This window comes from Grampus griseus, assembly GCF_964374135.1.
Source record: "Grampus griseus genome assembly, chromosome: 7".
Lineage (NCBI taxonomy): Eukaryota > Metazoa > Chordata > Mammalia > Artiodactyla > Delphinidae > Grampus > Grampus griseus.
In genome coordinates, this window is record NC_139001.1 from 80469941 (window position 1) to 80758298 (window position 288358).

At 41.5% G+C, this 288358-nt stretch overlaps 1 protein-coding gene, 1 long non-coding RNA gene and 1 pseudogene across 3 annotated transcripts; 1 reads left to right on the top strand and 2 right to left on the bottom strand.

The window, feature by feature from the left end:
- Window positions 1-27234: 27234 nt before the first annotated feature.
- LOC309824887 lies at window positions 27235-230422 on the top strand. Its single transcript, XR_014296984.1, has 3 exons — window positions 27235-27325; window positions 175520-175667; window positions 230388-230422. It is a non-coding gene; the product is annotated as an uncharacterized lncRNA (long non-coding RNA).
- Window positions 74146-98171, bottom strand: LOC309824943 (caspase-6-like; annotated as a pseudogene). Its single transcript has 4 exons — window positions 97924-98171; window positions 92907-93049; window positions 76162-76287; window positions 74146-74947 (listed from the first exon to the last, which is right to left on the bottom strand). The product of its transcript is annotated as a caspase-6-like (transcript).
- LYPD6B (LY6/PLAUR domain containing 6B) lies at window positions 163971-183232 on the bottom strand (the record flags this gene model as incomplete). Its single annotated transcript, XM_082658160.1, has 4 exons — window positions 163971-164339; window positions 177018-177148; window positions 179992-180090; window positions 183118-183232. 4 exons carry the CDS (start codon window positions 183230-183232, stop codon window positions 164175-164177), a joined length of 510 nt encoding a protein of 169 aa, XP_082514286.1. The 3' UTR covers window positions 163971-164174.
- Window positions 230423-288358: the final 57936 nt, after the last annotated feature.

Genomic DNA, 288358 nt, shown 5'->3' on the forward strand with positions numbered 1-288358 from the left:
ATGGGGAAACTGAGGCACATAGAGATTAAGTAATTGGCCGAGGTCCCATATCTAACAAGTGGCAGAGCTGAGATTAGAACCCAGGCAATCTGGCTCCTGAATCTGTGCTTTAGGCATATTTGCTTTATGTGCACTGTCTTTGGGGTTTATTATCTATGCTGCAACAGAGAAGTTTCTGCTCCTAGAGCTTTCAAAGTCTATCTGTCTCCTTTTTGGAACTCAGTAAAGGACTGTGGACAATGTATACATGGGAAAGGCTAATGACATCTAGGGACACGAGGGGAGAGAGGGTTGTGGGACGAGATCAGATATCTTGCCGATTAGGCAGGCAGGGGCTTTGGAGCATCAAGAATCGAGCTATCACTACAGATGTGACACATGTACAACCATCACTGTGTGAAGCCTGGGACTTATAAATTAACATATATAACATTTGAATTTTAGTTCAAATAAATATACAGTCCGTTATCTGGAAAGGAATGATGACAGAGTTATATTTCAGTAGATAGATCTTTGGGGCCTCTGTAATTCATACTCTTCCATCTTTCTTAATTTGGCAAACATTTATTGAACATTGTCATTCTTTATTTTCTTTCCCCTAAACAACCACTGAATTATCTTGGGAATATGAGCCAGTTAAGAGTTATTGCAGGCCCAGAGAATAACAGGTCTCTGTTATTGGAGCAGTATATTCCATATTCCTGCTCAAACACAGACCTTCATGCCATCTAAGACTAGAAGGAGAACCAAGTGTAAGAGAAGACAGTTCTTTATTACTGAGCACAGTACATTTAACATAATAAGATATTACTGGTGGACTGACTGCTCTAAAGCAGAGATACTTGGATAAGGTCTCCAGCCAGCTCTCAATGAGACAGATGATATAGGTGGGCTGAACCAACACCCATTCCCAACACCTTTATCCCTTGTCAACCTCTATCATGGAAAGTAGGAAAGCTAAATACTCATTTTACCCACTTCCCTTGCATAATGGACATGTGATGAGACTCTAGCCAATACAATGTAAGTGCAAATCTGCTAAGGGGTTTCTGGGAAAGATTTTGCATTTCTGATAAAAAGGGACAATTGCAGTTGCCATCATCGTCTCCTCCTTTCTTCCTGATATGAATGTGGAAGGGCTGTCTAGAGCAGCAGCAGCCATCTTGTAAGTAGGTGGAAATAACTATGAGGACAAAAAGGCTACAAAGAAATTGGATCCAAAATGGCATTGCTGAGCAGTTAAAAAGAACAATGGTTCTACCTCTACCTTTCTTGTTATGTTAGATGCTCTTTAGGCTACTACTCGTTGAGTCATCTCTTCTTACAGCCAAACACATTCTTAGCTAATACACAGGAATCACAGAAAGTCCATAGCAATTTGATACCTCTCATTTCTCAATTAGAATCAGTGTTTTTTAAGACAATAGCATGTGCTTGTATAATGAGCCAGTATGTTGTTTTCCAGAATGACCTTGACATGTCTCTTCAAGAGATTAATGTTGCCATCACAACTGACATACATTTGGCAGGAACAGTAAGTCCCCTTCCATTCTTGTCCAGCTTAGATTCCATGATCATCCTTACAATCAGTTTGGAAAAGACCTTCCTCTCTAACCCCTACTCCCACTCTCATACTCAATTGGCAAAACCCCAACAATAGAGAAATGCAACCGTCTCCCTCTCCTTTTGGGCAGCCAAGCTACGAAATGTTGTAGACTGGTTTCACATCAGGTTCATACTTGCAAACCTCAAATGGGCCCTCAACTCTGCTCAGAAATTTAACTACATTTCTTTAGGGCTTACTTTTCCCCTCTCGGAGATGGCTTGTATGCCCTCTTTTCTCTTCTCCATTTTTTCATTTAAAAGCATATCCCTTTTTGCTCCACCTTTGCTACTCAAAGTGGTCTTTGGACCAGCATCATCAGTATCACCTGGGAAACTGTTAGAAATGCAAAATCTCATCCCTCCACCCTCACCTCCCCCCACCCCGCCAGACCCGCTGAATCAGGATCTGCCATTTCACAAGCTTCCTGGGGGGATTTACAGGCCCACGTACACCAACATTTGAAAAGCACTACTATTGACTTTATCCCTTCTTAGAACTTCATTCCCTTTGTCGTTCTCAATCTCCTGAGTCCTTATTTACTTTTCCCCTAATTCCTTAATTCCTATCAGTAAATACTGTCTAGTACTTCCTATCTAAGAAAATAAAAAATAAAAACACTTCAGGCCCCACTTTTTTTTCCAGTGACTATTCCCTTTTCCCTACTTCCCTTTACAAAGTCCCTGAATTAATTCTCCACCTTTGCTGTCTCGACTTCCTCCTCTCCCATTCACTCCTCAACCCAATCTGACTTCTGTCTCTTCTATTCCACCAAAAAGAACCTTGGCAAGGCCACCCATCACCTGCGTGGGGCAAAACCCAGTGCTCACTTCTCTGAGCTCTTCTTCTAGCTCTCACAGCTAAGCTGTCCTTCATCTGAAGGTATTCTTTTGCTGGCCTTTCGGATCCTGTGTTCTCCAGGTTTTCCTCCTTAGCAGCTTCTCCATAGTCTGTTTTGCCAACTTCTCTTCCTTTACCTCACCATCAATTATTGGAGTTCCTAAGGCTTAATCCAGGGCCTTGTCCTCAGGTGATCTCATCCCATTGCATGGCTTAACTATCACCAACATGCTGAGGTTTCCCAAATAATCTCCAGGCTCTGAAATGCACTCTGGTCTGTTCACCAACCTATATGATGTCTCCATGTGAATCTCTTGTATCTCAAAATTGTCCTTAAAACTGAACTTTTGATTCCTACCCCCTCTTTTCAAAAACTTTTCCTCCCCTGGTCTTCTCCCTCTTAGTAAATGGTACCACCATTCATCCAATGGTGTAATCCGGAGACTTAGGAATCATTCTTGATGCCACTTTCCCATACCCCCTACAACAAATAATCAATAAAATGTCTCTTTTACCTGCAAAATATCTCAAATTGGTCTCCATCTCTCCATCTCTATTTCACCACCCTGGCCAAGCCACCATCATCTTTGACTTGAGCCACTGCAAAAGCCTTTTCACTGGGTTCCCTTCTTTACCATGTTGCCTCCTCTTATCCGTTCTCCCTACAGAAACCAAACTAGTCTTTTAAATACATGAATCTGATTAAGTATCTGACCCATGTAGAACTCTTCAGTGGCTTCTTATTGCATTTAGCATAAAATTCAAACATCTGTAAACTGTTTGCATGGTGTGACTCCTGCCTACCTCCCTACCATTCTCTCTCTCTCCCACTGTACACGGCTTCCCTTCACCTTTTTGAAAATCTTGAGTCTCTTGCACTTCTGGGAACATAATGTTTTCTCTTCCTGGCTCCTTCTACTCCCTCAGGAACCAGCTCTGACGTCCCCTGTTTAGATACCCCTTCTTTGACGACCATACTTACATCCCGACACACATTCCCTTTACTCTCTACACTACACCCTCTTTCTTTTTCTTCAAACTCAATTCCAGGCAGTGTTCAGGAGTGTGTCTTAAGTTGGCAGCATGAAGACTATAGTATATGTTAAGGGGTGATCTCCACCTCTTACTAGGAGAAAGGCACTGAAGGGAGCAATTCAACAGGACTGGACTGGACTGGCGCTGTCCCACACAAGGTGTCACTGAAGGCTGCAGGCGCTGGTGTTGGTCGGTACGTTCTGAGTCATTAGCCCACCGGGGCCAGTGAGCAACACCATGCTCTTGTGCGTGGCGGAGGCTTTCCCCACATGGAGAAGGCATTGCCTCTGTCAATGATCTAAGTTGCTTCTGGAACAGGAAATAAGGCTTGGAGAGGCAGGCCTTAGACTGGAGGAACTAGAAATTGCATGCTTTCCCTGGGTCTTGGCTCTGAGGGCTGGACACACCTAGAGAACTCGGAGTGGCCTGGCCTCTCCACGCTGGGCCTGTGGGCTATGAGGACAGCCAACCCACACACGGGTAAGGTAGGCTCTGCTCACGGTTGTGGTGTCCAGATCAAGAGAAGGACCTTCTCTCAGTCTTGAAAAGGAACGGTAAAGGGAAGAGCAGCCTCCATTCTGCCTCACAAGGGCCAGACTGGTGTTTGATGCAGTGACCTCAGGGGGACAGAACCTTGGGGCTTTACAAAAAAGTGATGCGGCAGCATGATGATGAACAAAAATGCTAGGGACCCCTTTGAGCGACCTGTTTCTGAGCACTGGTGAAAAGCACTCAGCAGGACCGGGTATAACTAGGGACACCTGGGCTTGTGGTCCCCACCTTCTGGAGGGTAAGAAAGAATTTAGTCCCTTTCATTCACAATTCGGTACTAAATATATGTGAAATTATATTTCTAGTCGTAGGCTAGTGAGACCTTCTCTTGTTTAAGGTGACATTTCTTGACTTATAACTGGCATTTCGTGTTTGTGGTTTAGTCAGAAATCTTTTAGGTGCTGGGACAGAAACTCAAAGTAGCTTATGCAGAAAAGGGAACTTATTGGCCCATGTACCTGAGAAGGAGTGGCTGGGAGCCTGGGGCTCAACCATGTCAAGGACTCAATGCAGCCCTCTCTCTCTTGGCTTTGCTTTTCTCTGTGTTGGCTTCATTCTGAGAGAGACTCCCCCCTGATGTAACAAAGGTAATACTTGCCAGTCCTAAGCTTTACTCTCCCTACAGTTAACTATCCCAAAGAAAGCATGAAAATGGGCCACTTCCCTGCAAGATCTCACAAAAATCCTGGGAAGAACTATGACTGGCTTGACTTAGGTTACATGCCCATACCTGAGTGAATCAGGTGCAGACTAAAGGGCTGGACCAACCAGAGCTGGGTACCAGAGGAGGTGAGACCAGGTGGTCAGACAGCGCCACCAAATAGGGGCAGGGCAGCTAGCTCCTGAAAGGAAAAAATGCAGAAATGACAAAAAGTAACGTCTTTTTCAGCGAAGAGCATATAAATAGCTGAGAATTTAACCAAAAGCCTTTACCAGTAGGAAATGGAGATGATACACAGATGTGCAGACACAAATGGTACAGAGGAACAACTAGAGAGAAGGAAAAACCCTAGGGGCAAAAAAGAAAAGGGATGACAAAGAGCAGAAAAAGGGACAAATGTATTGATTCCAAAATAACCAAAGACCCAACCACACAGTTGAAAATATACCATAGACTAGGTCGATCCCCATGGTTTCCGGGAGGTATAGAAATGATTCCCAGAGCTGAAGCCCTGGGATATTCAGCCCAAGACAGCATCACCCGCTTCAGGCCCAAGGGAGGAAGGGAGGCTATTCACAGACTGGAATTTGAGATACCAGGAGAAAAGTCATGCATATGAAACTCACAGATTTTTAATTTATCCTCTATTACGTCCTAAAAAGTACATTTCTATGCATGATATCCATATTTTAAGATATTCATAGGAGTTCTGGAAAAGGCAGATAGGCCAAGAGCAGCCACTTTCCCTGAAGCAGGCTACCAGTGGGATTTATATATGATCAAACTAGTATAGTGTTTTGCACGTACCATCCAGGTGGCCACAGACAGAAAGAAAGTCTCTGGTGATGATCTTGAGACATGGTCTGGTGAAATCTTACCAAAAGTCTTAAATCAGGCCTCAAACTGCTACCTCACCAGTCAGTCTCTGAAACAACAGCCTGGCTGTGGAATCCTGTTACAGATAAATATCTGGAATGAAGGCAGATTTCATAGACCAGAAACCATCCAGTAACGAATATATTTTCACTCTGAATTCCTTAAAAATAAGAAAAGGCATACAAATAGGGAGAGAGATGCAGAGGATGAGAAAGATTTTAGAATATATTGCCACGGACACCTTATTTTTACAAAGAAACCTGAAGAAATTAACAGCAGCACGGTAGGCATGGGACTCTGTAGGCACCCCATCACATGACAGAAGGGTGAACGCTAAAAAGACACCACGGCTTTAGCTGAAGTACCAGCATAAAGATGTATTTTATTTTCAACATTTCCGTCCATCATCTTCCCTCCACAATCCCTCGGTCCCTTTTCTACAGCCATCTTCATCTACAGCATCTGCAGTGCTGGGATTCTCCCTGGTCAGCAACTCTTTTAGCTGACAGGACATCTAGCAATGTGAAAAAGAGCAAAAATACTAGAATGCGTGAGGAGCGTCCATGGGGCTCTGTGAGTGATGGAAAGGAAAAAAGGAGAGTGCACGTGTCTCTCTCTCTCAGCCAGCCCCTCGGGGGTCTAATCAGTTCTACAAGAAGTCATCACAACAACTATTTCATTAAACACCAGCCATCATCACTGTTAAATCATTTTCTAGGCACCACTCATCTTTCAACTTCAAGAGCTAGGATACTATATCACTTGGTTCTGAAAATACAATACTAATAAATACCATACCTTGCAGATTCCGTTTAATCAGCCCTGTCTTGAAATAGCTGTTTACTAATTTTGCATAATATAATTAAATGCCCAAACACTGTATTTAAGAAACATTAAAACTATCACTTATGCTGATGGGAGTTGGGAAATTCCAAATTTAGAATGTCTAATGGTGTTGCAAAAATAAGATTCTCCATGAGGATAGCAAATTGGAATGGGAAGTAGAAAGTACAGTTCCCCTTCTAGTAAATATTATGATTCATGAAGAATACAAGAGGCAGGAGCTCAGGGAGGCTTAGAATCTGGTTCAACACTTCCTCCCTTAGTGAATTGAATCCTCAAAAACTGAATTTGGTATTAGGTTTCAGAAGCTCCTAGCTGTGAGGGTTTTCAGGAAGAGGAAGAGGGATGTGGTAGAGCAAGCTGGTCATTTCTTCCACTTTCCAGACTGTCCATTCTTTCTCTGTCATCTGCTATCTCCCCACCCCCTCCACCATCAGCTAGGAAACCTTGGGGTCTTCCTTGATTTCTCCCTCTTCCCTAATGCATATCTTTGACAGGCTCATATCTGAACATTCTTCTCCAGTCCACATGGCCTCATCCTAGTGAGGCCCATGTTATGTGATGTCATACCTTCTCTGGCCTATTGCAAGTTTCTCTCAACTGGTCTCCTACCTTCCAATATCACTTTACTCCAGCCTTTGCTATTCATGCTATTGAATTAGCTCCTAAAATGTATATCTCACTCCCAACTAGTCAAATCCCACCTATACACCCCAAATGCTTGTTGCTGAAATTCGACTTTCCCTGGCGGTTTTTAATATATTTTGAAGTTTCTCTACTTAAATACTCTCAGCCACATCAATCTACTTCTTCTTCCTTAATAGAGTAGGTAATTAACCTAGCACAGTGCTTGGTATATGTAAGGGAGGATAAGAAATATTAGGTAACCTACTTGGAATAAAATAAAGCTATTATAGCTATTATACTAAACTGTTGATGTCCTACACATGGTGTTAAGACTGAGTAACTCAGACTTTGGGGAATATACCTGTAGATTCTGATATCATTTTTCTGGTGGAGATAAAAAGCCAGGGTTGGTCTTTCCCTGGGGGGATGGGTTGTTTCCACCCTTAGTCGTCCTGGGAAGAGTCAGCTCCTAAGACAACATAAAGACTAAAGAGACAGGCTCTCGGGGAACTAATACTTTGAGAAGGAGATAAGCATACAAACAAATGATTATTAAAATAAATACTTATAAGCAAGAATAGGAGAACTGGGTTATTATTATTTTCATCACAAGTTTAGCTGCCCAAACAGGTTTAGCCTGAAATCCTACAAACCAGTTCCACAGAAGGGAAGCACATAACCCATATCAAGGACCCACAAAACTAGAAAGCAACATTTTATCCTGTAAAATAATCTCCAAGGTAATGGAAACTATGCCAAGAAGAAATGGGCTAAGGAGCAAACGAGATCAAAACAGAAACAGTGGTTATATTGAGTTTACGCCTCACAAACTCTTTGATGGAAAAGACCAGCTGTAATTGACTGTGTTTGTATTAACGCTGCTGGAGGCTTCCTGAGATGCTAAATAGCAGGTTGCTACCTGACCAGCCTTAGGGACTTGTTTGAAGGGACACGTCTGTGACTAGTTGTCCCCTAATCATAACCTCCTCCTACTGCTCATGATGGCCAGTGGGGACCTCCACAAGGCATGGGTTTCTATAGCCCATTCATCAGAATGGGAAGTTTTCTCTCCACACATCTTAGGGAACTTTATTTTGCAACATTATTTGATTTTCTGAGTCCATTGATTTCTAAGGCGAATATACCTATTAAAGCTAGTTCGAAAAGCAACAGTTCGTGCAGTGACATCATCACCCCTACCTACAGAGCATATGCTCATAGACCCAAAGAGCACTTGCATTATTCTACCACCACTAGACAGATCCTAATTATTGCCGTCTGTCATAATAAAAAGTGAGTATATTAGTCCCATCTTTGTGTCACATAAAAAGATGCTAAACATTACACCTGGGGATTTGGTACCTTCTTTTCACAAATGTGCCCCTCTTTCCCTTTGTCCACAGTGCTGCCAGATGTTACCCTTGAGTCTGAAGCTAATGGATAATGCCCCCACCTCATCTACTCTCAGCAGCTGTGGCCATCACCTAAATGAATACATGAGTTGAATGAATGTGCAATGAGTGCATACAGTGTCCTGAACTATATTAGAAATGAGGAGTGATGGCCCCAAGGAATAAGTTCCTATTTTCTCTGAAGTTCAGAATCTGTGTGAGGAATAGATTAAAACCATCTAATACATAGTTCACCTCCCAACTGGGAACCAGAAAGATGAATAACTCATAAGAGTACTTTACTTTGGTTCTGGGGTTTATTTTTGTGCTAACCTGTACGGATATGGATGAAATTCTGGGAATTCGTAAAACTTCAATCAAAATAACAAAACCACAATGTGAAGCTCTAACTCTGCCAGGAAGGTGTTCGATTTCCCCTTGGCAGTCCATTCCAGACGGAAGAAGCCATCACTGTATAGTCAGGGGCCCCAGGAAACAGAAGGCATGGTGGCATCTGGAGAGACTATAACAGAAGGATTCTTTAGGGAAGTTGGGGTATAATTAAGGAAACTTACAGGCAAAGTTGAGGATCCCAAGGCTAGCACCTGAGGAAGTCATTACCTCCCTGAGAACTGAGATGGGAGGAGGAAGGGAACGTGTTACCGGGAGCCTGGATGGGCTTAGAGAATGGAAGGGGTTCTCCTGGGGAGACGCAATTGTCATGGAGGGATGCAGCCACAGACAGAACTGCAGTGGGAGCAGGGGGAGAAGGAAAGAAATTCCTCCCTCCCCCTACCCTTTCATCTCTTGCATTGCCTCACATTGGCCAAATCCAACCAGAAACCAGAGGTCGTTAAAGCCCAGATGATGGAGCCTGTAAGGTCAGCGTAGAAGAATGTGGAGAACGGATTTGGGGAAGGGCAGAAGGTGAATGACCAGCGCAATCACCACCTAGACCAAGGTCACATCCCAACCTCTATTGAATTGTTTTTCTTGCTTTAAGGTAGTATTTCTCAAAATATATTCCAGATGGGGGTTGGGGGAGAAGAGTAGGTCTGTGCATAAATTCATTTAAGAGACACTGAATTAATGCATTTAAACAGGGTTCACTACTCCAGGAATTTTTAAAGCTGCAATAGACTAAGGGTCATAATTGTTTTTCAGCAAATAATTGTTCAGCGCTGTGATGAACCAGGCACTGGGCTGGGTGTTGGTGATACGGTGGTGAACAGGAAAGACAACTACACCTGCAGTATTTATAGTCAAGTGGAGGGCAGGCAATAAACAGAAATCAGAAAACTACAAAATGTTTATTACAACATTCTCAGATGAAGATAAACTGTGTGGCATGTCCCAAACGAAAGTTATTTGGCTTCTGAAATATATATTTCTGGAAATTTTTTAGGGAGGGAAGGGCTCTTTGATAAAGGCACTCTGAGTTTTGCTTCACTATTAGTTACGTATTTTTGGTCTGAAATTTACATAATTAAATGCCTAATACCTAGGTTTTTTTTGTTTGTTTGTTTGTTTTTGCGGTATGCGCGGGCCTCTCACTGCTGTGGCCTCTCCCGCTGCAGAGCACAGGCTCCGGACGCGCAGGCTCAGCGGCCATGGCTCACGGGCCCAGCTGCTCTGCGGCATGTGGGATCCTCCCAGACCGGGACACGAACCCGCGTCCCCTGCATCAGCAGGCGGACTCTCAACCACTGCACCACCAGGGAAGCCCCCTTAATACCTAGTTTTGATGACAGCTTTTCACCCTGCTGGACCTAGACAGTCAATCAGAGAGTAAATTGGATACTTACGGAAAATGGGTAGTGGGAAGGTAACATGAAAAAGGAGAAGCAATATCTTAGTTGTCAAAGCCATTTTAATCAACTTCACATTTTCCTTGCAGGGTAGACCCTGTACGGCAAGATGGTATTGTTACTGAAACGGCCATGGGCTGGATATGTGTGAGAAGATAAGCCCACCTACCAGGTTCTAAGGCAAAGTCCAAAGTGGCTTGACTAAGATGAGACAGAAAGAGCAGAAGGTAACTTTCAAGAGAATTTGTTTGTAATACACATTTACCTGACTTCTGTTAGAGAATAGCTTTTTGTAAGAAAGTGTATGGCAGTTGTGGTAGATGCTGTTTGGTGTGTCACCTAGGAGCCCTTTGCTGGCTGGTGCTCGTCACCCAGGCCACTGGCAATGTCACCCGCTAAGGGCTCACAGCTGCCCCTTCTCAGGCCTCCCTAACCCCTCCACCAAGGGCAGTAGTCGTGAGGCCAAGGCTCAACTTTACAGGAACCCATCCTGGCTGACTTTTTCGCCTTCGCCCCCTCTCTAATAAATTTTTCCTAAAGAGTACTTCATAGCTGTTATCCTTGTCTTCATCAAGCTTCACAGGCAGCTGGGAATCAGAAGGGATTTAGAAGATATCACACAGCAAGTTGACAGCAAGAAAGGCATCATTATCCTCTTTACTACCTTCTCTATGCACTGATCTTTCTATTGTGCCTCTTTGAGTTCTAGCCACATTGGCTATTTTAATAGTTTTCCATTTTGATTCATTTTCAGAAAGAATATATGTGTAGGACAGCTTATTGAATTAACTCTTTCTGTTATCCACATTTATGAGAAGCTAGGCTATTTAGATCATTAGTCACTAATATCCTACTGTAGACCATTGATCCAAATTATAGGCATAAATATCTATGAAGAAAATTAAAAATGTGACCATGACCAGGGTGCTAGTGAGCTCTTTACAGTAATAGCAAAGGTTACAATCCTTAAAGAACTTTTGCCACGTGATGTTAAATATTGTTAGAATACCATTTGTACTGCGTATTATGGTTTTTAAATACACTGTCATAAATATTTCATTTGTCTCCACGGTAACCCTCTGACCTGAGTAAAGTATGGGAATCTCTGTTTCATAGATGAAGGAACTGAAGCTCAGGGATGTTAAGGGATTTGCTCAGTGTCTAATAGTTATGAAGTTGCATGGTGAAATTTGACAGTTTTATTTTTAGCAGATTTGGAGCCTTTCTATTTTATTGCCTATTTGATCCACTTTATCATGTTTTGTCATTTCTTAAATTATTTGAGGTTATAACATCAGTTTGTGGTTTAGTCATCATAAAACTCTGTAGTACTATTTGTATTCTAGGACATGAGACCTTCTAGAATGTCTACAAGGCTGCAAAATAGGCTGCCTAATTAAATACTTACCTAATTTTTATGAAGTTGATGTGTCAGGATTTTTATTTCTCTCCACTTGTTATAAATGTGACTTGTGGTTCTGTGAAATTAACGTCCATTGATTTCTCAGAGAACTCTGCATTTGCTACCCAGAAGTTTTGGTTTTTAGAAAACCAAACAGTACATCATTATTGATTATGTACTGCCTTCCTTTAAGAGCTGTTGAGACTGTGAATACTCTTCTAAATGGGTACTCAGACATACACTTTATTTAATTCATTTTCCCAACCCAGCCTGTCTCCTCGCTAGTTACAGCACAGTTTACTTTAGAAATATCAATATACTTTTTCAGCCAAAAAAAAAAGAAGTCAAACAAGAAAATATTGCCCCAAGCGTTAGCTTTTATACTTGGAGCAAATATATGGTTTCAGCTTAGTGGTAGAGAATAGAAACCATCTCTTCTCTGTGGCTTAAAAGAATATACCCTCCATTTTCCTTATCTCCTTGAGCTTGTGCAATTAAAACTGACAATAGGAATATTGATGAGCCAGAGAGGGAACACAGAGCTATTGAGGGGCTCAGGCATATCTTGGGAATTATCATTCCAAATGCCTTATGCACTTATTTCTAACTCTGGGCATGCATGACCGAGCCAAGCAGATTTCATGTAATTGCCATACTCCAAGGGTTCCAGAGGGAAATTACTGATCACAATTATTGACTTAAACAAATGCGAAACTCAAGTAACCTCAGGGTCACACCAAAACAGCTCTGGACTTGGGTTACAACTTCAGAATTAATGGGAAAGAGCAAGCAGTAAGACCATCAGGGTGCACTAAGCAGTCTCACCATAATTAAAGACCGACTTTCAGCCAAATGACATTACCCGCCGCTCTGGGAAGAGAGAGGGTTTATCCATTCCAGCAAATCTCTAAGCATCAGGTGCTTGGCACACAGTTCTATGCCTTTAAGAAAGCACGCTTCCTTCAGTGTTGTTGATGAACTGATTGTCATGGACTGTCATTTTACTTATACTTCTTAATCCTCAATAATCGTGTTACCAAAGGATGTAAATACCATGCCAGGCCTGGCGTGGGGCTTCAGGCACCACACACAGAAGGTGTCTGTGTACAGTTAGCTCTAATGAACATAGAGAGCTGAACTCTGCAAGCCGCACACAAACATAACCTACAAGCTGATCAAGTCACTCAGAGCTGGAGATCTGTTAGATTCGTGGAAGGTACAACGCTCTTTGGAAGGTTATTAAAATAACAAGATGAAGAAAGGTGAAGGATGGATCAAGAAACACCCGTGGAAGAAAAAAAAAGAAACACACGTGGAGCCCCAGTCAACAAAATTTTACTACTGCCAGCTGGACACAATCAAGCAATGATTTAAGCCTGTGGAAGGACTGAGATCATTGTCATCGTCTGGCTATTTCATTAAAGCTGGTTTGGGTCACTGTGTGGGCCAAGCCTTTCCCCAGAGATGGGTCTTCACACAAGGAAATAGACAGCTCTGCTCTGTGGCATCCATAAAACTCTACTTTGGCTACTAGCCCTAGAAGATGGAGATGCAAGAGCTTATTTTCATGGAAAGTGTAAAAATAAGAAAAGCAGAGAACTGAGGTGACATGGCAATAATAGAGAAAAAAATTTTTTCGTAATATTTCCTCTCCAGATATCTGATGAAATTAGCTGCCAGGAATGAAGGGTGTTTTTGTTTGTTGGGGTTTTTTTGCAGAGGAGGAGTTTAGCTTTATCTGCATAATTGCTTCTGATTCCATCTGCCAGGTCTTGATAGTGACAGACCAGACATCCAGGCTCCTTCTTGGGGTCCAGAGGGATCTCATTAGAAGCCAAGGTTGACATAGCCAGAGGCAGCTAGCTTGACCATGACCAAAGCCACTCATTCCCTCTGCTAATCTGGTTTAGAAGAAGCAATAGCAGCCATAAAAATGAGAGGTTTCATTTTCACTGCACTTTCCCATAGGACATTTGAAAGGCATAGCTATTCTGAGAAGTTGGACAATGCGGAAACTGAGGCAGAGTTGAAGAATTACTTGCCCCAAATCAGAGAACGGAGAGCGCCAACTGTCCCAGGTGCAGTGGCACATCCTTGTCATCAGAGGCGTCTGGGTTAGTCTGGCACCCACACAGACGCTCACTGTTCAGTTAAACTGATTCTCAGCCGACACCTGAAAATAATGTTTGCAAGTCTCTGTGACTTACAAATGCCTTCCTATGTCGTGGATTTCTACTTCACACTTTTTATTTATACGTTATCAAATTGACTACAAATACTTAGAGAATTAGGAATATCTGGAAAACTTGAATTTTTAAAGTTTCCCATTCCCAAACATTTATGTTAAATCTATTTCCCGGTATATGTTGGGACTAATTAACTCAATCAGACTATAATAGATAAGACTAGGATTTAAGGGTTTTTTTCTGATACAGCAAAATATTTTATATTCTTGCTCTCCAATTATCAGGCATTGTATTAATTTTATAAAAACTAGAAATATTTAAAATCTATCTAGATTATTAAACATGCAGTGCTAGCCTACTTGCTGCTAAGGACAAAGGTGACTTTAAGGCACTACCTTGGGGCGTCCCTGGTGGTCCGGCGGTTAAGACTCTGCACTTCCAATGCAAGGGGCACAGGTTCAATCCCTGGTCAGATCCCTGAGACCCGGAATGCCGCACAGCCAAAAACAACAAAAAAACCACTGCATTGATGAATGCAAGTGACTATTTAAAAAAAAAAAGGCACTACCTTGTTGGTTAAGCCACGTGTGCAGTAGACAGCGCATGACAAACATTCGAGATATGTTGCCTCAGGCTCAGGGTCTGCAACCCGATCCCTAGAGAGTAGGATCAGAAGCCTCTGATTCCTTCCAAGATCTTCTGTGGCTCTTGAAATCAAAGCTTTAACATGTATACAAATTAAGTTACATGAAGAGAGAAGCATTTAAAGAAAAGAAGTGGAGGACCTACCCTAATATTCCACCATTCTTGTTCTAAAGAAATCCATCATATCCTTTTATAGTTTAAAATAAAGGAAATTACTCATTTCAGAAAAGTAAGTCATTAGTATTTGTCTTCATGTATTCATGTGCTCAGTGACTGTAGGTTTGTTTCTTTTTCTTAATGAACGTCCTTTTTATTTTCTGAAATGAATTCAGCTGTTCTAAATGTAATGCTTTATTTTCAATTATTCCAAGAACTGAGAGCATTAATTATCCCAGCAGCAAGTCAAACTAAAACACTGGTTACAGACATTTAAACTTTGACCCTAAGTAGTAGTTGCCCTTTGAGATGATTCATTTTAGTTTTTCCCTCTAGAGGTCTAATCTTTCAACCCTTCCCAGACAACCTATAATTCTGCTCCTTTGCCCTCTCTAAAATTACCCAAGTGCTGTCTGCCCTCAAGGGAGATTTACTGCCCTAATGGCAGAAGCTGTGAAGGTCAGCTGAAAACTTCGGGTCTATCTGCCCAGGGACAGGGGATTCCTAAATAATTTCAGCAGTCCCAGAAAATAATGATTGGTTTCAGTAACGGGGTAGTAGGCAAAACTACTACCCCATTATAGCAAGGAAGTTTGTTTCTTCACTGGGAAGAATTCATTCACTGAGTCCCTGTGTACAATAACTAACTGTGGGACAGAGTAAACATGACTGGCTCTGTAACACCATAAATAAGCCATTAAAACAACAGCTGCAGGAGTTTGTGGGGGGGTTGTCATGTTGCCCTTTAAGTGCAGACAGAGTTTGACTCTCATTCCACATCCCTCTCTTGCTTTCCTCGGGGGCATGCCACGCAGCCGCCCGTGTTTTATCATTCATCGTGAAACCTCTTCAGACCTGGTTTCCTAACTTATCTGAAAAGATTTATGAGATGATTTCAGCTAAGTTCTTTGGAGGGTTTGCTCTCAAACTAGGTTAATATCCATAAACTTTGGGAGCTAGAAATGGCCTCTGATTTCTCCAGTCAATTCTCCATTACCTGAGAGGGGCTTACCCCTGGCTCCCCACTACTTCCTGTCTGCGGTTCAGCCCACCCAACATCAGAAGCAGGCTCAGTGGCAGTTGAGAGGAGAGTGTGAAGGTCCCGAGGTTGGCGTGTGTGCCTGTGGCTCAGTGCCCTTCCCATGGCGTTGCTGAGGGAGATATTGACAGCCATTCACTCAATATGCACTAAGTCCATTTGTGACTAGCTCCTTAGTATTTTCTAGATCTTTTCCCCCACTGATTGCACATTTAAATTCTAAATAATAAAACTTGTCACAGATAGGGCACTGTATTGGTGGACAAATCCATAGGTATTTATCTACGTAATGGTCCTCTGAATCAATTTTCAATCTCAAGTGGACAAAAAGTAGAAAGAAAAATATACCAGTAGCATGGGGCAAGGCTCTAGAATATCAAAGAGTTGAGTTCCTAAGACTTGGCTTAATTTTGTAGCTGGCATCATAATAAGCATTATATTCAAACAATAGAGAAGTGGAATTCCTTTAAATCCATACCATCTCCTTTCAGGTTTCAATTTCTGGAATTAGGATAATTCAAAAAGCACCAGATGAGTACCCCAAACACATTACTAATGCGTACTAAAGAGGCATGATGGCAGCTCTCAAGGAGCACATAATTGGACGGTTTTCAGTAAAACTGTCTTCAAAACTCATTCTGTTCCATTCCTTGGCCCTCATTTGCCGTTCTCAAACGGTGATATTGGCTCCCTCCCTTGGTCTGCATGAAGTCAGAGATTCTCATCTTAGTCTAAAATGTCTTCAAAGAATTGTTCCCTCTGAAATCTCTTTACACTGCTCCTTTTATGTATTTTTTCCTTTCTTTTAAGCTGGATTCATGAACAAATTAAATAATATATATGAGCTATTTGGCTTATGTTTGTCCTCGTTTTAAGGTAAAACTCCTTCAGTTTTAACAACTAATAATTTTATATTGTGTCAGTATGTCTACACCCATAATACACACAGAAGAAAAGTTATTGGTTTTCTAAATCCTAGGCTATTACCTCACTAATTGCTATTCTTGTTTGGAGCTGCTTATGCAGGCTTGAAGGACATAATTTAGCCTGGCTTCCTTAAATAAGTTTCTGCCTCATTTTTCTTCCTTTATTCAAACTTGCTTTGTCCCTTTTTCATCCTTCAGTTTGATTATTAATCACTCGTCCTTGTTTTCCACCAAACTTAGATTGAATTTCTTAATAAAAATCTCCCAAATACTAAATCAGCATTTCCTATGCAGCCTAAGACACAATCATTCACTTTGTGAATGAGGATTTGCCATCTAAGCCACAGTAACATCTGCCTCCAAAAACAAAGTCAGACATATTACTTGTGTTGATTTTTATATTTTCATTTTTGCCTTCCTCAGATGCACTGAATTTATTGCCCCATTACCATGATTTGGTCCTTTCTTCATCTTTGTGTTGTTGACCCTTCTATCTATTCACTGATACAATTACTTTCCTTCAAAAATGGAAATAAATCTGCTCAAACTTGGGATGGAATTATACTTGATGGCTTGGATTGACTTCCTTGCTTAGTTTCTCACTTTTCTTTAGGAGTCAAGGATGACTGTGCACACCGTCTCTGTCTCTGGCCTTGCTTGTCTACTAGAGACAATGCCCTGGAGTAATTCGATAAGAGGTAGTGTTGGTTACACATACATTTTTTTCCAACCCCCAATAAATTCTGCACTAGTCCCCTAAGGTTTCATCAAAATAACCTGTCTAGGGCTTAGCTAAGCAAATGAACCTTTCTTAAAGTTTTTAAGGAAGGGAACTAGCATTTCCTGAGTATCTTCCACGCGGCTGTCATTAATACCATGTTACCTCATTGAAGTGTTGCAAGCAGCCTCATGAGTTATGTACTGTTATCCCTGTTTTGCAAATAAGAAATCGGGCAACTCACAGGTGAAGTCTCTTTGCCCAAATTACACAGATGCTAAATAGCAGGGATGAAACTAGTGCCCGAGTCAGCTTGGCTTCAAAATAGCTCTTTTGTCTTCAATACAGTACATCATTCTGTCTCTAGACAAATTCTGCTCTTCCAAGAAACAGAAGAACAGGACCTACCAACCCACTATCTCTCCTGGCCAGAAGAATAAATATATAAAATTCACATTTTTTGTTCATGGTCCCCTGTATATTATTCCCAGGTGAGTGGGGGCAAGCAGGTCATTCCAGGAGTACTCATGATAGAAAGACATTATAAAATCCTTTTTAATCTTTAATTCCTAAAGTTTATTTAGGGCTCTATCGAAACTATCCTTACGATTTAGTATCACACTAACTAGCTCTTGAATCTAGTCAAAATTTATTAGCTTGTTTTTGAGTATTATTGACCCTGAGCGTACATGGCATGTTTGAGTCTACAAAATAGCCATCAAGTATCAGAAAACAAAGAACATTTTTAAATGTGGATGTGTGGCTCATCTAACACAAGAACTGAATATGTCATCGGGAATATCTGTGTTTTCAACTAGGTGTCTCCCTCCTCTCCCAGCTGTTTAGCTTTGTGAATATAAATGCTATCTGTCACCAATCTCTTGTTTGTTCTTCCTTCAAAGAATTCCTTGGTTTTGCCTCTTACTGTCCATTCTGATAAGCGTGGTCTGTGGCTTTTCATTCTTTTGTTGCTCTGAAACCTTCCTAAATGCGGTCTCTCTGCCTCCAATTCATCCAACATACCGTAATAGCCAGACTAACGTTCTTTTTTTTTTTTTTTTTTTTTGCGGTACGCGGGCCTCTCGCTGTTGTGGCCTCTCCCGCTGCGGAGCACAGGCTCCGGACGCGCAGGCCCAGCGGCCATGGCTCACGGGCCCAGCTGCTCCGCGGCATGTGGGATCCTCCCGGGCCGGGGCACGAACCCGTGTCCCCTGCATCGGCAGGCGGACTCCCAACCACTGCGCCACCAGGGAAGCCCCAGACTAATCTTCTTAAAGCTTTGCTTTCATCCTTTTACCCCAGTGCACGAGCATTTCCAACGGTTCCGCCCATTTCGTCAAATATAAAATTGCTCCGTCTAACTGCTGAGGCTCTCTAAAATCAAGCCCTGTCCCCATTGGAGTCCTTTCTCACTATTCTGCAGTACAAACCCATTGCTCCCATCAGGACAGTTATTTCTTTGGGCTCCATGTGAGCTGCAGCCTGCGCTGCAGAGCCTGAGTCCCATCTCTGTGCCATGATTACGTGGATGCCTTGATCTGGCACCTTCTCCACACCCTACTCATGTTTCATAACTGAATGTGTGTGATGGAATGACCTCCCAGTGAACAGCCAGAAACTAAGGGCCAAGCAGACACCAGGTAACCTGAAGAAGACCCGGGAAAAGTCACGGAAACTGTGCTGCCACAGGAACCGAATTTCAGCAACTAACCTAGGAGGGACGAAGAGTGGAAAGCAATGGGAAGAAAGGAAGAAACTGATGGAAAGAGTAAAACCAGTGTTACAGTTTCTGGCGTAAGGGTCAGGGAGAAACTGGGTCTGGGAAAGCAGAGCATGAGCCCATTTCTGGAACTTTGGGAAGAAACTGGAGATCATTGAAAGTCATGAACCAAATGGATGGGTTTCTGTTCTCCTCACAGAAATGTGTGGACGCACATTTACAGATTCCAAAGACAGGCCTACCTGTAGTGGTGGGCAAAGTAACTAAAACCGGCGAACATGAGAAAAAGGTATTATCAGGGTGCCAACTAGAGCATCAAGGCATTGAAGCTCCCGGGGGTGGTTCAGCAGCTTTCAAGAGCACCCAAACCTGAGATTCCCTTCTCCTTTCACAGAGGGCACATTTGCTTAATCTCACAATGCCCAGCATCTTTCTTGTAACTCCTGGAACTGTTTCGAAGATCAAGTGCAACTTATCCCTTTGCTTATGTGCATTTGTGGTCGAGGGTATGGGGAGGAGCCATTATTATAAATCCTAAAGATAGCACACCTGGACTAGAAAGATGTCTGGATTTTTTTTCTCTCTCTCTCTCTTACTTGAAACTCATGCATCCTTTCCAACTGTGTGCGAGTCTGGAGATCTGTGGGTGAAAATTAATCTTCCTATGGCCTTCAGAGTGCCCAGGGGATTTTCCTTTTGGAGTAGTTGGACGGTAGCAAGGTAATACTGGAGTTGCTATTCATATTATTACACAATATTTTCTCTGGTAGAGGGGAGTTGGGGTCAGAAATTTGGCAGCAAATACAAAATCCCTAACAAGAGACTTAACAATAGACTTAACAATAGACTTAGAATTTGGCCACATTCTAGTGGGACAGGATGTTTGAAGAGCCCCTTGACTGTGTAATGGGCACTGAGAATTCAGTGAAAGCTTATTTTCAATGTGATGATCCTGAGGAAATATATGGGCAGCAGTCATATTAACCTCTTTAAGTTTCAAGTTCCTCAACTCTAAACTGTATGTACTTTTAGTACCAGAATCTTACAGTATTAGTGTGAGAATTAAATAATACATGCAAAGTCCTAAGCATATGGCCTGGCATCCAGCAGCTATATAACCATACTGACAATGCAAATCATAACTCCTTGTTTTGCAGCATTGTTTGGAAATGTGATACATTTTGCAAGTAACTAAAGCATAATTCTGTATTAAACCTTTAAATTTTTGATCGTTTTAGTTGAAAATATTTCTGAAATGTGTTCAGTACGTTTCTGTCTTACACTTCCTTAAACGGAGACAAGTTCTGTTCTAGGAAAAGAGCACAGGGGGCTCCGAAGGAAGGATGTTGTACTTTCACTTTAATCCCTGGATTTTCTGTTACTATTTTAGTTTTTAGAAATTAGACCCAAAAGGGATTCTGACAGACTAAGAATCTCAAGATTAATAGAAAATTTGTTTCAGTCTGAGTCTTTATTTCCATACCCCAAAACACCTTGCAACCGCTGGTGGGAAGGAATTAATTTGTCCATTTAGCAAATATCCATTGGGTGTCTACTGTGTTCCAGGATGCTGAATAAACAGTAGGACACAGACAAAAATTCCTGCTCTCATAGAGTTTACATTCCAGTTGGAGCTATATTCAGGCAATAAACAAAGAAAATAAAGTTTATATAAGATATTAAAAGGTGATAAGTGCTGGGGAGGAATACGATTTTAAATTAATAGTCAGGTGAAACCTCACTGGTAAGGTGCAATTTGATCAAAGAGATGAAGGAAATGAGGGAGGAAACCATGAAGAATTATGGGGAAAAAGCATTCCAGGCAAAGGAAACAGCAGCTGTTAAGATCCTGAGGTAGGACCCATGGGCCATCAAGCACTGGGGCCTGGGAGGCTGTTGATGAGTTAGAGTAGAAGGGACTGGTAGGAGATGAGGCCAGGAAGGGTTTGGAGGATATGGAGAGAGACCATTTTCAGGTCCTTGGCTTTTCTCCTGTGCAAAGGGAAAGTCCTTGGAATGTTTTGAGCAGAGAAGTGATTTGACTTAAGTTTTCAAAAGTTCTTGAAACTCCAGCTGTTTGGAAGTAGGCTCTAGGGGCAAGGGTGGGAGCAGAGATCAGTATTGTCATGATGGTGGCTACAGAAGTGGTCAGATTCTGGAGTTTTGTTTTGTTTTGTTTTGTTTTGCGGTATGCGGGCCTCACACTGTTGTGGCCTCTCCCGTTGCGGAGCGCAGGCTCAGCGGCCATGGCTCACGGGCCCAGCCACTCCGCGGCATGTGGGATCTTCCCGGACGGGGCACGAACCCGTGTCCCCTGCATCAGCAGGCGGACTGTCAACACTGCGCCACCAGGGAAGCCCCAGAGATTCTGGAGTTTTTTGAAAGTAGACTTACATACTTTGGAAATATAAGGTGCAAGAGAGAGTATCCACCGTAACGCCAAGATCTTTGGCCTGAATAATTAGAAGAATGGAATTATGACAAAGTGAGATGGCGAAGGCCACATGTAGAACAGGTTTGAAGGGGAAGAAGGAATTCAGTTTGGGGATATGAGCTTGACATGTCTATTAGATATCCAAGTGGCACCGTCAAGTAAGGCATTTGGATATCTGAGTCTGGAGTTCTAGAGAGAGATCCAGAAACAGCCCCTCACATTAACAATCAATTTTTACACAGGAACCAAAATAATTCAATCAGGAAATTGAAATAGTTTCAATAAATGCTGCTGGAAGTAGATATTTATGTGGAAAAACGTAAACATGGATCCCTAACTCATACCATATGTATACATTAATCTGAGATGGATCATACATCTAGTCAAAACTAAAAGAAACATGAAACTAAAAAGAAACAAAAAAATTAAAATAAAATAAAATAGAACTCTAAAATTGTCCATGGCCTCTTCCTCTTCCACATGAACATTTTAGCCCACTGTTCTCTCAGTGCTATTACAAGATTTCTCCTCAGATAAATGAAAAAGTGCACAACTGTGAGTAAGAACATCTCAAGCTCTACCAGGTGTTGCTACTTATACTTATCCTTAGACCTTGCATTGATGGGAGAGAGACGAGGGAAGAATTTTTAGAAAAGGTAGAATTAGTTGTTATGGGCATGTCAAAGCTGAGTTATTTCTTCCAGGCTTCCAGCTGTCCATTTGTACCCTAGGTTAAAATAACATGGTTTATTTAGGTAGTTATGCATTCTGTAGTGTTATCTTTTTTTTTATGTTGTGTTTTTGTTTGTTTGTTTGTTTTGGGTTTTTTTTTTTGCGTTACGTGGGCCTCTCACTGTTGTGGCCTCTCCCGTTGCAGAGCACAGGCTCCGGACGCGCAGGCTCAGCGGCCATGGCTCACGGGCCCAGCCGCTCCGCGGCATGTGGGATCCTCCCGAACCAGGACACGAACCCGTGTCCCTGGCATCGGCAGGCAGACTCTCAACCACTGCGCCACCAGGGGAGCCCTGTAGTGTTATCTTTACAAAATATGAATGTTCTCACAAGCAGTTTTCCAAAGAGAAGAATACACACTTGCCAAATAATGGATGCAACTATATTGTGAGCTGATTTAAATTTTGATTCCAGTTTACGTCTTCTATATTTTGTGCTGATCATAAGTAAGGACTGAAATCTATTACATAAAATGCAGTTGGCAGAGCAGGGTCTGAGTTTTCTCCATTCTTCACTCTGACCCAGTTTAGTCCAAGAGAGTAGTTCTAAGTGTGTGAATATGTGAAAAAAAATAATTTTTTTTTTTGGCGATGCTGCACAGCTTGCGGTATCTTAGTTCCCTGACCAGGGACTGAACCTGGGCTGCAGCATTGAAAGCACAGAGACCTAACTACTAGGCCACCAGGGAACTCCCATGAATATTTTTTATAACCTGAGTTCTTCATGAATATAAATCACTTAGTTAAAGTCTCAGAGGTGTTTAAGATCTTTAAAGAGTTTTGACTTACATTAAGTAATCCCAAATAACTTTGATTGAATCTTCAAGACTACTTTGTAGTGTTTTCTGCCTCCCACCTTTTAGTCAGGCTGATCACAATCATTTCTTGACGTGCTCATGCTCCCTTTAAGAGCCTTGAGGTTGCTTCTTTTTTTTTTTTTTTTTTTTGTGGTACATGGGCCTCTCACTGTCGTGGCCTCTCCCGTTGCTGAGCACAGGCTCCGGACGCGCAGGCTCAGCAACCACGGCTCATGGGCCCAGCCGCTCCGCAGCATGTGGGATCTTCCCGGACCAGGGCATGAACCCGTGTCCCCTGCATTGGCAGGCAGACTCTCAACCACTGCACTACCAGGGAAGCCCGAGGTTGCTTCTTGTAATTGGCTAAGGACAGAGAAACTAGAAACCTAGTCCAGTATTGCATAAATAAGTAAATCAAGTGTATACCCAACAATAATTGAAACTAGTATAACACTAATGAAGAAATGTATTGCTGAAACACCATAGAAATTGCAGAAGTTGTTGTATAAATCAGAAATTAGAATATTTCAAATAAATAGAGAAGGGGTGGGTTAGTCACCAAATGGGTGGATTAAAAGACTAAAAATTTGGGAAAAATAGGGAAGTCTTTCCATTTTATACCAAACACCAAAAGCAATTCCAATTTGATTAAAGTTTTAAAAGTACAAAAGAGATACTATAAAAACAATAGAAAAAAATATGTGTGAATATTAATATATTCTTAGGATGGGAGTGTACCTTCTAGCATACTCAAAGAAGAAATAATAAATAAAAGGATTGATTGATTTCACTACATAAAACTATAACGATTTCATGTGTAAAGAATGAATAAAATTATAAAGCAATCAACAGATAGAAAAATAGCTGTACGTTTATGACAACCCAGGGATTAATAGGCTTAGTATATAAAGAGTTCCTGCAAACCAATTTAAGAATCACTCAAGTGAAAAATGGACAAAGAACATGCAAAAGCAATTCATGAAGGAAATGTGCCTGCAAGAGTAAAGTATTAGATGGATTCTCCTAAATAAAGAGATGCAGGGCCATAGGCTTTATGACTGCTATTTGTGTAATCTTATGGTCTCTCTAGTCCCCCTTCTTGCTTCCTGAATGGTTAAATTTGTCAGTTGAATGTGCAGGGGTAATGAAGGAGTTTCACTGATGGAGCCATCTTGTCACTGGGCTTCCATTAAGCCATGACTACCCTCACAAGACAAGCAGCTTGGGCTAAGAATGCAGCCTATGGACAGGGAATAAATCAAAGTTTCTTGGTATTTCCAGCCTGGAATACATGACTCTGCCTTTATTTACATAATTGTCCAAAGTTCCTGAGGTAAGCAGCCATAGACGCCAAACATTGTCTTCCATCTCTTTCGTGCAGGGATCAGGTGGTGGAGGCAGTTCCATGGAGGGGTCAAAGAGGAGAACCTGGGCTGGTCTAGAGTCATGGCTGCCTCATTGGGAATCTCGGCTCACAATTTACAACCTGAGTTCTTAAACTCTCTGAGCCTGACTTTCCCAGCTGTAAAATAGAGATAATGATAGTACCTACCTTACAAAATCACTATTAATGTTTAATGAGATTATACATATAAAGCACTTAACATAGGAATTACTCAGTCATTGTTGGCTAGTATCTTTACTATGGGCAAAGAACCTTAATTCTCAACCTTCTGAATAAAAATGCACTAAAACATCAAAGGATGATTTAGTTTCCTTTTATGTGGACATTCACGTGGTACATGGGGAAAAGTATAGTACAGTTGGCCCTCCATATCCATGGATGTGAAACTCATGGATACGAAGAGTCAACTGTTTTTATTGTACTATGCCATTCTATATAATGGACTTCTGGCATTCGAGAGGACTCCTGGAACCAATCCCCTGCAGATACCAAGGGACAATTGTACTGGCATTAGAAGATCTGATCGTAGTCCTAACCTCGCCTCTAACGTTAGAAGTCACATGACCCCTCTGGGCCTCAAGTTCTGTATCTTTTTTTTTTTTTTTTTTGCGGTACGCAGGCCTCTCACTGTTGTGGCCTCTCCCGTTGCGGAGGGCAGGCTCAGCGGCCATGGCTCACGGGCCCAGCCGCTCCGCGGCATGTGGGATCCTCCCGGACTGGGGCACGAACCCGTGTCCCCTGCATCGGCAGGCGGATTCCCAACCACTGCGCCACCAGGGAAGCCCAAGTTTTGTATCTTTAAATAAAATAGTTGAATTACTTATTGCTATACCCTTTTCTGTCCAACATTATGCCCTAGAGAAATACAAACTGGCAGCTGAACTGGGGTCTTTAAATATGGTTATGTAATACACTAGGTAATAATGAGGATCTTTGAGCTAAGATAAGTCATAGTTTTTAAAGGCTAAAGGAAAGTAAGTATTAATATGCCAAACAGCTGGAATTATATCAGTTTTTTATAGCACTGATTATGTCTTGTCAGTCAGAAGCTCCAATTGGCAGTTAAGCATCTTTTTTTTTTTTTTTTTTTTTTTGTGGTACACAGGCCTCTCCCGTTGCGGAGCACAGGCTCCGGACGCGCAGGCTCAGCGGCCATGGCTCACGGGCCCAGCCACTCCACGGCATGTGGGATCTTCCCAGACCGGGGCACGAACCCATTTCCCCTGCATCAGCAGGCGGACTCTCAACCACTGCGCCACCCGGGAAGCCCTTTAGTTTACTCTTGATGTCTCCTTGCTATTCAGCTCCCTCTAAGCTTGTAAATTCCAATAATTTATGTGAAAGCACTAAAAAACATGAATTTCAGTATTAACCCAAGCAAAATGTAATTAAGGAAGTAAATCTATAACAGAAAAAAACAGGGTAATTCTTTGCAATGTCCAAGAAAAATGGCTTTTGGATTATCTGCTATTAGGAAGTATTTTATTCATAAGCTCTTCTCTCCTCATTCATTTATTCACTCTGTAGTTATAGGGAACATGCTAAATACACAGGACTTGGACCCTTATTTGAGGCAGATCGTGGTGCTGAATCGATGCTGCTGAATTGATGTTGAGCAGCTGTTATCACCATTCACCTGTGGGTCTCCTTCCAGAGGTGTCCTTTGATCCTTAAGAAGAGCTGCAAAAAGTAAAAAAGAAAGAAAACAATGAGCACTGGCCACACTTAGGGCTTTGTCTTTTGGGCAGAGAGTTCAAGGTGGATTTACAGGTAAATCTTTCACAACCAGATGCCAGTTATACATCTGAGTCTCACCCTCCGTGGATCTTGTCCTAATCTCCCCCAAAATACAGAGGTCACTTTGAAAGTGCCTCAAACATACTCTAAATTACCAGGATTTAAAAGGATAATCACCCTCTATCATTACTTGCATCTAGCAGCAGAGTAAAGAGGAAATTAAATTCTTCTTCATTCTTTCCTACAAAATGAACTAGAATCTCCCTCAATCTTCCCCACATTATATGTAGGAATGGAACACAACAAAATGCTTCTCTCTCTCTCTCTCTCTCTTTCAAAAAGGAAAAGGTAAAATACAGCCTGTTCTAAAACTTTCACAGTTGGAGAGAAATTCCAGGGAGAGTTCTATTTCTACCAGAGGTTTTGATATATTGTGAAGGTCTGAAAATATTTACAAGTTCATGAGAGGTTAGGTGTCTAGCAAATGAGATGTACCTTATGAAATATTCAACAAAAACTGTTGAAGTCTTTATAAGTATGTTACCCTACATATTTTATCATCAGTGTTCAGCAAATCCTTTATGTTTCTTTTTAATAAGGATACTCAATCCCAACATTTCCCTTCTATTTCAAACTTTTCCATAGGCTGGCCTGAATGTAAACTAGAAACCTTGTGTTTTACTAACTGCAGGGTGCTCAGCTTGAGCTCCGTGAATAAAATATGACTCTGATCATTAAAATGTAATAAAAGCCAGTGCTTTGAAACCTTAACCTAAACAAGCTTGCTCTCGGATCCTGGAGGCGAACTTCAGCTGATCTCTAAGCAGGGGCTCCTCTGCAGAAGGCCCAGGCCTCATACAAACCATTGGAACCTGCTAATCCGACATGTGCTGCTAAGCACACAGTCAGAGCCATTGCCACAGTAGCGATCTCCCGGTGGCTCTCAGCGCTTTGTCATTTTCAGGCCACCAGAGTCTTCCTACTCCCACTCTCCTCCCACAAAGATTAAATCAAGAGGTAAGAGTCAGGCTCAAAGGTTACATTTGTGGTTGAGTGTCCCTCACCTTGTCTCTCCAAAAATCTCCTTGCAGGAGAACAGACCAAGGAGACTTCGATCAGCTCATTCTTTAAGGGAAGTTTCAGCAAATGTTCACCAAGATTAGCCAATGGGATTGAGAGGAGAAGACCCTCAAGTAAGTAGTGTGGAAACAGCAGTCAAACTGTGCTCTTGGAATTTCTTTTTTACTGGTTCAAATGTAACCCGCACAGCAGTGGGCGGGAAATAGCCCTCAACTGCTACTCCCACCAGGATTCCCCAGAAAGGATGTTTAACTCCCAGAGTTAAACCTTAAGGCCTGTGTTTCTACGCTGGGGTGAAAAGGCCAATTTCAGCTCACACCCCAAGATGGAAGTCACTTTTTCTGCTCAAGAGAACATAGTTCAAGATTTCCCTCCTATTACCACAGAACAAACAGAAAATAGAACGGCCCAACTAGAGGGAAAAGAGATTTTATTGAAGAAAAAGGAAGTAAATAAATAAAAATTCCCATGTAATATGTAACTGATGTCAGATTTCTCTTCAGTGCTTAATTTTATACTTAAAGGGAGTTTGGGGCAGTCATGTAAAAAGAATGATAACTTCCTGGTGGGAAAAAAAAAAGGACTGAAAGTCTAAATGTAAGATCCCAAATATCCTTGTGCTGGGGAGGTGTCACTACAACAAAAAGATGTGTTTTGATTCTACTGAAACACTGATCACTGTAAGTTTTTACTCATAAGACATGGCTAGCAGCAGAGGGAAAACTAGCTCTCGTTTTTATTCTATGGAATGCCTCGACTCTCTCACTGTCTATCTCATCCCCTTTCTCTTATACTTTGCTCTCTCCCTCAGCTTTTTTTTTTTTCTATTTTCTCTTTCTCTTCTGTTTCCCTTCATATCACTTCTGTCCACTCCCACTTCTGTAATCTTCTAGAAGTATAATGATTTTTGTAGTGTTTTTCTGTAAGTCATTGGGGCTCAGTCTATTTAAGGGCCATATATGGAAGGAAATGTACACGTAAGGATGTAAAATGAAAAATAAGTCTTGTCTTCATTGTGTGCAGAAGAAGAAACATTTCAAAATGACATATTAAAATTCCCACTCTGCCGTCCTTGGATACATTGCCACAAGGCACCCTGTTCTTGACCTTCCCTAACCAACAAGCCAAGCTTGTTTCCGTAAATTACCTGACTGCTTGTTCAGCCAAAGCCATGTTTGGCCACTGGGCTGCTCCCTCCTCCTATGTCTTCCATCCACACTACCTACCCTAGTCCCAAATTTTCACAGCCTTGGACAAACCTTAGGACAGCCATATCCCTTCCAACTGATAGCGGCCTAATTCATGAAGCTGAGTCAGCAGATTTCAAGGGGCACTGCCAAGCCTAGTGGATGACATGCACAAAAACAGCAGAGATTTTCCAAATAAAGCAAAAGAGGATTGTTAGACTGCCCCACAGCACAGGTGTCCCAAGTATACCTTGCCCTCCTGGGCCTGTTTGTCTTAGATTGATTCCCTGCCCTTCCCCCACCCACTCTGCTCTGTTTCCCAGATCAGTTGGCTTCTGGCTGGGTTCAGCCATTGGGAGACACTGACTGGAGGAAGGACGAAGCCAGTGTGTCTCTCCTCTTTCCTTCCTGCTCTGGACTATTTTCCCCCTACTTTTCTGCTTTAGACAGGACTCTGAGTTGACAATCTGTTCCTCGGTTGTTTTTTCAGCCTCTTCCATCTCCAGGGAAACCAGTTCCCTGAATTAAACTCCCTCTGTTTTCTGGGCATATACCCAGAGAAAACCATAACTCAAAAAGACACACCCCAATGTTCATTGCAGCACTATTTACAATAGCCAGGACATGGAAGCAACCTAAATGCCCATGAACAGACGAATGGATAAAGAAGATGTGGTACATACATATACACTGGAATATTACTCAGCCATAAAAAAGGAACAAAATTGGGTCATTTGTAGAGATGTGGATGGACCTAGAGGCTGTCATACAGAGTGAAGTAAGTCAGAAAGAGAAAAACAAATATCATATATTAGCACATATTTGTGGAATCTAGAAAAATGGTACAGATGAACCTGTTTGCAAGGCAGAAATGGAGACACAGACATGGAGAACAAATGTATGGACACCAAGGGGGGATGGGGGAGGGTGGGATGAATTGGGAGATTGGGATTGACATATATACACTAACTAACATGTATGAAATAGATAACTAATGAGAACCTGCTGTATAGCACAGGGAACTCCACTTTGCTGTACAGTAGAAACTAACACAACATTGTAAAACAACTATACCCCAATAAAACAAAACAAAACAAAACTCCCTCCGTTTTAAATGCTCACAGTAGTTTCCATTTTTCTGGATGTACCTTGACTGATACATCTCCTTAGGAGCAACCACCTTTCTAAAAGGCAGCACTACTCCTGTCTACCCCCGCTCCTAACATCCCCACGCCACACGTGCACATGCATTTCAGCCACCACCTACACAAATGCGCACCTTCCATTCTGCCAGTCTAGTTAAATGCCTGTCACTGCAGGAACTGCAGATCTAATTTTCCTCCACTAGAGGAAATAGAAGGGACTAGCAGGTCAGGATTCAAATCACGGAATAGGAGCTGTCTCCCCAGCACCCAGCACCTGTCCCTAATCCCAGCCCAGTCATCATAAACTGAGCAGTCAAGTGACAAAAGCTTCCCTGGAGCTTCCCAGATGGATGCCAGGGAATCAGAAAACCTCATGAGATGCTACATGAAACTTCATTTGAATGCATACATATGTTGTGTTTTCCTTGGGAGACAGTCTGTTTATTTCGTTGATTTCTCAAAGGGCCCACAAGTCTAAAACTGATTAAGAAGAATGTGACTACATCAAAATTTAAAACTTTGTACATCAAAGGACACAACAGAGTGAAAAGGCAACCAACCCAATGGGAGAAGATAGTTCCAAATCATATATTTGATAAGGAGCTATGTCCAGAATATATAAAGAACTCCTATATCGGGGCTTCCCTGGTGGCGCAGTGGTTGGGAGTCCGCCTGCCGATGCAGGGGACACGGGTTCATGCCCCGGTCCGGGAGGATCCCACATGCCGCGGAGCAGCTGGGCCTGTGAGCCATGGCCGCTGAGCCTGCGCGTCCGGAGCCTGTACTCCGCAGCGGGAGAGGCCACAGCAGTGAGAGACCCGTGTACCGCAAAAAAAAAAACTACAAAAAACTCCAATAACTCAGCAACAACATCAACAACAAAACCCAATTAAAAATGGGCAAAGGGCTTGAGTAATACACTTCTCCGAAGGCCAAAAAACACATGAAAAGACTTCACTAATTATCAGGGAAAAGCAAATCAAAACCATGGGATACCATTTCACCCCCGTTAGGATGGTTACTGTAAAGAGAAAAAAAACAAACAAAAGCCAAAAAACAGAACATACCAAGTACTGGTGAGGAGGTGGAGAAATTAGAACCCTTGTGCACTGCTGGTAGGACTGTAAAATGGTGCAAACTCTATGAAAAAGTGTGCGGTGGATCCTCAAAAAATTGAAAATAGAATTACCGTATGATCCAGTAATTCCACTTTTGGGTATATACCCAAAAGAATTGAAAGCAGGGTCTCAAAGAGATATTTGTACACCCATACTCATAACAGCAGTAGTCACAATAGCAAAAAAGTGGAAGCAACCCAAGTGTCCATCAGGAGACAAATGGATAAACAAAATGTGGTACATACAAACAATGGAATACTACTCAGCCTTAAGAAAGAAGGAAATTCTGACACATGTTACAGTGGATGAGTTGTTTTGTTTTGTTTTGTTTTTGTTTTTTTGCGGTACGTGGGCCTCTCACTGTTGTGGCCTCTCCCGTTGCGGAGCACAGGCTCCGGACGCGCAGGCTCAGCGGCCATGGCTCACGGGCCCAGCTGTTCCACGGCATGTGGGATCTTCCTGGACCGGGGCACGAACCCGTGTCCCCTGCATCGGCAGGCTGACTCTCAACCACTGCACCACCAGGGAAGCCCACAGTGGGTGAGTTTTAAGGACATTAGGCTAAGTGAAATAACCAGTCCCCAAAAGACAAATACCCTATGATTCCACTTATATGAGGTACCTAGAATAGCCAGATTCATAGAGACAGAAAGTACAATGGTGGTCGCTAGAGGCTGGGAGAGGGGAGACTGGAGATTGTTGTTTAATGGATATAGATTTTCAGTTTTGCAAAATGAAAAGAGTTCTGGAGATTAATTGCACAGTAAGGTAAATGTACTTAACACTACTGAACTGAACACTTAAAAATTATTAAGATGATAAATGTTACGTGTATTTTACTGCAATTAGAAAACTTTAAAACAATTTTTTTTAAATAAAGGTGAAACCTACCGTATACTTGAGATCCTATTTTTATTGCCCAAAAGGATGGATTAAGGAAGATTGGATTCAGGTCACATTATATCTTTTTATCTCCACAACTTATATAATTTATTGAGTTGGGATATCGTTCACTTAGTTTAGAGGTGTGAAACTGACCAGAATTTCTTAGATGAAGATGACTTTGAAGATGTGGTTCAGAAACGTCGATTTTAGATTTTAATGGACATCACATGATAAATGGACTTACTGCTGTGTAGCTAATGCTGGTAGCTCTGCCCTCTGGTGAAAGAAAGCAATGTGATATGATGAGAGGAAATTTAACCTGGAGTCAGGAATTCTGGGCATGAATCTTTGTCCCATCACTGATGACCTAGGGCAAGTCAAACAGCTTCTCTGAGCCTCAGATGCTCTGTCTATAAAATGAGACAGATAATCCCTGTTTCTTATTTCCTAGTGTGTTATGAGGCTCAAATAGGAAAATAAATGCAAATACATTTAAAAACTGTAAAGTGTGATCCAGAAAAAAGGTATTTAGTCTAATTCTCACTTATGATCCTTGGTTATATTCACCTTCAATTATTGTTACATCACTTTTCCAAGTCAATCTATTATTTACTAGTTCTATTGACTTAAGCAACACAGCACACAACAAAGAATATAATACTTAATACCAGCCTTGTGAAAATTATCTTCTAATCTTTATTAATGTGCAGGCATATAACTCTATATTGGAATTAGCTGTTGTCTGCTACTTTATGTTCTGTTTTTTCCACTTAACATCATACCCCATTCTCAGGTATTAAGAGGAATTATGAAAATATCTCTGTTATGTCAAATATTAACATGCTATAGTTTGTGGCATCATTCCTCAAGAGGCCCTAGTCTTAAAATATCAGCCAATAAACAGAAGCCTTTAGAGACAAACTGATGTACAGAATATGCCCTTGCACAGAATTGCCAAACTGTAATCTGACGGAATTGGGAACAGAAGGGTTGTCAACCTTTTTGGCTGAGAGAGTTCTGAGGCAATGCCCTAAGGAAGACAGAAATGATGAGTGTGGTAAGTGACGGTCCTGGGAGAGAGAGACCTAAATTCTGCCAAGTTTTTAACCAAGAAGCAAGACGAGATTTATCACAGGTGAAAAACCAAAACCGTCCAGTAGGGAACCAAGAGCAGGGAGACGGTACATAAAGTGGTTCACAATTTCAGCAGCAGTCCGTAAAACCTGGGTTTGAGTTCTGATTCTGCCACCAACTGATGCCACTTACTTATCATTGGGAAGGATATCTAACCTCTACAAGTCTCCATTGTCCCATCTAAGAGAAGAGAGACTAGTAGTATCTAACTCATAGGATTGCTTGGAAAATTGAATGAGATAATACATATAAAGCACTTCACACATGCTCAGAAATCACAGATGTAAGATTAAATTTGGCAATGCATTTCTATATCTTAAACACTCACAATGTGAAGGCTAAATGAACTCTCTGTGGAGTGCTCAAGTCATATCAACCTTGCAGGAGTCAGATATACCCAACTGGAGGTGCCAACTCAGTCCGTTTTTAAGGATGTTAAATTTAAAAAGCAGCACTTCTGTTATTGACACATTCAGTCAGTGACAAAATGGCACCCATACCTCCTACTATAAACCCTTGACTGGGTGCAGGGTACAGTATGTACTATTTACAGATGTCTGATCATCTAGCATTAATAAAGCAGTGTGGCAGCCAACCCTACCTCAAGTCTCGGGTACTTGAAATTCATCCTTCATTAGATAGCAGTATCTGTTGGCAAAGAAAAAAGTACTGAAGTCCACTTCTCGACATTACAAATTCTGGATGCATAGAAAACATTTCTTAAGCTGCTAATGAGAAGTAGGTTTATCCAAGTATGAAAGCAAATCCTGTGATCTGAGGAAGGCAAGGGGCATGAAAGCAGCAAGCACTCCACAGAGTTACTAAATTCCAAGGGTCTGAAACTGCTCAACAAGCCACAACACCCAGCAGCTTCAAAACGTGTTTTTCTTCTTAGGATTGACCTGGGAGCAACAGTTGGCTCATTTGGCAGAAAAGCTACACTTTCCAACATGTAGAAAACAAGGAGTTGTTGTGGGGAAGGAGGCTTGTGCAATTTTCCTGTTTCCAGTATTTGACTTTTACAGGCATAACCCATGCCCCAGCAATTCCATTCCTAGGTATATGCTCAACAGACAGTCATGCATATGTGCACGTACAAAATAGCAATAGCAGCTTCGTTCATAACAGCCCCAAAGTAGAAACAACCCAAAGGTCCATAATTGAAATGGATAATTAAATTGTGGTATATTCAAATAAATGAATAATAATCAGCAAAGAAAATGAATACACTACCACTGCACGCAACAGTATGAATGAATCTCACAAGCATAACGTCAAGAAGCCAGATAGAAAACAACAATATGTGCCTTATGATTGCTGTTTTAAAAAGCTCAAAAACAGGCTGGCCTAATCTATGATGCTGAAGGTTTTGAGAGTGATCACCTTTGCGGAGGAGGAAGGGGTTAGTGAGTGGGAAAGTGTGCACTGGGGCTTCTGGGATGCTCATAATGTTTTCTTTCTTTTTTTTAAATTAATTAATTTTTAAATTAATTTTTGGCTGCGTTGGGTCTTTGTTTCTGCGCGCGGGCAAGCGGAGGCTACTCTTTGTTGCGGTGCACCGGGCTTCTCATTGCGGTGGCTTCTCTTATTGCAGAGTGCGGGCTCTAGGCACCCGGGCTTCAGTAGTTGTGGCATGTGGGCTCAGTAGTTGTGACTCACGGGCTCTAGAGAGCAGGCTCAGTAGTTGTGGTGCACGGACTTAATTGCTCCGCGGCATCTTCCCAGACCAGGGATCAAACCCGTGTCCCCTGCATTGGCAGGTGGATTCTTAACCACTGTGCCACGAGGTAAGTCCCATAAAGTTCTATTTCTTGACTTAGGAGGTAGTTAGTGAGTGTGTTAGCTTTGTACTAATTCATCCAACTGTCACTTTGATTTGTTCACTTTTCTATATGCATATGTACTTTAATTTTAAATTTTATTAAAATAGATTTTTACCAAATTGACTAATACAAAAAAATGGACAAATTGCCTTACTAGATCAGATTGATGGACAATTCAGTATAACTTCCTTATAATGAAACCAAGAGACATGCGTTAAAGTTGTTATCTGTACTGTCATCATTAAGTTAAACTTCTTTCTTTTGTCCAAATAACCTGCTCTGATGCTTTAATCTAATAATCCATTATTACCTTCTTGAAGTTGATTATTTTTATTTATTTGATTTAACAAGTTCTATATATTCATTATTGCTATGAAAAACATTGCCTTCTATGTATTAAATGATCTATTTCAAGCCTCGAGGGGTATCCCACCCATGCTAGTATGCCAAAATTTAATCAGTAAGTCCACTTTCATATTTTATAATTTTGTCAATGTGTTTGGTATACTTTCTTCATATTCATATTTCCAGGTTCAACACTTCTAAGGTCTAGTCTCTGTTGGTAGAACCTCAGATTTGGAGTTCCTTTTTAATACATGACCTTCTGGCTTCCTGAGCATTTTAGCAGCCTTCTTTGAACCTGGTCTGCGTTCATTAAGACTTTTTTTTTTTAATGTTTATTTATTTATTTTCTTATTAGTCATCCATTTTATACACATCAGTGTGTACATGTCAATCCCAATCTCCCAATTCATCCCACCACCACCCCCCACCACCACCACCGCTTTCCCCCCTTGGTGTCCATATGTTTGTTCTCTACATCTGTGTCTCAATTTCTGCCCTGCAAACCGGTTCATCTGTACCATTTTCTAGGTTCCACATCTATGCCTTAATATACGATTTTTTTTTCTCTTTCTGACTTACTTCACTCTGTATGACAGTCTCTAGATGCATCCAAGTCACTACAAATGACCCAATTTCATTCCTTTTTATGGCTGAGAAATATTCCTTTGCATATATGTACCACATCTTCTTTACCCATTCGTCTGTCAATGGGCATTTAGGTGGCTTCCATGTCCTGGCTATTGTAAATAGTGCTGCAATGAACACTGGGGTGCATGAGTCTTCTTGAATTATGGTTTTCTCTGAGTATATGCCCAGTAGTGGGATTGCTGGGTCATATGGTAATTCTATTTTTAGTTCCTTAAGGAACCTCCATACTGTTCTCCATAGTGGCTGTATCAATTTACATTCCCACCAACAGTGCAAGAGGGTCCCCCTTACTCCACACCCTCTCCATCATTTGTTGTTTGTAGATTTTCTGATGATGCCCATTCTAACTGGTGTGAACTGATACCTCATTGTAGTTTTGATTTGCATTTCTCTAATAATTAGTGATGTTGAGCAGCTTTTCATGTGCTTCTGGCCATCTGTATGTCTTCTATGGAGAAATGTCTATTTAGGTCTTCTGCCCATTTTGAATTGGGCTGTTTGTTTTTTTAATAGCGAGCTGCATGAGCTGTTTATATATTTTGGAGATTAATCCTTTCTCCATTGTTTCATTTGCAACATTTTCTCCCATTCTGAGGGTTGTCTTTTCATCTTGTTTATGGTTTCCTTTGCTGTGCAAAACCTTTTAAGTTTCATTAGGTCGCATTTATTTATTTCTGTTTTTACTTCCGTACTCTAAGAGGTGGGTCAAAAAATATCTTGCTGTGATTTATGTCAAAGAGTGTTCTGCCTATGTTTTCCTCTAAGAGTTTTATAGTGTCCGGTCTTACATTTAGGTCTCGAATCCATTTTGAGTTTATTTTTGTGTATGGTGTTAGGGAGTGTTCTAATTTCATTCTTTTCCATGTATCTGTCCAGTTTTCCCAGCACCACTTCTTGAAGAGACTGTCTTTCCTCCATTGTATATCCTTGCCTCCTTTGTCAGAGATTAGTTGACCATAGGTGCGTGGGTTTATCTCTGGGCTTTCTATCCTGTTCCATTGATCTATATTTCTGTTTTTGTGCCAGTACCATAATGTCTTGATTACTGTAGCTTTGTAGTATAGTCTGAAGTCAGGGAGTCTGATTCCTCTAGCTCCGTTTTTTTCCTTCAAGACTGCTTTGGCTATTTGGAGTCTTTTGTGTCTCCATACAAATTTTAAGATTTTTTTGTTCTAGTTCTGTAAAAAATGCCATTGGTAATTTGATAAGGATTGCATTGAATCTGTAGATTGATTTGGGTAGTACTCATTTTCACAATATTGATTCTTCCAATCCAAGAACATGGTATATCTCTCCATCTGTTGGTATCATCTTTAATTTCTTTCATCAGTGTCTTATAGTTTTCTGCATACAGGTCTTTTTTCTCCCTAGGTAGGTTTATTCCTAGGTATTTTATTCTTTTTGTTGCAGTGGTTAATGGGAGTGTTTCCTTAATTTCTCTTTCAGATTTTTCATCATTAGTGTATAGGAATGTAAGAGATTTCAGTGCATTAATTTTGTATCCTGCAACTTTACCAAATTCATTGATTAGCTCTAGTAGTTTTCTGGTGGCATCTTTAGGATTCTCTATGTGTAGTATCATGTCATCTGCAAACAGTGAAAGTTTTACTTCCTCTTTTCCAATTTGTATTCCTTTTACTTCTTTTTCTTCTCTGATTGCCGTGGCTAGGACTTCCAAAACTATGTTGAATAATAGTGGTGAGAGTGGACATCCTTGTCTTCTTCCTGATCTTAGAGGAAATGCTTTCAGTTTTTCATCATTTAGAATGGTGTTTGCTGTGGGTTTGTCATATATGGCCTTTATTATGTTGAAGTATGTTCCCTCCGTGCCCACTTTCTGGAGAGTTTTTATCTTAACTGGGTGTTAAATTTTGTCAAAAGCTTTTTCTTCATCTATTGAGATGATCCTATGGTTTTTATTCTTCAATTTGTTAATATGGTGTATCACACTGATTGATTTGCATATATTGAAGAATCCTTGCATCTTGGGGATAAATCCCACTTGATCATGGTTTATGATCCTTTAATGTGTTGTTGGATTCTGTTTGCTAGTATTTTGTTGAGGATTTTTTCATCGATGTTCATCAGTGATATTGGTCTGTAATTTTCTTTTTTTGTAGTATCTTTGTCTGGTTTTGGTATCAGGGTGATGGTGGCCTCATAGAATGAGTTTGGGAGTTTTCCTTCCTCTGCAATTTTTTGGAAGAGTTTGAGAAGGATGGGTGTTAGCTCTTCTCTAAATGTTTGATAAATTCACCCGTGAAGGCATCTGGTACTGGACTTCTGTTTGTTGGAAGATTTTTAATCACAGTTTCAATTTCTTTACTTGTGATTGGTCTGTTCATATTTCCTATTTCTTCCTGGTTCAGTCTTGGAAGGTTCTACCTTTCTAAGAATTTGTCCATTTCTTCCACATTCTCCATTTTATTGGCATAGAGTTGTTTGTAGTAGTCTCTTAGGATGCTTTGTATTTCTGCGGTGTTTGTTATAACTTCTCCTTTTCATTTCTAATTTTATTGATCTGAGTCCTCTCCCTCTTTTTCTTGATGAGTCTGGCTAATGGTTAATCAATTTTGTTTATCTTCTCAAAGAACCAGCTTTTAGTTTTATTGATCTTTGCTCTTGTTTTCTTTGTTTCTATTTCATTTATTTCTGCTCTGATCTTTATGATTTCTTTCCTTCTGCTAACTTTGGGTTTTGTTTGTTCTTCTCTCTCTAGTTCCTTTAGGTGTAAGGTTAGATTGTTTATTTGAGATTTTTCTTGTTTCTTGAGGTAGGCTTGTATAGCTATAAACTTCCCTCTTACAACTGCTTTTGCTGCATCCCATAGGTTTTGGATCATCGTGTTTTCATTGTCATTTATCTCTAGGTATTTTTTGATTTCCTCTTTGATTTCTTCAGTGATCTCTTGGTTATTTAGTAACGTATTGTTTAGCCTCCATGTGTTTGTGTTTTTTATGTTTTTTCCCTGTAATTTATTTCTAATCTCATAGCATTGTGGTCAGAAAAGATGCTTGATATGATTTCAATTTTCTAAAATGTACTGAGGCTTGATTTATGACCCAAGATGTGATCTATACTGGAGAATGTTCCGTGCGCACTTGAGAAGAAAGTGTAATCTGCTGTTTGGGGATGGGATGTCTTAAAATATCTATCAAATCTATCTGGTCTATTGTGTCATTTAAAGCTTGTGTTTCCTTAGTAATTTTCTGTTTGGATGATCTGTCCATTGGTGCAAGTGAGGTATTAAAGTGCCCCACTATTATTGTGTTACTGTCTATTTCCTCTTTTATAGCTGTTAGCAGTTGCTTTATGTATTGAGGTGCTCCTTCTATGTTGGGGGCATATATATTTATAATTGTTATATCTTTTTCTTGGATTGATCCCTTGATCATTATGTAGTGTCCTTCCTTGTCTCTTGCAACATTCTTTATTTTAAAGTCTATTTTATCTGATATGAGTATTGCTACTCCAGCTTTCTTTTGATTTCCATTTGCAAGGAATATCTTTTTCCATCCCCTCACTTTCAGTCTGTATGTGTCCGTAGTTCTGAAGTGGGTCTCTTGCAGGCAGCATATATATGTGTCTTGTTTTTGTATCCATTCAGCAAGCCTGTGTCTTTTGGTTGGAGCATTTAACCCATTCACATTTAAGGTAATTATCGATTTGTATGTTCCTATTACCATTTTCTTAATTGTTTTGGGTTTGTTTTTGCATGTCCTTTTCTTCTCTTGTGTTTTCCATTTAGAAAAGTTCCTTTAGCATTTGTTGTAGAGCTGGTTTGGTGGTGCTGAATTCTCTTAGCTTTTGCTTGTCTGTAAAGGTTTTAATTTCTCCGTGAAATGTGAATGAGATCCTTGATGGGTAGAGTAATCTTGGTTGTAGGTTCTTCCCTTTCATCACTTTAAGTATATCATTCCACTCCCTTCTGGCTTGTAGAGTTCCTGCTGAGAAATCAGCTGTTAACCTTATGGGAGTTTCCCTTGTATGTTATTTGTCGTTTTTCCCTTGCTGCTTTCAGTAATTTTTCTTTGTCTTTAATTTTTGCCAATTTGATTACTATATGTCTTGGTGTGTTTCTCCTTGGGTTTATCCTGTGTGGGACTCTCTGTGCTTCCTGGACTTGGGTGGCTATTTCCTTTCCCACGTTAGGGAAGTTTTCGGCTATAATCTCTTCAAATATTTTCTCAGGTCCTTTCTCTCTCTCTTCTCCTTCTGGGACCCCTATAATGTAAATGTTGTTGCATTTAACATCGTCCCAGAGGTCTCTTTGGCTGTCTTCATTTCTTTTCATTCTTTTTTCTTTATTGTATTCTGCAGCAGTGGATTCCACCATTCTGTCTTCCAGGTCACTTCTCCATTCTTCTGCCTCAGTTATTCTGCTATTGATTCCTTCTAGTGTATTTTACATTTCAGTTATTGTATTGTTCATCTCTGTTTGTTTGTTCTTTAATTCTTCTAGATCTTTGTTAAACATTTCTTGCATCTGCTTGATCTTTGCCTCCATTCTTTTTCCGAGGTCCTGGATCATCTTCACTATCATTATTCTGAATTCTTTTTCTGGAAGATTGCCTATCTCCATTTCATTTAGCTGTTTTTCTGGAGTTTTATCTTGTTCCTTCATCTGGTACATAGCCCTCTGCCTTTTCATCTTGTCGGTGTTTCTGTGAATGTGGTTTTTGTTCCACAGGTTGCAGGATTGTAGTTCTTCTTGCTTCTGCTGTCTGCCCTCTGGTGGATCTGTTCATTAAGTCTTTCTGAAAGTTTCAATTTGCAGTGATGCTACAGGAAGTGGGTTAGCTCTGCATTGTCTGAGCACCCTTCCTTTGCATGCGCAGCCTCCTGGGCATTTTTGGAAGCTTTCAGGAAGATGAAAATTGCCAGCCTGGCTGACCTGTATCCCAAGCTGTTAGCTCACCTTTTGTATATGTTACTGAGAAATGCATTATTTGTATTTGTCACACTGAAGGTCATCTGTCTACCTCATTGTTGGAACACTCACAGAGCCTTCCATTCGCTTTCTGAACTAAATCTACTAGAGATCCCAAGCGTTTCTTGATTCTCTTTGTAAAGTTGACAACATCAGTGTGTATTCCTGCCTTCAACACAATTATAAAACAATTAAAAATGTATGAGCTCAGCATCAACTCCTACATAACCCCACATTTAGCCTTGGTGATCTGGAGAAGTACTTATGTAATTTTTAGTTGACATTTCCTGGCATTAGTCTGGTTTTCTTATCCTTGATAACACATTTTGCAAAGACTATAATAATGTTTTTTTAAAAGGAATTTGACATGAAGTCTAATCTATAACCTTTTGAAAAGTCATATATGCAGTAGTTGACACTTATCTGAATAATGACAACAGCAACAACTAACATTGGGATCTTACCATGTACTGAGGACCCTGATCAATGATTACATGCTTTTATCTCTTTTAATCCCTTCAGATATCCTGGGAGGTGAGTACTGTCACCATTCCAAGTTTAACAACCAGGCTGAGAAACCTGTCTCTCACTGGTAGAACCTAGCTGTGAATTCAGGTGTGCTTGATGCTGTCTACACTGCTGGCACATCACTGCTGCCCCTTCAGCATATGTAACTTCCTTAAATAATCTAACTAGATACATGACACTGTGTGAAATATTATGAATCTTAATTATCCTATATTAAAATGAAAACACCACAATGCGCTTCAAAGTGAAATTTAAGTTATTTTTGGATTAGGAATGCTCTTAAGTTATCCACCGCCATTAGCATTGGTAATCAAGGTTTGAAAGCAAACAGTAACAATTTAAAGAGTGGTTGAAAAAAATACTTGGCTCAAAGTTTTGGTGCAAAGAAAAGAAAAGAACAGAAAAGAATCTCCCTTCTTATCTGACTTTATTGCTGCAGGTTGCTGTGATCCTTTTGCTCTGAAGATATTGCTGGTAACCAAATCTGTAGGCAGGAGGATTAGGTATCTTTAATTTTTTTTTTTACTTTATTTTTTTCCTCATCCTTTATTCTCAAGTTAGGAGACAATGGGATTAGTGTGCCAGGCACTTTTTTTTGTTTTTTCATTACGCGGGCCTCTCACTGTTGTGGCCTCTCCCGCCGCGGAGCACAGGCTCCGGACGCACAGGCTCAGTGGCCATGGCTCATGGGCCCAGCCACTCTGCGGCATGTGGGATCCTCCCAGACCGGGGCACGAACCCGCATCCCCTGCATTGGCAGGCAGACTCTCAACCATTGCGCCACCAGGGAAGCCCACATTTTTAATGTTAATAGTATGGATTGTACTTTGATATTAAAGTACTATGACAAATGCCTAGATCCACTCTCCAGCAATCTCAAGAAAGTAGTGCTTAAACTTCCAGAGAAAAAGTGAGGAACCACACGGTCAAGGAGGACATTATGCTAATGTATATAAATACAGATGAACAGAGCCCGCTGCACTGGCAGCTTTGAACTTCACAGGTAAGATAAGTGAGGGTCACTACGAAAGTATCGGTCTAAGATTGCTCCTTGAAAACAGGCTCAAATGAGGAAGAGCAAATTTTAAAAAGCTGAGTTTAAGATGAGCTACAAGGACTTCCCTGGTGGCGCAGTGGTTGAGAGTCCACCTGCCGATGCAGGGGACATGGGTTCGAGCCCCGGTCTGGGAAGATCCCACATGCCGCGGAGCGGCTGGGCCCGTGAGCCATGGCCGCTGAGCCTGAGCGTCCGGAGCCTATGCTCTGCAATGGGAGAGGCCACAACAGTGAGAGGCCCACGTACTGCAAAAAAAAAAAAAAAACGGAGATGAGCCAGGCCAAGAAAAGTCTCGTTTGCTGAGTGTGTTAATGCAAAAGCTCTGAGATAACATCCTACTCAGTGCAAATCTCAGGCGCCTTTGGGAACTGAGCAACGAAGAAAGAAGGCTGATGACAGCGGAAAGATATTTGTTCAATGCAAGTATAAGCCAATTTCAACAGGGTTGAACTATCTCCTTGGAAGTGATAATAAAATACTTATCAGGCTTAAGCTTTTCCATGAAGAAAGAGAAAAAGTAACCCCAGCTCTCCTCACTGAGTCTGATGTATCTGTCCTAACTGCAGTTGCAAAGGGTGGAGGGAAGGAGGGAAGGAAGGAGGGAATGACAATTCTTTATCCTTTGTCCAAAAGGCAAAGATAATGTTCATGGTGAGGCTAAGGGCATAGTCTCTAAACTATCCCCACCGCTGTCCCACTGTATCCTCTTTCTCTGCTGTATTTTTCTTCGTGGTGCTCATCTATACTGGACATAGCGTCTATCACTTGGATATTTGCGGGTTGCATGTACTTTCTCCACTGCAGTGTAGGCTGCAGGCGATGTGTCATCTCACTGCAGCTGTCCTCTAGCTCCCAGAACAGTGCCTAGAGTGGTAGGTGCTCAATACATATTGGTGGAATAACAAATGGGTGAATTGATTCACTACTAGCTAATTAATTAATTTGCTGGGGGTATCAGAATATCTTCCTTTTTCAAAATATTAATATCTGGGCTTCCTTTTCCCCTTTCCCCAGGCATGGGGTGATGCTGACATTACTCCCCCAAGCCTAAGCCCAGCTTAGGACCACAGTCTTATGAACACATACAAAATTTTGCTTATGCAAAGAAATTCAAACTAAAAAGAAAATATACTCTGGTAGAAAGTGAGAAGACAGAACAGGCAATTCAAAAAAATGAAAAGAAATACAAAAATACACCCTCTGCAGTAACTGAAGAGGTAACTAAAACATTGATGAGAGACTAGTTTTTTAGAATCTTTGCCATTTAGATGCAAAAAAGCAATATCCATTTTTTTTACAAGTGTACAGGGAAATGAACACTTTTATGTACTGTTAGTGAAGTGTCAAGGGTTAGACAGTCTCTTCACTCTATGTAGTCTTACATGGAGTGGGCTGTCAACTACAACGTCTGTCCTGCCACAGAGGTAAGCCCAAGATGGACCCAACATAGGGGAGATAGGAAATTGCGCTGGGAAGACTAATTCTTTAGTTCCTGCAGATCACTACAGATGTTTAAGGATGTTGAACTCATTCAGACAAATCAATACCTAAGGACTGACCCACTACTCTTCAACTGACCAAAAGTGCAGCATCTTCTGTGGACTTCCAGAGAAGCAGAAATTAAAAGAACCTTGTTCTCTTTAAGAGTCAAAATTAAGAAGATTGCATTGTCTAAAGCAAAGAAAACTATCTTATGAGTATCCAGCTCTCACTAAGCCGAAACCCGTCAGAACTACATCATTATCTAATAACACAGTGAAGAAGAGAGTAAGAAAGGAAAGGCCCCACTGAACTACATGCTGGGCATAGTGCTAGAGACTCTATACCTGTTAGTCCTCTCCCTATATGCTTCTTCCTTGGGAGTCAGTAGCTTTGCTTTCTAAGGTGTAATAGACATTTATCGATCTATATACTGGAGGATGCCTGAACAATTTTGCATTTGGTATTAATACAAGAACAGTCTTTTTAAATGGGTTTTAGTTTGATTTGCATGAACATAGGTTAGCTAGATAATGAGTCATTTTTCAATCAAAGCCATATGGAATTTTTCTGTTTCAGTCATCATTTTCCTAAAGTGATTTTAAATAAGTAAATGGAAATATGTTCTCTCTATTCTATACATTTTTAAAATAATTAATAGCAGTTTTCATAGTTTTTTCAACCAAATGTCTTCCTCTGAAGAATATCTACAAAGAAAATGTAAATTCTGAACATAGCTAATTTGGTGATGTAAAAGTCAAATTGTCAAGTCCCCAGAGCTAGCGGGTGATAACTGGGGCAGGGGTGGTGGTGGTTCAATTGTGTCAAGTGAGAACCTTTATCCCTAGACATATTGCCACCAATTTCCACTGGTCCCAAGAGGGGTCCACCATAGGGTGTGAGAAAATGTTACTCCTTTTCAATTTCCAAACTTCTTCATTGAGCAGGAGACCATGATTCTTCTATTTTCTACCATTGCCTCTCAAATTACAAATGTAATTTCCAGAATTTCTAAAGAGGGATGGAGAAAATAATACTAAATATAACTCAGAAATCTCACCCAGAGCGATTCAAAATCCTTTCCATGGAAAGTCCTCATCCCTGTTTCTCCCTTCCTCCATACCCTTCCTTGCAAGTAACAGAATGCTCCCCTATGTGTCTTAAGAAAAACAAACCTTCACTTTTACTATCAAATCCAGAGGCACTACAGTTCCAGACTCAATTGGTTCTGGATCTGATTCTCTGATTCTCTCTTGGCTCTTATCCTCCTAGGCATAAAATGGCTGCCTCAGCCCCAAGCATCATGCTCTCATTTTACATTGCCAGAGACAGAACGGAAGGTAGAGCAGTGATTTCTCTCATATTCACAGGAAAACCATAGAGTTTATCACTTGAATTAGAATATTTTTCAAGTGAAAGAAAGTATTATTAGTAATTTTACCAGGACAATACACATAAACCAGCACTATCTCAGAAAAGTGAGATATGTGCTCACCTTACTTATTAGAGACAAAAGCATTTCCCAGAAGCCCAGGGAGTTTGGAAGGGGCTCCCCTTCCCTGAGCACACTGATGCCCATACAGGCTTCGGTTAATAAGGAAGAAGGTGGGTTAGCTGTTGAGTAGGCAACAAACTGTATCTACCATCAATCCAGGTCCATGACAATAAAACTAAATTTCCTCTAAATGGAGGAGACCTGCTTTTCTGAGAACACAGCTGCAGAAGGAGGTAGAGCTGTCATGCTAGTAACCATCTTTCCTCCAGACTTAAATCCTCACAAACCCCATTATCAGACAAAAACCTTTCTATCGTCCCATTTGAGTTAGTATTCTCAAAGTGCATAGAGCAGTGCCCTACGCTTGGGATGAGCTCACAGTCGGTCTTTCAGTGAGTGGGCGTTCCACAGCTCAAAGCAGGAACATCTACCTGCAGGCAAGGATGCTGATGCCGGGAGATATATTTCAGTCTGAGTGTCGGGTTGAATGGCATTTATACTCTCAAAGTTGAGAATTCTAGAATAAATACCTTGAGACTTTATTCTAGCTTCATTCTCCAAGTCGTAACAGTGAAGTATTGCCTCTTATACAATCTCTAACCATGCCATTTAAAAAATCATTTGATGTACCTTTAAACAAAAATGCCTCAAAGTCCTGAAAGGTTATTCATAAGGTTGGCAAGCAGTCAAACAGATGTGCAATCAAAACCTTTGTCATCCTTTTTTGATGGTATCTGACTCATCAGAAAACACAAAACTAATATTCTGTTCCAAGGCTTTGTTTCTTATGGTGGGAACACACATGTAACATGCCTCAAAAACTGTAAATGCTGACGGTGCTGACTTAGTTCAAGTTCAGTATGTTCACAACCAAAGGGTAAATACTCACCTGTCAGATTTTGACTTTATATAGAGTATGATGGCTAAGGTCCAAAAACCAAGGCTTTGACACTCAGCATGAAAAAATACTTTTAAATCCTTATTATATTTCTATGATTAAATCTTGATTTCTATCTGGAATAACTGACAGTGAAGAGTGGGGTAAAGAAATTTTTTTTACGTTTGCCTAAGTCTGATGCCTGACTTAAGCTGCTGCAACAAATGGGCTTATGAACATGGTTGTAGGACGTATGTGCTTGTATGTCATGTTTCAGGGGATCATGCGGGTCACTCAGGGAGAATCAGACCCAACCTCCCCTCTTCCAGAATTATCTTTCCAACATCCCTGGGGACAGGAAATTAACCTACATGTCAACTGCTGATGCTCTCAGCTTGTGAAATATTGAAAACCCATAATTAAGTAGAAACCAATGGAAATCAGACAAGGTTCTGGGTTTTACCATAATTATAACCCCATTATTCTAAAGTGAGAGGTTCTACTCAGTTTTTAGAATGTATTAGGGAAGCACCTCCCTTTCCATGAATGTATAATGTGCCCAAGAAATAGAGACCCAACTGTATTTTAGACTTTGGCTCCTGTGACAATTTATCAAGGAGGATTGGTACTCTTATGAATATTCTTCTCAAATGATAGTGTATGTACTCTAATCAATCTAGTCTATTTTTAACCAGATCTTTAGTATTTCATTATTGTTTGGGTCCACATTGAATTGCTCAAAAACAAACTCAAAACTATCAACTTAAACATTAAAAAACATTCTATTCCCCCATGTAATGAACAAGGGCAATTCTGACATTTTAGTGATTCCCCTCTATGGCAGACTTTTTTCATTCAACAAAAAAAGAAGTGATGACATAGGCAAGATATTAGAAAAGTGCTTTCCAGGAAAAGTCATTTTTGGACTTAAATCATTTCCAATGAGGAAAGACGAAGCAGTTTTGTACCTGTCTGACAAAAGGAACTTCATCCGGCACCTTGCAAAGTGAACTTGTCACAGTCTCCTGCTAAGTCTCAGATTGAACCCTGATGTCACCACGTCTGTGCATTGCAGTTCTGTGTGCAAAGCTCTCATATCAAAACATGTCATCTTAGGAAAGGCGCAGAAGTAAAATGCAGTCTTCGGATCCTGTCCAAGCATATTAGAAGGTTGACAAACAGACTTGGAGGTAAAATTTTTCTTCTTCAACAATGGTCTCAAAAAGCCACAGAAACATGTTCTGCATGTGTGCTTTTAAACATGCCCCATTTATCTAGCCTACAATTGTGTATTGCTTGGCAAACGGGAGTATTATTTTAGGCTGAGGACAAATTTCATCAAACTGTGGATGATCTGCCTCAAGCTTCCCAGGCAGTGGTTAGCTCAACGGGGTTCTCAGTAAAGGCATGCCTAGCTCAGGAAGGCCCCTGAGGAGGAAGGGATTAGAAAATAAAGCAACTCCAATAATGAGGTTTTTGTTCCTGAACTGTCTCCACACTCTTGTATTGAAAACAAAACCCCCTAAATAAGTCCAGTTGTTCTCAATACACGAGTTCACACTGTCTTCTCCGGGGTGGAAATCAAGTCTCCTCTGTAGGATTAATGACTGAAACAGGCTGGGGTGGCTTGAGCCAGCAGTGCCAAAATTTAATGTAAGACCTTCGCAGCCAAGTCGCCCTTCAAACTCACAGTGCTGAAATAGTTTCTCTGCTTTTTTGTGACACTTCTGTTCTAGAACTTGAGTTCTCTTTTCACCTCTACGTTATGTATTGACTTAAAAAGATGCTCAACTTTTAAAAATTAAATGGAAAAATATACATAGAAGTAATATTGTAAGACAGGAGTAGTTATTCTGGGTGTAAGTTAGGAGTAGTACTTACATTTTTATTTTTCAAGTATTCCTAGAACTCTTCAATGAGTATTTATTTGCATAAAGAAAAATAAATGCACAGAAAACTAATAGTCACAATAATTGTATTGTATTGCTGATATATTCTCTTTCTAAAATAAAGCTTCTAGATTTTTCTAAATGCAAATTTATGCAGTTCCCTTCAGTAGGTTTATTTTTACTCAACTTATTTCACCTTCTTCATTTCTTTAGAATTTCTAGATTTATTTTAAGTTGGAAAGAGCTGCCTCTGGTCCTGTTTAACAGACCTTTTAGACATTAGTTGAATACGAATAGATTATGTACACTGTGTTGCAACATATAAATACCTTCCAAGCATCTGCGTATTGCTCCAGAGACATGTCTTAGGGTAGGGAAATTATGTATCTATGCATTGTGTGCAGCTGTAACTATGAGAGCTTAAGTGGAAAAATAATACAGGACCTAGTCTCTAACCTGAAAGTTTTATTTATTCATTATCTGTTCAAATGTTCCCCAAACTAAACTAATCTGAAGCCCCAGAGTCCTGAATGATAAAGTGTGGAAGAGATGTTCTAGATCTGGGAGATTCTGAGGGCAGGGTTTATCAACTTTCTGCCTCTTACAAAATATAACTTTAATAGTGTTCCAGTAGAATACTTGATTTTTGAGGAAGCCTGCATACCAATGAGCCTGCCGGGTTGGTTAGCTGTAAAATGTACTCCCAGGTGAATCATTTAACGGTGCCTTCTGGTGCACTGCAAGAGCCCCTTTTAAATACAATTTCCACATTAATTTGAAATTATTCACGTGCATGTCTGTCACTCCGGACAGGAGGGCAGGACATGTGTTTCTCCTTCCTCTTCAGTCCTACCAGAGTGCTGAGTACTTAGTTGACACTTATTAAATATTTATTCAGTGATTCACTTAACAGTGTATTGATTATTTGAACTTTTAGATGAATAAAGCTATAGGAAGGAAATGCTGTTTTAAGAAGGCCTGTGCAGTGACACAGGTTAGGCAAGGCATGACACTTCAGTAGCCTCCTCTGTCCAATCCTGTTCCCCCCTCCCTTCTTTCCACGGGTGTTGATCCCTAATTAACATCATGCATCCCAAAGTCTGTTTCAGCGTCTTCTGCCAGAGAATCCAACCCATGACTAACTGGAATAAAATATAAGACAAAGCCTTCAAGGCAAAATACCTCAATGGCCTCTGCACAAATGGCACATCCTCAAAGAGGCCTTTGCTGACCCCTGTCCCTAAAGTTCTTCCCCTCGATCACTCACGCCCATTCCATCACTCTTCATTTCCCTGTGTTGCTGTAGTTTCCTTCCTAGCAGTATCTCTTCCTGGATTGCTCAGGGTCTCCCTGCGCCAGAAGATAAATTCCATAAAGCAAAGGCTTTGACTTATTCATTGCTGTTGGCCCAGCCCTGAGAGCACTGCCTGCAATACAGTAGGCATTCAATAATGAATGAATGAATGAACCACTGGTAGATTTATTATCTTAGAAACATAAAGGGAAAACCTAGAAGCCAGGTTCTATATATTGAAATTTTAATAAGAGTTCCTTCCTATGGTTAACTTAAAAAAAAAAATCACTGAATATATCGAATAGCCTCAGCAGTTAATTGGATTCAGCAGTTCTAACTATAAGCCTTTGTGCAATCATGGAAATAATTACTAATTCATAAATCCTGAACCAATAAAAATCGGAGGCAGACCTAAGAGGATCATCACCCATCTTCCCCCAACTATTGTATTTTGGCTTGGTTTCCATGTAACTTTTTTGTGTTTTGTTTTGTTTTGTTTTTAGAGAAAACTCCAAGGGTATTTGTTTTGTGAAGATCTCATTCTTTTATAGGCTACACAGGGAGATCACAATAGAGGAAAAAGCAACGGCCAGGAAGGGAAGGGTAGAACATTATTCAATACAGGTTCAGCCTATTCATTAATTTACCTTCAAAGTGTGTTTTTTGTTTGTTTGTTTTTGCGGTACGCGGGCCTCTCACTGTTGTGGCCTCTCCCGTTGCGGAGCACAGGCTCCGGACGTGCAGGCTCAGCGGCCATGGCTCACGGGCCCAGCCGCTCCGCAGCATGTGGGATCTTCCCGGACCGGGGCACGAACCCGTGTTCGCAGGTGGACTCTCAACCACTGCGCCACCAGGGAAGCCCTAAAAGTGTGTATTTAAAAGGGTGTGTTGAATGGCTCCTATGATCTGAGCGTAATGCTAGACCCCTTACCTCATATGGAGTGTATATAAGTAGGAAAGACAGATAATAGACAGGTGAACAGATAAGGAAACCAAATGATTATTGCTGTGAAAACCCCTTAAAAGAAAAAAAAGAGTGCTATCCAAGAATAAAGAGGTACCAGGTGGGATTAAGATAGGATGATCACCTTCCCTAAGGAAGTGTCGTTTAGGCCGAGACATAAGGAAAAGAAGGAACCATCCGTGCAGTGATCTGGTGGATGGTAGATTCCATGCGAAGGGAAAAGAATGAGCAAAGATCATGAAGCAGGAATGACCCTGCTGGTTTGAGCAGGGTAGGAATTAGGAGGAGGCATTCATCTAGGTGGCAGAGTTCAAGGGGGTGCCAAAAAACTCAGAAAAATAATGCTTTAATGCAATATTTTCAAAATCAAAATTAATGCAAAGACCCATCTGTGATGAACAAAATACCAGTCTTTTAAATATAGGCATGTTCAGTATCATTGACTTTTCTTTTTGCCTCAAGTTCCAGTATAGCTGGGCATAACACTGGTAATGATCCTATCTTTAAATTTTTTATGTTTTGTGAGTTATTCACCTGACATTGGCCCCAGCCCTGGGAGTGAGAAACAGAAGCAGGGCAGAGTGGCTGGAGTGCAGTAAGTAACAGGAGAGGGAAGCAGGGGCCATTCAGGCTGTGGTAGAAGCATGGATTTTATTCCTGGGGTCACGGGGAGTCACTGAAGTGATTTAAGCAAAGGTGTGTTAAGCCTCTGTTGACAATTTTAAAAGATCATTCGCACTATGAGTGCTTGACCAGAAGTGGGGTGACTAGGGAGAAGCTTAGATGTGGATTGCCCTAGATTGGTGTGGTGGTGGAAATATATTTTAGAAGTAGAAACAAGGCTTACTGATGTGAGGAAACCACAATGACCCCACCTTCCTGGTTGGAGCTGGGTGGATGGTGGTATCATTTACTGAGATAGAAAAGACTGAAGAAGGAAGGAGTGGATTGGAGGAAAGGGAGTAAATCAAGAATTCCATTTCTGGGACTTCCCTTGTGGCCCAGTGGGTAAAACTCTGCGCTCCCAATGCAGGGGGCCCGGGTTCGATCCCTGGTCGGAGAACTAGATCCCGCATGCATGCCAAAACTAAGAAGCCCACATGCTGCAAGTAAAAGATCCCGCATGCCGCAACAGAGATCCCATGTGCCACAACTAAGACCTGGCGCAGCCGAAAGAAAGAAGTATTAAAAAAAAAAAAATTCTATTTTGGTTTGTTGATGTTTGAAATGCCATTGAGCCATATACTAGGTCAAATACACAACTGGAAATATGATTTTAGATTCTACAGGAGAGATCTGAAGTAGAGTTAGAAATTTGGGATGTACCAACATAGAGATGACTTTCAAAGCTTTGGAAACAGATCCAACCATCTAGGAGACAGCTTACAACATGGCTTGTCAATCTTCATTTTCATTAGAATTAGTATTGTATCATTTCACATTTCACCTCTCAAACTTCAATTTTTCCTTGTATTTCCTACTTCACACTTCCTACTTCCCACTCACAAATGTAAAACTTTGTAATGCTATACTTTTGTTTTGCCTGCCCCCTATTCTTTTTTTTTTTTTTTTTTGCAGTACGTGGGCCTCTCACTGTTGTGGGCTCTCCCGCTGCGGAGCACAGGCTCCGGACGCGCAGGCCCAGTGGCCATGGCTCACGGGCCCAGCCGCTCCGCGGCACGTGGGATCTTCCCGGACCGGGGCACGAACCCGCGTCCCCTGCATCGGCAGGCGGACTCTCAACCACTGCGCCACCAGGGAAGCCCCTGTCCCCTATTCTTTTGTGCCATTGTCGTCCCATCTTTTACTTCTACATTCATCATAAACTCCACCTTAAAATGTTATCATTTTTGTTTTAAAGAGTCAGATGTCCTTAGAAGGGAAAAACCATATTCATTTATATTTACACATTTACCATGTTTTGTAGTTCTCATTCCCTTTCTATAGATCCAAATTTCCTCATGGTTTCATTTCTCTCCAACCTGAAGCATTTAGTTTCTCTTACAATATAATTCTGCTGGCTAAATATTCTGTTACCCTTCATTTATCTGAAAATGTCTTTATTCCACCCTCATTTTTTTAAAAAATTCAGTATATAGAAAATACAGCGCAGAGACATTTGCTTTTTCTCTCACTTTCAAGGTGTCATTTGGTCTTCGTTGCCTTGTTTTTTGTCATTGTCTTTTGGTTTCCATTGTTTTTGATAGGAAGTCCAGCCATCATTTGTAGCATCATTCTCCTCTGTAATGTGGCATCTTTCTCTGGCTGCTTTCAGGATTATTCCTTTATCTTTGGATTTCAGCAGTTTGACCATGATGTGCCTAGGTGTGGTTTTTTTGTGTTTATACTGCTTGGGGATCACTGAGTTTCTTGAATATCTAAGTTGATTTTTTTAAATCAATTTGGGAAAGTTAGGCCAGTATTTCTTCAAATATTTGTCTGCCACATACTCTTCTTTTTCTTAGACTCCAATTACACATATACAAGACCATCTGATAGGCCCCCAAGGCTATGTTCACCTCTCCTCAATCTTTTTTCTCTATGTTCTCCAGATTGGATATTTTTTTTATTGATCTTCAAGTTCACTGACTCTCTATTCTACCATCTTCAATCTGCTATTAAATCCACCCAGTGAATTTTTCATTTCAGTTATTGTATTTTTTAGTTCTAGATTTTTCAAAAATTTTATAGTATAGAAAGAGAGATGGAAGGTGCAGAAGAGAAGGGAAATGGGACCTAGTGAAAAAGATGAGAGATTTACTGTTAACAAATCCACAATGAAGGGGAGGAAGAAGACAGGTTCAGATGAAGATCAACTTTTAGATTCTATCGTGAGGAGATTTCAGAACTCCGTTCAACAGCTTTTGATTTCTCAGTGAACTATGAAGCATGTTGTCAACTGGAAAGTAAGAGAGGCTTAAGGAGACAGAAGATGGTAGTAAGCTGTTATCTTCAAAAGTAGGACAGTTTCTTTATTAGGGAAATGAGCAGGGTTTGTTATATGAAGACTGTTTTTGTGATTTTCTCCCAAGATGAGATGACATGGATGAAGATAATAGGAAGTTTTGCAGACAGGTGTGACAGAGGTAGAGAGAGGGCACAGATTTGAGTGCACTTGTTACACAGTATAGTGATGAACGAAAAGATGGATAGAGAGCAAAGTAAAGACACAAAGGAACTTGTGAGAAAGTGTTGGGATCACTTAAGTGAAGGTCATGATGAGTTTGAAGATCTGTGGCAGTGAGGGTAGAAGCATCAGTGAGCCTGTGTAGAGTTGGGAGTGATCAAAGGATGGGATGTTTAAAACTGAGAATTTTAATTTGGTACAGTTTCTAGTAAAAAAAAAAACAGCAAACATTTAGGATATGAATATGAGAGGAGTTTGTGGTTAAGGAGATTGAGGGATTAAGACGCTAGGGTATAAGATTGATAATAGGGCTTGGGAAGGTGAGAAATTTTACAAACCCAAAGGTAAACTAGGTACAGAGGAAGGACTTTGGAGAGAAGAGAGAAATTAGGAGATGTATCAAGCAGTATGTAGAAAAGAGTCCAGGTGATGACAGATACTTGGGAAAGAGAGTCAGACTTTTGGAAGGATCAGAAATAAACAGGGATGAAACAGGGTGGTAGAACAAGTTTTGAAGGTCCCTTAGAGGGTGAGAACTTAGTTCTAAAGCTGTGGACCCGAATATTTAGCTCCTTCCAGCTCAAAAGCATTCTGGCAGCAAAATGATTTGTGAAAACTATGAGCCATTCTTCTGAAGGTCTCTGACACAGGCTTGGGCAAGCTGATGATGAACTCTACCTCAATGGCAATATCAAATCTGCCCAAAGATTTTTTTTTTAAATGCATGTCATATATCTAGCTTTGAACTTCCTCAACTATCCCTAAACCAAGTCAACATAATAAATTTAATAAATGTACAGATGGAGATTTTGTTTTCAATTTAAAGGGGAAATTAGTCATAGAACTATTTTAATCAATTGGCATGCATCTGAGTTTGTTCAGGAACAAAGCAGCAACATGTACCCAGAGGCCCTTTTGAAATGAGATTATCACACTCAAATGTAGTTTATAAATGTAGTCTGAAGAAACTTTCTGTTCTCTTCATGTTATGGGCCAGCTGAAGTAATATTAAAGAGGAGCGTATATGTTAGAACTTGAACTCAAGTGGTCCAGCATAGCTCCTTAAGCAAGCAGCCCAGACTCCTTCATGCTTGCAAGCTAAACAAGCAAACTACAGCATGGCTTCAAATTTTAAAACATCTTCGTTACACATTCGTTGAAAAGGACCCTCTAAAGGTGAAGCCAGTCACATTTATAATATGATAGGTGCCCCTTCCATGTACTCTGACTTTTTGGAAATTTGTATTTTGGTACCTGTATTCTTTTTTGGTCTTTCCTGCTGCTCTTAGGGTGGGACCTGTTGTTACAAAGACCAACACCCTCAGTGTTGGTTGAGTTGTTACACCCTCAGTGTCTGACATATAGTAGGTACTCAAGAAGGATTTGTTGAGTGAATGGATGTAGACAGTCAAAAGAGGACAAATAATGTAGTCTGGTAAGGAAATAAAAGCTGTAACCTCTTGAATCCAGAATCTAAGAGAGGATAATAGTTTATTTTCTCCATCTGTTTCTCATGAAAAGTAAGAGTTAACATAATGACATGAGTAAGAAAAATGATCAGACCCACTCTTAAAATTAAGTTTTGAATAGCAGTGCCCTGAAAAAGAGAGTCTTAATGTTTCTAGGACAAAGAAAAGGAAGAGAATTTACTGGCTTGCCATAATGTGCCAAGGAGTTGACTAGACCAAAAGGTTGTAGAAGTTCCTGCAGCATTCATAGAAATATTGAGACATTTGATAGTTGGTCTCTGTCTGAGTTAGTTCGGGCTGCTATATACAACAAAATGCAAGAGACTGGGCAGTGTATGAACAACAGAAATTTATTTCTCACTGTTCTGAAGCCTGGAAATCTGAGATAAGGGTGCCAGTATGGTGATGGCCCTCTTCTGGCTTACAGGCTGCCAACTTCTCGCTGTATCCTTACATGGCAGAAAGAGAGCAAGAGAGTTCTCTGGAGTCCCTTTTATAAGGGCACTAATTCCTCTCATGAGGACTCCACCCTCATGATCTAATCACCTCCCAAAGTCCCCACCTTCTAATACCATCACATTGGGGGTTGATAGCTCAACATATGAATGGGGGGGGGGCAAGAGGAACATTCGGTTCATAACAGCCTCTACCAACACTAAACTGAGCATAGCATTTCTTGGCATGTTGTAACAATTCACTCTAGGGCGACAAATAAAACAGGGATATCACAGTTGGCACTAGCTGCACCACTGGAAGTTTCTGGTTCAATCCTCTTCTCTTGGCTGCTACTTCGTATGGCTGCATGTACTATCACCTTTTCCAGTTACTTCAATGGAAAACAGGAGTGGATAAATTGTATCTCAGTTCAAGGAAGAGGAAATTGGTATACAAACATATACTTTAAAAAGAAAAAAATATGGTGAATTGGCAGTATATTCAATATATAGTCATTGCGGTAGCAGAAATCTTAAAGGACAACATCTAGATTTTGCCTCCAAAAATGATACAGCTAGATTTCTCAACAGTAGCAATGGTAATACACTTCCTGTGGCCCATCATGTACCTATGATCACTGAGCACTTCCCTGCATGGCTGTCTGCAGCCACAGTACTTGGCACTGATTCATGTATTTCCTTTGTCAATATAAGCCCTGTTTTTCTCATTACAGTAAAGATTTACAAAAGGAGATGTACTTCCTCTTTTTGTTCTTTTCTTCTGTGTCTCTGCCTTTTCTTCTGTCTTTGCAGCTTTCTTTCCAACTTTCTCTTTATTTAATCTCCAAAGGGGTTATCTCAATTCATACGTCTCTATCCTTATTTACTACCACATCCTCACCCTCACCCTTAACTCCTTGGCTCTCTCATAGTCTTGGAACTTGACTGAGTAAACGGAAAGTGTTCCATGCAGAAGGGTCAGAAAGAGTTAGTCTTGGGTAGGAGTTTACTTAAGTCCTACCTCTTCTTCGGTGCATCTCTTGGAGCTGTAGAGCCCTGTGAGAAGATGGAGGCTTAGCTTTACAATCATGTCATTCACGCTGGGGCAGGAAAAGAATGTCCAGCCTTTGGAATGAAAAAAAAAAGGTCACCTCTGACCTCAAGGGCTGAAATATGGAGGTGGGGGAAGGACGACTCATTCTAGCTGTAGTGTGTAGCCAAGACTGGAAACTCCTCAGACCCATCTACCTGCTGTGGCACCATAGGAATGCCTGGGGGAATGTGTGTACTTAAAACCCAGAAGAGCTGGTAACTTTAGGAACCCAGTTCTGGGGAAGCTCAGAATGACATTAAATGAGCAAAACAGCTGAAGACTTCTCGTCTCTAACCCAGGACCTAGATCACCAAAACTCCCTTCTCTAGTGGACACATATCACCCCAGGCCCAGGTTATGGGACTTCAGTGTCGTGCCCATTGACACATCACTGTGGAGCTTCCAGCAATGGCTGGCATGGCGCCGGGTGGCCTGATCGTCAGTGATTCAACAGCATAAAGGCGGTGACAACTACTCCCAAAATAAGAGGACCGTTTGTGGACTGAGGTTGCCTGGATTTCTGTCAAGAGGAGATGATCAAATTCGTTCTAGATTCCTGGGCAGAGTGAACACTGTTGAAGTTCTTGGAGAAATCCCGGGAGGGGAAGCAGGAGGGAGAGAAGAATAAAACTATTTGTGATAGATGGAGGGAGAAACCATGACATTTAACGTTAAAAGTAATGAAATGCTGTTCCACGCCCAGAGGTCACATGCAGACAATTCCTGCACAACGAAGCACCAGGCAGCTCTCTCTGGAAGGAGCACGAGTTTTTCAGTCAATGCACAGGGCAGCCCAGAGGGGCTGCATGTCTGTACCAGGGATCGGTGGATAAATGCCTCAGCTTCCTCACCCCTCAAGGAGATGTTGCTGAGGTTTCTCACACGGCCCCAGGGGGATTAAGCCTCAGTTGTCCATAGGTAACCTGCTCATTTGTGTTCTCCTAAGGGGTTTGCTCCCTTCCCTGTCCTACTTCCCCACTCCCTGAAGTGCTTCCTGGGACAAGCTCTCCTCCCCCGATAGGAGAGAGAGAGAGAGAGACTGAAACCGACACACAAGAAGGGCTGGGTGGGAGTGAACACCGTTGAACAACCAATGGTCCCACGTGGGTGAGACCCAGAGGGGCTCCTGAGCTCAGCCTCACCTGCTGGTGCAAGAAGCTGTCCCAAGGGCAGGCTTCTTCACAGCTCCACCCCGGACACCAGCCTCCACACCACGATAGACGGAGTGCAGCTGGAGGAGGGCACACCTAGGTGGGGCAACCTCTGTGATTTTTTTCCAGGTTGGCCTTGCCCAGTGTGACGTGGTCAGCCAGGCAACACCACATCTTAAGCACCCATCTGTGCAGGACTCACTGATGAAGGGGAATGGGGTCCAGGCCTTGAGAGTGTTGAGCCTATTGTTGGGGGGAGGGGTGGGGCGGCCACTTGGCCGTGACTTCACCTTAACAGACAGCCTCCAGGTGTGGCTTCTGAGGTTCAATGTGCAGTCACTGGAATGTACTGAAATAGTTCCAGGAAGGAATGGTCTCCATGCAACTTTAAAGTTGTACAGTGTTTCCTGTACTGGGCTTGGAATGGATTTCTTTAATGAGTCTTGAAATTAACATGTGAGTAGCAGCATCACACATCATCTGTGCGTGTGTGTGTGTGTGTGTGTGTTAAGACCATTCATTTGTTCAATGGAACACTTTAAAAAATATACCACATTCTTCCTATCCTATTCTGACACATCTTTGTTTTTGAAAGGGTCAGGGCCTCAGTAAATGCTAATGGCTCAGGTCACACCTGACCTCTGAGAGGCCTGGAAAGGCCATGGACTAGAGAACTCAGACCAAACCCAAGCCCCATTTCTGCAGAAGTTGAAAACTTCCCAGCCATAGGTCCCAGCAGCCCTCCAGGGCCCCAGACTCAGCTCTGCTATCAGCTGTGGGATGTTGGGTCAGTCACCCAAAGTCTGGGCTCTGTCTGTGCAATGCAAGCCTGACAGGACAGCATTATACATCTGAGTTCCTCTGCCTGTGACATCTTAAGAAGTTAAAGATTCGCTACACAGCTTCCAAAGGTGCCCTGGATGAGTAGACCTCCTACAAGCCAGCTTCTTGCCTGCCATTCGGAGGGGAAGTAAGCAGTACAGAGAGGAGGGGTGGCCTGGAAGCCAGGCACCCTGACTCTAGGCTCTTTGACAAAGTTTTGCTGGAGCAGACTCTGGCCTGGGGGGTCCAGCAGGAGGCTGGACTCAAAGGACTAGGTCACACCTCATTTGTTCATCAGGTATTAACTGTCCTGGCTCTGTTCACCTCCGGTGATTGAACATGGACAGGAGAGGTTCCTGCCCCGCCTGGGGCTTACAGTCTAGAAGTGGGGAGGACATCACTATCTGAAATGACCTTATTTATAGTTTAAAGCCATTATTTTAAAAAGGGGGAGAATCATGTGAGGGGTGTGTGAAGTGGGGATGGGGGAGGGTGGAATGGTCGGAAAAGGCCTTTCTGAGCTCTTCCAGTTCTGAACTAACTTGCCCCTGACCCCATCATTTTCACCCTGAGGGTCTCGGTTCTCGGTTTCTACAGCCCACAACGAAAGGGGCTGGCCTCCCCTCTTCCTGCTCAGCGGGGTTCGACTCCCACGCTCTGCGATCCACTTCCCCAGCGGGCCAGGCTGTGTGGAAACAGGCCGGGCCCTGGCTTCCCGCCGCTTGCCAAGGACTAACCGTCCCAGGTGTCTCCTGTTAAGCGGCCGCCGGAGCCTCCCTTCCACCCCGCGGAGAATTCCCGAAGAGCCCGAGGCCCGGGCTGCTCGCTGCGGGCGGGGCCCACCTAACTTGGCCCTGTCACGCCCCTTCCCGGGCATCCCAGGTGGCTCGGGGCGGGGAGGGGCCGCACCAACGCCAGCCAGCCGCCAGTGAGCTGCTAGCTGGGACCGGGACCGGGAGCAGGGAGCCGGCCGGACGCGCGAACAGGCCCGGCGAGCGCGGCGGAGCTGGTGAGCCGGGCGGGCACAGCGGGCGGGGGGCGGCGGTCGGCGGGGGACGGCGGGCTCCGCGCCCGGGTCCTGCGGGGCCGAGCGGCTGCGGCGGGCAGTGCGGGGCTCCCCTGCCTGGCGCGTCGGGGGAGCGAGCGCGCCGGGGTCGCGGCACAGCGGAGGGGTCGGGGTCCCGTAGCTGCCTGGGGGCGAACAGCTGCGACCCTCTGCCCCGGGCTGGAGCTGGGGGCGGGGGCGGGCGCGGGGACAGGGCCGGGGCTGCGTGGGTCTCTGGGCGGCGCGGAGGCGCTCTGTCCGCGGCGCTGGTGGGGAGAGGGGAGGCTGGGGGTCCCACTGCTGCGGAGAGCGCGGAGCAGCGCGGGGGGCTCAGGCCAGCGGGGGAGACCCGAGCGAGCTCCCGCCTTTCCCTCTGCGGCGCTTCCCAGGGGCCGGCTCAGGTGCAGCTGCTCCCTCTGCTCGGCGCTTTACTTTTGTTGCTGGTGTTGAGTGTCCGACATACACCTGGGTTAGTTACCTGGGGCTTCCAAAAAACTGGGTATGCAAGGCTGCTGTGACTCCAGGGGCCTGCGCTTGTAAGGCTCCATCCAGGTCTGTGTGTCCTGGGGCTCTGTCGGGGGGTGGAGGCGGAGGGTGCGCTGCATCTCCCAGGCCCTGGCCATCGGTGTGATAAAGTGGAAAAAGTCTAGAATTTAAATTCTAGTTACTAGCTGTGTGACCTTGAGCAAGTTGCTTAACTTCGCTGATTCTCAGTTTGCTCAGAGGTAAAAAGGGTATTATAATCATTACAACGGCCTGAAGTTATACGATGTTCATAAAGCCCATAGCACGTTGCTTGATGAAAGTTCTCTCCATTTTTTCCCTATGTGTTAATGTAACACTTCATGCCTTCCAGAGGTCCCCACTCCTTTCTGAACAGAAGGGAGATCCAGGAGGCTCAGAGTACCCTCCTTTAGGAGGGAAGGTGGTGGTGTGTGGTTTGGGGGTGTGGCATTTTGTCCATTCTAACTTGTTCATGGCCTGGCCTCCTCCAGGCAGTTGTACTTCCTGACACCATTCTAGAAGCCCGGTTTGAGAGGTGACAGTGCACAGGTCCTGAATATAGAAGGGATGTTATCGGCTTGCTTTCATCATTACTGACTGTATTTGTCAGAATTCTTTTCTTTGGGTTGGGTTTGGTCATTTGAAAATTGCTTTATGCAGTATAGAAATTGATTGGGTCACATAAATGAAAAGGCTGAGGGTTTAGCTTTAGGCATAGCTTGATCCAGGGACTCACATAGGGTTGCCGGGCTTGTTCTCTCTTTTTCCCTCTGTGTTGACTGTTCTTAGTATGGAGTGATAAAAAGCACTGGCATCTCAGGCTTATCTGTTCCTTTAGAGAGAGGGGGCATAGGAGGATGTCTCTCTTTTCTTCCGTCACCTCCATCCTTATAGCAAACGTTATTGATACACTAGACCAAAGCAGGGCCAAGCCATCTCAGTGGACAGGGAGTGGGTTTCCACCATAGCAGTGGGTACTTTGCTCAGGTGCCACTGTGATAGTCACTCCCACCCCAGGTGCCGGGGATTGGGCAGGGACAGTTCCCAATGAGAGGTCTGACTTCTGGGCAGATAAAATAGGACCTGTTCATATTGCGTTGTCTCTGCCTTTGCTCACCGCCACCTAAAGGAAGTCTTTAGTAGAGTGTAGACTGCCTGGGTGCCATGTTCCATCTGTCAATTGTCAAGTCTTATCCCAGGCAAGGAAGGCATCCTGCATGTTCCTCCTTTGATTCCTTGTTTTGTTGTTTGCTTGTTGGTTGATTCATTCATTCAGCATTTAATAAATGCCCAGCATACACCAGGGCCTCTGCCAAGGGTGAACATGTTTGCTTTTGAGAAGCTCACGGTCTAGTTGGAGAGGCAGATGTGCAGAGAACAGAGTCTGGGACTGTGTAACGGTCTGGGGACAAGCAAAGACTTCCCAAGGAAACTGTACTTGAGCTCTAAATTGGAGATAGTAGGGGATAGTAGGAGGAAAAGTTGCAGGGACTTCCCAGGCCAAGCGGTGTGGTGTGGTAGGGTACTTTCTGTTGTAAGTAACACTAGTTAGGTTACTTTACTGTCTTGCTTAGGAAGTCTAGAGGTAGGTGGTTCAAAGTGGCCACAGTTCTGGGTTGGCTTCTTGAAGATTCTCTGGGTTTTCCCTGCCCTGCCACAGGGTGACTGGAGCTCCATTACACCTTCACGTGATAACATGTAGAGCAAAAAGGGAGGGAGACGGCTTCTCAGTGATTCTCTAGATAACAAAGGTCAGAATTTCTCAGAGGTTCCCTGTGTCACTGGCCAGAATGGTCATACGCCCGTGCTGAGCCAGTCACTGGCAAAGGAGGAGAGGGTGGCTGTGATTGTCGTGGCCCAGCCGTGTTCTGGAGCTGGGGGAGGGGTCACCTTCCCTGAGCACATTGGTGCCCCTATGTGAAAATCGGAATTCTGTTAGCAAGGCAGAAAGCGAGACTGCCTTGCCTGTCGGGCGGTTAGGTAGCCGGTCACCCGTGTCTCCTGCAGGTGGTGACAGATGATGAAAGACATGGCCTTACAGGAAGCAGGAGAAGCTCAGGATGGTAGGGGAAGTGTAGGGTGTGGCTGAGGGGAGGGAAGGAGCTGAGGTTGGAGGCACAGTAGAGACAGGAAAACCCTGTGTTAGATGCCCTCTGGATATCACTAAGAAGCCTAAATCTCGGTCCCATTCCTCAAAGAGCTTACACTCAAAACCTGGGAAAGTTTTTCTGGGTCTGTCACAGTCCCATAGTAACAGCAACAGTGGCTCACTCTGTGGGGGTAACTGTGTGGGGGATTAGGGTGGAGGAGTTTAGGGAGGGGCCGTGTGCAGTTTGAAGAAGCCTCACAGCTGGTTCTGCTGTGCCTCCCACTCCCCAGTGCCCCCTTCACCTTCTCCCCTGCCCCTTATTGAGAACATTTGTTCTAAATCATGTCTTTGTTTCGGCGCCCTTACCTGTCTTCAAGCTAACAGGCTGGGACTTGGAGAAGATGCAGTTAGTGGTAGATCCTGGACTAGAAAACAGTTCTCCTGATGATAGTCTAGCGGGTGAATACTATATAATCGTGTTCAGTAGGGAACCAGCCTCCACTGTCTACTGCTTTTCTTTTTTTTAAACAGCATTTTTTAAAATTTTTTATCATTTGCGGTACGCGGGCCTGTCACTATTGTGGCCTCTCCCGTTGCGGAGCACAGGCTCCAGACGCACAGGCTCAGCGGCCATGGCTCACGGGACCAGCCGCTCCGTGGTATGTGGGATCCTCCCAGACCGGGGCACGAACCCGCGCCCCCTGCATCGGCGGCAGACTCTCAACCACTGCGCCACCAGGGAAGCCCATAAACAGCATTTTAAAAAATTTTTATTTATTTATTTTTTGTACAGCAGGTTCTTATTAGCTATATATTTTATACATATTAGTGTATATATGTCGATCCCAATCTCCCAGTTCATCCCACCCATCCACCCTCGCTTCCCCCCCTTGGTGTCCATACATTTGTTCTCTACATCTGTGTCTTGATTTCTGCCTTGCAAACTGGTTCATCTGTACCATTTTTCTAGATTCCACATATATGCATTATATATGATATTTGTTTTTCTCTTTCTGACTTACTTCACTCTGTATGACAGTCTCTACGTCCAGCCATCTCTGTACAAATGACCCAATTTCATTCCGTTTCGTGGCTGAGTAATATTCCAGTGTACCACATCTTCTTTAACCATTTGTCTGCTAATGGCATTTAGGTTGCTCCCATGACCTGGCTATTGTAAATAGTGCAGCAATGAACATTGGGGTGCATGTGTCTTTTTGAATTATGGTTTTCTCTGGGTATATGTGCAGTAGTGGGATTGCTGGATCATACGGTAATTCTATTTTTAGTTTTTAAGGAACCTCTATACTGTTCTCCATAGTGGCTGTATCAATTTACATTCCCACAAGCAGTGCAAGAGGGTTCCCTTTTCTCCACACCCTCTCCAGCATTTGTTGTTTGTAGATTTTCTGTTGATGCCCATTCCAACTGGTGTGAGGTGATACCTCATTGTAGTTTTGATCTGCATTTCTCTAATAATTAGTGATGTTGAGCAGCTTTTCATGTGCTTCTTGGCCATCTGTATGTCTTCTTTGGAGAAATGTCTAGTTAGGTCTGCCCATTTTTTGATTGGGTTGTTTAATATTGAGCTGCATGAGCTGTTTATGTATTTTGGAGATTAATCCTTTGTTGATTTGTTTGCAAATATTTTCTCCCATTCTGAGGATTTTCGATTCATCTTTATAGTTTTCTTCCTTGTGCAAAAGCTTTTAAGTTTCATTAGGTCCCATTTGTTTATTTTTGTTTTTATTTCCATTACTCTGGGAGGTGGGTGAAAAAAGATCTTGCTGTGATTTATGTCAAAGAGTGTTCTGCCTATGTTTTCCTCTAAGAGTTTTATGGTATCCAGTCTTACGTTTAGGTCTTTAACCCATTTTGAGTTTATTTTTGTGTATGGTGTTAGGGAGTGTTCTAATTACATTCTTTTACATGTAGCTGTCCAGTTTTCCCAGCACCACTTATTGAAGAGACTGTCTTTTCTCCATTGTATATCCTTGCCTCCTTTGTCATAGATTAGTTGACCATAGATGTGTGGGTTTATCTCTGGGCTTTCTATCCTGTTCCATTGATCTATATTTCTGTTTTTGTGCCAGTACCATATTTTCTTGATTACTGTAGATTGTAGTATAGTCTGAAGTCAGGGAATCTGATTCCTCCAGCTCCATATTTTCTCCTCAAGATTGCTTTGGCTATTCACTGTCTTGTGTCTCCATACAAATTTTAAGATATTTTTGTTCTAGCTCTGTAAAAAATGCCACTGGTAATTTGGTAGGGATTGCACTGAATCTGTGGATTGCTTTGGGTAGTATAGTCATTTTCACAATATTGATTCTTCCAATTCAAGAACGTGGTATATCTCTTAATCTGTTTGTGTCATCTTTGATGTCTTTCATCAGTGTTTTATAGTTTTCTGAGTACAGGTCTTTTACTTCCTTAGGTAGGTTTATTCCTAGGTATTTTTTATTCTTTTTGTTGCAGTGGTGTATGGGAATGCTTCCTTAATTTTTCTTTCTGATCTTCCATTGTTAGTATATAGGAATGTAAGAGATGTCTGTGCATTAATTTTGTATCCTGAAACTTTACCAAATTCATTGATTAGCTCTAGTAGTTTTCTGGTGGCTTCTTTAGGATTAGCTATGTATAGTGTCATGTCATGTGCAAACAGTAACAGTTTTACTTCTTCTTTTCCAATTTCTATTCCTTTTATTTCTTTTTCTTCTCTGATTGCCATGCCTAGGACTTCCAAAACTGTATTGAATAATAGTGGCGAGAGTGGACATCCTTGTCTTGTTCCTGATCTTAGAGGAAATGCTTTCAGTTTTTCACTATTGAGAATGACGTTTGCTGTGGGTTTGTCATATATGGCCTTTATTATGTTGAGGTAGGTTCCCTCTATGCCCACTTTCTGGAGAGTTTTTATCGTAAATGGGTGTTGAATTTTGTCAAAAGCTTTTTCTGCATCTATTGAGATGATCCTATGGTTTTTATTCTTCACTTTGTTAATATGGTGTATCACACTGATTGATTTGCATATATTGAAGAATCCTTGCATCCCTGGGATAAATCCCACTTAATCATGGTGTATGATCCTTTTAATGTGTTGTTGGATTCTGTTTGCTAGTATTTTGTTGAGGATTTTTTCATCGATGTTCATCAGTGATATTGGTCTGTAATTTTCTTTTTCTGTAGTATCTTTGTCTGGTTTTGGTATCAGGGTGATGGTGGCCTCATAGAATGAGTTTGGGAATGTTCCTTCTTCTGCAAATTTTGCAAGAGTTTGAGAAGGATGGGTTTTAGCTCTTCCCTAAATGTTTCATAGAATTCACCTGTGAAGCCATCTGGTCCTGGACTTTTGTTTGTTGGAAGATTTTTAATCACAGTTTCAATTTCATTACTTGTGATTAGTCTGTTCATATTTTCCATTTCTTCCTGGTTCAGTCTCAGAAGGTTGTGCTTTTCTAAGAATTTGTCCATTTCTTCCAGGTTGTCCATTTTATTGGCATAGAGTTGCTTGTAGTAGTCTCTTACAATGCTTTGTATTTCTGCCGTGTCTACTGTAACTTCTCCTTTTTCATTTCTAATTTTATTGATTTGAATCCTCTCCCTCTTTTTCTTGATGAGTCTGGCTAAAGGTTTATCAGTTTTGTGTATCTTCTCAAAGAACCAGCTGTTTAGTTTTATTGATCTTTGCTATAGTTTTGTTTCTATTTCATTTATTTCTGGTCTGATCTTTATGATCTCTTTCCTTCTACTAACTTTGGATTTTGTTTGTTTTTCTTTCTCTAGTTCCTTTAGGTGTAAAGTTAGGTTGTTTATTTGAGAGTTTTCTTGTTTCTTGAGGTAGGATTATATTGCTATAAACTTCCCTCTTAGAACTGCTTTTGTTGCATCCCATAGGTTTTGGATCATTGTGTTTTGTTGTCATTTGTCTCTAGGTAATTTTTTATTTCCTCTCTGATTTCTTCAATGATCTCTTGGTTATTTACTAACGTATTTTTTAGCCTCCATTTGTTTGTGTTTTTTACGTTTTTCCCCGTGTCGTTTATTTCTAATTTCATAGCATTGTGGTCAGAAAAGATACTTGATATAATTTCAATTTTCTTAAGTTTACTGAGGCTTGATTTGTGACCCTAGATATGTTCTATCCTGCAGGATGTTCCGTGTGCATCTGAGAAGAAAGTGTAATCTGATGTTTTCGGTTGGAATGTCCTATAAATATCAATTAAATGTATCTGGCCCATTGTGTCATTTAAAGCTTGTGTTTCCTCACTAATTTTCTGTCTGAATGATTTGTCCATTGGTGTAAGTGAGGTGTTAAAGTCCCCCACTATTATTGTGTTACTGTCGACTTCCTCTTTTAGAGCTGTTAACATTTGCCTCATGTATTGAGGTGCTCCTATGTTGGGTGCATATATATTTATAATTTTTATATCTTCTTTTTGCATTGATCCCTTTATCTTTATGTAGTGTCCTTCCTTGTCCCTTGTAACATTCTTTATTTAAAGGTCTATTTTTCTGTTATGAGTATTGCTACTCCAGGTTTCTTTTGATTTCCATTTGCATGGAATATCTTTTTCCATACCCTCACTTTCAGTCTGTATGTGTCCCTAGGTCTGAAGTAGGTCTCTTGTGGGCAGCATATATATGGGTCTTATTTTTTATCCATTCAGCGAGCCTGTGTCTTTTGGTTGGAGCATTTAATCCGTTCACATTTAAGGTAGTTATCGATATGTATGTTCCTATTACCATTTTCTTAATTGTTTTGGGTTTGTTTTTGTAGGTCCTTTTCTTCTCTTGTGTTTCCCACTTAGAGAAGTTCCTTTAGCATTTGTTGTAGAGCTGGTTTGGTGGTGCTGAATTCTCTTAGCTTTTGCTTGTCTGTAAAGCTTTTGATTTCTCCATTGAATCTGAATGAGATCCTTGTCGTGTAGAGTAATCTTGGTTGTAGGTTCTTCCCTTTCATCACTTTAAATATATCGTGCCACTTCCTTGTGGATTGTAGCGTTTCTGCTAATAAATCAGCTGTTAACCTTATGGGAGTTCCCTTGTGTATTATTTGTCGTTTATCCCTTGTTGCTTTTAATATTTTTTTTTGTCTTTGATTTTTGTCAATTTGATTACTATGTGTCTCTGCATGTTTCTCCTTGGATTTATCCTGCCTGGGACTCTCTGTGGTTCCTGGACTTGGGTGGCTATTTCCTTTCCAATGTTAGGGAAGTTTTCGGCTATAATCTCTTTAAATATTTTCTTGGGTCCTTTCTCTCTCTTTTCTTCTTATGGGACCTCTATAATGCAAATGTTGTTGTGTTTAATGTTGTCCCAGAGGTCTCTTAGGCCGTCTTCATTTCTTTTCATTCTTTTTTTCTTTATTGTATTCTGCAGCAGTGAATTCCACCATTCTGTCTTCCAGGTCACTTATCTGTTCTTCTGCCTCAGTTATGCTGCTGTTGATTCCTTCTAGTGTTTTTTCATTTCAGTTATTGTATTGTTCATCTCTGTTTGTTTGTTCTTTAATTCTTCTAGGTGTTTGTTCTTTAATTCTTTTAGGTTTTGTTAAACATTTCTTGCATCTTCTCACTCTTTGCCTCCATTCTTTTTCCAAGGTCCTGGATCATCTTCACTATCATTATCATGAATTCTTTTTCTGGAAGGTTGCCTATCTCCACTTCATTTAGTTGTTTTTCTGGGGTTTTATCTTGTTCCTTCATCTGGTACATATTCCTCTGCTTTTTCATTTTGTCTGTCTTTCTGTGAATGTGGTTTTCGACTGTCTGCTGCTTTTAAAGCATTTAGCCTGTTTTCATTTGAAGTATGAAGTGCAAGCTGCTTTTTGTTTCCATTTGACATGGTGGACATTGGTGGGCATTTGGAGTTAGATTGACAAGCAGGATGCTACTTCTTATGATCCACTGTCCTCAGTACCTACTTAGCACAGAAATTGGCAGAAAGATCTAGTCACTAATCCTGGAAGAAAGGAGGGAGTGTAGGGCAGCATATTTTGTTGTTTCCATCAGCAGTCCTGCCGAGGGCTGCCCAGGATCACTGGCAGAGTGTGAGGGAATGAGGTAGAGAGATGCATTGGGCAGTCATTCATTCACAAATATTTATTGAACACCTACTGGGTGCAGACACTGCTCTGGGAATAAAAAGAGTATATAAGAAAGACAAAGTCTGTTCTCTGAGCTTACACTTTCCTGGAAGGAGACATATTTGTTTTGTCTCCTGTGTCAGGTGATGAGAAGTACTATAATGAAAAATAAGGTAGGTTAAGTGAAGACTGCAGTAGTTTGAAACAAGCTGGATATAGTACTACAAATCATCAAAGTTTAGTCTCTCTCCATTTTCCAGCAGAGAAATATGGCCAGAGTTGGTATGGTATTGGGCAAATAAAGACGTTCATTTGGAGGAACGGGATTATGTATTGAATAACTTGATCTTAAAGGATTTCTTTCATGCAGAATCTCTTTGTTATACTTCGCATAGTTCCCAGACATGATTTACAATGAGTTATAAAACATAGTACCAAGTGATGAGAAATAAATGAAGAAATACAAGCAAAGGGAAAATAAAGTTCATTTCTTTCATCATTGTTTTCCAGAATTGTTTAGGTTTGGTAGCAGGGGAAGAAGGAAGTATGGTGATAAAAAATGTGGTGATTCATGCTCAGGCTTCATTATTTAAAAGATGACAAAATAGGGCTTCCCTGGTGCCGCAGTGGTTGAGAGTCCGCCTGCCGATGCAGGGGACACAGGTTCGTGGCCTGGTCCAGGAAGATCCCACATGCTGCAGAGCGGCTGGGCCTGTGAGCCATGGCCACTGAGCCTGTGCGTCTGGAGCCTGTGCTCTGCAACGGGAGAGGCCACAACAGTGAGAGGCCCATGTACCGCAAAAAAAAAAAAAAAAAAAAGGTGACAAAATAAATTTTTGATGCCTCAGAAAGTTATCACTTTTTTGGGTCTGTGTGTAAAGAGTCAATTTTATTTGATAGGAAAAAATAGTGTCTATACTAAAGATGTATATGAAAATTATCTCCTGAGTTCAAAGAAATTTAATAGTATTTTTAAGGTCAGTATGAAGTGCATTAAATGTTAACAGAGATCGAAAGCCTAATTCCAGGGTCAAATAATATGGTATAAATAAAAATTGGTGAGAATTTAAGTTTGGACTTATAACTGGCTGGGAAAATATACAAATTCAAATTAAAATTTACAGCATACAAGTGTTATGCAGAGGTAATTTTGATGACCTGTTTTTATTGGCTTGTTTTCTTTTCTTATTGTTGAGTTTTGAGAGTTCTTTACATAATCTGGATATGTGTCCTGTGTCAGAATGTGATTTTTAAATAAATTCTCTCAGTCTGTGCCTTATCTTTTTATTCCCATAGCAGTGTCTTTCTCAGGGCAAAAGTTTTTTAGCTTTAGTAAACCAATGTATCAATTTTTCTATGGATTAGACTTTTGTTGTTGTATCTAAGATTCTTTGTCAAACTACAAGTCTTGAAACTTTTCTACATTTTCTTCTAGAAGTTTCATAGTTCTATGTTTTACACTTAGGTTTATGATCCATTTTGGGTTAAGTTTTATATAAGGTGTAAACTATTAGTCAAGAATTTTTTTTTTTTTTTTTGCATGTGGAATTCCAGTTTTTCCAGCACCATTTGTTGAAAAGACTGTGCTTTCCCTAGAATTGTATGGACATTTTTGTAGATAATCAGTTGGCCATAATTGTAAGCATTTATTTCTGGATTCTCAATTTTATTCCATTGATCTGTAAGCCTACTTTGTGCCAACACTACACTGGCTTGATGCTGTGACTTTATAATAAATTTTGAAAATAGGTAGTATAAATCCTCCAAGTTTATTTCTTTTCAAAATTGTTACGGCTCTCCTAGTTCCTTGGCCTTTTCATATAGGTTGTAGAGTCAGCTTGTCAATATCTGCAAAGAGTCCTGCTGGGATTTTGAATGGGCTTGCATTGAATCTATAGATTCATTTAGGAAGAAGTGATATCTTTACAATATTGAGTATTCCAGTCCATTAACACAATATTGTTTATCACTTTATTATTTCTGTTTTTATTTTTTTATCAGCATTTGGTACTTTTCAGGATATAGACCTTCCACATGTTTTGTTAGATTTATACTTTAGTATTTCATTTGGGGGTTCCTCTTGTTGCTAATATAAAGAAATACAATTGATTTTTGTATTTTGATATTGTATTCTATTACCTCTCTGAAGTCGCTTATTCTAGGAGGTTTATTTATAGATTTTTGGGGATTTTCTACACAGACAGTCATGTTATCTGTGAATAATGACAGTTTTATTTTTTCCCTTCTAATCTGGACGCCTTTTATTTCTTTTACTTGCCTTAGTCTACTGGCTAAGTCTTGTAGTACAATGTTTAAAAGGAGTGGTGAGAGAGAACATCCTTGCCTTGTTTCTCATAATAGGGGAGAAGTAATCTTTCACTATGAAGTATGTTAGCTGAGAATTTTTATAGGTGCCCGATGAGGTTAAGGAATTTCACTTGTATCCCTAGTTTACTGAGAGTTTTTATTATGAATGGATTTTGAATTTTGTTGTATACTTTTTCTCTGTCTATTGACAGGGTCATGTGATTTATTCATATTTACTATGGTGAATGACATTGATTGATTTTCAGATGTTGAACCAGCTTTGTATTCCTGGGATAAACCCTACTTGGTTGTAATGTATTTTTGGAAGAGACTGTGTAAGATTGCTATTTTTTCCTCCTTCAGTATTTGGTAGAATTCATTAGTGAAACCATCTAGGCCTAGAGTTTTCTCTGATGGAAGGTTTTTAAACTACAAATTTAACTTCTTTAATAGATACAGGACAATTCAGGTTATCCAGTTTTTCTTGATAAGTTTTAATTGTTTATATATTTCAAGGAATGGGTCTTCTTCACCTAAGTTGTCAAATTTATGGATATAGAATTGTTTGTGGTGTTCTATTATTCATTTAATGTCTTTGGGGTCTGTAGTGATGTTCCCCCTTTCATTCCTGATATTGGTAATTTGTGTCTTCAATCATTTTCTTAGTCTGTCTAGAAGTTCAGCAACTTTATTAATCTTTCACAGATCCAGATTTTGATTTCATTAATTTTTTGTTTTTCTGTTTTCAATTTTATTGATTTATGCCCTTTTTATTTCCTTCACCTTGCTTTGGGTTTAATATGCTCCTATTTTCTTAAGGGGTAAGCTTATATTACTGATCTGAGATTTTTCTTCTGTTTTAATATAAGCATTTAGTGCTATACATTTCCCTTTAACCACCGCTTTAGCCTGCATTCAACAATTTTGATATGTGCATATTCATTTTTATTTATTTAAAATTAAAATATTTAAAATTTCCCTTGAGACTTCCTCTTGACCCATGTGTTATTTCAAAATATGTCATTTACTTTTCAAATACTTGGGAATTTTCCAGAAGTTTTCTTGTTATCAGTTTCTAGTTTAATTCTCTTATTGTCCCATAATATAATTTTTATTTATTTATTTATTTATTTTTGGCTGTGTTGGGTCTTCGTGTCTGTATGTGGGCTTTCTCTAGTTGTGATGAGCGGGGCTACTCTTCGTTGTGGTGCGCAAGCTTCTCATTGTCGTGGCTTCTCGTTGCGGAGCACCGGCTCTAGGTGCACAGGCTTCAGTAGTTGTGGCATGTGGGCTCAGTAGTTGTGGCTTGCAGGCTCTAGACGTCAGGCTTAGTAGTTGTGGTGCACTGGCTTAGTTGCTCCGCGGCATGTGGGATCTTCCCAGGTCAGGGCTCGAACCCATGTCCCTTGCATTGGCAGGCAGATTCTTAACCACTGCCACAAGGGAAGCACCATCCCATAATATAATTTGCATGATTTTTATTCTTTTAAATTTGTTCACATTTATTTTATGGCCCAGAATATCTTGGTCAATGTTCAGTGTGCACTTGAAAAGAATGTGTATTCTGCTATTGTTGGGTAGAATGTTCTGGAAATATTAGGTGAAGTTGCCTGATAGGTTTGTTCAGGTCTCCTGTGTCCTTATTCATTATCTATCTACTTGTTTTATCAATAACAGAGAGGCATGTTAGAATAGAATCTCCAACTACAATTGTCGATTTTAAAATTTCTTGTTTCAGTTCTGTCACTTTTTGATTCATGTATTTTGACCATTTGTTCTGAAGTGCAACTTTAATAGTATAATAGCTAGTTATTTTACCAGTGAAAGCAAGTTTTTTCTGGAATAGCCAAAGGAATTGCAATTCAGGATATGTGAACTATGGTATACCATAGGCAAATCCAAAAACAAGGAAGGGGAACTTACTTTTATAGGGAAAAGCAAAACTTGGAAGGAGCTGTAATAACCAAAGAGACCTGTTGCAGGAAACTGGGAGTCCAGTGTATGGAGGCTTCTCATTGGTTGGGCTGCTACAGTGTCTGATTGGCTGGACTGCCTTCCAGCAGAGAGAAGCAGCAGCAATACCTTCCTGTTTGGAGTAATAGACGGTGCATGGTGGGCCCTGAGAGCTCCCCCTACAGGCCATCCCAACTCCAATTTTAGCGGAGGCTTTTAATTCCACAGTGCATACACATTTAGGATTGTTATGTCCTCTTGGAAAATTGATCCTGTTCTCATTATATAATATTCGTCTTTATCCTGGTTAATATTCCTTGTTCTGGGGTCTACTTTGGGTGTTAATAATATAGCTACTCCAGCTTTCTTTTGCTTAGTGTTTGCAGCCATATCTTTTCCTATTCTTTTCATTTTAACCTGTCTGTGTCTGTATATTTAAGGCACATTCCTTGTAAACCTCAGATAGTTGGGTCTTACTTTTTTTTTTTTTTTTTTTTTTGCGGTACGTGGGCCTCTCACTGTTGTGGCCTCTCCTGTTGCGGAGCACAGGCTCCAGACGCGCAGGCTCAGTGGCCATGGCTCACGGGCCCAGCTGCTCTGCGGCATGTGGGACCTTCCCGGGCTGGGGCACGAACCCGTGTCCCCTGCCTCGGCAGGCAGACTCTCAACCACTGCACCACGAGGGATGTGCGGGTCTTACTTTTTAAATCAATCTAACAATATCTGTCTTTTAACTGGTGTATTAGACCATTCACATTTACTGTGGTGTTAATATGGCTTAATTAAAAGCTACCATCTTGCTAGTTATTTTCTCTCTGTTCCATTTTTCCCTATTACCTGAGCATTTCTTGATTCCCTTTTATGTCCACTTCTTATTTATGCTTCTTTAACATTTTTAGTGATTCCCCTAGAGTGTTTATTTATATCTATATATCTTTAATTAATCAGAGTCTACTTTCAAGTAATATTACACCGTTTCATGTGTAGTCTAAGGAACTTTCAGCAGTATATTTCCAACCCTTCTCTTCCATCCTTTGTGTTATTGTTATTTTTTTTCCTACATATGCTGTAAACAAAATATTGTTACTGTTTTTGTTTTAGACCAAGGATCAGCAAACCTTTTTTTTGTAGAGGCCCAGAAAGTAAATAGTTTGCTCTCAGGCCACATATGGTCTCTGCTGCATATTATTTTTTTTCTGAAACAACACTTTAAAAATATAAAAACCATCCTTAGCTCACAGGTCATACAGAAACAGACTGCAGGCTGCATTTGGTTTGCAGGCCATAGTTTGCTGATTTTCTTTAAACATTCAGTTACCTTTTATAGCAATTAAATATCAGAAAAAGAAGAATTATATTTGACATTCATTTGTTCCATTTCTAACACTTTTCATTTGTGTAGATCCAGATTTCTGTCTGGCATCATATTCCTTCTGACTATAAAACCTCATCTGGTATTTCTTGTAGTGTAGGTCTTTTGGTAATGAATTCTTTCAGTTTTTGTTTGCCTATTGCAGTTATTTCTCCTTCATTTCTGAAGGATATTTTCACTAAGTACAGAATTCTGTGTTGACAGTTTATTTCTTTCAGTACTTCGAAGATGTTGCTTCATTGTCTTACTTGCGTGCCTTCTGACAAGGTGTCTTCTGAAATTTTTATCTTAGTTCCTTTGTATTTAATATTTCATTTTTTCCCACTGGGTTTGAGACTTTCTTTCTTTTTTTTTAGCTTTCAAAAACTTTTAAAAACATTATAAAGTTTTATAAAATGTCACAAAATACAAGTTAAATCAGTCAGATATTTTGAATAACCTTGCAATTTACTACAAAAGTCAAGTATTACAAATGCTTGTGGATTTTTATTTATAGGAATTTCCTGAGGATTTCATTTCTACGTATATAAAACCCCTTCACCATGTCCACTATGAACTATTTTTTTAAGTTCTCTCATTTAAACGTTTAAAATTGCTGTACCATTTAAATTGCTTCAATTTAAGTATTTAGTGATACTTCTTTATATAAAAATACAGATACATAAAACAAAATAGCACCTATCATTTAGATTTTGGAAAGAAATGCAGCTTTTTAGTTAGCATTGAGGCAAAGCAGGGCACCTGCTTCTTTCCAATTGCACTTGGGTCTCTGCAGATATCCACTAGGCACTGAGAAACTTGCCTGTTCACCAGCGTGAGGAGTTCTGTGAATTCTAAGGAGGAGTTGAATTTTCCCAGCATCTCTCGCATAAATCTTGAATGTATCATGAGCCAGTCACAGTTTCCCGATGAAAATAATAACCTTCTGCCACAAAGTAACACACGGCAAAGTCTGCTCCAGCAGGAAGTGTATAAACTGAGGTTGAATCCACCTGGTTAGGTTGACGTCCAGCTTGTCTGTCTGATGATCCACTACATCCAAAGGGATGACTGGCACATCGCGCTGGTTTCCCCGACATGCCTGAATGTTAAATATCTTGGGTCTTCCAACCAGGCTCTGACACTTGTCTCCTTTGAACAAGCCAGTCGGTGTCTGAATTTCAATTTTGGCATCATATGCATAGATGTGGTTGCCTTCACCATGACTCCGGAAAACACACAAAAAGTAATTGGCGTCTGCATGGCTAGCAGTTGATACCTCATGAATTTTGAGCAGTAGTTCTTCTGCTTTAAGATCATCAAAGCATTTCACTTCAAATCCTAGATCTGAAAACCTGGGCTTAAGATTGTCTCTGTCGGTGCTGGTGCCCTGCCTGTCTGGCAGGGTTAAGTGCCAGAAGATCCTCTCATGATTGAAGATTAAAGCAATTCCTCTCCTCTTGTGGTCCCTTTTGTACGTTTCTGCCGTATCAAACACTTCTCTGTTTATGAAAAGTTTAAAAAACAATCACTTAAGCCATATTAAATAATGAGCTCCTCCAAGCCCAAGGTCAACATATAGAGTAGATAGAGGTCTGCTGCATCCTCCTCCTCTTCCAGGCAGACAGACTGCTGGTGTGCCCCAGGAAAGCCTCCCAGCCATACTGGCAAGGAAAGTCCTGAAATATTGGGTTGGCCAAAAAGTTCTTTTGGTATTTAAGTAAAAAGACACATTTTCCATTTTCACCAAGAACTTTATTGAACAACGTATTCACCATTTTGTTCCATTACCTTCTGCCATTTTTCAGGCTACTTCAATTCCATCTTCCCAAAACTTTTTATCTTTTTGAGCAAAGAACTGTTCCAGGTGCCTTTTACAGTCTTCCAGGAAATTGAAATTTTTTCCATTAAGAGAATTTTGTAAAGACCGAAATAAATGGAAATCCGAAGGTGCAATGTCTGGTGAATACGGCGGACGAATCAGAACTTCCCAGCCAAGCTGTAACAGTTTTTGCCTGGTCATCAAAGAAACATGCAGTCTTGCATTATCCTGATGCAAGATTATGCGTTTTCTGTTGACTAATTCCGGACACTTTTCATCGAGTGCTGCTTTCAGTTGGTCTAATTGGGAGCAGTACTTGTTGGAATGAATCGTTTCATTTTCCAGAAGGAGCTCATAATAGAGGACTCCCTTCCAATCCCACCATATACACAACATCACCTTCTTTGGATGAAGACCGGCCTTTGGTGTGGTTATTGGTGGTTCCTTTTGCTTGCCCCACAATCTCTTCTGTTCCACATTATTGTACAGTATCCACTTTTCATCTCCCATCACAATTTGTTTTAAAAATGGAATGTTTTCATTACGTAAAGAATCACATGTGGAAATATGGTCAAGAACGGTTTTTTTTCACTTATGTGGAACCCAAACGTCAAAGTGATTAACATAACCAAGTTGGTGTAGATGATATTCAGCACTTTATTTGGATATTTTGAGTATGTCAGCTATCTCCTGCATGGTATAATGTTGATTGTCCTCAGTTAATGTCTTGATCTGATCGCTCTCAACTTCAGCTGGTCTACCTGACCATGGAGCATCGTTCAGTGAGCAGTCTCCAGCGTGAAGTTTTGCAAACCACTTTTGACACGTTTGATCAGTCACAGCACCTTCTCCATACACTGCACAAATCTTTTTTTGCATTTCGGTTGCGTTTTTACCCTTCTCATAGGGAAGGCATCTGTTTGTCATGTTTTGCTCATCTGCACCGCGAGCCCCACGGAGCCCTGGTGCCGAGCTCATTGCAGCTGAGTGCACAGCACTGATGCCTAGGCGGCCTCCTCTTCCTGCAGCCGGGCCACAGCCCCCCAAGATTTTCTTTTTGTCTTTGATTTGCAGCCTCTGATATGCCTCTGTGTGTGTGTGTGTGCACGCGCACGCACATGCTCACATGTGCACATGCCTGCACATGCTTAGTTTTTATCCTCTAGCATTCTTGAGTTTTTGGTTCTGTGGTTTGGTATCTGTTATTAATTTTAGAAAATTCTCAGCAGTTCAAACGTTTCTTTTGCCCTATTCTCTTTTCTCCTTCTGAAATTTCAACTACACCTAGGTTAGGACTTTTGGTATTATTCCACGGCTGTTGGACACTTTGGTTTTGCTTCATTCCTCTTTTTGTTTCTCCTTATTTTAGTTGGGGATTTCTGTTGACCTATTTTCAATTCACTGATTCTTTCCTTGGATGTGTCACATCTACAGAAGAATGCCTGTTGAGAGCATTCTTCATTTCTGTTATTGTGTTTAGCCTTTCCATCATTTCCATTTGATTCTTTCTTATAGTTTCTATCTGTTTAAAAATATGCATTTGATCTTTCATGTTGCCCACCCTTTCTATTAGGGACTTTTACCATTAATTACGGTTATTTTAAATTCTGTGTCTGTTAGCTTCCCCATATGTGTCATATCTGAGTCTGGTTCTGTTAATGGCTGTGTCTCTTGGCAGTGTTGTTTTTTCTTGCTTTTTGTATGCTCTGTAATGTTTTGTCAAGATGTGGACCTCTTGTGCAGGCCATTAGAGGCTGAGATAAATCAATTTTATTCCTGGAGATGGAATGCCTTTCTATTTCTGCTAGCCCTTTAGTGTGGGGAATTGATCATTCTGGTCAGGAGTTGACTGGATTTGAGGTGTGTTGTTGGTGAGCCTATCCTCAGGGCACCACAGACTTCAGATTCCTCTAGTGACACCTTGAGTTTAGAGTTGGGGCTGGTTTGCTGAAGGGCTTTTCTCGTTGTTTCAGGGTCAGCCTTCGGTCTTCCTTCTGCGCTGTGGCTCACAGTGGTCGGTCTCCATGCTCTTTCAACTCTCCCAGCAGTGTTCCATTGTTATTTGTTACTTGATGCTTGTTAGCCAGTGTCCAGGTGCATCTACCTCAGGAAAACAAGTGCTCATGTCTTGTTTCTTCCTGCAGGTTCCTGGTTCTCCTCAGATTCTGGGCTAGTTTGTTCCACTGAGACCTCAGCTGTCTAATGGATTCAAGAAAGCTATGAACTTGTAGTTGATCTGACTTTTTATTTGTAAGCATGGGAGTGATGCTCTTTTCAGCTCTCTACACCCTGAGCAGAATTCAAAAGCCATGATTTGATGTTTTCCAGCTCTTTCTTTTTATTCATGTAAAATCCTGGAGCTATTTTCCTTCCCTCTCAGCTTTATAAAATGTCATTTTTTACATTTTACACATATAAATCAGGGGTTTGCAATTCTTACCTGGGAAACAGAAATAAAATACAAGTGTTGGGCCCCAGTGTTTTAATTGGTAATATGTTGAGATCCAGGCATGGGCATCTTTTACAAGCTCCCCAGATGATTCTGATGTATCCCTAGATTGAGAACCCTTAGTCTAAGTATCACTTATAACTTTTCCTTTCACAGAGGTGCTGTTCCAGTATAAACGACCAAATGAAATTTCAGGCTGTATACATTCACCCCTGTAACTTTGTGGAGTTGTTTCCCTCCTAATTATTCTTTCAGTGGCAGTTAAGTGCCTGTGATCTAGACCGATGTCTCATAGAATGGGGAGGAAACTTGGAGTTCTTCCTATTTAACTTTCCACTAACATGAATATCCTCCTTGACAATCTACGGCTTTGGTGCTGCTTGGGGTCTTTCAGGGGCTGGAAGCTGTCTGCCATTCACAGTAATAAACCCCATTGTGAGACAGTTTCATTTGTTTGAGGTATTTTCCTTCTATTGAATTGAAGTTTGTCCTTTTATAAGCTACCAAATAATTTGTCTAATTCACAGCCTTGCAAACTGTTTTGAAAAAAAATCCGTTTGCATGCCCCAGTGCACATGCCTGTGCACATACACACACACACTCATTTGCATGACAAGCATTTTATGAAACAGCACTTACTGTAAGTCTTCTACCTCTAGATTGGTTTCATGACCCACCTATGGGTGGCTTTTTGCAGTATGAAAAATGCTTATCCAGCCCATCTTCCACTTGACAAGCTTTCAAAGCTGTCACGACAGCTCTCCTGGCTCCTCAGAGTTTTCTTGTGCCCGGTGTAATGCTGCTTCCTTTGGCTGTGGTTCAGCTTCCTCACTGCCCTGGCCAGAGTCATGCACTAGGTGGGCTTCAGTGTGTGGAGTCTTCTGCAAATGAACGGCCTAGTTCAGAGGCCAGGGCTCTGCAAGTGGCAGGTCAGTTCAGAGTAGAGGAAGGTCTCTTGTCTTTTGCTAGACATCATTTCTAGTCCTGTGGCCCAAATTCAGTGGGATGTAAACTGAAGCCATCTCTTGAGGAACATAGTTGGTGGCTTTTCTTTGCAGTTTTTATGTGTCCTCTCACATTTTTCATATTAATAACATGCTATTCTAATTAGCTACATACGCATCTTCAGTTTCCAAGAGACTGAACTCCTTAGATGTCAAGAAGAATATTTCCTTCTTTTTCTCCATTGTGAGCAGCACAAAAAATTTAATTTGTTAAACTAACCTTGGAAAATGTGTTCCCAGTCAAGAAACTTTGGACTTTTATCACCGTTGCTTTGCTAACAGTTGTGCTACCAACCTTACCTGTAACTTACCAAGGGGGCAGTGGACAACCTGGGAATTTAGATGAACTTTCACTTTGGTACTCATGCACAAGACACTGTGGCCGGTGCTGGGTGAGATGCCCAATATTTCACAGCCTACAGCCTGGTTGGGGACACATGCATGCAAGATGAGCGTCAGTGAGTTGTGTAGTGGGAATGCGTTCTTAGAGGTCACAGATGAAACAAAGGTCACACAGCTTGTCAGGAAAGACTTGATTTCAGCCTTGAAGATAAGCATCAGACTTAAGGAATGGAAGGTATTTAGGGGTGGAGAGGACTTGGAAGGAGAAGAATGCTATTTTAATAGTCTCCCAAGTTCTACAAAGTCTTTGCTCTCTCTAGGAGTGGCTTGGATCTGAGAGAAACTGTAGGTAAGATACAGAGGGAAATGTAATTTAAATTGTTTCTGTAGGAAGGATAGACATTAACCGAAGGTAATAGGCTCAGTTTTCCTCCCCCCCGTCCCCAATGTCTGACTCTTCAGGAACTCTGACTCTGACAGATTTAGTTTGGAAGTGACTTCTTGTCATGGTGAGGGTTCAGCTTGCCAGGGGCCACCTCAGGGCTGTTAGTTTACCTCTGCCTCTTTGTGGCTTCCATCAACTTTTAGAGGAACCATTCATAGCCATTGACTTAATTTTTTCTACTTTCTTTTCTTAGAGGGCTCTTAAAAGATGTATTATTTAGAATTTCTACTTTCTCTTCTTAGAGGGCTCTTAAAAGATGTATTATTAAGAAACGTACATTCTCAAAGTATGTCACGTCTACCACTCCTCAAGATCCACTGCATCTGTGAGACAGTCTTCTGAGTATTCTTGTGAAACAGTGACACCATCAAAATATTGCATAAAAATCCGATATTGTATCATTGGTGTCTTACTGAAACCATCCCATTCATCTGGGGGCTGTTTTGCTATGGTAGGAAAATAGGGATGGAAGTACATTATGAAAAAAATACCAGGCACTGTGTGTGTGGTATTTGTCCCTCAGTGAGATATCGGGACCACAGCTCTTAAGCAGCTACAAGAGTAGTTAGAACAAAGATAAGGGTTGTGAGTGTTCTCCCGATGTCTTGCTCTACAGGGTAGGTATTAGTGTTATTGAGAAAAGTACATCATACATTTCTCTTAGAATCTAGTGCCAGGATGGTAGTTTATCTTCTGGGAAGAACTGATAAATCAAACAGTGGAAACCTGTATAAGTCTTTATATTTCTTTTTGCCTTTGCAGCCAGGAAGCCTGGAGCCAACTGTAAAAATCCTCAACTATCATGATAATTTTGTTTCTAGTTCTAAGGACAGAGATTTCCTGTCTTAAATCAATATGATTTCATTTTTTTAAAAACAGTAACTTTTATTTTTTTCTTATTACCACAGTGATACATGTTCATTATAGAAAAGGTGGAAAATAATAGATTACCTCCTGCATCAGATATTTTCCTGCCACATAGTAGGTGACACTGTTTATGTTTTAATCATTTTCACTTCTTCTAAGGATATGTGTGTATATATTTTTTCTTGGTACTTGTCACACTGTATTAAAACTTAAAAAAAAAAACCCTTAACCTTTATAAACATTTTCCATGTCATTAAATATTCCTGCACAGCATTATTTTTTAATGGCTAGTATAATATTCCACCATGAGGCCATATCTTGTACTTTTAGCTTGAATTCAGCCTTCTGCCCCTGTAAACAACTCTGTCATGTACATTCTTGTAGCTAAATCTCCGAGCACATCCTCGATTATTTCCTTAGAATAGAGTTTCAAGAAGTGACACAGTTGCTTAAAGGGCTGTAATATTTTTAAGGCTTTAGATATATATTTCCATGTTGTCCTCCAGAAAGTATGAGCTAATCACCTAAAGTTTGAGAGTGCCTTTTCCCCAAGCCTCTTGCAGTTCCAAAGTGATTATTGTTCAGAATCTCTATTAGGAGGAAGGACTTCAGGCTGTGGCCACGTGAGGAGGTTGCACATCCTCTTCCCCAGAAAGCAACTCTATATCTGGACAAAATGAGCAGAAATAAGTGTTCTATCACTCTGGAAATCCATCCATCACACAACAGTCTGTGAAGCTGCCCCTACCCTGTGGGTGCAGAGGTGTTGTCTCAGCAGGGGAGGACCAGCCCCTTTGCTGCCCAGATCAGAGGGACTCCCTGCATTTGTGCTGGGCGATACCTGCACCCAGTGAGTGTTTTTCCAGATCCCTTCTCCCCTGTTTCAGTTTACTTTGAATCTTTAAAAAATAAAAATATTCTTTTATATTTATTACAGAAAAAGTGGAAAATAAACATAAAGAGAAGAAAATTAAAAACACCGATAAGCCCTCTTAGTGTGTGTTCTTCTATATCAGCCCATTTCAGTAGAACTTTCACCATGATGGGAATGTTCTGTGCTGTCCAGTACAGTAGCCACTGTCTTCCTGTGTTTACTGAGCACTTGATGTGGCTAGTGTAACTGAGGAACGGAATTCTTAATTTTGGTTAATTCTTATTAATTTAAATTTAAATATCCTCCTTGGCTAGTGGCTATAGTGTTGGGCTGCCTGGTTCTATTATTTCTGTAACATGGAGGCATGAATACATACATATATAGTTTAAAAAAACAAAAATAGGATCATACTGCCTATTGTATTTTGTATCCTCCTTTTTCTGGTTAACAGTATATCGTAAACATAATTTTAATAGGTGACGTATTAAACTGAATGGATGTACCATAAATGGTTTAACAAAATCTCTGTTGTGCCTTCAGGCTATTCCCAATAATTTGCTATTATAAACAACATTGAAGATAATCTTTAGAGCTAAAGTTGTGACATTATTTATAGAGGGTAAATTCTTATAATTTGATTTATCAGGTAAAATTTGATACCATTTTCCAGACCTCTCTTTCAAGTTCTGCTAGTGACCATTCTTACCAGCATGAAAATATATGAAAGTATCTCACCATTATTACTGTTAATTAATTGAGATAAATACATGTGCCATAAAATTCACCCTTTTAAAGTGTACAATCCAGTGGTTCTTAGTATGTTCACAAAGTTGTGCAACCATCATCACTAATTCCAGAATGTTTTCATGACTCTACAAAGACATTTCATACCACTGACAGTCACTCCCCATTTCCTCCTTCCCTCATCCCCTGACGATCGCTAATCTGCTCCCTAGTGTATGGATTTGCCTGTTCTGGACATTTCATATAAATGGAATCATTCAATATGCAGCCTTTTGTGTCTAGCTTCTTTAGCATAATGTTTTCAAGATTTAAGGTTCAGAAACCAGTACTTCATTCCTTTTTATGGCTGAAAAGTATCCTTATTATATGGATATACCATATTCTGTATATCTATTCATCTTGATGGAAATTTGGGTTATTTGCACTTTTTGACTATTACAAATAATGCTTCTATGAACATACATGTATAAATTTTTGTGTGGACATATGTTTTCATTTCTTTGGGGTATATACCTAGGGGTGGAATTGCTGGATCATATGGCAAGTCTATGTTTAACTTTTTGAGGAACTTCCAAACTATATCCAAAGCAGCTGTGCAGTTTTACATTCCCACCAGCAATGTGTGAGGGTTCCAGTTTCTCTACATCCTCACTGGCACTTTTTTTTTTTTTGTGGTACGCGAGCCTCTCACTGCTGTGGCCTCTCCTGTTGTGGAGCACAGGCTCCGGACGTGCAGGCTCAGCAGCCATGGCTCACGGGCCTAGCCGCTCCGCGACATGCGTGATCTTCCCGGACCGGGACATGAACCCGCGTCCCCTGCATCGGCAGGCGGACTCTCAACCACTGCGCCACCAGGGAAGCCCCTCACTGACACTTTTTATTGTCCATCTTTTTGCTTATAGTCATCTTAGTGGGTATGAAGTAGTAGCTCTTTGTGGTTTGTATTTACATTTTCTGCTAACTAAAGATATTGATTATCTTTCATGTGCTTATTGGCCGTTTGTATATCTTCTTTGGAGAAACGTTTATTTAGATCCCTTGCCAATTTTTAATTGGGTTATGTGTCTTATTTTATTTATAAGAGTTCTTTATATATTCTGGGTACTAGACCCTTATCCAATATATGATTTATAAATATTTTCTCTCATTCTATAGGTTGTCTTTTAACTTCCTTGCTAATATCCTTTGAAACATCAAAGTTTTAATTTTGATAACATTCTGTTTATCTAATTTTTTTCTTTTTTAAGTTGTGCTTTTTGGGTCATATCTAAGAAACTAGTGCCTAATCCAAAATTACAAAGGTTTACTTCTAAGGGTATAGGTTTAGCTCTTCTATTTAGATATTTGATCTATTTTGAGTTAATTTTTGTATATGGTGTGAGTTAGGGATCCAAGTTTATTCTTTTGCATGTAACTGTCCAGTTGTCCTGGCACCATTTGTTGAAAAGAGTATTCTTTCTGCCATTGATTGTCATAGCACCTTTGTCAAAAATCACTTGACCAAAAAGATATACAATTACTTCTGTACTCTGAATTCTATTCCATTGATCTATATATCTGTCCTTATGCCACTACCACACAATCTTGATTGTTTTTATTTTGTAGTAGTTTTGAATTCTGGAGTGTAAGTCTTCCAACTTTGTTCTTTTTTTTTTTCCAAGATTGCTTTGGCTATTCTGGGTCTCTTATATGTCCATGCAAATTTTAGGACTAGTTCATTAATTTTTGAAAAAAAGCCAGCGGGGATTTTGATAAGGATTACATTGAATCTGGAGATCAAATTGAGGATTATTGCATTTTAACAATATTGTCTTCAAGTCATGAACACAGGATGTTTTTCCAGTTATTTAGGTCTTCTTTAATTTCTTTCAGTGATGTTTGATAGTTTTCAGTGTCCAAGTCTTGCACTTTTTTAATTAAATTTATTGCTGAGCATTTTATTATTTCAGAGGCAGTGTAAATGAAATTGTCTCAATTTCATTCTTGGATTGTCTGTTTGTAGTACATAGAAATACAATTGATTCTTGTGTTTTGATGGCATATCCTGAAACCTTGCTGAACTCATTGATTGATTCTAATAGTTTTTTACTGAATTCATTAGGATTTTCTGTATACAAGATCATCTAAAAATGGAGATAGTTTAACTTCTCTCTTTCCAATATGATACTTTTTTTTTCTTGCCTAATTGCCTTGGCTAGAAGTGACAGTACAATATTGAATAGAAGTGATGAGAGCAGACATCATTGTCTTGTTCCTGTCTAATGTTCCTGATTAAAGAGATGGCCAGGATTATTCTATTTTTCAATGATTGTTTTTATACTCTGAGAATCTGAGAGATAGGGAAGGAGTTGCTGCTTGGTTCTTCCAAGGGAAGGAGGAATAATAGACAATCAAACAATAAAATCAAACAATAAAAATTCCCTTTGTGCTATGTATTGGGAAGCTTGGCATAGTAGTTACTAGAAAAGAAGTATTTTAGTTGAGGAATCTATTCATGTAACATCTAGGTACCAAGGATTTTGATTAGCATCTGATATGTAAGCGTTCATTATTTAAAAATAAAACTTAAATTGTCCCTACTAATTTTTCCGTTCTGTCTTTCAACGTATTTATTGGACTTTCCCCTACATGCTTCAGGTACTATGCTGGGATCACAAAGATGAATTAAATACAGGCCATGTCTTCAGGGTGCTTGTGGAGAAGGCTTTTGGGGGAGACAGGAAACAGGAAGTTTAATATTCTGGCAAGTGGTTCCCATCAAAGGGTAACCGGTCAGAAGAGGTGAGCTAAACCCTTGGAATTTGGGGATCTCAGTTTGCTGATGGAACATTCACTTCTACTCCACAGAATCAAAGAATTTTAGAATTGGAGGCTTGGAAATCTTTTTATCCACATTTTTCAGCAGGAGGACTTCTTACCTTATTCAGTAATTCCTGCTGTCTCTCATCAGCAACTCTTCTTTCTCTGAAATGGTTTACCTCACAAACACATACACACACAGACAACACACATGGACGTACACATGTACAGTATTTTCCATAGAGAGGCAATCCATGTTCAGTCCACATCCTGGCTCCATTTGTTGTGTCTGGTTGGGGTAATATAACACCAGCGCCCGTGTTCATCTTCAGTATGACTTGTCTAAGATTCCTGCTTTACCTCAAAGACTACTCAGCATCGTCCTTCTGATAGGTGCTTCTGACGTGGAGCTGACAAGGACAGGGATGTTATCTGACTCCAAATCTGAGTGACCCAGAGGCTGTGGGAGGCTGCCTGTTCTGTTTAATTGTATGTTCAACTTTCTTTATAAAGAGCATACTCCATCCATTTTAAACTTGTCAATTCAGAGGATTAACTAGGAGGCATATAAAGACATACCTGTGTGCTTACTGTAAAGTCATCTTTCTAGGAAGGAATGAAAGTAGTATTAACAGAAGCAATTAAACAGGTTCACACCTTGAAAATGTTTACAGAGCCTTTTTTTAATAAGTCAATTCAGAATTGTGTGGAACATGTGTTTTAAAAGAACCTCTTTATTCTAGCTTTATTATATATCATTTATTATTATGATTAAAATAACATCAGGTTACTTTTTATCATTCCACCAGTAAAATGGAATGTGAACCTTATGGTATTAAGCTACTAAAGGAAATGAATCGTCCCTACAAACCTTTCAAGTTTAATTAACTTTTAAACAAATATGAAGTTCTAGTTTCCATTTTTCTTTTTTATTACAATGTGTTTTTTCTTTTGATTATGTCAAGGGTGAGATAAGGATGCAAAAGTGCTTTCTGGTTCACACTGTTACGGCATATGATACAGCAGCCAATTCGATCAAAAGGGAAATAGGAAGATAACTGCTCTGTTTGTGCCTCGTAAGCAGTTTGTAAAGTCCCCTCCAGTCCCTACGATTAAATGTTGGCATCTCTCCTTGCAGGCTTCTAAAATGAAATTAAAAAGTGGAGCAAACAGCATTTTAAAATCAAACACATACACTGTGTAGGGACAAATGCAGCAAATTGAAGAATCACAGCATTGCATGCATTTTATTCAGTGCTGCAAGAAATGCTACAGAAAGGGAATGGGCCTGGGGCAGGGGATCCTGAGAAAGTTCCAAGTCATTGAAAGGCTCTGATGAGTTGCCCATGTTGGGGGTCAGTTGGGGTGGGGAGTGGAGGGGATGGGTTGGTAAAAAGCAGAGCTTTCCCTATTGTGTGTGATAAATGCATCAGTAAAACATACTGTCACTAAGTTACTCTTTACCTCAGTCTAAGCCCTGGGGTGGGCCTGGAACTTGCTCACGGGGAGGCAGGGTGTGGAGGGCTGTTTCTACAAAAGGGGGTGGCACCGTTTAAAGGAAAGCGTGTTTGAACCGGCAGTCAGGAACTTGAGTCCTGTTCTTGGTCCTTCTGACTGTGTGACCTTGGATGAGTCACCTTACCTTCCCTGGGCAGTGGTTTCCATACTGCAAAATGCAGGCTTGGGCTAAATGCATGATTTGCAAACCAAATTCCCAAGCCTCCATCAAGCCAGCTCAGAGGTTGTCCCTGTACGGACAACTGGGGTTCCTGGCTCCTGCCTGCCGAAGGGAGCAGCCTCAGTCTCCTCTCTGGTATTTATGCTTCTGCAAGCTGTTGTTTGAACAAAGCAGTCACTAGAAAGTGAAAATTATTAGGTGGCCTGATCTCAAAGACCTTCTGGTTCTTACATTCCAGCTGTCTATAACTCTGTCATCCCATCCAAGGGATCAGGAACACACGTTATCCCAGCCTCTCTCCATCTTTCCCAGGAAGCACCAGGGACGAGCGTCTTTGGCATCAGAAACTGCTCATCAGTGGCCGTGAAGCTGCAGTGGGGAAAGGAACCTGCGTTTGTAGGGTTTCAGCCTCCGATTCTGGAACAGAGCATTTCACTGTCATGGGATATAGTTGCCCCTTTGCTCCAAGCTTGGGGCCCAGCTATTGGAAGTGGCCTGGAAGCCGTGTAATTTTGAGGGCTGCTGTAGCCTCCATCCCGTGGCCCTAGTCAGCTTTCCACATGTGCTGTCAGGCTGCTGAGTCCTGAACCTTTACTGAGTGTCTCTGAGGTTAAGGCAGTAATGACCACCTGTCAGCTGCAAGCTGGGATTCTGAGCGCTGGGCCTCTCCCAAGAGTCACTTGCTAGTTGGTGTTAAAGAAGCTTTTGCTGCCCCATGTCAAGGTATCACTTATCTGGTGCCTGTCTTGGGAATCTTTTCCTTTCACTCCTTAATAATGTGCCTTCTTGTGCCACAGACGTTCCTCCATCCCTTTTGAAATCATAGTACGTGTACTCTTGTGTTGCCAGGAGTGAACGTTTAGGGAGTAGGCCTTCAGTTTCCCTGCTGCTTGAAGCAAATATAGGGCCTTTTGTTACGTGTCCCAAGACGCCCTGGTGAACACAGACGCCTGCGAGGAAGGTTTGGCAGAGGAAACCATCATGAAAGACCTATTTTAATTGAGGAATATATAGCTGGAGACCCAGGGATGTTGAGCAGTTTAATTAATGTTGATGAGAAATGAAGACTTGCTGTTTAAAAATGAAAATGCAGACCTCCCGTCTCCATATCCATTTCTCCATCATGTCGTTGTTCCTTTCACCTGCTTTGTGATTTAGCAAACTTCCCTGGAATGCCCACGATGAGACCAGGCACCGTGCTGAACACGGGGCTGCCAGAGGGGAACAAGCCCAGGCCTTGCCCTCAAGGGGCGTGTGGCCCGGCTCGGGAAGGAGCTAAGCAGTGACAGCCCGAAGTGGTCCGTGCACGTTCAGGAAGGTCCCGGGAGTGGGGGACTCGGGATGAGCAGCCACGTGTTCCTGGCTGGGGCCCAAAGTGTTCCTGCAGGAGGTACCCCAGGGCGATGACCTAGAGGTGCTCCAGAAAGGGGGGAGGGCGTTCCAAGGGGGGCGCGAGGGACTTGGTGGGTTTGGTCAAGTGTAGGAGCTCAGAGTGGCTGTTGAGCTCAAGGCCTGACCTTGAGGGAGAGGAGGAGGGAGCGGGGGCCTGGCCTGGATATGCAGGATCAGGCTGGGGAGGACCTGGAAAACTTCACAGCTGCGCTTGTCAGTTTGGGTTTTACCCCGAGGGCGTGGGACCCCAGCAGAATTTGGGGCAGATTGGGAGGCATGGGAGGAGGTTTGCAAGGCTGCTGGACATGGGGTTGATAAGCAGGGGCTCCGGGTGCAGGTGAACGGGGTTTGAATCCTGCCTTTACCATCTTCCAGCTGTGGGCAGTTTACTTAACTGTGCCTCTGTTGCCTCATCTTTAAAATAGGGATGAAAATCCTCCTTGTCTTATAGTGTTCTTGTGAGGAAAAAATACGTCCACCTAAAGCTCTTACAAAAATGAGTCCAAAATAAGCACTTATTAAAATTTGGTTATCGTATTTTGGGCAAGGGGGCATGTCGTATCTTCCACGAGCAGTCTCTTAGACTGTGTATCACGTAGCTGTTGGCATAATAACGCTGGCAAAAAATGCTCGAAAATGCAGCAGCTCAGAGCAGTGGTTCATGATCGCTTTTGCAGCTGTGGGCTGGCAGTGGGGCTCGGCTGCTCCACGCTGGGCTTAACTGAGCAGCCGAGCTTCAGGCAGTGGCCCTGGCTGGGCCCGCGGGTTGGGTTCACGTCCGCTCCACGTGGGTCCAGGCTGAGGGCAGCAGCCGTCCCGGGGCAGCTCCTGCCAAGGCCGTGGCAGAGCTGGAAGGGGTAAGAGGAAACCTGCAAGGCTTCTTCGGGCCTGGGTTCCCTCTGGCCAAAGCAAGTCACAGGCCAGCAAGCCCAGGGTCAAGGGGCCAGGGGATGATTCTGTTCCCCTTTAGTGGGAGGAGCTGCAGAGTCTCTTGGTAAAGGCCATGCACACAGGGAGGGGGATGGGTTGGGGCCACCAGTGAGGTACCATGGGCTGCGCTGGCATTTGCTCCAACTGCAGCTTCTAGAGGGGAGTTTCCACGAGGGGTGGAGCCAACACTCACCTGGCCAAGCGTGAGCCCAGGGTCTGGCTTCAGTTAGTGCCCTTCCTGGTTTGTCCCAGCGCCCACCTTTAGGCTTTGCAAATGCGTGCTTTCTCCTGCTTCTCGGAGGCTTAGGGGGAGCCTGCAAATTTTAGGGAAAAAGTACTGGTGTGGGTTTGACTCTTCGAAGTGGGGACGAGAACAGACTGTAATGATCCTCACTGCAAAGATGGGAGAGTAGCCGAGGTGTTGCTGCAGGAATGCTCGACAGCCTCTTGCAGACTCAACAGGCTGCAGTGTCAGTGAACGTGTCGGCAGATGTGAACTCATGAGAAGACTTACTGTTTAAATCCAAGGATAAAATGTCTCTGCTCACGTGTATTTTTAGATGCTTTTCTCCCAGTACAGTTGAGGAATTGCATTTTTTTCTGGGCTCCCTGGCATTTGCTTTCTACTCCCTGGGAACCTCTTGTGAGACGTGCCAGGCTCTCGAGTGGCCACCCCTAGGCAAGTGCTGGGAGAGAGGTGAGGGAGAGGCAGCTTGGGTGGGATTTCTTAGTACGTAACTCTGCCTCTCGTCTTCCCAGCCTCCTCGGGGCTTGGGAGTAGGATGGGGACAGTGCTGGGAGGAGACAAACACCACGGCTTTGCTTTGCCAGCACGTAAGATAATCTCTCTCCTCTTCCCTGGCCTCCTTATGCTGCATGACAAATGTATCCATTCTTCTCCAACAGAAAAGAGAGAAGCAGGGAACGGGAGGGCATTCTTTTTGGTTAGGCTTTTCTATTTTATGTACGAGACTATACCGTGAAATGAAATATCACATTTCTTAACATGCTAGTCATGTATTAGATTAAAAAATTCAGCAAGATCTCTAAAATTACGCTTAATAATTAAGCATGATATTAAATTGAGCAATTTTTTCAGAGATGGGGAGGAAATACATCCTAGAATTTTTTTGGTAACAAAAACAGCATCAGATATAACAAGTGAAACGTTTAGCAGTGTGACGGGCATACATAAGATGCTCAGTAAATTGTACCATTGATGGTGATGATGATGGTGCTCTCTCTGGTCCGTTTGTTGGTGGAGGGGATTAAAAGCAGAGAATACCAGGCTGAGCACTGCCATCCAGTGCCTTCGTCCAGAGGAACCTCTCTCAGCCATCCCCTCCTGACCTGGAAAAGCAGAAGGAAAATGAACCAGAAAAGCTCAGATTCTCAAACCAAGCCATGTAGATACCTAAGAAGTTAAAAAATATTTTTCCTTACTTCTAAAAGACACAATTCAAAATAGTCACTCCAAGAATAGACGTGCTGAAACCCTAATGGTGCAATTCTATTCTGAGTCAAAAAAAAAAAAAAACATAGGGCTAGAAAATGTTGAGTCATAGCTATGCAAATGAAAAGAAAGATCATAGGACTTCCCTGGTGGCGCAGTGGTTAAGAATCCACCTGCCAATGCACAGGACACAGGTCCGATCCCTGCTCCGGGAAGATCCCACATGCTGCAAAGAAACTAAGCCTGTGCACCACAACTACTGAGCCCACGCGCTGCAACTACAGAAGCCCAAGCGCCTAGAGCCCATGCTGTGCTACAAGAGAAGCCACTGCAGCGAGAAGCCTGCGCACTGCAACGAAGAGTGGCCCCTGCTCACCACAACTAGGGAAAGCCTGCGTGCAGCAACCAAGACCCAACGCAGCCATACATACATACATACATACATACATACATACATAAATATAAAGTTGAAGACGTAAAAAAAAGAAAGATCATGTCTTGTGCTTCAGGGTGTGAATTGATGGCATAAATCTATCCATGTTACTTAGTAGGGGGGATGAATTCAGATAAAAGCATTCAGTGATATATGTTCTTTTTTTTTTTTTCTTTAAGCATCACTTATGGCTGAGATGCTAAAATAGTTCATCCATTGGCAGCCTTTCCTGAGTGACCACTGTGGGCAAGGCTCAGAAAGAGGTCACTGCAAGGATTGTACATGAGTCCCTCCTTCCTTCTTTCTCTAATAGACGCAGCCTTTGCTTTCCAGGAGCTTATATCTTTATGGGAGTGGCAAGATGCAGACATTAGAAACCTAAAAAACAAGGGCAAATTTACATAATACATACTGTCTATGGTAGGCTTCTAATAGATCTGGAGGAAAAACTCAGTTGAGTGAAAATCATAGTTCTAAATCTTGACCAAATTAAACAATGAATTCTTTGACTTCTTTTTTTTTTTTTTTTCAGGGCAAGGAGTGTTATTTCCAGGTGTGTCAAGGTTAGAATAATATTGCCACCTAAGAAGTAGTCCTTCCCCATAAAATAAGCAGAGAATTCAAACAGTTGGTGACTCAACTACCATACACTTATATACCCTACAATTACATTCTCAAAGCCTTCTACTGAATGGGAAGAACTGATTTGAACAGGAATTATCACTTAGTTGACTGCTGCCCCATTGAAGTTGAAGTGGTGTGATGATGATTTGATTTGCTGATAATCTCTAGCTGAGATTTCTAATAAAACTAATATGTATATTTGGATTTTTACTTTGAGGTTCTTGTACTTTATATTAAAAAAAGTAAATTGGAATAGTTTCCTAACTATATATAAATCAAATGTGCTAAATTTTTAAAATAAAGCAATGAGGAAGGATTATTTAATAGATTATTTAATAAATGGTTTGGACATAATAAGATATCAATTTGGACCCACACCAAATATACCATGCCCCAAATCTAAACTCCAGAGAGTTGAATATTGCAAATCAAATAATAGAAACGCTAGCAGAAAATATAATATTTATTAGGTCTGCATAGGAAGGACAATTTTCATGGCTTCAAAGCAAAAGAAGCAACCAGGGAAGAAAAAATGAGTAGATTTGAATATATTAAAATTGAAAACTTCTATACTAATGAAGAGGCATACTGAGAAAATTTGCATTAAATTTGTGACACATAAATGATATGTGTTATAACCTTAATATATAGCTCATTCAAATGTATAAGAAAAGAACTGGGGCCCTAATAGATAAATGTAAATGATAATCGCTCCCATTTATTAAATATTTTTCTATGCCCAAATAGATTTACAAAAAATCAGATGATACTGATCGTTTTGTACACAGAATATTTTGTAACCAGCTTTTCTCACATGCCCAGACTGTGTTACTAACTAGTCTTCTAAATCATGGCTTCCAGGGGTTGCAAAGTATTTCACTGGCGAAGAAGTACAGCTCAATTTTATTTCACTAAGTTTTCAGTGCTGTATGTGAAGGTTACAGAAATCTAATTTAAGGTGATTTTTCTATAATCTCTTCTACTTATGAAACCATGGTCTGCTGTTAAAATTATGGTAATGGAAAAATACATCACATTGTACTTTACAAAGAAGCACATTCAATATTGTTTTTATCAACAATTTTATAGGTAGCGTTTGCCACTGAAACCTGTTTTAGCGAAAGAGGAAATATCATTTGAGAGCCCCCGTGCTTTTCACAACATGTCATCAGTTACCTTTAGAGGCTTTAGTAAAAGGAACACGTTAATTACCATCCCTGTGAGCATTTCTAGGGTAGTGATGACTGTAATGTTAGGGCACTTTTTCAAGCATGTCATTCCCGTATCTTGCTTTTATAGCAGAGGAAATAAAGGCACTAGAGAAATGTCTTTGAGGTCACACAACAAGTTAACAGCAGATAAACATTAGAACTGGCAGCTCCAGAATTCCCACTGTGTGTAATTAGTTCACTGCAGGTGGGAAATGGCAGCATGGGGGCTAAATGGCAAATGTGGCGTTTGGGGACCTAGAGGCTGGTGGGAATTCTCTGTGCTCTTGTGAATCGTTAATTAAGTTAGTTTCTTTCTGAGGTTCTCATTGCGTAGAACTTGGAGGCCTCTCAGCCAGGTACCTTATTCCTTAGGATGAAAGGAAACACTACAGTCACCCTCTAGCGCCTTGATGGGCAAGCGAGGTGGAGGATATAGGCTGTGGGCCTCAATATTTTCTTGGGCATTGCAATCTCTTCCTGAGGTTTTTTGGAGTTTGAGTGTGGTTCTGTACTTAGCTCCTGATGGGCCCCCAAGGTGGCTGGGGGGAGTGAAAGGGCAGGAACTGTTTGACTGTTTACAAGTTCACCCTCCTTCCCAGCAACTCCAGGGTCCAGAGTCACCTGATAAGCACTTGGTCAGCTCGTGGAATGCGTGCTTGCCTTTTTTGTTTGTCTGTTTACTTTTTTTGGTCTCCTTCTGAGTGATACATATGGAATTGGTGGACTGCCTCCTATTCGTAGGCATCTGACAGAATCATTGTAGGAAATAAGGTGGTATTTGAAAGCTACCATCAAGAGATTTGATCTGGAGAATTCTAGAGAGCACAGAGGCAGTCTGCCAAGTTGGAATCAAAGGCTGCTCCATCTGATGCTCTAACAAGCTCATTAGATTCTGGAATCATGGTTATCTTAATATATATCTTAATTTCATGACTAAGTATTTAGTCACCAAGGGCTGATTGGAGAGAGAGGAATCTGCCTCTGCTTTAGAACTTTCAAAAGAAGGCGGGATTTGGAGTTCAGCTTCTCTTCTGTCCTGTCTCAAAGGAGCTTGGCAGGCTTCACGAGGCTCTACTCACTTCCCCTTGCATCCATCCTGGCTACTCAAAGCGAGGTGCACTGATTGGCAGCATCAGTATCACCTGAGAGCTCGTTAGAACTGCTCAGGTCCCATCACTGTGCTTTCACACACCCTCCAGGTGGTTCTTCCACCTCCTCCAGTTTGAGAAGCACTGGTATGTAAGGTGTCAATTGTTTGACTCTGAAAGGCGGCTTGATCAGTGGCGAAAGCTTTCTTCCTGATTATATTTTGTGTTTATACATTTATGACCCTTAATAAATACTTTGACATTTTAATAATTTAAACAGCTTTTTAAAAGGTTGTTTTTCATTGTAAATTACTACATTCTCGTTCTAAAAGCTTCAGAAAATACAGAAAAGTGAAAAGTAAAGAGCAACTTACCCCCCCAAGTACACTTATTCATAACATTTTAAAGGTACATTTTCTTTCTGTCTTTTCTGTGCATAATTTTGAAAAACTTTATGTTTTTTCCTGATTGTAGACATAATACATGACTCTTGTAGAAAATCAAGAAACTAGGAGAAAGCATAAAACAGAGAATGGAAACCATCCTGTATATTTAGGTTTGGGGATTTTACCTAGTGTTATAAAGTGCTTCATAGTCTTTGCATCTTTCCTTTGGTTTTAGTTCTTATACTACTTAAAGGTCCTTTTCTTATTTAAATTAGATATGATTTTAAAAGATTCTGGTGTAATCATCAGTGTCTCAAATATTTTATTTTGTGGTCAGAATGGAAAATTTAGTATCTTTTATGTGCAGCTGAGAAATTTAATTGACTCCTCACCAGTAGGGCACATTCTATATTACATATGAATCTTCTTTGACCAGAAACTTCCCAGAGGGTAGAAGGATGCATGACAACCACTGTTGAAGGATGCATGACAACACTTCTCTCCACTTGCCTGATAGGTCGTCTTCCGGAGGGGAAAAGAGGGACAAGTTAGATTGCTGCTCCCTAGAGAAAGTCCTTTTTTCTTAGGTCTACTGCTTAGAAACCTCCAGATGATTGGAGAACACCACTGCAAGGAAGCAGGTTTTTGTTACCTGGGCTCTTGTCTGAGACTGGAAAAATTCAAGAGAATGAATCTTTGCCCAAATCTCTGGGTTTTTTAGGTAGTTTGAGAGAAATCTAGCATGTGATTTTGAACATCTGTAGAATGACTGGCTTCAGTGTTTGAGGCAGGTAGGGGACATCTGGTTGTGATTTTCCCTGTGACAACTTTGCCAGGCTTTGTTTTGGAATACGTCATTGCCCTCAATAATGCAGAATGCATTGTGTTAAGTGAAGAATTCACTGCATTTTTTTTTGTCTGTGGACTAGACTCTTTGCTCAAGTCTAGTTGTTCCAAGAGTAGTGGATGCAGTTCACCATCCAGAGGAACACAGTTCAGAAACTGAATTAACAAGTATTTCCAAACTTCAAACTTTACTTGACTCTTCCAGAGAACATTAAAAAGAGATTCAATGTATATTTCTAAAAATTGTAAGTAACATCTCTAAAAGTTCTCTCCCTTCTCTCCTGCCTCACACTTCTGGTTCACCTCTCCTCAAAACTCATTTTCACTCTTCTGATCCACACCTTTCTGAAGTTCTAGGCACTTCCTCCCCTGTAGTTCTTCACTCTATGGATCACTTTAGCCCCACTGACTTCTTTTAGTTTTCTTTTGATAACTTCCAACTAGGGAGAGTCAGCGATGGGAATTTGTCCAATTTGTGGGTGGGGCAGTGGGTGTGGCCTCAGCAGAACCTGATGGGGAGGGATTGTGGCTACTTAGTTATTAATAATAGCTCTTCTTGGTTTTCTTTGGTGTGTGTGTTACACAGGCTTCAGGTGTGCCCTGTAGTCCATGCTTGTTGCCTTGGTGACGCTGTGTGTTCTTCGGAACGGTGGAGGCACTCCAGTGAGTTGTGCAGAATTTGTTATGAGTGTTTGCTCATTGGAAAACTGAGTATGTGATGCATGAAACTGGGCTGATCAGGACTGAATGGAATTGGCAGGTAGCAGATCCGAAGGTCCCACACCCAGACACTGCTGTTGCAGATCTTGGCTGAGAGCAACTTACCAAGAAGCTGTTTGGGCAGGAAGGGCATGTGGTCTGGAGATTGCATTAGCCAGCTTGGCATTTAAATTTGCCAGAGTTTGACGTATTGCACCATTTACAAAAATGTCCCTGTGGTAAATTTCAACGCTTCAGCCTCCTGTAATTCTGCATGTTATTCTTTTTAACCAGCTTGACATCTTTCTACAGCATCATTGCATGTCCAGTTACCTGCAGTGCTGAGCTGTGTTCCCTGTTGTGACGCCTGGTCCCAATCCTATAGAAGCTTACACTGAAAGCCACAGACTGTTCCATTTTTATTAATAGAAGCTTAGGATTTTTCCCCAGGCAAATATCTTGGCTTGCTGTGTAATTTTTCTGTTTTCTTTTTGTAGAGGGCAATTTGTTCTCTTGAATTAGAACCGAGAGGTTGTGAATAACTCTTGTTGGCTTCTACCTGTCATAATTGTCCTCGCCCACGTTTCAGACAACCCGGTGTAAGCTAGCCCACTCCCTGCACAGAACAGTCTGTGATTTCGAGGTGCATCTGGAGGCTCCCTGTTCTGGCAGCCTTCACAGTTGGTAACCATAGGAAGTAAACACTCATCGGTATTTGGTGTGTACAGACATGTCCCGTGACACTGTAAATGCCTCTCTCTCTACATGGTCCTACTATCTCATACATTTCCAAGAAGCCAACAGGTAGGAACAGATGCAACCTGATTGATTTCTGGGAAGGTAAAGACAGAGCATATTTGCTGTGGGATAGGTAAATGGAATCTTTGGCACTGGGATTCCTTTATCGTTTGTCCACGGATAAAAAGTGTATGACTGACTTATCATTTAATCCCACACCCAGCATTAGCAGTGGTGCTAGGTGAGGGGTATGAGGAGAGGGACTTATAAAAAATGATAAGATGCTGGGAATGTCAAACTCGGCCTGGCAGGGTCCGCCTGGGATTTTGCTGAGTCCATAGCAATACTTAACTAACTGCGCAAACATTCAAGCTAAGACTGTAACGGTTGCCTGGGGGAAAATTCTTCTGAGTCAATATTTGTTTGATCTGTTATATAGTATTTTGGCTCTGCTGTTCAAGCTTTAGCAAAGTTTCTGTAATAAATGCCATTTCCAGGGATTTGCTGTATTTACACACAAGGTCAGTCCTGGAAGAGGTAAAGGATTGGAATCACTGTCTAAACAGAGGTTCTGAGGGGTCGCAAATGAATCTTTAAACGTGGAAATCCTTTGTTTCAGTCAGTTGACAAATAATTATTAAACATCTGTAGTAAGTACTCTGGGGGAAAATTCACAAATACAGGGTAAGATGTTTGCCCTCAATTTGCTTGTAATCTAGTTGTGGAAATGAGACTTTAAGTCTCATTTAAGACTTTAAGTATCTTGTACATGTGATACAAGATACTTATATTAAATAACAGTAATAATGGCTCTGATTTATTGGCTAACAAACAGCACCACACAGTCCTAGTACTTTCCTAAGCATGAGCTGACACGCTCTGTCCTCCCAGTTAGGCAGGCGCTGTTGGTTAGTGTGGAGTTCGCATGGAACAGACAATGCTGTGGCAGTTTGGAGAAAGGTGAGAGAGGGGAGCAGAAGAGATGTGAAGGTGAACCCTAAGGAAGAGGTCTCTCAATCCAGATCTTAAAGGCTGGGAAGCAGCAGGACCTACTGTATAGCACAGGGAACTATACTCAATATCTTGTATAACCTATAATGGAAAAGAATCTGAAAAAGAATGTATATGTGTGTGTTTGTATAAATAAACCACTTTGCTGTACACCTGAAACTAACACAACATTGTAAATTAAACATACTTCAATTAAAAAAAGATACAGATAAAAATAGTTACAAATTTTGCTCTAAAAAAATATTGGGAAGCAGATGGCTGTGTCATGGGAAGAAGGAAAAGGGCATGATGGGCATTTGGTTTTTTCCTTGTAATACTGATACCTTCTTTCACTTTGGAAGGTTGTTTTACCCTTCCTTGACTCTCAGCACATGTGCTTTTGGTGAAGGGACAATAAACAAATACAGAAGGAAAACATGGAATGTCAGTGTGATAAGTGTTGTGAAGAAGAAGAAATACAGGAAAAGGAAAGGATGCTGAGGTGGTGGAGGAGCGGATTTATGATTGAAAAGGGTGGTCACGGAAGGCTGATTAAGACAATTGGGTGAATATTGAAGGAGGAGAAAGAGCTATGAAGGTACCTATGGGAAGAGGCTTCTAGGCAGCGGGAACAGCAAGTGCAAAGGCCCTGAGGTGGCAACTTACCTAGTCTGTTCTAGGATCATCAAAGAGGCCAGAGAGGCAGGAGAATGGTAGCAGGTGATGTCTTTAGAGGCAATGCCTGCCCAGTTGCTGCTAGTTTTGTTGAGGGGGATGGTGGTGATGATGTAGGAGGAGCTCTTGAGAGTTTCTGAGTGAGGGGAGCTGCAGGTGGGCAGCTGTACCTGCTTCCTCCAGCCCGGTGCGGCTGTAGCTTCTCGTGGGCAGAGGCACTTCGGCAGCGTCACATCCATCGCCTGGCAGGTAGGAAACCGGCGATATAGCTCAAGCCCCGGGCGAGAGCACCCGCGTGAGCCGAGCGAGCCCCTCACCTCAATCCTCACGATGTTTTCTTGGCCTGCAGTTCTGCGTTTTTCCTTTGGTTTCCTGCTTGGCACCGACGTTCCTTCTGGAACAGCCACCCTGGCCTGAACTGCAGCCTCTTGGCTGGGTCCTTGGCTCCACCTGGTCCTACCCCGCCAAACCCACCGCCGTGTTGCCGGGGGTCAGTGCTGGTTCTGGGCCGTATCTGTAGTTATCTGGGGCTCTGGGCTGAGTGGAGAGTTAGGAAGATGCTCTGTGCCGCTGGGGCCTCCTTTTCCCCCACCGCGATGTTTTTGGTTATCTCCCCACCACTGCGTGTCTCCTTGGATAACAGACAGGAAACTGGAATTAGCTCGGTGGCCGCTGCTTCTTTAGACACACGTGCTGGACGGTTGCCAGAGTCCTTGGGGCAGGGCTGTGACGCGTGGATTCCCTCCAGCCTGGGTTTGCCTGTCTCTGATCCTTTCCCTTTAGTCCCTGCAGCTGATCCACTCAGTTATAAGCATAGGCTGTAGCAGAGAGGATGGAGACCTGGGGTGGGGATGGGGACCCAGACCAGGCAGTGCGAATGGCGGACGTGGGGATTTGAAGAAGCCTCGACAACACGGTAAGGTCTGCTCTAAGGCGACATGGTAAAAAGCAGAACCGAAACAAGCATTTAAGGGTTTAGGGATGAATATTAATTCACAAATTGCAAACGCGACAAGCACTTTCAGAGTCTTATAGGTGAGTCATGACCAAGTTATGTAAAGAAGAATGTGTCTGCCTTGGAGACCCTGTGAGGGTACAGGTGGGGTTAGGTCCATATGGATTAAGTTCAGATCAGACGGTTGAACTAATATTTGCTCAGCCATAGGGTCACTTGTGTGAGGACACCCATGCACACACACATACACGCACATTCTCACCCATTCCGTCATTTGGTTTCTGTTTTCAGTTGCTGTTACTTCTGTGTAGATCTAAAACACCAATATGAACGCTGTTAATAGGAACAATTTCAGTGCCAAGGGGCCCAGTTTTGAAAAATACAGACAAGAGGCTGAGGTATTGGAAAGTTCTCTGCAGTGAGAACCTGACTCACTAGAGGTGCACATAGAAGCTTTTTCGTATTTCCTGTGAATCAAGACATGCTATTGGGTCCTTCTGGTGCTGGAGAAGAGTAATGGGGTTGAAAATATTATCATAATGAAAATATAATATTGGCGTGATCCTAGGAAGTGGTTAACTAAGGCATGTTCCCTGTGTGAAGAAAAATGCTAAGTAAAGTAACTTGTCTCCCCGGCCCGACCACTTACTTTCCTGGGAAATGGATTAATTTAACATTTAGTCAGCTTCCAGAATATCCTATGAAATGGTTTAAAATTTTAAAATAAAGTTTATTTTCTGAATAATTGACTCACGTGATTCAACATTAAAAGCTGCAAAAGAATATTCAGTGAAAACTCTTCCTCCTCTCCCTCCTCCAAGTTGGCTGGTTCCTTCCTCAAGGCAACCCACCTTACCAGTTTCTGATCTATTTTGTTAAATACAATAGAATGCGCCCCACCTGTGTTAATATTAAGGAAACACAAGGTGGCTTTTCTCTCTTTGAGGAACTTCTATTTAATAAAAGAAAGTGAGCCAATCATTGATACTGTAATTTGGAAACTTTTGCTATAAATCCAGTAATTACAAAGCTCTTAGATGCTGAAGTCTATATTTGATACTCAGGTTTTCGGTCCTCAAACTAGCAGCAGTAACAAGCTCCTGGGAGCTTGTTAGAAAGCAGAATCTCTGGCCGCCGCTGTGTCTCATTTTCACAGCATTGGCCTCAGGTGGCAGAGTAAGTGGAGGTCCATAGAGAATGAAGGAAAGGAGAGATGGTCTGAGGTAGAGCTCTGCGCCTCACCTTGTTCCACGGGCTCTGTTTTGTTACTAAAGTTATATGATGCTGATTTTTTCTTAATTTGCAAGCAGATGAAGGTACTGTGTAAACTTTTTGTGATTTTGATTTTTAAATTCAGAAGTCTTCCAACTTTTCTCCTTCCTTTCCTTATGAATTGTTCTTAAACCTTTGGCACTTGGTGTTTGTTGCTTCCTTGTGGGGCTGTGCTGAGCTAAGTGAAATAAGTAATAAGCAAGTGTTAATGGGAAAATGTAGGAACAGCCAACCAGATATAGATTGACAGCTTCTGGTTTGATGGATACATATGTTTATGATTGTGGTTTTATATTATGTTTTGCAGTGTGTTTGTACATTGTGTTAATTTTCACCTTTCTGAGCAATTTAGACTTAATGTATATGTTTGTGCTAATCTCAGTGTGCTGGAACTAAATAAATAGTTAATGGGATTCTGAAAAAAAGATTTAAATTTCTTAAAAGTTGTCTAACTTGTCTTGGAGGAAAGAAAGAAGGAAACTTTTTTGTTTTGTGTAATTGGAGGAGTAGAGGGCAGAAATTATTGAAAGCCCGATGTTGGGCGAACATGTAAACTAGTGCAAATAATTTGAATTTAACAAGGAACTTGTGGAAAATTTACAAAAAGGAAATTAGATAGTAGATTATAGGACTATATTGTGGGGTTTTTGATGTTGTTAAATGCTTAAAAAATGTTTCTAATCACTAAAGAGTTCACCTTCTATAAAACAGGTCAGATAAATATGTGATCCACATGATTTAAAAACTAATGCGAATGGAATACTCTTTTGAGTGTGCTGTGGCAGGGTTGGAGGATGAGTGAAACAGAAGCAAAAGCAAATTCATAACAAAACCTTGCCTTCTTAAAAGTGAGACATTTAAGCCTAAGAAACTGGGGCGGGTTCTACTAGTGCTGGAGAAGGAGGCCTAAGGGAGGGAAGAGGCCAGTCCAGGAGAGAAGGCTCCAGAGAAGAGTGGTTTAGGGGAGAAAGGCTGCTGAATACGGGAAAGTGAAATGTCAGGATTCAACATGGAAACGAGACCCCTTTCGCCAGTGGGACAGTGAAAACTTTAAAATTATTTGCACATTTGGGTAATTACTCACACCTGGAGTAATTCTAATGCTAGAAATCTATTTTCAAGGGAATGTCTGAAATTAAAAAATATCTTTGGCATAAAAATGTTCTTTAAAGTGAAATTTATAATAAAAATGGAAAGTGAGCTTTCTAACAAGAAGGGAATAGATAAGTAAATTGTAGTACATCCATAGGATGGGTCATTTTACAGCTAAAATAATATTTATGATATGTTTTAAATTAGGTATGAAGCAGGATAAAAATAGTTTGGAAAAATGATGGAAGGAATTTTGATGGTGGTTGTTGTATATGTGATGGGTTTTTAAATTTTTTTTGGAGTATAGTTGCTTTACAATGTTGTGTTAGTTTCTGCTGTACAGCAAAGTGAATCAGTTATACGTATACCTATACCCACTCTTTTTCAGATTCTTTTCCCATATAGGTCATTACAGAGTATTGAGTAGAGTCCCCTGTGCTATACAGTAGGTCCTTATTAGTTATCTGTTTTATATATAGTAGTGTGTATATGTCAGTCCCAATCTTCTAGTTTATCCCTCCCTTCCCTTACTCCTTGGTAACCATAGTTCGTTTTCTACATCTGTAACTCTATTTGTTTTATAGATAAGTTTATTTTTACCCTTTTTTTAGATTGCACATATAAGTGACATCATATGATATTTGTCTTTCTGTGTCTGACTTCACTCTATGACAATCTCTAGGTCCACCCATGTCATTGCAAATGGCATTATTTCATTCTTTTTTGTGGCTGAGTAATATTCCACTGTATATATGTACCACATCTTCTTTATCCATTCGTCTGTTGATGGGCATTTAGGTTGCTTCCATGTCCTGGCTATTGTAAACAGTGCTGCAATGAACATGGGGGTGCATGTGTCTTTTTGAATTATGGTTTTCTCCGGATATAGGCCTAGGAGTGGGATTGCTGGATCATATGGTAGCTCTATTGTTAGTTTTTTAAGGAACCTCCATACTGTTCTCCATAGTGGCTGTACCAGTTTACATTCCCACTAGCAGCGTAGGAGGGTTCCCTTTTCTCCACACCCTCTCCAGCATTTAGTGTTTGTAGACTTTTTTGATGATGGCCATTCTGACTGGCGTGAGGTGATACCTCATTGTAATTTTGATTTACATTTCTCTGATAATTAGTGATGTTGAGCATCTTTTCATGTGCTTTTTAGCCATCTTTATGTCTTCTTTGGATAAATATCTATCAAGATCTTCCCATTTTTTGATTGGGTTTTTTTTTTTTTAATATTGGGCTGCATGAGCTCTTTGTATATTTTGGAGATTAATCCCTTGTTGGTTGCTTCGTTTGCAAATATTTTCTCCCATTCTGAAGGTTGTCTTTTCATTTTGTTTATGGTTTACTTTGCTATGCAAAAGCTTTTGAGTTACATTAGGCCCAATTTGTTTATTTTTATTTTCATTACTCTAGGAGGTGGATTGAAAAAGATCTTGCTGCAATTTATGTCAAGGAGTGTTCTGCCTATGTTTTCCTCTAAGAGTTTTATAGTATCTGGCCTTACATTTAGGTCTTTAATTCATTTTGAGGTTTTTTTTTAATGGTGTTAGGGAGTGTTCTAATTTCATTCTTTTACATGTAGCTGTCCAGTTTTCCTAGCACCATTTATTGAAGAGACTGTCTTTTCTCCATTGTATATTCTTGCCTCCTTTGTCATAGATTAGGTGACCACAGGTGTGTGGGTTTATCTCTGGACTTTCTATCCTGTTCCACTGATCTATATTTCTGGGTTTTTTTTTTTGTGCAGTACCATACTGTTTTGATTACTGTAGCTTTGTAATATAGTCTGAAGTCAGGGAGTCTGATTCCTCCAGCTCAGTTTTTCTTTTTCTTTTTTTTAAAATAAACTTATTTATTTTATTTTTGGCTGTATTGGGTCTTCATTGCTACACGCAGGCTTTCTCTAGTTGCAGTGAGCGAGGGCTACTCTGTTGCGGTGCACGGGCTTACCATTGTGGTGGCTTCTCTTGTTGTGGAGCGTGGGCTCTAGGCACACAGGCTTCAGTAATTGTGGTACATGGGCTCAGTAGTTGTGGCTCATGGGCTGTAGAGCGTAGGCTCAGTAGCTGTGGCGCACCGGCTTAGTTGCTCCACGGCATGTGGGATCTTCCTGGACCAGGGATCAAACCCATGTCCACTGCATTGGCAGGCTGATTCTTTTTTTTTTTTGTGGTACGCGGGCCTCTCACTGTTGTGGCCTCTCCCGTTGCGGAGCACAGGCTCCGGACACGCAGGCTCAGTGGCCATGGCTCACGGGCCCAGCCGCTCCGCGGCATGTGGGATCTTCCCAGACCGGGGCACGAACCCGTGTCCACTGCATCAGCAGGCAGACTCTCAACCACTCGCCACTCGCCACCAGGGAAGCCCCAGGCTGATTCTTAACCACCACGCCACCAGGGAAGCCCTCCAGCTCTGTTTTTCTTTCTCAAGATTGCTTTGGCTATTTGGGGTCTTTTGGGTTTCCATACAAATTGTGAAATTTTTTGTTCTAGTTCTGTGAAAAATGCCATTGGTAATTTGATAGGGATTGCATTGACTCTGTAGATTGCTTTGGGTAGTATAGTCATTTTCACAATAGTGATTCTTCCAATCCAAGAACATGGTATATCTCTCCATCTGTTTGTGTCATCTTTGATTTCCTTCATCAGTATCTTATAGTTTTCTGAGTACAGGTCTTTTGCCTCCTTAGGTAGATTTATTCCTAGGTATTTTGTTCTTTTTGATGCAGTGGTAAATGGGATTGTTTCCTTGATTTCTCCTTCTGATCTTTTGTTGTTAGTGTATAGGAATGCAAGAGATTTCTGTGTATTAATTTTGTATCCTGCAACTTTACCTAATTCATTGATGAGCTCTAGTAGTTTTCTGGTAGCATCTTTAGGGTTTTCTATATATAGTATCATGTCATCTGCAAACAGTGACAGATTTACTACTTCTTTTTCAATTTGGATTCCTTTTATTTCTGTTTCTTCTCTGATTGCTGTGGCTGAGACTTCCAAAACTATGTTGAATAAAAGTGGCGAGAGTGGCCATCCTTTTCTTGTTCCTGATCTTAGAGAACATGCTTTCAGCTTTTCACTGTTGAGTATGATGTTAGCTGTGGGTTTGTCACATATAGCCTTGATTATGTTGAAGTAGGTTCCCTCTGTGCCAACTTTCTGGAGACTTTTTATCATAAATGTGTGGTGAATTTTGTCAAAAGCTTTTTCTGCATATATTGAGATGATCATGTGGTTTTTATTCTTCAGTTTGTTGACGTGGTGTATAACACTGATTGATTTGCAGATATTGAAAAATGCTTGCATCCCTGGGATAAATCCCACTTGATCATGGTGTATGATCCTTTTAATGTGTTGTTGGATTCTGTTCACTAGTATTTTGTTGTGGATTTTTGTGTCTATGTTCATCAATGTTATTGGCCTGTAATTTTCTTTTTAGTGTGATATCCTTGTCTGGTTTTGGTATGAGGGTGATGGTGGTCTTGTAGAATGAGCTTGGGAGTGTTCCTTCCTCTGCAGTTTTTTGGAAGAGTTTCGGAAGAGTGGGTGTTAACTCTTCTCTAAATGTTTGATAGAATTTGACTGTGAAGGCATCCGGTCCTGGAATTTTGTTTGTTGAAAGATTTTTAATCACAGTTTCAATTTCAGTACTTGTGATTGGTCTGTTCGTATTTTTTATTTCTTCCTAGTTCAGTCTTGGAAGGCTGTACCTCTCTAAGAATTTGTCCATTTCTTCTAGGTTGTCCATTTTATTGGCATAGACTTGCTTGTAGTAGTCTCTTATGATCCTTTGTATTTCTGTGGTGTCCATTGTAACTTCTCCTTTTTCATTTCTAATTGTATTGATTTGAGTCCTTTCCCTTTTTTCTTGATGAGTCTGGCTAAAGGTTTATCAATTTTATCTTCTCAGAGAACCAGCTTTTAGTTTCATTGATCTTTTCTATTGTTTTCGTTGTCTCTATTTCATTTATTTCTGGTCTTATCTTTATGATTTCTTTCCTTCTATTAACTTTGGGTTTTGTTTGCTCTTTCTCTAGTTGCTTTGGTTGTAAGGTTAGGTTGTTTATTCAAGACTTTTCTTGTTTCTTGAGGTAAGATTGTATTGCTGTAAACTTCCCTCTTAGAAATGCTTTTGCTGCTTCCCACAGGTTTTGGATAGCTGTTTTTTTGTTGTTGTCATTTGTCTCTAGGTATTTTTTGATTTACTCTTTGATTTCTTCAGTGATCCATTGGTTATTTAGTAATATATTGTTTAGCCTCCATGTGTTTGTGTTTTTTTAGGTTTTTTTCCTGTAATTGATTTCTAATCTCATAGCATTGTGGTTGGAAAAGATGCTTGTAATGATTTCAATATTCTTAAATTTACCAAGGTTCAATTTGTGACCCAAAATGTGATCTATCCTGGAGAACGTTCCTTGTGCACTTAAGAAGAATGTGTATTCTGCTGCTTTCGGATAGAATGTCCTATAAATATCAATTAAGTCTATCTGGTCTTATAAGACATTCCATCTGAAAGCAGCATTTAAGGCTTGCGTTTCCTTATTAATTTTCTGTCTGGATGATCTATTAGTGTAAGTGAGATGTTAAGTTCCCCCACTCTTATTACATTACTGTCGATTTCCCCTTTTATGGCTGTTAGCATTTGCCTTATGTTTTGAGGTGCTCCTGTGTTGGGTGCATATATGTTTACAATTGTTATATCTTCTTCTTGGATTGATCCCTTGATCATTATGTAGTGTCCTTCCTTGCCTCTTGTCACAGTCTTTAAAGTCTATTTTGTCTGATATGAGTATTGCTACTCCAGCTTTCTTTTGATTTCCATTTGCATGGAATATCTTTTTCCATCCCCACACTTTCAGTCTGTATGTGTCCCTAGGTCTGAAGTGGGTCTCTTGTAGACAGCATATACACAGGTCTTGTTTCTGTATCCATTCAGCCAGTCTGTCTTTGGTTGGAGCATTTAATCCATTTACATTTAAGATAATTATTGATATGTATGTTCCTATTGCCATTTTCTTAATTGTTTGGGGTTTGTTTTGTAGATCTTCTTTCTTCCCTTCCTCTTTTGTTCTCTTCTTTTGTGTTTCTCGCCTAGAGAAGTTCCTTTAACATTTGTTGTAAAGTTGGTTTGGTGGTGCTGAATTCTCTTAGCTTTTGCTTGTTGGAGAAACTTTTGATTTCTGCAAATCTGAATGAGATCCTTGCTGGGTAGAGTAATCTTGGTTGTAGGTTTTTCCCTTTCATCACTTTAAATGTATCATGCCATTCCCTTCTGGCTTGCAGAGCTTCTGCTGAAAAATCAACTGATAACCTGATGAGGATTCCCTTGTATTTTATTTGTTGCTTCCCCTTGTTTTTTTTTTAAATATTTTCTCTTTGTATTTAATTTTTGTTAGTTTGATTAATGTGTGCCTCAGCATGTTCGTGCTTTGGTTTATCCCACATGGGACTCTCTGTACTTCCTTGACTTGGGTGACTCTTTCCTTCCCCGTGTTAGGGAAGTTTTTGACTATAATCTCTTCAAATATTTTCTCAGGCCTTTTCTCTTTTTCTTCTTCTGGGACCCCTATAATTTGAATATTGGTGCACTTAATGTTGTCCCAGAGGTCTCTGAGACTGTCTTTATTTCCTTTCATTCTTTTTTCTTTACTCTTTTCTGTGGCAGAGATTTCTACCATTCTGTCTTCCAAGTCACTTATCCATTCTTCCACCTCAATTGTTCTGCTACTGATTCAGTCTAGTATATTTTTCATTTCAGTTATAGTATTGTTCATCTCTGTTTGTTCTTTTGTTCTTCTAGTTCTTTGTTAAACATTTCTTGTATCTTCTCAATCTGTGCCTCCATTTTTTCCTGAGATCTTGGATCATCTTTATTAGCATTACTCTGAATTCTTTTTCAGGTAGATTGCCTTTCTCCTCTTCATTTAATTGTTTTTATATTGCTCTTTCATCTGCAGCATATTTCTTTGTCGTCTCATTTTGTCAAACTTTCTGTGTTTGTGGTTTCCTCTCTGGAGGCTGTAGACTCGTAGTTCCTCTTCGTTTTGGTGTCTGCCCCCTGGTGGGTGATGTTGGTCCAGAGGCTTTTGCCGTTATCCCATTGATAGGGGGTTTGATTGGTGGTGTGACCAGAGCCCTGCCCTGGATATTGAGCAGTGCCTCCTCTTTGCTTTGTGTCCAGGGCTGTTTCTGATTCTCCAGAGTGTTCTCCCAGATCCAGGCTGAGAACTATTTAAGGTCAAGGGCTGTTACTTGCCATCTCTGCCTCTCCTGGGTACACCTTAGTATCTCCTGGGCTGTTTATGTTCCACCAGGCACAGGCACCTCCTCTGTGCAGGCCACCGGCTTCCTCCTGGGGCCCCGGCTCTTGGTCCCCCTGCCCAGACCATCTGAGGGGTGCAGTAGGTGCAGGGCTGAAGGGGCTGTGTGCCACCTGGGCAGGAGTCAGGGGGCCAAAGGAGGCAAAAGAGAGAGAGTGTGATGTTTTTTTTTAAAAAAAATAAACATTCTGGATCTAATAAATAGGCTGTATAGTGAGGATATATTACCTGAAAAAGTAGCAGAGAAAACCTTACTCTAATTTAAAAAAAAAAAAAAAAAAGACCAAAAGTCGAAATGGACAGAAATTTGGTTGCCTTTATTTAGTGGAGGATATTATCATGAATGTTTTAAATCTGAGGTGTTCAAGGCATTTTTGTAAGTTGCTTAGCAATGTACTGTCAAGGCTAAGATGTACTGGGGTTGGAGTTGGCTATACAGGGAGGGGAGGGGAGAAAGGAACTCTTAGTGGGGAGAAGTAAAACATTCCTAATCTAGAATTCACATAGTTTGTAGGCTCCCTCCACCATGTACATGAGGCATTTGTAATTTGTGGAGATGACAACCAGGGCCTCTGGCTGTAGATGGCCAAGCTGCTGGATGCCTGTAATGGATGACAGCTGTGGATGTCTTAGTGACCAGTGTCCTGTTAGATGCCACAGGACTCCCTGGCAGCTCATTTTAAATTCTAGGACGTCCCTTGCAACTTTGAAAAGATAGGCAAGAAATCCTTGCCAGAGCGTAAGCAGCCTCAGTGATGTCTGCAGGAAGCTCTGGAGACAGTGAAACTTACCAGCTTTGCAGCAGCCCAGGGAGGTGAGGGCTTTGGGTTCTGGCTTGGTTTAAATAGCCATCTGGACATAATAGATTAACTCTGAAAAATATGTTCCCTATTAGGAAACTATTGTATTTCTATACATTTCGATTTTTCTTAAGGACAATGTGACATGTAGTAAGAAATGGTACCTATAATTTAAAAAAAAATTTCCCTAGGACTGTGATGAAGCAGCTTCTGAAAGGAGGTTTTTAAAGTGATTTGAAGGGAGTGGCTTTTAAGATTTTAGTCCTTTTCATGTATCTTATTCTTTAAAGTCAGTGAGTTGAGCACATCCATATGAACACATGCAGTTATACTGCTCCATTTTTGAGCTCACCTGTGCCACTGTGAAAGATTAGCACCATTAGCACAGTGTGTTAGCCTCTATCCTCAAAGTGCTGGGTGTCGTTTTAGTGGATAAAATGCAAATTTAATAATGTAAGACCTGAAGTTAATCACACTGGCATCTAGCTTTCAATTTGTCATTTGGCTGAAGGTGACTCGATTTCATTGAGAAAGAAGGTAAGTTGGAATGGCATCAAGTCCCAACAGGGTAGCTTTGGGCTAAAACTGAGTTGCTGCTCCTTGAAGCAAGTGCTGCTGCTTCAGGAAGAACTGACGTTAAAGAGGCTGTTCTGAACTGCTTGGTCCTCAACAGCAAAGGACAGTCATGGAATTCACACAAGGATGTGACTGTCAGTGATATTAGTTTGCCTGGTAGGCTGAGACTGTCAGGTCACAGTGCCACGAGGTCAGGCCAGAGGAGGGTCTTTGAAGGCCTGAGGGCATCCCATATGTAGGGTGGTGTGAATGCTCCTGGCACCCCTGCCTCCCCTGGGAAAGTGCCGTGATGACTGGACGGAGGCCTGTTTCCTGCCACAACCAGATCTTCCTCTGTGTTGGCTTTGCTTCCCTCTCAGTTCATGAAATGCTTTACCCACATCCCCTCTGAGTATGCTGGAGGGCATATTCCTTTCTAGAAACCAATGATGTGAAATGTGGACTTGTCAGCCAGGATAATAAGTGCAGTTTCTTGAAGTTACCTGGTCCTATGAAGATTAAATCAGTGACCTTGGCTTTTTCAGGCTACCCATTGGTCCTCTTTTCAAGTTGGTGCGCACACTAAGGGGAACGCTCCTCCCACGCACTGTCCTGAGAGCAGCCCAGAGCCCAGCCTCTGGTACTGATTTCAGTGATAGTCATGGAGGTCTGGCCAATTTTAAAACTGAGAAGAACAAATAGAAAATTCTAAGATAGCTGTCACTACAATTTCTCCTTTAAAGATCAGCAAATGTTACAACCGTTTGTGTTACCTCTGGATTCCCATTTGAGAGCTTCACTCTAAACTCCATGAGGGCTTTTAGACAGGGCTGGTGTCTATTTTATTCACCCCTAGGTCTGACTTGCAGTGTGATTTGGCATCCAGCATGTAGCAGGTGCTCAATTAATATTTTTGAAATGTGTGGCTTCCATTTCATAAAATCTAACTCTACCCATATTGTTCCAGCCAATATTAAATGTAATCTAGATATTACTGACGTTTACTGTAGTTTGGATTTTAGCCATAGCTGGCACACACCAGGGATCAATTCATAAAACCCACCCTAACACTGATTGCTTTTAGAGGTTCATTTGTATTTTCTGTGGCTTCATTTGAAATGGACACCATTGTGCAATTTCTTTGCTGGACTGACAACACTCTTGGAAGATGATGTAGATTAATTCTATGTTAAATTTCAGAAGTGACTCTGAACTTCTAGCTTCCCTTGAAGTCTTATTACTTATTAAAATGCCATTTCTATTCACATTCTCCTTTTTCTTGCCTCATTTTCAGTAACTACATTCTTTTTAGCAGAGTCAGGCCTTTGAAAAGTAATGCATTCCCGTAGTGGGAATTACAAGTCTTGGGGCAGGTGTGCTGTTGGCTTAGACTTGTAGGGGTGGAGGCACCGTCAGGGACATACATTGGGTACCTTTCTCTGTAGACAGGGCCACCCCAGGCCCTCCCAGACAGGAGTTAGCAGGCCTCCAGGAAAGGAGAGTTTGCCATTTCTTTAATGCTTTTACTTCTTACAGCTTTTCGCAGCATATTTTTTCTTGATCCCTGAGTTTTAATTTTGGTCAGTGGGGGCTTTGTGACTTACAGCAGTATACCTTATTTCTCTGTACTTGTTTCTTCATCTCTAAGATAAGGATAGAAGTCCTTGTTCACCAGCATTGCCAGACCTGGGCTGTGTAGATGTATTAGTTTGCTCGGGCTGCCACGACAAAGCACTAGCACAAACTGAGGGCCTTAAACAGCAGAAATGTATCTTCTCACAGTTCTGGAGGCTGAGAGTCTGAGATGGGCAGGGGTCAGTAGGTCCATGCTCCCTTGGAAGGCACTAAGGAAGAAAGTGTTCCAGGTCTCTCTCCAGCTTCTGGTACGTTCTTATGGCAGTGGGACTCCAGTCTTCACATGGGGTGTGTGTGTGTGTGTGTGTGTGTGTGTGTGTGTGTGTGTGTGTGCACGTGAACCCAAGTTCTTTTTATAAGGACCAGTCGTGTTGGACTCGGGCCCACCCTACTCCAGTATGACCTCATCTTAACTGGTCACATCTACGCTATTTCCAAATAAGGTCTCATTCTGAGGACTGGGGGCTAGGACTTCAGCATATGAATTTTCGGGGGACACAATTCAACCTATAACAGTAGGCAAGAAGGTCAAATAGAATTGGGAGGTTTGAAGTTACAGACTGTGCTATTTCTCTCAAGTTCTCTGTTCTTTCTTGCTTTTAAAGAATCTAATATATTAGGAAAAATACCAGCCTGGGACACATAGATTTGCTCTCTGATTGGGATCCTTCTCAAAAGGACCAGACAGAAGTTAACTTATGTGGAGTTTTGACTGAATCATGTTTTTATATCAGGACATTAGTAACACGTAGGCCCTTTCTGATTTCAGCTGCTCCCATGCAGAGGTGCAGGATTGGGGCTGGTGCTGTAAACAGATGAAGATGCAGTTGCCTTTGTCAGTGCACTGCTGGGCCTTGTTTGTTTGCTGGCTTCTTTGAGATCCCAGATAGAAGATATAATAGAAGATCAAAGGCCTCTGTAATTACTGCCCCCCAGCAGTTCTTGCTAATGCCTGCAGAGTGATTTGTACAGCTATTGCAGGGACTGTGTCTAATTTCACTTTACATGTGGACTTAGGTGTTGGTTCCTAACTGCCTTCAGCTCTCACTTTCTTGAAGTGGATGATTTTAGATAACACCACCATTTCTGAGGTTGTTTCGAAAGTAGAAGTCAGAGATCTCTTGGTATAGGAATATTAAATTGTCTTCATATTTATTTATGAAAACATGTAATTGACATACAATATTATATTAGCTTCAGGTGTACAACATGATGATCCAGTATTTGTATATATTGCCAAACTGATCACCACAATAGTTAACATCTGTCCCCATACATAGTTACAGAATTCTTCTTGTGATGAGAACCTTTAAGATTTTCTCCTTTAGCAACTTTCAAATGGACTGTACAGTATTTTTAACTATAGTCACCATGCTGTACATTACAGCCGCATGACTTACCGTATAACTGGAAGTTTGTACCTTTTGGCCTTCTTTACCCATTTCGCCCACCCCCGGTAGAAGTCCCTAGCTGACTGTTCCAAGGATCTGTGGGGACCTGGGCCATCTTCCTGTGGAATGGGTTGAATTCCATGAGCCATCATGAGCCTCAGGTGAAACTGTTGGAGCCTCGAAGACACAAACTTAACCAAAAGGTTAAACAAACAAGGGCCAAAAAGAACAACAATAGCCACTTAAAGGGCCTAGAAAAGGGAAGGAACAGTGGAGGCAATATTGCCCCAGTCAAAATTGTGAAGCCATTCTGCTTGAGTGTATACTTTGTTAATCTCGGGGTTAAAGTTTAGCATGTTTCTCTATTTTTAAAATGGAAGGTCTGGTCCTGTTGGTCCCAGGTCTCTTTCTTGGACCAAAAAGTCTTAGTCACAGATTTACAGCAGAAGGGAAGACAGCGGAGCACTGGATGAAATATAAGATGAATCAGTATGACTGAAAAGAGAAGGGTTATAAGAAAATGAAAACCTCCCGCCAGAAAGTTTTTTACACCTTGTGGGATCCAAGAGAACAAACTAGAGAACCAGTTTTCAGTTTCCCCACGCATACTGAATAGTGAGGCTTGGTGGTTAATTGTAAACTGCTGTTGTCAGTAAACCATTCCTCCTCAGGGTTTTCTGTGGCCTGGTCTCTTAGATCAGGCCTACAGGCATAAACCTGGGCAAGGGTTTTGAGGCAGGAATGTGTTAGTTTTGGGCTTTCAGCAGGCATCAGTGTAGCTGGAATAAGCGTTTGGCATGTTTTCAGGGTTACCTCTGGGGAGTCAAGGAGTAAAGCCTGGTATTTAGTAAGGGGGTCTCCAGTTAGCCAGTGGTGGCTTTAATGTCCAGAATCCCCTGTACTTGATGAAGGATCTGAACTTGCAGTGACTGTCCAAAGTTAAACTTGTTAGCTTTTTCCACCTTTTTCCAGAGGCAGCCGGGCCAACCTTGGGCCATGGAATTTAGTTGTTTGGAAAAATAGCCTATAGGCCGAGGAACTGCTCTTAGCTTCTGTATAAGGACCCCCAGAGCTGTCCCCTGCTTTTCAGCTACGTACAAGATGAATGGCTTTTTTAATCTGGGGATACCCAGAGCAGGAACTCTGGTGAGGGCCTGTTTGATATTATTAAAAGCCTTTTCTTGTTCCCCAGTCCAAAGTAATGATTCTATATCTAGTCCTTTAGTGGCTTCATGTAGGGACTTAGCCATTAGCCCGAATCCTGGAATCCAAATTCAAAGATGTTTCTTTGTCTTTGGGGCACTTAGGCCTAATATAGCTTGTTTTCTATCTGGAGATAACTGTCTACTTCCACGGTTTATAATATATCCCAGATATTTAACTTGTTGCTTTGAGATTTGTGCCTTTTTCTGAGAGACTTTGTAACCCCGAGCTCCAAGGAAATTAAGGACTTCAATGGTATTTTGATCTGAGACCTCCATGATGGGGCTACATATTAATATATCATCTGCATACTGTAGAATAGTCCCTTCTTTTAGGTGTATTTCCCTTAGTTCTCTTCCTAGGGCCTGGGTGAACAAGTGTGGGCTGTCCTGAAACCCCTGAGGCAATACTGTCCAGGTATAGTGTTGCATTTGACCCAAGTAGGGGTTAGTTCACTTGAGGGCAAACAGATACTGAGATGAGGGATGAACTGGGACGCAAAAGAAGGCATCCTTGAGGTCAAGCACAGTAAACCATTTGGCATCTCCAGGAACCTGGACTATATTCTAAGGATTGGCCACAAGGGGATGTATAGGGACCACTGTAACATTTACTGCTCTAAGGTCTTGTACCATTTGATATTTCCCACTTGGCTTAGCAACTGGCAGAATAGGGGTATTGCAGGGCACCGAGAGGCCATGTATTAAGAATTTATCCATGAGGGGTTATAAACCCTTTTTTGTTTTTAACTTTATGGGGTATTGTCTCTTGTTAGAGTAAGTGGCTTCTGGCTTAAGGCTAATTTTCACAGGTTGGGCATTTATAGCCTTCCCAGAGATTCTCTTGTCCCAAACTGCAGGGTTTGCTGCGTGTAGAATATGGCTGGGAATAGGCCCTTGTTCTTTCAGCTGCTTTGTCTTAGAGTCAGGAAAAGGGGCTGCTTGGGGCCTCCTAATCGTAATATAGCCCTGAGGGAGCCCAGAAGGTCTCTCACCAGTAGTGGGATAGGACACTCAGGCACAACTAAAAAGACACGTGAGATCAAATGCTGTTCACATTGGCAAGTGAGAGGTCCAGTGAAGTAACGGGTGCGAGGCTTTCCGCCGACACCAGTCACTGTACAGCTTTTGAAAGAAAGAGGCCCAGCATGAGAGATCAGAACAGAGTAACTGGCTTCTGTAACAGTTTAAAAAAATGATTTTCTTATATACCACATCAAGGACCACCCAGGGCTCCTTGATGGAGATAGACATCTCATGAAGAGAATCCCTGGGCCACCTCAGTCGTCTAGCATGGCCATCTCAGGAGCAGGGGCTCCCCTTCCCCTTTGGGGCTGGGGACTGTTCCACTTCCAGTGACCTGTTCATTTGCAGACTGGGCATGGACCAGGGGGCTCTCTCTGGCATTCATGGGCCCAGTCACTAGTTGACTTGCATTTGAAGCATTCCCCCTTGCTGGTTTTACCTGCAGATAGATGGTTAAACCTTCTTGTCCCCCTTGCGTTGTCCTGCGGTTGCAAGGCATGGCTGACAGCAACGGCCATCAGTTTAGCGTGAGCCCTGGCCTGCCTGTTTTCACATTAGGCCTCTCTTCCTCCTCAGCTTGATCTCGATTATTAAATACCCCAAAGGCCACCTCTAGGACTTGGGGCATAGGGGTCTGTGGGCCTAATTGTAACTTTTGGAGTTTCTGCCTAATATCAAGGGTGGACTGGCTGATAAAATGTTGTCCCAGCAGGGATTGAACCTTGGGAGGGGATGGGTCAATGTTAGCAAATTTTCTAAAAGCCTCCACAAGCCATCCTTTAAAGAGGACTAGATTTTCTTTTTCTTCTTGGGTCACTCCTTTAACCCTTTTATAGTTAACTGGCTTCTTGATATACTTTCTCATTCCTTCTAATACACATTGGATCACGTGGTTCCTTTGGGGAATTATAATCCCAGTGGGGCTCCTGATTTGAGACTGCGTCTCCACCCATAACAGAATGTTCTGGTTTGTCCCTAGCAGGCTGGTTGCCATGCCCCTGGGCAGCTGTCCAAATTCTGTTTTCCTCAAGAGTACAGCAGGTAGATGGGATCATTTGGACATCCTTCCAAGTTAAATCAAAGGCCAGAGTTAAGGCCTGAAACCCTTCAGCAAACTTATACTGTCTTCAGAAAATCGGCCCAGTCTCTGTTTGCATTGGGCTAAATCGGTTAAAGAGAAGGGCACATATACTCTGTCCCTTTGCCACTTGCCACTTCCGTAAGAGGGCATATTTTCCCTGATCCTGGGTGATAGGAAGTTTCCCTACTGGTTACCCTGGAGGGACTAGTCTCTCCCTCCTGGGGTAACGGAAGATATAAAGGGACCTAGGGAGTCAGAGTTTGGGATCAGTCAGAGGGATCTGGAGAAGTAGGTGGCTCTGGAAAGGTAGGTGGCACCAGAAAAGCAGGGAAGGCTTGGTTTCCCCCCTGAGAGTTGGCAAAGGTTAGAAGGGGATTGTCTAAGATGTTGGGAGTGTTTTCTGATTCCCCAGGCCTTTGATTACTAAGACCCCATAGGGCGGGATTTTGGTAAAGGACCATGAAAGCTTGAACATAGGGAATCTCAGTCCATTTTCTCGTCTTGCAACAGTAAAGAGCCATTTGCAAGATAGTATTATAATTTAGAGATCCATTTTCAGGCCATTTTTCTCCATTCCCCCAACTTGCATAAAGGCCATACAGTGTTCCAGTACAGTTTTTCCTTTTTCAGCCCATCTATTTTTTAAAATTTCCTATTTTTAAGGATATACGCCAGAGGTGTTTCTTCTGGCTTAGAAGGGGATCCTCACATGTTGAGCAACCTGGAACCAAGAACAAGAGCGCTCTCCTAGAAATGGAACCCAGGATCCCAGAAACATTTAGGAGGCTTTAACCTGAAGGGTCAGAGTGTCCTCCACATTCCCTTCAAACCTAATGGGGTTTAGAGCGTCCTCTACTCTCCCATTGACGAACCAGACATCTCTGGTTGACCCAGTCCCTTGCGCAAGGGGTCACTGGGTGGTGGGGGCGGGGGGAGGGATGTTTGAACCATTGTCGGTGCACTGCCAGGACTCTCCTTGATGGGGATCTGTTGTCTGTAAGGCTTATGTCTTATAATAAATTTTCCTATGCTGGGTTGTATTCCTCACGATTGAGCATCTACAAAATTTATAATACGGGTTTCTGGGCAGTGGCCAGCACAGTAGGCTGTCTGTAGCAGTGTATAGGCTGCCAACGCTTGGAGTAAAGGGGGTCCAATAGATGTAAAGAGGAACCCTTGGAGAAGTTGGAGTTGGGCATTATGGAAGGCAGCATGGGGTTCAAGACCCAAGGGACAGGAGGCAAAAAAATTATTGGGGATTCCTGGAAATAGAGTGAGGTTGGAGATGAACAAAACTGAAAAATTATAACATATCCATCAGTTTACTCAATCCCATGTAATTATTAGTTTTATAAGCCCATCAGATTTACCCAGTTTAGTGGTATGATATAGAAGTTACCAGAAACCTGTACTTGTCAAAAGCTCTTTCTATGAATCTTCTTGAAGGTGAGGCATTTTTGCAAAGCATCAGCTTAACTGTCTGTGAATGACTAGACTTAAAGGCACAGTTAAATATCTGATCACAATGCAATTGACAAAGAATCCTGGTTATAATAACTATAATTATGACTGGTAACATTTTATCAGAGCGTATCAGATTTTTAGGAATTCCATATAAGTTCTAGAATATTTATATTAATAACATTTACCCATACCACACAACCTAAGAAGATTTAGTACTCATTCGACAATGCTTCCCATGTAATTTAACATACCAAATGAACCTAATTAGTTTAGGGTCTGTCTTTGGGATGCTCCAGGGGCCCACAGTTAGCTGGAGGTCAAAAGAACTTTAATTAGAATTTGACATTTGGGAAGTCTGTCAAAAATTTCAAAGAGTTTTAAAACACCTACTCAGATAGGATCATAGGTCGCTGTGAAACAACACTTATTCCTTGAGCTAAGGTGAGAAAAAGATTTCAAAAGTAAATACAGATCACTTAAAGGCACAGAAAGTCACATGATTGTTATCAAAAGCAGCATTCCAGAAGAATTTTGTCCTCTTAGAGAGAGAGAGAGAGCACCAAATTGAGTCTTGTACCAGCTTACTTTCAACAACATTTCATTTTTCTTAATTAAATTCAATCTAAACCTAGCCAATCCCAACCATGCACAAACCTTCCATCACTTTCTATATCCATATTAACTTGTCCCTCATTTTTTCCATCCAGAAACAACCTAAGACAAGCCTACTTTCTTTTCCCTTAATAGAATGCAATTCCATTTCTCGTACCTTCTTTACTGAAAACACACATCCTACTTTCCTTAAGCAACCATAAACTGTCTTATTGGTAGAGAACATCTCAGGGTGGCACCAAACATATTCATTAACAGTTCTATATACCTTTAGTTTCTCTGTTTAGTAACTGATGTCTAGCTATTTTATTTGGAAATGACCTAGCTGTTCAACAAACTTCCATCATTTAACTTAGTTTAGCTTCAAGTTACCAAAATCTGGAGAGACTATTTTATATGCATATTTCCAAAACATAATTATTCCTATAGAGTTTACCAAAAAGCTCTTTTACATTTACATAAAAGTTTAATATCAGGTTATTTTCCTCATTGACAAATTTCGTAACAAACAATATGCACTTACTGACTTTCAGTAACCCTAGGTACAATAAAAATCTTATACTTTATGTTGATGACTCTAAAGACAGGTCTGTATTAGTTAAACCCACAAGCTTAAGCTGGCTTTAATACCAGATATTCAATACTGAGTACTTCCGGGATCACATGAACCTGAAATGTATTCTGGTGAGTTTCTTTTATATTTCCAAGAATGTATATAAGTGCTCAATTTAAGCCAATTAAATACAGCTCGTTTACAAGCTGATTTTTACATAAAGACAGACAGAACCAGAGATCTCATAGTTTTCCTGCCTGAGTTTAACAAGGCCTCTTTTTTTTCCTCACTCTGGGGGACTACAGATGGATCAGATAGTTCCTGAAAGCCCAGGCAGAATAGTTACATTACAAAGGCAGAGGAGAGAAATGCAAGATCCTTTTTTTTTTTTTTCTTCTTTAAAATCCCACTAAGTAACCCAAGGCTGGAGTCTCAGGCAATGTGAGCTGTGTTTGTATTTCTAAGGCTTAAATGCTCCACTGTGCCCACAATTTTGGCAGAGACTTGTAGCAGCAGTTGGACAGACAAAACTGCATAAGACAAAGATCCTTTTACTCAACATGTACCAATGGCAGAAACTTAAAGACACAAACGAGGTTTTCAGGGTAAGGGGGTTGGGAAAAGGCATAAAAATCAAGGGAGAGGTAAAGGGAGGAGGGACAGAAAAGACTGAAAAAAGAGACAGCAGGAAAATAAGGGTGAGAATACTGGGACAATCCAGACTTTCAGCCACTACAAGATATGAAGTTTAAACCTATCACTCGTAAATCTCCCATCAGGGAGAACCCACTGGACCAAGACCTGCATGGTGCAAGGTGAGCCTCTCCCACCTCTGCTTCACCCATCAAGGTGAGCCATTGCCAGCCAGAGGGAGTATGTCCTCACAGGCTGAGAGGAATGATGCTGTAGCTGCCCGACGTCCACTCTCTCGGAAGGATAGGACAGAGAAGTAGGAGAGGACAAAGGAGAAGTAGATATCAGGAGAGGGAAAGGGACAAAGGGGAGGGGGAAACTGTTGTCTGAATGAGGGTACTGAGGCCCCCAGGGGCCAGGAAGGCAGACTTAGCAAATGTGGTGACACTGAAACAAGAGGTTCGGGTGGCCACTTGTCACCCATGGGGAAGCTGCATTCAGTGGTCCTTGAGGTGCCCAGATCCTCTCCCAAGAAGGGGCAAACTGCCTCATGTTGGGCGCCACAAAGTCTGTTAACAACCAGGGTTCTTGGCCTTCCTTAATCAATAGAAATCAATGAGAGGCCAGACAGGAAATTCAGGCAAGGCTTTATTGGGGCTCCTGCTGCAGAAGCGGGGAGCGAGAACAAGTCGCAGGTTCCCTTGCTCCCTCCCCGAAGGGGGCAGGCGAGCTGGTTCCTTAGCTGGCGTGAGGGCAGGGACGGGTTCACGGGTCAGTCCAGAGGGGTGGCTTAGGTGTTCTGCTCACCTCCTTGGTGGTGCTGTGTGCAGGGGGCATGCGCAGTACCCTGCTTTTGCTCTCAGGTCCTCAGAAGTGGCAGTGGGGTTTTGGTCTTTTTTGTATTTTTTGTTCCTAATTTACCCCAACTGCACATGCACACAGCTATTTTTAGTCCCTTAGAGTTTCTGTGTATTTTGTGCAGGTGCAAGCACTGAAGCAGAGGGTCCCAGGTCCCAGCCTGTCTCACCCCTGCCTCTGGCAACCACCAATCTGTTTTCTGTATCTGTGAGCTTGCTTGTTTTTTAGATTCCACGTATACATGAGATCATATAATATTTGTCTTTCTCTGACTTACTTCACTAAGCATAATATCCTCAAGGTCCATCCATGTTGCAAACAGCAATATTTCATTCTTTTTAATGGCTGAATAATATTCCATTATATATATGTGTGTGTGTGTATATCTAAATCTATATATATGTATATAGATTTTATATATATATAATCCCACATTTTCTTTTTCCATTCATCCGTCAATGAACACAGGTTATTTTTGTATCTCGGCCATTGTTAATAATGCTGCATTTAACATGGGGGGGGGTATAGGTATCTCTTGGAGATAGCTATTTAATTCCCTGTGGATATGAATATATACCCAGACTGGAATTGCTGAATCATATAGTAGTTCTATTTTTAATTTTTTGAGGAACCTCCATCCTGTTTTCCATAGTGGCTGCACCAATTTACATTACAACCAACAGTGAACGAGGGTTCCCTTTTCTCCAGATCTTCACCAACACTTGTTAATCTCATTTTTTTTATAGTAGCCACTCTAACAGATGTGAGGTGATATCTCATTGTGGCTTTGATTGTTTTCACACGTTTTTAGTTAAATTTTTGAAGTGTAACATACATATGGAAAGTACACACAGAAGAGTATACAGTTCAATGAATTTTCATGTGCAGAGAAGACCTGTATAATCAGCACCCACATAAAGAAATAGAACCTCACCAGCCCCCAGAGACACTCCCTACCCATGGTGCCCCTTCCTAGTTACTACTCTCTTCAAAAGTAACCACTATTCTGAATTCTAATAGCATTAATCATTTTTGCCTTGTTTGAATTTTATTCTGTATACACATTTAAAATATTTTAAAAATTAAAAAAATATAAATGAGTAAATTATACAAATATACAAAGTGATTGTATGTACTGTTTAGTGTCTGGCTCCTTTTGTTCAACATTATATGAGATTTCATCCATATTGTTGCCTGTAGTGATGCACATTTTTTCTGTAAGGGAGGAAGAATTTTCCCTCTACCCTTCTAAGTTCTTAGCTGAGACGCTTATAATAAAAGACTAACAAGAGAAAAACAAGTTAACACGCAAATCTCAGTTTACATGGGTGATACTGAAACGGAGCGGGACCCCCCCATGTCCTCTGCCTGCCTTTTGTCTGTGGAAAAACTTTAGCCAAAGAATAAGTTTAATCAGAGAAGTGAGAAAATGCAGAAACAAAAGGAAACAGTCCAACAAGACTAAATAATAATAGTTCAGTCAATAAGCGTAGTCAAGGACGTTTAGTTCCTCTTCATGGGCTATAGATAATCTTCTGAGCCATATCAATCAGAGAAGTGAGAACATGCAGAAACAAAAGGAAACAGTCCAACAAGACTAAATAATAATGGTTCAGTCAATAAGCATAGTCAAGGACCTTTAGTTCCTCTTCATGGGCTATAGATAATCTTCTGAGCCCTATCCTGTGAGCTGTCTGGTAGACACTGAAACCCCACCAGGTGGAAGAAGTTAACTATGTGATGACCAGACTGTAGCCATGACATAAACTGCCACAATTCTGAGAACTGGCCTCAAGGAAATGGGAACAAACCGACCCTGGCACTGAAGATTAACTGTACTTAAAACAATCAAGATGGTGCTAGTCAGACCGCTGCACGACTAATTTTAAGATGACTGTCAGAGCTAACTGTGCTGTTTCTGCATGTAGCCCCCTCCCTGCGTCTATAAAGCTCTTGCCCAGGGATTGTCGGGAGGTGGGGGAGGGGGGAGTCGCCCCCGCCCCTCCCCCCACCAGTTGCCGGCATCCAAAATAAAGCAAACTTTCCTTGCCGTCAACCTTGCCTCTTTAATGCCTTTTGAGTGGGGAGCAGCCAGACCCCACTTTGTTACAATACCAGGGGAAAATTAGTAACTCCCCCAGGTGGCTGAGAATTCAGGATTGAAGACCATCTGAATAGAGAAAGGGGAAGTGGGTACAGGCCTCTTAGGGGAGAGTAAGTCATTTTTAGGAAGGATGAATGGGCCCTTGAATAGATGGGAGGTATGAGAGTTTGTGACAAAGTTTGTGTTGACTTCTGTTCTGCTCTCTTGTGATAACAGTCAGTTTTCCCCAGTCGATGAAACTCCCAGGGAGGGGATTTATGACAGATGCGTTGTTTTTGGAAGCTCTGTCTTTAGGGAGATAGGGGAGTTTGGAGGAAGCCTCTCCCTGCATTTGCTGTTTTTCAAGTGCCTACAGCTCAGAATAATCAATATTCCCAAGTGGCATGCTTTGGGGTGGCATGTCCTGAACTCCTGTGGGCCTATTTTGGCGTGGCATATTCTGCTACCCTTCCATTCCAATTGCTGTATGATATTCCAGTGTAGCCTTCCTATTGTATGAGTAAAAAGTTACTGTCTTCTGGATAGTTACCAGGTAGTTAAATACTGGAGTCAGTTGCTAAATGGTTGACGACACTTCTTTTTTTGTCCATGTTCATGTAATTCAGCTGCTGACCTCCAAGATTCAAATGCCTACCTGACTTCCGTGATGTTTGCAGGTGTTTTTTCCCCTTTATTTTATCCCCAAGGGATATTTGAAGCTTCTTTTTCCCCACCCTTAATAACTGTCTGCAGTAACTCTGAGGAGGGAAACATCTGCTCTAGTCTTTAGAACTTTCTAACGCTAACGTGTGAAAAGAGTTGTGAGCAAAGGCAAGTGGCCGATGAGTGATGGCCCGGGAGGAACAACTGGGTTAGGTGATATATCTTTGCTTCTCTTGCTTTGATTGCGGACGTCAGGAAGCAAGCTGTGATTTTTGATTGTGGTACGTTCTTTCCATAATAAATGGTTATAGATGCTGAGACTTGCAAGAGTTTGAGGGCTGATTTGCATTAATGGTTTTTATTTTATTTATTTTTCATTAAAAATTTATTTTTGTTTATTTATTTATTTTTGGCTGTGTTGGGTCTTCATTGCTGCGCATGGGCTTTCTCTAGTTGCAGCGATCTGGGGCTACTCTTCATTGTGGTGTGCGGGCTTCTCATTGTGGTGGCTTCTCTTGTTGTGGAGCATGGGCTCTAGGTGCGCGGGCTTCAGTAGTTGTGGCTTGCAGGCTCAGTAGTTGTGGTGCACGGGCTTAGTTGCTCCACGGCACGTGGGATCTTCCCGGACCAGGGCTCGAACCCGTGTCCCCTGTATTGGCAGGTGGATTCTTAACCACTGCGCCACCAGGGAAGTCCTGCATTAATGGTTTTTAGGAAAGAAATACTGAACCTCCTCCCACCTCCAGTATCAATTCCCATTTTTTCAAGCCAAGGTGACTTAGCCTTCTGAATGTGAATATTATTCCAAATTACTTTTTAGCCTTTGCCTGCAGTGAGGGTTTCAGTCAGTCCTGGATGGTAGTGCTTAATGATAATACGGTAAAGCTTGCCCGCTCCTGTAAATCCATACATTAGGACACATCAGGCACTTAGAACGGTGTCTGGTACTTAGTAAGTCCTCCAGAACCATGGCTGTCGTTGCTGTTATTGGAAATTATTTGGAACTTTTCTTGTGCCAGCAGAGGGCCCAGGCCGGCTGGACTCCGTTGTGTGGTTAATAATTACCATATGCTGTGAGGCGGCCGGAAAAGCTTGTCAGCTGAACCTGGCTGGGTTCAGCCATAATTCAGGCCTCCCTTTCTACCTCATTGCGTGCAGGAAATAAGGAATTCAGGGTGTGGAACAGCCTTCTCACTGCCTGCCTGTGTGCTCCTAGCTGTGCCTCCATAAAGGAGAGCCAGCATCAGCACACAGAGCAGAGGCTCCTGCTGTCAGATGAGAAAGCCAGTGCAGAAGCCCACGTCCCTGGGCTAGAGTCTGGAGAAGCCGGACCAAGTACCCATGAACGGGAGTAGCATGGCACAGTAGGGCGTGACGGCAGAGCAGTTCTCTTACAAAAGGAAAGAGCTTCCTGTGTGCCCTGCCAGTATGCTGCACCAGCAAGCACTATTTTGCTATATCTGCTCTTCTCTCTCTTAAGTTTCAAACATCAGAACATTTCACCCCTAAATACTTCAGGATGCATCTCCTAACAATAAGGACATTTCCCCTTCATTACAGTAATACAGCAGTACCCCTAAGAAAATTAACAGTGGTTGTTTTTACCATCAAATAGCCAGTATTTTCAAATTTCCGTGCTTATCTGAAAAATGTCTTGTAGTGTTTTTGCAATTTTAGGATCTAATCGACATTCATAAGTTGCATTTGGTTTTGTCCTTTTTGTCCATTTTAACAGCCTCCATACCTCCTGTAACTTTTTGGAGCGTCTAGGCTTGTTGTCTTGGAGGATGTCCCACATTATGGGTTTCTTGATGGTTTCCGCAGGTATCACTTACTTATTCTTTAGCATGTGTATTTCCTGTAAACTGGAAGTTGGGTTTAGAAGTGTGAGTAGATTCAGGTTAGATTATCTCAGTCCACTTAGGCTGCTGTAACAAAAATACTGTAGACAACAAATTTATTTCTCACAGAGCCGGAGGCTGCAAGTCTGAGATCAGGGTGACTCTGTGGCTGGGTGAGGGCTCCCTTCTGGGTTGCAGATGGCCTCCTTGTACCCTCACATGGCAAAAGGGGCAAGGGAACTCTGTAGGGTCTCTTTTATAAGGACACTAATCCCATTTATCAGGGGTATACCCTCATGACCTAATCATCTCCTGAGGCCTTACCTCCAAATACCATCACGCTGGGGATTAGGTCTCAACAGAGGAATTTTGGGTGCGGGGCACAGACATTTCAGCCTATAGCAACCATTTTTGCCAAAACTACTTCATAGGTGATGCTGTGAATTTCATATTACATAATGTCCTGCTGTCTCAGTATTACTGATGCAGAGCCAATGACTCCTGGGTCTTTCCACCAGAAAATTACCTTTTCCTTTGCAATTAGTAAGAATTTGTGGAGTGATTTTTGGCAAAGTGCAAATATCCTGTTTTCAAACAACTTTTCAACCAAATTTTGCCTTCCTTTGCTCCCCGCCTGAATCAGCTCTTACCCTGGAAGTACTGAATGGAGATTCTCTGATTCTCTCATTGCTTCTGTGTTGAGCTGCTGGCATTCATCTGTAAAGAGTTTCCTCACTCACCCTTCTCTGAGTATCACCATAGATTTGTGGATTTTTTATGGCCGTTATTCTTTTTGATCCTCTGGATGACCTTCTTGTTGAAAGATAATAGGAAACTGAGTTTTTTAGTTGATTAGTTGATTGTATAAGAGTGATAGTGGTGCGATTTAAAGTAGTTCCTTCACTATAGGCAACTGGCTTAAAAGTTGGTTATGTTCAGAAGTATTTAGAATGCTCCACGATGGGGATGGATGTGTGAGGGGTTAGATCTTTGTAAGAACCAGCTTTGTTTCTGGCAGTTATAAAACTGTAAAACCTAAGAAAGGATTTGATGCTGAGTATTGCTATAGCAAGGAGGAGAGTGAGGAATTCATCTAGTAACTTTTGTGCTAAGGTAACTTAAGCTTTTCTTCTGATTTGAAGCATTATCCTTTCTCTAAATTTTCTATCATTAATATGGAAGAATGATCAAAGACTAATGAGAGAGGACAGGAAGGTAGCCCTGTCCAGAGGGCTCATCAGTGAGGACTGGAATCTCCCCAAAGAGGAAGTTGGGCTATCGGTGCCTCTCGGTTACTGCAGGCAGCGGGAGAAAGGTCCGTTAAAAACAACTCCATCAAAATCCAAGACGTTGCCAGGAAGTTGTTCTCAGATGGAGGGCCTGGGCCTTTTGCATGCACAGGTGCACCTTCGGGGAGGTGCTCTGGTGAGGGTGGATGAAAATGAAATGTTTCCAGAATATACTCCCCCACCTCCGTACACAGAAACGCCTCTCCAGTGCTAAACAGCCTACCCGTCTGTGTGTACATTTAATAATTGTAGAAGCAGAGGAGGCGACATCTAGAAAATGGAGAGGAGGTGTCAGTTCTCTCCCTGATAAGAAAGGCAAGGAGGGAGCTAGTTGGTTTGGGGTTTGTGGATATTGACCTTCTTTCCTCGCAGCCCTCACCTCCCCCGTCGGCTCCTTCAGACCCAGGAGGGGAAGAGGAGCCACAGGAGATGAACAGCAGTGGTGCCGTGAGCTTCAGGCAGCACAAAGTGATAAGCTGTTAAACATCTGGTGCTTCGTTCTCTCCTCCCATTTTCTTAGAGTGTCAACTCTGAGCACGGCCTGCCTCCTTTCAGAACTAGGACAAGTACACTGCCTAAGGAAGGTATTGGATGAGATAGGATTGCCTTGCTTTTTATACGAGTAGATGTGTTAGTTTGGGAAGCCTGCCATCACAGTGTACCGCAGACGGGGTGGACTAAACGACCACCCAGGTTTCTTCTGAGGCCTCTCTCCTTGGCTTGTAGATGGCCGCCTTCTCCCTATGTCTTTATGTCATCTTCCCTCTGTGTCTGTGTCCAAATTTCTTCCTCTTATAAGGACACCAGTCCTACTGGATTAAGGCCTACCCTACTGACCTCATTTTAACTTAATTACCTCTTTAAAGACCCTATTTCCAAATATAGTCACATTCTGAGAGACTGGGGGTTTGAACTTCAACATATGAATATGTATATGAATTTTATATCCCATAACAGGAGATATAGAAACACATCCTAGTATTTGATCTGAATATTAGAAATCATCAATATATTTGTAACTTAAAAGCAAGCTTCTGAGTGCTGCTTTGATGTGCAACTTGTCTTTTTCCCTTCCCCCAACAAAAAATACCGGCAGTCATCAATAATAATTGAGTTTAGTGGAAAAAAGTACTTAAGTGGTCCTTTCCTTTGTTTCTGCATCTCCTACTCTGTATTTAATTTTTAGGTGTGGAAGGAAAGGATAAATCAGTTACGATAGATAGTACTCTTTAATAGTTCTAATGTACTTCTCTGAGCAGATTGTATATTTGTTGTGCAGGTCCCCTGTACCTGTGGAAGCCTTGCCAGTGTCTTGCTTACCCACTAACAAGTTCTTGCAGTCACTTGGGGACAGCTGTCAGAATTGGGAACTAGTGCCCAAAGGAAATTCTGTAGCCTCTCTATCTGGTACCACCTGCATCAGAATCACATGTGGTGCAGTGTTCATTGCAGCACTATTTACAATAGCCAGGACATGGAAGCAACCTAAGTGTCCATCAACAGATGAATGGATAAAGAAGGTGTGGCACATATATACAATGGAGTATTACTCAGCCACGAAAAGAAACGAAATTGAGTTATTTGTGGTGAGGTGGATGGACCTAGAGTCTGTCATACAGAGTGAAGTAAGTCAGAAAGAGAAAAACAACTACCATATGCTAACACATATATATGGAATCTAAGAAAAAATGGTTCTGATGAACCTAGAGGCAGGACAGGAATAAACACGCAGACGTAGAGAATGGACTTGAGGACACGGGGAGGGGGAAGGGTAAGCTGGGACAAAGTGAGAGAGTAGCATTGACATATAAACACTACCAAATGTAAAATAGATAGCTAGTGGGAAGTAGCCACATAGCACAGGAAGATCAGCTCGGTGCTTTGTGACCACCTAGAGGGGTGGGATAGGGAGGGTGGCAGGGAGACACAAGAGGGAGGGGATATGGGGATATAGGTATACATATAGCTGATTCACTTTGTTATACAGCAGAAACTAGCACATTGTAAAGCAATTATACTCCAATAAAGATGTTAAATAAATAAAACTAAGAACAGGGGAAAAAATCACGTGTGGGGCTTTTAAAAATGCTCATCCGTGGGCACTACACCATATCTAGTGCATCAGTATCTTTGGAAATAGGGCCTAGGAATATTCATTTTAAGCCTTTTTTTTTTTTTTTTTTTTTTTTTTTTGTGGTACACGGGCCTCTCACTGTTGTGGCCTCTCCCGTTGCGGAGCACAGGCTCCGGACGCGCAGGCTCAGCAGCCATGGCTCACGGGCGCAGCTGCTCTGAGTCATGTGGGATCTTCCCAGACTGGGGCACGAACCCGTATCCCCTGCATCGGCAGGCGGACTCTCAACCACTGCGCCACCAGGGAAGCCCGGAATATTCATTTTAAACACATGCATCAGGAAATTCTCAGGCAGATAGAATTGGAGAACTACTGTGCTGTTGGCAGGACTTGCAAATCTGCACCGCCATGAAGTGTTGACAGTCATTTCACCTCTCAGAAGCCACTGTTTGTAGGCAAATAATTTAACGCTTTGTCTTCCGGCCCCTCTCATCTCCCCTCCACATTTGGTCTTCATTAGAACAGGTTTGATATCTCCTTGTCCCCACGTCCCCACTTTCTGCCTTTGGAATTATTATGTTTATTTGGTGCCAGGTGTCTCCTGGGTTCATGCTTCTCTGTGATGGTGGGTAGCTTCTAGAACCTTCCATGACATCCAGAAATCACACTAACCATGTAACACTTTCAGAGGTTTTCTTTGAAATTCTTAGGACCAAGGTTATTTGGAGACACATTTTCTAATTATTTGTTGCCTGTGTTCAGTGTGGGCTGGATTATACCATCCCAGTATATGGTTAACCTGGCAGGGTGAATAAAATATGAACAGATAAATTAATAGATGTTCTTTTGTTGAGAGTTGATCTTTTAGTTTCCAATTTTAGTTATGTGAGCATGTTGTCTTTTAGGTTTGATAATTTCTTCTTTGGATCATGGATTCTTTGGAAAATTCTGATGTCCAGGAGCAAATCCCAGCCACATTGCCTTCCCTCCTGCTTCTTGGTGGTGGTCCCCATTCCCCTTTTAACAGCCTAAGGACATGACCACTATGGTCAGCTCTACCACACACGTCCCTCTAAAAAGTTTGTCTTCTAGGTGGAGGAATTTTTCTAAGCAGTATTCCATTTTGGACAGTGCATAAAGTAATAAGATTTAAAGCGAGACAGAGAGAATGTGACTCACACCCAAATCCTGTTTTTAGGGTCTGCTTTTGGGAAAACAATGATAACAGTTACAAACTGCAAAGAGGGATGTATCTGTTAAATCACTTCGCACATGTGACTCTCCACTAGTCTCAGCTCTCTGGGGACAGGGAATGTGTTTATATTTCTGGCACCTTCCATATCCTGATTCTTTTCAGATTCTTAAATATTTGTTGATTAATGAGGTACCCAAACATGTCCATTTAAGCTATCACATTTTCTTTCTTAGAAGCAGCATGCTCAGTTTATTGGGTAAAAGCAAAGTGACAGTAGCTGGTGACAGCTATTGTAGCCAATGAAAAGTGGTACCTACTTCATAAAAAGACATCCACTTAGCTTTTAGCATAATGCGGAGTAAAGAGGACCTCACAGTGTAAGCCTGCCAAGAGTTCACAGAGGGATTACCCACCACACGCACAAAGTTGCATGACAACTCCACCCAGTGCTGTGCAAGGCAACACCAATACCAAACATCCAGGAAGGGACACGACACAACTAAGGCAAATTCCTTTCCACACAAAAACTCAACAGGGACTTCCCTGGTGGTGCAGTGGTTAAGAATCTGACTGCCAATGCAGGAGACACGGGTTCCATGCCTGGTCTGGGAAGATCCCACATGCTGCGGAGCAACGAAGCCCATGCACCACAACTACTGAGCCTGCACTCTAGAGTCCGTGAGCCACAACTACTGAGCCCACATGCCACAACTACTGAAGCCTGTGTGCCCTAGAGCCCATGCTCTGCAACAAGAGAAGCCATTGCAATGAGAAGCCCGCACACCTCAACGTAGAGTAGGCCCTGCTCACAGCAACTAGAGAAAGCCTGCGTGCAGCAGTGAAGACCCAACACAGCCAAAAATAAATAAAATTAAAAAAAAGAAAGCCTCAACAAATCCCATTCAGGCTGGTGACACAGTGTTTGAACACCACACAATCTAGCAGGACTGCCTTCTTCATCGACTGGCTGTTGCCAGAGTGGAGAAATATCCTGAGACTCAGCGCTGAAAGACAATAAAAAGCTCCAAACATAATGATCATCCCTTCCTTCTCCCCTAATTTTTGCATCTTCCTGTCTCTACCACTCCCCCAAATGAACTACGTCTGTCAAACTATGCCCCCATATCAATGTATTCTTGGTTTTTAAGTCTTAGCTAACACTATTTTTTATATAATTATTTTTTAGCTTAGTGGACCATAAGGTACCATAAGAGTCAGGGGTGGGGTCTCTTGAATGAAGTGGACATTCCTATTCAGTCATCCTGAGATGAGGCAGCTTCTGGGGCAGGCAGGAATGCAGGCCTGGGAGACAGACTAAACCACAAGGGGAAAGAAACGCCTGCCTTTCTCTGTACCAGGGATCCTCCAATAGCTAAAGCATTTAAGATGCCCGGTGGAGGTGTGGTGGCTACAGATGTTGTGGGCAAGGCAGGGAATGGCTGATGGTGGTGAGCTTGCTGCCTGCACAGGAAGGCAGGCCCCATGGAGCAACCCTGGGCAGCCGCGTCAGTTGTTGTGCAGTGTACTTCCGCTCCAAAATCACCTAACCTGCAATGAAGTTTTGTTCCAATTTGGCAGTATGGGCTCAGCTACGGAGGATTAAGGGAGAGGATTCATGTAGGGGAGGCCGTGCTCTGCCCTCTAAGTACTGAATGGTGTGAAGAGGGGCAGGCAGTAGGAAAGCAGAAGGGAGCTCATCATGGGGTGGGGGTGTGTGTGTAATAGAGCAGAAGGACTTGGAGAACTAGCTCCTACAGAAAATGGCATTTTGGGGAAGTTTTTAAGAACAACTAAAATTGCTCTTTTTTTTTTGCGGTATGCGGTCCTCTCACTGTTGTGGCCTCTCCCATTGCAGAGCACAGGCTCCGGATGCGTAGGCTCAGCGGCCATGGCTCACGGGCCCAGCCGCTCCGCGGCATGTGGGATCTTCCCGGACCGGGGCACGAACCCGTGTCCCCTGCATCGGCAGGCGGACTCTCAACCACTGCGCCACCAGGGAAGCCCTAAAATTGCTCTTTGATTGTTGTCCCCAAGTCTCCTCAAAGTGGGTATGCTGAGCATTTCATGGATGTCTTTGGTTACATGCAGTTATATCTATTTGTTCTGCATGGTGATATGGGCGTCATCTTACCCAAGAGATCCCCTCTGTAGCAGACCAGCTAGAAGTGACTGCTCGCTCTCTCTTGAGTATCCACTGCAAATAGTGTCCAGACACTTCTCATCTCCTAATTATTTGGCAGGAAAAACAAATATCATATATTGATTACAGTGCTGGTTCACTGCAAAGACTCAGGTTAATGATTTGTTCATTTAAACTAGTATGATGTGTTTATATTAATCATTAGGGTCTAGGAGCAAATATTAAGGAATTTGAATTTTCAAACATTTACTTGAATTTCTCCTTGACCTTGGCATTTGAAGACACAATTCATCAATCTGTGAATTCTTTACTGCCATTTTGACATCAGCTTGTTGGACTTTGCCTTTTAATATAAATCTGTTAGGGTTAACTAGTGGATATTAAATTCTGATTCTCCACATCAATTTCTAGAGCTCCTTTCTCCACAACAACCAACACAAACCTTACACATAGATTATTGAAATGCATGGAAATTTGAATATTGAATGAGACAATGTTTCTGAAAATTTGAACTTGGAGTACTTTCCTGAAACCAGCTCTTATACACTGATATTCAAAATCTCTTGACCTTCAGGGAACAGGAGAGACAACCCTTTAGCCAGCCCTTAGCCTAATTCAGTTGAGTCCCAGAGCTGACATTATTTATGGAAACATAAGCAGTTGGTTGGATGAATGCCCAGGGCCCTTGGCATTGTAGGTACTTAAATAAATCAAATGATCCAGAAAACTGGTATTATGGGAGACCTCCACTTGAACTGCCACCTCCCCCCTACCCACTGGCAAATCCAAAGGGCAGGGAGGACCCTCATCCAGTATGAGGGGTGGGGACAGGCAGAATGAGGGGAGAGAGCCTAGTCAGGCATGCCCAGTGTTTAGTGACATGGAGACCTTGTAATATGGGGGGGGGGGGGCGGGTAGAAAGAGATCATGCCCCCTAGAAATGAGAAACACTGCTTACATTGTTTCTGGTGCAGACGTGGCTTCTAGAACCCAGGCTGTTCTCGGGGCCTCTACGGAGGCTTTACTGAAGCATAAGCCACAGGGCCAGGCAGAAGCAAGAAATCACATTTTTAATCAGGTTCTAGTTTTCATTATTTCTATCATTTTACTAAACATCTTTATCCCTGTGGCTTGTTTTTCAAAAATCTGGTTATCTTACAGTGACAGACATTTCTCAGCAGTTCTCCCCCCAGGAAAATAAAATCCTCCTGGAGCATAATAAGGAAATGCAACCCCACCATCTAAGTATTCAGGATAAAGACTGAAAGGTCTAATTGAATATTGACCAAATAAAGCTACCTTGTTTATTCCTAACTTAAATGTTCTTTCTTGAAGCAAACCTTATCAGTCTGGCCTCTGGTCTGTCAGACAGACCAGCAAGATCAGCAGGAAATTGGAAAAGCTGCATTTAAGATATTTAGGTCATAAGTCTCCCAAAGTGGGACCACGTCTACCTCCTGATTGAGTGTGGTTACTTGGAGAGACTGATGAATGTTACATCAATTACCACACCAGCAACACCAGCAAACATGCAGTGAGTTACAGCTTGAATGCATTCCAGATGGATTTCACCTTCATGAAATTTAATTAAATGCTATGTGTATAAATAATCTCATACGTTCTAATTCCCTATCCCAGTCAGAGTAGCCCTGGACTTGCAGCCTCTTTCTCTGCTGCATGACTACGTGTTGATTTGAAAACTCAGAGCAAGTAATGAGAGGGTCAAGCCCATAGGAAAAGCAGGCGTTCTGGGCTGTCACCTCTATCACCTTCATTGTGTCACTGTGGATTTTATCCTTTTATAAACATAGCTCTAACTGCCCGGAACATTGGAACACAGAATGTACTTCTCTTCAAAATTTTAAGCCCCTGAAAATGTGATAGCTGGGCAGTCATGGCCTTATTAATTGAAATTCAAATGCTGAAGGAATAGATTTGATGTTGAGGAAGGAAGAGAGATCATGAGAGGAAGATGCCTCTATATTGTCACATTTACCTTTAAAAGGACCCTCAAAGGTGTGTCCTACCTTATTATTTAGGGTCCTGATCAATTATAGTACCTAGCTGGCTCATCACCACTTAGAAGGTGCCCTGTGTGGCTGCCTTGCGGAGGGGAGAGTCAGGTCCTCTCCACTTGTTGGACCACACTCCCTGGACCAGGGGTTGGAAAAAGGCCTGGAGTGGAAATGACTTCCAAAGCAAGGAAGTGCTGAGCAGCTCAGACTGTGCAGCGGGAGTGAATGCAGAAAGGTCATGAGGCAGAGAAGTGACATGAGCCCAAGGAGCCAGAGTCAGGAAGGATTCAAATGCCTGAATAAGCAGAAGCTACACGACAGAGAGAGGGTCAGGGAGCCAGTTCTTAGGAGGCATAAAAAGAGAAGACATCAAAAAGAGGTGTAATTGGGAAGTCGTGGTAAAGGCAATGCAGAAGAGAGAAGATCCAGGCTCCTTTGCTTTACAAGGGTCTTGAACCCCAGTGGGCCTGTAGTTCCAGTCTTAGAACAGGCGAAATCAGGTTCTGTTCTGCCCAGGAGGCCTGCTTCCTTCCCTGCCTTGTAAGCTGAATTTCTCCCCTCCCCCCACCCCCACCCAGCATATAAAAACTAAGATGCAGATAAGCTGGGCTAATGCTTTTCTGGTGGGCATATTAAAGTCTCCTTATGTGACAAGCATCAAGGGCATTGTGGGAAAACTGTGATGAATTTTCTTTTAACTGTCAAGTGCAATGGAATGTTACCTATCAGCATCTTGAGATGCAAGCAAAAAGAAAAAAAAAAGGATAATTAAACCCAGCCTTTCAAATAAGCGTTGTGGCAAAGGTTACAAAACACTGCAGTGTTGCCAAACTTCGTGAAATCAATTTCCATTTTGTTTCAGTGTATGTGTCATGCAGAGATTGCTGAAACCAACAAAATGAAAAGCATTAATAATTGGTATTAATAGCTTGTATAAATTAATTTGCTTATTTGCCTAAAAGAAAATTAGCCGAACAATCCATTAAATGGAAAAGCTGCACTTTATGTAGTACAGAGCAGATCCCTCCTATTTTTTTTTAACATCTTTATTGGAGTAAAATTGCTTTACAATGGTGTGTTAGTTTCTGCTTTATAACAAAGTGAATCAGATATACCTATACATATATCCCCATATCTCTTCGCTTTTGCGTCTCCCTCCCTCCCACCCTTCCTATCCCACCCCTATAGGTGGTCACAAAGCACCGAGCTGATCTCCCTGTGCTATGTGACTGCTTCCCACTAGCTATCAGTTTTACATTTGGTAGTGTATATATGTCCAAGTCACTCTCTCACTTTGTCCCAGCTTACCCTTCCCCCTTCCTGTGTCCTCAAGTCCATTCTCTGCGTCTCTATTCCCGTCCTGCCCCTAGGTTCTTCATGACCTTTGTTTTTTTTTTTTTTTTTTTGATTCCATATATATGTGTTAACATACGGTATTTGTTTTTCTCTTTCTGACTTACTTCACTCTGTATGACAGACTCTAGGTCCATCCACCTCACTACAAATAACTCAATTTCGTTTCTTTTCATGGCTGAGCAATATTCCATTGCATATATGTGCCACATCTTCTTTATCCATTCATCTGTTGATGGACACTTAGGTTGCTTCCATGTCCTGGCTGTTGTAAATAGAGCTGCAGTGAACATTGTGGTACATGACTCTTTTTGAATTATGGTTTTCTCAGGGTATATGCCCAGAAGTGGGATTGCTGGGTCATATGGTAGTTCTATTTTTAGTACTCTAAGAAACCTCCATACTGTTCTCCATAGTGGCTGTATCAATTTATATTCCCACCAACAGTGCAAGAGGGTTCCCTTTTCTCCACACCCTCTCCAGCATTTATTGTTTCTAGATTTTTTGAGGATGGCCATTCTGACTGGTGTGAGGTGATACCTCATTGTAGTTTTCATTTGCATTTCTCTAATGAATAATGATGTTGAGCATTCTTTCATGTGTTTGTTCACAATTTGTATATCTTCCTTGGAGAAATGTCTATTTAGGTCTTCTGCCCATTTTTGGATTGGGTTGTTTTTTTTTTTTGATATTGAGCTGCATGAGCTGCTGGTAAATTTTGGATATTAATCCTTTGTCAGTTGCTTCACTTGCAAATATTTTCTCCCATTCTGAGGGTTGTCTTTTCGTCTTATTTATGGTTTCCTTTGCTGCACAAAAGCTTTTAAGTTTCATTAGGTCCCATTTGTTTATTTTTGTTTTTATTTCCATTTCTCTAGGAGGTGGGTCAAAAAGGACCTTGCTGTGATTTATGTCATAGTGTGTTCTGCCTATGTTTTCCTCTAAGAGTTTGATAGTGTCTGGCCTTACATTTGGGTCATTTTGAGTTTATTTTGAGTTTATTTTTGTGTATGGTGTTAGGGAGGGTTCTAATTTCATTCTTTTACATGTAGCTGTCCAATTTTCCCAGCACCACTTATTGAAGAGGCTGTCTTTTCTCCATTGTATATTCTTGCCTCTTACATCAAAAATAAGGTGACCATATGTACATGGGTTTACCTCTGGGTTTTCTATCCTGTTCCATTGATCTATATTTCTGTTTTGGGACCAGTACTATACTATCTTGATTACTGTAGCTTTGTAGTATAGTCTGAAGTTAGGGAGTCTGATTCCTCCAGCTCCATTTTTCTTTCTCAAGATTGCTTTGGCTATTAGGGGTCTTTTGTGTTTCCATACACATTGTGAAATTTTTTTTTCTAGTTCTGTGAAAAATGCCATTGGTAGTTTGATAGGGATTGCATTGAATCTGTAGATTGCTTTGGGTAGTATAGTCATTTTCACAGTGTTGATTCTTCCAATCCAAGAACATGATATATCTCTCCATCTGTTTGTATCATTTTTAATTTCTTTCATCAGTGTCTTATAGTTTTCTGCGTACAGGTCTTTTGTCTCCTTAGGTAGGTTTATTCCTAGGTATTTAATTCTTTTTGTTGCAGTGGTAAATGGGAGTGTTTCCTTAATTTCTCTTTCACATTTTTCATCATTAGTGTGTAGGAATGCAAGAGATTTCTGTGCATTAATTTTGTATCCTCCAACTTTACCAAATTCATTGATTAGCTCTAGTCATTTTCTGGTGGCATCTTTAGGATTCTCTGTGTATAGTATCATGTCATCTGCAAACAGTGGCAGCTTTACTTCTACTTTTCCGATTTGGAGTCCTTTTATTTCTTTTTCTTCTCTGATTGCTGTGGCTAAAACTTTCAAAACAATGTTGAATAATAGTAATGAGAGTGGGCAACATTGTCTTGTTCCTGATCTTAGTGGAAAGGGTTTCACTTTTTCACCACTGAAGATGATGTTGGCTGTGGGTTTATCATATATGGCCTTTATCATGTTGGGGTAAGTTCCCTCTATGCCTACTTTCTGGAGGGTTTTTATCATAAATGGTGTTGAATTTTGTCGACAGCTTTTTCTGCATCTATTGAGATGATCAAATGGTTTTTCCTCCTTCAATTTGTTAATATGGTGTATCACATTGACTGATTTGTATATATTGAAGAATCCTTGCATTCTTGGGATAAACCCCACTTGATCTGGTGTATGATCCTTTTAAGGTGGTGTTGGATTCTGTTTGCTAGTATTTTGTTGAGGATTTTTGCATCTGTGTTCATCAGTGATATTGGCCTGTAGTTTTCTTTTTCTGTGACAGCTTTGTCTGGTTTTGGTATCAGGGTGATGGTGGCCTAGTAGAATGAGTTTGGGAGTGTTCCTCCCTCTGCTATATTTTGGAATAGTTTCAGAAGGATAGGTTTTAGCTCGTCTCTAAATGTTTGATAGAATTCACCTGTGAAGCCGTCTGGTCCTGGGCGTGCGTTGGAAGATTTTTAATCACCGTTTCCATTTCAGTGCTTGTGATTGGTCTGTTTATATTTTCTGTTTCTTCCTGGTTCAGTCTCGGAAGGTTGTGCTTTTCTAAGAATTTGTCCATTTCTTCCAGGTTGTCCATTTTATTGGCATAGAGTTGCTTGTAGTAATCTCTCATGATCCTTTGTATTTCTTCAGTGTCAGTTGTTACTTCTCCTTGTTCATTTCTAGTTCTGTTGATTTGAGTCTTCTCCTTTTTGTTCTTGATGAGTTTGGCTAATGGTTTATCAATTTTGTTTATCGTCTCAAAAACCAGCTTTTAATTTTATTGATCTTTGCTATTGTTTCCTTCATTTCTTTTTCATTTATTTCTGATCTGATCTTTATGATTTCTTTCCTTCTACTAACTTTGTGGGTTTTTTGTTCTTCTTTCTCTAATAGCTTTAGGTGTAAGGTTAGGTTGTTTATTTGAGATGTTTCTTGTTTCTGAAGGTAGGAGTTTATTGCTATAAACTTCCCTCTTAGAACTGCTTTTGCTGTATCCCATAGGTTTTGGGTCATCATGTTTTCATTATCATTTGTTTCTAGGTGTTTTTTGATTTCCTCTTTGATTTCTTCAGTGTCCTAGTGATTATTAAGTAGTGTGTTGTTTAGCCTCCATGTGTTTTTATTTTTTACAGATTTTTTCCTGTAATTATCTAGTCTCATAGCATTGTGGTCGGAAAAGATACTTGATACGATTTCAATTTTCTTAAAATTTCCAACGCTTGATTTGTGACCCAAGATATGATCTATCCTGGAGAATGTTCCATGAGCACTTGCGAAGAAAGTGTATTCTGTTGTTTTTGGATGGAATGTCCTATAAATATCAATTAAGTCCATCTTGTTTAATGTATCATTTAAAGCTTGTGTTTCTTTATTAATTTTCATGTTGGATGATATGTTCATTGGTGAAAGTGCTAAAGTCCCCTGCTATGATTGTGTTACTGTCAATTTCCCCTTTTATGGCTGTTAGTATTTGCCTTATGTATAGAGGTGCTCCTATGTTGGGTGCATAAATATTTACAATTGTTATATCTTCTTCTTGGATCGATCCCTTGATCATTATGTAGTGTCCTTCTTTGTCTCTTGTAATAGTCTTTATTTTAAAGTCTATTTTGTCTGATATGAGAATTGCTATTCCAGCTTTCCTTAGATTTCCATTTGCATGCAGTATCTTTTTCCATTCCCTCACTTTCAGTCTGTACTTGTCCCTAGGTCTGGAGTGGGTCTCTTGTAGACAGCGTATATACAGGACTTGTTTTTTTATTCATTCAGCCAATCTGTGTCTTTTGGTTGGAGCGTTTAATCCATTTACATTTAAGATAATTATCGATATGTATGTTGCTATTACCATTTTCTTAATTGTTTGGGGTTTGTTATTGTAGGTCTTTTTATTGTGTTTCCTGCCTAGAGAAATTCCTTTAGCATTTGTTTTAAAGCTGGTTTGGTGGTGCTGAATTCTCTTAGCTTTTGCTTGTCTGTAAAGGTTTTAATTTCTCTTTCAAATCTGAATGAGATCTTTGCTGGGTAGAGTAATCTTGGTTGTAGGTTTTTCCCTTTCATCACTTTAAATATGTCCTCCCACTCCCTTCTGGCTTGCAGAGTTTCTGCTGAAAGATCAGCTGTTAACCTTATGGGGGTTCCCTTGTATGTTATTTGTTATTTTTCCCTTGCTGCTTTTATTATTTTTTCTTTGTATTTAGTTTTTGATAGCTTGATTATTATATGTATTGGCGTGCTTCTCCTTGGATTTATCCTGTATGGGACTGTCTGCTTCCTGGACTTGATTGACTTTCCTTTCCCATATTAGGGAAGTTTTCAACTATAATCTCTTCAAATATTTTCTCATTCCCTTTCTTTTTCTCTTCTTTTTCTGGAACCCCTATAATTCACATGTTGGTGCGTTTATTGTTGTCCCAGAGGCATCTGAGACTCTCCTCAATTCTTTTCATTCTTTTTTCTTTTTTCTGCTCTGTGGTAGTTATTGACAATATTTTATCTTCCAGGTCACTTAACCATTCTTCTGCCTCAGTTATTCTGCTATTAATTCCTTCTAGAGAAGTTTTAATTTCATTTATTGTGTTGTTCATCGTTGTTTCTTTGCTCTTTAGTTCTTCTACATCCTTGTTAAACGTTTCTTGTGTTTTCTCCATTCTATTTCGAAGATTTTGGATCATCTTTACTATCATTACTCTGAATCCTTTTTCAGGTAGACTGCCTATTTCCTCTTCATTTGTTTGGTCTGGTGGGTTTTCACCTTGCTCCTTCATCTGCTGTGTGTTTCTCTGTCTTCTCCTTTTGCTTAACTTACTGTGTTTGGGGTCTCCTTTTTGCAGGCTGCAGGTTCGTTGTTCCTGTTGTTTTTGGTGTCTGCCCCCAGTGGCTAAGGTTGGTTCAGTGGGTTGTGTAGGCTTCCTGGTGGAGGGGACTGGTGCCTGTGTTCTGGTGGATGAGGCTGGATCTTGTCTTTCTGGTGGACAGGTCCTCATCTGGTGGGTGCTTTGGGGTGTTTGTGACCTTATTATGATTTCATGCAGCCTCTCTGCTAATGGGTGGGCTTGTGTTCATGTCTTGCTTGTTGTTTGGCATAGGGTGTCTAGCACTGTAGCTTGCTGGTCGTTGAGTGGAGCTGGGTCTTTGCAATGAGAAGGAGATCTCTGGGAGATTGTCGCCATTTGTTATTACGTGGAGCTGGGAGGTCTCTCGTGGACCAGTGTCCTAAACTTGGCTCTCCCACCTCAGAGGTGCAGGCTTGAGACCCGGCTGGAGCACCAAGACCCTGTCATCTACACAGCTCTGAATAAAAGGAAGAAAAAAAGAAAGAAAGAAGAAAGGAAGAACGGAAGGAAGGAAGGAAAGAAAAGAAAATAGAGTAAAGTTATTAAAATAAAAAATAATTATTAAAAATAAAAAAAATTTTTAAGTTATAAACAGAAAGAAAGAAGAGAGGAACCAAACCTAAAAACAAATCCACCAATGATAACAAGTACTAAAAACTATACTAAAAATAAAAAAACAAAAACGGACAAACAGAACCCTAGGACAGATGGTGAAAGCCAAGCTATATAGACAAACTCACACACAGAAGCATATACATACACACTCACAAAAAGAAGAAAAGGAAAAAAAATACAGATATATCGTTGCTCCTGAAGTCCACTGCCTCAATTTTGGGATAATTCGTTGTCTATTCAGGTATTCCACACATGCAGGGTGCATAAAGTTGATTGTGGAGATTTAATCCTCTGCTCCTGAGGCTGCTGGGAGAGATTTCCCTTTCTCTTCTTTGTTCTCACAGCTACTGGGGTTCACCTTTGGATTTGGCCCCGCCTCTGCGTGTAGGTCGCCTGAGGGCATCTGTTCTTCGCTCAGACAGGAAGGGGTTAAAGGAGCAGCTGATTCGGGGGCTCTGGCTCACTCAGGCCGGGGGAGGGAGGGGTACGAATGCAAGGCGAGCCTGAGGCGGCAGAGGCCAGTGTGACATTGCACCAGCCTGAGGCGCGCCGTGCGTTCTCCCAGGGAAGTTGTCCCTGGATCACAGGACCCTGGCAGTGGCGGGCTGCACAGGCTCCTGGAAGGGGAGGTGTGACTAGTGACCTGTGCTTGCACACAGGCTTCTTGGTGGCGGCAGCAGCAGCCTTAGCGTCTCATGCCCATCTCTGGGGTCTGCGCTGTTAGTCGCGGCTCGCGCCTGTCTCTGGACCTCATTTAGGCAGTGCTCTTAATCTCCTCTCCTCGAGCACCAGGAAACAAAGAGGGAAGAAAAAGTCTCTTGCCTCTTCAGCAGCTCTAGACCTTTTCCTGGACTCCCTCCCAGCTAGCCGTGGCACACCAGCCCTCTTCAGGCTGTGTTCACGGAGCCAACCCCAGTCCTCTCCCTGGGATCCGACCGAAGCTGGAGCCTCAGCTCCCAGCCCCCACCTGCCCCGGCAGGTGAGCAGACAAGCCTCTCGGGCTGGTGAGTGCTGGTCAGCACCAATCCTCTGTGTGGGAATCTCTCTGCTTCGCCCTCCGCACCCCTGTTGCTGTGCTCTCCTCCATGGCTCCGAAGCTTCCCCTCTGCCACCTGCAGCCTCCGCCCACGAAGTGGCTTCCTAGTGTGTGGAAACCTTTCCTCCTTCACAGCTCCCTCCCACTGGTGCAGGTCCCATCCCTATTCTTTTGTCTCTGTTTTTTCTTTTTTCTTTTGCCCTACCCAGGTACGTGGGGAGTTTCTTGCCTTTTGGGAGGTCTGAGGTCTTCTGCCAGCGTTCAGTAGGTGTTCTGTAGGAGTTGTTCCACATGTAGATGTATTTCTGATGTATTTGTGGGGAGGAAGGTGATCTCCACGTCTTACTCTTCTGCCATCTTGAAGCTCCTCCCCCCTCCTATTGTTTTAAAATATGTGGCATTTGAAGTTTGAGGAAATCTAACCAATTAATGAAAACTAAATGAGAATCCCTTTGTCAGTAAAATGAAGTCAATTCCATGGGTGCAGAAGGGCATCTTAATGACTTCAAAACCACAGAAAATATAAAGGGTGGCACATAGCATATAACTGATCAACATGACATAAAATGGAGATAATCTAAGTTCATATAAGTTCATATTTGTTTGCAGCACTGACTACCAGTACCTAAGAGTAATTACTTGATTCTTCTGCAGTGTCTAGGAGGTGGATGGGGAATAAATAATAAACACAAATGGGACATCAAATGCTGGTGAGCTTAACAACTTTGTGAAAAATAGTTCATGGGTTCATTTCAACAGGTACTCCTTGTCGGGCGAAGCCTTGGTTTACCTGCCATTGGCCCAGTTACAGGAATCGATGTTGGGTGTGGTGGCACAGGGATTCCTCAACTTCCTGCCCCTCCCCAGTTTTTTGTTTATAATCATATCTCTTTTCACATTCAGCTTTTCAAGGGCTAAGTTACAAGCTTTGAAGACTGTTAGGATCGACTTTTCTCAATTCTTCCTCCTTTCTCGCCTATTCATTTTTAGTAAGCATCCCACCAGAGCTTGGTTTCTAACTGCTCCCTACAAAGGACGAATACATCAAAAGTTGTCTACAATTTCAGGGTTGTAGAAATTTATCATAAAAACGGGCAGGAGTTTACTCACATGGAGCAAAACAGGTTGGGAAGCATCTGAGTCTCAAATGGGATAATACATGATATTGCTAAGCCATTCCCTGATCCCATTTTACAAATAATTTGCCTTCACACCTGTTGACCTGCCAATGTCATACACCCATCCCCCATCCAAGAGAACCGCAGGAAATAAGAGTCATCCTCATTCAACCAGCTGGTCCTGAGTGCCTTAGGATGTCAGGCTGTAAATCATTCAAATCCTGGCTGCTTATAAAACTCAACTCTCAGAACAGAGCTGTAATGGCTAAAGCTCCCGTAGGGTAACCTGTTAGGCCAGGCTTGCCCCCTGCTGCATTTAAGGTACCATTGAACCCCAGCAGATTCCAATAGAGTAAGCACTGCAAAACCCCTCCACACGTGTGGTTTTCCTACTCATCTGTGCGAATCTCAGATTACACTTCCCCGCAAGACACTGCAGGCTTCTCCGAGTAAAAAAAATTAAATGCTTATTAGGATTCTGCACGTGCTCCCTGTAAACTGCACCCCACATACTACAGTGCTGTCCTTGCCTCGTTAGCACAGACACTTACCCATGGCTGACTAGGGACATCAAACCACTTCAGGTAATTGCATTTCCAGAGCAGTTGATAGTGAAATGGGGAAGATTTGCCCTTGCCCTGATCAAAAAGTAGATAAAGGGCTTCCCTGGTGGCGCAGTGGTTGAGAATCTGCCTGCCAATGCAGGGGACACGGGTTCGAGCCCTGGTCTGGGAAGATCCCACATACCGTGGAGCAACTAGCCCCATGAGCCATAATTACTGAGCCTGCGCGTCTGGAGCCTGTGCTCCACAACAAGAGAGGCCGCGATAGTGAGAGGCCCGCGCACCGCGATGAGGAGTGGCCCCCACTTACCGCAACTGGAGAAAGCCTCGCACAGAAACGAAGAGCCAACACAGCCATAAATTAATAAATAAATAAATAAATAAAATTAAAAAAAAAAAGATAAGGTCTAGCATTCTTGATTTTTAAAAAATAATCAGTCAAGAAAGTTTTGCCTCAAACTATTTGATTGTTTCCTCCCTAACCATGAACTCTAAGCTTTTACCATGTCCTTTGTTTGCAATATGTGTTTCGTTATTTTATTTAATCATGGACTATCTTTCCACTTAATTAAACTCACTTCACTTTGAAACATTGCATTGAAAAGAAAAATATAGATGTCATGTAGAATTATTTCACTAGTCTATTTTATCAGTCAAATAATTGCTCCCTGCCCCCAGGTAGTTAAAGATGACACATTGTTGCAACTATGATCAAAATCTATCTCTTTTTTTTTTTTTTTCAAATTCCACAATTTTTAAGGCCAGGTAACTATAAAAGAGTCAGATCCTGCATACTGCCAAGAAAACATCTTCCAAAATCAGACATTTGGATTTCTGATTAGTTACAAAAAAAGATACATCAAAAGAAATGGATTAGGGAAAATACTGTAGTGTTCCTTTACTGTTCAACTTAGTTATGTCTTCATTTTCTTTTTTTAATTTAATTTTTATTTTATATAGGGGTATAGTTGATTTACAATGCTGTGTTAGTTCAGGTATACAGCAAAGTGATTCAGTTATACATATACATATATCCATTCTTTTTCAGATTCTTTTCCCATATAGGTTATTACAGAATATTGAATGGAGTTCCCTGTGCTACACAGTAGGTCCTTGTTGGTTATCTATTTTATATACAGTAGTGTGTATATGTCAATCCCAGTCTCCCAATTTATCCTTCCCCCACTTCCCTTTCTGTAACCATAAGCCTGTTTTCGAAGTCTGTGAGTCTTTCTGTTTTGTAAACAAGTTCATTTGTATAATCTTTTTAGATTCCACATATAAGTGATATCATATGATATTTCTTCCACTGTCTGACTTACTTCCCTTAGTACGATGATCTCTAGGTCCATCCATGTTGCAAATGGCATTATTTCATCCTTCTTTTGGGCTGAGTAATATTGCGTTGTATATATATACCACATCTTCTTTATCCATTGCTCTGTTGATGGACATTTAGGTTGCTTCTGTGTCTTGGCTATCGTAAACAGCGCTGCAATGAATATTGAGGTGCATGTATCTTTTCGAATTATGGTTTTCTCTAGATATGTGCCCAGGAGTGGGATTGCTGGATCATATGTAGTTCTATGTTTAGTGTTTTAAGGAACCTCCATACTGTTCTCCATAATGGCTGTACCAATTTACATCCCCACCAACAGTGTAGGAGGGTTCCCTTTTGACACACCTACTTCAGCATTTATTGTCTACAACTTTTCGATGATGACCATTCTGATCGGTGTGAGGAAATACCTCATTGTAGTTTTGATTTACGTTTCTCTAATAATGAGTGATGTTGAGCATCATTTCATGTGCCTATTGGCCATCTGTATGTCTTCTTTGGAGAAATGTCTGTTTAGGTCTTCTGCCCATTTTTTGATTGAGTTGTTTGTTTTTTTGCTATTGAGCTGCATGAGCTGTTTGTAGATTTTGGAGATTAATCCTTTGTTGGTCGAATTGTTTGCAAATGTTTTCTCCCATTCTGTGAGTTGTCTTTTCGTTCTGTTTAGGGTTTCCTTTGCTGTGCAAAAGCTTTTGGGTTTCATTAGGTCCCATTTGTTTATTTTTGTTTTTATTTTCTTTACTCTAGGAAGTAGATCCAGAAAGATATTGCTGCAATTTATGTCAAAGAGTGTTCTGCCGATGTTTTCCTCTAAGACATATTCATAGTATCCAGTCTTACATTTAGATCTTTAATCCATTTTGAGTTTTGTGTATGGTGTTAGAGAATGTTCTACCTTCATTCTTTTACATGTAGCTATCCAGTTTCCCCAGCACCACTTATTGAAGAGACTGTCTTTTGTCCATTGTATATTCTTGCCTCCTTTGTTGTAATTAATTGACCATGGATGCATGGGTTTATTTCTGGGCTCTCTATCCTGTTCCATTAATCTATATTTCTGTTTTTGTGCCAGTACCATACTGCTTTGATTACCATAGCTTTGTCATATAGTTTGAAGTCAGGGAGCTTGATTCCTCCAGCTCTGTTTTTCTTTCTCAAGATTGCTTTGGCTATTCGGGGTATTTTGTGTTTCCATATGAATTAAATTTTTTGTTCTAGTTCTGTGAAAAATCCCATTGGTAATTTGATAGGGATTGCATGGAATCTGTAGATTGCTTTGGGTAGTATAGTCATTTTGACAATATTGATTCTTCCAATCCAGGAACATGGTGTATCTTTCCATCTGTGTCCTCTTCGATTTCCTTTATCACGTCTTATAGTTCTCAGAGTACAGGTCTTTTGCCTCTTTAGGTAGCTTTATTCCAAGGTATTTTATTCTTTTTAATGAGATGGTAAATGGGATTGTTTCTTTAATTTCCCTTTCTGATCTTTTGTTGTTCGTGTGTAGGAATGCAAGAGATTTCTGTGTATTAATTTTGTATCCTGCAACTTTACCAAATTCATTGATGAGCTCTAGTAGTTTTCTGGTAGCAGCTTTAGGATATTCTATATATACTGTCATGTCATCTGCAAACAGTGACAGTTTTACTTCTTCTTTTCCAATTTGGATTCCTTTTATTTCTTTTTCTTCTCTGATTGCCATGGCTGGGACTTAGAAAACTATGTTGAATAAAAGTGATGAGAGTGGACATCCTTCTCTTCTTCCTCATCTTAGAGGAAATGCTTTTATCTACTTACTGTTGAATATGATGTTAGATGGGGGTTTGTCATATATGTCCTTGATTATGTTGAGGACATAATACCACTTTCTGGGGAGTTTTTATTATAATTGGATGTTGAAATTCATCAGAAGCTTTTTCTGCATTTATTGAGATGATCATATGATTTTTATACTTCAGTTTATTGTCATGTATCACACTGATTGATTTGAAGATATTGAAAAATCCTTGCATCCCTGAGATAAATCCCACTTGATCATGGTGTATGATCCTTTTAGTGTACTGTTGGATGTGGTTTGCTTGTACTTTGTTGAGGATTTTTGTGTCTATGTTCATCAGTGATATTGACCTGTAATTTTCCTTTTTTGTGGTATCTTTGTCTGGCTTTGGCATCAGGGTGATGGTGGCCTCGTAGAATGAGTTTGGGAGTGTTCCTTTCTCTGCAATTTTTTGGAATAGTTTCAGAAGGATAGGTGTTAACTGTTCTCTAAATGTTTGATAGAATTCACCTGTGAAGCTGTCTGTTCTGGACTTCGTTGGAAGTTTTTAAATCAAAGTTTCAATTTCAGTACTTGTGATTGGTCTGTTCATATTTTTTATTTCTTCCTGGTTCAGTCTTGGAAGATTGTACCTGTCTAAGAATTTGTCCATTTCTTCAAGGTTGTCCTTTTTTTTTTTTTTTTTGGCGTATAGTTGCTTGTAGTAGTCTCTTATGATCCTTTGTATTTCTGTGGTGTTGATTGTAACTTCTCCTTTTTCATTTCTAATTTTACTGATTTGAGCCCTCTCCCTTTTTTCCTGAAGAGTCTGGCTAAAGGTGTATACATTTTGTTTATCTTCTCAAAGAACCAGCTTTTAGTTTCATTGATTTTTTTCTACTGTTTTGTCTCTATTTTATTTATTTCAGTTCTGATCTTTATGATCAGAAAGTATTCTTTTCTTCTACTAATCTTGGGTTTTGTTTGTAGTCCTTTTTCTAGCTGCTTTAGGTGTAAAGTTAGGTTGTTTGAGATTTTTCTTGTTTCCTGAGGTAAGATTGTATGACTATATGCTTCCCTTTTAGAACTGCTTTGCGAAATCCCAAAGGTTTTGGATTGTTGTGTTTTCTTTTTCATATGTCTCTAGGTATTATGAGTTTTTTTTAGTGAATTTTATTTTATTATTATTTTTTAACATCTTTATTGGAGTATATTTGCTCTACAATGGCACATTAGTTTCTGCTTTATAACAAAGTGAATCAGCTATACATATACATATATACCCATATCTCCTTGCATCTCCCTCCCACCCCACCATCCCACCCCTCTAGGTGGTCACAAAGCACGGAGCTGATCTCCCTGTGCTATGCAGCTGCTTCCCACTAGGTATCTATTTTACGTTTGGTAGTGTATATATGTCGATGCCACTCTCTCACTTTGTCCCAGCTTACCCTTCCCCCTACCTGTGTCCTCAAGTCCATCCTCTACAACTGCGGCTTTATTCCTGTCCTGCCCCAAGGTTCTTCATGACCTTTTTTTTTTTTATTCCATACATATGTGTTAGCATATGGTGTTTATTTTTCTCTTTCTGACTTACTTCACTCTGTAAGACGACAGACTCTAGGTCCATCCACCTCACTACAAATAACTCAACTTTGTTTCTTTTAATGGCTGAGTAATATTCCATTCTATATATGTGCCACATCTTTATCCATTCATCTGTTGATGGACACTTCAGTTGCTTCCATGTCCTGACTATTGTAAATAGAGCTGCAATGAACATTGTGATACATGACTTTTTGAATTATGGTTTTCTCTGGATATATGCCCAGTAGTGGGATTACTGGGTTGTATAGTAGTCTATTTTAGTTTTTTAAGGAACCTCCATACTGTTCTCCATAGTGGCTGTATCAATTTACATTCCCACTAACAGTGCAAGAGGGTTCCCTTTTCTCCATACCCTCTCCAGCATTTATTGTTTGTAGATTTTTTTTTTTGCGGTACACGGGCCTGTCACTGTTGTGGCCTCTCCCGTTGCAGAGCACACGCTCCGGACACGCAGGCTCAGTGGCCATGGCTCACGGGCCCAGCCACTCCGTGGCATGTGGGATCTTCCCGGACCAAGGAACGAACCCGTGTCCCCTGCATTGGCAGGCAGACTCTCAACCACTGTGCCACCAGGGAAGCCCTGTAGATTTTTTGATGATGGCCATTCTGACTGGTGTGAGGTAATACCTCATTGTAGTTTGATTTGCATTTCTCTAATGATTAGTGCTGTTGAGCATTCTTTCATGTGTTTGTTGGCAGTCTGTATATGTTCTTTGGAGAAATGTCTTCTGCCCATTTTGGATTGGGTTGTTTGTTTTTTTGATATTGAGCAGCATGTGCTGCTTGTAAATTTTGGAGATTAATCCTTTGTCAGTTGCTTCACTTGCAAATATTTTCCTCCCATTCTGAGGGTTGTCTTTTCGTCTTGTTTATGGTTTCCTTTGCTGCACAAAAGCTTTTAAGTTTCCTTAGGTACCATTTGTTTATTTTTGTTTTTATTTCCAATTCTCTAGGAGGTGGGTCAAAAAGGATCTTGCTGTGATTTATGTCATAGTGTGTTCTGCCTATGTTTTCCTCTAAGAGTTTGATAGTGTCTGGCCTTACATTTGGGTCATTTTGAGTTTATTTTTGTGTATGGTGTTAGGGAGGGTTCTAATTTCATTCTTTTACATGTAGCTGTCCAATTTTCCCAGCACCACTTATTGAAGAGGCTGTCTTTTCTCCATTGTATATTCTTGCCTCCTATATCAAAAATAAGGTGACCATATGTACATGGGTTTATCTCTGGTTATCTATCCTGTTCCATTGATCTATATTTCTGTTTTTGGGCCAGTACTATACTGTCTTGATTACTGTAGCTTTGTAGTATAGTCTGAAGTCAGGGAGCCTGATTCCTCCAGCTCCATTTTTCTTTCTCAAGATTGCTTTGGCTATTTGGGGTCTTTTGTGTTTCCATACACATTGTGAAATTTTTTTTTCTAGTTCTGTGAAAAGTGCCGTTGGTAGTTTGATAGGGATTGCACTGAATCTGTAGATTCCTTTGGGTAGTATAGTCATTTTCACAGTGTTGATTCTTCCAATCCAAGAACATGGTATTTCTCTCCATCTGTATCATCCTTAATTTCTTTCATCAGTGTCTTATAGTTTTCTGCATATAGGTCTTTTGTCTCCTTAGGTAGGTTTATTCCTAGGTATTTAATTCTTTTTGTTGCAGTGGTAAATGGGAGTGTTTCCTTAATTTCTCTTTCAGATTTTTCATCATTAGTGTAGGAATGCAAGAGATTTCTGTGCATTAATTTTGCATCCTGCTACTTTATCAAATTCATTGATTAGCTCTAGTCATTTTCTGGTAGCATCTTTACGATACTCTATGTATAATATCATGTCATCTGCAAACAGTGACAGCTTTACTTCTTCTTTTCCTATTTGGATTCCTTTTATTTCTTTTCCTTCTCTGATTGCTGTGGCTAAAACTTCCAAAACTACGTTGAATAATAGTGGTGAGAGTAGATAACCTTGACTTGTTCCTGATCTGAGGAAATGGTTTCTGTTTTTCACCATTGAGAATGATGTGTGTTCTGTTTTTGTCATATATGGCCTTTATTATGTTGAGGTAAGTTCCCTCTATGCCTACTTTCTGGAGGGTTTTTATCATAAACGGGTGTTGAACTTTGTCGCAAGCTTTTTCTGCATCTATTGAGGTGATCATATGGTTTTTCTCCTTCAGTTTGCTAATATGGTATATCACATTGATTGGTTTGCATATATTGAACAATCCTTGCATTCCTGGGATACACCCCACTTGATCATGGTGTATGATCCTTTTAATGTGCTGTTGGATTTCGTTTGCTAGTATTTTGTTGAGGATTTTTGCGTCTGTGTTCATCAGTGATATTGACCTGTAGTGTTCTTTCTTTTTTACATCTTTATTTGGTTTTCATATCAGGGTGATGGTGGCCTCATAGAATGAGTTTTGGAGTGTTCCTCCCTCTGCTATATTTTGGAATAGTTTCAGAAGGATAGGTTTTAGCTCTTCTCTAATTGTTTGATAGAATTCTCCTGTGAAGCCATCTGGTCCTGGGCATGCATTTGTTGGAAGATTTTAATCACAGTTTCCATTTCAGTGCTTGCAATTGGTCTGTTTATATTTTCTATTTCTTCTTGGTTCAGTCTCGGAAGGTTGTGCTTTTCTAAGAATTTGTCCATTTCTTCCAGGTTGTCCATTTTATTGGCATAGAGTTGCTTGTAGTAATCTCTCATGATGCTTTGTAGTAATATCTCATGGTCCTCTGCAGTGTCAGTTTTACTTCTCCTTTTGCATTTCTAATTCTGTTGATTTGAGTGTTCTCCCTTTTTCCTTGAGGATTCGGGCTAATGGTTTATCAATTTTGTTTATATTCTCAAAGAACCAGCTTTTAGTTTTATTGATCTTTGCTTTTTTTTTTTTTTTTTTTGCGTTACGCGGGCCTCTCACTACTGTGGCCTCTCCCATTGCGGAGCACAGGCTCCGGACGCGCAGGCTCAGTGGCCATGGCTCACGGGTCCAGCCGCTCCGCGGCACGTGGGATCTTCCGAGACCGGGGCACGAACTCGTGTCCCCTGCATCGGCAGGCGGACTCCCAACCACTACGCCACTAGGGAAGCCCATGCTATTTTTTCCTTCATTTCTTTTTCATTTATTTCTGATCTGATCTTTATGATTTCTTTCCTTCTGCTAACTTTGGGGGTTTTTTTGTTCTTCTTTCTCTAATAGCTTTAGGTGTATGGCTAGGTTGTTTCTTGAGATGTTTCTTGTTTCTTTTTTTTCTTTCTTTTTAAAATTTTATTTATTTATTTATTTATTTATTTTGCGGTACGTGGGCCTCTCACTGTTGTGGCCTCTCCCATTCCGGAGCACAGGCTCTGGATGCGCAGGCTCAGCAGCCATGGCTCATGGGCCCAGCCACTCCGCAGCATGTGGGATCTTCCTGGACTGGGGCACGAACCAGTGACCCCTGCATTGACAGGTGGACTCTCAACCACTGCACCACCAGGGAAGCCCTGTTTCTTGTTTCTTGAGGTAGGATTGTATTGCTGTAAACTTCCATCTTAGTACTGCTTTTGCTGAATTCCATAGGTTGTTCTGTTTTCATTGTCACTTGTTTGTAGGTAAGTTTTGATTTCCTCTTTGATTTCTTCAGTGATCTCTTGGTTATTTAGTAGTGTATTCTTTAGCCTCCATGTGTTTGTATTTTTTACAGATATTTTCTGTAATTGATATCTAGTCTGATAGCGTTGTGGTCAGAAAAGATACTTGATACAATTTTAGTTATCTTAAATTTACCAAGTCTTGTTTTTTAACTCAAGATGTGATCTGTCCTGGAGAACGTTTCATGAGCGCTAGAGAAGAAAGTGTATTCTGTTGTTTTTGGATGGAATGTCCTACAAATAGCAATTAAGTCCATCTTGTTTAATATGTCATTGAAAGCTTGTGTTTCCTTATTTATTTTCATTTTGGATGATCTGTCCATTGGTGAAAGAGGGGTCTTAATATCTCCTACTATAATTGTGTTACTGTCGATTTCCCCTTTTATGGCTGTTAGCATTTGCCTTATGTATTGAGGTGCTCCTATGTTGGCTGCATAAATATTTACAGTTGTTATGTCTTCTTTTTGGATGGATCCCTTGATCATTGAGCGTCCTTCTTTGTCTCTTGTAATAGTCTTTATTTTAAAGTCTATTTTGTTTAATATGAGAATTGCTACTCTAGCTTTCTTTTGGTTTCCATTTGCACGGAATATCCTTTTCCATCCCCTCACTTTCAGTCTGTACGTGTCCATAGGTCTGAAGTGGGTCTCTTGTAGACAGCATATATACGGGTCTTGTTTTTGTATCCACTCAGCCAGTCTGTGTCTTTTGGTTGGAGCATTTAATCCATTTACATTTGAGGTAGTTATCGATATGTACGTTCCTATTACCATTTTCTTAATTGTTTTGGGTTTGTTATTGTAGGTCTTTTCCTTCTCTTGTGTTTCCTGCCTAGAGAAATTCCTTTAGCATTTGTTTTAAAGCTCGTTTGGTGGTGCTGAATTCTCTTAACTTTTGCTTGTCTGTAAAGCTTTTAATTTCTCTGTTGAATCTGAATGAGATCTATGCTGCGTAGAGTAATCTTCGTTTTAGGTTTTTCCCTTTCATCACTTTAAATATGTCCTGCCACTCCCTTCTGGCTTGCAGAGTTTCTGCTGAAAGGTCAGCTGTTAACCTTATGGGGATTCCCTTGTATGTTATTTGTTGTTTTTCCCTTGCTGCTTTTAATACTTTTTTGTATTTAATTTTTGATAGTTTGATTAATATATGTATTAATAATATTATTATATTGTATTATTATAATATAATATAATATATGATTGATTAATAATATATGTATTAAATATGTATTTAATATTGTAGGGGACTCTCTGTGCTTCCTTGATTGACTATTTCCTTTTCCAGTTTAGGGAAGTTTTCAACTATAATCTCTTCAAATATTTTCTCATTCCCTTTCTTTTTCTCTTCTTCTTTTGGGACCCCTATAATTCGAATGTTGGTGCATATAATGTTGTCCCAGAGGTCTCTGAGAGTGTCCTCAGTTATTTTCATTCTCTTCTCTTTATTCTGCTCTGTGGTAGTTATTTCCACTATTTTATCTTCCAGGTCACTTATCCATTCTTCTGCATCATTTATTCTGCTATTGATTCCTTCTAGAGAATTTTTAATTTCATTTATTGTATTGTTCATCATTGTTTGTTTCCTCTTTAGGTCTTCTACGTCCTTGTTAAACGTTTCTTGTATTTTCTCCATTCTATTTCGAAGATTTTGGATCATCTTTACTATCATTACTCTGAATTCTTTTTCAGGTAGACTGCCTATTTCCTCTTCATTAGTTTGGTCTGGTGGGTTTTTACCTTGCTCCTTCATCTTCTGTGTGTTTTTCTGTCCTCTCATTTTTCTTAACTTACTGTGTTTGGGGTCTCCGTTTTGCAGGCTTAAGGTTCGTAGTTCCTGTTGTTTTTGGTGTCTGCTCCCAGTGGCTAAGTTTGGTTCAGTGGGTTGTGTAGGCTTCCTTGTGGAGGGGACTGGTGCCTGTGTTCTGGTGGATGAGCCTGGATCTTGTCTTTCTGGTGAGCAGGACTGCGTCTGGTAATGTTTTGGGGTGTGTGACCTTATTATGATTTTAGGCAGACTCTCTGCTAATGGGTGGGGTTGTGTTCATGTCTTTCTGGTTGTTTGGCAAGGGTGTCTAGCACTGTAGCTTGCTGGTCGTTGAGTGGAGCTGGGTCTTAGCACTGAGCTGGAGATCTCTGAGAGAGTTTTCGCTGTTTGATATTACATGGAGCTGGGAGGTTTCTGGTGGAAGAGTGTGCTGAACTCAGCTCTCCCACCTCAGAGGCACATGCCTGATACCCGGCTGGAGCACCAAGACCCTGTCAGCCACACAGCTCAGAAGAAAATGGAGAAAAAAAGAAAGAAAGAAAAATAAAGTTATTAAAATAAAAAAATTATTAGAAGTAAAAAAATTAGAAAGTAATAAAAATAATAAAGAAAGAAGAGAGCAACCAAACCAAAATACATATCCACCAATGATAACAAGCACTAAAAACTATACTAAAAACAAAACAAACAAAAAAATACGGACAGACAGAACCCAAGGTCAAATGGTAAAAGCAAAGCTATACAGACTAACTCACACAAGGAAGCATACATGTACACACTCAGTAAAATTGAAAAAGAAAAAATATATATATATGTATATATTTAAAAAAAAAGGAAGTGAGCAACCCAGTCAACAAACAAATCTCCAGTGATAATAAACTCTAAATACTAAACTAAGATAAACATAAAACCAGAAACAAATTACTTGCAGAAAGCACACCCTAAGTCTACAGTTGCTCCGAAAGTCCACCACTTCAATTCTGGGATTCATTGTCTGTTCAGGTATTCCACAGATGCAGGGTACATCAAGTTGATTGTGGAGATTTATCCGCTGCTCCTGAGGCTGCTGGGAGGAATTTCCTTTTCTTTGTTCGCACAGCTCCTGGGGCTCAGCTTTGGATTTGGCCCTGCCTCTGTGTGTTGGTCACCTGAGGGTGTCTGTTCCCTGCCCAGACAGGACAGGGTTAAAGGAGCAGCTGATTAGGGGGCTCTGGCTCACTCAGGTGGAGGGGAGGGAGGGGTACGGAATCCAGGGCAAGCCTGTGGTGGCAGAGGCCGGCGTGACATCGCAACTGCCTGAAGCGTGCTGTGTGTTCTCCTGGGGAAGTTGTCCCTGGATCATGGGACCCTGGCAGTGGTGGGCTGCACAGGCTCCTGTGAGGGGAGGTGTGGTTAGTGACCTGTGCTTGCACACAGGCTTCTTGGTGGCTGCAGCAGCAGCCTTAGTTTTTCATGCCCGTCTCTGGTTTCTGCACTGATAGCCACGGCTCGTGCCCATCTCTGGAGCTCGTTTAGGCAGTGCTCTGAATCCCCTCACCTCACACACCCTGAAACTGTGGTCTCTTGCCTCTTAGGCAGTTCCAGACTTTTTCCCAGACTCCCTCCCAGCTAGCTGTGGCACACTAGCCCCCTTCAGGCTGTGTTCACACAGCCAACCCCAGTTCTCTTCTTGGGGTCTCACCTCCAAAGCTGGAGCCTCAGTTTCCAGCCCCACCCACCCCATTGGGCGAGCAGACAAGCCTCTCATGCTGGTGAGTGCTCATTGGCACCAATTCTCTGTGTGGGAATCTCTGTGCTTTGCCTTCTGCACCCCTGTTGCTGCGCCCCTCTATGGCTCTAAAGCTTCCCCCCTGCCAATCCCCTGTCTCCTCCAGTGAAGGGGCTTCCTAGTGTGTGGAAACCTTTCCTCCTTCTCAGCTCCCTCCTTAAGGTGCAGGTCCTGTCCCTGTTCTTTTGTCTCTGTTTTTTCTTTTGCCCTAGCCAGGTACGTGGGGAGTTTCTTGCCTTTTGGGAACTCTGAGGTCTTCTGCCAGCGTTCAGTAGGTGTTCTTTAGGAGTTGTTCCACATGTAGATGTATTTCTGATGTATTTGTGGGGAGGAAGGTGATCTCTGCATCTTACTCTCCCGCCATCTTGAAGTTCTCTCTCTAGGTATTTTTTGATTTTCTCTTTGATTTCTTTGGTGATTGGTTGTTTAGTAACATAGTAACATATTGTTTAGCCTCCACGAGTTTGTGTTTTTTACAGTTTTTTTCTTGTACTTGATTTCTAATCTCCTAGCATTGTGGTCGGAAATGATGCTTGATATGATTTCAGTGTTCTTAAATTTCCCGAGGTTTGCTTTGTGGCCCAGCATATGATCTACCCTGGAGAATGTTCCACGTGCACTTGAAAGAATGTGTATTTTGCTGCTTCCAGATGGAATGCTCTATAAATATCAATTAAGTCCATCTGGTCTAATGTGTCACTTAAGGCCTGTGTTTCCTTATTGATCTTCTGTCTGGATGATCTATCCATTGATGTAAGTGGGGTGCTAAAATCTCCTACTATTTTAGTGTTACTGTCAATATCTCCTTTTATGGTTACTAGCATTTGCCTTACGTATTGAAGTGGTCCTGTGTAGGGTGCATATATATTTATAATTGTTACATCTTCTTCTTGGGTTGATCCATTATGAGGTAGTGTCCATCTTTGTCTCTTGTAACAGTCTTTATTTTGAAGTCTATTTCGTCTGATATGAGCATTGCTACTCCAGCTTTCTTTTGATTTCCATTTGCATGGAGTACCTTTTTCCATCCCTTCACTTTTAGTCTGTATGTGTTCCTAGATCTGAAGTGGGTCTCTTGTAGATAGTATATATACAAGTCTTGTTTTTGTATCCATTCAGCCAGTTTGTGTCTTTTGGTTGGAGCATTTACATTTAAGATAATTATTGATATGTATGTTCTTACTGCCATTTTGTTAATTGTTAGGATTTGTTTTTGTAGGTCATTTTTCTTCCCTTTCTCTTTTGTTCTCTTGTGATTTGATGACTATCTTTAGAGTTGTGTTTGGATTGCTTTTTCTTTTTTGCATGTGTATTTATTGTAGAATTTTGGTTTGTGGTTACCATGAGGTTTTGATATAGAAGTCTATACCTATATACACGATTGTTTTAAGTTGCTGGTCTCTCAATTTCAGATGCATTTCCAATATCCTGCATTTGTACTCTCCTCAACAATTTCTAGTTTTGATATATTTGTTTGTGGATGATTTCCTACCTTTATGTTTGCCTTTACTGGTGAGCTTTCTCATTTGTAGTTTTCTTGTTTCTAGTTGCATCCTTTTCTTTTCTGCCTAGAGAAATTCCTTTAGCATTTGTTTCAAAGCTGGTTTGGTGGTGCTGAATTCTCTTAGCTTTTGCTTGTCTGTAAAGCTTTTGATTTCTCCATCAAATGTGAACGAGAGCCTTGCTGGGTAAAGTATTCTTGGTTGTAGGTTTTTCCCTTTCGTCACTTTAAATATATCATGCCACTCCCATCTGGCTTGCAGAGTTTCTGCTGAGAAATCAACTGATAACTGTATGGGGATTCTGTTGTATGTTATTTGTTGCTTTTCCCTTGTGCTTTTTAATATTTTTTGTCTTAATTTTTGTCAGTTTGATTAATATGTGTCTTGGTGTCTTTCTCCTTGGGTTTATCCTGCATGGGACTCTCTGTGCTTCCTGGACTTGAGTGTTTCCTTTCCCATGTTAGGGAAGTTTTCAGCTATTATCTCTTCAAATGTTTTCTCAGGCCCTTTCTCTCTCTCCTCCTTCTCCACGCAAATGTTGGTGCATTTAATGTTCTCCCAGGGATGTCTTAGACTGTCCTCATTTCTTTTCATTCATTTTTCTTTATTCTGTTCTGCAGCAGTGATTTCCACCAGTCTGTCTTCCAGCTCACTTATTCATTCTTCTGCCTCACTTATTCTGCTGTTGATTCCTTCTAGTGTGTTTTTCATTTCAGTTATTGTATTGTTCATCTCTGTTTGTTCTTTAATTCTTTTGGGTCTTTGTTTAACGTTTCTTGAATCTCCTTGATCTATGTTTCCATTCTTTTTACAAGATCTTGGATCATCTTTACTATCATTACTCTGAATTCTTTTTCAGGCAGATTGCCTATCTCCACTTCACTTAGTTGTTCTTCTGGGATTTTATCTTGTTCCTTTATCTGGAATATATTTCTTTGCTGTCCCATTTTATCTAGCTTTCTGTGTTTGTGGTCTCTGTTTCTCAGGCTGCAGGTTTGTAGTCTGGTGTCTGCCCCTTCGTGGGTGAAGTTGGTCCAGGGGCTTGTGAAGGCTTCATGGTGGGAGAGACTGGCGCCTGCCTCCTGATGGGTGGAGCTGGGTCCTGTCCCTCTGGTGGACAGGGCCGTGTCAAGGGGTGTGTTTAGAAGTAGCTGTGTGCTCAGGATGACTTTAGGCAGCCTGTCTGCTCATGGGTCGGGCTGTATCCCACCCTGTTGGTTGTTTGGCCTGAGGCATTCCAGCACTGGAGCCTGCAGGCTGTTGGGTGGGGCAGGGTCTTGGTGCCACATTGGTGAACTCCAGGAGAGCTCACACTGATGAACATTCATTGGGGCCTCTGCCACCAGTGTCCTCGCCCACACAATGAACTACAGCCAACCCTTTCTCCCCCAGAGACCCTCCAAGACCCACATGTCTGTCTGTTCCAGGCTCCTATGGAGTCACTGCTTTGCCCTGGTCCCAGTGCACATGAAATCTCATGTGCCCCCTCCAAGAGTGGAGTCTGTTTACCCCATCCTGTGGAGCTCCTGCACTCAAACCCTGCTGCCCTTCAAAGCCAAATGTTCTGGGGGCTCCTCCTCCCAATACCACACCCTCAGGCTGGGGAGCCTGATTTGGGGCTCAGAACTCCTACTCCTGTGAGAGAACCTCTGTGGTATAATTATTTTCCAGCCTGTGGGTCACCTTCCTGGCAGGTATGGGATTTGATTATATTGTGAAAGCACCTCTCCTACCATCTCTTTGTGGCTTCTTCTTTGTCTTTGGATGTAGAATATCTTTTTTGGTAGGTTACCGTCTTTTTTGTCGATGGTTGTTCAGGAGTTGTGACTTTGGTGTTTTCATGAGAGGAGGTGAGCTCAAGTCCTTCTACTCCACCATCTTGTCTCCTCCCTTCACCTGAGCAAGTGGCCAGAGGTGCAAGTTAAGGCATCATAGTGGATGGACACCACTGTTGACACATGGGTAGAGCTTTGTGGCCAGTGGGAAGTGGTTTATGGTAAAAGATGCTTAGGCAAGGCTGTGGGAAGGGGTGTGAACTCCCTTGCCCTCTCTGAGCCTCCATGCGTTCACCAACCTGGAAGATCCTATCTTCATTTTCTTTTGTTAGATGAGATAAAGACTTTCCTTGAGAGTATGTCCACATCTCTGACAAAAAGGCGTCTTCAGTCTATTAGTAAATTCTGGTCTAAATTCATTAGTTAAAATAAGGATAAGTACTTAGTATTCAGGACCCATCTCTGACTAAAGATTAATTTCATAATCTAAAAATATTTAAAATAACAAGTGACTACTTCAGATAATTCTTCAAAGGGCATATGGAAAGAGAGGAATACATAATCCTCAGAAAACAGTGCCTTCCAGATTGATTTACAGTTGAGTCCTAAGGAGTAGTGGGCCCTTCGGAGCTAGACAGAAATGCCATGAGTGGGATCAAAATTAGTTCAGGACACTGATAGGTCAACAACATGAGAAAAGAATTTTTTTTTAAGCATTTTGCCCATTTTTAAGGCAGTGTCTTAGTTTTCTGCCTTTGCTCACCTACAGATAATGGACACAAGTCTATATAGAATGGAGCCCGAGCTCTTGGAGCAGTGAGTATTTCTGAAGGAGTCAAGGTTTGTGCACTTAGCATGTGTTCACCAACCACCTAGGATATACCACTTATTTTAGGGGTCAGCTCCATCCCCATCCCCCGAGTGCTGCAGTTTTCCCCCCGATATTTCTCTACATTTGCAAAGTGGTGTTGGCTTAACAGAGTGTGTTCTGTGGAACTCAGATACTCGAGACAGAAAAGCTTCTCTTGCAGAATAGCTTGGGAAGTGCTGAATACTCTCTCCACTCCGTGCAGATGTACAACCTACATTAATCAAAAGAGAACTTGATGGAAATTGCAGTAGGCAGCAGAGTTTCTCTGTCTGGGTCTGCTACCAACTAGCTGTGGGGTTAGGGCAAGTCCGTACAGCTTCAGACGGCTTGGCTGGCTTCTCTCTAACACATGAGCACTTTCTCAGCCACCTTAACAACTGCCTCCTGATGTGTCCTCAGACTGTGGGAATCTGGAGCAGACGTTTCTGGCTGCCCTCCCAGATCCATTTCTTCCTTCCTCCTCTTTAATTCCTGTTTTGCTCAGCTATCTGCCCTCTGCCGTGCACCACACATGCCTCAGGGGACAGAGATCTCCCTTCAGCTGTACTAAGCCATGCGTAACCACATCTTCCTTGGCTTCCTTTGTGATTTGCCGGGAGCCTGGGTGAAGACTTTCACTTCCTGGCATGTGGCCAGTAGTATCCCTCTGTCTCTTCCCCGGATGTTGGCTGGGACATATGGGATAGCTGTGCCACCTCCTTACCAGAGGACATGGGGGAGCTGGAGCCAAAAGAACACTCTCCCTCTGGACTTCTAGTTGTGTGAGCCACATATTTATTTATGCCAATTTGATTGGGCCTCTCTGTTATTTGTAGTTGAAGTCATCCGGATGGATACATCACTCTCTAAAAGGTACTCTCCTAGACAGAGTCTGTCTCCAGGACCTGCTTGCCCCCTGTTGCTTATCCTCCTTTAGAGAATATTTGAGTTGGATCTGGTCTTTCGTCTCTGCTTAGCCTCTGTGGACAGGCTCCATTGCCCTTGGCTTCGTGTTGCTCCTGCTGCGGACACAGCCATGACTTGCAGGGAGTCTAGTCAGTGGTCAGAACCCTGGACATCCTGCTTGGCTAGAAGAGGTACAGGTTTCCTGCAGGTCCCACTTGTCCAGGCCTCCCAGGACCATCCCCAACAGGGCAGCTCTGCCAAGCCACAGTGTCCTCCAGTTGCTCCTAGCCCCTTCACTGGGACCAATTCTCATAGACCAAAAAAGTCCAGATATGGAGGTTTAGGAGTTGCATGGTGGATGCTCTCAGTAAAGCCTCTACAGCCTTATACTGAGGCCCTGCATTATTGTTTGTAAGGATGATGCCCTAAGACTACCAGTATCAGAATCACCAGATTCATGACCAGATAGATGCTTGTTCAACATGCAGGTTCCCGGACTCCTTGAATAGTATTCTTGGGATTGAGCTGTGAAAGCCCTATTTTTCACAGCCTACACTCTTGAGTAACTCACATTCTGGATTATACCCTAGATAGCTCAGCTCCTAGCCTCAGCATCTGATAAAAGAGGCCAAGGCAATGAGGGAGGGGGATGGGGGAGGAGACAGAACTATGAAGGCCAAAGGAGAAGTGGGAGGTGTGATAGGAAGATGCTAGACTGTTTCGGGTGCACAGCCGTGGAGCTATGCCTAAAGGCAGACTGAAATTACGACAGCCATTTTCTCTCCAGTTTCTACAACTTTCACCTTTGTCCTCTGGCATGCTCTGTCCCCTGACATATCCAGAATCACAGTGAAACCCTCCACAAATCAAAGAGTCAGTGACCAAGATCTAGGTGAAAAGTAAAATGTCCAAGATCCAAAGGTCAGAGCAAAGTTCCTAACATGGCAATTGACGTCACAAAAATCGTGCATTAGAGTTAGTAATTTCTTACACGTGAGATATTTCCCAGTTCCTAAGTCCGTGCCGGTTCATACTGCTTATTTCACGCTTTGCACAGCTTTATAAGTTTTCTCCCAGTGAGAAAGGGAAACTGACCCACCTCCTTCCCTTTTCTTATGAGATGTATTTTACACAGTGACTGACACAGCAGAATGCAGACTGTATGGAAAACAATACCTGTAATTTCTGGCTGCTAACTTCACTCAGAGTTGGATTTGGGGAGGGTTTAGACACAGCAAGGAAAAGATGTGTTCTGTACCTTTTTTTTTTTTTTTCTTTTTCAGAAAGTGATGGATGGGAACTCAGTTTATTCTAGAATGTAGATCTATTCAAAATGGACCTTTGACAGGTCATTCCCTCACACACTCCTCATATTCAGAGCTAATCCCCTTGTCTCTTTTACAAGAACAAACCTACATACCGTCATGCCCTCACTACTCCAGTTTTCAATGGACATTTTGACAAAGTACTTTTCATCATCTTGCTCATTAGGAGCAAATGAAATGAATCTGAGGTCTGGAACACTTGGCCATTCTAAGTCACTATTCAATGGACTAAAAAAATCCATGCAATGGACTCTAATTAGATTTTTGGATTCTAGTTTTAAAACAGTTACATTGGAGACATCACACAGAGTCCATTTATAATGCAGAGGGCTTTCAAGGTCAGGTGTTGAAAGTTTGGGCCTTCCGGTCCGTAAGTCACCTCCATCTCTCATTCTCTAGTTTAGTGGCTCCCCAAATGGCTATGTATCAGAATCACTGGAGGAATTTATAAAAATACAGATTTTCTGACTCAGCCCCAACAAAAAGAAGCTGACTTTCTGGATTTGGGGCCTGGGAGTCTGATTTTTTTTTTTTTTTTTTTTTTTAATATAAGTTCCCTGAGTGATTTTCATGCAGCCACCAAGGACCCATTTACAGAAGACATTTAGGAAGCACTTCTCTGGTCCAGTGGTTCTTGAACTTGCGTGTGCATCAGAAGCACCTGGACACTTTATTAAAACACAGATTGAACCCTCAGAATTTCTGATTCCATGGGCCTAGAATGGAGGCTGAGCCTTTGCATTTCTAACAAGTTCCCAGGTGATGCGGACACTGCTGGTCCGGAGACCACAATGAGAACCCCAGCTCCAACCCAGGTTACTTGTGAGCATGTTTATTATTCATTAGCACTTCTATTATGTGGCCAAAGACTGGGCTTCAGAAAAAGGAATAAACCTCTCAGGTCAAGGGTAACACACCCGGCTGAGCGTCATAATCATCTGGGAGCTTTTTCTTTCACATTTAATTATTGGGGTGAGGCTTGGGCTCCCATCCCAGATCTACTGAGTCAGTGTCTCCAGGATGCCCTGGGAATTTGTATTGTTTTGAAGTTACCCAGAAGGTTCTGATTACAGGGACTTGAAAACATTGCCTTAGATGAGCCACACTTATGAGTTCATGAATAACTTATACTAAAAAATTGTTGTTTATCTGAAATTCCAATTTAATGGGGCATCCCATGCTCTTAAATATTTGTAAATTTGGCCCCCCTACTCACTCAGCTGCCTTTGCAGGCGTTTGTTTCCTCTGTGTGTTCTCTCTTTTGCTCAGCATAGCCCTATCTTAAATGCTCAGTGGAGCGGTGGTAAGGTAAGGAGGGCAATCCGTGAAAACAAAACGTGTGGGGTGAAGAAGAGAAAATTAAGATGTTTCCTCAAGAAAGAAAAAAAAAAGGAAAGATCATTCATCTAGAAAGCAGAAACAAAATCAGAAAACAATACTGGCTGCTAATGGTTTTTTAACCAATTCGTCAACTACACAGACGAATAAAAATACACCCACCAAAGATGCTATTAAAATGTTCCAACTGAAGCCATATATAATTAATTTCAAACAAGCATAAGCGATAAAAACTCAAATACTTCAAGGTGCTGAGTGAAAGGCAGGATAAATCTACATCAGGCTTCAAAACGGATGCTTCCAGGTGAGTCTGGGGTTTCAGCCAGAGACGGGGAGGTAACGATGTCTGCTTCCTCCCTGTTGTACTGGAAGCTAAAGAGCCTTAGGAAGAGACTCTCCCAGTGTGTCAAGGATGAGAAGAAACAGACGGCTCGGCACCTTCCAACAGCACGTAACTACTGAGAGGCTGAATCAAAGGAGTGGAACAATCAATCAAAACAAAGAAACATGCATGGATGCATCTAAGGAAAGTGAGCTGGCAAAAACCGCTGCAGAGGCTGAGGAACCCCCATGAGCACCACGGTCCCGGTAAAGCAAGCAACTTTCTCCCAATGCACTTCTGCCATTTCAGAGGTTAGGGGTCGGCACACTTTTCCTGTAGAAGGCAAAAGAGTAAATCTTTTAGATTTCGTAGGCCAGATGCTCTCTGCTGCATCTACTCATCCTCGGTGTTGTAGCAGGAAAGAAGCTTGTAGACAATAGGTAAACGAATAGGCACGGCTGTGTTCCAACAAAACTGTGTTCACAGAAATAGGTAGTTGCTAGAGAGTGAGCCTCTGTCTCCCCCAAATTCGTGTGTTGGAGCCTAAATCCCAGATGTGGTGGTATTTGGATGTGGGGCCTCTGGGAGCTGGCTAGGTCATGCAAGTGGAGCCTCATGAACGCCATTAGTACCCTTATGCTCACTCTCTGCACTCTGCCCTGAGAGGATATGAGAAAACCACAGTCTGCAAACCTGGAAGAGAGCTCTCCCCAGACAGTAGATCTGCTGGCACCTTGATCTTGCATTTCGCAGCCTCCAGAACTGTGAGGATGACATGTTTTAGTTTAAGCCACCTGGTCAACAGCCTATTTGCTACGGCAGACTGAGAGCGGTGAGATGTATTTGTCCCATGGCCCACAGTTTGCCAACCCCCATCATAGATGAGCCCGCGTGGCTCATGCAAGGACAGCATCATTAGTGGATTCTACGGAGCACTCAGGATTCTAATGGTAGATGCTCAATTAAAAAAAAACAAACACTTCATTAGCTCCTCACTATACATACAAGGGCAGAGTGTTTAAAGGTCACCCCAAAGTGTAAAGGCAGGAAATTAGGATTCTAGAAACAGAAGTTGTTCATCTGAAATTCTGGGACTGTGTTATAAGAAGGAAAGAGAAGACAAGGGGACCAAACATTTTAGCATGTGTTTAGAAAGGTTCTCTTAGTGGCCCTGACATTCAGAGACAAGTTGACTGGGAGAGGGACACTAGTGCCAGTTTCTCTGTCTTTAAGCTGCTACTTTTGAGAGTCCATTACATGATAAGGTATCATCTTCCTTGATCAGGGAGGTTTCCTCACCTTCTCAACTCACTAATTTTGCATTTAGCATCCTAAGAAGGGTCCTTCACCCAAAAGAAAAAACTATGTCACAATGGCATAGAATTTTATACTTTAAGCTAGAATATATCACCTGTGGTGCATGGACACATAACTTCGATTAGCCTCCCTTATGACACTGGTTAATGTTTCATCTGAGATCGCCACATCGGCCAAGAAACACATAAGCATGCATTTTACATTGTATAATTTAAAAGTTTTATTTCCCCCCACAATAGCAAATGGGTTTCATATTAGTTCCACTGGAAGTTTTCTTCTTGTAGTTGCCCTTCTCATTGACTACACCGTTGGCGGGGAAATTGCTTTCTTATTGGAGAAGGGTTATATTTCATAGAGATGCTCTGAGCTAATCACAGAAAAGAGAGGGTCTGATCCAGCAGCCCCTGAAGGAGTTGATCAGTCAAGGAGTCCTTTCTGCTCCAGGCCTGGTCAGGTGGGGACAATACAGGCTACTGAACCTGCCCGTAGTAGATGCTGGCAAGACTCTCCTTGCAGAAGTGACTAAATGCAGCCCCTTTGATCAAGAAATATAAAATCCACAACATCCCTCAGTCCCTGCCAAGTCCCCTTCCTCAGTGGCCTCGTGCAGGAGCATTTCAGCTAAGCACCTGGCTTCTGCTTTGGGGTCCGATGAGCATTCTTCACCAAGTGCAAGATGGGTCTTCACTCCAAAGTTCACTGTTTACACAGTTGTTGGCTTGTGCTTTAGAGGGCTGGTCTCTGCCTCGCCCAGGAATGGTGGTATCACATCAACAGCAGCATGAAGGCCCAGGCCAGCACTGGTAGGTGGAGCGCAGGGGCACGGCTGCCAGACGTCCTCTGAGCATGCATCACAGCAAAGACCGCATTCGTGTGGTTGGTGGGTAACTCAACATTGCAGATCATCCCTTCACAGCAAGACCTACACTCCTGTTACCAAAGGAAGAGGAGAAGGAAAGAGCAAGTGAATAAAGGGAAGAAGAGGGAAGGGTCAAATGAAGAAAAACAAAAGCCTTCTTCAGCTCTGAGGACAGAATTATTTTTTTATCTTTTATGAGTATATAAATTTTTATTTCAATTTAAAATTTTTCTAAAATATAATGGCATACAAGAGAAAAATGCTGTCTTATTTTTTAAATGTTTGAGACTTAATAAACATTATGAATTTGAAAATGTACCTTTTTCCTATCAAATTGACAAAGATTTCCAAAATGTACATGAGCCTGGGTCCATGACGTTGTAGTAATTTTGATATTCTCAAACACTGCTACTGGGAATATAATTGCTTCAGTTTTTCTGGGGAGTAATTTGGCAATCTTTATCAAGAGCTTCAAGATTATTTATATAAATCAATCCAGTAATATGCACCAAAGTCACAAAGATTATGTGGGGCTTTTTTTAGAATAGAGAAATATTAAAAGCTGCCTAGTATTTTTAATACGGAATTAGATAAACAAATTATAGTACAAACACATATTTTAATATTATGTAGCCATTAAGAATATTTCTGAAGAATAGTTAATAGGTAAGTTTTCTTTATAAGTATTTTTATTTTATATTGGAGTATATAGTTGATGTGTTAGTTTCAGGTGTCCAGCACCTAAACAGTTAGACATGTATCTATTCTTTTTCAAATTCTTTTCCCATATAAGTTATTGCAGAATATTGAGCAGAGTTCCCTGTGCTATACAGTAGGTCCTTGCTGTTTATCTATTTAAAATATAGTGGCGTGTAAATATCAACCCCAAACTCCCAATTTATCCCTGCTGGTTATCTATTTAAAATATAGTAGCGTGTAAATATCAACCCCAAACTCCCAATTTATCCCTCTCCCCCACCTTTCCCCTTTGGTAACCATAAGTTTGTTTTCAAAGTCTGTGAGTCTGTTTCTGTTTTGTAAATAAGTTCATTTGTATCATCTCTTTTTTTAAAGATTCAGCATATAAGTGATATCATATATTTATCATACTAAGTCAGAAAGAGAAAGACAATCTCCAGGTCATCCGTGTTGCTGCAAATGGCATTATTTCATTCTTTTAACGGCTGAGTAATATTCCATTGTATATATGTACCACATCTTCTTTATCCATTCATCTCTCAATGGACATTTAGGTTACTTCCATGTCTTGGCTATTGTAGGTTATATGCCCAGGAGTGGGATTGCTGGGTCATATGGTAGTTCTATTTTTAGTTTTTTAAGGAACCTCCATACTGTTCTCCATAGCAGCTGTACCAATTTACATTCCCACCAACAGTGTAGGAGGTTCCTGTTTTCTCCACACCTTCTCAAGCATTTATTGTTTGTAGACTTTTTGATGATGGCCATTCTAACGTGTGAGGTGATATCTCGTTATAGTTTTGATTTGCATTTCTCTAATAATTAGTGGTGTTGAGCCTTTTCATGTGCCTCTAGGCCATCTGTATGTCTTCTTTTTTTTTAATTTTATTTTTTTATTTTTTATTTTTTTAAACATCTTTATTGGAGTATAATTGCTTTACAATGGTATGTCAGTTTCAGCTTCACAACAAAATGAATCAGTTATATATATACATATGTTCCCATATCTCTTCCCGCTTGCATCTCCCTCCCTCCCACCCTCCCTATCCCACCCCTCCAGGCGGTCACAAAGCACCGAGCTGATCTCCCTGTGCTATGCAGCTGCTTCCCACTAGCTATCTACCTTACGTTTGGTAGTGTATATATGTCCATGCCTCTCTCTTGCTTTGTCACCGTTTACCCTTCCCCCTCCCCATAGCCTCCAGTCCATTCTCTAGTAAGTCTGTGTCTTTATTCCTGTTTCACCCCTAGGTTTTTCATGACATTTTTTTTTTCTTAAATTCCATATATATGTGTTAGCATATGGTATTTGTCTCTCTCTTTCTGACTTACTTCACTCTGTATGACAGACTCTAGGTCTATCCACCTCATTACAAATAGCTCAATTTCGTTTCTTTTTATGGCTGAGTAATATTCCATTGTATATATGTGCCACATCTTCTTTATTCATTCATCCGATGATGGACATGTAGGTTGTTTCCATCTCTGGGCTACTGTAAATAGAGCTGCAATGAACATTTTGGTACATGACTCTTTTTGAATTATGGTTTTCTCAGGGTATATGCCCAATAGTGGGATTGCTGGGTCATATGGTAGTTCTATTTGTAGTTTTTTAAGGAACCTCCATACTGTTCTCCACAGTGGCTGTATCAATTTACATTCCCACCAACAGTGTAAGAGGGTTCCCTTTTCTCCACACCCTCTCCAGCATTTATTGTTTCTAGATCTTTTGATGATGGCCATTCTGACTGGTGTGAGATGATATCTCATTGTAGTTTTGATTTGCATTTCTCTAATGATTAGTGATGTTGAGCATTCTTTCATGTGTTTGTTGGCACTCTGTATATCTTCTTTGGAGAAATGTCTATTTAGGTCTTCTGCCCATTTTTGGATTGGGTTGTTTGTTTTGTTGTTATTAAGCTGCATGAGCTGCTTATAAATTTTGGAGATTAATCCTTTGTCAGTTGCTTCATTTGCAAATATTTTCTCCCATTCTGAGGGTTGTCTTTTGGTCTTGTTTATGGTTTCCTTTGCTGTGCAAAAGCTTTGAAGTTTCATTAGGTCCCATTTGTTTACTTTTGTTTTTATTTCCATTTCTCTAGGAGGTGGGTCAAAAAGGACCTTGCTGTGATTTATGTCATAGAGTGTCCTGCCTATGTTTTCCTCTAAGAGTTTGATAGTTTCTGGCCTTACATTTAGGTCTTTAATCCATTTTGAGCTTATTTTTGTGTATGGTGTTAGGGAGTGATCTAATCTCATACTTTTACATGTAGCTGTCCAGTTTTCCCAGCACCACTTATTGAAGAGGCTGTCCTTTTTCCACTGTACATTCCTGCCTCCTTCATCAAAGATAAGGTGACCATATGTGCGTGGGTTTATCTCTGGACTTTCTATCCTGTTCCATTGATCTATCTTTCTGTTTTTGTGCCAGTACCATACTGTCTTGATTACTGTAGCTTTGTAGTATAGTCTGAAGTCAGGAAGCCTGATTCCTCCAGCTCCGTTTTTCGTTCTCAAGATTGCTTTGGCTATTCGGGGTCTTTTGTGTTTCCATACAAATTGTGAAACTTTTTTTTCTAGTTCTGTGAAAAATGCCATTCGTAGTTTGAAAGGGATTGCATTGAATCTGTAGATTGCTTTGGGTAGTAGAGTCATTTTCACAACGTTGATTCTTCCAATCCAAGAACATGGTATATCTCTCCATCTATTTGTATCATCTTTAATTTCTTTCATCAGTGTCTTATAATTTTCTGCATACAGGTCTTTTGTCTCCTTAGGTAGGTTTATTCCTAGGTATTTTATTCTTTTTGTTGCAATGGTAAATGGAAGTGTTTTCTTGATTTCACTTTCAGATTTTTCATCCTTAGTGTATAGGAATGCCAGAGATTTCTGTGCATTAATTTTGTATCCTGCTACTTTATCAAATTCATTGATTAGCTCTAGTAGTTTTCTGGTAGCATCTTTAGGATTTTGTATGTATAGTATCATGTCATCTGCAAAGAGTGACAGCTTTACTTCTTCTTTTCCGATTTGCATTCCTTTTATTTCCTTTTCTTCTCTGATTGCTGTGGCTAGAACTTCCAAAACTATGTTGAATAAGAGTGGTGAGAGTGGGCAACCTTGTCTTGTTCCTGATCTTAGTGGAAATGCTTTCAGTTTTTCACCATTGAGGACGATGTTGGCTGTGGGTTTGTCATATATGGCCTTTATTATGTTGAGGAAAGTTCCCTCTATGCCTACTTTCTGCAGGGTTTTTATCATAAATGGGTGTTGAATTTTGTCAAAAGCTTTCTCTGCATCTATTGAGATGATCATATGGTTTTTCTCCTTCAATTTGTTAATATGGTGTATCACGTTGATTGATTTGCGTATATTGAAGAATCCTTGCATTCCTGGAATAAACCCCACTTGATCATGGTGTATGATCCGTTTAATGTGCTGTTGGATTCTGTTTGCTAGTATTTTGTTGAGGATTTTTGCATCTGTGTTCATCAGTGATATTGGCCTGTAGTTTTCTTTCTTTGTGACATCCTTGTCTGGTTTTGGTATCAGGGTGATGGTGGCCTCGTAGAATGAGTTGGGGAGTGTTCCTCCCTCTGCTATATTTTGGAAGAGTTTGAGAAGGATAGGTGATAGCTCTTCTCTAAATGTTTGATAGAATTCGCCTGTGAAGCCATCTGGTCCTGGGCTTTTGCTTGTTGGAAGATTTTTAATCACAGTTTCAATTTCAGTGCTTGTGATTGGTCTGTTCATATTTTCTATTTCTTCCTGATTCAGTCTTGGCAGGTTGTGCCTTTCTAAGAATTTGTCCATTTCTTCCAGGTTGTCCATTTTATTGGCATAGAGTTGCTTGTAGTAATCTCTCATGATCTTCTGTATTTCTGCAGTGCCAGTTGTTACTTCTCCTTTTTCATTTCTAATTCTATTGATTTGAGTCTTCTCCCTTTTTTTCTTGATGAGTCTGGCTAATGGTTTATCAATTTTGTTTATCCTTTCAAAGAACCAGCTTTTAGTTTTATTGATCTTTGCTATCATTTCCTTCATTTCTTTTTCATTTATTTCTGATCTGATTTTTATGATTTCTTTCCTTCTGCTAACTTTGGGGGTTTTTTGTTCTTCTTTCTCTAATTGCTTTAGGTGCAAGGTTAGGTTGTTTAGTTTCCTGTTTCTTAAGGTAGGATTGTATTGCTATAATCTTCCCTCTTAGAACACTTTTGCTGCATCCCATAGATTTTGAGTCATCGTGTCTCCATTGTCATTTGTTTCTAGGTATTTTTTGATCTCCTCTTTGATTTCTTCAGTGATCACTTTGTTATTAAGTAGTGTATTGTTTAGCCTCCATGTGTTTGTATTTTTTACAGATCTTTTCCTGTAATCGATATCTAGTCTCATAGCATTGTGGTCGGAAAAGATACTTGATACAATTTCAATTTTCTTAAATTTACCAAGGCTTGATTTGTGACCCAAGATATGATCTATCCTGGAGAATGTTCCATGAGCACTTGAGAAAAATGTGTATTCTGTTGTTTTTGGATGGAATGTCCTATAAATATCAATTAAGTCCATCTCGTTTAATGTATTATTTAAAGCTTGTGTTTCCTTATTTATTTTCATTTTGGATGATCTGTCCATTGGTGAAAGTGGGGTGTTGAAGTCCCCTACTATGAATGTGTTACTGTCGATTTCCCCTTTTATGGCTGTTAGTATTTGCCTTATGTATTGAGGTGCTCCTATGTTGGGTGCATAAATATTTACAATTGTTATATCTTCTTCTTGGATCGATCCCTTGATCATTATGTAGTGTCCTTCTTTGTCTCTTTTAATAGTCCTTATTTTAAAGTCTATTTTGTCTGATATGAGAATTGCTACTCCAGCTTTCTTTTGGTTTCCATTTGCATGAAATACCTTTTTCCATCCCCTTACTTTCAGTCTGTATGTGTCTCTAGGTCTGAAGTGGGTCTCTTGTAGACAGCATATATATGGGTCTTGTTTTTGTATCCATTCAGCCAATCTGTGTCTTTTGGTGGGAGCATTTAGTCCATTTACATTTAAAGTAATTATCGATATGTGTGTTCCCATTCCCATTTTCTTAATTGTTTTGGGTTCGTTATTGTAGGTCTTTTCCTTGTTTTGTGTTTCTTGCCTAGAGAAGTTCCTTTAGCAGTTGTTGTAGAGCTGGTTTGGTGGTGCTGAACTCTCTCAGCTTTGCTTGTCTGTAAAGGTTTTAATTTCTCCATCAAATCTGAATGAGATTCTTGCTGGGTAGAGTAATCTTGGTTGCAGGTTTTTCTCCTTCAACACTTTCAATATGTCCTGCCACTCCCTTCTGGCTTGCAGAGTTTCTGCTGAAAGATCAGCTGTTAACCTTATGGGGATTCCCTTGTGTGTTATTTGTTGTTTTTCCCTTGCTGCTTTTAATATGTTTTCTTTGTATTTAATTTTTGACAGTTTGATTAATATGTGTCTTGGCGTATTTCTCCTTGGATTTATCCTGTATGGGACTCTCTGTGCTTCCTGGACTTGATTAAATATTTCCTTTCCCATATTAGGGAAGTTTTCAACTATAATCTCTTCAAATATTTTCTCAGTCCCTTTCTTTTTCTCTTCTTCTTCTGGAACCCCTATAATTCGAATGTTGGTGCATTTAATGTTGTCCCAGAGGTCTCTGAGACTGTCCTCAGTTCTTTTCATTCTTTTTTCTTTATTCTGCTCTGCAGTAGTTATTTCCACTATTTTATCTTCCAGGTCACTTATCCGTTCTTCTGCCTCAGTTATTCTGCTATTGATCCCATCTAGAGTATTTTTCATTTATTGTGTTGTTCATCATTGTTTGTTTCATCTTTAGTTCTTCTAGGTCCTTGTTAACTGATTCTTGCATTTTGTCTATTCTATTTCCAAGATTTTGGATCATCTTTACTATCATTATTCTGAATTCTTTTTCAGGTAGACTGCCTATTCCTCTTCATTTGTTAGGTCTGGTGGGTTTTTATCTTGCTCCTTCATCTGCTGTGTGTTTTTCTGTCTTTTCATTTTGCTTATCTTACTGTGTTTGGGTTCTCCTTTTTGCAGGCTGAAGGTTCGTAGTTCCTGTTGTTTTTTGTGTCTGTCCCCAGTGGCTAAGGTTGGTTCAGTGGGTTGTGTAGGCTTCCTGGTGGAGGGTACTAGTGCCTGTGTTCTGGTGGATGAGGCTGGATCTTGTCTTTCTGGTGGGCAGGTCCACGTCTGGTGGTGTGTTTTGGGGTGTCTGTAGACTTATTATGATTTTGGGCAGCCTCTCTGCTAATGGGTGGGGTTGTGTTCCTGTCTTGCTAGTTGTTTGGCATAGGATGTCCAGCACTGTAGCTTGCTGGTCGTTGAGTGAATTGGGTGCTGGCGTTGAGATGGAGATCTCTGGGAGATTTTCGCTGTTTGATATTATGTGCAGCTGGGAGGCCTCTTGTGGACCAGTGTCCTGAAGTTGGCTCTCCCACCTCAGAGGCACAGCACTAACTCCTGGCTGCAGCACCAAGAGCCTTTCATCCACACTGCTCCTTAATTTGGGATGATTCGTTGTCTATTCATGTATTCCACAGATGCAGGGTACATCAAGTTGATTGTGGAGCTTTAATCCGCTGCTTCTGAGGCTGCTGGGAGAGATTTCCCTTCTCTTATTTGTTCTCACAGCTCCCAGGGGCTCAGCTTTGGATTTGGCCCCGCCTGTGCGTGTAGGTTGCTGGAGGGCGTCTGTTCTTTGCTCAGACAGGACGCGGTTAAAGGAGCTGCTGATTCGGAGGCTCTGGCTCACTCAGGCCGTGGGTAGGGAGGGTCACGGAGTGTGGGGCGGGCCAGCGTTGGCAGAGGCCAGCGTGACATTGCTAGCCTGAGGCTCTCCCAGGGGAGTTGTCCCTGGATCCCGGGACCCTGGCGGGCTGCACAGGCTCCCCGGAAGGGGGTGTGGATAGTGACCTGTGTTCGCACACAGGCTTCTTGGTGGCGGCAGCAGCGGCCTTAGCGTCTCATGTCTGTCTCTGGGCTCCGCACTTTTAGCCGCGGCTCGCGCCCGTCTCTGGAGCTCTCTTAAGCAGCGTTCTTAATCCCCTCTCCTCGTGCACCAGGAAACAAAGAGGGAAGAAAAAGTCTCTTGCCTCTTTGGCATGTCCAGACTTTTCCCCGGACTCCTTCCTGGCTAGTCGCGGTGCACTAACGCCCTGCAGGCTGTGTTCACGCCGCCAGCCCCAGTCCTCTCCCTGCGCTCCGACTGAAGCCGGAGGCTCAGCTCCCAGCCCCGCCTGCCCCGGCGCTCGAGCAGACAAGCCTCTCGGCTGGTGAGTGCCAGTCGGCCCCAATCCTCTGCGCTGGAATCTCTCTGCTTTGCCCTCCGCACCCCTGTTGCTGTGCTCTCCTCCGCGGCTCCCCCACTCCGCCACCCGCAGTCTCCGCCCGCGAAGGGGCTTCCTAGTGTGTGGACACTTTTCCTCCTTCACAGCTCCCTCCCGCTGGTGCAGGACCCGTCCCTATCCTTTTGTCTCTGTTTATTTTTTTCTTTTGCCCTAACCAGGTACGTGGGGGGTTGCTTGCCTTTTGGGAGGTCTGAGGTCTTCTGCCAGCGTTCAGTAGGTGCTCCGTAGGAGTTGTTCCACGCGTAGATGTATTTCTGGTGTATCTGTGGGGAGGAAGGTGATCTCCGCGTCTTACTCTTCCGCCATCTTCCCGGAAGTCCCATCTGTATGTCTTCTTTGGAGAAATGTCTATTTAGGTCTTCTGCCCATTTTTGGATTGGGTTGTTTGTTTTTTTGATATTGAGCTGCATGAGCTGCTTGTATATTTTGAAGATTAATCCCTTGTTGGTTGCTTCATTTGCAAATATTTTCTCCCATTCTGTGGGTTGTCTTTTCGTTTTGTTTATGGTTTCCTTTGCTGTGCAAAAGCTCTTGAGTTTAATTAGGTCCTTTTTTGTTTTGTTTGCTTGTTTTATTTCCATTATTCTAGGAGACGGATCAAAAAAGATATTGCTGCGATTTATGCCAGAGTGTTCTGCCTATGTTTTCCTCTAAGAGTTTTAGAGTATCAGGCCTTACATTTAGGTCTTTAAACCATTTTGAGTTTATTTTTGTGTATGGTGTTAGGGAGTGTCTAATTTCATTCTTTTACATGTAGCTGTCCAGTTTTCCCAGCACCATTTATTGAAGAGACTGTCTTTTCTCCATTGTATAGTCTTGCCTTGTTTGTCATAGATTAATTGACCATAGGTGTGTGGGTTTTCTATTTCTATTCTGTTTTCTCTGGGCTTTCTATCCTGTTCCATGGATCTATATTTCTGTTTTTGTGCCAGTACCATACTGTTTTGGTTACTGTAGCTCTTTGTAAGTGGTACAGTCTGAAGTCAGGGAGCCTGATTCCTCCAACTCAGTTTTTCTTTCTCAGGATTGCTTTGGCTATTTGGGGTCTTTTGTTCTCCATATAAATTTTAAAACTTTTTGTTTTAGTTCTCTGAAAAATGCCACTGGTAATTTGATAGAGATTGCATTGAATCTGTAGATTGCTTTGGGTAGTATAGTCATTTTGACAACATTGATTCTTCCATTTCAAGAATATGGTATATCTCTCCATTTGTTTGTGTCACCTTTGATGTCTTTCATCAGCATCATAGTTTTCTGAGTACAGGTCTTTTGTCTCCTTAGGTAGGTTTATTCCTAGGTATTTTGTTCTTTTTGATGCAGTGGTAATTGGGATTATTTCTTTGATTTCTCTTTCTGATCTTTCATTGTTAGCATATAGGAATGCAAGAGATTTCTGTATCCTACGACTTTACCAAATTCATTGATGAGCTCTGGTTGTTTTCTGGTAGCATCTTTAGGGTTTTCTATTTATAGTATCATGTCATCTGCAAACAGTAACAGTTTTACTTCTTTTTCAATTTGGATTCCTTTTATTTCTTTTTCTTCTCTGATTGCCATGGCTAGGACTTCCAAAACTATGTTGAATAACAGTGGTGAGAGTAGACATCCTTGTCTTGTTCCTGATCTTAGAGGAAATGCTTTCAGTTTATGGCCTTGATTAGATTGGTTCCCTCTATGCCCACTTTCTGGAGAGTTTTTATCATAAATGGGTGGTGAATTTTGTCAAAAGCTTTTTCTGCATCTATTGAGATGACCATATGATTTTGATTCTTCAATTTGTTGATGTGGTGTACCACACTGATTGATCTGTGTATATCAAAGGAGGTTGGTCCAGGGGCTTAAGCAGGCTTTTTGGTGGGAGGGACTGGTTCCTGCCCACTGGTGGGTGGAGCTGGGTCATGTCCCTCTGGTGGGCAGGGCCGTGTCAGGAGGTATATTTAGCTGGTAGCTGTGTGCTCAGGAAGACTTTAAGCAGCCTGTCTGTTGATGGGTGGGGCTGTGTTCCCACCCCATTGTTTGTTTGGTCGGCAAACAAGGTGTCCCAGCACAGGAGCCTACAGGCTGTTGGGTGGGGCCAGGTCTTGGTGAGAAAATGGCGGGCTCCCAGAGGGCTCATGCCAATGAGAACTTCCCAGAACTACCACTGCCAGTGTCTTTGTCCCTGCAGTGAGCCACACCCCGCCTTCACAGGAGACCCTCCAATACCAGCAGGTAGGTCTGGCCCAGACTCTTATGAGGTCCCTGCTTTTCTCCCTGGGTCCTAGTCACACAAGACCCTGTGTGTGCCCTCTAAGAGTGGAGTTTGTTTCCTCCCGTCCTGTGGCGCTCCTGTGACAAACCCCAGTGGCCTCAAAGCCAGATTCTCTGGGGGCTCCTCCTCCCATTGCCAGACCCCCAAGCTGGGGAGCTTGATGTGGGGCTCAGAACTTTCACTCCTGTGGGTGAACTTCTGTGACAGAATTATTTTCCAGTTCGTGGGTTGCCCACTGGGCTGGTTTGGGATTTGATTTTATCACAGTTGCACCCCTTCTACCATCTCCTTGGGGCTCTTTGTCTTTGGATGTAGGATCTCTTTTTTGGTAGGTTTCAGCGTTTTTCTTGTCGATGGTTGTTCCGCGGTCATCTGTGATTTTGGTGTTTCGTAAGGGAAGATAAGCTCATGTCCTTCTACTATGCCATCTTTTCTCCAAGTTTTCATACTGTAATTTTTCTAAGTGGAAACGTTTCTTTGAGGTGGGAATTCAGGAAGGGCCTGGCTGGGCAGTTCTGGCTTGGGGTCTCTTAAGTGGTTGCAGTGAGACAGTAACTGAAGTGCAAACATTTAGGAGGTTAAAGACCTGAGGACAGAATTGAGTTGGCTTTTAGTCTGTGAGTCATCCAGGCCCTTGGGCACCCTTCCCCCCACTTACCTCAAAGTAAAAACCATCTTGAGAGTCTTTTCATTTTAAGTGTGATACCTGCACCAACCCAAGCATGAGAAAGGCAAACTGAATAAGACTGCTTAACTGAGTCAACAACTCTTCTGAAGGTTTGTAAGCAGAAACACTGAAACAAAAATAAAAGCTAGGAACCTTTTGGATTGGTCATTGATTTTCTTTCTCAGTACTACTTGTTAGGGGATAATTATCACTCTTGTTGTCTGTACTAACAAACACTGATTCCTATCTTTACAGCGGCATGCTCCCTCACGGCACAAGGTGTTCTCAAGGGAAGCACTCCCTGTCATGATATCGGATACAACGCCTCAACCTGATAAATCTGGACATTCACAGAGGCTTTCAGGATAAAGTGTCTATATCAAATGGCTTCCAGGATGGCCAGGTAAGATAAAGTATCTACCTCAGTGGTTCTCAATCCTGGCTGCACATCACAATCACCTTGGGGAACTTCAAAAAACAAAAATCCCTGAGGCCCAGGATCTCACTCGGAAGTTGCTTCAATTGGTCTGGGATGCCCACCCGACACCAAAGCCCACAAAAGCTAACCAGCAGATTCTCCTTTGTAGCTGGAGCTAAAAGCCAATGGTGTCAGCAACTGAACTTATCTATGAAACAGACTCACAGACGTAGAGAAACAACTTGTGGTTGCCAAGGTGGGGAGGGAAGGATTGGGAGTTTGGGGTCAGCAGATGCAAACTGTTACATATAGGATGGATAACCAACAAGGTCCTACTGCATAGCACAGGGAACTGTATTCAATATCCTGTGATAAACCATAATGGAAAAGAATATGAAAAAGAATATATAACTGAGTCATTTTGGTGTACAGCAGAAATGAACACAACACTTTAGATCAAGCATACCAAACTAAATTTTTTTAGAAAGCCACTGGTGTCAGGACCATTTTCTTTATGTATAGGCTAAATTGAATTTGAAGATCTCATGAAATTAACATACCTTCAAGTAATTTTTTCTCAACCATTTCAGGATTCCAGGCATGTAAAAGAGTAAAATGCTCATTTAGAATGGTAGAATGAGAAAACTGAAGAGATAGATTCATCTAAAATGTATCTATCGCTCATTTTTTTTTTTTTTGTGGTACGCGGGCCTCTCACTGTTGTGGCCTCTCCTGTTGCGGAGCACAGGCTCCGTACGCGCAGGCTCAGCGGCCATGGCTCACGGGCCCAGCCGCTCTGTGGCATGTGGGATCTTCCCGGACCGGGGCACGAACCCGTGTCCCCTGCATCGGCAGGTGGACCCCCAGCCGCTGTGCCACCAGGGAAGCCCTCTATTGCTCATTTTAATAAGCTGGGGTTAACCTCTCAGATTCTCACCTCCTCGTCTGTTTCCACCTTCTCGGTGCAGTGCTCTTGGTGATTTCTAGCCATAAACAAAATATGTAAGCTGGGCTGTGTAGTGTTGGTCATCCTCTCGTGCATGGATTGTTTGCTTTTGGGGCTTCCAGTGTTGACTTCAGACAATTCACCCAAAGTCCAAGGTCTAGACCCTGGGGTCTAGCTCTGGAATCTGAGAATTATCATTTGTTTTTAGTAATATTATTGTTTGATGGACAGAAAGGCTTCTTCTTTCATCTCCATTGTATCAGTGTAAGGGAGTCTCTCAAAGTATACGTATGTTTGACATTATCTATCCTTCCTGCCTCTCTATATACAACCAGCCGTCACCATCAAGAAACCACAGGACGATAACTACACACACATATGCTCCTTACCGTGTGTTCAGAATCTCGGCTGTGGTGGCAGCCAACAAAATGACATTCACTTGTGGAGGCACACTTTTTGGTGATCGATGTACTCCTTCCATGACTGGTAAAGTGATGTACTGTCAAACAGTACTGTGTATCTAGGCAGAAAAAAGCAACTTATTTTTTTTGCAATGTAAAAAGCAACCTTTCAACAGTCACTTCAGAAATGACTAAAATTCAGGATGATCCTTACGTTTCTAGGCGGTATTGCTGAACAGGCATTAGCATCTGAAGCACATGTCTATTTTTAAAATGAATATAAATGGGCACTTATTCTTTGGTGCCAGGTAAAGCTGAGAAAAAATTGGACAAGCTTTTCATCAAAACCATAGGTCCAAGAAGTAGGGGATATGGGGACATATGTATGCATAAACTATTGTGAAGCAATTATACTCCAATAAAGGAGTATAACTGCAAAAAAATAGGTCTGCTCATTTCCTAAGAAAGTGTCAAGTGGAAGGTAAGACGCTGACGTAGGCAGTTTTCCAGGGTTTGTGCTCTTCACCAGCACACTATCGTGCCTCTTAGTACACGCAGCGTTGAACTGGGCGTGAGCAGAGCGCTCTACAAGAGCAGCTGACTGGGACTCTGAAGGACAGGGAACCACTACATGTTCTGGAAGGCATTCTCATTTGTACTCCAGACAAAGAAGAATTGAGAACTGGTAGCTGCCTGTGTTCCTAGAGACCGTCACACATGCTAAAGCAGCCCTACAAAGTCAGAGTTAAACGCCGGGGTAAATAAAATAAGAAATGTCATTCTTGTCATATCCTGTTACCTAGAGAACCTCTTTTAACAACCCTGGCAGACCACAGAAGCAGAGCTATAAAGTGAAAAGGAAACCTGAGATGACAAAGAATAGCCACAGGCCTGTGTGCCCCAAGAAATGGTTGACTATCACCCCCTCAATAATGACAAGGTGAAAAGTGAGCAATTACAGCCTCAGAATTCCAGATGGTTAGTATTTTGGGGGCTTGGCTGGTGTACAATCAAGAATGTACTGTTACGCACGCTGGAATGCGGGGGGCATTCCGAGTCCATCTCTCTATGAGTCAGGCTTTCCCTGACATTTTCTTGTTGGCGAAAAGCTGCAGCATCCCCCTTTTGCTCCCATGTTTCAACAGAGATGAAATTCTAAAACCCAGAAATTTCCATGCGTGTTCCCATTAAAAGTGGCTTCGATTAATGAGAGACAAATTGGAACGTGCACAGACCTAGTAGGAACAGCATTTGGTAAAATCCAAAAGAATAATGCCAGCCATAAAGATGAGGATAAGAAAAGTGCCAGACAGTGTCCATAAAGAGGCTGGACATCAATGCCCCAATCGACCACTGTTCCGAACCCTTCCCATCCAGTTCTTGGGAGAATTTAAAGCAAATGGTTCAAGAATGATACCCACCCTCTGACACAAGCTAGTTAAAGAGAGGCATCTGCCAGCCTCAGAAACATTGAAATTCATGTCTGTGAAAAACGTAGAAACAAATCCCCAAAAGCATACATGCGCTCACAAGCACAGTTCAGTCAACCACTCTGCAGAACTGTAAAATAACCGCAAGAAAAAAATATTTTGATAATTATTCTTGGAAAGAAATAATGAAAAATACTGTCCATGTAAATGTCACAGCCATCTGTGCTAATTTACAGTGTGAGATTCTCAGGCCCAGGAGAGGTCTCCAGTGTATATACTATTTCTTGGTTCCACAGTTTGGCATCATCTGGAAGAGGTAAGGCTATTCCACTGCCATAATGTGATACAGAAATTTCCAAAAGATTCAAGGTAATAGTAGACCCAAACTGGTAATCTCTAAGTCTGGGAAGAGTTTTGTTTTTGTTGGCTTTTTACATCTGAAAACCTAAAAAAACAGTGCATCCTATAATCCAAATAGCCTGATCTCCTTATTCTAAGTAGAGCTTTTCAATTACAGCTCATCCATCAGCACACCCTGTCTGCTTTACCTCCAAGTTTAGTCCAAGTCATCATCTTCTCCTGCCCCAAAACAATGAAAGACCCCATTTGGTGTCCCCTTCTTCTCTTGTGCCCAACCATCCATTCTGCACTCAGCAGCCAGAGAAATATTTTAGAACACACCTAGCATCTTGTACTCCACGGCTTAAACACCCTACTCCCTTCCCATCACATTTACAATGAAATCCAAACTTCTTATCAGAACAAATAAGATGCTGCACATCCCAGTCCTTAAATCTCGATCAGATCCTTTCTCCATCTCCTACTACACCTCACCAGCCAGCCTTCTTCCTGTTCACAGAGGAAGCCAAATCTTGCCTTTGCACCTGCTGTTCCCTCTTCCTGGCATGCTCTTCCTGCAGATGTCCACGCAGCTGACTCGTTTTGGTCATTCGGTTCTCAGTTCAAATGTATATTCCTCAGAGAAGATTTCCTGACTACCTAGTCAAAGGCATCCCTTCATTCTGTCAATATTTACTGAGCACCTAATATGGTCTAGGCACTGGATTAGGCACTGGGGATCTACCAGGGAACTAAACAAACTAAAAAGATGCTCAAATGTTCGTTGAATAAATGAATGAGTTTCTCAAGCATCAGTGTATCTCAAGAGTACAAAAACCTTCCTTTGCCTTAGCCAGTAAGTAGGACTTTTCTAGCAGTATCATCAAGCATTTCTGACATTCTTAGAATGCCCTAGTCAACACTGTGGTCTATTTGTTCTCCCTGGTAAATATTAAGAAATTCTTCCTCAAAGCCCATACAACTACAAATTGAGGCTATGCATCAGTTTCCATGTACTCTCAGAGTAGTCTGATGTCTGGATAGTCTCGTCAAAAAAATCTCTGATTTCTATAGAACATCATCGGCCTGCTGGTTTGCTAATCTCATCACATAAGATGCCTCTGCTCAGGGCCAGTTAAGAGAGATCTAAATGAGGTCTGATCACCAAAGAGTTCCAAACTCAGCACACTTACTTTGTGGGCACCATTTGTCTTCTGCCCATCGATTGCAGTTATAATTATCCCCTGCATTTTCACAGGTAAAACACTTGAAGCTGTTTGGAAATGGTGTCGCTTTAAAAAAAAAAAAAAAATGGAAAGGAAAACAGTATGGTTAAAAATTTTTTTCAAACATCAAATATGGCATAAAGTTAGCAACTTTCACTAGATCAAATGAAAGTTACAAGTCATTATCCTTACAATTTCTGTTTCTATGGAGCTGGGCTTAACTGCCACACTTTGGGGAATTTTCTTTATTCCCTTTTCTTTGAATATTTCATCTATGAATATCTACTACAGAGTAATGCAAATGATTCTATGAGCCACTTTTAAATATCCATGGTATTGTTCTATTATAATTTATAACTTGGGGATAAGTGAGGGTTGAGTGGACAGGCAAAGACGGTGGCAATATTGGGACCAATACTTTGATATAGTATCAGCCCTGAAAAGAACTGGAGTCACATTAACCTAAGCTTGAATTCTGTGCTTCTCACTAATTAGTTGTATGATTTTTTAACCTCTAAGAAATAATAATATTTACAATAATAGTGACAGTGAAGATCCCCATGACTTGCAGAGATAAAGATTAAACAGCAGGTTGCAAGAAAAATATCTAGTAGAGTCCCTGGCACATCAAAAACCAGGTTGGTTTCCATCCATATGTACTTGCATTACAGCTACACTTAACTTCAAACAAGTAATCTCATTTGATATATGTCAGTTATCCCAACATTAGACCTCTTTCAGGAATGTAACATTTAATAGAAGGATGATAGTAATTCTCAGGCCCTTGTTCTCAGGCAGGAGTGTCACTGAAAGGAGGAATTATGAGCCGCCAGCAGTCTGGATTGAGAACAACTAGTATGTTCTTTTTTTTCTTTATGCTTTCTTTTTCCTGCCTTGTATCTTGTTATTTTGTTGGGTGAGAAGTCAAAAGTACAATAAATTTGACATTTCTCTATAGGCCAGAGTATAAAGCCCTGTATGAAACTTTCAGTTCTCCTATTTTTGGAGAATGAAACAGACACAGATCAAGGTATCCCTAAGTTGGGATGATAATTAGAAAGCAGTGCATAAAACAAGAGCAAAATATCAAAAGCTGAAGTTCAGAGGACATGAAAGTAGTTCTTGCAATACATTTCAGTTTTGCCTATGCATAAAAGTGAATTAGGTAAGTAAATAAATAATGAAATCCATTTTCACCTATTAATTCAGCACAGTTTAAAAAATACTAAAACTCAATGCTGGTAGGTAAATAGTTAATGTATAAACTGGCACAACCTTTTTGATTTAGTAATTCTAAGCATCTATTCTAAGGTCATTCGCCAACTGAAGAGGAAACTTCATTTAAAACGATTTTCAATGAAGCGTTAACATTTAGCCTGCTTGTGAGAGTGTGTGTGCGTGCACTCGTGGGGCCCAGTATAAAGCTTGGGGAAATAGTTTACTCACATAGCCAGCTATGTGAGTAAAAACATTTTTAATGTAAGACATTAAAATACTTTCAAAGTCATGGAAAAATATTCAAAACACAATGTAAACAAAAGCTACTGCAAAATTAAATTTGTGTGATCTCTGCCACGAAGTTAAATACGCATACAGAGCAAGAACAGTAGAAGGAAACACAGTTGACCCTTGAACAACGTGGAGGTCAGGGGCGCCAACCTGCCATGCAGTTGAAAATCCTCATGTAATTTATAGTCGGCCCTGCATATGGCCCTCTGCAGACCATGCAGTACTAGAGTATGGACAATGGGGAAAAAATCCACATGTAAGTGGACCCAGGCAGTTCAAACCCGCGTTGTTCAAGGGTCAGCTGTATTCAAAAATGGAAAGAAGAGCTCCCTCTGAATCTTGGGATTATGAATAAATTTTGTTTTCTTCTACACATTTCCTGTCTCTTTGGAATTTTCTGTAGTAATCAAATATTACTTTTTTCTCTTTAATAATTTTTTCTTATAAAAGGTTACAAATTTGTCAGTAATGTAGATTTTATGAAAAGTATGTCTATGCTATGCCATTAAGCTATCAGTATATGTTCACTATCAATTTAGAAATTTGTAATAAATGATAGTTCAAGATGTGTGTGGGCTATTACTCATATGTATATGGTTGTGTAGTATATACGTGCGTACACAGACACCTACTAGTGACTGAATGTCCTTAAAAACAAAACACAAAATGCAGAATGGTAATCATACAGGAGTATGGAGTATGAGTAGTCCTCCTTTAGGAGTATAAAGACAGTGGTTCCCAAACCTGGCTGTGTATCAACAGCATCAGGAGAACTTTTCTAAAAAGAAGAGGGGGAAAAGGGAAAAACAATATTCTGCATACCACCCTCCTGACTACTGAATCTCGGGAGTATGTAGTTTTAAACGCTTTTATTGCGATTCTGATACTCTTACAGATGTGGGAACCACTGGCATTCACATTTCCACGAAACAATTTTCATCTATAACAAATCCTCTGTAAAGTATATCAGAGAAGTTTTACTTGTCTGGAGAGAAAGGAGGTGAGATTATATATATATGTTCATGCTTCATTAAAAGTCTTTTTAAATGCATTTTCTCTTCAAATGGCTAATGACCTTAGAATAGATTCTTGGAATTACTAAATATATATATATTTTATATATGTATATATAGTGACTGTGCATAATATTAATGAAAATCTAAATAGTACTCCCCTCCAAATTTCAAACATGCTAATCTGTTTTCAAAATTGTTAATGGCCATTTGAAAGTATATATAATTTATGCAGAAGCTTCCTACAGTCAATATCCTTCTCCAAGGAAGAGATCAACAAAGAACACTGAATTTCTCCTGCTGAGCCATTCTTATGGACAGTGTTCAGAAGATTATTTTAAACAAGAACCCTTTTGAGACTTCAGCAGGAAGCCAAACCATTTTAAAGAAATTGAGAAAATTTCTGTCACCATGTGTTACCCTTACTCATGGAAGTAGTGAAGACTTTCTGATTTACGCTGGGTATAAACCAAACGTTCCGGAAAAGGCAAAGTTACTATAGGGAAACAGGGACTTCAAACAGTTACTCTGACCCCCCCCATCACCAGTGATGGTGACAACCACTACTTACGGTCAAGAGGAGGCCGCACGTTATAGAAGTTGATGTTCTTGGCAAATGCCCGGTTTTCTGAGAAGATAAAGGTCTGGACCACAGCTACAGTGAGGGCATGACAGAGGAGCGGCATTCTGACCCTGGGTGTGGAAAAGTCCAAAACTCGTACACCTGCAGCGAAAAGAGACTGGTTGAGTTTATTGGCATTTTATACATCACTAGGAGTACGTTTTGCTTGTTTGGAAAGCTTGATTATTCAAATATATTCAACAATCTACTTGTTCTGTAGGGCCAGCACCTGTGAGTAAACTGCATTCTTCCCCATCAGATGAAAGTTGAGCAGTTGCTGCCTTTTACTGGGCAGGCCTCTGCACTCTGCAGGACGCCCAGTGGCCTGGGTTCCTGGAGATCAAGCAGCAGTCCTGGCCTGGCTGCGCCCCCTTCCACTGCTGCCTCAGTGGGCTGGCTTACTTCGTGCTGAACCACCTGATCTTTGAACAACCACAGGTCGGTTCAGAGGCATGCTCAGCTGAAGTTACAGAACCACCTGTCTGAAATTCCATCCCCTGAGTTAAATACCTATGGTTGATGAATTTTGCAACTCTTTCAAAACTTGGAAGAAACAATAAAAGTTGGAGCAGCAGGAAGGACACTGAGTAAAAGGGCAACCAGTTTGAGAAACAAAGTCTCTGCTGGATCCCAGAACACACAGACACTGAGAAGAGAAATAAGGGTAACCATGAAATGCCGTCCCCACCTGTTTCCGTCACTTCGGGAGCAAGGAGAAGCAGCCAGGTGGTTCTCAAGGAAACAGAATAACAGTTGTTTGAAAACCATACATATAACGTTAGTCCTGGCCCACAGATACTGTTCATCACTTTCGGCCACTTAAAGACAGCAGGGCCAAAACCCAGTGAAACAACAGATGTGCACACAGCACTGAGTAAGGTGTTCCATGTTAAGCCCCACAGGTTCCACCCTCTAGCAGCAGACCTGCTAGTAAGGAAATCTTCAGGAGACATGCTCGGAACCTGGAACATCACCACCAGCAGGTTCTCTTTGAGAAGGGGGAGGTGTGAGCCAGTAGAAAAAGTAAGTAACTTGGAGTCCAAAGACTTTGGTTCAGGTGCTAGCTCTGCTATTATTAGTGGCCTGACCGTGGGCAAGCTCTTTAAACTCTATTAACCTCCATTTCTTCATCTGTAAGGTGGCTTAATAACACCCACCCTGCCCACACATTTGGGTAATTGTGAGCATCAAGTTAGAGGCTCAGGTAGGATCACATAGAACTGCTTGCATAAGAGCACCTGTAATACAAGTTCTGTGAAAATGCTATCTTAGGGTTCAAAAATATTGGCTAGGGGCTTCCCTGGTGGCGCAGTGGTTGGGAGTCCGCCTGCCGATGCGGGGGGCGTGGGTTCGTGCCCCGGTCCAGGAGGGTCCCGCATGCTGCGGGGCGGCTGGGCCCGTGAGCCATGGCCGCTGGGCCTGCGCGTCCGGAGCCTGTGCTCCACGGCGGGAGGGGCCACGGCAGTGGGGGGGCCCACGTACCGCAAAAAATATATATATATATATTGGCTAGGGACTCCCCTGGCAGTCCAGTGGCTCAGATTCCATGCTTCCACTGCAGGGGGCATGGGTTTGATCCCTGGTTGGGGAACTTGGCGTGGCCAAAAATAAATATATAAATTGTTTTATATATATATATATATATATATATATATATATATGCATGCTGAACCTGTTTTCTTCTTGCTGAATCAATAGGTCTCAGGGGGTTTAGGGAGTCTTCCAAAGAAAAAAAGTTTGATGTCCACAAATGCAACCATAATCCTTCACATGGATACTTTCTTTGAAGCCAGGGTAAGAATGCATAAGTTCTAGGGATTTTATGCCCCCCCTCTTGTGTTGTGGGTATACTGGTTTCGTATGGGTGGTTAATAATGCCTACCTATAGAGAATGAGCTGAAAATCAGACAGAATGTACCCACGACATCATATCATCCCTACAGATGGTTTTGCTACTGAGAGAACTGAGTCCCTAAGGAAGGACTCAGGGTGAAAAGCCTGGTAAGTTTCACAAAACAGTAGTGCTAAACTTTGTACACTGCATTTCAGCTCAGTACAGAATCGGACCTAGTGATACACCAATATATTTCTAATTCTGTCCTTGTTCATTTTAGAAACGAAAATTGACCTTTCACAGTTATCAAGTGTCTAAATCCTACTGTTATGCTCTTTCTGAAGAAATGAACACTTAACCAACTCTATTATTCCTTACAGACCAGTGGTTATACTGACACAAATTCTGCTTCCCTATTCATTTCTCTGAGTTGGACTGTTCCGTATTCGTTATGAATCTGTAGCCAAGTAACTGATACCCCTTCTTGACACCAGTGGAGACCTTTTGAATGAGGGAGACTAATCCCTCTCTCACAAGCCTGAAAATGACTGTGTTCCAAGAGCCACCCACAAGTGCTCTTGTAACGTGGAGAGGATGCCTGAGATCACAGCATTCATTATCTACATTCAAGTCCCTTTTGCATCACTAAGCGACTATGGAAATTGAGACAAATTGCTTAAGCTTTCCAAACCTCAGCTTCCCCATCTGCAGAACAGGCATAATGACAGTCCCTATTTCATAGTGTGGAGCTGAGGACTGAGTGACACCGTGCATACAAAGCACTCAGCCAGTGCTGGGCACAAGGTCAAAGCTGTATTTATCAAGCACTCTCTGTTCGGTGGTAAAGAGCATTCATTGGCTCATGTACATGCCTTCAGACCTACAATCTGTGTAGCTTCGTGCAAGTTCCTTAACTTCCCTGTATCACAATTTTTGCATCTATAAAATGGGAGTAATAACAATAATATGTACCTCATAGGATTATAGGAATTAAATTAGTTAATACATATAAAGCACTTGAACTAATTTGCTACGTGCTTGGCATTTTGCTAATACTTTGGGATCACAATTCAGAACGCCTGATTTTCCTCACATAATCTCAGTGAGACAAAAGCCCATTCATTCATTCAACATACCATTATTGACACCTCGTACATAACAGATGTTTTTACCACTAGATCCCCAACAAGGTCTTTGCTCTCAAGCAATCTGCATTTTAGAGGGAGAAGACAGCCAGTAAATATGGAAAAGACCATACTTTCTGATCGTCATAAACTCTGTGGAGGAAAAATAAGGTGATATGTTAGTGAATAGCAGGACCTGCTTTATATATATGGTGGGCCCGGTACATCTGAGTAGGTGACATGTGCACAGGTGAATTAAATGTTGAGAAGAAAGCGTCCAAGCAAAGAATCAAGGGAAAAGAAACCAAGGTCCTCAGTTGGGAAGAAGTGTGCCTCGTCGGGGGAACTCAGAAAGCAGCCAGCGTGACGAAAGCATGAGAAAGGGGGAAAGAGACAAAGCCAAGCCAGCGGGGTCAGGCCACACACGCACTTGGCAAGCCGTGGCAAGGATTTCAGGTCCTGCAAAGTCAAGAAACTGTTCGAATTTACATTATCTAGTTTTGAAAAATACTCTCAAGAAAGCTTTGGAGAGTAGTAAGTGGTCCCAAACACCTAGCCTTATTTCTAGCTCGTGGAAGAAAGGAAGGCAAGTAAGAGTGCATTCCTTTCTTCCAGGAGGAATACAGAGCTCAGATACACCACAAAGCTTCTTCTGAATGGATGACAGAAGACTTAAAAAACGACTGAATGAACAACAAACCCAAGAATTAGACTTGTGTTTTGGTTTCTCCTTTCCTGGAAAGAGCACTGTAGGGAGGATGGTCTCATTACTATTATATAACAGGACAGGGGGGTTCAGGGGCAGTACATGCCAAGATCCTTGCATGGCCTGAAACATAGCATCCCCTCAAAACATGTCCGCACAGCTTGTTCTGGCACAGAAGATGGAAATAGTGAAAAACACACCACAAGAATATTGCTTCCATATAGACTAGATGTATTTTCATTTCCATTTTTAGTTAAAACAGCATAGCCTTATTCTATCAAAATCCTCCAAAACTGCAAAGGTTTTACCTGTCAAATGAAGACAGCACTAAATAACAGTATGTCACATTTTCCAGAGCATGCTTTATAATCTATCACTACATACTGCTTTTCTCCCAAGCACCTATATTTATCTCTGTCTTTCAGTATATAGGTTTGTGTTAACATGACTGCTTTATTTTTTCACAACGAAAAGACGTTAGGATAATGAAAAAGCAAATGACTATAGTATCTGAAAATTGTTTTACATTTGGAATCATTTCACGGAGACTCTGAACTAAAAATTATCTGCTGAAACTTTGCTGAGTAGGCTCTTGTTGCAATCTTTCTAGCAGAACAAGGTTATAGCAGAGCTTGTATTCTGCCCCAGAAGGAAAAAAAATCTTTAATACAAGCTAGACTAAACCATTCTGGTACTTTCTCTAGGACCATCACATAGAGCAGAGCTCTTCATATGGGGGAGAGGGGACCTGTGAGCTTCTTAAGGTTATTTGCAAAATTGTGTCCATACATATTTTCCCCCTGGGTTGAGTCTCTCAAAGGAATCTGAGACCTACATAATGGCTGCTTGCTGACTCAGAATATGGCCGTTACGATTTGGCCTCCTGTAACTTAGACGTTTTCTTATATTGACACTAAGAAAGCTCCACATCCATGTTAGGTATCTGGGCCACACTTCTCAAACTCAAGGGTACCTCAAAACGTTCCTCCCCAGACACAGCGCATTACCATCATCCATCTTTCCCAGAGAGTAGACCTTGTCAGAAACCCCTCACCTGTGGTGCTGGTCTTTATTTTATGAGTCCTCTCTTCGGAAGGTACATTAATTTTTGTTCCAGAATGCAGTGTGCTGCTTTGCCGAGAGGGAAGGGATTTTTGCAAGGCGCATTGGTAGGGATACAACAGGGGTAGGCAACTCTCAGGCATTCCAGGGAACAGCAGGTAGCCAGATTCGTAAATTTAGGAAACCCCAAGTGAGAATGGCCCGCTACTGCCCGGAGTCAAGGACCTACGTGGCCCTTGGTCCACAAGCATGACTATTTCCCAGGGCTGAGCCATGGCCATCATCTCCTCCTACATGTGGCATTTTTAAGCTTCCTTGGGGAACGTGCGGGCCTGAGGACGTGACACATCCTTGACCTCAAACTCTTTTGAGGTAGGAAGAGGACTACATTACTTTTTATATTCCCTAGGCCCATACTCTCAGCACATGGTAGATAGTCAATGAGTACATCTGGGAATAGAACCAACATCATTAGCTATGACCTATATAAGGAGCACCTTTCTTAGCAAGTAAGACAAAGGCTGTGGGCAGTAAGGAGCTGCCAGAGCATCCAAAGATGATAAAGAAATGATGGAATCAAAAGGAGACGTGAAACAGAAGAGGCCAAGCAGAGGTGGTACATACTGGCACTTCCTGCACAATTGCTAGTAATGAGTCAGCAAGCACCAGGCCAACCTGCACTGCCAATAAAACAAATGAAGTACATAATTTAAGGGGAGCAGCTCTCCTAAGTCCAACATGCCTATCAACACTCGCATTCACACCTTCCTGCAAGCATCACTTATCCCACAGTAAGACGCTTTAATGACAACCTAATAGGCCTGGCTCCCCTGTAAAAAGAATAGAAGGCAAAGAGGAAATTCAACATGAGTGCTGGAATTTTACTCAGAAACAGTGGAAAAGATGAAAACACTCCTCTGAAAAGGAGAAATCTGACGGAAACCTTTACCATCCATTCCAAGGGTGGTACTACTTGCTTCTGGCTATTAGGAGAGGTTGGCCAATGGAGATACTCTGGTTCTCATTAAATTTGGGAAGAGCATCACGGGATCTAAGCTGAGACTCTGCTCCAGCTCCAGCTCTCTTCCTTGAGGGGAACCTCGCCTGGGCACTGAGAGCCCAGCTCCTGCGGCTCAGCTGTTACCTTCTCTGACAGATTCTCTGCTCCAGTACATGAAGAGTTTCTTTTCCCCGCTAAGTTTAAATATTAATTTTAAAGATATTGAATTTAGCATTTCTATGTGCCTGAAGCAAAATACAAGAGAGAATTTAGCTTATGCTCCGTCCATCATGTTCATCTGAAAATACAAAAATCTCCGTGGAGTACCATGGATTCTATCTACTCTTGCATAATAACATTCAGTAGGGAAAAATAGAATCATGATTCAACCTCTCAGTCCTGCTTGTCCACATCTTGAAAGCAGCATGATCATAAGTCATGCATTCATACTAGTACTGTGCTGAGCACTTAGTATACAACACTGAATAAGAGAGACACAGTCCCTGTGCTGTCACACGTTATTGGAGCCCAAAAGTCAACGTGAACCACTAGTGAGCTGTGACTGTCAAGAGTTAATACAGTCATCTTTGAGGAGGGAAAACAATGGACTTTTGATTCAAGTAGACCTAGGATAAAATTCTGGTTCTACATTTAGTAATCAGGCAACCGCAGAGTTAAGAAATATTGTCCCCGTTTGCCACTAAGACAAGCGAGGCTTAGAGTCGTGTAGGTAACATTTCTAAACTGTGTGGATTGAGTGCAATTACATAGGTAATGTACATTTTACTTAGAGGATGTTGAAGACATGTTCTCTCCCTTCCCTCCCTCCCCCCAGGCTTTTTCAGGTAACATTAGCAGGAGAATAGAGATCAGATCAAGGGATATAACTGTCCAATTCCATTCCACACCAGCTGGACCAAATCTAGTAAACTGTGTTGAGTTCTCTGCACTCATTTCTTAAGAAGATTCAGAAGTTCTCTCTATTGCAACCAAGTGAGAAGTTGGAATGAATGACTGCCAAGGTTCCTTTCACTTCTAATATTCTATGATTTTAGGGGAAGGATATTAATGAAGACTTTAGTTATGCCATAAAAAGTCATAAATGTAATACAATATCATAATATTTACTCTTTTAAAGTAAAACTTAAAAAAAAAATCTCATAAAGCACAGGATCAAAGACTCACAGAACTGAGTATCTCATTTCTAAACATAAAGCTGTGCATTTTGCAGTGCTAAAGATGGGAGTTTTTCCCACTACATGCAACTGTGATACAAGATAATGTCTAAAACAGTGCTATTATTAAAATAACTTCATTATGCAAATCAATTGTGAATTAATACAGGGCCCATAAGTGTGTAATTTGGATGAAGAAATAGTCTCATCAATTTTAAAGACATCTTTTTAAACGTGATTCAAATTTTACGAAAAAGCTAAAAGACACTTCCAAAGTAATAGCTTTTCAGCTGCATTTAAAAAAAATAAATTTAGGGCTTCCCTGGTGGCGCAGTGGTTGAGAGTCCGCTTGCCGATGCAGGGGACGCAGGTTCGTGCCCCGGTCCGGGAAGATCCCACATGCCGCGGAGTGGCTGGGCCCGTGAGCCATGGCCGCTGAGCCTGTGTGTCCCGAGCTGGTGCTCCGCAACGGGAGAGGCCACAACGGTGAGAGGCCCGCGTACCGCAAAAAAAAATAAATTTATTTTATTTACTTATTTTGGGCTGCGTTGGGTCTTCGTTGCTGCGCGCGGGCTTTCTCTAGTTGCACGAGCGGCGGCTACTCTTCGTGCGGTGCACAGGCTTCTTACTGCGGTGGCTTCTCTTGTTGCAGAGCACGGGCTCTAGGCGTGTGGGTTTCAGTAGTTGTGGCATGCGGGCCCAGTAGTTGTGGCTTGCGGGCTCTAGAGTGCAGGCTCGGTCGTTGTGGCACATGGACTTAGTTGCTCCACGGCATGTGGGATCTTCCTGGACCAGGGCTCAAACCCGTGTCCCCTGCATTGGCAGGCGGATTCTTAACCACTGCGCCACCAGGGAAGTCCTGCGTTTTTGTCAAAGATACAATTTTACATCTTTTTGAGAAGGCTGTCATGACACAGAAGAATAAGAAGGTAAGAACTCCATGTGAACAAGATTAGATGTTTAGGAGTTAGAAACAGGACTCCTTTTAAAAAGAATCAAGATTGGTTTGTCATGTTGTATTGAACTATGTGGACAAATGGTAGGAATCTAATAAAACTATGTTAATTGATTATATTTGAGAGTATCCTTCACATAGGTGGAATAATTTTTACCCAGTTTGCTTCCATAAATGATTTTTAGGAGGCTGATGCCAAGTCATTTATGCATTAAACCTCTCAAAATATGGTGTTCCTCTGCTGTATGTCACGCTTTGCTCTGTACTTCCCAGGAGCCAAGAGAGACACCCATGGAACACACATTCTCATTATTTGTAAAAAGAAAACGCCCCCTGATCCTTAGTGGTCCCTATGCGTGTTTATACAGAGAGCAGCAAACAACACATGGATAATGCCCGAAATTTGTTTTGAAGAGCTCCAGATGCATCTCTCATTTGGCCGTTTCTTTAAAAAAGCCAAAGGCATAATATTAAGAGGTAATTTTACAAAGATATTTCCACTGCCAGGCAGGCAAATGAGAGAGATTATTTTCTTTTCTGTGTGAGAGGGGTATTTTTAAATTTGAGAGGAAGATACAATAACTGGACAGAAGTTCTGCGGGAGAGCTGCAGGCACACAGGTGTTGGTGCTGTTAATGGGTGATTCTACCAGCAGAACTGCAAGGATATAAACTGAGTGGCAACAGAGGCTGGGCACGGAAGACATCGTTTTTATGTTCCCTATCCTTGCTTGCTGTACTGAACTCATTTCTTTTAATAACCAATCAAAGTTCACATAATAGAAATCTAGGCTGAAATGTCCGACAGCTGGCTAAGGATCCATTATTCTATAATTGTTGAGTGGAGGAGAACCACCCCAAAGATGCATTCTCAAACACATGGCACTCGTGTGAAAATAGCACTCATGCGTGAAGATAGAACTCAACTGAGAAAATAGCTTTCAAGGTCACTAGACGTGCAGGTGATGGCTAGCACTTCTGACTTCATTTAGTCTCAGCTGAGGTAGAAAAATGACCATAAAACTAGAGTGTATACACACAGATGTGTCTCTCATTTGAATCTCTCTGTATATATTCTAATATGATGGAATATCTGTACCAAAGCAGAAATCTTAGATGACAAGTTCATCTGGATATGTGTGTGTGTGTGTGTTTATGTATGTGTATGTGCATCTGCATATACACACGAATACACGTATCTTATTGAATGAATTCACTGCTTAAGCACTATGTGCCAGGTGATAAAGAATCCCTAGAACTCTGTTAAGAGACTGTATTACCAATCACGTCCAATGCTTTCAGCACCTGCACCGTTATCTGTCATTTGGGAGAGCTTTAGGATGCAGAACTCTTACTATGCATTCGTCCTGTTGTCCTTCTTCTGTGCTGAGGCTTTATGTCACTGACCACTGTTTATAACACTAGCTCAAATTATTCCTGATTCTATATCTAAAAATGTATTATACAAGAACACGTTCATGGCTATCATTCTGAAACAGAAGGGCACTTGAAAACCAACAATAGACTACACGCAATGGCAAAAGATTATCGTGCTGACTTTTTTGCACAGTCACAAAATCCAGAACAGATTATTCAAAGAACTCTCTGGAAGCTGACAAGCTTATAAAAGCAATCCTAATAAAAAAATTTCTGCATTCTACATATATAACAAAGTTACAGCATGTTATCTGCTCTATAAATTGTCACTATTACCACTTGGAGCAGAAGGAAATGTACATATATAAAGATATATATGTGCATAATTTTATATTCCCAGAGGAAACTGAAAAAGTATGTGCATTAAATAGTGTTTTCATTGCAACATGAAAAACGACGCTTAAGCAATGGTTCACAGTCCCACAAGGGTAAAGTCAAGTGTAAACGCTGCCTAGTATAATGGGGGGAGAATGGACGGGGCACTCAGGCATGGGAGCAAATTCTGATCCTGTCACTAGTTGGATCTATTACTTCTGGCTGATCCCTGTACAGCTCTGAGGTTCAGTTTCCTATCAGTAAAATAGAGATATTAAATATCTATTTTGCAGAGAGTTGTGGGAATTAAAGGACAAGGAATAAGTCCCTACCCATTGCTGCTTTTTCAAATTATTAAATAAATTTAAAAGCTAAAAATAGAGATTTATGGTTTCTCAGTGAATAACATACCAGCCAGTATCGTTACGATTACGCTGTATCTGGCAAGATTTAAGACTGAAATTCAATACACATATTTTCAGCTCTCAAATACTATGATTATCTGAGCATATATGAGAGAAGAATGTAAAACTCCTCTGGAGACAGATTTTAAGAAAACTACTCTAGAATATATGTGGGCACAATATTTAGGCCTCAGTGGAACATTTTCATTTATCTTCTTTCTGATAAATCTGTATTCTTTGTCTACGCTCATAAAGAAAAGGCAGTTCTCATGAAGTGTGCTCGAGAAAGCAAGTCTCTGTGCTCTCACATGTGTCATTACCTTGTATTTCTCACTCTTTAAAGGCCCAATTTCAGTATTTCTCCCTCATGAAAACTTTGTGTCCACTCCACCCCATGGAATAGTCCCCACCCTGAAAAAAGCATGGGGTTCATTTGGGGACACAAGACTGCCCTCCTTGCTGAGCACTGGGGTGGGCACGGCAGCTCCAATCCTTGCCTAGAGATGGGCTAAAGGTCTCTAAAGGACTCACACACTTGCAGGCCTTACCTTTAAAAAAAAAAAAAAAAAAAGTAAAGCTTTTCTATCTTTTCCACCAACAGAATTTCCATTTCCATTTCCATGTTCACTGTTCACTTCGATTTTAGGTGAACGATGTGAAGATTGTGAGAACTCTATTTTCAACAACTGAAGTTCTGCCCACTGATGGCCTATTCACATGTGGTTCAGCACACACTAGGTTAGGCCTTAAATATGCTATGACCACACGATCTTCCCAAGCTATCCTAAAAGGGTGAAAGGAGGTGAACCCTGCTGGGCTTTCACCTCTTGCTCCTGTAGCCCCACCCTCCAACCTTGTGCACCCTGCTCTGTGCCCTGGGAAGCCAAGCTATGAAGACCAGGCACACAGCTCCCTTTTCCACCGGCTTTCAGCTTCGTTTGGCCAATGGCAGAAACTGGCAGATCAGAGGGTGGGCAGAGAGTGAGACTGGGGAAGTTACTAAATGGCTTCTCTCTGTTGCCAGCTATGAAGACTAGGTGAACCCACACCACTGTAAACAGCCCCTTATTCATTCTCTTAAGTAACACCAGTCTGAATATGCCATCTCATTCCTGCCAGGACCCTGACTAAGCCTTGAATCCAGTCTCAAAACACCAGGAAAAGAGCCAGACTGAACCAGAGCATCAGGACTTGCTGTTACAGCAGGTATTAATACGAACAGCTGCAATGACTTTACCAGAAGAGCATAAGAACAGTTGTTACTCTTATGTCATAAAAAACCAACAACTGGATTTATGCTACAAACCAATCAAGGTGAGACTGAAGTCTTTAAAAAGCAAATGAGAATATCAACAAGAAAAATCCAGCTGAAAATTATTCTATAATCCCATGCAAGTATTACAAGCCCACCAAAATGCAGCTTTTTCTGCTGCTACCATCACTGAAGAACATCATTAAATAAGGAGAAGGGTGGGGGGCAAGATTCCTGAACCTCAATAAAAGAGCTGAGAAAAATGAACACATTGAACATAGCACTGAAGCCCACGGAAGCTTTAGTGCATTCAAGGCTGCACTCTTGCAGCATCATAGAACCTAACACATATCTACACAGAGATGTAAGTTTATTTAAATAAATTCACAGAGGAGAGGGGCCAAGATGGGGGAGTAGAAAGACCCTGAGCTCACCTCCTCTCATGAGCACACCAAAACAACATCTGCAGAACAACCACCCATAAAAAAAAAGACTAGAAGCTACCAGAAAAGATCTTCTCCAACTAAAGGCATAAAGAAGGAACCACAAGACAAGTAGCAAAGGCAAACTCAAGATATAATCAAATTCCATACCCCAGGGTGGGCGACCCACAAACTGGAGAATTATATTGCAGAGGCTCTTCCACAGGCATGAGACTTCTAGGCCCCCTGTCAGGCTCCCCAGCCTGGGGGGTCCTGCATCAGAAAGATGATACCCTAGAGCATTCGGCTTTGAAGGCCAAGGGGTTAATTTTGGGAGCCTCACAGAACTCAGGGAAATAGAGATTTCATTCTTAAAGGGCCTACCCAAAATCTCACACATACCAGGACCCAAGGCAAAAGCAGTAATTTGATAGGACCCTGGGCCAGACCTACCTGCTTGTCTGGGAGAGTCTCCTGGAGAGGTGAGGGATGGCTGCGGCTCACGCAGGGGACATAGACAATGGTGGCAGCCATACTGGGGAACATTCTACCCATGAACACTGCTGATGGCAGCTGCCATCTTGGCTCAAGACCTGGCCCCACCCAACAGCCTTTAGGCACCAGTACTGGGATGCCGCAGGCCAAACAACTAACTGGACAGAGACACATCCCTATCCATCAACAGATGACAGGCTGCCTTAAGATTTCCTGAGCTCACAGCTGCCTCTAAAAACACCCTAGATACAGCCCTGCCTACCAAAGGGCCAAGACACAGCTCCGCCCCCCAGTGGGCAGGCACTGGCCCTTCTCTCCAGGAAGCCTGCAAAAGCCTCTAGACCAGCCTCATCCACCAGGGGGCAGACACCAGAAGCGAGAAAACTACAATCCCACAGCCTGCGGCTCCTGCTCGCAGCAGGCCAGATCTTAACCTGGGAACAGCTGGGCCCAGGTCCTGGCCCTGTCCACGAGCAGGCCAATGCAAACTTCAGGACACCACAGACCCCATACCCAACTGTGTCAGGAACACCACCCCCCAAACAATCTGAAATGAGATCTGAGATCCCTGGGCCCTGCAGCCAGACTACAGGAAACAGCTCTGTCTACCAGTGGTCCAGCACTAACTCCAGGACCTGGCCTCATCCACCAGTGGGTGGCCAACAGCTGTGGAGTCTTCAGGACCCTGACTCTGGCCATTGGTGAGCCAAAACTAGCCATAGGACCCCTGGGGTTCTGCAGCCAGCCTCCTCGTGACCAGGCCCTGCTAACCAGCAGCCAGTAATCATGAGGGCCTGCAGAGTACAAATGCAGAGTTTTAAAAATGCATTTGAAATTAAGAGATCGGCAACTTAAAACAATATATATAGAGAGAGAGAGACTGCTATAGAAAAACCTCATGATAACCACAAACCAAACATCCATAATAGATATACATACAAGAAAGGAAAAGGAATCCAAACTTAACACTAAATATAGTCATCAAATCACAGGAGAATAAAAAAAGAAGAAAGGGGGGAAAAGACCTATAAAGACAAATACAAAACAATTAACAAAAGGGCAATAAGAACATACATATCGATAATTACCTTAAATGTAGTCAGGTTAAATACTCCAACCAAAAGACATAGAGTGGCTGAATGGATACAAAAACAAGACTCATATATATGCTGCCTAGAGAGACTCATTTCAGATCTAGAGACACATATAGACGGAAAATGAGGGGTTGGAAAAAAGTATTCCATACAAATGGAAATCAAGGAAAGCCAGAGTAGCAATACATGTATCAGGCAAAATAGACTTTAAAATAAAGACTGTTACAAGAGACAAAGCAACACACTACATAATGATCAAAGGATCAATCCCAGAAGATATAACAATTGTAAATATATAATGCACCCAACACAGAAGCACCTAAATATTTAAGGCAAATATTAACAGACATAAAAGGAGAAATCAACAATGATACAATACGGTAGGGGACTTTAACACCCTACTTATATCAATGGACAGATCACCGAGACAGAAAATCAGTAAGGAAACACAGGCCTTAAAAACCACATTAGACTAAATGGAATTACTTGATATATAGAGAGCATTCCATCTGAAAGCAGCAGAATATACATTCTTTTCAGGAGCACATTGAACAGGATCCAGGATAGATCACATGCTAGGCCACAAAACAAGCATTGGTAGATTTAAGAAAACTGAAGTCAAATCACGCACCTTTTTGACCACAATGTTACGAGATTAGAAATCAACTACAAGAAAAAAACTGCAGAAAACACAAACACATGGAGGTTAAACAATATGCTACTAAACAACCAATGGATCATTGAAGAAATCAAAGAGGAAATCAAAACATACCTAGAGGCAAAAGAAAATGAAAACACAACAATCAAATACCCATGGGACCAGCAAAAGGTTCTAAGAAGGAAGTTTATAGCAATACAAGCATACCTCAGAGAACAAGAAAAATCTCATAAATACCCTAACCTTACATCTAAAGGAACTAGAAAAAGAAGAATGAACAAAACCCAAAGTTATTAGAAGGAAAGAAATCATAAAGATCAGAGCAGAAGTCAATGAAATAGAGACCAAAAAAAAAAAAAAAAAAAAAAAGATCAATGAGCTGGTTCTTTGAAAAGATAAACAAAATTGATAAACCTTCAGCCAGACTCATCAAGAAAAAATGAAGAGGGCCCAAATCAATAAAATCAGAAATGAAAAAGGAGACATTACAGCTGACAACATAGAAATACAAAAAATCGTAAGAGACTATTACAGGCTACTATATGCCAATAAAATGGACAACCTAGAAGAAATGGACAAATTCTTGGAAAGGTACAATCTCCCAAAACTGAACCAGGAATAGAAAATATGAAAAGACCAATTACCAGTAATGAAACTGAATCAGTAATTTAAAAACCTCAACAAACAAAAGTCCAGGACCAGATGACTTCACAGGTGAATTTCGCCAAACATTTAGAGAAGAATTAATGCTTACCCTTCTGAAACTATTCCAAAAAACTGCAGAGGAAGGAACACTTCTGAACTCATTCTATGAGGCCACCATCACCAAAACCAAAAAGAGATCCCCCCCCAAAAAAAAATTACAGGCCAGTATCACTGACGAACACACAAAAATCCTCAATAAAATACGAGCAAACCAAATACAACAATGCATTAAAAGGATCATACACCATGATCAAGTGGGATTTATCCCAGGGATGCAAGGGATTTTCAATAACTGCAAATCAATTAGTGTGATACACCACATTAACAAATTGAAGAATTTGTTCTTCAAAAGCCATACAATCATCTCAAAAGATGTAGAAAAAGCTATAAAATTCAACATCCATTTATAATAAAAACTCTTCAGAAAGTGGACACAGAGGGAACCTACCTCAACATAATAAAGGCAAACCCACAGATAAAATCATACTCAACAGTGAAAAGCTGAAAGCATTTCCTCTAAGATCAGGAACAAGACAAGGATGCCCACTCTCACCACTTTTATTCAACATAGTTTTGTAAGTCCTAGCCACAGGAATCAGTGAAGAAAAACAAAGTAACCAAGTTAGAAAGGAAGACTTAAAACTGTCACTGTTTGCAGATGACATGACACTATACATAGAAAATCCTGAAGACACTACCAGAAAACTACTAGAGCTCATTAATGAATTCAATAATGTTGCAGGATACAAAATTAATATACAGAAATCTGAATTTCTCTACATTAATACTGAAGTATCAATATTGAAAGGGAAATTAAGGAAACAATCCCATTTACCATAGCATCAGAAAGAATAAAATACCTGGGAATAAATATACCTAAGGAGGCAAAAAGACCTGTACTCTGAAAACTGTAAGGCACTGATGAAATAAATTGAAGACTACACAAACAGGTAGAAAGATATATACCATGTTCTTTATTGGAAGAATAAATACTGTTTATATGACTATACTGCTCAAGGCACTCTACAGACTCAATGCAATCCTTGTCAAATTATCAAATTAGCAGAGGGGGGAACACTTCCAAACTCATTCTGCGAGGCCACCATCACCCTGATACCAAAACCAGACAAAGATGTCACAAAGAAAGAAAACTACAGGCCAATATCACTGCTGAACATAGATGCAAAAATCCTCAACAAAATACTAGCAAACAGAATCTAACAGCACATTAAAAGGATCATACACCATGATCAAGTGGGGTTTACCTCAGGGATGCAAGGATTCTTCAACATATGCAAATCAATCAATGTGATACACTATATTAACAAACTGAAGAATAAAAACCACATGATCATCTCAATAGATGCAGAAAAAGCTTTTGACAAAATTCAACACCCATTTATGATAAAAACCCTCCAAAAAGTAGGCATAGAGGGAACTTAACCTCAACATAATAAAGGCCATATATGACAAACCCACAGCCAACATCATTCTCAATAGTGAAAAACTGAAAGCATTTCCAGTAAGATCAGGAACAAGACAAGGTTGTCCAATCTCACCACTATTATTCAACATAGTTTTGGAAGTTTTAGCCACAGCAATCAGAGAAGAAAAAGAAATAAAAGGAATCCAAATTGGAAAAGAAGAAGTAAAGCTGTCACTGTTTGCAGATAACATGATACTATAGAGAATCCTAAAGATGCTACCAGAAAACTACTAGAGCTAATCAATGAATTTGGTAAAGTAGCAGGATACAACATTAATGCACAGAAATCTCTTGCATTCGTATTCACTAATGATGAAAAATCTGAAAAGAGAAATTAAGGAAACACTCCCATTTACCACTGCAACAAAAAGAATAAAATACCTAGGAATAAACCTACCTAGGGAGACAGAAGACCTGTATGTGGAAAACTATAAGACACTGATGAAAGAAATTAAAGATGATACAAACAGGTGGAGAGATACACCATGTTCTTGGATTGGAAGAATCAACACTGTTAAAATGATCATACTACCCAAGGCAATCTACAGATTCAATGCAATCCCTATCAAACTACCAATGGCATTTTTCACAGAACTAGAACAAAAAAATTTACAATTTGTATGGAAACACAAAAGATCCTGAATAGCACAATCTTGAGAAAGAAGAACAGAGCTGGAGGAATCACACTCCTTGACTTCAGGCTATACTACAAAGCTACAGTAATCAAAATAGTGTGATATTGGCACAAAAACAGACACATAGATCAGAACAGGATAGAAAACCCAGAAATAAACCCACACACTTATAGTCAAACTACGATAAAGGTGGCAAAAATATACAATGGAGAAAAGACAGTTTCTTCAGTAAGTGGTGCTGGGAAAACTGGACAGCTACATGTAAAACAATGAAATTAGAACATTCCCTCATACCATATATAAAAATAAACTCAAACTGGATTAAAGACCTAAAAGTAAGACCAAAACGATAATACTCTTAGAGGAAAACTTAGGCAGAAGATTCTTTGATATAAATCGCAGCGATATTTTTTTGGATCTGTCTCCTAAATTAAAGGAGATAAAAGCAAAAATAAACAAATGGAACCTAATTAAACTTAAAAGAGTTTGCACAGCAAAGGAACAACTGACAAAATGAAAAGACAACATATTGAATGGGAGAAAATATTTGCAAATGATATGATTGATAAGCGATTAATATCCAACATTTATGAATAGATCACAGAACTCAACATCAAAAAATAAACAACCTGATTAAAAAATGAGAAGAACTCGACAGACATTCTTCCAAAGAGGACATGCAGATGGCCAATAGGCACATGAAAAGAAGCTCCACATTGCTAATTATTAGAGAAATGCATATAGAAACTACAATTAGATGTCATCTCACATCTGTCAAAATGACTATCACCAATAAGAACCCAAATAACAAATGTTGGCAAGGATATGGAGAAAAAGGAACCCTTGTACACTGTCGGTGGGAATGTAAATTGGTGCAGCCACTGTGGAAAAGAGTATTAAGGTTTCTCAAAAGCTAAAAATAGAGCTACCGTATGACCCACAATTCCACTCCTGGGTATATATCAGAAAAAAACAAAAACACTAATTCAGTAAGATGCACACACCCCAGTGTTCACATCAGCATTATTTACAATTGCCAAGATATTGAAGCAATCTAAGTGTCCATCAGCAGATGAACAGATAAAGAAAAAGTGGTACAGATATACAGTGGAATACTACTCAGCCATAAAAAAGAATGAAATTTTGCCATTTTTAGCAACATGGATGGACTTGGAGGGCATCATGCTAAGTGAAATATGTCAGAAAAAGAAAGCAATACTGCATGATATCATTTATATGTGGAGTCTAAAAAATATACTAGTGAATGTAACAAAAAAGAAGCGGACTCACAGATGTAGAGAACAACCTAGTGGTTACCAGTGGGGGTTGGATGGGAGGGGCAATATAGGGGTGGAGGAGTGGAAGGTACAAACTCTTGTGTTTAAAATAGGCTCAAGAGACTGGTGGTGCAGTGGTTAAGAATCTGCCTGCCAATGAAGGGGACATGGGTTTGAGCCCTGGCCCGGGAAGATCCCACATGCCGCAGAGCAACTAAGCCCATGTGCCACAACTACTGAGCCTGTGCTCTAGAGCCCGTGAGCCACAACTACTGAGCCCATGTGCCACAACTACTAAAGCTCGTGTGCCTAGAGCCCATGTTCTACAACAGAGAAGCCACCACAATGAGAAACCTGTGCACTGCAACCAAGAGTAGCCCCCGCTTGCTGCAACTAGAGAAAGGCCACATGCAGCAACGAAGACCCCACGCAGCCAAAAAATAAATTAATTTAAAAAAATAATAAATAAAATGGTAAATTTTTAATAAATAAAATAGGCTCAAGGATGTATTGTACAACACAGGAAATATAGCCAATATTTTGTAATAACTATAAATGCAAAGTAACCTTTAAAAATTGTATAATTTTTTTAATAAAATAAAAATAAATTCACTGAAAACCAGAATTTCATATTAACACAATGGTGCTTTGCCCTATTCTCCTTTCTTAAAATCTTGTATTTCAAGAAACAACACTATTTTTACATGACAATGGGCTTGTCACTTAAATTAAGGACCTTTTCCTGAACTGCCTCTGATTATTCTCTGGTTACCTCTCACCTTCCACAGTCCCAAACCTTCCTATTGGGATAATGGTCTTAGCAGCCTCATTTGCCCAGAGAAGCCCTTCACTTCACCTTCCAGATTTACTCATACTCACCTTTCTTAATTTTCTTTTCTCCTCCTCTTTCACTCCCTGCTACCCTCACTCAAGGACACCTGAAAGAAAAAAAAAAAGAAAGAGTTCAGCTTGAAATGTACATTGAGATCTCATCCATATTCTGTACCAATTTCCAGACCATAAAACCCCTTATTGCATAGAAAGTGTTCTGTGATAATGCCTGAAATAGTCCCTTTTACCTTGTGCTTAAAATAAAACACACCTTAAACGTACTTTGTAAAGCAGCAGCATGCAACAACAGAAGACAAAGAGGCCAAAAGAGGGGTCTCTTTTCTCTTCCCCTTTTGTTAATGAACACAAAGATTCTTTTCACTGCAAACACCTAGGAGAGAAGACTAGCTTAGGGATTTGGTAAGGTTGGCATCTGGAAAGTGAGGGGACTGAGGGAGCGCTGATCACCCTTATTATTCAGAGTATGCCGGAATGTGGAGCCGACTACAACTGACGCCCAGCTCACATCGTTGATGGCAAAGATGACTTCTCGTCCCCAGAATCACAATTCTAGGCCACGGTCTTCCACTGGGACTAACAGCCGCCCCAGCAATGCCTGCACCTCAGGGCCATCACTCCTCCTGCCCCCATCATGGCTGCCCGTTACCACTTGCACAGGGTAGACACTGAGTAAGGAATCGTTGAATATGCCCAAACAAGGCTGACTTCACCCATTCAGTCTGCAAAGTCCACTCCCCTGACTCTGATGACGACCAATTTCCATTTACCCTTTGCGGCCTGCATTTGGGCAGCAGGCAACTCCTGGCTGTGCAGCCTCAAATTAGCACGCTCACTACACCGCATGACTCAGCAGCCAAGAACTTTCCCATCTGAAACTAATTAATCTTCCCCACATCCCCGTGAGGTAAGCAGGTGTGTTCACCTGCAGGTTATAAGGAGGAAATGGGGATGAGGAGGTTAGGAGCTGTGCCATGGGTTATTAAGGGTGTCTGCCGGGGATGAAGTCATTCTGTAGTCATCCTCGTTCAGTCTCCACCTGCTCCGGATACACACACACACACACACACACACACACACACACGCACGCACGCACGCACGCACGCACGCACGCACGCACACACACACACACACACACACACACACACACACACACACACACACACACACACACACACACACACACACACACACACACCTGCTTTGACCACCTTATCATTCTCTGGGCTTTTGTGAAGGCGCAGAGTCCCAGCAGACACATGCATTTCAAAAGGATAAAAGGTATTATGATTTGCCCCTGCTAAATACTTTAGACGTCTCTCCCACGATAACTCGTACCAGAAGTCCTCTCTCTCAGACCTTTTCCAGTAAAGGTATCTTGTTAGCTAGAACTAATACTGTCTCCTGGAAAGAGGGCTCAGAATAATACAGCTTCATCCTTTGCCTGGGAAAGGCCTCGTAAGGTTCACTCTCGCATCTTCAGAGGCACAAACCAGCACCCAGGCAGCCCTGGAGTTCAGGGTTATTGGCTGCCCAGGCCTGTGAACTGCCCGGAGCACAGTGATGGCACAGCGCCTCCACACACTTCATCTGGGCCCTCTCGGCTCTGCAACATGATTTGCGTCTCTGATTGGTTCCCTAGGGCAGGTACACAGCCAGCGCTGCAACTTTCTCTACTGTAGGCCTTTCTGACTTAGCCAAAGAGAACCAGGATTGGCTACTTCCAAGGGAGAAGCACGCTTCAACCACCAAAACTATGTCCTTTATCCTTTGCTGGTTCTGCTTTCTCCTCCCACCTCCAGATGAGGACCTGCCCCAGGTTTCAAACTTTTATGTTATTACTATTTACTTTCCTATAGTGTTATTACTCTTACTTTCCTTAGGGACCACATGTATGCTCACACATTCTACTCCCACTCCTTGCTGATTTCTAAATCACCAGATCTGACGAGGCTGGACTATAAACTATAATTTTCTGCCATTTTTAAATAGCATAAATTGGAGTAGATGACTTACTATTTCATTTAGGGAATGACTAGTCCTGAAAGACATTAAAACATTCTCTAATGCCACAGTAAATAAAACAGTATAGTAGTAACATTTGAGTAGACAGACAAATGGAACAATAGAAGGTCTGGAAATAGACTCAAATACACATGGGAATTTGTTATACGGTAAAGGTGGCATCTCAAACCAGTAAGGTAAGAATACACTTCAAGAAGCTGAGTTGGGACAACTGGGTAGCCAGGAAAAAAATAAGGTTAGTACACACCTCATACTATACACATAGAAAACAAAGCCATAAAAGTTCCAGAAAAGAAAATGTGAACACAGAATAGTATTGGATAATCTTAAGGAATTATTGGTATAATAATGTTATAGAAGTTACGTTCTAAAAAGTTCTTACATGTTATTGATATATATTGATATACTTATAAAGAAAATATAATGTCTAGGGTTTGCTTCAAATATTCTCAAAATGGATGGGAGGATAAGATAAAACAAGATTGGCAAAATACCCCTAATTGTTGAAGCTGGATGACATGTAATTGAGGTTTATTATACTATTTTCTAATTTGTGTATGCTTAAAATTTTCTGTAATAAAATGGGTTCTTAAAAATACGAGAAAATTCCCGTGCCACAACTACTGAGCCTGCACTCTAGAGCCCGTAAGCCACAACTACTGAAGCCTGCATGCCTAGAGACCGTGCTCCGCAACAAGAAAAGCCACCGCGATGAGAAGCCCGTGCACCGCAATGAAGAGTAGCCCCCGCTCGCCGCAACTAGAGAAAGCCCGTGTGCAGCAACAAAGACCCAACGCAGCCAAAAATGAAATTGAAAAAAAAAAAAACAAGGTCCTACTGTATAGCACAGGGAACTATATTCAATATCCTGTGATGATAAACCCATAATGGAAAAGAATATGAAAAAGAATGTATATATATGTATAACTGAATCACTTTGCTGTACAGCAGAAATTAACACAACATTGTAAATCAACTATACTTCAACAAAATAAATTCAAAAAGAAAAAAAAACACAAGAAAATATGAGTGACTTCCTAGGAGTGGGGAAGGGCCATTCTGACTATGATTAAAAACCCAGAAAGGGCTTCCCTGGTGGCGTAGTGGTTGAGAGTCCGCCTGCCGATGCAGGGGACATGGGTTCGTGACCCGGTCCGAGAAGATCCCACATGCCGCAGAGCGCCTGGGCCCATGAGCCACGGCCGCTGAGCCTGCGCGTCCGGAGCCTGTGCTCCACAACGGGAGAGGCCACAACACTGGGAGGCCTGTGTACCACAAAAAAAAAAAAAAGACCCAGAAAGTATAAAATTAAAGTTTGATTAATTCAATTACATCAAACAACAATACCTTCTGTATGCCAAAAAAAAAAAAATTATAAGCAAAGTAAAAAAAACCAAATAAACTGGGGGAAATATTTTCAACTCATGTCACAGACAAAACAATGGATAATCTCGCTAATATGGAAAGAGCTAGTAAAAATCGGTAAGAAAATTATCAGTAACCCAACAGAAAAAGTAACAAAGAACATTAATAGACATTTCATAGAAAAATGAACAAAATGGCCTTTAAACAACATGAGAAAAGTTGAGCATCTTTTCAAACAGGAGAAATGTAAATTAAAAGTATACTTCATAAATTCCAGATTTTGACTAGTCTGATAGATAAAAATGTTTTCTAATATTCTTTTGAGGAGGCCATGGGAAATCAGTCATTTTCATATATTGCTGGCGGGAATGTGACTCCAAAGAGCAATTTGGTAACATTATTAAAATTTCAAATGTATTTACCCTTGACCCAAAATCTCACTTCTGGGAATTTTTTCTACAGATGGTCTGCTTTCATGCAAAATAATATATTGCCATGACAGTCACTGCAGCACTGTTTACAATAGCAAATGATTGGCAAATCCCAAGTGTCCATCAAAAGAGTATGTGTGTGTGTGTGTGTGTGTGTGTACACACATATATATACACATCTACATATACACAACGGAATCTGATGCAGCCATTAAAAAAACGGAATTTCCCTGGTGGTCCAGTGGTTAAGACTCCGCATTTCCACTGCAGGGGGCACAGGTTCGATCCCTGGTCGGGGAACTAAGATCCCGCATGCTGTGTGGCAAGGCCAAAAAAAAAAAAATGAGGATGCTCCCTATATTCTGCTGTGAAAAAAGTCCTAGGACATATATATATATATATATATATATATATATATATATATAAAATATACATATATATAATATACATATTTATATTATATATACATATTTATATTATATATATTATATATATAAATGGAAATAGCTATAAATATATGAATATCATGTCTTTGTGTTAAGGAAGGAAAAGATACTATATGTATTTACTTATATGCATAAATACACTCAGGAACAGTATACAGGAAACTAATAAAAGTGATGACCTGTAGGTGGAGGGACAGGGGTAAATAATACACTATAAGGGGACAGAAGTGGGAAGGAAACTTCTCAGAATATACCTCATTTCATTGTTTTGATTTTTGATCCGTATGAATGCATAACTTATTCAAAAGTTAAAAGAGCTTGCTTGGCTCTATAGTTTATGGTTAAGCACCTACTATCTAGCTAAAGCTCAACAGTTCTCTCTAAATGGACCAGGGGCTTGGAAAATCCAAAGAGTAGATGATATAAAATAGCATTTTTATTTGGCTTTGAAATGTATCTTTTGGTGGTAGGGATGGGAGTCCCAGACGATTCACCATCCTAATTACATTTTGCAAATTCCATTGGTAAAGCCCCTGAGAGCTTAGTAAGAACATAGTCACCAGCTCTCTGCAATACAACAGTGGATTAAGAATTCAGGTAAGGAAGATAACAGCCAGGAAGCACTGCCTTCCTGCAGGATAGGGGTGTTCTATCCATTTGAGTACACTGTGATTGTTGACTATTAGTAACACATCCCTCTCTCACGGCAGGTCAATAGGTGCTAATTTTTTCATCCCTAAGGTCCAGACCCCAGATTCCACATTTAGAAGGATTTCTCTAAACTCTATGTAGAAGATAATTAGTTACCCATTTTTAAGATGAAAAGCAAAAGGCACAAGTGCCATGAAAAGTGTCTGACCCACACAAAATAAACTATTACATTAACATGATATATATAATTTGACAAACACACGCAAAAAAGTTTTTATACACATTAGCCCACACTGTTTTACTGCCCCTAAATGAGCAATTTCCTGTAGGCTCTTTGAAATATGACAAACAGTTCATCTCCCAGGACTCCATTTGAGGTTCTGAAATCCCAGATTTCAAGCTTTTGAGCAGACAAGAGGAAGTGGCCTGGGAAGCCTTTCTCTTTGCCCCTAGCATGCAGGCTTCATAGGTAAGAGCTATAACCCACTTCCACAGGAAAGGATGCAATGGTTCCTTGTGCACATAGAGTACGGGGGGAAATTGCTACTTAGCTGAGTGACGAGCTGAATATTTTGCCACACATGGGCTATTTCTCAGCATTTCAGTTTCCTTACATGTTGAATCAAGTGCTAAGAGTTAGTGCTAACATTGGGCAAGTCACTTAACCTCCCTGTGCCTCAGTTTCCTCATTGTAAAAGATAATAAACAATAACGACCTCAAGGGAGTGAGTGAATATGTCACAATCACTTAGAATAATGTCTGAAGACAGCACAAACTAAATCAGTATTAGCTGCCCACATGTAACATCTTAGAGTTGAGTATGTTGAAAACTCTGTCTTTGGAGTCAGACTTCCAGGGCTGCCTGAGAAGTTACAGAATACATCTTCTGTCACCATTTTCCTTAGAGTAATTAGCTCTGGTACAAATGGAAATTATTTACTTTCATAACTTCAACTTTACTAGTGTTGAGTGATTTACACAATCCTGTAGCCATGAGGTCCCAGAACTACATTCCCTTCTTGGGCAAATTTGTACATCTTCCTTCAAAGGCAGTATTTGTTCATCACGTCTGAGAAATGACTGCAGGCGAGGGTTAGGCAGAGAATGTCAGTCCCTTTCCCCACCCTCTGTTTGTTCTAGGCCTGGAACACAGGGAGCAGAGGAAGGCGCTGTACACAGACAAGGGCAGAACCCACCAGCCCACGGCTTCCCTGGGGAGTTCAGAAGAGACCCCAGGTGGGACCGGTTTACAAATGGGAGAACAGAAATGCAGTTGGACTCTGGCATCTGGCACCCCCAAGCTTCTCTTTTCCATCACAAGGGGACGTTAAATTGTCATGATTTGGAAGCAAATAGGAGAAAAGAATGTTTTTAATCAGTCGTTTAAACGTGTGCTTGTCTCTCCCCTACAGTGTCTCTTCTTAACATCACGCAAGCAGGACAGGACAGGAGCTGGGAATGCTGCAGCCAGGAGGACCCCATCCAGATCGTTACAAACAGCACCCCCAGATCATTTGATCTTAGGGAAGAAAAGGGAATCAAACCCTGTGCCCCTGACAGGAAATGACAGGATGAACATTTTCCTGGCTAAAAGTTTGAAATATACACCTCTGCCACACACAAAATTTTCACCCGTTATTTCTTTCCTTATACTTTCCTCATTTAAAATGTACAATTTCATAGACTAATCCAGTTTATACACCCTAAATGCATGACACCCATTTTTTCAGTTACTCAGTCAGTATTTACGGAGCACCTACCACGTGCCAGGCATCGTTTCGTTCACTGCCAAAGCTTCAGTCCCTAAAACAAAGTTGCTGCTCTCAGAGTTCTGACTTCCCCATGCTTTGCTAATGGTTTCCTGCATGAGCCCTCACATACGACACCGTCCTTTTTTAAGATAACATTTTTTGAGGGTTTATGCGTGTCAGGCACCGAACACCATTAATTCATTTAATTCTCACAGCACCCCTGTGAGGTGGTACGATTTCTATCCCCTCTTTAAGGATGAAGAATTTGAAATTTAAAGACAGGATAAGTAACTTACCCAAGGCTACAAAGCTAGTAAATCACTGATAGGATTAAAATGTAGGTCCAGTTCCAAACTCCTCCATCTTAATCCCTACGCTAAACTGCCTTCGAAACTTCTTAAATATAGTTGGCTATGATGGACATATTTGGTTTAGAGTGGTCTCTTCTGCGTTTTCTTTGTTTGGTTTGCTGTGATTCTCATCTTCTGTACAATGCCTTTCTAGCATCTACAAAATGATCATTTCAAAGCAATTGTATCAAGTCATGGGACCAGGGCAGAGCAGGCTAAAAAACGACAGCCATTTGTACATAAATATTTAAATATATGCACTACACTCCATTTAGTGCATTATTCAAACTCTGGGCTTACATTAAAAAGGTTTCCAGAACTTACCAGCTGCTTCCTTTTGTGATCGCAATAATTCTCACCCAAACGAGACTCAAAGGACTCACTGTCCAAATCGGCTTCCTTATATTTACACCTGTCACTGATGTCATTTGCTTTCCTTTCTGCCAACCCCAAACTGACTAGGGAGGAGGATCAATTTGAATTCTTTCTAACTGCTTCCTTTCCCTTTCCCCAAACCTTGCATTTTTTCCCCTAAAACCCCCTAAAGCCAAAACCATAGTTCAGTGAAGTAAGTGTGATTAAGCAAATTATGAACCGGCTCAGGGAGTTGCTCTAGTTGCTCTAATCAGGGCTACTTTCCCGGCTCGGCTGGCAGGAGGCCCGGCCAGCCTAGAGCACCCCCTCCCTGTCGGTGGGCGGTGTGTCAGCCGATGGCAATCACTGCTGCTATTTTTCCAGGTAATGTGAGATTACAGTCTGAAGCCCCAAACTTGAACAATTATTCTCCTCAATGATTTCTTTATTCGTTCCACTGATAAACCTTGCCTTTAATCCCTGAATGGCCCAGCAGCAACCATTCATCAGATGTCAGATTCTTCAATGGGAAGAAGAAGGTGTGCACACAGGCAGGGGTCTGTTTCCCTCTCTCATCATATTCAAGGCCCCTGAAGGCACAGTAGTCTTTCATCTCCAGCAATGGGACTGGTACAGAGCAGGGGCCCAAATGTTTGCTGAATATTGTGGGATGAAGAAAGGAGATAGAAAAGTACAGTCACATTTTCTTTTAAAGAGCACTTAATGGGACAATGGATTTAATAATAAAATACGTGCATAGGGGATATGCATATCACATATAACACTTAAAGGAGGATGTTTTCCTTAAAGAACTAAAAATAGAGCTACCACATGATCCAGCAATCCCACTCCTGGGCATATATCTGGAAAAGACGAAAACTGTCATTTGAAAAGGTACATGCACCCAATATTCTTAGCAATACTATTTACAATAGCCAAGACATGGAAGCAACCAAAGTGTCTGTTGACAGATGAATGGATAAAGAAGGTGTGGGAGATATACACAATGGAATATTTCTCAGCCCTAAAAAAGAATGAAATAATGCTATTTGCAGCAACATGGATGGACCTAGAGATCATCATACTAAGTAAGCCAGAAAGAGAAAGACAATTATATGATATGATTTATATGTGGAATCTAAAAAAAATGATACAAATTAAGTGAATTATAGAACAGAAACAGACTGACAGACATAGAAAACAAACAGAGTTGTCAAGGGGGAAAGGGGTGGGAGAGATAAATCGGGTATTTGGGATTAACAGATACTGTGTAAAATAGATAAACAACAAGGACCTACCATATAGCACAGGGGACTATATTCAATATCTTGTAATGACCTATAATGGAAAAGAATCGGAAAAAGTATATATATACATATATATATGTATATATATAAAACGTTGAAAAGACATGGCTAGTTCTTAGTACATATTTTACAGCAAAGATTAGCTGATTTCTCACCATTAACTCAAAACAGTTAAAGGTTGCAAGTCTGTATAAGAAAGAGAGGTTGAAGTACAGAAGAAAAGTATCAAATGGACATCAAATCAGGAGCTTCCACTGGGAAAACAGCAGCAGTAGCAATAATCAATACTCTAACAAGCCTGATGTGGTTATGAAATCCTTCAAGGAAAATTCCAGAACCTTAGGAACTTAATATCTTACTGAGGCCTACGAGGTGGTTGTACATTAAAATACTGCCAGCCCTGCTTAGGCTTTTATTTAACTCTGTGTACCTTTTGGCAATGGTAGTTCATGAAGGAGAGTTGACAGAGCACTGTCACTAGAATTCCTCTGGGTCTGGGCTCACTGGGTCCTGCAGGACACATCCAAGAAGACTTGCCAACGTCCTGCAGCTGCCGCATAGCCACACCATGTAGTCCATGGATTTGGCTTCCTTTTGTGGGGGTGATTTTTTCGAGCACTGCATTAGAAATGTCATGTTCGGCACCATCCATCCAAATTTACCTCTGGCGTTTTTTTCTAGCTAAGTAGTAATAAACTTTTTTTTTTTTTTTTGCGGTACGCGGGTCTCTCACCACTGTGGCCTCTCCCTTTGCAGGGCACAGGCTCCGGATGCGCAGGCTCCGCGGCCATGGCTCACGGGCCCAGCCGCTCCACGGCATGCAGGATCTTCCTCGACCGGGGCACGAACCCGTGTCCCCTGCATCGGCAAGCGGACTCCCAACCACTGCGCCACCAGGGAAGCCCAGTAATAAACTTTTAAATTGGAAAATGCATACACACACACACACACACACACACACACACACACACACACACACACACACACACATATACCTCTTTTTCATTTAATAAGCATTCTTGAACATCTACTATGTACTATATGAGGAACTAGAAATAAAAATTTAAGTAAGACATGGTCCATGCCCTACAGTTTGAATACAGTGATGAAGGCAGTCCACGTACAAATGGCAAATACGTGAAAGTTGCTCTAGATACACTGGATTGTGGAGTGTTACTAACTCTGCTCCATTTACTTTTCTAAAACGCTAGTGACTCCTGTAGCTTGTCGTAGGTAGGGAAGGGTATTATTTATGCTGAAATCATGTAGGGAGGCGCCTAGAAATAAGCAAATCTGCAAAGAACAAACTTATACACATTTAGTTTGGCTAAATAGAAGAAATGTCTCAAGAAACAAATTTTTTTCTTAAAAAGGAGAAAGAAGCATGCTGGATGAGACTTTCCACAGATGACAATCACCAGAATAAATGCATGAGGGCAGACACACTTAGATCTGTAGCACTGACCAGGATCACGTTGAGGCCCTGTAGCCTGAACTAGGGATTGGGTAGTCTGGTACACTGATGATTTTTAGCAAACTTCATAGCTCCCATGTCCCCATTCTTGGTTCAGAAATTTCACCCTTCCAACAAAGTTCAATTCTTCCAGAAGCAGAAGGTACACTAGACACGTCAAGCTTGGAGGGGGGAAAATCAAGTTTTACTGATTGCCAGCTTACTCATTGCAAATTAAACCTCCGGGGTAGTAAGAGGTACCCAGCATGCCCCTGCCACCCGAAGGAGAGTCCATCACAACAGGTTCACCTTATTTTCCTGAAGGTTCACCTTATTTTAGATATCTTTTTAAAAATGGTATATTTCTGTGTGATTTAAAATAAATTTTCACTTACATGAAGTATTTGCCTTCCCCTTACTGAGGCACTAAGAGCACTGACCCTTACAATGGACATAATACAAGAACCTATTTCCTATTTCGACTAGGAGAAAGTTGGAAGCAAATTCATGTGGACTGCCAAAATGTGTCATCAGCTGAAGCCAGCAAAGGGTCTTCTGCTATTTCAGACTGAAGCAGCCTTCTCAGTGAAACCTGGTGTAGTTCTGATAGTCTGGGTGGCATCCTCACTTACTGGGACTTTCTCCCTGTCCAATGTGAGCATCCAGAGAGTCTTTTGGTGGTTTTTTTTTTTTTTTTCCCCCGGTACGCGGGCCTCTCACTGCTGCGGCCCCTCCCGCTGCGGAGCACAGGCTCCGGAAGCGCAGGCTCAGCGGCCGTGGCTCACGAGCCCAGCCGCTCCGCGGCATGTGGGATCCTCCCGGACCGGGGCACAAACCCATGTCCCCTGCATCGGCAGGCGGACTCCCAACCACTGCGCCACCCGGGAAGCCCTTGGTGGTTTTTTTGTTTGTTTGTTTTTCATATGATGTCACTTATATGTGGAATCTAAAAGAATGATACAGATGAACTTATCTACAAAACAGAAATAGACTCACAGACATAGAAAACAAAACTTACGGTTACCAAAGGGGAAAGGGGGTAGGGGAGGGATAAATTAGGAGTTTGGGATTAACATATACATACTACTTATATAAAATACATAACCAACAAGGACCTACTGCATAGCACAGGGAACTATAACATCCACAGAGTTGTACAAGGCTACAGTGAGGATTGGCTACCAGACTCATGACGACTGATCCAAGAACTGAGTTCTGTCTTTAGTTCATTTTCAAGAGAATAACTCACCCAAACAACTTATTTACCCTGCTTCTAAGGTCTCCCACATCCATTTTATATCCTTAGAATTTCTATCTTGCTTTGGGAAAATGCCAGAAATTCAAGTACCTATCTGATAATTAAACAACCAACCACCACTGCAGCACAACCAAAACGGTAGGTTCTTGGGAAATATCAGAGATCAAAATTCTATTAAATCCACATGAAGTACCTGCTGTGTGGTCGGCACTGTGATGACCACTGCAGAGTTGTATTGCAGTTACACTTTAAATATATGAAAAATCTTTGACCTAAAGAACTAGTGAGACTAGATATCACACATGAAATGACTGCAGTGAGTACAGGGCAGAGTAGGATTAATAATTAAAACAAGTGCTTTAGGGTACAGTAAGTGATAATAGAGTGCATTCACATACAATAGTTCTCGTGATTCTTACGACCACATGGTGAGGTAGGCAAGGGAGATACTGTATTATTAACCTCACTTTACAGATGAGGAAACTGTGAGGTCAAAGGCAGCCAAGGGCACCTTGCAAATAAGTGGCAGAATTTGAGGGCAGTAGTACTAGCGTTGTCTCCCTGTTCTGTAATATTGCTGCCACATCACGCTGCCTCCTTGCTAAGTACCATGGAAGATGAAGAGGGAGCATGAAAGGATGTGAAGGGTGAGCTGTAAAGGGTACTGGGAGGCAACAAAAAGGATGGGGTCTTCATGGGAAAGGAAGAGACAGAAATGGGCAAAGAGCATGACCATGGGCTTGGAGGCAGAGAACTGGGAGGGAATGACTTCCTGAAGTGGGATGTGTGTTAGAAGGAAGTGGGAAATAGGGTTTGACAGAAAAATTAAATAATCATGGAACTTGCAGACAAAGTCAGGAGTTGAGTTTTGATCTTTCAAGCAATGAGACTAGTTTTTGCCAGGAGACCGACACAATCAATAAGAAAGGTGATATGGTATTCCAGCAGCAGTGGGGTTAGAGGGGTGGGGGTGGAGCAAAGAGTCTGAGTTTCTGGAAGCCAGGAGCGCCTGGCATAGTTCTGAAGTGTCGATGTGGGTATGCTTTACAGAATTCATCACCCAATGCATTTGCATATCACTGGAACAACAGCAAAGCTTTAAAAAATACTCTGGTTACAAGAACAGGGCATATAAAAGAAGGATCATTAGTGCTTAGAAATTTATGATGGATTAAGCCATTTTAGGTTGGTTGACTTAAAACTGTAAAATACGTTGTCTCCAGGATTCAGGGTTGACAAAGGCAAAATCACCTGCATTTTCAGGCTTTGGTTTGACTTCCTGACAACCAGCCAGCTTGCTATCAGGCTGAACTGACAACAAGCTGTTGGAGTTCCAACAGAGGAAGGGGATTCGAGTGGGGTGGGAGGTATTCTGGATCCCTCGCCCACACTTAAAGGAGAAGAGGTCTGATTTTATAAAACTGCTTGTATTAGGATATTTCACAAAATTTCCTTTGGGTAAAGAGTTCCATAGCTTAAAACATCTGAAAAGCCACTGATCTAGTCCAATCCTAGCCACAGACATATGAGGAAGCAGGACAGAGAGGTACAGGGCCTGGTCCACGGTCACAGGGTAAGTGAGGCCACTTGAGAGGCATTTACAACTACTTTAAATTGGGAACTAAAAAGGCTTTTGTACAGCAAGGGAAACAATCAACAAAATGAAAAGGCAACCTACGGAATAGGAGAAAATATTTGCAAACCAATATCTGATATGGGATTAATATCTAAAATATATAAGGAACATATACAACTCAATAGCAAAAAAACAAATAATCCAATTTAAAAATGGACAAAGTGGGGGCTTCCCTGATGGCGCAGTGGTTAAGAATCTGCCTGCCAACGTAGGGGACACGGGTTCGATCCCTGGCCCAGGAAGATCCCACATGTCGCAGAGCAACTGGGCCCATGCACCGCAACTACTGAGCCTGCGCTCTAGAGCCCATGAGCCACAACTACTGAAGTCTGTGTGCCTGGAGCCCGTGGTCCGCAACAAGAGAAGCCACTGCAATGAGAAGCCCACACACCACAACGAGGAATAGCCCCCGCTCACCGCAACTAGAGAAAGCCCGCGCGCAGCAACAAAGACCCAACACAGCCAATAAATAAATAGATAGATATATAGATAGATAAATAAAATGGACAAAGGACCCAAATAGACATTTTTCCAAAGAAGACATACAAATGGTCAACAAGTACATGAAAAGATGTTAAGTAACACTAATCATCAAGGAAATGCAAATCAAAACTACAATGAGATATCACCTCACACCTGTTTGAATGGCTACCAATCAAAAAGAGATAAAAAGTGTTGGTGAGGATGTGAAGAAAAAGGAACCCTGTCCACTGTTGGTGGGAATGTAAACTGGTGCAACTACTATGGAAAACAGTACGGAGGTTCCTCAAAAAGTAACAATAGAACTCCCATATGATGCAGCAATCTTACTTCTGGGTATATATTCAAAGGAAATAAAATCAGTATCCCTAAGACAAGTCTGCACCCCAATGTTCACTGCAGCATTATTCACAATAGCCAAGATACGAAAACAATCTAAGTGTCCGTCAACAGATGAATGAATTCTTTCTAAATGTGGTATATGTTTTCTTGGTACATGTGTGAGGAATATTATTCAGACATTAAAAAAAAGAAGAAAATCCTGCCATTTGTGACAACATGGATGAAGCTGTTGTGCTAAGTGAAATGAGCCAGACAAAGAAAGACAAAACAGTGTATTACTATCACTTAAAAGTGGGCTCTAAAAAAAGTCAAAATCATAAACCAGAGAGTAGAATGGTGGTTGCCAGGGGCTGGGGGTGGAAGAAATGGGAGGTGCTGGTCAAAGGACACAAACTTTTAGTTATAAGATGAATAAGCTCTGGGGATCTAATGGTCAGCATGGTGACTACAGTTAATAATACTGTATTGCATACTTGACATTATCTAAGAAAGCAAATTTTAAGTGCTTTCACCATTAAAAAAAAAAAAACGGTAACTATGTGAGGTAATGGAGGTGTTAATTAACTTAATTGTGGTAATCATTTCACATTGTATATGCATATCAAATCACATGCTATACACCTTTACACAATTTTGTCAATTTGATACACAATTTTGTCAATTTTACCTCAATAAAGCTAGGAGTGGCTGGTGGAGGGATTGGGCAACGGAGAGCTCAGAAAACAAAAATCATTTAACATCCGTTGAAGGCCAGGATCCCTACAGGCCCTTTACTGTGCCTGTGGCCTAAGCTGACTCCCTAAGCTGAGCAACAGAGGTGGCAGGGAATGTCATACAGCCCCTGAACACACGCTCAGCCAGGCTGGGCCTCAGAACAGCAGGAGTGGTGCCCACTTGAGCTTGTTTCCATGTGAAGCCTCCTGCCAACACATAAAACTTAGGGAGCTTCTAATGAGGAGAGGCTCTGGTTAATGCTTTCCTCTCACTCATTCATATTTCAACACTTGCTTATTTCTTTTTTTCCTCATTATAGTCCTTTTGGAGACTAAGGCAAAACAAAACAAAACCCCACCTTACGAAAAGAAATGTGTGTGCCCTGGGGAAGATGAAGGAGTACTGCAGGTTTGAGATTCTCGCTGTTACCAAAGAATTATGACCCAGAAGCAGGGAATCATTCAATCTGTTGGTTTCACTTGTGTAACAGCATATAACATTGTACCTGCTCCTGCATCACCCGCTGAATCAGGAAGTTTAGGGAGAAAAGCCCAGCAGAGCCCCTAGTAAATCTGTCTTTTGGTACTCCAATCATAAAAAAGTATTCCCCTCAATTTTTTCACACAGGGCCTACTGTCACCTTAACCGTGTTTATCGAGACAGAGAAAGTGTCTTTGCCAAAGCTAAACATTTCTCTTCTTTGACAGCAAACACTGATTAAATCTACCCAGAGAAAAGTTAGGCAGACCAGAACCCACCTTCTTGCCAGTTACTAAGGGGCAGACTTTCAATTCTGGTATTTCCTTTCCTCATTGTCAAGAAAAATAAACAAAAGTGATAGAATGTTACAGAGAATTTCTACTGAAGATACAGCTGTTTCCATTTTAAGTTAGGTTGAAAGATTCCTTACCAGTTTTGTGAGTTATCTTGTCTAACTAAAAAAATCTCCTAAACTAACTAGGCTACTGACTGTAAATTTAGGAAAACTGGAGTGAATACAGATGATATACAAACCAACAGCGCAAGCTGAGCTCTCCCCTGGCAGGACTGGACGTGACCATTTCAGGATGAAGGATTCTGAGGGGACTGTGACTTTGCTTGCAATGACACTAGTGGCAAGAGACATTTCCAAAAGGGACTGTAAGTTACGAATTAATGGCAGCTCTCTGTGAACTAACTCCTCCATATTCAGAATGCCCAGTTTACAAAATAACAAATCAAAATGACCTCTCCAGCACTCACCAACACTGCAAACAGAAATATATCTCAGTTAGAAATCTGGGGGGAAGAGTTATGTCTGTGGTCTATGTGCTGATCTGAGCAATAGAGCTTGTCTTTTAATCACCCCTGTCAGAAATATAAAATCTCCTTAAAATAGGTTACCCAGCTCTCTGTGGTCCCGATTTTACAACAGCATTGGCACTGTCAGCTAGCCGCTGGGTTACTGAGACAGCTGGGCTTGGTTTGAGCAGTAAAATACCTCACGTTGCCTTTGAAAGTCATCTGCATGATTGCAGAGCTTTCTAATCCCCATAGAAGACCCATAACTATGTCAAGAGAAATTGAGGCTCTCTGATCCCCTATCTGGTAACTGGATGCACAAACTTCCCTTTTGATTATTCCTGAACAATGGCACTTAAGCATCGTTGTGGGAAAGGAAAGCAGGCCTCCCAGGATGCACTTCTCTCTCTTGCCTGCCACTAGTCAGTGACTCTGAGATCACAGAGTACAGCTGGAACTTTCCTTCCTCACCCCTGAACTTGGGTATTTACAAGTTGGCTAATGAAGGAACAATAAGTAATCTCCTGACCACTGTAGTAGGCAGGCGAGAATGAAAACTGATAGATGTACACTTTTATTCTTGAGCTCGATAAGATAAGGAATTTCCGCCCTACCGAGCTCTGAAAAGTTGCCTTTCATCCCGTTGGGGAAGGTGTAAAACACGCTTTGTGCAGACCGGCCTGGCCTTTGGCAGATTTATCGACAAGACCTACTGGCTAGAGTAAGTGCAGGGATACACCATTTGTCGAGAAAGAGAATGAATACAATCAACAGGCTTGCAAGGCCTCATAAAACAGTTGTTTGGCTTAGAAGATCATGTCTGCAAAGCATTCTTATCAGGAGGAAAGCATTAAAGGCATTTCTCAAGTTTAAAGGAAAACAAAATTTGAAAAGCATGGTGAGTCAGCTGCCAGTGTCTGTCTGAAGTTGTTGGAAATTCAGAGCTCTTTAATTTTGACAGACTCTGCTCTGTGAACAGGGCATAGCTTCTGCATAGTTTCAGTCACTTCTTTTGTTTGTCACGGGCTAAAAGGACAGGACATCCAGCTTGCACTATTTGGATTCATTTGGGAAGGGTGGGAGAGGGTAGAGTGATAGAAAACTGAGTTACTTTTACACTGACCTCTAGATCACAGCAGTGACAAGATTCTGTCGTTATAATATCTTACAATTTCAATAAAGCTCTGACATTACTGGATGGCAATAAAAGAAAGAATATGTCATTGTCTATATGTCACATTCTATATAAAAAAGCTGTGCTGGAAGCTCAGTTGCTCCTCAGCCTGAGTATTTACATCTCTAGCCACCCTCAGAACACAAGTTTTTCTCAAGGTTTAGTGTCCTGGATTTAATTGGAGTCCGTGAAACCTTGTTTAGATCCTGAACTCAGGCTCTGATCATCTCTGCCAGGAAATGATTAACTTGAGCAAGTTGCTTAACTTCTTTGAGTCTCAGTTTCCTCATCTATAAGTCAGGACAGTAAAATATCAATTTCAGGACCGTGGTGAGAAGTAAATAAGAAACGGTGAGAATTCAGTGAAATAACTATAAAGTATGTTTCACAACGCCTGGCATACAGTAAGTACTCAATAAATGTTAGTCCCCTTTCAGGTTTTGTAACTTTCGATTGTAGCAAAGGAACAGGGCCAGGTAGTGTAAGAAGTTGACCCTGTGTGAGCTGTCTTGTTCGGGCAGCAGATTTAGCTAAACCACTATCAGTCCTGTAAGCAGGCTTTGAGTACCACCTGCTGGAGCAGGTCGTTGCAGGGAAGTAACAAAGTGCCCCACAGGCATGAGATTTGTTCACAGAGCATTAGCCTGCTCTCCCAAACCCCTGCAGACCTCACGGCAAAGCTTCCTGCTGTTGACCCTCAAGACGTCTGCCTTCTAAGCCAAAAAGCAGTTCATGAGCTGTCTCACGGCCCTTGGTCATTTATGTCCCTCTTCTATATAAAAAGCAACACTACGGGCTCCCAGAGAAACAAGGTGAAGGGGAGTAAGAATCAGGAGGAAATGGTCAGATGGAAGAACAGCTAAGGCTCCCAATTATAACAAACATCTCGTTCCTGCCAGGACACTAAAAACAGAATCCCAGCCAGCTTTTCGAATTGCTATCTTAGCCAATTGGCTACATGTCTGATCGAAACAGAGGTCCAACATGGAAAAATAAAAGCTCTTCCTTAGCAAATGAGGAATGATTGGAAATGCATTTGAAGAAAACACCACTGTGGTGTTTCAAGTTTTTTCTCTCTGTGCAGCATGAACTGAATTTATTCAGCTCCTGTGCTTGGGGGCAGTTTCTCTAACTACCGATGCTGCCAATTCCACCTGCAATCTAAACTACTGGGCTGTACAATTGGTTCCTCAATTGCCGCGTGTAATCACTGAAACACCCTTTTTTTTTTTTTTTTTTTTTGGCTGAGTTGGGTCTTCATTGCTGCGCACGGGTTTTCTCCAGTCGCAGCGAGCAGGGGCTACTCTTCCTTGCGGTGCGTGGGCTTCTCCTTGCAGTTGCTTCTCTTGTGGAGCACGGGCTCTAGGCGCGCGGTCTTCAGCAGTTGCAGCACGCGGGCCCTAGAGCATCCGGGCTTCAGTAGCTGTGGGCTTAGTTGCTCCGCAGCATGTGGGATCTTCCCGGACCAGGGCTCAAAACCGTGTCCCCTGCGTTGGCAGGCAGATTCTTAGCCACTGTGCCACCAGGGAAGTGCTGAAACACCATTTTTCATGCTCTAGAAAATGCAAACACAGCTGAATTGATCCACTTCAAATCTTCTCAAACAATTCAACTAAGGATGAAAGGAGATGAGATATTTCAAAGTAAAGGTGGTTGGATGTCCTGAGGCATGAGGATAGTGGGTGTGTGCATGGGAGAAGGTCTCTTTTCAGTGGAATTACTGGTTTAAAACATAGGTGCTACCCTAATTTTAAAGTCTGTCAGTCTATATGATTGCATGTGACATCTTTTAGGGTCATAACACCACTGCTTTCCATAGTATCTATGGGGTGGCTGTCATACTAGGATGTAGGTGGCTATGAGACATGTCCTGTCAACTGTCTGTAGTCATCTGATTATTGATTATCCTGAATGCCTCATCAAAAACACAGACTTCATTTAGAAGTCTGTAAGTCAAATAGTTAAGGAAAGAGCAAAAAAACCCAGTAGTTAACATGACCAGGTGCAAGGCACAGGTCGGGAGTCTGGAGGTCACAGTGGCAGGCAGAAGGGCCTAGGCAGGCCAGAGTCTGGAATCTAGGCACAGGCCACTTATCCTTGGAGGCCTTATTCCTTTCTTTGAATGCCTTCCCTCCTTTCCAAAACTAATCATCAACTCCTTATTCTGCAGTCCCAGCTCAAATCGTACTTGTCCATTATCTCACAACCAGGCAGGGTCAGCTCTCTTAAACATACCTTTACTAAGTGTTATTTACTGTACTGTGTTTATAAAACTCCATCTTTCTTATACAAGTAATATAAATACCATACACACATGTGTATATTACCAACAGAGTACTATAACTATATATCTCTTTCTTCACTGGACTATAAACTTTTTGAAGGCAAGAACCATGTCCCATAGACTGAGGGCAATACTAGACACTGAAGATTCACAAATAAACATCTCTTTGAAGCTGAATAAATGAAGGTGCAGATTAGTAAACAGTTGGTTTGTGAACAAGTCGAAAAGAAAAAAGTGATTAGTAAGATCTAGGATGGTAATCTAACGTAAAATATAGCCAAACAAATCTCTCTTCTTTCATGATATGGTTACCAGGCTATGAAATCAGTAAAATTCCAGACATGACTTGAATTTTGGCAAGTCAGTACATAAAATCTTTTATCCTTGTGGGAACAAGAGCAAATCACAAGCTGCCAAATCATTTTTTTGAACATCTTTATTGGAGTATAATTGCTCTACAATGTTGTGTTAGGTGCTGCTGTACAACAAAGTGAATCAGCTCTATGTATACATATATCCCCATATCTCCTCCCTCTTACGCCTCCCTCCCACCTCTCTAGGTGGTCACAAAGCACCGAGCTGATCTCCCTGTGCTATGCAGCTGCTTCCCGCTAGCTATCTATTTTACATTTGGTAGTGTACATATGTCCATGCCACTCTCTCACTTCATCCCAGCTTACCCTTCCCCTTGCCCGTGTACTCAAGTCCATTCTCTACGTCTGCGTCTTTATTCCTGTCCTGCCCCTAGGTTCTTCAGAATCTTTTTTTTTTTTTTTTTTTTAGATTCCATATATGTGTTAACGTATGGTATTTCTTTTTCTCGTTCTGACTTACTTCACTCTGTATGACAGATTCTAGGTCCATCCACCTCACTACAAATACCTCAATTTCGTTTCTTTTTATGGCTGAGTAATATTCCATTGTACATATGTGTCACGTCTTCTTTATCCATTCATCTGTCAATGGACACTTAGGTTGGTTCCGTGTCCTGGCTATTGTAAATAGAGCTGCAATGAACATTGTGGTACTTGATTCTTTTTGAATTATGGTTTTCTCAGGGTATATGCCCAGTAATGGGATTGCTGGATCATACGGTAATTCTATGTTTAGTTTTAAAATGAACCTCCATACTGTTCTCCATAGTGGCTGTGTCAATTTACATTCCCACCAACAGTGCAAATGGGTTCCCTTTTCTCCACACCCTCTCCAGAATTTATTGTTTGTAGATTTTTTGATGATGGCCATTCTGACCGGTGTGAGGTGATACCTCACTGTAGTTTTGATTTGCATTTCTCTAATGATTAGTGATGCTGAGCATCCTTTCATGTGTTTGTTGGCAATCTGTATATCTTCTTTGGAGAAATGTCTATTTAGGTCTTCTGCCCATTTTGGATTGGGTTGTTTGTTTTTTTGATACTGAGGTGCATGAGCTGCTTGTATATTTTGCAGATTAATCCTTTGTCAGTTGCTTCATTTGCAAATATTTTCTCCCATTCTGAGGGTTGTCTTTCATCTTGTTTATGGTTTCCTTTACTGTGCAAAAGTTTTAAGTTTCATTAGGTCCCATTTGTTTATTTTTGTTTTTATTTCCATTTCTCTAGGAGGTGGGTCAAAAAGGATCTTGCAGCCGAATAGCACAGGGAGATCAGCTCGGTGCTTTGTGATGACCTAGAGGGGTGAGATAGGGACGGTGGGAGGAAGTCGCAAGAGGGAAGAGATGTGGGGATGTATGTGTATGTATAGCTGATTCACTTTGTTATAAAGCAGAAACTAACACACCACAGTATAGCAATTATACTCCAATAAAGATGTTTAAAAAAAAAAAGGATCTTGCTGTGATTTATGTCATAGAGTGTTCTCCTCTAAGAGTTTTATAGTGTCTGGCCTTACATTTAGGTCTTTAACCCATTTTAGTTTATTTTTGTGTATGGTGTTAGGGAGTGTTCTAATTTCATACTTTTACGTGTACCTGTCCAGTTTTCCCAGCACCACTTATTGAAGAGACTGTCTTTTCTCCACTGTATATTCTTGCCTCCTTTATCAAACATAAGGTGACCATATGTGTGTGGGTTTATCTCTGGGCTTTCTATAGTGTTCCATTGATCTCTATTTCTGTTTTTGTGCCAGTAACATAATGTCTTGATTACTGTAGCTTTGTAGTATAGTCTGAAGTCAGGGAGCCTGATTCCTCCAGCTCTGTTTCTCTTTCTCAAGATTGCTTTAGCTATTTGGGGTCTTTTGTGTTTCCATACACATTGTGAAATTTTTTGTTCTAGTTCTGTGAAAAATGCCATTGGTAGTTTGATAGGGATTGCATTGAATCTGTAGATTGCTTTGGGTAGTATAGTCATTTTCACAATGTTTATTCTTCCAATCCAAGAACATGACATATCTCTCCATCTGTTTGTATCATCTTTAATTTCTTTCATCAGTGTCTTATAATTTTCTGCATACAGGTCTTTTGTCTCCCTAGGTAGGTTTATTCCTAGGTATTTTATTCTTTTCGTTGCAGTGGTAAATGGGAGTGTTTCCATAACTTCTCTTTCAGATTTTTCATCATTAATGTATAGGAATGCAAGAGATTTCTGTGCATTAATTTTGTATCCTGCTACTTTACCAAATTCATTGATTAGCTCTAGTAGTTTTCTGGTAGCATCTTTAGGATTCTCTATGTATAGTATCATGTCATCTGCAAACAGTGACAGTTTTACTTCCTCTTTTCCAATTTGGATTCCTTTTATTTCTTTTTCTTCTCTGATTGCTGTGGCTAAAACTTCCAAAACTATGTTGAGTAATAGCAGTGAGAGTGGGCAACCTCGTCTTGTTCCTGATCTTAGTGGAAATGCTTTCAGTTTTTCACCGTTGAGCACGATGTTGCCTGTGGGTTTGTCATATATGGCCTTTATTATGTTGAAGGAAGTTCCCTCTCTGCCTGCTTCCTGGAGGGTTTTTTATCATAAATGGGTGTTGAATTTCGTCAAAAGCTTTCTCTGCATCTATTGAGATGATCATATGGTTTTTCTCCTTCAATTTGTTAATATGGTTTATCACACTGATTGATTTTCATATATAGAAGAATACTTGCATTCCTGGGATAAACCCCATTTGACCATGATATATGGTCCTTTTAATGTGCTGTTGGATTCTGTTTGCTAGTATTTTGTTGAGGATCTTTGGATCTATGTTCATCAGTGATATTGGCCTGTAGTTTTCCTTCTTTGTGACATCTCTGTCTGGTTTTGGTATCAGGGTGATGGTGGCCTCATAGAATGAGTTTGGGACTGTTCCTCCCTCTGCTACATTTTGGAAGAGTTTGAGAAGGATAGGTGTTAGCTCTTCTCTAAATGTTTGATAGAATTTGCCTCTGAAGCCATCTGGTCCTGGGCTTTTGTTTGTTGGAAGATTTTTAATCACAGTTTCAATTTCAGTGCTTGTGAATGGTCTGCTTATATTTTCTATTTCTTCCTGGTTCAGTCTCAGAAGGTTATGCTTTTCTAAGAATTTGTCCATTTCTTCCAAGTTGTCCATTTTATTGGCATACAGTTGCTTGTAGTAATCTCTCATAATCCTTTGTATTTCTGCAGTGCCAGTTGTCACTTCTCCTTTTTCATTTCTAATTCTATTGATTTGAGTCTTCTCCCTTTTTTTCTTGATGAGTCTGGCTAATGGTTTATCAATTTTGTTTATTTTCTCAAAGAACCAGCTTTTAGTTTTAATGATCTTTGCTATTGTTTCCTTCATTTCTTTTTCATTTATTTCTGACCTGATCTTTATGATTTCTTTCTTTCTTCTAACTTTGGGGTTTTTTTGTTCTTCTTTCTCTAATTGCTTTAGTTGTAAGGTTAGGTTGTTTATTTGAGATATTTCTTGTTTCTTGAGGTAGGATTATATTGCTGTAAAGTTCCCTCTTAGAACTGCTTTTGCTTCATCCTGCAGGTTTTGGGTCATTCTGTTTTCACTGTCACTTGTTTCTAGGTAATTTTTGATTTTCTCTTTGATTTCTTCAGTGATCTTTTGGTTATTTAGTAGTGTATTGTTTAGCCTCCATGTGTTTGTATTTTTTTACAGATTTTTTCCTGTAATTGATATCCAATCTCATAGCATTGTGGTCAGAAAAGATACTTGATACAATTTCAATTTTCTTAAATTTACCAAGGCTTGATTTGTGACCCAAGATATGATGTACCCTGGAGAATGTTCCATGAGCACTTGAGAAGAAAGTGTATTCTGTTATTTTTGGATGGAATGTCCTATAAACATTAATTAAGTCCATCTTGTTTAATGTATCATTTAAAGCTTGTGTTTCCTTATCCAAGTAATATTTTTTAATAGATGAGCCTCAACTCTAAACATTCTAGTAGGATGCTGCAGAATTCTGTCTTTATTTATGCCATTTAAAATTTTTATCAACTACTTGAATGAAGATAAGAAGATTTCCTATGAAACCTACTGAAGGCATGGAGCCAAGAAAGACAGCTACTATGATTCATAAGAGAAAAAAAGACTTGACAGATTAGAGCATCAAGCTGAATCATACAAGATGCTAAATATAAAGTTATGTATTTTGGTTCAGATTTTCAACAGCACAGGCACAGAATTACCAAAACCTTACTAGACAGAAAGTATTTTATATGAATTTTACAGTAATTAAAAACACCATGTCATCTATATATATACATACAGACAGACACAATTTTATTTATATATATATATATATATATATATATATATTTCTGCTGCCTAAAGAAGCTAGCGCAACAGAGCCTCATCTTTAGACCAAAACGTCTGGGTCAAGCAAAATTCCTCTTCAGGTGTCTCAGTCACCTCTGGAACACAACAACCACTTCTAATTAGGAGGCCTGCAGAACCAGATATCCAGGATGGTGAGAGGTCTAAAAATTCTGCCTAAATTATAGTGTTTGAGAGAGCTACACTTGTTTGCCCAGAGAAATGAAAACTTTGGTGGAGGGAGGGGGAGACTGAGAGTTAATCCTTGACTAATAACTTTTCAAATCATTGGAGAAGAGAGTTACTTCAGAAGGTAACTTCATAAAAGATGCAGGTAGACCCATTTGGGGTCAAGTTTTGCAATGCCTGACAAGGGAATGGTATGCCTAAGAGTGAGGAGCGCCCTGCCGATGGAATTATTCAAGTAGAGGACGGAGGAGCAGCCATCAATGGGGATGCTGTCGAATGCACTTCTGTACTTGGAGATCAGGATCCTTAAGGGAAAAGACCTCCAACGCCCTTTCAATTCTATGGTCTTCACTAAAGCTGATGGTGAAGGGACCAGAGGGGCAGAAGACAGACATCTCAGATCACTGAGTTGCACCACTGACCCTGACACAATCTCATACTGCATCAACTCGGCTGACAATCACCTGAGAATAGCTTTGTCCTGCTAAATGCACACAGGTGTCCGAGTAGCTTCTGTGGCTCACGATGACTGGGTTGAGTGAGTGTCCTGCAGTTGACACCTTAATAGAAGGAGGCATATGGAAAATGAGGCAGAAATGAGCAAAAAAAAAGACAAAGAGCAGAAAAAACACTGAGCCTATGTGAGCTCTAAAGCGGGAAGCTGGGGGTGAAGACATACAATTCAGAATGGAGAGGGGTAATCACAGTGCTGTGGGTTCATCAGTTTTTATTGTGGATCCTGGGAAAGAAACCACAGAGAAAATCTCAGGAGTATTTTCCTCCTAAGCCAGCACAACCACTTCTTCACCGCCAAAGGCTCCAATGTTCCCATAGTGGAGAACGGCACTGAAAAAAATATCTCTTCTTATTCAAAACCTCTCCCTGCCATCCATGTGTCCCTGCAAACACATGGCCTTCAGTCCTCCTCTCCCTATTCCCCTGCACCTCACACCACATACAACAGCAACAACAGGCTGGGGATATAGGACCAAAAAAAAAAACAACAATGCTCAGACTGAAAAAAAAAAATCTTTACATAAAGAAGGAGGAAAACAGAATTCCTATCCCTGCATTATAAAAACTGAAAGGTAAGGGGAATTTTATAGACCCAGAACGTGATGAAATGAAGAGAAAGACATCAAGTCTACCCAAAAGGTGATAAAATATTTTATTTGTTTTTTGGTTGTGAAAAGAAAATAAACCATTGAAATGACTGTCCGAAGGGCTCCAGGATAAGGACACTGAATAGGGCTTGGCTATAAATGTTGGAGAGGGTAATAAAAGAGTTGGTTTTGTTTCCTCAGCATTTGTGTGGGCTGAGCCCTCCTACTTCAACACAGGAATCATGGGCAATGGTAAAAGCCAACCTGCCACGGGGCCTACATTAATGCCTTCCTTGCAGGCCCGTCCAAGAGTCCCAGAGTAGCTGCTCCCCTCCTGCACCCAGGTTTCTATCCAACGCTGACCCTACAGGGAATGCCATCAAACCACTGGGGCTTCAGGATCGCAATGTGTCTTATTTCCATGGTTACTAGTTCATATATACCTGCTTATAAAACAGGCATTTTTTTTTTCAGTCCTTATTTTTCTCAGTCCTAGGAATTTAAGATGAAGAAGGCAAGGTTCCTGCCCCAAGCAGCTCAGTCTACAGTCTAGAGGGCCTTGGATTAATTCTGATGTTGTTTAGTGATATATTTCAAGTTCCTGAAGATAGAGAAAGGTGACAGAATCGCTGTTGTAAAAGCAACTGCTGATTTTATTTAAACCCAGGAAGGATTAGTTAAGAATCTGTGAAAGAGGCAGGATTTTCAACTAACCCACAAACTTGCATCCAGCATTTGCCTTTTTCTTTTCCACGTGTCAAGCTCTCCCATGAACATGTGATACCTCAACTAAGTCTTAAAAGACAGCTCCCCCTCAAAACTAAGTTTCTCTAGGTCTGTGATGAACATAAAAATTAAGGACTTGGAAATAAACTGAACTTTGGAATGAACTGGAACTAAACACACGTGCCAATCAATACTGATCTCTACAATTACATGTAAACCGAGACAATTTACTCTCAGATTTGTCATCCAAATCATATACAACAGGACCCAAGAATAGTACTGAGGACAGTGGCATGACAAGGGACAGGTAGTAAAATGGAAACCAGCTTCCCTTCAGTGTACCTATACCTCTTAGCACCATCACAAGGACAAGGCCTTCAAGGGGCTTTACTAAGATCCCCACTGAATACTCAGTGGTCAACCTGCAGCACTTCTGAGAAGGTACAGGCTCGAGGTGCTCCCAAATCACCATTCATTTTCATAGCCGCATCTTTGCCCTTTAGAGCATCACCAGGCAGGCTGGGGGGTCTGGTTGCTCATACGATCATTCTATGCTGACCACAAAGATGGCCACTTAGACCATACCAGACAACACAATTCCTCAAAGAGACACATAGTTAAAGACCTGAATCTATACAGTATCTTTCCAGAATGAGCCATGGCTCCGTGTCCAAGGCGTGTTTCTGTAATTCATATTACTAAACAGGTGCCTTGGCCTTAGCGTCCACGGCCTGAAGATTCTTATTCGGTTGAAACCAACAGGAACCAGCCGGGATGACTCAGGGGGAATGGTAATGATGGGATGAGTAATCCCTCTCTTGAAGTCACCAGTTAGGATAAAAGCAGTTGTTGATTACCTGACGGGACAGGTTTCTCAGGCTGGCTGAGAACAGAACAAATAAATCAATGTCACTTTCCTCCCTAACATCTTAAAACTCTATATTTAAAGCCTGTATTTCAGCTCACAATTCAAGGAAAGCTGTCCACAAAATTATCCATTAGGCCTCTGGTGAACACAGGGATGGAGGAGACAGGGGAGAAATGGCAGTAAGAACATTTGTAACCTTAGTGGAGAGAAATCTTATAGGAACGCTACCTGGCTCTCTGCTTGTGGTCACTGCCTTGGCTATTTTGGGAATCCTGTATATAAAACTAACCCAATGTCTTTTTTGGTTTGTTTGTTGGTGGTTTTTTTTGCGATATGCAGGCCTCTCACTGCTGTGGCCTCTCCCGTTGCGGAGCACAGGCTCCGGACGCGCAGGCCCTGCGGCCACGGCTCACGGGCCCAGCTGCTCCGCGGCATGTGGGATCTTCCCGGACCGTGGCATGAACCCGCGCCCCCTGCATCGGCAGGTGGACTCTCAACCACTGCGCCACCAGGGAAGCCCCCAATGTCTTATTCTAATAGGGTAAACACATGCAGACAAGTCAGGGCAAAAGCCTCTAACATGACAGTTCATTTTAAAGACTGGAAAACTGAAAACCTTTCCCTTTCAGAGTTATAACCAATCTCAGAAGAAAATCCATGAATGCATTAGGGATTCTCATTTCCTAATTAATCTCAATCTCCCCACTATTTTCCGTATTGCTTTACTCGAATTTACCCTTTGGGGGGAGATACGTTAAAATATGGTTTACTTGAAACTAGTAGACAAATAAGCACAGTATAGTGAATAAAGATAACAATACTGTATTATAATCATCAAACTTGCTAAGAGACTAGATCTTAATTATTCCAACCACTAAAAAGGGTTGATAATTTTGTGACATGATAGAGGTGCTATAGCTACAATGGCAATCATGTTACAATATATAAATGTATCAAATCAGCATGTTGTACACCTTAAATTTACAGTTCTATGTCAAATACATTTCAATTAAAATTCTGAAATATAGTTTAATTACTAATGAGGTGCTACTAAAAATATATAGAAAATAATTTAATAGATGGCCAAGTAACCACCTACATTACTGCCTCATATTAGAGTTCTGTTGGATAAAAGCCAAATAGGTTTATACCGTATGTGATTTTGGCAACAATCTGATTGGATACATTGCTGAGGCTCCAAAGTAAACTTAAGTGAAAAGGCTTGACCACGTACTTGATCAAAGCATACCTGAAGTTTAAATGCAAAAGAGAAGCTAGGGCCCTGGGATCGGAGTGTGTGCTTCAGGTGACATCACTGTCCAAACACATTTATTCAACATCCATCTGGTGGCACTACCTGGGGTGGTTAGCACAGATCTGCCATCCCAGAGTAACCAGCTTTGCCCTTTTTATCCTAGCACGGACGGGAGAAACACAGCTATTAAGTAGACAGGACTCAACGTTCCCGGGTTAAATATGGAAAGCGACTGTGGTGAGAACAGAATCGGGCACTGGTTTGTTACGTGCAGACCCAGAGGAAGTTTTCAACTCTATTATAGAAAGACTTCCTGAAGATGAAATTTCAAGAGCCACTTAAGGTTAAATTTGAAATGCTGCCCTTTGGTTGGATTACTGATAACCACCTTTCAAGAAAGAGCCACTGAGGATGGTAAGAAAGTTGCTCAACACAGGGATATCAGCTCAGTGCTTTGTGACCGCCTGGAGGGGTGGGATAGGGAGGGTGGGAGGGAGGGAGACGCAGGAGGGAAGAGATATGGGAACATATGTATATGTATAACTGATTCACTTTGTTATAAAGCAGAAACTAACACACCATTGTAAAGCAATTATACCCCAATAAAGATGTTAAAAAAAAGATTTAAATTACCATTAAGAGAGAAAAAAAAAAAGGAAGTTGCTAAGGAGCCCATGACCGTGGGGTGTATAAATACGCATCCTAACTACTCAGAAACTGCCTTTCCCAGCTCAGCTTTCCTGCCAAGAGCCAGCCTAGAGCAAAGTTTTTTCTTTTAACTCCCTTTCTGTGTTTACTGTTGAGCAATCATCTTCACTGCTAGGAAAAAAAAAAAAAAAAAAAGGAGGGGCTTACACAAACTTTCAGGGGTTACCTTCGTACAACACTGGTCATAAAACCAACCAGAAAGGGGAATGATGAAACCTGGCAATCCCAGGGTGAGTCAAAGCTGCAGTAAATTCAAGGAAGTACCACACCTGAAGTGTCTTCTATGGGTATAAGGTGAATAACCTCCCCTTCTGGAGGATGAGGACTTCTGCGCGCACTCAAGAGCACCGCGACAGACCCTGGTTTGCTAAGCGCACTGTCTCGTCCTGCTCATCACGGTGCCAGGCGGCCCAGCTGCCTCTCACCTGCCTCCCCTCACACACATGCTCACATCCTTCTCCTGGGTACCGCCAGCCCCCAAAACAGGCAACGTCAGCAAGAGCCACAGGCATCCAATGTTACTCCACCAGCCCACTGACAAAGGTGCAGGCTTTGGTAGTCCAGACTGACCAGACAGGAGGGAGCTAAAGGAATACACCGCTCTGTTGGACAGATCCACCCAGGAAGCAATTAGGTTTATAGTCAGGAAAGAACAGCCCCAAAGGCCTCAGAAACAAAAGCAGCTTCCTGCCTGTGTTCTGTCCTCTCATTCCATGTGCTGTCGTAAAGGTAGGCTGAGCTATTCGGCTGCAATCTCTGACAGTCAGGCACTGTTTGGAGAATCTCTCCTGTAGAGACCTGCCTGTCAGGGTTTCATTTCTGTGCTAGGGCATCAACTGTCTCAGCTAGTTTGAATAACAAAAAAGGATGTAAGCTTCCAAAAGGGAAAAATACTTAATGCAAAACAGGATTATAAACTCTCCCAGATTAGCTGAAGGAAAAGATTATAAAGGTAACAGAGGTTCCACTACTATGGGGAAGGCATCCCTAGGATTCTGAACTTGACAATCAAGGAGTTTTTGGGGTGGGAAGGTGAGAGGTGCTGGAAGAGGAGGGGCAGCCAGCAGCGCAGGTCTCTCCAGTCTGACCCCATGTCCTTCCCGCTCTGGTGGGCTGTGCACATCCAGATTGCCTGGCTTCCCACTCAGATTCTCCTCGAGTCCATTAGGGTGAACAGGCAGGTTCTCATGTGTGCAGAAGATGTAGCAAATACCTCTCAGGAGTGGGAACGGTCACTGATGCTAACCTGAGTCAATGTAGGAGGAACAGGAGGACATCAGAAGGAGGAGGCTGGTTGTGGAGTCAAGAGACAGCAATGGGATTTGATGAAGAGGAGATGCTAGAAGGCTGAAATGACTGCTCTGAAGTCTTAGACTGGTGGTCTCGCCCCCATTCTAGTGCTCAACGCAAAGTGAGAAATGACCCCTTTGAGACTCAAGTCTAATCCTGGCTCTAAAACCTGCCCCACACCTACACCTCTCACACCGAGGATGCTGCAGCCCCATTACTAAGATACGGGTGCTGCGGACCACTTAATCCATGGCTGCGAGGACGGTCTTAGAAATTCAGCAAAAGGTGTCATTCTCCTTAGATAAACCACCTGGTACCACCTGGAGATGGACAAAAACTGTATAAAAAAAGGTTGTTAACCCACCCTCTCCCTGGGGTAGTCCTTAAACAAAAAGCTAAATAAACACAACGTTCTTTTCTTTGGAGCTGAGGCTTTCTGATTACCTGAATCTAAGAACAAGAGGGTATCCAAAAAGCTAACAAGGACATTATTAAATATTCTCATCCTTCAATCACTTTCCCAGCAACAGAGCAGAGTGACACCGTGACCAGACACCTCACACATACACACCAGGAGAATTACTCTCTGTTCCATGGGGTCTAGTGTCTTTATTATCTCCAATTAGGGTCTCCTACAATGTGACTAGACCCATTTCTGGCCAGATGGGTAAACCCAGAAAGACCTAGTGCCCCTCTCCAAATAGCCAATCCCCCTGTCTCCAGAAAAACTACATGGTCCAAGAAAGAATTCTAAGAGTCAGGAAGGTTTAGTTTCCATTCACTTGAGAGGTTCTCTGGAACCAGACCACCTGGGGTAAAATCACAGTTCTGCCACTTAGTAGCCTTATGACATTGGGGGAAGTTAACATCTCTGTGCCTCAGTTTTCTTGCCTATAAAATGGGGATAAAGTAATACCCACTCTTAAGATTCTCTAATGACCAAATGCGTTATAATATGTAAAGAACTTAAAACAGTGCTTGGCATATAGTAATAACAATATTAATGTTTGCTGTTATTATCATTATCTTTGTTGTTATACTCTTGGGTATGTTACAGAAGACCTCTGTTTTCCAGATGTCTCTCCTCTCAGATGGGCTGAAGACACCATCCCTACTCCAGGATGATTTAAAGTCAAATAAAATAATTTTAATTTCAGAATGCTTTCATATCAAAATGAAGAGCCTAGATAACATTTAAATGGCCATGAATTCTTTGCAGCGATTCCCACAAAGGGGTAGAGTCTATTTTCAACACCTTCCCCTTGACTCTGGGCTGGCCCTATGACTTTCTTTGACCAAAAGAATGTGCGGCTTCAGTGCTTACCCTCTTACCAGACACTTCCGTCATGTGAAGGAGCCTGAGCTAGCCTGCTGGAGGATAAGACCACATGACAGAGATGAATCATCCCAGCTGAGGCCCCCACATCAACCCCCTCCCGGCACCAGCTGAGTATGTGGCATGAGTGACCCCAGGGGAGACTAGCAGACCCACCACCCAGCTGAGCCCAGCCCAACTTGCTGGCCCACAGAATCATGAGCAAATAAAATGGTGGTTGTTTTAAGCCACTGAGTTTGGGGTGGTTTATTACTATGCCATAGATGACAGATACAAAGGCCTAAACAAACGAGGCTTTATTATCAATGACATTTCAAACACAAACAGATACATGAAGCCATGCCACTTGTCTATTTGTCAGCAGATTTACCAACCACCACATGGTGCTTCCAAGCTCTCATCCCACCCACGTGAGGCCAGTGAGGCCACTGCAGTCAGCACATTAGCTTGGGAAAAGCTAAGGCCAATTAATGATCATACCTGGGGAGATGAAGGCAAGCTTTCTGCACCAAGGTAGACACCAAATTAGGTCTTTTCGTGGAGGGTGGTAGGAACTCAAACTTTTGTTCCTTTTAGTCTGTGATAGAATATAGGGCCAGAAATGGCAAGATGTGGCTTCCCTGGAAGCAGCTTTATTCCAGGAGTCTTGGCTATTGTATGATGATGTGGATAGATGCCTTCAAGGCATGAGCAAACCAATTCAAGGTTAGTATCTCCAGGTGAGAATCAGGGGGAGCCTGTCGAAACAAACCATGTAATCCCCATGGGTCCAGACATGCGGCTCTAAGGAAAGCAGGAAGCCCCAAATGCCCTTATTTTTCCTGCTGGTCAAAATGAGAGAATGATTACATTCTAGGCTATGATTTTGCTGTGATCTAAACAAAAATCTATCTCACCCTACAATACAGGGGAAAAAATACAAAGTCCCACAAATCATTGTTCTTTCTTCTGTAACATGAGGGAAGCACAGACAATCAACTTTGTAGGGAAACTGTTCTGAAAGATGCTCTGAGAGACTCTGTAAGCTTAAGTCCCTACTTATTACAAATAAAACCATCACATCTAAACGAAACAATCTTACTCATTAATTTGATAAAGTCAGGCAGCCATTGGGCTAAAGATTCTTAAACAAAGACTGATAGCATTTGTACAGACATATATTCATTTGCTCGACCTCTATTTGTTGAGCACAGACTTTGTACTATCTATTCTGTGGGTGTGTAGGCCTGGGGAAAAAGTTGGCAGGGTTGGGGCACAGAAGTGGGAACGGCAAGAATTAAACTGAAGGAGCTAAGACATTTCACCTTCTAAGAGCCCACAGGTCTGGTCATCTCGGAAAACAAAATTTCCTGCTCGAAGCAACTCAGCATAACCCAGCTGAGCCCTACCAGAATTGCCGCAGCAATTGGAGCTGACTGGGTTATAAATCAAGAGCGTTCAGAAAACTCCTGATTTCGTGCAGTTACAGCACTGACTAGATGTAAGTGGTCCACAGGTGAAGACGCTAAGATGAAGTAATTTACCCAAAGGACTTGCAGCTAGTTTCAATGCAGAGCCTAATCTGGGTGTCTTGAGCTATAGGCCAGCAGGACTCCTGCCAAACCCCATAGAGACCCTTTTCAAGATACAAGGTATTTACAATGTGAGGGGGCACAGACACCCCACAATTCCAGCCCTACTGTCAGCAGACAGAAATGAGCTATCAATGTGGTGAGGAGGGCCTGCACCTGTCACATGCGAGCAACTCAAAGAAACAACTTCCCGTGGCCTAGACTTAAGAGCCCTCTAACCATATGCACTTAATAGAGGGCTCAGCAGCCATTAAAATAGGCTTATGAGAACAAAGGCACAAGAAAATACTTATGTTAAACTTAAAATTCAAAACTTAAATACAGAATAACTATGTGAACAAACTATTCACAAGAGGAAAAGCCATAGCAAAACACACTAACATGTTTGTGACTATAGAGTGGGGATCTTTTAAAACTGGGTGGGTTTTTTTTTCAAATTTTATTTTATTTACTTTTTTGTAATAGAGCAGATTCTTATTAGTTATCTATTTTATACATAGTAGTGTATATATGTCAATCCCAATCTCCCAGTTCATCAAAACTGGGTGATTTTTATTCCTCATTCTTTCTGCTGTTCCCTATAGGCTGAATATTCTTTAACAATCTTGAACTATTTATATATTTTTGAATGTTTTGGCTACCTCAGTGCAGAAGACACAACATGTCAACGGTAGGTGGAGGTCAGAGGGCAAAGGGCAGGTGAGCAGGGGCAAGTGTGAAAGCCGAGAGGAGTGCCGGCCACAACACCTGCATGCGGGTCAAAGCTGCAGTGAGGCTGGACCCCGTTCTGTGCTGTCCGGAGGGTTACATCCTGTTCTTTGGGGCTTGGCTGTCTAACTTTGGGCCACTTATCTCTTTAAACCCCACTTCCCTCAACTGTAAAAAGTAGATGTTAATAGGACCTTCCTCACAGGAATACTGTGCAGATGGAGAGAATGCAAATCAAATGCTTAGCCTAGGGCCTGGTAGAAAGTAGGAGCCAACAAATGTTAGCTGTCGTGATGGTAGTGATAGAGATAGTTAATATTAGAGTTACTTTTTATTGCCATTATAATCATTATTATGATTATCACAACCATCATTATAATGTTCCTAACACTGTGTGGAACCTGTGACTGAAAAGAAATTAAGTTTTCTAAGTTTTCTTGCTTTGGGAGATAATCCAATAGTCTCTGTTTGTCTCATTGCTGGACCATCACTTCTCTGATCTCCATACTCTTCAGATTAATAGCAGACTCTTAAGTTCAAGTAACAGCTTGCACACCACCCAGTATGCCCGGGGGGAAACAGTGATGATGATATGCAGATTCCTACTTGTCTTCTTGAACTTAATTAGGGTAGTACCATGTCATTCTTTTAAAAAGGCAAGGAGTAAAGCATCTTAGTAGATATTCGACAGAATTTTACTTTGTACTCGAAACATATAATTATCATTAACAAACACGAGCACTAATAATTCAATATGCCCTTTAGACAAGAAACAGGAAGGTACACATGGCCCTGGCCCATCAGTTCACAATCTCAGACAACTCCCTTTGGAGGATGCCTCCCTCATCCATCGGATGCAAGGTGGGAAGTCTGGTTGCAAGGCAGAGGGCCTCTGGGATGGGAGCTGACAGCCCAACCAGGCAGATGACTACTTAGCGGGCCAGGCTCAGGTCCCTGAAGCCTCAAGAAGATATTCCTTGGCCTCGGCAGCCTGACCTCAGAAAACCAGACGTCAGGTTCAGCTTTTTCCACTAAGAGAATGGAGACAGGCCTAACAATCGATACTGGTTGGCCTGTATATTAAGCGCCACACCTAAAACCAAAAGGGCCAAATGAATGAGGTAAAGAGCAATCGTCAGTAAAACACACAACTTTAAACATGCTCACGTGGATGCTGCCACCTTTTCTTGGTTGGGGAAACACCCTCATCCTGTTTTGGATCAGGAAATATCTTCTAATCCTGAACATATAAATGTGCTATAATTACAAATGCTCAAGAATAGCCAGCGAGTACCCTTAGTAAGTAGAGTTAGCAATGTATTTCACTTGATGTGAACACTTTTGAGGATTGCTCCTACCCCCCACATATTCCCACCCCCATCCCTGGGACAGTTACTCTGGAAGGGTCTCTTTTAATTGACCAAATTAGTCCATCATGTGGGAAGCAGAGAAGTCTCACCACTAACCACTCCCTAGGCATGGGCACTCCCTCCTTGGGTTCATCAGAAATATAATTAACTTAAGCCAAAACCAGGCTTCTGAATCCCAGGACAGCAGTGAGAAGCAAAGGATGAGGATGGAAAAGAAAACCTGGCAAACCGCTGAGGAGATGGACAAAGACAGAGGCCCAAGATATTCAGGAGTCCATGAGGATCCTGACCTAACCCAGTGCTCCCAAACAAGAAGCCGACGGTTGTCCAGCATCACTTGATTCTTACCTTAAGAGAGCAAGCGAGGTTGTCAGGCTCCTCTCTCCAACAGTGAAGAGGTCTGCACCCAAACAAAGTAACCAGCCTCCCAAAGATAAAGAGATAATAAGATCCACCCCTGAGGATGAATTACATTCCTGAACAACTGGAATGTTTCCTAACAAAAGGCAGGTCCCTGGATGTCTGAAGACTTTTCAGAATAGAATAGCAGCAATATAATCAATTGAACAATATCAAACGCATGAAAGCCCTGGAATCAAGTTAGGTGGGGCTGTTAAAGCCACAGAGAGGGTGAGCTAAGGTTTTATTCACACACACCTGGGCCCCGGCTAATTGGAAATGCTAATAATTGGTGAAATCATACACTTCATCAAGTCCCTCCACAAAAATGGCTGTTTACCAAGGAGCTAGCAGAACTCCGTATAACACCGACATGTATCAGGGTATGTTGGCAGGTCAGAGCATTCACACGTCCATACACAATGAAGACTCTGTGCCATTTAACCAATGCTGCTTTGGAAGAAAGCCCTGGCAGCTGACGAAATAATGACATGAGACTTGAACCTAGATGACATGGGAGGGAGTCAGAATATTTTTCTACATGCACTCAAATAAGAGAGTATAAAAGACAAATAACAATTACGCCAAATTTTAAGGAAATTCTATGATATATTTATATCCCTATCTGTGATGGTTAATTTTATCTGTTTAACCAACTTGGCTGGGCTATGATGTCAAACACCAGTCTCCGTATTGCTGTGAAGGTGTTTTTTAGATATGATTAACATTTAAAGGAGGGAGACCAGCCAAGATGGCTGAGTCGAAAGACACTAAACTCACCTCCTCTTGCGAGCACACCAAAATCACAACTATCTGCAGAACAACCATCAATGAAAAACATCAGAACCTACCAGAAAAGCTCTTCTACAACTAAAGAAACAAAGAAGGAGTCATAAGGAGATGGGTAAGGAGGTGAAACAGGAGGGAAGGGGGCAGGGCACAACCTTTGAAAGAATGACATAGCCCAAGGACATGACATAAACGGATTAGAACCAAATGGGTCCAAGATGATGGACAAGTCACTTCCACTAGACCTTGAGCCTCAGTATACGCTCATTGTAACACATCAGCAAGCTAAATGACACACCCACAGGCGCCATGACAGTTCTAAGGCCGACCATAAGGATCAAAGAGTGGGCGGTTCCTGGAAATCTCTGCCCCTTCCTGAAATAGCTGGAATACTCCTCCCACTCATTAGCCTATGAAATTACCCACCACTATAAAAACTGACAACCCCATACCCTGGTGCCTTTCTCACCTTCTGAGATGGCCCACACTCTGTCTGTGGAGTGTGTTTCTCTCTAAATAAATCCACTTCTTACCTATTACTTTGTCTCTCACTGAATTCTTTCTGCAGTGAGACATCAAGAACCTGAGCTTCACTAAGTCCTGAAACCAGGTGTGTGATCTCAGTTGGGAGACTGTGGGTTTTGGCCAGGTTCAAGTCCCAGCCAAGTGGGTTCAAGACCCAGCCAAGTGGGTTCAAGTCCCAGCTGCATGGGTTTGAGTCCCAGTAATGGTTTTGGCCAGGTTTGAGTCCTGGCCATGTGGGTTCAAGTCCCAATCTGGGTTTAGGCTGGGTTCAAGTTCTGGCACATGAGTTCAAGTCCCAATCTGAAGTGCATGGTTTCACTTCTACCACATGGACACTGGTGCTGGTGGGCACCATTTTGGAATCCTCCCTATAGCTTATTATTCCCAGGTCCCAGCCCTCCCTGACTCAACAGCCTCTAGGCACCAGTGCTGGGATGCCTCAGGCCAAGCAACTAACTGGGTGGGGATGCAGACCCACCCATCAGCAGACAGGCTGCCGTAAGACTCCCTGAGCCCACAGCTGTCTCTGGACATAGCCCTGACCACCAGAGGGCCCAGGACCCAGCTCCACCCACCAGTGAGCAGGCACCAGCCCCAGAATCCACTGGGCCCTGGCCCCCACTCTCCAGGAAGCTGGCTCTAGCCTCTGGACCAGCCTCATCCACCAGGGGGCAGACACCAAATGCAAGAAAACACAATCCCACACAATCCCACAGCCTGCAGACTCAGCTTGTCCACCAGTAGGCCAGACCCTGCCCTGGGACCAGATGGGCCATGGCCCTGCCCACTAGCAGGCCAAAACAAGCTTCAGAACACTCTGGACTCCGTATGCAACTGTGTCAGGAACTGCACCCCCCTCCCACCCCCCCAGCAATGTGACACCAGCTCTGGGATCCCTGGCTCTGCAACCAGATTCCAGAACCTGGCTCTACCACCCAGTAGTCCAGCACTAACCCCAGGACTGGGCTTTACCCAACAGTGGGCAAGCAAGAGCACCAGACTCTTCTGGACACTGACTTCGCCCACCAGTAAGCCAGCACTAGCCCCAGGGTCCCCCCAACCCCCAGTTCCACAGTCATCCGCCTCATGACCTAGTCCAGCCAACCAGAAGCCAACAGCCTCTGCACAAGGCAGGGCATGGCAAGTGTCTGGGCCAGGGGCCAACCAAGCCTACCAGACTGCCCACAGAGTCAGCCCACTACAACCGAAGAACTCATGCAGCCCTCATATGGGGAACTCCTAGAGCATACAGCCTGGGTGACAAGAGTGGAGTATGCTTCTGGGATGCATAGGACATCTCCTACAAAAGGCCACTTCTTCAAGGTCAGGAAACATAACTAACCTAAGAGATATATAAAAATACAAACAGCAACTTAGGCAAAATGAGGTGACAGAGGAACATGCTCCAGATGAGGGAACAAGATAAAGCCCCAGAAGAAGAGCTAAGTGAAGTGGAGACAGGCAAACAACCCAAGCATGAGTTCAGGGTAGTGATTGTAAAGATGATCAAAGAACTCGGGAGGAGAATGGACGCACAGAGTGAGAAGTTAGAAAGCTTAAACAAAGAGATAGAAAATATAAAGAACCACCCAACAGAGATGAAGAATACAATAACAGATGAAAAATACACTAGAAGCAATCAACAGTAGACTAAATGATACAGAGGAATGGATCAGTGAGCTGAAAGGCAGAGTAGTAGACATCTCTGAGACTGAACAGACAAAAGAATGAAAAGAAATGAGGACCATTTAAGAGACTATTAGGACAACATCAAGCACACTGATATTTGCATTATAGGGGTCCCAGAAGAAGACAGAGAGAAAGGGGCTGAGAACATATCTGAAGACATAATAGCTGAAAACTTCCCTAACTTGGGAAAGGAAACAGTCACCCAAGTGCAGAAAGCACAGAGAGTCCCATACAGGATTAACCCAAAGAGGAACATACTAACACACACTGTAATTAAAATGGCAAAAATTAAAGAAAAAGAGAGAATATTAAAAGCAGCAAGGGAAAAGCAACAAATTACAAAGGGAACACCCATAACACTATCAGCTGACTTCTCTGCAGAAACTCTGCAGGCCAGAAGGAACTAGGATGATATATTTAAAGTGATGAAAGGGAATAACCTATAACTAAGACTACTCTACACAGCAAGACTCTCAACCAGATTTGGTGGAGAGAATCAAAAGCTTTACAGACAAGTAAAAGCTTAAAGAGTTCAGCACCACCAAACCAGATTTACAAGAAATGTTAAAGGACCTTCTGTAAGTGAAAAAGAAAAGGCCACAACTAGAAACATGAAAACTACAAAATGAAAAAGCTCATCAGTTAAGGTAAACATACAGTAAAGGTAGAAAATCATCCACACCCAAAGCTAGTAGGGAGGTTAAAAGACAAAAGTAGTAAAATCATCTATAACCACAATAACCAGTAAAGGCATACGCAAAACAATTAGATGTAAAATATTCTATCAAAAACAGTAATCATGAGGGAAGGAGAGTATAAACACAGGGTTTTTAAAATGCATTTGAAATCAAGAGATCAATAACTCACAACAATCACATATGTATATAGACTGCTATACAAAAACCTCATAGTAACCACATCCCAAAAATCTGTAGTAGGTGCACATACAAAAAGAAAAAAGGAATCCAAATTTAACACTAAAGATAGTCATAAAATCAAGAGAATAAAAGAAGAAGGAAGGGGGGAAAAAAGACCTACAGAAACAAATCTAAAACAATTAACAAAATGGCAATAAAAACACACATATCAATAATTACCTTAAATGTAATTGGGCTAATTACTCCAACCAAAAGACACAGACTGGCTGAATGGATACAAAAACAAGACTCATATTTATGCTGCCTACAAGAGACTCAATTCAGAGTTAACAATATATACAGACACAAAGTAAGAGGATGGAAAAAAATATCCCATGCAAATGGAAGTCAAAAGAAAGCTCAGGTAGCAATACTTATATCAGACAAAATAGACCTTAAAATAAAGACTGTTATAAGAGACAAAAAAGGACACTACATAATGACCAAGGGATCAATCCAAGAAGAAGATCTAACAATTTTAAATATATAAGTACCCAACATAAAAGCACCTAAATGGATAAAGCAAATATTAAGGGAATAAAGGGAGAAACCAACAGTAACACAATAATAGTAGGGATCTTTAACACTCCACTTACATCAACGGACAGATCACCCAGACAGAAAATCAAAAAAAAAAAAAAAAAACTGGCCTGAAACAGCACATTAGACCAATGGACTTAATACATATATAGAGCATTCTATCCAAAAGCAGTACAATACACATTCTTTTCAGGAGCACATTGAATATTCTCCAGGATAGATCACATGTTAGGCCACGAAACAAGCTTAGGTAATTTTAAGAAAACTGAAATCATATCAAGCATCTTTTCTGACCACAATGCTATGAGGCTAGAAAGCATCCTCAAGAATAAAACTACAAAAAATACAAGCCCACACAGGCTAAACAATATGTTACTAGCAACCCATGGATCATGGAAGAAATCAAAAAGGAAATAGAAAAATAAATACAGACAAATGAAAATAAAAACAAGATGATCCAAAACCTATGGGATGCAGCAAAAGCAGTTCTAAGAGAGAAGTTTATAATGATACAAGCTTACCTCAGGAAACAAGAAAAATCTCAAATAAATAACCTAACCCTACACCTAAAGCAACTACAGAAAGAAGAACAAACAAAACCCAAAGTTAGTAGGAGGAAAGAAATCATAAAGATCAGAACAGAAATATAGACAAAAAAAAAAAAAAAAAGGAAGAAAGGATCAATGAAACTAAAACCTGGTTCTTTGAAAAGATAAACAAAATTGATAAACCTTTAGCCAGACTCATCAAGAATAAGAGAGTGCCCAAATCAATAAAATCAGAAATGAAAAAGGAGAAGTTACAACTGACATCACAGAAATACAAAGGATCATAAGAGACTACTATGAACAACTACATGCCAGTAAAATGGAAAACCTAGAAAAAATGAACAAAATCTTAGAAAGGTACAATCTCCCAAGACTGAACCAGGAATAAATAGAAAATATGAACAGATGAATTGCCATTAATGAAATTGAATCAGTAATTTTAAAACTCCCAACAAACAAAAGTCCAGGATCAGACGGCTTCACAGGCAAATTCTACCAGACATTTAGAGAAGAGTTAATGTCCACCCTTCTGAAACTACTCCAAAAAATTGCAGAGGAAGGAACACTCCCAAACCCTTTCTATGAGACCACCATCATTCTGATATTGAAACCAGACAAAGACACCACAAAAAAAGAAAATTACAGGTCAAAATCACTGATGAATGCAGATGCAAAAAATCCTCAACAGGGCTTCCCTGGTGGCGCAGTGGTTGAGAGCCTGCCTGCCAATGCAGGGGACACGGGTTCGTGCCCCGGTCTGGGAAGATCCTACATGCCACGGAGTGGCTGGGCCCGTGAGCCATGACCGCTGAGCCTGCGCGTCCAGAGCCTGTGCTCCACAACGGGAGAGGCCACAACAGTGAGAGGCCTGCATACTGCAAAAAAAAAAAAAAATCCTCAACAGAATACTAGCAAACCAAATCCAATAATATATTTAAAGGATCATACACCATGATCAAGTGGGATTTATCCCAGGGATGCAAGGATTTTTTCAATATCTGCAAATCAACATGATACACATTAACAAACTAAAGAATAAAAACCATGTGATCATCTCAAAAGATGGAGAAAAAGCTTTTGACAAAATTCAACATCCATTTGAATGGTTTAAAAAAAAAAAACCCCTCCAGGAAGTGGGCATAGAGGGAACATAGTTCAACATAATAAAGGCCATATAGGACAACTCACAGGTAACATCATACACAATGATGAAAAGCTGAAAGCATTCCCTCTAAGGTTAGGAACAAGACAAGGATGCCCATGCTGGCCACTTTTATTCAACACAGTATTGGAAGTCCTAGCCACAGCAATCAGAGAAGAAAAGAAATAAAAGGAATCCAAATTGGAAAGGAAGAGGTAAAACTGTCAAAATTTGCAGATGACATGATACTATATGTAGAAAATCCTAAAGATGTCACCAGAAAACCACTAGAGCTCATCAATGAATTCAGTAAAGTTGAAGGATACAAAATTAACATACAGAAATCTGGTGCATTTCTATACATTAACAACTAAGATCAGAAAGAGAAATTAAGGAAACAATCCCATTTACCACTCCATCAAAAAAAAAAAAAAAAACCTAGGAATAAACCTACCTAAGGAGGCAAAAGACCTGTACTCCAAAAACTATATGACATTGATAAAAGAAACTGAAGATCACACAGATGGAAAGATACACCATGTTCTTGGATTGGAAGAATTAATATTCAAATGACCACATTACCCAAGGCAATCTACAGATTCAGTGCAATCCCTATCAAAATACCAATGGCATTTTTCACAGAATGAGAACAATAATTTTAAATCTGTATGGAAACATAAAAGACCCCGAATAGCCAAAACAATCTGGAGAAAGAAGAACAGAGCTGGAAGAATCATGCTCCATGACTTCACCCATACTACAAAGATACAGTAATCAAAACAGTATGGTAATGACACAAAAACAGACACATAGATCGATGAAACAGAAAAGAGAGCCCAGAAATAAACACAGGCACTTGTGGTCAATTAATCTACAACAAAGGAGGCAAGAATATAGAGTTGAAAAAAGACAGTCTCTTCAGTAAGTGGTGCTGGGAACTGGACAGCATTCTCCAGCACCATATACAAAAATAAACTTAAAATGGGTCAAACACCTAAATGTAAGACCAGAAACCATAAAAATCCTAGAGGAAAACATAGGCAGAACACTTTTTGACATAAATTGTAGCAATATTTTTTGGCTCTGTCTCCTAAAGCAAAGGAAATAAAAGCAAAGATAAACAAATGGGACCTAATTAAAATCTTTTACACAGCAAAGGAAACCACTGACCAAATGAAAAGACAACCTACTGAATGGGAGGCAATATTTGCAAATGATATGATTGGTAAAGGGTTAATATCAAAAAATATATAAACAGCTAATATAACGCAACATCAAAAAACTAACAACCTGATTAAAAAGTCGTCAGAAAAACCGAATAGACATTTTCCCAAAGAGGACATGGAGAAGGCCAACAGGCACTTGAAAAGATGCTCAACATCACTAAGCATTGGGAGAAATGCAAATCAAAACCACAGTGAGCTATCACCTCATGCCTATCAGAATGATTCGTCAAAAAGAACACAAATAACAAATGCTGGTGAGGATACGGAAAAAAGAGAACTCTCCTGTACTGTTCGTAGGAGTGTAAACTGGTGCAGCCACTGTGGAAAACAGTATACAGGCTAATCAAAAAACTTAAAACTACCATATGACCCACCAATTCCACTCCTGGGTATATATCCAATAAAAACCAAAACAATAATTCAAAAAGACATACGCACCACAATGTTCACTGCAGCATTATTTACAATTGCCAGGATATGGAATCAACCTAAGTGTCCATCAACAGATGGACAGATAAAGAAGATGTGGTATACACACAAATGCGTGCGAGTGCGTGCGCGCGCGCGCACACACACACACACACACACAACAGAATACTACTCAGCCATAAAAAAGAATAAAAATTTGCCATTTACAACAACATGGATAACTTGGAGGGTATTATACTAAGTGAAATAAGTCAGACAGAGAAAGACAAATACTTTATGATGTCATTTATTTGGAATCTAAAACAAACTAGTGAGTACAACAAAAAGAAACAGACTCACAGATATAGAGAACTAGTGGTTATCAGTGGGGAGAAGGAAGTAGGGAGGGGCAATATAGGGGTAGGGAATTAAGAGGTACAAACTATTACATATAAAATAAGCTACAAGGATATACTGTACCACACAGGGAATATAGCCAATATTTTATAGTAACTATAAATGGAGTATAACCTTTAAAAACTGTGACTCACTATATTGTACAACTGTAACTTATATAATATTGTACATAGCCTACACTTTAATCAAAATTAAATCAGTGGGCTTTTAGTAAAGCAGATTACCTTCCATAACGTGGGAGGGCCTCATCCAATCAGTTGAGGCCTTAAGAGAAAAGCCTTAGGTCCCACAAGGAAGAAGGAATTCTGCCTCTAGACAGCCTGTGGACTCAAGACTGTGACATCAACTCTTCCCTGGGTCTTCAGTCTGCTGGCCTGTCCTGCTCTCCACAGTCATGTGAGTCAATTCCTTAAAAATCAATCAATCAATCAATATTTCTCTCTCTTTTCTTCTCTACACACACACACACCCTCCTGTTGGTCACGGTTCTCTGCAGAACCCCAAGAAATCATCTAATGTCAACAAAGGATGAAATGACTTATAAAATAAGTTCACTATATTAAGAAGACAACATAAAAAGAGGCTTGAAGAGCATGAGGAAAAGTTAGTCCACAGAAATATATTTTTGTAAAGTACTAAACTATTACTTGGGGTGGTTCATATATTAGGTCCTGAGCATCCTAGTGGCCAAAGCAAAGAAGAAAACAGGTACAAGATAATCACATTGATTCTAAGGGAAAATACAGCGTACATACCTCCAGAGTGTTAGTTTTTCTCATCATTGAGGAATTTCTCCCAAGGTGTTAACCTTCCCTTCCTTGGGTAAATTCTTATAAAGTATCTTTTATCATCCACACTGGGGGGTTGGGGAAGCAAAGTAATCAATTAATAGGGCCTCTAGGTATATACAGTAGGGGGTCTCCTTTAATGCTTCCTATTGCATCCCTCAATGCAAGAGAGGAGACCAAAGCACAATTCACCGTACTGACGTGGCAAAACCAAAAGGGAGTCCAAGCAGACAGCCATCTGATCATCTGGCTTGAGCTAAGGAGAAAAACTAGAATTGCTGGAGGAGTTAATGGACTCCATATCCTCTGAGATAGTTCCCAGAAATAATATTAATTCTCCCAACAAACAGCTGGATGGGAACTGGGCTACAACTGTCTGAGGCTGTGGTCTCTGACAAAAGCCTGGAGTAAAGGTTTTCTCTATTGCTGATTAAGGGCAGAACCTCCTCAGATAGGTTTATAAGCTCAGGTAATATATCTCTGCCTCTACCTTCACATGCCCTTCCCCTTGTGTCTCTGTGTCAAACCTCCCTCTCCTCTCTCTTATAAGACCACCAGTCATTGCATCTAAGGCCCACCCTAAACCCAAGATGAACTCATCCCTAGATCCTTAATTACATTTACAAAGACCCTATTTCCAAATAAGGTCACATTCACAGGCACTAGGGATTAGGACTTAAATATATCTAGCTTGGGAGATACTATTCAATCTACCACAATGTCCAAAACCAGACACGTCATCTTTACCACAAAACCGCATCCTCTTCCCAATGCTCTTCTTCTTATTAATGGAACCACTTCCTGGTCAGGGTTAAATTCCTGACTCGAGGCTAAATTCCTTGAGTCACCTTCAAGGACTCTCACCCACCTGCTCCCCAATACCAATCCATAATCCACAGTCAGAAAGTAGAGAAAATCAATTCTACCCTACAGAACTGCTCACGCCTGACCTCTCTCTTCCATGTCTGCTGCCTGACCCTCCCTGGTCCCAGCTTGAATCACCTGTCTTGGACCAGATCGTTACTTCTTCCTACCTGCTCTGCCAGCTTCTTTTACTGACCAAGCCAGGTGTTGCTGCCTTAAACAAAGCCCAATGATGCCACAACCCTGCCCACAAACTTTCAGTGGCATCTAACCAAATGACGCCCCATCTCTTTATAGCCTAGCATCTGGGTCCACTAGAAAGAGTCCCAAACCCTTCTCCGAGCCTCATTTTCCACTGTTCCCCTCCATTTGGTTCAGGCTTTGGTTAAAGTAAATTATTGACTATTCTTAAAAAAGGCCTCTACGGGCTTCCCTGGTGGCGCAGTGGTTGAGAGTCCACCTGCCGATGCAGGGGACACGGGTTCGTGCCCCGGTCTGGGAAGATCCCACATGCCACGGAGTGGCTGGGCCCGTGAGCCATGGCCGCTGAGCCTGCGCGTCCGGAGCCTGTGCTCCGCAGCGGGAGAGGCCACAACAGTGAGAGGCCTGCGTAACACAAAAGAAAAAAAAAAAAAAAAGGTAGAAAAGGCCTCTGAGACTTGAGGTCCCTCTGCCTGGGATTTATCCATCACTTCAACAAGCCTCTATCTTGACTATGTCTCCTGTTAATATCTTACACAGAAGAGCCCAGCTCAAAAGACAACTTATCCATAAGTCTTTGTCCAACTTCACCAAGCACATTGGATTCCCCCTTCATTTAAAATGTCACAGCCTGCCAGCTGATAAGGCATCCTTGTTCTCTCCTCCACTTGGAGACTTCCACACGTGTCATAAACTTCATGAGAGAATCTGAATGGAACTCTGCTTTACTCACATACCTCTCCCCCATAATTTAGCACAATACCTTACATATAACATGTGCTCAGAAACATATGATCAATAAAATATATATTGAGTAAGTGAATAACACAGCCCTTGCCTTCAGGCAGTTTACATTTGAGGACAGGGGAGGATGGGATAGGACAAAGGTGAATAACAACAACCCACATTATAAGTACCATAAAAGTATAAATGAAATCCTGCAGGAAGCACAGAAAAAGCTTTTGAAAAGGGGGAAAGTTTCCTAGAGAAGGTAGAACTTAAAACAGATCTTGAAGGACAGACAGTATTTTGATGAGCAAAAGGTGGGGAGTCAGGGAAGAGAATTCAATACAGAAAAAACAGGGACTTCCCTGGTGGCGCAGTAGTTAAGAATCCGCCTGCCAATGCAGGGGACACAGGTTCGAGCCCCTGTCCAGGAAGGTCCCACATGCCACAGAGCAACTAAGCCCATGCGCCACAACTACTGAAGCGGGTGAGCCTAGAGCCCGTGTTCCGCAACAAGAGAAGCCACCGCAATTAGAAGCCAGCGCACCGCAACGAAGAGTAGCCTCTGCTCGCTGCAACTAGAGAAAGCCTGCATACAGCAACGAAGACCCAACACAGCCATAAATAAATAAACAAATAAATAAATTTTTAAAAACAGCATCTACAAGCAAAAGACACAGAGCCAAGTGAAAGCAAAAGACATTTTCCAGGCTCCACGAAGAGCCGAGTTTTCTGGCGCACTGAATAGATGGCGAGAATGAAAGGCAAGGATAAAAGGTAGGCCAGCACTCAAAGGCCATGCCAAGGACCTTGAAATTGACTCTGCAGGAGATGGGAGTCCTGGGAGCCTTTCAGACAGGTGTGATGTGGTCATGGGTGCATTTTCTGCAGAACCTAAACCTAGGTAGGCATCAGAATCATCTAGAGAGTTTCAAAACCGCTTCCTATAGACAGAAAAGTACAGAAAACAATACAACAATTCTCCATTCACAATAAAATCATGTCAACATTTTGCCATTTTGGCTTTAGAATTTTTTAAGAGAAATAAACCATACCTCTCCCTTGAGCGAGCTCCCCTTTGTTCTCTTCCTCAGAAATAAACACTTCTCTTCGATGAGTATCCTTCTTGTCCACATTTATACAGCTGACCCTTCAACATGGGTTTGGTTCGAACTGCGAAGGTCCACTTATAGGTGGATTTTTTTCCAGTAGTAAACACTACGGTATTACATGATTACGGTTGGTTATCTGAAGATGCAGAACCACAGATATGGAGGAATCCTGTATATGAAGGAACTGCATATACTGAGGGCTGACTATAAGTTAAGCAGATTTTTGGCTGTGCACAGGGTAGACACCCCTACCCCTGCATTGTTCAAGAGTCAAATGTATACAGATATATGTACAGACTCATAAAAACTATACAGCATTGCTTTTGTCCTAAAATTACATAAATGATACATTGAGTAAACATCGTTCTAAATTTGCTTTACTCACTGTGAAGCATCTTTAAAAGTTCAGAGGCCTGCATCCCACCCAGACCTAATTAACCATAATCACTGAGTGGAGATATCCAGAAATACTGAGTTTTTAAAATCACAGTTCACTTTGATGTTACTAGATCTGCATTTGGGAGTCACTGGTATAGAAGATGAATTGGAGGGAAGATGAAATACAGGTAGGAACAGCAGTAAGAAGGTTTTGCAATAATTCAAGCAAGAGGCGATACAGTCCTCAGCAAGGGCAGTGGAAATGGAAACGAAAGACAAAGACAGGTTCTGAGGCCCTGTGAGGATAAAAGCAATAGAACTTTGATTAGATTCTGGGGTGAGAAAAAGTAGTAGCTGAGAAATGGCCCTGAGGATCTGAAGTAAATGGAGGACAGTGACACCATTAACAGAAATGAAAAACACAGGAGGAAGAACAGGCTATGGGAGATAAAACTGACTTGGTTTTAGACATGTGAATGTGAGGTCTCAGCAGGACTTCTCTCCAAGTATCTTCAACAGGCATTTATACTTGCTAGACTAGGTCAAGAGAGAAGGTCAGGGCTCAGGATGCAGACCCAGGAGTCCCTACTTAAAGGTAACAGCTGTGCATATGGAAATGGCTATGTTTGTTTCAGAAGAGAGCCTTGGGCAGGTCCTTGGGGGCTGCATATATTTAGGGGAGAGCAGATGAAGGAGAGCTAACTCACGACACAGAGTGGTGGCCAGCAGTAGGAGAAGGGTAGCTGGGATCAGGAAGCCACAGGAAGGATCCAAGAATCCACAGTAATCTGAGTGTGAGACTGAAGATGAGGCCAGAGAGAGATCATTAAACTGGAGGATCAATGACCTTTCAAAGGTGAGAAAATACAAGGCTAAAGGAAGTAAGATGGAATTGGATCAGGAAGCAGGAAGACATCCTGTTAAAAATGGCAGACTGATAATACAAATTCCTGTGCTTCCCTTCCCAGATCCCCACTAAAAAGATATCCCATGCTCTTAGATTAGAAGAAGAAATGTTAAAATGGCCATACTACCCAAAGCAATCTATAGATCTAATGCAATCCCTATCAAAACACCCATGACATTTTTCACGGAACTAGAACAACTAATCCTAAAATTTACATGCAACCACAAAGACCCAGAATTGCCAAAGCAATCCAAAGGGAAATAAAACAAAGCTGGAGGCATAACCCTTCCAGACTCCAGACAATACTACAAAGCTACAGTAAGCAAAACAGCATGGTATTGGCACAAAAACAGACATATAGAGCAATGGAAAAGAATAGAGAGCCCAGAAATAAATGATACACCTATGGTCAATTAATCTTTGACAAAGGAGGCAAGAATACACAATGGAGAAAAGACAGTCTCTTCAGCAAGTAGTGTTGGGAAAGCTGGACAGCTGCATGTAAATCAGTGAAGTTAGAACACTCCCTCACACAATACACAAAAATAAACTCAAAATGGCTTAAAGACTTAAATATAAGACATGATACCATAAAACTCCTAGAAGAGAACATAGGCAAAACATTCTGACATAAATCATAGCAATGTTTTCTTAGGTCATCCTCCCAAGGCAAGAGAAATAAAAGCAAAAATAAGTAAATGGGACCTAATCAAACTTATAAGCTTTTGCACAGCAAAAGAAATCATCAACAAAACAAAAAGACAACCTACAGAATGGGAGAAAATATTTGCAAATGATGTGACCGACAAGGGGTTAATATCCAAGATATTCAAACAGCTCATACAACTAAATATCAAGAAAACAAACAATCCAATCAAAAAATGGGCAGAGACCTAAATAGACATTTTTTCAAAGACGACACACAGATGGCCAACCAGCACATGAGAAGATGCTCAACATTGCTAATTATTAGAGAAACGCAAATCTAAACCACAGTGAGCTATCACCTCACACCAGTCAGAATGGCTATCATCAAAAAAGACAACAAATAAGTGTTGTCAAAGATGTGGAGAAAAGAGAACCCTTGTGATGTCGGTGGGAATGTAAATTGATGCAGCCACTATGGAAACTTTATGGAGGTTCCTTAAAGACCTAAAAATAAAGCTACCACAAGGTCCAGCAATCCCATTCCTGGGTACATATCTGGAAAAACTGAAAATTCTAATTCGAAAAGATATATGCACTGCAACATTCATAGCAGCACTATCTACAATAGCCAAGACATGGAAACAACCCAAGTGCCCACCAAGAGGCAACTGGCTTCAGAAGATGTGGTGTTTATATATATACATATATACAATGGAATATTCCTCAGCTATTAAAAAAAGAATAAAATATTTCCATTTGTAGCAACATGCATGGATGTAGAGAATATTATACTTAGTGAAGTAAGTCATACAGAGAAACACAAATATTATGCAATTATCACTTATATGTGGATTCTAAAAATAACACAAATGAATCTATATACAAAACAGAAACAGACTCACAGACATAAAAAACAAATTTATGGTCACCAAAGGGGAGAGGGAGGGAAATTAGGAGTATGGAATTAACAGATACAAACTACTCTACATAAACTAGATAAGCAACAAAGATTTACTGTATAGCACAGGGAACTATAGTCAATATCATGTAATAACCTATAATGGAATATAATCTGAAAAAAATAACTGAATCACTTTGCTGTACGCCTTAAACACAATATTGTAAATCAACTACGCTTCAATTTTTTTTTTAATGGCAAACTGTAATACACGTTTCTGTCTTTCCCTTCCCAAATCCCCACTAAAAAGATTGTTGGTTAAAATGATTAAATGTTTCTTTACTTTAGTAAAGAAGCAGCTAACTGCAGAAGAGAGATTTTGGAAAATAGAAGGACAAATGGTAACTAATTTAGTTTTTGCTATTCTTTGCCCTGCCAACAGCCTGCCAAGTAGGATACCAACAAGAAACAAACTAACTTGTTCTGTAGAATCCCTGAGAGGCTCAGCACCTGAAGAGCAGGTAGCAAAAGGGCAGGGGTGGATCTTAGGTTGAAAACAGAGACTATTTAAAAGCAGTCAGACTAACTTAGACCTCCAGAGCCTCTCCCCAGCTCTGCACAGCAAGGCATCTAACCCTACAAAAAACCAAGGCTTCATCCTTTGGAAAAAATTAAGAAGAGGATTCTCTGGCTTCAAAGGCATCAGGCACAGTGGAGCAGTAGGATGAAGTGTAAAACTGACAACTAGCGGATTAGCAGTAATCCGCATACTCAAACGCCTGCTCCTACAACAGCAGCATCCAGGTATAGAACCACAGACCTTCTCCCTCCCTTGTCCCCCCTTCATACCCCACCTTTCTCCTCACCCTCTTGGGAGACTGGACAATCTTCTGGAAAAACTAAGTGCCCCAGAGAAACACCCATATATACTCACCATCCATCACCTACAGGAGAGCCCCACCCACTTACAGCCAAGGATGACCAGAACTTTGGGGAAAGCCTCCCTACGTGAAAAACTGGAGCCAACCAAATGGACAAACAAATACAAGGAACTCAGAGACAATAAGGAAGATGAAGATGTTGTGGCAACCTAGAGGCTACAATGGCCCAGAATGCTATTTAATTTGGTCAGTACAGTTTCTTTATATGGAAAAATCCACATAAAAAACATAAAAATCTGTATTTGTCTTGAAAAAAATTAAAAGCTCTGGCAATTCCAGACTCATTTGGTAACTCCACATGTCTAGAGCCAAGAACAAGAGCAAGAAACAGACACACCAAGCATGTGTGAGCTCGGGAGTTCTGAGGGAGGTTCTGAGCTATTACTGGATTCGCAAAAGGGTCCATGACCCCAAAAGAGGTAAAGAGCCTTGAAACAGCCCCTCTTCCTTTCCCAACATTTCACCATCCTCCATGTGTTCTGCCCTCTGCTGCTCCCACATCTGTAGTTTGGCCAAGACATGCATTTCACTCCTTTAATGTCTTTTCAGTCACTCCCTCCAGCCCTTAATCACTTTTATGACTCTTTCTAAATTCCTCCAATTTGTTCAAATCCAACCACGAAGTCCTGCATTTCTTTTCCCTGGGAAGATGTAACACAGTTTAGAATTACTACGCAAAAGTAAAAGCTTTTACAAGGAATATCCAAGATTTGACATGTCAAATCAACTTCTCACACGCAGCCAGCCAGTTTAGAAAGGAAAAATGCCGAGCATACCAGGGAATACGAAGACTTGGATTTTTGTGTCTAGATATTCCCTTATTATTTCTTCTGCATTAAAATTACATAGATAAATGGGTCAAGAGAGGTCTGTTCTTGCAGTTATCTTGAAATATTCTGAAAAAAAGGAAGAATCAAAATGACCCACAGCTTAGAACACAAGACTACAACCATCTCTGATTTGAAAAATACACACACACACACACACACACGTTGGCTCATATGAATAAATTTGTAATCAGCCAGGCCTGCTCTACCCAAACCCAAGACTTCTTGAAATCACATCAGACAATTTACTCTGACTGGAGGTAATCACAATACATAAATTCCTGCCAAATGAGAATACATTTAAATCCCTCTTAAAGCTTTTCAAGATACAAAAAGCCTGCCCTTCAGAAACACTTTCTCCTGGGTTAATGAGTTGGATTATTCTGTTTATCGCAAGCCAGAAGTAACCTGGTAGCTGGGTCAATAAAAGTTCTTTCTCAAATAGCTTCACTGTGGGGTTCCTGCTTTCTTTTGTGTTTTGTTTTAAATGTGCAGAGTTATGGGCCATACAACTATCTACGAAGTCCCTGGAAGCCCAGTGGATATTGGGGCCTTGGGCACAGTAAGGCTCCAGGAGAACTTGAGTCAATGCCCCCGCGCAGACACTGAGGGCCTGGAACTGGGCACCCTCCTACGTAGAGTCCTGGCCCAGGACTGTGTGGAGGGCCCTTTGCCTGACCGGCACCCAGCACCGCACTTGTGGGATGGAACCTCAGGAGGAGGCCTGTATTCTAGGTTCAGTTCTGGAACTTTCCATGCAGGCACCTTGAGTTTCATGCCTTGACACATTTTCTAGGAAATCTGAAAAGATAATAGTCTGGAAAAAGCTCCACAACATTTAAAAAATGTTCCTAGGGCCAGCAAGTAAGTATGAGGAGGGTCTCCCACAGCTGCCAGCCCCGAAGTCTCCAATGCCTTTTGTTTGTTGCTGCAGGGATTTTCCTGGAGTTGCTTTTCCTTCATATATCCTTGGGGTTGTTCATATTTGGGGTTTTCCAGGAAGGGATCCAACAGCCACAGTTCTGGCACGAAAGTCTGAAGCTGAGAGCATCTTCAGTATCTGGGTGTCTTCTAGCCTGAGCCTTCCAAGTTACCTCTAACCTGATTATAACAGTTCTCTACTTAAATTCCTCCAAGTGTCTTCTATTGCTTCCCAGGAAAAGGTGAAACTCATTTAACCAGGCCTGGCCCCTTACACCTACCTGCTGTCCGCGTGCTCTAGCTGCTCTGGTCACATGGGCTTTGTTTCTGACATTCATTTGTGCGGGGCTCCATCCTACCACAGAGCCTTTGGACGTGGTGTCCTCCAACCTAGAGAGCTTTCCCCTCTCTTCCTCTTGCCCTTAACTCCCACCACTCCTTTCTATTTCAGGTCATGAGCCACTTGGCCTGGAAAGCCTTATCTGACCACTCTCACTGTGTTTAACTCCATCTAACAAAGGCTCTCAGTGCAGTCTACTGGGAGCACTTCACACAGCTGCAATTTTACATTTGCTAGTATGATGATGTGCTTTATATCTGTCTCCCACGTTGGATTTAAGCCCCATGAGAGACAAGGCCATGCCTGGTTTTGTTTACCCATTATATCACCACTGGCACAGAACAGAGGCTGCATAAGTATCGGATGGATACAAAGAAGGAAGGGTGAATACACAGTCTCAGGGGGACTGTTCTCTCCTCCCTATTCTCCCCATGTCCACCTTTGGTCAGGTGTTTCCTCTGCCCCCACCTGACACCTGTTGTTCCTTCAGAGGTCTGTCTCCTATTGACAGGAACAAACCTTCTGCACCTTCTGATTCCTTAACACACTTTTCTAATTTCTTTTTCTTTTGATGGTCATCCCCACTTCCACTGGGTCGCCCCTCTGCTTTTGGATTGACCAGGCTCCCACCTTAGGGACCATGGGACCCAGCTCCCTGAGCGGTCCCTGCGGGCTAGGGGAGGCCACCTTGAAGGGAGGTAGAGTTAGGGCCTCGTGGGATAAAGTTTTACTGACAGGACAAGAAGACGCAAGTGCGGCTGCCACATAAATCCCTCCTTCCTGTCTCCTAGGGACCGTTGCAAGGTGTGGCCCCCTCCTTGCAACACTGCTGGAGAAGTGCGGAACCAAGGGTACGTTGCTGAGGGCCGGATGTGGCCACTCACGGCTGCTGAAAGGCATCAGTCTCCTCCTCATTCCGTGTCTCCTCTTCCTTCCCTTCATCACCCTGGGCTCCCAGCTTCCAAATAAATTGTTGGCCTCTCAGTCCTGCTCTCAGACCCCATTCTCTTGAGCATCCAGGCTGATATCCTCTGATATCCCCCGATGTCCCTAAAGAAACTGCTCCCGTAACCCAAGCACAGAGAACTCTGAGAGGAGCCACTCACTAAATGTCTTCTAAGTGCACAAGGCTATGAGGATCTTGTCCTGGACTAACAGAAGGGAACTCATAATCCCTCTGCGTAATTCTGCACTGGTCAGAACCCACCATCAGCAGTCCTGATTTTAGTTTAAAGAAACCCACTTTAAAACCGTGGACCTCTTAGGGCATGTGATGAAAGCCATGTGTCCTTTTCCCAGAAAAATGCACATGTGCATCAGTTTATGGGGTCCTCAGAACCCCTGAAGCCCCACCTATAGGGAACACAATCAATGGACGATGAGAAGTGTAACAACCAAAGCCATGTTTTATAAGGAGCAGATGAAGAACTAAATCTTAAAAGAAAAAATCAAGGATGGACAACGTGAAAGCTGGTATGTGGAGGCACAGCAAGTGGAATCAGAAGTTTGTTCCCATAGTATCTCCTCTTCTGGGGGTGACTTCTCTGGTCTCCCCAGTCATATTCAGCTGTCCCTCCTCTGTTTCTGTAGCCCCTTGGGTATGCTATGAATCTAACCTATAAAACATTAGGCCTTTGTCTAAACGGTCAGGTGTGGGCTCCACTTTGGCTAGAAATGTCCAAAGAAGCAGTGCTGGGAAACCCCATACCCATTCCCTGCTTCCTCTTTACTTTGCAAAAAGCACTGTCAGTTGGGCTTCCCTGGTGGCGCAGTGGTTGAGAGTCCGCCTGCCGATGCAGGGGACACGGGTTCGTGCCCCGGTCCAGGAAGATCCCACATGCCGCGGAGCGACTGGGCCCGTGAGCCATGGCCACTGAGCCTGCGCGTCCGGAGCCTGTGCTCCGCAACGGGAGGGGTCACAGCAGTGGGAGGCCCGCGTAACGCAAAGGAAAAAAAAAAAAAGCACTGTCAGCTCATGGGTCATACAAAAACAGGTGACAGGCTGGCTTTGGCCTGTTTGCCATCCCCTGCACGAGACTGTAACCAGTGATGAATCAATCAGTCCGTCCCCACTCCCCAGCCCGCTATGAGCTCCCCAGAGGCAAAAGTCATAACTTGTTTTACCCTGGGGTCCAAGTTCTAACACAGTGATGGGTACACAGTTGAAGCTTAATATATGCATGTTGAATGAAAGGATCCTGCTCATCTTTCAAAACTGAGCTCAGAGGGCACCTCCACGAAGACTTCCCTCATTGTCCAATTTGAACTGATCTCATCTCACCTAGCAGTGCCCACTGACCACGCTCAGGCACCTAGGCCATGTATTGTGGTTGTCCACCGGCTGAAGCAACCAACAACGAGCAGCTCACGCAGCAAAAAACAGAACCCATTTCTTGCTAATTTTCAGGTTTGGTTTTTCACTGTCTTACGGAAAAGATAAAATAACCACTCACTATGTACTCCCATAAGCTAGGCTTTTCAAAAGGCATATCAAAAGTGGGGATAACTCCCAGAAATCTGTTAAATATTCTTGTGCAGCTGTTCACATCCTAGCATGTAATTAGTTATAATTGCAATTTTAAAAACAACTTAACTCTGCCAGTGTTCTTTACTGCATCTCATGATGATTCTGTCTTTATGCTTCCCCAAAAGAGAGACAACTGGATGGAGATATCTGGGTCTAGAAACCACTGAGATTGAAACAAGTTTTTGCCACCCACGGTTAATTTTCTTTGCCATTCTTTTGGGGTGAAGGTGGAGTGATTTGAGAAAAATATCATTCTGCAATTTCAGATGACAAATTTCTAAAATCATCAACTGGATAGCCAAAACTTGGTTGTGCAGACCTATGGTTTTCACCGATGTCCTCAGCACAGGAAAACCAAGAACAGCCATTTCTCATTGAATGTCTTTGCCATGATTATAAACTCATTGGCATTTATAGTCCTAAAAAAAGTTGGAACCAAAATTTACATAACACTAGCCAAGAAGCCGGGGTGCAAAAACAAAGGGGAATTAAAGTATGTTAATATTCTTGTCTCATAAGAGAGAAAGCTACCAATTAACAAACTTTGCTGGAAAATAAACTGATTCATGAATACAAAAAAATAAAGGATAGTCTGTAAATGTAATGGGATATCCTAGATGGGCCCCTAGAACAGAGAAAAGACATTAGGTCAAAACTAAGGAAATGTGAATAAATGTGGACTTTAGTTAATTATAATTTGTCATTACTGAATCATTAATTGTGACAAATATGCCACACTAATGTAAGATGGTAATAATAGTAGGAATGTAAATTGATGCAGCCACTATGGAGAACAGTATGGAAGTTCCTTAAATAATAGAGTTACCATATGATCCAACAATCCCACTCCTGGGCATATATCCCAAAAAAGACAAAAACACTAATTTGGCAAGATACATACACCTCAATGTTCATAGCAGCACTATTTACAATAGCCAAGACATGGAAGTAACCTATGTGCCCATCAACAGAGAACTGGCTTAAGAAGATGTGATATATATATATAGATACCTATCTATCTACCTATGTATCTATCTACCTATCTATCTATATGTATACATACAATGGAATATTACTCAGCCATACAAAATGAAATATTGCCATCTGCAGCAACATGGATAGACCTAGAGAATATTATACTTGGTGAAGTCATACAGAGAAAGACAAATATTATATGATCACTTTTATGTGGAATCTAAAAAATAATAAAAATGAATCTATATATACAAAATAGAAACAGACTCACAGACATAGAAAACAAACTTATGGTTACCAAAGGGAAAAGGGAGGGAGGGAGAGAGGGATAAAACAGAAGTATGGGATTAACATATATCAATATAAACTACCATACATAAAACAGGTAAGCAAAAAGGATTTACTGTATAGCACAGGGAACTATACTTAATATATAATGGAAAATAATCTAAATATATGTATGTGTGTGTGTGTGTGTGTGTGTGTGTATATACACACACACACATAACTGAATCACTTTGCTGTATACCTGAAACTAATACAATATTATAACTCAACTATACTTCAATTAAAAAATTAAAATTTAAAACAAAATATATTATTTATTTTAAAGAAAGAGTTAAGGATACAAGGAAGGGACAGTCGGGTCACATAACCACCATGGTCTATTGATTCACTGGTCAGGTAATTTAATGCTCCTTATGAATTCAGAAAATATTTTGGTCTTCAAAGAGGAAGGATGCATTCTGAGAAGAAAGACTTTAAGAAATGCATTGCCCTCTCTCGACAATTAATAGAACAACTAGACAGAATATCAGCAAGGTTATAGAAGAATATACGACAAAAATACCATCAACCAACAGAACCTAATAGATATTTATGCAACACTCCAGCCCCAAACAGAAACACATTCTTTCCAAATGCCCATGGAACACTGACCAAAAGAGACATCATGGGCTATAAAACCAACCTCCACAATTTTAAAAGAATTTATATCAGCCAGAGTATATTCTCCAGCCACAATGAATCAACTAGAAATTAGTAACAGAAGGGTAACAGGTAAAACTCCAAACACTTGGAAACTACACTTCTAAATGGGTCAAAGCCAAAGTCTTAAAGGAAATTTTAAAATATATTTAACTGAATGAAAATGAAAATACAATAGGTCAAAATAAGTGGAACACAGTTAAAGTAGTGTTGAGAGGGAAATTTAAACTACTAAATGCAAACATTAAAAAAGCAATGTCTCAAAGCAATAATCTAGCTCCCACCTCAAGAATCTAGAAAAAGTAGAGTAATATAAACCCAAAGCAAGCAGACAGAAGGAAATAATAAAGCTAAGAGCAGAAACCCCACAGAGACCTTTGGAAGATTGTGTGATCAGGATGGCAGGGGTTAGAGTGATGTAAGGGCCAACCAAGGAATGCCAAATACTGTCAGCAACCACCAGACGCTAAGATGATGCAAGGAGAGATTCCCCTACAGGTTTCAGAGGAGCATGGCCTTGCAGACACCTTGACTTCAGACTTCTAGCCTCCAGAGCTGTGAGAGAATACATTTCTGTGGTTTTGAGCCACCTAGCAGGTGGCACTTTGTTCCAGCAGCCTTAGAAAACTAAATCAGCTTCCAATTAGGCAAAGGGGAAAAGGAACAATAAGAGAAAATTTGATTAGGGACTTCCCTGGTGGTCCAGTGGTTAAGACTCCACACTCCCAATGCAGGGGGCCCGGGTTCGATCAGGCCCAGGCCCCCTGCAGGGAACTAGATCCCGCATGCCACAACTAAAGATCCTGCACACAGCAACGAAGATCCAGCGTGCCACAACTAAGACCCGTCGCAGCCAAATAAATATTAAAAAAAAGAAAAAGAAAATTTGATTAATCCAACAGAAGACAGGAACTATTTTTTAATAGAAAAAAAAGGTTTTACAGCAGGCAGCCCAGGTTGGATCCCTGGTCAGGGAACTAGATCCCACATGCATGCAGCAACTAAGAGTTCACATGCCACAACTAAGAAGCTAGTGAGCCACAACTAAGAAGCCCTTGAGCCACAAATAAGGAGTCCGCCTGCTGCAACTAAGGAGCCCACGTACTGCAACTAAGGACCTGGCGCTCCATAACTAAGAGCCTGAGAGCTGCAACTAAGGAGCCCGCCAGCCGCAACTAAGACCCAGGGCAACCAAATAAATAAATAAATAAATAAATATTTTTAAAAGGCTTTACATAACACAAAATAACATACCAGAAATAAATTCAAATATATCAGTAATTCAAAAAGTATGAACATATGAACTTCATTTATTAGAATACAAAATGCTGAATGGTTGGAGATTATTAATAATTTGTGCATTAAAAAAACAAAAAAAAATGCTGAATGGGTTTACAAATCTGATTCATTTATACAGTTTTCAAGTGACATTTCTAGAACAGAACAAAATGATAGAAATGTAGAAAGAATACAGAAAATGAAAGATATACCAAACACCACCTAAAAAGAGAAGCTGGTGTAGCAATATTAATATCAGAGACAAAAAGGAACAATTCATGTGTGCAGTGCACCAAGAAGAAATAACTATAATGTTCCTAAACAATAATCGTCTACAAAAATGTCAAGTGAAAGCTGACAACTATAAGGACAAATGGAAAAATCCAGAGTGGGAGATGTTCTCTTCTGAAAGAAGTGATCTGAGAACAGATGCAGGAGAAAACCAGTAGGGCTACAGAAAATGTGAACAATTTAACCAGCGAGATTAATACAAAAATACTCTTAAAACCCTGCTCCCAACAAACAGAATTCACATTCTTTATTTTTTTCCAGCACATGGGACCATTTATAAAATTATCCAGGTACTCAGTTTCCAAGAAGTCCCCACATACTTCAAAGGATCATAGTCACACACATAATACCCCCTTGACCAAAATACAATATTGTTTATCTCTGAATTCAACTTCATTCTAAGAGAAATAAAAATACAATAAACAGCATTTTTTGCCTACGTTGCAAACACAGAAGAAGGGTAATACAAGGTGGTTGGTTAGGATGTGGGAAAGCATGGACTCCTGGCCAAGGTGGGAGTGTAAATTGTTATAATTTGGCAAATCTATCGAAACTTAAAATACACATTTCCCCCTTGTCTAACAATGCTTTCCTGGAATTTTTGCTACAGATACACTTAGAAATGTGCAAAGCCAAGAGTGTACAAGGATTTTCATCACAGTAATGACTGTTACAGCAAAAGATACAAAAACCTTAATGTCCATCAATGTGGGAATGATTAAACTGTGGTCTTCTAAGGTAACTGAATAGCACCAAGAATGAGACAATGCCACATTTATGATATTGAAGAGCTCCAAGATCTTTAAGATGTGAAACAATGCGTATAGCCATGACCATTCATTTTTTATAGAGGAAAAGGGTATTTATTTTCATTCTAGGAACATATCCTGCTAACAGAATCTGCTAACGGTGGTTGCTTCTCTAAGAACCGGGAGACAGGGAAGCCTTATTTTAACTAAAGGAAATTATCTGCATTTTTACCATGTTCGTGTATTACTACTGAAATAATAAACAGGCAAAAAGCCTTGTCATTTTATTCGTTCATTTAAAATACAGTATCTAAATAAAATGAAATCTCTAGTGAAAAGCCTAACAAACTGCAGACATTCCAAACCCCTTTGCACATTCCCTTTAAATTCCTTTATTGATGAACTGTCAGGGCTAACGTGTCTGTGCAATTAAGCCAGCAAACATGTTCAACAAGGTTTTCAAGAGGTTCATTACCTGACTGGTACGTGGAAGCGTGTTCAGTCAAAAACTGCAGGGCAAGAACAGTGCAAACAAATGGAAGACTGCTTCCTTTCATGGCAAACCAGCTTGATGAATCCTGGCTACCTCTCTGATCTCTCGCCTCTCCCTACTCCCAAAGGACATACCAAGCAAATTCTAGCCCTACCTCAAGACCTTGGCAGGTGCTGTTCCTGTTTCCTGGAATGGTCCCAGCGCCACCACCACAGCAGCGCTCCCACTCTCTCAGGCAGTCACATGACTTACTCCAAGGACCCACTCAGCTCTCCTTACCCTTATCTCTTTTCCCATCACTTATCACTACCTAACATGATTTTCACTGCTTATTTGTTTGCTTCCCGCACTAGAAGGTAAGCCCCATGGGGGCAGTGTTTACTGCTGTCCATCAGTACCTAGTAGTACAAGGTACGTACATAATATTTAATTTACGTATGGGACATAAATAAAATTTGCAGATGGAAGATCTCTAGCATAGCTTTACGTTTTGGCCAAACCCCATCTAACGTAAGTTTATTTTTTCACACTGCAGCTTTTTCTAGTCTTTTAGCCTAGCCAATCTTCAAAGATAGGGCAAATGGAGAAAAGTTCTCTCTAGAGAAAGAGCAGACTCAATAAGGGAGAACGAACTTGTACCTCAATGCTGGATTTTGTTGAAATTCACCAAGCTAACACGTTACACGTTCAGAATCAGCATTTATTTTCTTGGTCATCCAACTGTAAAAGTTAGGGAAGACCCTTTCAAACAGTATGAGGAATAAAATCCCAATACTATACAGAAGCATTCTAAAAGCTAGGATAAGTTCAATGAAGTTATTTGAATCTAAGCATCTCGGAGGGACCTCAGCCCTCATGACCCGGCAGGTATATCAGATCTAGCTAAGTCCCTGAGGATCAAGGATTCATCTGCCCATCCCCTGGAGGGACACCCTGGACCCCTGTCAAATTCAGCTCTCTATTGGACTTCTCCCATTTACCTTCTCTGGGCTTCACTTACCAAAGAAATTGTGCTATCCTATGTCAGAGAATCACAGGGACAGAAAGTAGTCTCTCCACTTTGATGCTTCCAGACAGTTCTGCTTTGAAGGCATCCCTCCCCCATTTTGGTTCTTTAAGGGAGCCCCACATCCTGGGAAGCATTGAGTCCCAAGCTCACCCATCGCTCTAGTTTCCCAGGTCTGACCCACAGAGAAGATGGTATCAGTTGGCATCGAGCCAAATGCTCCACGGTCCCCAGCCCTTCCCCCACTGCATCCTTGTAACCCACTAAATATAGAATGATCTGTCCAGTTCCTGCCACGTCTGCATGGTTCTCTGGGGGCAGGTTATATACCTTTGTGAGTTAGTGCACAGCCTAGCATCCGCCCAACTGTTTCTGGAATCCATTTCCAATAAAGAAAATAAGTGCCTACTATTAAAAGACTACACACACACACACACACACACACACACACACACACACACACGTATGTATAAAAGGTGGGAGCCTATTCCACTCCCCCACCCATGGGCTTTTCCAGTCTCTAGCCAGCAAGTTCTTCTTATAGTCTAACCTAATTACTCCTTGAATCATTAATAAGACATAACCTCCTGTTTTCACTGGAAAAGAAGAGTTCGTAAATATTGTCCATTTTGTACATATCTTCAAACACTTAAGGGCCCCTCTCTGCCTTCTCTTCTCTAACATAAATGAACCCTTCTGTAAGCCCATGGCAATCAGCCAATTTATTGCACTGTCCCCTCAATCTTGAAAACCTGCAAGTTTGAATCAGAGATAAAAAGTTATATTGCCTCAAATGCTGCTCCTCTAATATTTAAATCTGCATGATTATTAGACCTCTTGCCCTGTTATATTTTAACCAGAGCCAGGAATGAGAAAACAACTGCTTTTTCAAGCATCTGTCACCACTGACCCTGGGTTACCTCTGCAGTGTATGCTTACAGCACTTACCTAGATTACTAAGTGCTCCAGTGACATTATTACAAGAGGGGGCAGGAACAGTGTCAGCCTAATGAGGCGGCAGATTATATCTGATAGTCTCCATCTGAAAATCAGCACAGGCCAGGCTGTGTGCTAATCAAGTCACCAAAGGCCCTTCACCTGGGACAAGAGCAGCCTTTGTCTCTACCTGAGAGGAAAATGAGCCACCTCCTTTCTAGTGCTAATAAGCTTAGTGGAGACGGGTTATGTTCCATGGGAAAAGCTGGGCTCTCCCCTTCCAGAGCAAGCATCCAAAGCACGGGGCTCAAGGAGGCAAGAAACCATTCCTTCCCGAGCAGCAACCTGAACCCACCAGTACTTTCACGGTACCTGACAAGGAATAGGAGCTCCATGTATGTTTTTACTGAAGCAATGATGAATGGGTTATTAGAATTTACCTTTGGTTCTGAACTTCCTGGTATCCTATGCAAAAAGAGGAAAAAGGAGGTTAGGGGTGCCGACCCTCTGTACAGTCGAAAATCTGCGCGTAACTCATAGTTGGTCCTCTGTGTCCATGATTCTGCAGCCACAGGTTCAACCAACCGCGGATTCAACCAACAACAGATCACGTAGTATTGTGTTATTTACTACTGAAAGAAATTCTCCTATAAGTGAAGTCATGCAGTTCAAACCCAGGTTGTTCAAGGGTCAACCCTATACTTGTTTACACAGTTTTCTTGTGTGAATAAGACAGAACACTAATTACTTCAGAAGATACAGACTGCTAACTTTGTTTTGGAGAATGCCGGGCACATGCTTCTGAGGTCTTTACAATCCTCTGCTGAAAACCTGTGCAAAGCAAAGACCAGCAATAAGTCAGTGCCTTTTACGTTCCTTGCTAGGCAATGAGACAGGCTGGGACCAGGGACCCTTTGCTGCAGTGCTTGCACCTGGACAAACATATCCTTGAGCAACGAAAATACGAAGAAACTGTAAGGGACTAAAAATAACTGCGTGCATGAGCAGTTGGGGCAAATTATGTCACAAGATACAAAAAGACCAAAAAAACCCAACTGCCACTTCTGAACAGCCAGGAGCAAAAGCAGGGTACTGCACATGCCCCCTGCACACACCACCACCAAAGGGGTGGGCAGACCACCTAACCCACTCGTCTGGCCCCACCCCCAGACACACCCCTACTCTCACCCCATATAAGGAACCAGCTCGTCCCCCTTGGGGGAGCGAGCAAGCAAACTGTTGTTTGTTCTCATTCCCCCTGCTGCAGCAGGGGCCCCAATAAAGCCTTGCCTGAATTTCCTGCCTGGCCTCTGATCAATTTCTATTGATTAAGGAAGCCAAGAACCCTGGTTGGTAACAGAAAGACCTGTTGGTCACACATGGATTTTCCCATCCACACCTGCTTATGGGGCAAAGATCAAGGTCTTTGCAGCTGCTTCTCTGCATCCTTAACAGCCAACAGGAACATACTATAGACTCTCATGCATTTACATTGCTGGCTGGGCCAGAACAAGAGACCCCACATTCCCAATGACCGATCATTCCCACAGCGGTTAAATCTGGTATAGAAATGCATCCATGGTTTCTCACCAAGTGGTCCAATCCACTTGCTAATGATATACAACCAATTCTAGACTTTTTTTTCCTCTTTAGGCACATAGTTACCAATGACAAGAGAGAATCCATATATTCAAATAGGGGTGCAGAGAGTAGGAAAGAGAACATAACTTGGGTTAAAAAAAAAACTTCATTGAATAATATCATCATATATACTCTCTCAACACAGGAGGAAAGAAGCCACACTATACTGTCCTAGCTTCTAAGAAGGATAAATAGAAACTTAGAGGAAGCAGTAAGCCTACCAAATTTTGGAATTTAATGATAGTTTAAGAGAGCAAAAAGCCTGAAAACTCGTGTCAGCCGGATTGAGGTGAAGCACACAATCTCACATGCGATTAGAGTTAATGTCATTGATAAATTGTGCCAAACTGCTCGCAGGAAGGTTGTATCAAAATCTAAAATATAGGGCTTCCCTAGTGGCACAGTGGTTGAGAGTCCACCTGCCGATGCAGGGGACACGTGTTCGTGCCCCGGTCGGGGAAGATCCCGCATGCCGCGGAGCGGCAGGGCCCATGAGCCATGGCCACAGAGCCTGCGCTTCCGGAGCCTGTGCTCCGCAACGGGAGAGGCCGCAACAGTGAGAGGCCCGCGTACCGCCAAAAAAAAAAAAAAAAACAAAACAAAATCTAAAATATGTATTCCTTTCACCCAGCAATTCCATTTCCAGGAATCTATTGCAATGAAATAATAGGATATTTCTTTATAAAGTGCAAAGATGTATGTATAAGAACATAGTTGCAGCCTGTATAAGTATTGTTTATAAAAGAAAAAAGTGGAAACAGTCTAAATTTCTATCAATAGAATTAAAGCATGGCTTATTTAAAGAACTATAATGACTTTCATTCTTGGTGTGCACAAATATCTACTGAGCAATCTGCTATGCCAATGCGGTTCTAGGTACTTTGTTACATCACAGAAAATATACCAAAAAGTCTCTGGTCTTGCTGAATTTATATTCTAGACATAATGCTTTCAAATACATTAATTGGAATCTCAAAATGGCTACACATTCTTGAAATATAGACATACATATATCTGTAAGACATTTTTGTATTACAGATAATGCCAGATGTGCTCTTGAACAAAGCCCTTATAAAGCTCTGAAGCCCCTGTGGGTCCCTTACATGCAAATGGAAAGCCACTGGAGCAGGTTTAAAATAAAAAATTAACACCAGGGTGAGTTTTGGAAAACACTTAAGTGGCTTTCAGCCCTGGCTTTGATGTATACACTAACTGCACAATCTCAACAATTTACTTAACGTCGACAATCCAGTTTCCCCTTCTTTGACTAACAGAATTACCACAAGAGTTCAGAGGAAAGGAAAAATATCTAAAAACTCTTTATAGCTGCCTGGAAAAAAAGTAGATGCTCAATAAATATTTGTTTCTGGTCCTTTCGCCTCTGACTGTCTTGAGATACAAAACCCTTAACCACTCAATGTCTTTCTCCACTAATTGATTATCCAACTTAAAAGAAAATACACCCTTTAAAGACATTCAAATAATAATTATGTTGCTGAATCAAAGGATTTTTAATTGTCCTCTCTCTCCTGTCTCAGCCCATACCTCACCAAAAAAACCTTCTTTCCTTCAGCAACTGTATCTTTGTACTTCTTGGCACTATTCTGTCTTCATCAAAGAAGCCGATTTAAAAATTTTTTTTTTTCTGTACGGGGGCCTCTCACTGTTGTGGCCTCTCCCGTTGCGGAGCACACGTTCCAGACGCGCAGGCTCAGCGGCCATGGCTCACGGGCCCAGCCGCTCCGCGGCATGTGGGATCTTCCCAGACCGGGGCACGAACCCGTGTCGCCTGCATCGGCAGGCGGACTCTCAACCACTGTGCCACCAGGGAAGCCCTAAAAATATTTTTTAATTAAGCAGGTACCCATTAGCTTATTCTCACCTGTATTCTGATATCCACATTTGTTTCCAAAAAATAATCTTTTTCTCATAAAGCCTACAAGTCAGCAAGGGCAAATTTTTCTGCAGAATTTGAAGAACCCACACCTGTTAGGGTATAGGTGAGGGTGTGCTGAAGTCCTAAATAAACTGCAGCATCCTCACCATTTGTTTTCTCTTGGATGTTTTCCCTTAATTCATATACTCCACTTAATGCCTACGCCTGAGAGCACAATAAAATCTCAGTAGATATCTATCAGATAGTGGCAATCATGAAAATAAAATCCAGTGGCATAAAATAAGCTGTCTCATGGACCCACTGCCATCTGGGAAAGTGAGGCTCTAACAGGTAATCTGCTAGGAAGCTAAGGAAGACCCAGATTCTCCAGGTGCTAGAGTTGGCCTCCAGCTGCCAGGCTCTATCCAAGTAATTCTTTCATTTAGTCCAGGGCAAGAGTAGCTGACTAATTATTGAAAATAACATTTCTCAAAACTTTTTTTGCGGTACGCGGGCCTCTCACTGTTGCGGCCTCTCCCGTTGCGGAGCACAGGCTCCGGACGCGCAGGCTCAGCGGCCACGGCTCACGGGCCCAGCCGCTCCGCGGCATGTGGGATCTTCCCGGACTGGGGCACGAACCCGTGTCCCCTGCATCAGCAGACGGACTCTCAACCACTGCACCACCAGGGAAGCCCTTACTATCCTATCTTTATATCATGTTTCATCAGATACTTTCAGGAACTTAGCACCAAGAAAAAAAAATAATGTAAAAATAATGCTCTGTTTACTCTTATATGCCTATGAGAACTGGGTAATCAATATATTTTTCTTCTTGCTTTGGCTACCAAGAAGTTCAAACCAGATATAAATCTTAGTAACTCCTTTATTCATCATCTATTCAAGAAACATACACGGTGCCCCTATTACACGTCAAGCACCAAGCAAAGGGCTGATGATTCTGAGCTCAAGGACACAGTCAGGTTTTCAGAAACCCATAGACAGATACTGAATTAAGAAGAAGCCACTTCTGTGACTGAGATACACATAGGATACTCTGAGAGCTCAGAGGAAGGGCATCTCACCCAGCCTGAGGGGTTGGAGGGGTGAGCAGGGAGAATCAAGGAAAAGTGCCCCCAAAAGTGATATAACATATCACCTCTGGTTCTTGGTAAATTATCTCTCATTTGCTTTCTGATGTTTCTAATTCTTTTTTTTTTTTCCTTTGGCTGCACCGGGTCTTAGTTGCGGCAAACAGGATCTTCGTTGCCACATGCGGGATCTACTGTTTAGTTGTAGCACACGGAATCTTTAGTTGCTGCATGTGGGATCTAGTTCCCTGACCAGGGATCAAACCCAGGACCCTTGCATTGGGAGCACGGGGTCTTAGCCACTGGACCACCAGGGAAGTCCCTCTAATTCTGTCTTTTAAAATATTTTAAACCTTCACAGAGAGAGACTGGGAAAATGCATATTTATTTATTCATACATATGCATATGTAAACATACACATAAAACTGATTAAATATCCTTTTTTTAACATTTTTATTGGAGTATAATTGCTCTACAATGTTGTGTTAGTTTCTGCTGCTGTATAACAAAGTGAATCAGCTATATGCATACATATATCCCCATACCCCCTCCCTCTTGTGTCTCCCTCTCACCCTCCCTATCCCACCCCTCTAGGTGGTCACAAAGCACCAAGCTGATCTCTCTGTGCTATGCAGCTGCTTCCCACTAGCTATCTATTTTACATTTGGTAGTGTATATATGTCAATGCTACGCTTTCACTTCGTCCCAGCTTACCCTTCCCCCTCCCTGTGTCCTTAAGTCCATTCTCTACATCTTTGTCTTTATTCCTGTCCTGCCCCTAGGTTCATCAGAACCATTTTTTTTTTTTAGATTCCATATATATGTGTTAGCATATGGTAGTTGTTTTTCTCTTTCTGACTTACTTCACTCTGTATGACAGACTCTAGGTCCATCCACCTCACTACAATAACTCAATTTCGTTTCTTTTTATGGCTGAGTAATATTCCATTGTATATATGTGCCACATCTTCTTTACCCATTCATCTGTCGATGGACACTTAGGTTGCTTCCATGTCCTGACTACTGTAAATAGTGCTGCAATGAACATCGTGGTACATGACTTTTTTTGGATTATGGAACCCTCAAGATTTACAAAACACAGCTGACACCAGGGTATTACAAGGTCCCTGGGAAAACCAGACCTAACTGGGAGTAATCTGCTTTGAAGAGTTCATTCTTGCCATGAATATTTTCCATGATTCCCAAGTAACTTTGGTTTAAAAATATGAAGGTATCCCCTTACTAATTAAGCACATTCTTAGCCTTGTCTGCTTCACTGTTTACTCCAGCATGCCAACCCCAAAGGCCCTGATCCAGTAGCTCTGGGCTGGTAGACAGTGATTGACAACACAGATTGACTATATGGTTTCTAGATGGATTCTGGCTTACTTCCAGGTCTGGCTAATGCAAAGCCAATGCATTCCTTTGCCTCCTCCTCCTCCAACTTTCCCCTCTGCCACATCATACACTGTGAGAGAATGGGGTTGCTGGCATCATTTCAAGTTCTGTCATTGATTCAAATCTATCCCTAAGCAAACCTGCTTTTATTTCAGAGGAGAACACTCTCCAGTGATCTGAACTGCTGGGGCAGTAAAACAATTCTACATTTATGTAGCATTCCCATCCCCAAAGGAATGGTTTTCTATGCCTACAAATACCTCAGAAGCAATAAAGAGTTTGGTGGGCTGGAGTCTTTCTTGTTACTTTGTAAAAAGTCAGAATACCATGTAATAGATAATGCTTAACAACAACAACTACCATAACAAATACTTTATATCCATAACTCTCATTTTATAGTAACTGCTTCATAAACCTATGGTAAAAATGATAATATCTGTCTTATGAATCCAAAACAGCAAGGGAAGTAAGTTGTGCCTTCCGGGAAGTGTGGCAGGGAGGGGTGGACTCCACCTCTCGGCCCAGATCATTCCACGGCTGGCATTCAGCTGCTTCCTCCCTTCCTTCAGATAGATCTCTGCCCAAAGTCCCCTTATCAGAGAGGTCTTTCCTGACTACGCTTCTTTAAAATAGCACCCCAGCATGCCCTAGCCCCCTCCCCTGCTTGCTTTTCCTTTCCTCTTCTGTTTTCTTATTCCTTTACTATTTTTCTTTTTTCTCTTTTCTTTTCTCTCTTCTCTCTTTCCCTCTCCCTATTGTTGCATAGCACTTATCACCAGAGACATACTTGTTTGTTTTCCCTCCTTCCTCAATATAACATATGCCCTAGAAAAAGTTCACTACTGTATCTCCAACTCCTGGCACCAAGCAGGCAATTCAATAAATACTTGTTGAATAAATAAACTATGTTTTTAAAAATCATTTAGCTCCTTCACATTCCATCCATGCATCTCAATACTGAAAACCAAGGCACAGTGAAGGTAGAAAGGACAATTCCCCAACCTCCTCTTTTCCTTTATTCTAGCAAAGAGCAGCACCCTACAAAAAGTCAAAGCCTTTTTTTTTTTTTTTTTTGTGATACGCGGGCCTCTCACTGTTGTGGCCTCTCCCATTGCGGAGCACAGGCTCTGGACGTGCAGGCTCAGTGGCCATGGCTTACGGGCCCAGCCGCTCCGCGGCATGTGGGATCCTCCCGGACCGGGGCACGAACCCACGTCCCCTACATCAGCAGGCGGACTCTCAACCACTGCGCCACCAGGGAAGCCCTCAAAGCCTATTAGAACAAATGCCCCAATAAGTTCTGATAATCTTGCAGCGATACATATAGAACTATACCATATCGACCAACAATTAAATGTATTTTGACTCAGTGGTTCTGACACCTTTGAAACCTGCCCACTCCGCAGGGCTCCCAAAAATGTTCTCAAAGGGAAGAGCAATCAATGAAAATGTCTAGTTCTGTCCTTGAAATGAAACATGTTTAGACTGGTTACAGTGACTCCCTTTCCAACATCTTAAATCAAAAGGGGGCAAAAAGTGTACTAACACCATTGACTGTCAATGATACTGTGCAGCATTCATGAACCTCGTTACACTGACTGCACAGCCCCAGAGGACCACGAGTACCATGGCTACTTCGCACTTCAGAATCTCTCTAGCCAAAATATTCATCTTCCCAAATATGGGTCTGTAAACCCCTTAAAGTCTTACTGAGTTTAGCTAAAGAGGAAGCAACCCAGATATGCACAGAAGTAAGTGAGTCACTTAAATCACAGGAGATCTAGAAACCAATAAAAAGAGAATCATAAAATATAACTAAATAAGCAGTAAACTCATCCACAGTTGCTCTTGGTTCTGTCACTACAGGGGACATACCATAGGAAAAAAATTTAAGAGTAAGTAAATAAACAAAAGTAACAGCCCACAGAAGCTAAGGAGGTTTAAGCAGGCCATAATTCTAAGCCTCAGTATTCTGTCTTGACATTTGCTACCAAAGTGTTCTACTAACCTGCCTGCCAAGAAGCAATGAAGCAGAGCCCTAGCAATTCTTTCAACAAGCTACCGAGAGCGAAAGGCTCATTTAATGGGGCAGGGCCAAGTGCATTTAACAAAATGCACACCTGTAAGATGGAAATAAGCCATCCTCGTCTTCAACAGCAACTCTCCTCACTAAGTAACTCCAAAAGAGTTTTGAAGCCTTTCTCATTCTCGGTGTGTAGCTGCCAATGAGTTCATTTCCATCTGCAGAAGAGGCTGCCAAAATGTGGGGCTCTGCCCGGCACCCACTGGAGCCACCAGGAATCGAGAAACTCAAGCTGCATCTGATCCCTTTTCCCTGGAGAAAGGACACACAGAATCACATCTACTTGTTCTTCACCTACGTACCTTTTCCAATTTCCTTTCCCCTTGCCCCAACGGAAATCAAATCATGGTACATGGAAGGTGAGTCCGTTTCCACATCGACCTTTTGAGTGTAAGTCTGTACCAGGCAGCCTGGACTCCATCTAGAATGTTGCTTTTATTTGCTGCCCCCAGGGAGTCTGGCTCAGTCTGGAAAAGGACAAGACCTCAAAAAGATGAAATCCATTTCAGACATGGCTCTTCTCTTGATGCAATGAATCAAACTCTCGGCTATCCTGTTTTATTTGATTCTATGCAGCATGGCTGATAGCCCATGATTCCCTTTCTAGACAAGGCAGCCTAACAGTATGGAAAGGACCCTGTGATACACAGCTTTGCTCAGCCACTTACTGTGTAGCTTGGGGCATGTCACTTCCTCTCCTGGCCTCGGTTTCCCTACCTACAAAGCACACAGATGAAGCTAAAATGACACCTGGGAGTGCTGTCACTCTAGGATTCTCCGGTTCTGTGGATTTTTCTGAGATGTTTCTCTCTTTGAAAGAATTATTTTCATCATCAATTCTTTCTGGCCTTTCTTTCTGTTTTTAGCTTTTACTTATACCCAAAGACTTTACTAGTCAGATGTCCTTTGTCTTATGTTGGACAATTTTCTGTGTGACTCTTCAAGTCACTTAAGAGACAGACTTAAGACTCAGGAATCCCCAGCTCTCTGTTTCCCTCAGCCCTGACAACTCTCCTATCCTTGGACCATCAAACTTAGGGAGAAGAGAAGTGGCACTGACCAGCCACATGGCCCACACACACACTTTCTTTTGGGGCCTGCAGATGGGCCCTTTCTAATCCTCGGCTCATAAACTACTATGCAGGAGACTGACAGCCCTCAAGTGATTAGTGTCCTACATCACCTTCCCAAAATGCTGCTATCTTTCCCCTCTCCCTTCTTAATCTCATACTTTATCAGTCTGTCTTTTTTTTCCCTCCCTCTTTCTCATCTTTTCTCACTTAGTCCTGGCAGCACAACTAAGGGAGTTGTTTAGACCCACTGATAACTGATAGGAAAACAAAATAAGAAATTGCAGCTTGCCATATGTAAGTCAATGAAATTAGAATACTCCCTCACACTATACACAAAAATAAACTCAAAATGGCTTAAAAAGTTAAATATAAGACAAAACACCATAAAACTCCTAGAAGAGAACATAGGCAAAACATTCTGACATAAATCATAGCAATGTTTTCTTAGGTCAGTCTCCCAAGGCAATAGAAATAAAAGCAAAAAATAAACAAATGGGACCTAATCAAACTTATAAGTTTTTGCACGGCGAAGGAAACCATCAACAAAATGAAAAGACAACCTACAGAATGGGAGAAAATATTGATATTCGCAAATGATGTGACTGACAAAGGCTTAATTTCCAAAATATACAAACAGTTCATACAGCTCAATAACAAAAACAAAACAAAAGAAACCAACCCAGTCAAAAACTGAAAAAATGGGCAGAAGGCTTAAATAGACCTTTCTCCAAAGAAGACATAACAGATGGCCAATAACAGATGAAAAGATGCTCAACTTCACTACTTATTAGAGAAATGCAAATCAAAACTACAATGAGGTATCACCTTCAATCAGAATGGCCATCATCAAAAACTCTACAAACAATAAATGCTGGAGAGGGTGTGGAGAAAAGGGAACCCTCCTGCACTGTTGGTGGGAATGTAAATTGATACAGCCACTATGGAGAACAGTATGGAAGTTCTTCAAAAAACTAAAACTAGAGTTGCCATATGATCCAACAATCCCACTCCTGGGCATATATCCAGAGAAAACTCTAATTTGAAAAGATACATACATACTAATGTTCATAGCAGCACTATGTACAATAGCCCAGACATGAAAGCAACATAAATGTCCATCAACAGATGAATGGATAAAGAATGTATGTGTGTGTGTGTGTAAACACACACACACACATATATATATACAGTGGAATATTACTCAGCCCTAAAAAAGAATGAAATAATGCCATTTGCAGCAATGTGGAGGGACCCAGAGATTATCATACTAAGTGAAGTAAGGAAGAGAAAAACAAATATCATATGATATCACTTATATGTAGAATCTAAAATATGATACAAATGAACATATTTACAAAACAGAAACAGACTCACAGACATAGGAAACGAACTATGGTTACCAAAGAGGAAAGGATGGGGAGAGATAAATGAGGAGTTTGGGATTAGCAGATACAGACTACTATATATAAGATAGATAGGGACTTCCCTGGTGGCACAGTGGTTAAGAATCCACCTGCCAATGCAGGGGACATGGGTTTGAGCCCTGGTCCGGGAAGATCCCACATGCCACAGAGCAACTAAGCTCGTGCACCACAACTACTGAGCCTGCGCTCTAGAGCCTGCGAGCCACAACTACTGAAGCCCGTGCGCCTAGAGCCCATGCTCCTCAACAAGAGAAGCCACGGCAATGAGAAGCCCGTGCACCGCAAGGAAGAGTAGCCCCCACTCGCTGCAACTAGAGAAAGCCCGTGTGCAGCATTGAAGACCCAACACAGCCAAAACAATAAATAAATAAACTGCTTTTAAATAAATTAAGTAATTAAATAAAATAGATAAACAACATCTTACTGTATAGCACAGGGAACTATATTCAATATCCTGTAATAAACCATAATGGAAAAGAATATGAAATATATATGTGTATATACTGCATATAAATATAAAAAACTAAATCACTTTGCTGTACACCAGAAACTAACACAACACTGATTGTAAATCAACTATACTTCAATTTAAAAAAAGCCATTTATGCTTATCTTCAGTGAACAGAAGCACAAGATGAGGACAGAGCCCTCTGAAGTGCATTCCTGTTGACAACATTAAGGAAGCTCTAACATAAAAGCACGTGAGATGAAATGAATTCAGCACCTCAGATTAAGATCAACAACTACCTCTACATTGCAACATTACAGAACACAGCTTAGCATCAAAATTTCTTTCAGAAAAAGTCGATGTGATCAGGGGAAGATATAGAAACCACAGTATGTAACCGAAGTGCAAGCAGCTTAATCCCCGAGATTAATGAAACTCCAGATCACAACTGTTTAATATCTTTTTTGCTAAGCATGAGTAGCTCGTGTGGTGAGAATCTGGAGTTCAATCAAAATATCTTCTCTACATCCACCTGTGAACACAATACTCACAACATCCGTGTGATTAACAAAAGCAGCCTAGTCCAGGAGGGTTGCCAAAGGCAAGCAGAAGTGTGGCATATCTAAGCAAATGAACATGGAACGGTATCATTATGACTGATGTTGTAGACATTCAGGATAAAAGGCTTGTAAAGTAAGTAGGAGGCTTTTGGCAGGGGACAGATCTTAAAGAGGTTCTTAGGCTCAATAACCTTTCCCAGCCACAAACCAGGTGCAAGAAAGACCCAGAATTCATACAGTGTCCTCTTGTCCCCAGGCAGAAAAATCCAGGGAATTGTAGATGGAGTGGATGCAAATTTTCAGCAGTGGCAGGAATAGGGAAGAAGACAAGCAACACTCCTTCCCCCAATCACGGACAGTCACTTAATGCAGTCCTGCTGTACCTCAGTGGGACCAGGCCACCCTCCCTTTTTCACAAGGTGGAAACCTTCGGGGTTTTTTTTTTTTTAATAAAGGTATTTATTTATTTTTTGGCTGTGTTGGGTCTTTATTGCTGTGCACGGGCTTTCTCTACTTGCGGTGTGCGGGCTTCTCATTGCAGTGGCTTCTCTTGTTACAGAGCATGGATTCTAGAGCGCTGTCTCAGTAGTTGTGGTGCGCAGGCTTACTTGCTCCACGGCATGTGGGATCTTCCCGGACCAGGGCTCGAACCTGTGTCCCCTGCACTGGCAGGCGGATTCTTAACCGCTGCGCCACCAGGGAAGTCTCAAACCTTTGGTTTTTGAGCAAGCACCTTGAACGTATTACCTCCAGGTGTAAAAAAGAACTTGCCAGGCACCTAGGATGGATGAATAACTTTCATCCCTCCTTGAATAACCACTCCATGGATGTTTGCCTAAATAAAGACTCCTTATGGAATGGCTACAGGACACAAGCCAAACCATTCTGATGTCCAAATTACAACACTTGGGAAGGAAATCCCCAAAAGAGGGGATACGTGTATACGTATAGCTGATTCACTCTGCTGCAGGAGAAACTAACACAACATTGTAAAGCAACTACACTCCAATAAAAATTCTTCTAAAAACAGTTGGCTTTTCCTCCTTCTCCTCGCCTTAAAAAGGTATTTAAAGGTTTTCTCCCCCCCAGAACAATACAAATACAATACATCAGGAAATTTGCCATTTTAGAAGCAGGAGCTGGAGAAAAGATCAGCAGAGCAGCACAAACTAAGTCTCCAGCAGGAGTCTCACAGATGGAGCAAAGTTCCTGGCTATGTCTTAGGTAAACCCAAAGCAGAGAAAGGCAAGGCTTGTCTTCAAATGTGGAGGGAGAAGCGTTTCTGTTCGGGGTCCTGGTCCAACAGGCTTTTCAAAGGAATACAGAGAAGAGGGGGATGCGTTCACTATATCTGTGCACAAGGCCCACAGCACCCAGGCTCCTAGATCAAAGGTGACGGCCTGGGATGGAGCAGGAGCAGAAGCAGAATTCCAGGGGAGTAAAAAACAAACCAGAACAAAAAGCCACTTTGTTCACAAAAGGAAAAAACACGTCAAGAAGGACTGGGACCACGGCAAAAGAAAGAGCAAGGAGGGAACAGAGCAAGGAGCAAATACAGTGTTGGTATTCAGCATGCTAGCCCTCCGAGTCGGGTACCTGTCTGAATACCTCTTTCTTCCTCCCTCCCAGACACCCTAGCCCCTGGTAGGTCCCGAGCTGACATTCATTTAAGAATCAATATTTATAGAGCTCCTACCCTGCACCAGGAATTGAATTAGAAACGAAGGCTGCAGAGAAGTATTCTACAGGTTCTCTGCTCTGGAGATGCAAAGCTCCATCAGAAAACCTGGATGAAGTCTACCATGAGTCTCACCTATTTCATCATGAGCACTGCCAGCTGCAGAAGCTGCCAACGTCACAGGAAAAGCCTTGCAACTCTATAAAGCACTTCATACTCCCCATTTCTCCTTCAAAAGGTAATCCCCACCCAGTGGATACACAGGCTCTCACACAATTGGAGCTGCATTCCCTTGACTGAAATATTAGCTCCAGTTAAAAACCAGGAGGAGGAAACCCATGGAATTTATTAGTGATTTATAGCTCTATATGAAGGAGTTAACTGCATCCACCCCACAGAGAACACTTCAGATAGAGAGTCTGAGAGTTGGTTCCCTAAAAGAAGTACAAAGTAGACGTATATGCAGAGGGTAGCCCAGGTCTGGCACCTATCCTGATTCCTTCAGGACACGCTCCCATAAAACACCCTGCTTGCTATTTTTTATATATTCTCAAGCTTAGAAAGTCATTCATGCTCTAAGTAATTTCACATGCTACAACTCTTAGATTTTTTTTTTTCTTTTCTTATTAGTGTCTTAGAAGTCCAGAGGAGATGGCTTTTTCAAGAACCTTCTTAAACATACGGATTTTGGTCATTCTTGTCTTGCATGTCCCCAGCAGATAACCAAGAGGCTTCCATGTGTTTGAAGGGTATATGCTGAGTTTCAGGAAGCATGCAATAGACCCTAGAATCCCATATGCCCTTTGCTATTTACTCAGCATTACATTTCAACCAATCACAAATTAGGCATTTTTCATCAGAAAAGAGATGAGATTCCCCAGGTGAGTTCTCCCTTCCTCTCATTTGTGAGGTTCAGGCAGGTGGCCTATATAATTCTCATCAGATTTTCTTCTGGTATACAATGAAGGGGATTAGAAAACTAAGCAACATTGAAAGTCAAGCCATCTCAAGAGAAAATAAAAGGCAAGTGATGTGTCCTTCACTGGCACGTCCATAGCATCTGAGCATGAACAGATCCTTAACTTTCTACAACACATCCTATTGCTATTTTGTTAGTACAAATGGCTCTGTTTCTGACTTATTTTGAAATGAGAAAATTTAGGAAATGTTTCACATGCAAAGACCCTCTTACCACTGTTCACTGGAAACACTGAGTATCTTACCTATTTCTTTCAAAGGTCTCCATCCAGATGACGCAAGACACTAAAGAATGCCTTGATAAACACTGAATAAAATCCATTTCTACCTCCACTCTCCATCCTGGGAGACTCATGTAATTACAGCAGCTGCTCAACAATAACAGGAAGGGAGATGCGGTACCAATGATGATAACCAGAATAAGGAATCAGTTTTCAGAAAATATCCCTGAAGTCCATGATTTGGATCTATAAGGTGAACCGAATAACTTGCTCTGCTAATTAAGACTCACCTTTCAGATTTCCAATGCTATTCGAAGGTACATCCCTAAATGTCATACCTACCCAGATCTCTGTCAAGTCATCTGGAAAATGTAATTCAATTCCAGAAAAGTTTATCACATGGTAAATGTAGCCAGGTATAAAAAGAAAAATAAACTGCCTGGGAGATCCAGATGGCAGAAGAGAAAGATATGGAACTCACCTCTTCCCACAAATACATCCAAATTACATCTACATCTTGAACAGTTCTCACAGAGTACCTACTGAACGCTGCCATAAGATCTCATGCAACCAAAGCTGCAAGAAAGATCTCTACGTAACCAGGTAGAATGAAAGGGATTAAAAAGGAGGAATTGGGCTGGGACCTGCGCCTGTGGGAAGGAGCTGTGAAGGAGGAAAGGTTCCCTCACACTGGGAACCCTCTTCACCAGCTGGGAGATCAGCCGCAACAGATAGGGAGCTTCAGAGGCTCGGAGGAGAGTGCACCAGCTGGCTTGCGGCAGGCAGAACGGAGAGAGACCACCACAGACAGTCCTGGCTCCCTTGCTGCACTTACCAGCAGAGACATACACCTGCTGATGTGGCCTGGCAGCTGGATGCTGAAGCTCAGGCTTCAGCAGACAGACCCAGAGAAAGGACTCAGTTTGGATGCATGGAGACAACCCAAAGGACCTGGAGTGTGGTCCGGGCTGGAACTAAGGGTGGGCGCAGGATGGAGCCGAGGGCCACCAAAGGAGCCCCATTGTCAACGCACGCATGAAAGAGGGGCATTGCCCCACCATAGCAGCCTCATTCTCGGTGTGCTCACACCACACACGGCTCTGCCTATACGAGCTCTGGGAGCACGCACACACTAACAGATCGACCACATGCAGAGGTGGGGCTGAAATCGGAGCCGATGCCCAGCAGCTGCACGACGTCTGCAGATGTACGTCACCAGCAGCTTTGTGAGTGCAGAACCTGCTGGACAACCAAGCGGATCATCGGCCCTCCCGTGCCTGGAGCAGGTTCAGCAACAGCAGGCTTTCTGGGCTCAGGCATGCAGAGGCAGGGCTGGAGTCTGGACTGATCCTCAGTGCTTCCACAGAGGGTCCGGGCGGCGACCACGGCAGGTCCGGGTGCTGGACTTTGGCAGATTTGTGCCCATGGCTTTGTGAGCATAGTGTCTGAGGGACATCAGGCCAACTGCCGCCATTCTGATGGCTGAGACAGCGTCGAGGGCAGTGCCAACCACAGCGTACTTTGTGAGTGTGCACAATGGGTGACAGGTGACACCACAGAGCTGTCCCAGGGGACAGCTCCTGAGTGGGAATACTCAGTTGCTCCTTTCCTAACGGAAGCACTCCACTCCTGCCTACCTCAAACCACAGCTTAGTACCAGATCTGGGGGCTTCTATTCCAAAAACTGGGGAGCAGACCCTGCCCCCAACAGGGCAGTGACAACCAAAGAACAAAGAGGAGGTCCCACTCAACATCCTGTCAGGTTCTGGTCACCACAACACCAATCACACCCCCTTATCAAGGGGATAACAGCCAGCACACCCTGAGGAAAGACAGGGCAAGCATCCATACCAAAAACAGCCCATGCACCAAAAATATTGGACTCAAGCAGGTAACACAGGGACATTCCCACATAAAAACAGCCCTTCAAACCCAAAGTAGATAACTATTTTTTCTAAACTCATAGAGCCAGAGAAATATAAGAAAAATGAAAAAGCACAGGAACCACTCCCAATTCAAAGAACAAGAGAATTCCCTGAAAGAAAAAATAAAGAAACAGACCTCTCCACTCTACTAGACCTCGAATTCAAAAAGGAGGTAATAAAAATACTGAAAAAATTAAGAAACGCTATCAACAGAAACACGGGTCACTGTAACAAGGAATTAGAAACTGTAAAGAGGAGCTAATCAATATTAGACAACTCAATTGCCGAGATGAAAACCAAGCTAAAGGCAATAAACAGCCAACTAAATACTGCAAAAGCATGAATAAGTGATCTGGAAGACAGAATAATGGAAATCACCCAATCAGAAGAGCAGAGAGAAAAACTAATTTTAAAAAATGAAAGCAATATACAAGAACTCTGGGATAATATAAAGCATTCTAGTCTATGCATAATAGGGATTCCAGAAGGAGAAGAAAGAGAAAAGGGGATCAGAAATATATGTGAAGAAGTTATGGCTGAAAACGTCTCAAAACTAAAGAAGGAGACAGGTATCCAGGTACAGGAAGCACAGAGGGTCCCAAACAAGATTAACCCAAACAGACCTACACCAAGACGTATTATAACTAAATGGCAAAAGTTAAAGACAGGATTCTAAAGGCAGCAAGAAAAAAAAATAGTTACAAGTGAACCCCCATAAGGTTATCAGCTAAATTCTCTACAGAAACATTGCAGGCCAGAAGGGAGTGGCAAGATATATTCAAAGCCCTGAAAGGGAAAAACCTACAACCTAGGATACTCTACCCTGCAAGATTATCATTTAAAATAGGACAGATAAAAAATTTCTCAAACAAGTGAAAACTAAAAGAATACAGCAACAGTAAACCTATCCTAAAAGAAATATTGAAAGGTCTTCCCTAAAGAGAAAAGCAAGAATCTATAGAAAAGACAAACACAAAAGGAAAAGCAAAAATATAAAAGAATTGTAGATCACTTCAATAAACCAGTACATAGATTTTTTTTAATCAAAAAAGTTTGTAAAAATGACTATATCTACAGTTGACAGCAAAAGGATAAATACAAAGGTGTAAAATAGAATATGAAAATCACAAAATGTGGGGCAAGGGAGTAAGGGTCACAAGGATGGTTCAACATGTGCAAATCAAAATGGCCATGCTACTCAAAGCAATCTACAGATTTAATGAAATCCCTATCAAATTAACCATGACATTTTTCACAGAACTAGAACAAATAATCTTAAACTTTATATGGAACCGAAAAAGACCCAGAACTGCCAAAGCAATCCTGAGGAAAAAGAACAAAGCTTGGAGGCATAACCCTCCCTGACCTCAGACAATACTACAAACCTACACTAATCAAAACAGTGTGGTATTGGCACAAATACAGACATATGGATCAATGGAACAGAATAGAGAGCCTAGAAATATACTCACACACCTACAGTCAATTAATCTTCAACAAAGGAGGCAAGAATAGACAATGAAGAAAAGGCTGTCTCTTCAGCAAATGGTGTTGGGAAAGCTGGACAGCCATATGTAAATCAATGAAGTTAGAACACTCCCTCACACCATACACAAAAATAAACTCAAAATGGCTTACAGACTCAAGTATAAGAAATGACACCATAAAACTCCTGGAAGAGAACATAGGCAAAACATTCTCTGACATAAATCATAGCAATATTTTCTTAGGTCAGTCTCCCAAGGCAAAAGAAATAAATACAAAAAAAAAATGTAAATGGGACCTAAACAAACTTATAAGCTTTTGCACTGCAAAGGAAACGTAAAGAAAATGAAAAGACAACCTACGCAATGGGAGAAAATATTTGCAAACGATGTGACCAACAAGGGATAAGTTTCCAAAATATATAAATAGCTCATACAACTCAATAATGAAAAAATAAGCAACCCAGTCAGAAAATGGGCAAAAGACCTAAACAGACATTTCTCCAAAGAAGACATACAGTTGGCCAATAGGCACATGAAAAATGCTCAACATCACTAATTATTAGAGAAATGCAAATCAAAACAACAATGAGGTGTCACCTCACACCAGTCAGAATGGCCATCATCAAAGAGTCTACAAATAGGAAATGCTGGAGAAGGTGTGGATGTAAGTTGGTGCAGCCACTGTGGAAAACAGTATGGAGGTTACTCAGAAAACTAAAAAAGAACTACCATATGATCCAGGAATCCCACTCCTGGGCACATAACCAGACAAAACTATAATTCAAAGAGATACATGCACCCCTATGTTCATATTATTGAACACCTGGCACTACTCACAATAGCCAAGACATGGAAACAGCCTAAATTCCCATCGACAGATGAATAGATAAAGAAGATGTGGTACATGAATACAATGCAATGCTACTCAGCCATTAAAAAAATGAAATAATGCCATTTGCAGCAATATGGATGCAACTAGAGAGTTATCATACTAAGTGAAGTAAGTCAGAAAGAGAAAGACAAACACCCTATAATATCACTTATATGTGGAATCTAAAATATGGCATGAATGAACCTATCTACAAAACAGAAACAGACTCACAGACATAAGGAACTGACTTGTGGGGGCTTCCCTGGTGGCGCAGTGGTTGAGAGTCCGTCTGCCGATGCAGGGGACACAGGTTCGTGCCCCGGTCCGGGAAGATCCCACATGCCGCGGAGCGGCTGGGCCCATGAGCCATGGCCGCTGAGCCTGGGCATCCGGAGCCTGTGCTCTGCAACGGGAGAGGCCACAGCAGTGAGAGGCCCGCGTACCGCAAAAAAAAAAAAAAAAAAAAAGAACTGACTTGTGGTTGCCAAGGTGGGGGGATGGACTGGGAGTCTGAGGTTAGTAGGCGCAAACTATTACATTTAGAATGGATAAACAACAGGATCCTACTGTATAGCACAGGGAACTAAATCCAATCTCCTGGGATAAAACATAATGGAAAAGAATATAAAAAAAGAATGTATATATGTGTATAACTGAGTCACTGTGCTGTACTGCAGAAATTAGCAAAACGCTATTAGTGTAAATTAGTAAATCAACTATACTTCAATTTTTAAAAAGTCTACAAATAATAAATGCTGGAGAGGGTGTGGAAAAAAGGAACTTTTCTCCACTGTTGGTAGGAATGTAAACTGGTGCAGCCACTATGGAGAACGGTATGGAGGTTCCTTAAAAAGCTAACAATAAAGTTATCATATGATCCAGCCATCCCACTCCTGGGCATATATCTGGAGAAAACTAATTCGAAAAGATACATGCACCCTGATGGTCATAGCAGCACTATTTACAATAGCCCAAACATGGAAGGCACCTAAGTGTCCATCGACAGATGAATGGATAAGGAAAATGTGGTATATATGCATATACAATGGAATATTATTCTGCCATAAAAAAGAATGAAATAATGCCATTTGCAGCAACATGGATGGACCTAGATATTATCACACTAACTGAAGTCAGACAGAGAAAGACAAATATCATAAGTATCACTTATAGGTGGAATTTAACAGAACAATACAAAAAGACTTACTTACAAAACAGCAACAATACTCACAGATATAAAAAACAAACTTGTGGTTACCAAAAGGGAAAGAGGAGGGAGGGATAAATTTGGAGCGTGGGATCAATTAGGAGCTTGTAGGGCCTACAAGGTCCTACTGCATAGCACAGGGAACTATATTCAATATCATGTAACAATCTATAATGGAAAAGAATCTGAAAAAATATATATATATAAATACCTGAAATATATCTATAGCTATATATCTGTATCTACATCTACATCTGAATCACTTTGCTGTACACCAGAAACTAACACAACATTGTAAATCAACTATACTTCAATAAAAAATAAAAATTTAAAAAGAAAAGAAAAATAAGATACAAACCTCACTGCAAGAAGCAAATGATGGTAGTATCATATCCAAGTGGAAAGAGCCACTTGGAAAATGGGTTACGTCTTTTTCTTTTAAATTAACAAATTAATTGAATGCATATGTTAGATGAACATATATCTCTTAAAGGAATTAAATACCCAAATAAAAGGTATTACTTTTTTCTTAAAAAAATAGTCATTTGCCTATGCAGTACTGTATTTTGAAGACACACCCCGACCAATGACCTCAGGGTAATCGGTACAGTAAAAAAGATCATAAGTTAGTGTGTGAAACACCAGGTAATTAGGGCACCATTATACCTCATAAACCAAAAGTAGTTCCGTGGCTCAGCCTATACTTAGGCACATGTTAGCTGTAACTGAGAGGAGACAAGGAACTGGGGCATCCTCTGAAGAGACTGGACAAATTTTCTACTTCTAGCCCATATATATTTTTTAACATCTGTATTGGAGTATAATTGCTTTACAATGGTGTGTTAGTTTCTGCCATATAACAAAGTGAATCAGTTATATGTATACATATATCCCCATATCCCCTCCCTCTTGCGTCTCCCTCCCACTCTCCCTATCCCACGCCACTAGGTGGTCACAAAGCACCAAGCTGATCTCCCTGTGCTATGCGGTGGCTTCCCACTAGCTACCTATTTTACATTTGGTAGTGTATATGTGTCAATGCTACGCTTTCACTTCATCCCACCTTACCCTTCCCCTCCCCGTGTCCTCAAGTCCATTCTCTACCTCTGCATCTTTATTCCTGTCCTGCCCCTAGGTTCATCAGAATCATTTTTTTTTTAGATTCCATATATATGTGTTAGCATACGGTATTTGTTTTTCCCTTTCTGACTTACTTCACTCTGTATGACAGACTCTAGGTCCATCCACCTCACTACAAATAGTTCAATTTTGTTTCTTTCTATGGCTAAGTAATATTCCATTGTATATATATGTGCCACGTCTTCTTTATCCATTCATCTGTCGATGGTCACCTATGTCCTGGCTATTGTAAATAGTGCTGCAATGAACATTGTGGTACATGTCTCTTTCTGAATTATGGTTTTCTCAGGGTATATGCCCAGTAGTGGGATTGCTGGGTCATATGGTAGTTCTCTTTTTAGTTTTTTAAGGAACCTTCATACTGTTCTCCATAGTGGCTGTATCAATTTACATTCCCACCAACAGTGCAAGACGGTTCCCTTTTCTCCACACCCTCCAGAGCATTTATTGGTTTGTTTTTTCTTACTTCTTTATTAGAGTATAATTGCTTTACAATGGTGTGTTAGTTTCTGCTTTATAACAAAGTGAATCAGTTATACATATACATATGTTCCCATATCTCTTCCCTCTTGCATCTCCCTCCCTCCCACCTGCCCTATCCCACCCTTCCAGGCGGTCACAAAGCACCGAGCTGATCTCCCTGTGCTATGCGGCTGCTTCCCACTAGCTATCTACCTTACATTTGGTAGTGTATATATGTCCATGCCTCTCTCTCGCTTTGTCACATGTTTGTATATTTTTTGATGATGGCCATTCTGACCAGTGTAGGGTGATACCTCATTATGTTTTTGATTTGCATTTCTCTAATGATTAGTGATGTTGAGCATCCTTTCATGTGTTTGTTGACAATCTGTATATCTTCTTTGGAGAAATGTCTGTTTAGGTCTTCTACCCATTTTTGGATTAGGTTGTTTGTTTTTTTGATATTGAGCTGCATGAGCTGCTTGTATATTTTGGAGATTAATCCTTTGTCAGTTGCTTCACTTGCAAATATTTTCTCCCATTCTGAGGGTTGTCTCTTCGTCTTGTTTATGGTTTCCTTTGCTGTGCAAAAGCTTTGAAGTTTCATTAGGTCCCATTTGTTTATTTTTGTTTTTATTTCCATTTCTCTAGGAGGTGGGTCAAAAAGGATCTTGCTGTGATTTATGTCAGAGTGTTCTGCCTGTGTTTTCCTCTGAGAGTTTTATAGTGTCTGGCCTCACATTTAGGTCTTTGATCCATTTTGAGTTTATTTTTGTGTATGGTGTTAGGAAGTGTTCTAATTTCATTCTTTTACATGTAGCTATCCAGTTTTCCCAGCACCACTTATGGAAGAAGCTGTCTTTTCTCCACTGTATATTCTTGCCTCCTTTTTCAAGGATAAGGTGACCATACGTGCGTGAGTTTATCTCTGGCTAGCCCATATTTTGAGAGGCCTTCCTGCTACAATATAACAAGATCCTAGATAAATGGAAAAAGCAAACTTTATAATGCACCTTGACCATGAAATAAAAGTAGAGAAAATATTCGAAGGGAGTAAAAAGAAAAGGGAGAGAGGGAGGAAGGAGGAAGAAATTTAAGAGAAATTCAAAACCGTAAGTGGCAAGCACATATATCAGTCAAGGCTGCTCTGGGAGCAGATGCTGCTCAGTCTCTGGCATCAGAGGCTGAACTCTGCGTCATTCACATGATGGGGTACCTGAACCTGAGGCTCATGCATTAAGCTGGAACCCTTGAAGGCTGCTAATGTAGTACCAGGTCAGTCCTGTCCCCAAGTTCCAGGACACTAGCAATGCACATCTTCTCTGGAGAAAAGCTCTCAATTTAAGCCCTTAATACTATTATAAATTAAATTTAATCAAAATATAAGCTCTCAAAAAAAATCCTCAAAACACAACGCAAAACACAAAGCAACATAAATAAGAGTTGCTAGAAACAATAAACAACAGAATTATACCCTCTATTACCAAATATTTAGCATTCTTAGATACAGAATAATTCTATATATAAAATATTTCATGTCATAAGATATGGAGTAAAAAATATTCCACATCTAGATAACTGAAGTAATAGTGTAGAGTGCCAAAGACAATAACAATATTATAAAAAACAGCCACACACAAAAAAGTCAACAATTAGACTGAAAGCAGGTCGCTAAATAGTGACAACTGAAGTCAGAGGACAGAAGTTATCTTCCAAGTGCTAGGAGAAAATAACTAGAAGACACAGTGAAGCTATTGTTTAAGAATGAGAATGAAATAAATACATTTTCTTATAAATAAAAACTGAGAGACTTTACTATCAACATAACTTCACTAAAGAAATGTCTAAAGGATGTTCTTTGGGGAAGAAGAAAATGAACCCAGAGGAATAGCTGAAATGCAAGAGATGATGAGCAGAAAAGTTGGTAAATATGTAGGTAATTTTATTCAGGTATTTTTAACTGTCTCTGTAAAATAATGATAAAACTAAAGTATATCTTGTGGCGGTAAAAGAAGTCAGAACTAAAGTATTACACAACAATAGCATATAATTCGTAAGAGGATAAAAACAGAACTACCACTTGATCTAGCAATTCCACTTTTGGGTAGTGTTTATCTGAAGAAAATGAAAAAACTAACTCAAAAAAAATATGCATCCCTATGTCCATTGCAGCATTATTTACAATAGCCAAGACATGG